The sequence below is a fragment of the Tiliqua scincoides genome, chromosome 2, assembly GCF_035046505.1.
Source record: "Tiliqua scincoides isolate rTilSci1 chromosome 2, rTilSci1.hap2, whole genome shotgun sequence".
Lineage (NCBI taxonomy): Eukaryota > Metazoa > Chordata > Lepidosauria > Squamata > Scincidae > Tiliqua > Tiliqua scincoides.
In genome coordinates, this window is record NC_089822.1 from 77,487,532 (window position 1) to 77,775,889 (window position 288,358).

The 288,358-nt window shown below is 43.3% G+C and overlaps 1 protein-coding gene and 2 pseudogenes across 8 annotated transcripts; 1 reads left to right on the top strand and 2 right to left on the bottom strand.

Moving 5' to 3' along the window:
• Window positions 1-4,889: 4,889 nt before the first annotated feature.
• On the bottom strand, window positions 4,890-5,009 carry LOC136643145 (5S ribosomal RNA; annotated as a pseudogene).
• A 5,256-nt stretch (window positions 5,010-10,265) lies between these two features.
• On the bottom strand, window positions 10,266-137,884 carry MPDZ (multiple PDZ domain crumbs cell polarity complex component). 8 transcript variants are annotated; one of them, XM_066613397.1, is made up of 47 exons: window positions 137,817-137,884; window positions 126,757-126,836; window positions 121,772-121,938; window positions 111,939-112,160; window positions 110,761-110,900; window positions 108,198-108,411; window positions 106,239-106,367; window positions 104,534-104,737; window positions 101,814-101,934; window positions 98,959-99,047; window positions 97,068-97,263; window positions 95,739-95,828; window positions 91,286-91,368; window positions 89,256-89,402; window positions 87,776-87,925; window positions 85,773-85,961; window positions 83,793-84,002; window positions 80,156-80,272; window positions 75,488-75,649; window positions 72,512-72,787; window positions 70,832-70,955; window positions 67,914-68,112; window positions 65,136-65,177; window positions 60,021-60,125; window positions 58,236-58,328; window positions 55,557-55,734; window positions 53,036-53,146; window positions 42,484-42,646; window positions 41,841-42,037; window positions 39,265-39,356; window positions 38,912-38,996; window positions 38,559-38,639; window positions 36,992-37,084; window positions 36,841-36,915; window positions 35,670-35,847; window positions 32,823-32,968; window positions 31,597-31,680; window positions 31,263-31,456; window positions 29,143-29,290; window positions 27,192-27,278; window positions 25,111-25,207; window positions 23,495-23,538; window positions 20,027-20,149; window positions 19,178-19,282; window positions 15,963-16,075; window positions 15,004-15,127; window positions 10,266-14,171 (listed from the first exon to the last, which is right to left on the bottom strand). In XM_066613397.1, exons 2-47 carry the CDS (start codon window positions 126,770-126,772, stop codon window positions 14,025-14,027), a joined length of 6,150 nt encoding a protein of 2,049 aa, XP_066469494.1. In that variant the 5' UTR covers window positions 126,773-126,836; window positions 137,817-137,884; the 3' UTR covers window positions 10,266-14,024. The 8 variants fall into 8 exon arrangements, with proteins under 8 accessions (XP_066469494.1, XP_066469499.1, XP_066469495.1 ...); XM_066613402.1 differs by lacking the exon at window positions 80,156-80,272; XM_066613398.1 differs by lacking the exon at window positions 65,136-65,177.
• A 56,533-nt stretch (window positions 137,885-194,417) lies between these two features.
• On the top strand, window positions 194,418-194,537 carry LOC136643241 (5S ribosomal RNA; annotated as a pseudogene).
• The last annotated feature ends 93,821 nt before the right edge of the window (window positions 194,538-288,358 follow it).

The window sequence follows — 288,358 nt, forward strand, 5'->3', positions numbered from 1 at the left end:
AACCACACCATGAAGGGAAACATCTGGTGAACTGAAGGTTTGGTGAGTTCCTCTCACGGAACAGTACTGTAAGGTCTGGATAAATGAAACCAATTGATTACAGCTGTCTCACTGTACAAAAATGAAAAAAAGACAACAATTCCTAGGCTGTGCTGTTGGCCAGTCTTCAGTAGTAGATCAGTACCCAATTTTCTGGGCCTTCTACATCTTAAGGTGTAGGTTAAAGGTTCAGGGCCCTGTTCTTTTGCTTTAAATAAAACCACAAAAAAAGTCCAGCAATGCAACTTCTCACAGGCTGCTGGTTTATTGCTCATAGCAGTAAATTTCAGGGGTTATTTATAACATGAGTGGAGGTGGATTAGGTTTGTTAGTCAGTCAATTTTGCCATTGGGTAAATTAATGCTTTCCTAATCTACTTCAGGCCTCTACTATTTTACTTAATCATGCAGTGTGAAAGCAGCTGTAGACTATTTGCCTTAAATCTAGTTAAATCTAGTGTACCTACCAAATAGTTAATTATAGTATTCTGGAAAGAGGGATGGAAGGGGATCCAATGCAGTAATCAGAAGGAGGAAAGTTTAACATTTGAGAATCCAAACAGATCTTCACAGTAAACTCAGAATTGCTGAATGGGAGCCACAGTCCTATGCATGCAATATCATGAGCTAGTAGAATGGGAAATACAAGTGGGGAGAAGTCACATTTTGAATTATTCCCTGTGTGCAAAAGCTCCTACCATTAGAAAACTAGCTCAACGTGGAGCAGTTTGAACCAGTGGCATAGCTAAGGGGGTGCAGGGGGTGCATTTGCACCGGGCATCAACCTTTAGGGGGTCAACAAGCTGAGCTTGACACTAGTGACCAAAATTGTGAAAATCTTGGAACAAAGAGCTACTGAATAATACCATCATGTTAGATATCATTGGAAAAGTAATTTAATGCAGAGTACAATGAAACAAACTGCACTGGAATATCTGTATTCTATCAAAAGTTATGGCCAATTAACCAGAAAATGAAAACACGACTGTTGTGTGGAACAAAAAATGGATTTGCTTCACCCCAAACTGACCTATGAGACTGATTGTTCTGAGTGCCAATGAGATGTTATTATGATACATCATGGAACCAATAACGTTTTATTTACTTAATTAAATTTGATTTTATCATGTGGGGGGGGGGCTATAAAATCTTCTTTGACCCCGGGTAGCAGATAGATGCCTTAGCTATGCCACTGACTGGAGGGAGGCAGCAGAGCAAGTGGGTGGTGAGCTGCTGGGGGGAGGAGGTGGGTTCCTCCCAATTTTCATTTTTTAAAAAGCCTGGACATGATGTCACTTCTGGTCGTGACATCACTTCCGATGTCTTGTTCTTGGCAACTTTTTGAGTTTGGCACTGGGCTACACGATCATTAGATATGCCACTGGTCTGAACTAGAACCTTTCTCCCTGACGTACTAGTTATTTCAGATGCAGGGAGTTGTTTTCGTTCTTGGTTTTTGTTTTACATAGCGGAAGTGTTTCAAATTACATCCTCACCTGCAGGCTGTAGTAGTACAGGTCACTGCGCCATTATACCAGTTCTTGGTAGTGCATGTGTAGACCAGGTCACAGTTTGGATGCAGGAGTTCAGGCAACAGAGCAAGGAGAATTCATGTTGCAGGGGACATCTTTGAGGAACATCAGAGAGTGATTTTTTCAAGCTTAAAAAAGCAGCAAGTGTGGCCCCAAATCTTCAGGTGCCTGAAACAGGGTGTCAAATACTGTCACACATCCCACTGCTACCTCTGGGACCCACTACTACTACATGATGAGCCCTCCCTCCTCCTTCCATGTTGGTGGGAGGGGGCAGAACAAGAAGTGAGGGGAGAAGAGCTCAGATGTTTGGACACCACTCTTCTCTCTTCTACCTGCTCTTTGTTCTGTGCTCCTTGATGGAGGTGGTAAAAGGCAGAGCTGCTGAGCCAATCAGCGGCAGGTAGGGGTGTCAGTGGCAGCCCCCCAATACTGGATAATTCACTACATGAGGCAGATACCTGAGTTTGCCTTGTTATGAAAGAGACACGAAAGCATTTAACCTGTAATGGTATTTAGAGGTGGCAGGAATCCTGTGCAGCTCCTCTCCTTTTAAAAGAAAGGAAAATTCTACCAGTGACTTTTCCTGTCACCAAAGGCCTGTGCTGAGAGAAGCCACTCCAGTCAAAATTCTTCGTTTTATGCAATGCCTTGGTTCAATTCAAAGCTTTCCTCTTCAGTATTGTTCACGGGCCCTAATGAGCGCTGATGCCTGCCTTGCACACCGGAGCTGAGAAGAAGAGAACAAAACACTGGCCATCATCGGCTTTCTTTTCCGAGGTTATTCGTTTGGCAAAGTGGGTCACTCCTGCTGACTCACTTGAATTTTGAAGGTGGTGAACGCAGAATGGCCAAAACCTCTCCCAGCAGCAGGCCTCTCATACCTTTCTTTCTGAGTAACAAACACCTCTTGAGTAAAGGGATAATTTTTATTTTGAGTGAGTCCCAAACGGAGCAAAGAGCTTAAGAGCTACTGAAGAGCTTAAACAAAAATCAAACTTTTGAGTAGCAAAAGTTCAGCCAGATCCTGAGTCAGTGGCTTTTTTTTAGGAAAATGCAGATACAGTTAAATCTTGAGTTCTGAAACTACACCTAAGGCTGCAATCCTGTGCACACTTACCAGGGAATTAGACCCATCGAACACAGTGGAACTTACTTCTGAGTAAATGTGCATAAGATTGCTTTGTACAACAGTTTGATTTGGATTTATACTGGCATCAGAGAGATTATAATTGTGTATTATATGGATCTTAAATTGTAAAAAAAAAAAAATCTAACTCAATATTTAAGATCATAGTAAAGTATTTCAAGAAAATTTGTAAGATATGAAGACCTACAGGAACTTTAAGACACAATCCATAAGATATCCCATCAATTTCAATGGGGCTTTCCAAGCTTCGACACTCAGTGCTTTATTTTACTACTCTTCTTATTCCTATTATTAAGAATATGTATACGCCACGATTCAACAGTTCACAAAGGAAGTTTATATAGAAATAAACCAATAAATGGTTTTCTGAACCCAAAGGGCTCAGTCTCTAAAAAAAATGTTTTGCTGCTATTTGAACAGAAGTCTTCATTCTTTGCTCTTAGTGTGTACCTGATGTGTCCAGGTTCAAATAATGGACTCCAATGTTCCAGTATGGGAGACAAAACCTGTTTCTCTCTTCATGTCACTCAGAGTCCAATCCTACTCCCCCCCCCCCCATTGAGACAGCTGCACCAAAAAGGCACATGCTATATCCAGTGGGGGGGGGGAGGAGGATTGGAAGGCTTAGGAGGGGAAAGGGGAATTATTTTCCTTTATCTTTCTGTATGCCTTCTAGTCATTAATGGGTCTCTTCAGACCTGCACCAACTCTTTAGCTGGCACAAGTCCGAGGGGAAGAAAGAGGTGGCGAGTCTCCAAAGGGGTTCTGGCACGTGCCATTGCCACCAAATCCACCTTCCCACTCCGCTCCTCTCCCTTCCCTGCCCAGTTTCACCCCCTCTCCACCCATCCCCCTGCTGCCTTACATGGTTCAGCCTGCATAGTGGATTCAGGCAGCGGAGTGGCAGTGCTGCTGCCTCACACAAAATGGCCCCCACCAGAGCACTCCATGGTCCTTCGGCAGCCATTTTACAACTCACTTCTGCTGTTGTAATGGGCTCTGCAGGGCAGCCCAATCTTGGTATAAGACTGAACTGTCAAGACTAACTGTTCACTGACTTTTCACCACCCAGTTAGTAAGCACAGCCTCTGGGGCAGAATCTGCTGACGTTCTCGGTCTCTCTTACGAAACAGCTTCCTTGGTACTGTGGTTTGCATCTGGAGGGGAAACTGGCCACCCGGCTTTCTCCTCCACTGAAAATTGCATAGATGGGATTAATTAAGTGATCTTTATTAGCATCGCTATGCCTTGAAGAAACATTTCAATGTGAACCTGGCTTTATTGGGCATGCATGCACATGAGCATCCTTAGAAGGTCAGAGAAGGTCTTGGTGTATACAGCCTCAGGCTTTCACACCCTTTACCACAGTACACCTGAGTGGACCAGGCTTTGAATTGCTTTTGTGCAGTCATGTACAAGCAGGCCTGCTTACATATGACTGTGTATGTATGTAAGCACTGCTTCACGTGGAAATATCCAGGAGGGGAGAAAAGAGTCAGGAGGTCACCAGGACCCTGTACACCCGCCTACAAGCTGCTGCTACTACTATTTCAAATACAATTTGGGGCATTTCAAGTCAGTGTGACCTTTTTTTTAACAAGTTGAATTTTCATACTAAAAATCACCAGAAACATGTAGGGAGCCATCAGGCATAAGCAGCTATTTCTGCCTATTTGCATTTTCAGCTAGCAAATACACCACAGTTTGCAATTGGCCCAATATTGCTGTCAAGGATTAAATAGGATTTGTGATACCTGTTGAGAAATTTAATTTTTGGGAAATAAATCTTAGAATCAAAGGGCACTGAGGGCAGTGGTGAACCTCGAGGGGGGCAGGGGGTGCAAATGCCCTGAGCACCAGGAACTTAGGCACTGGGGGCGGCGGCACTGTGACCCACTTCCCCTGCCACCGGCTTTTGAAGCAGTTGAGAATTTCGCTGACAGTGGCTGCAGGAGCGTAGCCACTCTCTGTGCAGTTACTGGACGTATCTGAGGGCCACTCCCTCTCCTCCACTTTAAAAAAAGCAGAGATGATGGCCCTCAGAGAGGTGGGAAGTGGCACGTATCTCCTCTGATTTCCCATTGCCATTGGGGTATGAATTCTCATGGAAGGCAGGTTTTCTTTATTAGATATTGTTGGCAACCTTCAGTCTCGAAAGACTATGGTATAAGCCTACAGCACCTGGTATTCCCAGGCGGTCTCCCATCCAAGTACTAACCAGGCCTGACCCTGCTTAGCTTCCAAGATCAGATGAGATTGGGCATGTGCAGGGTAAATTTAATAGCCTGCACATAACAATAATAACAATAGCCAGGGCCGGTCCCTCCATGAGGCTAACTGAAGTGGTTGCATCAGGCAGCAGAATAGTAGGTGGCACCCAATTTCTCTACCTACTTGCCTTCACTGCTCCTCCTCCAATTTTTAATCCCTGGATTGGAAAATAAAGAGCGGGACAGAGAGAAGAGGTGATGTGGACTGGAGGAGAGTGCCAAGCTAGAACATCAGAGAGTGGAGGAGCTAAGGCTGGCACATCACTGGCTAAGGGGGGGGCCGCATTTGGCATGCCTCAGGCATCAGGAGGTCTTGAGAATATCCCAGAGAATATCCTATTCTAAACAATGAGCACTGGTGGAATGAGAATGCAGGATTCCTAGAATTTTAAGAGATCAAGAGGTTCAATGACTCTGAGTAAATGCAACCTGAGTGTGTGTGTGCTTTTGCAAAACCTTGGCCTTTAATCTTGTTTGAACTTGGACTCTGATTCCAGTGCACACAACAAGTTTGCTGTGAATAGCTGACTATTGGCTATTCATGCATGGTCTGAATGGTGCGTTAGCAAAGCTTTACTAGATTCTTATCGCCAGAGAAAGCTCGTCCCTTCACGCTATACATAAGGGAATCAAGAGGAGAGCTGGAAGAGATCATTAACTCGGTTTGAACTGTGGAGAAATAGAGGACCAGTTCTTAGTTCTAGTCAATTCCTTTGTTTCTTTGATGCACACTCTTTCTGCAGCACAGACAACAGCAAACGGCAACATAGGAGAACACTGCCAAATACGGATATTTCACCGGAGCTGTATTTCCGAGCCAGAGATCTGTATGCTGCGCAGGAATTATCTTTCTAACCAGCTGGGTAATCAAGTTTTAAAACCACTTGATCCAGTTTCTAAAAGGTGCCTCAGAGTAACTGAGCAGCACATTTATAAAACGTGCTCATTGTGTAATACAACAAAATCTTGTGTTATCCAGCACTTAGTTTATCCCGCAAACTCCATTAACCAACACCTCCATGAGATGCCAGTTCAAAGAGTGGGTTGTTTAACAAAGCATCAGTTCAGCAATCTGCCTCTGAACCCCCTCCCTTACTGACCTGACAGGGCTCCTTCTCTGGTATCTCTCCACCCTCCTTCCTTCTTTCATGAGGGCTAAAGGAATGGAGATGTTCCACTTCCTGCCTCTCAAGGGCCTTGTAAGAAAGAAGCAAAATGCCTTTGAAATTCAAAACCATTATTTAATTGCTATCTATCTATGCTTGCGTCATATTAATTAAGGGCACAATCCTAACAATCTTTCCAGCACTGACCTCGCTGCAGTGCAGCCCTATGATAAGGTAACAAACATGCCTTTAACTTGAGGAGGCCTCCTTGACTGCCTCCCCACTGCAGGATGCGGTGAATGCCACATTGGCACAGCTATGTCAGTGCTGCAGAGTTGGTTAGGATTGCGCCCTAAAGCTCATACAAGATCAGTGAAGATGCATCTCATCAAACTTTTGACCTTCGCAGCAGTGTGCCACAGGCTGTTATGCATGAAGTTGATTGTCATGCCTCAGACCAAAAGGAAGAGTGGTAAAAGGGCCCTGCTCAACTGGACCATCAGCACACCTAGTCCAGCAACCTGGTGCTCAGCCAGTTTCTCCAGGGAAGCCCACAAGCAGGGCACATCATCTCATACTGCAAGGTGCTTCAGAAGCCCAGCTAGTACAAAAGACTGCAAATAGGCAGGGGAATCTTTTGGCCTACTGCTTCGGGACCCAACCGAAGGAGTTGGTTTAGACCCTTCATAGGCTGACTTACCCAAGGGACTCCCCCCCCCCCCGATGCATTTGTCCACACTCCAGTCAGGGGCAAGCAATCAAGCCCTGCTTCAGATGCTCTGCTGTGACACATTAGAGGAAGCAGGACTTCTATCACAGTAGCCCTTTGACTTCGGAATGACTAGTCTGTCAACATGAAGAGATGACACTCTAGCAGCTCTAAACCACAGTTGCCTACTGTATATGTGGAAACTCAAAACAACAGTGTCAGTTCACAAAATCGTAGAGTTGGATGGAGCCTACAAAGTCATCTAGTCCAATCCATTGCCTGTTGCAGGAAATCCTCTTAGAACATCTCCAGCACGTGCTTGTTGAGACTGCTTGAAGATCTCCAGTGAGGAGGAAGACACCACCTCCCTTGGCAATCTTTTCCACTACTGAACTGCCCTTATCATCAGGAATTTCTTTGTGATGTCCAATCAGAATCTCTTCTCTTGCAGTTTGTACCAATTGGATCTAGTTCTTCTCTCAGAGGCCATTGAGAGCAGATTAGCTCCTTCTTCCATATGACAGCCCTTCAGGATTCTTAACTATGGTTAGTATAAACAATGAAGTTGCATTATAACTAAACCCAGCCTACATTTCTATTCTTATTTTAGTACCAAGAAATGCAACTCCCCCATTTTGGCTTGGAGGCTTTCAATATTAGCATGCAAATTATTGTTCCGTAGAACCAAACGTTAAACATTAAACATGAAATAATGGTGATGTATGTTAGCCTTTTTTCAAGGTAACCCATTTCAAGTATATATATATATATATATATATATATATAATGATTGTGATCACCGTTGGGGTAGGGCAAATGAAAGAAGGCCATGATCAACTCCCAGGCAGAATGTATTTTTAACTCAGAAGTAGCATTATTGGTTTTTAAGGACCAAAGAGACAGCAAAATGATCTCCTGATGTTTGATATTTTCTGTTACTCCTCTGGGTCAGAGCCATAGGCCAAAGCAAGGAACAAATTATGGATTTTCGCTAGTTATGATGCTTGGGGAACCAAAGTTTGGTTCTCCATTGCCCTCTAGTGATGACTATGAAAAAATACATATTCAATTCTTGTTTAGAGGCAAACATGGCTTCTTTCCCTATTGTTAAACGCTCACCTGGAATAATTGGTTAATTTCAGAGCATGACTGCATACATAGGACATGGACCATGCACAGTTTGTCAAACTAAACAGCTGCCTTGTATTACCAGCTCTTGCCCTCAAATAAGCAAAAGGCAAAAAACAAGGGCAGAAAGCAAAGTTTGAGGAAGGAAAGAAAACAATTGCTAGGCATTCAGTCACAGCTGTGGTGCTACAAACACATGGAAGCTTCTGACGTAATTACCACAGCTGCTGTGGATTTGTATGGCATTAATACATTCACAGTGAATTCGCTGGGTCACAAATCCACACTGGCACTGAACTGATATGGCTAATAGTAATGAACTGCTTCCTGCTGACAGCAGACAACACTTGAAACTCCCCTCCGTTAACTAATGTTTATTTTGCCTGACGTCTTTCTGTAGGCCCTGCTGTACAGCACCTCTGTAGCCTCTGCTTTTCTAATGGGATGCTGGGATTTATTATTTGACTACAAATTTCAATGCTTTAGGAAACAGTTAATTCTCAGTTGAAGAAATGATGCTCTTCCATCATTCAGTTGAAATAATGATGGAGTTCCAATTACCACCATTCCCCTCTGGGACTTTTTACAGCCGATTGACACGGTCCTATCCTCCATGAACTGAGCTGTAGAGATGGAAACAGCCGAACCTTGTGGCTACAACTGTAAAGGACAACATACAGACTGGTTCGTAATAGCCTTTCTGCCAACACATTTACGCAAAAACATGGAGGTATTTGGCTGGAGAAAGCAGTTTTTGGTTCAGTTAGTACATTAGAGTTTAACACTGCATCCGGATTTTGGAGCTATTAAAGAATGTCATGACTGAGCACCCTTCAAGCGTGTGTCCTTTGCAACAAACACTTGCTATTTCTACTGGTGCTAAACACATGTTCAGTGGAATAAACAATATTGATACACAACTTGTCTCAAAGTACCTTGGCTTTCAGTTTTGCTGTTCATCAGGTTGATGGGCTCCCTTGTGCATTCATCCAACTCCCTGCCATATGTAAAGTAACAGCTGTCAGGGCACAAATTAGAAGACAGCGCAAAATGAGGCACACTACCTAAAGAGGCAGGTTAAGCAACACTGATACCATCACATCTGAGAAACATTTCTGTAGTTGACATGAAACAGTACTCAACTTCTGAAATGTGAACAGCTTTCTAGTAAGTGCCAATAGCCAGCAGAAATCAGAACATGTGGATCAGTTCTTCATTTTCATGTTGAAAAGTAGTATATATTTTTATTAATAATATTATACCTAAGATGAGTGATTATTTGTATGCCCATCTTAAGGCCATGTAGCCTAAAAACAGTACAGGCATTCCCCAATTTATATAATGGTTCTATTTCAGGCAACGTTACATAAATCTATTTTTACATAAGTTGATCGCATTCTATATATCGGCTGCTCTGTGTAAGATTTGGGACAAGGGGCTGTACACAGAGAAGATGGGTGACCATATGTTGTTGTTACGACTGATGCAATGCTTTGCATTAATTCAAAATTATGTAAGTCAGGGTCCTTCTGTAGTGTTATATTTTATCCACCTTGTGAAAAAATTCATTTATCTTGCAGTTTAGAAATAGAGTTTAAAGTATATACCATACGAATATATTGTTTTGCCTTCACTGCCCGAATGTGCCAGTAATTTGTAGGAGCAAGTCTGAGAGGACCCAGGAAAGCGGATCAAAGCCAGGAAGGATGATAGGATATAGGCAGCCACAGTTGATACTGCCTCCTTCCCAACCTTAATACACACCCCTTCCCACCCAGTCTCTATCCCATTTCTCCCTCTCCCCATTCTGCTAGCCCCCTGCACTGACTTACCAGCAGCAGGGCTTTTCTTGGTGCTACTGGAGTGCTGTCACTTGCCACTTGAGGTGGTGGCCCAGCTGTATGGAATGGTGTGTTGACTTTTGCAACTGCAGTAAAGCATGTTGTGCTGCCAGAGCGAAAGTTCCGGTGGGCAGTGGGACTATAAGATTGGTCCCTTAGCGACATTTATCCAGAAAACCTGGAGAATATCCATAATCACCATTCATTTTTAATATTCTCCATACATTTACTAAATTCATGAACGTAAGATCAGGATTGGAGAGCTGAAGTGCTATGTACATAATTAATATTTATTTTTAGCCCACACTGCTGGCGACATGATGATCTGCCCACTCATTTAATTATGTACAATGGATATGTCCAACCTTTTGAGATGAATATACGACTAGGTAAACTGAGGTTGGCAAAATTGGCATCGCACAGCTCCCACTTACAGAGGAAAAGGCCAGCTCCAGAATACAACCAAGACACTTGACATTCCATTTGTTTCCCACAGATAGTTACACATTTATTCAACTAATTCTGCATTTCGACACAAAAGGCAGTAATAAAATATCTGTACACTACATCTGTTACAAATATAGAGAATATTTCAAATGGTTACACAGTACTTTAAGGTACGTATATCACAGTCTAATTCAAAATAAGAATTGAACACTGATTGCTTCCAGGTATCACACTTTATGGAAACTTCCTAAGTCCATATAATGTCTGAATATAATAAATGACACCAGGAAAAAAAACATTGCACTGAGCTACCCAGTTTCTTAAAACTATCTGAAGAAAATTGCTAATCTTATTTTTCTCTCGTTTGGAAGAAAATGACTACAAGTGTGGTTCATACTGTTTCCTAATAGTTATTCTTTTAGAATTGCCTGTCATTAAGCAGCGACAATTAAATAGGAATAGTCAACAGCCTCCTGCACTTCATTGCAAGTTTTTTGCACAATAGAGAAGACCTCATGAAAATAGCAGGGGGAAAAACAGAAGGAACACCTGCACTCAGATGATGAATGAAATATCTTTATTTTCCACAGCAATGTTTTTTGTTTTTTTTAAAAAACCCAATTACTGCAGGCAGAAAGTCTCCAAAATTTTGCCATTCAAATTTTCTAAGGAAACACATTTGGCTAGTTTTTATAACTTGGCTGTAAATGTTTCATTTGCTTGGGAAATTCTAGGGTAGAGCTAAATTTTCCAATAAGAGACGGAGAAGAATATTTTCCAAGACACCTCCCCCCAATACATATTTTCATGTTTGTTCAGTGTTACTTCTCATCTTCATTAACAGCTTTGGCATCATTCTGTTTGAAAAATAACCTTTCTTCCAAGAAACAGTGACAGCACCACATGGTCAGTCAGATTTGCCCATGTGACAGTATAGCTGAGAGCTAAGTGAATGTATAGTCAGAGCAGTATTTCTTGAATCATGCACTCTCAGTAAAGTCCCATAGCCACATCTGATGAAGCTGCAGCCAGTCAGATTTGTGCAACACCCCAAGTGCAATGAAGCCCTGCTATCAATACCTGAATGTATAGGAAGAGGGACAGTCCTTGAATATGTGTCAGGTGCTTCACCTCTTCAGAAATCCATCATTTCCACCAGTGAGCAAAACTGGGCTGGGCACTTAAAAATAACAATGGGGTGCAATGACTGGGATAAGAAACATTACAAAATATTTGTTCAGACCAATTGCAGGAACATTAGTGCCTCTCCTATGAGGCACTAACTTGGAAGTGCAGCAGGGATCAGGGACAGTATTTAAGAGGAGGTTCAGAGCGCACCAACTATGTGCATTGGGTTCAAGTACATATCACATAAAAAACAGCAGGCACAGACAGACCTTAGCTATCCAATCTCTAAAAGACCTTAGGGTTTTCCTACTTCTGTCTCATGGTAGCATATCATTCTTTTTGACTTTCTCCAATCACATCTGTTTTGTGCATTCTGCAATTTCTACCAAATTTTTGCAAACATCCCCTGTATTGCAGGCTCTCTGCTATGAGAATGCAAGAATTAACTTGCAGGGCTGGAGAGGGCCCTGAGGAGTGTCTAATACAACTGCCTGCACTAAGGCCCCAACATGATTGGATATCACATCATTTTGACTACTAGGTGCCATAGGCAGAAAGCAGAATTGAATAAAATCACTTATGCTAGAATATATGATTCAATGATGGTTCAGTGATGTAGGGCTCAGTGGTAGAGCAGGTTCTTTGCATAAAGGAAGTCCAAGATTCATCTTCAGTTAAAAGCAAGACAGTAAAGTCAGAGGAATGGCCTTTCCCTGTGACTTTGCAGAGCTGCTGCCTGTCAGACTTGATAGAATGGGCCTTGATAGACCAGTGGTATAAAGCACTACCTAGAGCCTAAGCAAGGGAGTTGTCACTTGCTTCAGTAGCAAGAAAAAGAACCTCAAGAGCCACTGTCTTATTTCACCCTAGGGATGGGAAAATCCTCAGTCCTACATTTGATCATGGGCAGGCTACATCAGGGCTTTTAAAGAATTGCTCACAGAAGGCTTAACTGCATCAATGAGCAAGCTCCGAACTTTCTGTAACAGCTGTATTACACTGCTGGTTCCTGCAACCTAATGGGCTCCCAGGAACGTGTACAATCTTTATTTGGAGTAACTGTGGAGGCCCCTTTCACAGAGAGACATACACAGCACCTAACAGGTCCAGCTTTTGAGGCTGATAATATTCAAAGCAAGATCAAAGAATTTGTTCATTGGTTCTAATCGGAGTTCTGGAACTCTGGTAAAGTTCTGATTCATTATAAGTATCTCTGAAACTTCTGTTAGATATGCTGTTGGCTTCTGAAAAGGAGAAAGGGGCTACTTTCCCCCTTACTCAAGGCTGATAAATAAGGTCAAAAAGATGTAGGTAGGTGCTTTAAATAATGTAGTCAGGTACTTTAATAAAACCAGGGAGGGCAGACCTTAAGGTTTCAGAAGCTACTTTTTTTTTCTTTTTCAGAGTCTTGGAAGCCTTGAGGGGTTGAAATGTGTTGCAAAATGGCAGTTCATATGATAATTTACATTTTGGTCTGATATTTACACACATACTAAAAATGTAGTAACACACCCTGCTCAACATACCACCGATCTGCCAATTTGGCCCTGGGCTATTTGGCGTTAGTGAGGATACATGAAAAAATTCCAATCATTGATGAGGAGGGTGGACAGAAGGTTCAGGAGTGAGTTTGGATTGCCATCAGAACTACCAGTAGTTCAGAAGTGATTGTTGTTTTTAAATTTGCCTTCTAGAATAACCTTTTTTACTTTCTTCTATGTAAGTGAACAGTTGTCAATCATTCCTATAGGGAAAAGGAGACACTGCTGCAATGTGGAAAACCCTGCTCTGTACACTTGAGTCAGGGTAGTTTGACCACTACTGCCCCCCCCAAAGGGAGGGAAAGTGAAGTGCATGGTCCCTCCCCAAAGGGTCTTGCAGTAGAAAGGCAATCCTTGCACACATACCTGGTCTGCCATAGCAGTGAGCATGCTGCTACAAGTTAGTATCAGGAAGTCCAATCCAGCCCTATGTTTCTCATCAACGTACAGCAACACGTTGTAGAAAAAGGAGCTGGAGGGAACAAGCCACAGAGAATGACAACACAAAATTCCAAGTGACCTCTGATCTGCTGAGATTCTACCTCTTTCATCTTCTTTCTCCAAGAACAACTACAATAGTTTTCTTTTCTTTTGGCTTGCTGAGCATTTTTACAGGAAATAATCATCATTAGATTATAGCAGCTCGGCTCTTCATTGCTGGGCACATGACTATTACAACAGTAATAAAACAGTAATCAGACCGATTAATTTATGCCCAAGAGCTTTCTCTATTGATGGAAGTAGACACTGGCTCACTGATGTTTTGAAAGTCAATTTTGACAAACGCCAAGTTCAGACATCATCAAAATTTCACAACAGTACCTTAACAGCCACTCATCGTGTGCCTCCAAATTACCAAAATGACCGTTATACTTTTTTGTTCCAATTTACTTTCTACTGATTATCAAGTTCTCCTGTCATTGTCCTACACTACAAAAGCCAATCTCTGTAACCCAACAGTAAGACAGTACTTCTACTGCATATAAAAATAAGATCATTAGCTATTTTTCACCCATGATGAACAACAGCCAAAGAGCTGTGATCGTAAGAGAACTAACATAAACATTTCGTTCTCACTGCTACATGGAATGTTGGTAGAATAATCAGGCTGACCCTAATGGTCTGCATGAGAATTCAAGAGAGAACAGTTAGTGTGACAGTTCCTTTTGTTCGTTTTAGAATAGCCACAGCTTCTTCATGGGTGACCCCTTCCAAGCTCTGCCCATTGACAGCAATGATCTGATCCCCTCTCTTCAGGCGCCCATCCTCTGCTGCTGCACCCTGCAATGAGAAAGGAACCAGAGACTTTGGCTTGGGCATCTATATGACTTATCATGTCACTATGCCTGGGAAGGAGCTTCTCGTAAAAAAAAAAAAAAAAAAAGAGCTCAGTAACTAAATTGAGCTCATTTTTTTTACCCCAATTAAGAATTAAGATTTGAAAGGCTCATCATGCTGTACTTGAAATGTGCAAGTATGATGTTCTTCTCAAACATTCATTCCATTCAATCAACACTCCAACGTTCTAAGGCATATGTTGCTGTTAAAACTAAGCCGGTCTCAGGCAGATAACTTTTGAGAACTGCCCTGTTCTGAACCTCCCAAAGGAAAAGGCTTTAGTTCCTGGAGTCACTGCCACAGCAGACTGTGGCACCAGTCCAAATGGGTGGGAGTTGCTAACCATAGAGTGTGTGTTTGGAGCCAGGGCAAAGGAGCTTTGGAGGATAACCCTCCTCTAGGTTCTGCTTGGAATGGAAGCACATGGTTGGTAACCAGCTCTCCCTTGCCCAAAGCCACTGGGCACGGCATGGCACAGCACATGGGCTCTCCAGCTATGTCTAGACCAGGCCACGCCCTGTCTGCTGCCTGGCTTACTCCAAAGTCGAAAGGAGGATGGAGTCACCCTGTGCCATTTAGAAAGGGTGCATGTGCCACTAGTGGCACGTATGCCATGGGTTGTCCACCCCTGTCTTAGATCATCATCTAGTGACCATTTTGGATACAGAATCTTTTCGGGGAGGACAACAGTAAGAGACAAAAGATCAAGTATCACCAGATCACATGCTTGGATTTGAAATCCTGCTTGGCCAAGTCATTTAATGCTGTTATTTACCTTTGCAAATACTGTTTTAACATAAATGGGTAGATCTCCATGAGGACTTCCATACCCTCCTACGATGCTAAAACCCAAGCCATCAGGTCCTCGATCCAGAGTGATGGTTTTATATTGTGGAGGTCTGTAACCAAAGAAAGAAAGAAAGAGTGTTCAAATACTAGCAACAATCCCTTTAAAACCCTCCATGTTTCAAAAGTGATGGAAAATGGGCACTGCTAGCCTTAAACACTGAGGCCTACTGGTGCTCAAACATACATCCCATGTGAACCACTACAGCTCTACTTGGCTTCTGAAATAGGTCATTAGTCTGATCAGCTCCTTTTACATATTACTGTGGTATCTTCATCTTCTGTTAATTAAATGTACTCATTTCATAATCCAAAGCAAAGAAGGCAAACGTCTTATGGGAATGTGAATCTTTAACTACTTCAAAAATCACTGCATGATCTCTAGCATGACAACTCTTACAACCTTAAATAGCTGGAGCTGAATATTTGCTATCATTTATGTCCTGTTTCACCTGTTCGTGGAGAACCCTTTCAAGGCCCATCCACTTTGTGTTCACACTCAGAGAAAGAAAAAAAAAAAAGGAAGGGGCTTGAAGCATGCTAACATGCCCCCACTTGACTGGGTCTGATATTTTCACAATTTGAACTTTGGTGGGGCTTTCAAGATGTCATGGGAGTTGAAGAACTGCACCTTAAGTTTAGAAGCTGCAAAAATGGGATTGGAACTTTACACATGCCTCAAATGTCGCGTCCCACCCCTCCTGCTAATCTTACATACTGAAGTGTTGCAGTATTACTGTAGGTATCAAGACTTGGCCTGCAGTGTGTTTTGAACTGATGACCTGAGGATTGTGCAGATTTTAAATAAGTTTCCTTGCAGTGGTCTCAACAGCAATCAAATATCAAATGGATATGAATTAAGATACCAGCCGGTAGATAGGCACTTACCCCAAGTCATCCTGAAAGATGCTGCTTGAAGTTAACCCTGCAAATGAAAGACTGGAAGTAGCTGGATCCTGCTGCTGACTAGTTATGACACTGACATCTCCACCAGCTACCACCTGTGGGTTCATTTAAAAATAAAAGAAATGAGCATACAGATTATCACGTGAAAGACCATGCAGAGAATAGCTGTGCACCCTGAAGATATTTAAAGAAGAGTGGGAAATTGGGAATGTCAGATCACACAGGCCTACAAAACTGAAGGTCAGAAAAGTTTTCCCCAAACTTTATGGTGATTTGATATGAATTTGGGGTGCCGATTCCAAAAATGGCATCCGCCTTGCCCTATCACGTCTAGTTTTGGAGATATATAGCCTCATTTGTGAATGGTTCAAGCAGCTTCCTCATGAGGAAGCCATGTTGTAGGCTTCCTCATGAGCAAGCTGTTTGAACCATTCACTAAAGAGGTTATGCCGTGTATCCAAAACTAGACGTGGTCACAACAGTTGCCCGGGTTCTGCAGCTCCGTGGTCTCCCGGACCACCGGCTCCGGACCGGCAGGCGGGGATTTGGCCGGGGGCGTGGGGGAGGCATTCTGGAGAGGGGGGAGGCATGCCAGGAGGCAGGCGGGAGGCGTGTCAGGGGGAGAGAGGCAGATCCGCAGAGCTGAGCTCCACAGGAACCAAGGCGCTCATGCAGAGCTGCGCACCCTACACGAGCGCCTTTACTTTAGCACCCACCTTTTGATCGCTGCTGAAGAGAGTAGCCCCATTGCAGGGCTGCTTCCCTTACTCGGGGGAAGGGGACAAATGTCCCCTTCTCCCGAGGAGCGTCCTGCAGTAGAGCAGGAGGTGCAGGATCCGGCAGGAGCCCTCCGTGGAGCCACCGAAACCAGGTGCTGCGGAAAGCTCTGTATCGGGCTGTAAATTTCTTAAGCTTCTGTCAATCCAATCCTATCCAGGATTGGGCTGTTGCATGGAGCCTATTACAATAGTGAAAATCACTTCAACTGTGGTAAAATGGCTGCCGATGGATCACTCAATGCTCCGTTGGCAGCCATTCTGTGAGCGCTGCCGCAAGAGGTGGCAGCACTGCAACCCAGACCCTGCTGCACCCACTGGACCAGGTAAGATAGAGATGGGGGTGGAGGCTGTCTGGGGGCAAAACCGTGCAGGGAGGGATGAGGAAGGGGGACCAGGAGGCAGTGAAAGGGAGTGGATCCAGTGGCGATGGAGCTTGCCAGATTCGTTTTGAAGCTCCCTGCCCTATTCCTGTTATTGGACGTGCGCCAGCTAAAGAACTGGCACAGATCCAAGGAAACCTCTTGGCGAGTGAGAAGCTTATGGAGAGGTAAGGAGAACTATGTTCTTTCCTAAGCCTCCCAATCCACCCACGTGCTGGATGGAGTGCATACCTTTTTGGCATGGCTGTATCAGCAGGGTGGGGTGGGGTTTAAAGATAGGATTGGGCCCTGTGTCCTTCAATGGTTATTCCTGCAAACGTACTCACAACCCAATTTTATACTCTCCCCCCTTGGCTGAGGCAGCAATACCAAAATCGCTATCACTGCATGCTGCTGGAGGGACAGTTGCAGAACATTTGTTCCCTTACCTGGGGGTAAGCCTTAGCAGTATACCACAGGTCAGCAGCTCTACCTGAGCCTGCGCTGGCAAAATCTCTGGCGCAAGTTCATGAAGACCTGGCTCACAGGATCAAGTTTGTGAAGGAGGCTAGGATTCGGTGATTGCTACTGCCCCCTTCTCAGAGCCCATCTGCCCATTCTCCTCTCCGTTGCATCAATATTCTGTCCTGCCCTGCTTCACCCTCCCCTGCCCCTATTCCACCTTCTCTTAACCATCCCACCTCTCCTGCCATCCTACCTGCCTTGCCCAGTCCAGAAGGATTCTCTGGTGTATGTGGGAGGGCTATGGCCTCCCTGCCGGCAATCCAGCAGTATGCAACTCCACATGCTTTCAAGAGTACCTTTCAAGACTTCTGTAAGGCAGTTAGCACTGGTGGAACTCGTTCTGCCAGTACTAAAGCCAAATAGGATGGGGCTGTCCAAGTCTCTATGGTGTTAGATGTTATCAAGATATTTTATTCCTTACTCTCAAACATACTTCTGATTATTGCTTTCTTTAACATTTTCTTGTTTCCCAAGTAAATTTGCATGTGTGCTTCACTGCATTTAGAAGTGTTGGAGAGATTTTAAATTACTCTGTTAGGGTGTACATAGATGCAAACTTTAAAAGCCGCTCTGGGGACAGCCCATCATTGCTATGCATCTACTGATTTATGTTTAAAAAATGTATTTTGCTTTCCTCCCAATGAAAGGATGTTCAAAGCAGATGTACAGCTCCTATGGGGGCAAAAAGGAAGAGGAGGATTCCACTGAAGTCCTAAGTCTGCAAAGTACTTACAAGTTTGTTTGGACCAATGGTTTTTGAAACATCTGGTTAGAACAGGACCCAGTATTCAGTGATACGCTGAATGCCTGTAGAGACTGATGGCCAACATACCAGTTATGCGGGGAGGGGGTGCAGGTGTGGCTAAGGACGCAATCCTAACCAATATTCCAGCACTGGCATAGCTGTGCCTGTGGGGCACGTGCTGCATCCTGCAGCTGCGGGGCAGTTACAGAGGCCTCCTCAAGTTAAGGAAATGTTCGTTTCCTTACCTCAGAGTTGCACTTCTCTTATGTCAGTGCTGGAAAGTTGGTTAGAACTGCAGCCTTAATGAAACAACTTTGACTGCAGTCCGATATGACATAGGAGAAGAAGTGGTTGGGCTCTGAAATGCATTTGGGATATTTTTACCACGAAACATACAGAACAAATAGCAATGTGGGCAGAGTAAGCGCCTTTCTATTCAGAAGAGGCATACCTGTGGAGACAGGAAACACCCCTAGCTGCATTCATGGTTCTCCCCATGCACATAGCTGCCAAGAAACGCCACCCAAAGCTGCTTCAGACATACTGATTGCAGACCTTTTATTGTTTCGCTGAAAAAGCACAATGAAACATTGTGGCGACTAACCATTCATCACCGTGTATAAACCATGGCATGAACAAAATGCTTAAAATTGCAGTCACTGGAAGCAAAATTCTCCTCAGACTTGCTAAGTGGGATGCAACTGTGCACTTTCTCCATCCTTGAGAGCAAAGCTTGAATCTATGTTCTGAATAGCACTGCAGGCAAAGGTGGTCTTTTATTTTTTTCACCTGTATTTCAATAGTGCCTGAAGCATTTTTCAGCAAACTGACAGCTTGGGAATGAGTCATGCCTTCAGTGGATGTTCCACAAATGCTCACAATCCTGTCCCCAACCTGGAATATAGAAAAAAAGGGGGAGGGTACAAAATAGAGAAAAGAAATCAGACATGAATAGTACTAAGTGGGCCTCTTCAGGTGGACTTTAAACATCCTCAAGGCAAGTCTGAGACCACCCCCTTAGCTGGGGAAAGTTATCACATTGGCAGAAAAACCACATTCTGGCTTTCCAAGTTCATTAAATGATAATAACTGGGGGCACTGCTCTGCATCTGTACTATTAAAAAACAAGGACCCCAGGAGGGAGGAGATGCCAGTTAAAACGGCGCCTGCTTACTAAAGATGGCCCCCCTGCCCCTTCCTCACTTCTCTGACAGGGCTCCCCTGGCAATGCCATTCCACTCTCTTCTCAAGTGTGCCCTGGGAATGGAGATGTTCCACTTCCTTCTTTATGAGGCCCTCTCAAAAAAGAAGTGGAATGCCCTCCCTAGGAGAGCCTTGTGAAGGACAAAGGAGGGTGGAACGGCACCCAGAGGCAGTCCTGTCAGGTGTGCAAGGGGAGGAGAGAGCTTGTTTTGTTAACTGGAATATTCAAGTAAGCAGCACTGTTCCCTGTATGTGCTGGATTACAAAACTTTTATTCACTGTATATATAAATATTACATGTAAATAACTATATATTCACCTGTACACTGAGATTTTTTCTTTCAAATTAAACAAATGAACAAAATCTAGTTACGTCCGTGAGTGACATGAAGACAGAATATTTTGTTGTTACTTTTTCACAGTCTCTCTTCTTACCCTCAGTTTCTGAGTTTGAGCTGCAACTCCATTTGGATGCATCATGGCTATAAAGATGGGAACATCTCCAAGAGGGCTTCCTACTCCTCCAGCAATGCTCACTCCCAAAGAATCTGAAGGACTCTGTTGTGGCAAATTTAAACAACAAAAGTCATATGGCATTCTGTTTGGCCAATATTACATGCTCAGTCATTTGGGTCTAGCGGAAAATAATGACTGGTAAATTTGGAGAGCTAACCAGGCTCTAGGTTACTGGACTCTACATTAGAGAGCGCAACATGCACAAAATAGCACACTGTATCTCTTTAAGGCAGGTCACAATATGAGCATATCCATGGTTCAGATGGTTTAGCCCCACAATGGTTTAATGCTATTTGTGAACATGCCTAACTATGCAATACTATGCACATCTACTCAGAAGTAAGTTCTACTGAGTTCAATGGGACTTACTCTCAGGTAAATGTGTACAGGATTGCAGCCTTAGAGATCCGTGGGTTTGCAGGCTCCCCATGTCAGAGAAGCAGAGCAAAAACATCCATTTTCATTTTAGGGACAAATTGCAGTTCTGCGATATGTACGAACCTGGAGAACTGCAATTTGTTAACTAACTAAAGTTAGAACAAGTCGAGAAATAAAACCAGGATCAAACGGTGGTTCAATGTCCAAGTTCATTCTAACTCTAGCTAAAAAACTGCAGTCGCCCAAGTTTGTACATAATATAGAACTGCAGTTTGTTTTAAAGTGAAAGCACCTGATCAGACATGTGAGAAAAGACAAGAGGAGAGAGAGGAGCATGCAACCGTGTGACTCTGTAAAGCTCATTCATGTAGTGTTAAATTGTACTTCGGTGTTACATCTGCACCAGGTGCTAAAATCTCCAGTCAGGTCCAAGATGGTTATCTTAAAGTACTGGTTCAGGATTATATTATTTGTACTGGAAAAGACACATTTACCAATCTCCAAACTCCAAACCGTTTGCACCTCTGAGATCTTCAGGGAAGCATTTGTGTAAACTTTTTGTCCTGAGAGGACAGGACAAAATTAGCAGTAGGCAAACATTTTCTTCACTGCCCAGGTATTAAAACTGACTTCAATCTCCAGTTTTATCACTCAGCCAACTGACAACAGAAAAGAAAGGACTACTGCACCAGTAATATAGCCCTGCTTATCAGTCCAGGGGCATGAGGTGCTGCAGTGGCTGGTGAAACAGAACTGACCCATCATAGTCCTTGGGAAAGCCCCGCAGCTGCCTTGCCTGCTTATACCTGAGGAAGCTCTCCATATACCAGAGAAAGCGGATGTAAGGAAAGCCTCTTTGGACATAAGGAGAGCCTTCTCAGGTGTAAGCAGGCAGGGTAGCTGTGGTACTTTTCAATGGACAACAACAGGGCAGTTCTGCCTTACCTGCTGCCCCCACACCACACAATCCTGTATCAGTCCGCTTGTGCATGAATTACCAATACTTTTTCCTTATGTATGTTACAGTTCCATAGCAACTGAAAGAAAATCATGCTCCCTCTAGTGTTACACACAGCTTTCAATTATATAATGGAAACTAGACTGATAGAGATACATTTGAGCCAAATTAGGTGAAGCAACAGCTTTGGTTGGATTAATAGATTTTTAAGTAAATAGATTTTCCAATTTAAAAAAATTAATTAGTTTAATAAATGTTATTTCCCTTACTCAGTGTCTCTCTAATGAAAAATGGCATTTCACAGCAGTTTCAGAAGATTATGAGTTTTTTAAAAACCCTAGTAATAAAGGAATTTGCATAATAAAACTTTCTAAGTGCGTAATCCTAACCTGCAGTTATGCAGGCATAGGACGCCCTGGAGGGTTGCAAACATGCCGTAAAGCATGTTTGCGCCTCCATGGGAGGGAGTTGCGTCGGCGCATGCAGATGCGCCAACGCGCTGAGGCTGGAAGATGCCTCCGCCGTGGCTCCCTCACCGCCGTTGGGGCGGCGCACCCACGCCGATACATGCCTAAAAGGTAGGTGTGGGGGGGAGGCGGGAGGGGGAATTTCTGGGGGGGGAGGGCGGTCCCGGGGGCAGGCACGTGGGGAGCCGGGGGGTGAAGGTCCAAGGAGACCCATAGGGGCGCGCAGCCCTTACCCATGGGTAAGGAGAAGAGCTTCCCCTTGCTTGTGGCTGAACCGCTGCCTGCTACAATCCTGCGATGGATGCAGCGCAAGCCTCTTGGCTTGCCTGCTCCAGCGCAGGTTAGGATTACGCCCTTAGTTGCAAAACAAAACAAAAAGCTAACGAAAGGACTGAAAAAAGGAGGCAGGTTTTTTTTGAAAATGCCAGTCTAACTGTGGCTTGGATTGTGCCCTAAATGTCATGCCAGTAAAGAGCATGTGAAGAGCAGTGATGAAAATGAGAGCGAATAGGGTATACCTACTGCTATTGTGTCAGAAAAGCTGGAGAATAGACAAGATGAGTTTAAAGAGATCTGGATGGAACATAACTTATACTAGCAGTTCAGCAATAGGCCAAACTACATACGGAATCTCTTTCCTTGGAAGTCTTTCTGGGCAGACTTTTTAGCTGTAAGATAGCAATCTTAGGAAAGGAAGTTGGAGGAGATGACCCATCTGTTCCAACTCTTGCAATTTTATTTGAATCAGGATAATAAAACTAAAGTTGAGAATGAGCCACGTAATCTGCAGATCTGATCGTGCACTTTTCTCTGGAACAGCAAAAAAAAACACACACACACACACACAAAACAACTTCTGAGCAATCGTGTATTGACCGAAACTCATCCAGTTAAATGGATGGATAAAGGAAAGTCTAAGAAATCCACCACTGTAACTAGGCATCTTTAAACCATCTTGTGTCAAGTAAGAATTTCCTAATTTCTATGGCCACTACAAAACTGAGTGAGCATAACCAACAAATGTACATGTGATTCTGCTCTATTAGAGGTGCAGAGACAAGGTACCATAACTGAGTCCTGGTGTCTGCAAAAGAGTAAACTATGCATTTCTTCTTGCCAGATCTTCAATATTCACACACTGTAAAATAAACTTCAAAATGCCTTCAAAATAAAATCCACTACCTGTGCGAGCCAAGAAACATTATACTAACCCACCTTGTCCCTTGCCCAATATCTCTACCAACTTGTAAACTCGCCTGCTTGCTTCCCTGCCAAGCAGGACAATTATCAGAGCAATTATCAAGGAAATACTGCTATGTTCAAATAAAAAATCATCTAGTGAAGAGTTTTCACACCTGCAAAGCTCATTTTCTGTCTTGGATAAATAATGAAAATTTGCACTGGATAAATCCCAAAAGGGAGAGATGGGAATATTTCCTTAGTCACTAATGAAATATAATTTCCAATCTAGATACTGTACTTTGTTCAACAGGATTGCAACATTAGCTTGCAATCCTGCACCTATTGAAGTCCACAGCCAATAATCTCTAGTTTTATATCAACTTGTGCATTTGTTTTACTTACTTTTTTAATTTCAACTGTTCTTAATCCTTGTATTTCAGATGCCACTGTTTTTTTTGAAAGAAAAAAAAAAGACACGCATGACTGCTTACGTTTTTCATTTCAGTTGATTATTTTCATGCAGATCAAACTATACATTTTCATACACATCCACTGCAAGTTCGAGAAGGAAGGTGATAGCTTTTAGTTCCGCTTTCAACTAAACCACAATTTTGTGGTTTAGTCAAATTCAGGGAACTATGGTATGTTATGCTGCTAGTTAGGTAAAACAGAGCAAGATCAAACCATGGTTTAGGCAAAAAATAAAAGCAGAAGCTCTCAGTTTCTCCCTTTCACATGGAAGGTGGCAGGAGAGGTGCAAGCAGGCTCCACTGCCAGCAGCCACCCGACACCTGCTGGCATGGGTAAAAAGATGCAGGGGGTGGAAAAGGATGGGCAGAAAAGGACAGGGAGGAAGGTGGCTCAGGACCAGGAAGGGGGCAGGTTCAGTGGCAGTGACATCCGTCAAATCTTTATCCCTTTCCCAGCCTTAATCCCCCAACCTGGGTCCATGCAGACCTGGTGGTTTGGTGTAGGCTTATTTTAGGCCTGTGTCCTGTTACTCTGAAAGAGCCTCCAGAGGCAAAACTCGCCCAAGGGAGTTGGTGTTGCTGTATTACCATGTGGGGATTAGTTGTTTAGTTGATTAACAGACTAATCCTAGTTAAGTCCCATCCCCTGCTGATGCAGCCATGCCAACAGACTATGTGCTGCATCCTATGGAGGATGCAGTCACAGAGGTCTCCTCAGGGTAAGGGAACTTTTGCTCCCTTACCCCAGGGCAAGCCTCCACTGCCCAAATGAACTTCCTCAGATCTATTTTGCAGATCAATATTGCAATTTTGCTGATGCAGAATCAAGAAGAGCAAGGGAAAGGAAAAACAAGAGGGAATGGCAATAGCATCCTGGTGCACACTGATACTACTGGGAGCCACCACCCTCCTCCATTCTGCCTCCCACTCTCCCCTGCCCCACCCAGACTCACCTGTTTCTCCCTCCTCCTACCACATTCTTCTTCCTTCACTAGCTCAGCTACACTCTTGTGAGTAGGAACACTGGGCCACCAACTCTGCTGTTATTTCCAAAATGGCCACCAGCAGTGCACTGCACACACCACTATATAGCCATTTACAACAGCAGAATCTCTGTTCCACTGTTGCAACTGCTATTTAGGAGTGGGCCATAATTGTACCTGACAATGGGAAATGCTAGCAAATGTTAATCATTGGGGTCGTAAGCTAACAATACACTTTTTACTTTTGAAGACCTTTGGGTTTTGTTATAAAACAATGAAAAGTATTCAAAAACTTTAAAAGTATTTATTTCAGCATAAGCTATCATGAACTACAGCCCACTTCATCAAATGCATGAAGTGCTTATGCTTAACCAAACTTGTTAGTCTGTTAGGTGCCACAAGACGCTTTGTTGGGTTTGCAGCATTCGACTACCATGGCTACCCTCCTGGATTCTGTTAAGTGAAATCATTTTTAATCTCACAGCTCACAGTTTGGATTGTTAACATCACAGGAATGTGCATGAATATTATCTATATAATGTGAGAGGTGGCAATTGAAACTTACAGGAATTCTTCTTCAGAGTGCTTTCAAAACTTTCAGGTGGGTTAGATCCAGAGTCGGGGAAAGTGAACGATGACAAGCTGCCGCTTCCTTCGCTGATCTGAAAGAGTTATATTAATGAGGTTAAGTTCAAGTTTTGAAGTCCAGTTCCAGCTCTACAGCAAGTTTGCTTCATATTATAAAAATACTCCACACCCAATGTTCCAAGATATAGAGATCTGGGAGGGACATGCTAGACAGAAGTATACAATATAAAAATCACTCCTTTTGGTGTCATTGTTCTGAGCAACATATGGTACCAATTATGTTTTTAACAACACTGTGCATATGTCTCCAAAGTTTATATGGGTGCAATCCTAACCCCTTACGTCAGTGCTTTCCAGCACTGGCATATCAGTGCCAATGGGATGTGTGCTGCATCCTGTAGTTGGATGTCACTCGTGGAAGCCTCCTCAAAGTAAGGGAATGTTTGTTCCCTTATCTTGGAGCTGGAAAAGACTGACATAAGGGATTAGGATTGCGCTCTATGTTGTTTAAGTGTTTCATTACTGGGTTGTGTTTTATGTTATTTTCCTAGCTTTATGCATTTATATATTTTTTTTACCTCTGTAGTTCTACAGACTTAGGGCCCAATCCTATCCAATTTTCCAGTGCTGGTGCTGCTGCTGCTGTGCCAATGGGATATGCACTGCTTCCTGTGATGGGAAGGCAGTCACAGAAGCCTCCTCATGGTATGGGGACATTTGTTCCCTTACCTCGGGACTGCATTGAGGCAGCACCGGTGCTGGAAAGTTGAATAGGATTGGGCCCTTACATAGCAGTTTGTATTTCAAAACTTCAATTAAAACATTTCCAAAAAAAACCCAAAGAGTACTAGGATGTATTTGCACTTTGTCATTGCTTTTGATAAATTAAGACAGTAAAAATAAGAGGTTGGCAAACAAGTCTCCTGAAAAAAAAGGCACCTCTAACTTAGTGAGATATCCTGTGTTGGAGCCAGACTTCGGTGCACCAGCATCTGCTTGGACATGGTACAATTTGCACCCTGTACAATTGCGTCCTGATCAAATGCGTCCCAGTCATTGGCGGCCCTGGACATTTGCATCTGGCTTTTTTTTTTCTTGCACCCCTCTATAACTGGGCAACAAACAAACAATAACTTGACAACAAACTCTATGTAATATATCCAAAGTCTCTTATCCCAGCTTGCAAATGCCCAATACTGGCATGGGTTTGACTGGGACACCGTCGCCCAGGATGCAATGGTCCAGTCACTGTTGGACACACTCACTGGAATCTTTGTTTCCTGCTTTTTGAATAACACATCCTGTGTCATATCACAAACTGCTTTCAAACTCTGAGGAAAGTTTGAATGGCAGTTTTCTACTACATGCGGATCTGTCATTCTGTCAAAGAAAAAAGTCAAAGATTTCACTGGTTGTGCCCAAGTACATCTCTGGATCCAAACCAATTTTCTCTCTAAATCAGATTTCTCACTAGGGAACATGACTAGAGATGTCACTCACAGAAAGGAAGGATGATAGTTCAGTTCCCTATGCACACCAAGTTGCGTAGCCTTTTACAGGTGCAGCTCTCTGTCAAGGCTGCCCAACAGAAAAGGGTGTGGATCAGCAGCAGAGCCTACTTGCACAACAGTGCACACAGGAAAGACAAGGAGCACTCATAAAAATAAATATTTTAATGTTCAATACAGAGATAAATGTGTCTCACTTTTCAGCCTTCTATGGATGTGAACAGATCTACTACTATAAGGCACCTGTGGCTTATACACCTTGCAGCACAATCTTATGTTTACTCAGAAGTAAGTCCTATTCTGTTCAAGGGGCTCACTCCCAGGAAAGTATGCATAGGATTGCAGCTTAAGCTATTAAAAATAAGCTAACACCAATATGAAAATTGTTACAAAAATGCTTTTTATGTTCTTGGCTTTGGGTTTTATTCACCTCTGATACGGCTCTTTAGAAAAATCACTGCCACTGCAAAGCAATTCCTTTTTATTTGCTTATACAATTTAACAGCGCTTGTGATGGTTCCAAGTGAAGCCAATGCAAGCAGTTACAAACCTGGCTGCTCTGAGATGTTCTCCTCTCCGAATGGAATGGGCCTGCCTTTATTCTTCCAACTTCTAGTCTGACTGTACCTAATGAGCACTAGAGAGCAGGCATTATTTGTAAGACACAGATTCCTTAACCAGGGTAATTAAAAAGCATATCTCAGTTAAATGAAGATCAAGGACCAGTTCACACAATTGCCAGCAGCAAATTCTGAACGTTCCAGTTTAATGACCCAGTGCTGAGGTGACTGGGTGATGAACCAGTGTTAAACGTTACATGAACCAACAAAAGGGGACACATGTCTGCCAGTTATGTTCCAGGATATGAACAGGGGATTCTATAGCAGGGGTGTCCAAACTTTTTGGCAGGAGGGTCACATCATCTCTCTGACACTGTGTCGGGGACCGGGGGAAATTTACATTTCAAATTTGAATAAATTTACATAATGAATATATTAGAGACGGAACTTCTATGAATGAATGAATTTTACTGAGCTTTTTTGTAATACATATGCGATCCAGAAAAGGGGGGTTGTTAAAATAATTCCTGACACATACAACACACCTCTTCCTAGGGAAAAGTACAGAACAAACTTAAGAGAAGTGAAAGTGGGCTCCTTCCCCCCCATGCAGGAGCATGTTTTTACTCTCACTCCCCCCCCCCCAATCCTGGCAACAAGCAGCAGCAAAGGAACACAATCAGTCAGGGAGCTGGTGGGCACTTGCCCCCTCAGGACAGGAGTTTGTTTCTCCTCATTCACACAGAGAAGGGAGCTGCCTGTCTCCCCCTCGCAGTCCCTCTCCCAGCCTGCACCCAGCACCAAACAAACTTAGAAGCAGGCAGAGAGCTGTGTATATTTCCCCATTCACAAACAGACCCCCCACCTTCCTCCCTCTCTGCCAGCAACCCCAACAAGCAAAAGCATTAGGTTTCCTCCCCATTCAAATATCCCATGAGTTCTTCCCTGCAGCACCTGTCTCCAACACTGAGCACTCACAGCCCAATCGGATCCCCACTTTCTGGGAGTAAGCCCCACTTACTCTATTGGACTTACTGCCGAGTAGACATGCTCTCCAGCTGCATTCAAACATCCCCAGGACCTCCCCTGCAGTGCCAGTCCCCAACACCAAGCACACTCACAGTCCAATCAGATCCACACTTTCTTGGGAGTAAACCGCACTGAGTCTGATGGGATTTACTGCTGATTACACATGCTCTCCAGTGGCATTCAAACATCCTGCAATTTCTCCTTTGCAGGTCCCTTGCAGCGCCGGCTCCCCAGCACATGCAAGCAGCACAAATAGATCACAGTTTCCCCTCCTTCCTCAGTGCCTGCCCCCCCAAGCCAAACTCAAGCAGGATAAACAGACCCAGGACTTCTCACCGCCATCCATGCCTGCACTCAGCTGCAGCCTCCCCAACCTAATGGGAGGGTTGCATATGGGCGGGGCTCCTGCTCTCCTGTGAGTGCTTAGCCTTTTCCTCACTGTCACTGGCTTCGAAGAGCAGTCACATCGGGGCAGCGAGGGCTCCGGCGGGTCTCCAGTGGGTGCCCATTGGAGATGAGGGGCTCCCTGGGGGGCCGATTGGGACCCTCTGCAGACTGCAAGTGGCCCGGGGGCCGAGGTTTGGGCAGCCCTTTTCTATAGGATCTCATTCATAACAATCACAGTATATCAGCTCTTATACAGAATGTTTTGAATAGAAGTCATAACAAAATTACATTTCTAGTTCACAACCATGCATTAAATGGAAGAAACACTTATTTAACTATAACATCTGCCTATATGGAGGGTCCTTTAGACCAGAAAGTGGTTAATACTATATAAAGTAAAGAACAACACTAAAAATCAACAGTAACAAATCAATGCTTATAAATAAGGTGGGTTTCAACCATGAGAGCATGTGTGTCCAGCCCTGATCTCATGATGGATGAGTTTATCCACCATTCTACCATTACCTTTAACAAAGCAGCTACTGCCTCCTGGTTGGCATTGCGAACATCTTCTCCATTCACCATTAATATCTGATCACCTTGCATCAGTCTCCCATCCAGATCTGCTATTCCTCCTTTGACAATATCTGATACAAATACCCCAGTGTCATTTCTGTAAACAAAAATGTGTATATTAAGCACATGTCTGCATAAAATATATTTCTACCTGATGGGCAGCCCAATCTTAACCTGCACTGGAAAAAGGCAGCCAGGCTGGCCTGCACTGTATCCAGCACAGTGGCATCACTAGGGTTTGCGTCACCTGGTGCGGGATGCCAGCGTGTCAGCCCCCCATGCTGTGGGCGGGGCAACACCCCACCCCCACTGGTTTTTTGGCTGTACCTTTTGATAGAACAAAGATAGAACACATTCTGCATGAAATTACGCATTGATTGATATATAACATGCTGGTATTATTTCTCCAAACTGTGATTTTAGTGATTTTGGTCACGACTGGTGTCACCCCACCAGGGTGTCAACTTACTAACACCTTATTGCAGCAGTTCTCAAACTTTTAGCACTGGGACTCACTTTTTAGAATGACAGTCTGTCCAGGACCCACCAGAAGTGATGTCATGGTGGAAGTGACATCATCGGGCAAATTAAAATAAATAAGGATAAATAATTAAAGTAAAATGAATAATTAAATAAGCCAAAGCCAGCCCTGGTTCACCAAGTGAATTTCCTCTGTAGCCTGCCTGCAATAACACCCCCCCCCCACACACACACACACAAACACAAAACCAGTAAGGTTTTCAGCCCCACCCAGTGCCCAGTTCAATTTAAGAACTTCTGTTTAAACCAGATCACTATCAGGATCCACCTGGCTTTGTGGGTCTCAAAAAAGTTCACATCAGCTGAAGCCTCTGTTTTGATCCTTTTTAGAGGGGGGGGGAGAGGCTGCCTTCTGGAGCATTTGTTGAGCTCCAGTTCCATCTGATCAGGACCATTCTGGTGGCTTCACATTCCCTTTTGCCTGGCCTGACCACCAGCCAAGGCACGTTTACTCGCGAGTAAACTTGACCGTGAGGCTATTTTTGCTTTCCATAGGGCTCAATACATTCATCTGCTTGGAGGGAGGGACTTCCTTCTCAGGTGTTTTTAGGGGCTGCAATCATTGGATCAGGATCATTCTGGTGTTGTTAGATTCCTCTCAGCCTGCTCTTTCTAACGAATTAAGGCAGGTTTGCCTACTCACGAATAAATGCGCAATACAACTGTTTCACTTTCCATAGGGCTCCATGAATTTTTTGTTCTCCGGTTTTTTGGCCATAACTTTTGATAGAAAGGAGAAATTTCACTGTGATTTTTTGCATTGCATTCCGCTCGAAATTCCGCATCCAACCGTATATAATATGATGAGGTTACTCCTAACTACCACAATTTTAGCGTGCAACCTCCCAGCGCGCGTCCCCCCGGGCATGTCACCCGGTGTGGTCAGCACCCCCCGCACCCCCTTAGCGATGCCACTGATCCAGAATAGGGTTGGAGGTGGATCTGATACAACTCAGAGTAAGGGGAACTATGTCCCCTTACCCGAGTAATGCCCCAGCCACCTCAATGGGGCTACTCAGATCTGTGCCAGCTATACTGCTGGTTCAGATCCAAGCAGCCCAATGTAAGGCCGGGCTGCTCAGGTTAGGGGTTTAGCATCCACTTGAAGTGCCAGAGGCCAGTCCCACCTCCTTCCCGGGCTCGCCCTGCCTACTGGTCTTCCTGAAGAGGTTTATTTGCAGCACTTCTATCCCAAATGTAACAATATTGCTCAGTTCATGTAATATTCTCAACAACCTTGTTTGGTAGGCCTCTCCAGTTCTACAAATGGGGAAGTAAACTTGACCTGTAGCTGAATTTTCCTAGATCTCCCAGGTCAAAATTGAACTCTCTCCTTTGGTTCACATGGGAAACCTAACACAAAGGGACGAAATTCTTGCTTTGCCTTCTTCTCTCATGAACTTTGCCTCCACATTAAGTTATTTCTGCCCAACATTGCATATACACAACAGGGACCAAATGCTGGGCAAAAATTGGTAAATCTATATTTATTGACAAAAGTGAGGCTCACAGAACCTTCATATACCTACCTTTTCCCAACAATACTTAATCCAAGGCCTTTGCCTGGCTTCTTCTGTAATTCTATACTAAGCACGTCATACATGTCTTCTTCCTTATATTGGGCCTCGTCCCTATAAACAGTGAGGCGAACTTTTTGAGGTGTCTGTCTGAGAACATTTATGGCTTCATCATGCGTTGCATTCCTTAGATCAATTCCATTCACCTAGAATGTGAATAAGTATGTAAGAAGTTTTAATTTCATGGATTTAACAGACGACAGTATGTGTTTCCTCCAGATCTCTTCTGCCCTTGTATCTACCCTTTCAGTACAGAAGAATGCAATATAAGGACATATTATTATACCTCCAAGATCTGATCTCCAGCCCACAGCCTTCCATCTTTGGATGCAGCTCCTTCTTCATAAACTTCATGAATAATAATTGCTCCCTGTGAATGTAAAGCAAAACAAAATAAACCCAATTGAACACTATCTTAAGCCAAAGAATGAGAAATGGATTTTCAATGGATATCAGAGGATTACAACTGAACGGTGGCAAGTTAAGCTATCAGTCCCTGGAATAAATTCAGTTACATGAGGTTAAACACAAAAATCTGTTTCAAAAATATATACAGGTGCAACCTATTTACCCACGGATTTTTTATCAGCGGATTTGTCTCAATGAGAATGGGGTGGGCGAATTCAAAGTCGAACACTCCTTTGCCTCCTTTGCCCTTCGCTGGCGTTCTCACTCTGTTTCAAGGCAGCCCAAAACACTGCAAAAAAGCTCTTCCTGGCACAAGAAGGGAAACAGCCCTGGAGTATGGAAGAGGTTCCCTTTGCGAAGGAACAGTAAGACTCCTGAAGCCCCTGAGTCAGCAAAGAGGCTAAAGAGGGGAAGGGGGGGCTGAAAACCTCTGTCACCAGAACACATGCAGCAAGGTGGAACGCTCTCTCACTCTCACACACACAGGGGCAGGGGCAGTAGTAACAGAGGGGATTGCTTTAAAAAACCCAGGGAGTATTTGCCGAATTCCCCCCCTTCAGACTGCTCTCTTCAGCTCTCCGTGCTCCAGCCTACACAAACAAAACAGCCCAGCAAGCAAGTCTTCCCAGCAAGCAAAGCATGAGATTTAGGCTACAATCCTCTCCACACTTTCCTGGGAGTAAGCCCCATTGACTACAATGGGGCTTACTTCTGATTAGAAATGCATAGGACTGGACTCTTAAAAGTTCAGCATCCCACCCGTGAAAGAAGTGGGGGACAGCTGGCAACGGTACAGAGTGGAGGAGGGGAGGTGATTGACAACAGCTGGCTTAGTTTTCTTCCATCCCCAAGTGTCAGGCTGCAACGTATTTGTGTAACTCTATGACATTTAGCACAAAGCCTTTTTTCCTAATCCAGGCAGGTCAGGGAACGGAACTCATGCGCATAAATAGGCTCCAATAAATATTAAGACAATAGACAATAAATATTAAGATTCTCATTCATTTCTTCAAATTATACATATTGTATCTAAGAAACCATCTTTTCATGCTTGAAATTTTTACATGGGTTATGCAGCAATGACAAAGGTTAGTCTTTACAAACCAGCAAAGTGTCAGCTCCTCCCACAATGCTCAAGCCAAGACCGGTACGTCCCTTGGAGATATCAATTGTAGTTTCACAGCCTGGGATAATTGGACATGTAGCTGGATCGGAGGCCAAAGTGGCTGGAGTTGAGGACCTGCTTGTGTCTAAAAACAGCAAATCAACATACAGGTTTATGGTGATTGAACTCCCCTCTCTTCCTTCTTTTCCACTTTCTGTTTCCCTTAAGAGAGGACTCATTTAAGGTTAAAAAGGAAAAAGACTTTTTCCTGACACACTTTGAAATCATCATCATTACAGTAGCTCCGCATGGCCAAGCAGACATGTTGTTTTGTGTATGGCCCATTGTCCTTCTCTCGGTCCAAGAAAAACAATAGCTCATGCCTACCAACTCCCAGCTCCCAGCTTATGCCCACCTACTGAGCAGCCAAACTGACCAGGTCATGCCAGGGGTCGTAAAATCTCTAATCAGAAATGGCAATGACCTTATCATACCTAGGTTACTAACAATGAAGCCAAGAATGGTTGTGTGTGTTCTGTCTTGGCTCTGTCAGAGTTCATCTGTCTGTGATCAAATCCATCTGGCTCCCTGGGTCACAGAGGAGCTTGAAGTTGATGCCCAGATGCAAGTACAGACAGGGGTCAGTAACAGCTGCATAACAGATTTTGTTTTTGCTTCAAGCAATCCTGTAATTGCCTGCTTGTACTTTTGCTAAAGTTCATACTGGAGAGCATCCAATGCATAAACCATTTTCTAAATCTTTTCCCCCCTTCTTAGATTATCCTATGCCCCCCTCTCTTTGTTTAATAAATGCTTTCTATATTTTAACTCAGTGGTTCCCAAACATTTTTGACTAGTGGCTCCCTTGACCTACTGGGTCATTGGCCGCAGCTGCCCATTAGGGCTACAATTCTATACATTATATATGGTCACAGGTTTTTTGTGAAGATTCCCTGGCTGGTTTCTGTGGCTCCCTGGAGAGCCACAGCCCACAGTTTGAGAACCACTGGTTTTAACTCTTCACTTGCCTACTGCCAGTTGAATTCAGTCAGAGTTTTGCCTTACTCCTCCTTGACTACCAGCCACACACTACTGCATCGGCTTTTGGGGATTCACCATGCAACTAGGTGGGAGACTTTTATGACTGTCCCTCTCTGACTGGCTTTAGTCTCCATGGTGATCACACAGTCTACCATTTTGTTCTTGGGAAAGGGGAAGATATAGGGAAATGTGTCAGTGGCCCTGCATTGTGCAAGCCAGCCCAGGATAAAACTGGGCCATACTTTCCAAAGAAGTATATACAAAACTGCAGCCTTTATCGTGTTTAAGTCCCTTTGTGATCAATATGACAAGTTATTCATGACTAACTTAAGTTTCACTACTTTCAATGGGATGAAATACTTATATTTCTTATACTTATAATGGCCCCTGAATTGGGAAAATTGTTACAATTATTTGCCCCTTGCTTCCTCTTTCCAAACTGAAGCAGTGCACTCTGACAAACACTACTGTTCTGTTTTTGTGGAACCAGTTAGCGGCTAGAGTTATGGTACTGAGTTTCTAGGCCATGCTGTACACAGAAAATTCTTGTCAGTAAAACTGTAATACCATAACACATTCCCACAGATTCAGAGTTTGATCTTCAGTCTTCATCAAGTTGTTCCAATTGTTTACATAAACTATATTCAAAAGGTTGTAAATTTCATTTCAACAAATATATACTACCTGCATTTATACCTAATGCCCCTTTATAATTCACTGAATAGCCATAGCCATAATTGACTATTGGGGGGGGGGGGAATCCAGCCATCACTTGCCTTGTCAATGAAGACTTTTAATGGTTGTTATTTCCATTTCATAAACGGTTAGTTTAGAAATACCCAAGCCAGCAGGGATTCTATCTATTAGATCAGGGGTCTCCAAACCCTGGCCCGGGGGCCAGATGCGGCCCGCAGCAACCTCTTTCTGGCCCACGGCCAACCTCTTGTCCCCTGAAAGCCTCTGGCCCACTCAACTGAACATGACCAGAACTGTGCTCTGATTGCGCTTGGAGGGTGTTCTGGGGACCAGAGAGGTCGAATGAATGAGCCCATTCATTCATAGTTCCATCTCCAATTTATTTATTTAAATTTTATATTTAAATTGTTTTTCTGGCCCTCAACACCACGCTAGATATCTGATGCAGCCCTCTGGCCAAAAAGATTGGAGACCCCTATATTAGATGCAAAGGATGGGGCAGAAGGACTAGAAAAAATAAATTGCTATGCAACTATATCTAAGACAGCAGGGGGAGATGTTCATTAACCATGTTTGCTGCTTCAAAAACTGATGGATAACAACCTGCCCACCCTCCCACCCATCCTCCTCCCTCACAAGGGCCCAACTTAGGAGGCAGAGAGTCTCCATCCTTAGATGGCCCTCATTAGGAAGTAAGGAGGCCACTCCAGAGAGCCCTGCCCAGTAATCAAGAGCGGGGAGGGGCTTGGGGGAGCTTTGTAAAGTGCTACAAAAGAATTGTTAATTGGCATATTTGGTTATATGGCAACCCCTATCTCCAAAAGATGCTGGTTACCAAAACCATTACTGTACTTCATTGTCAAGAATATCACGTTTGCTTAGTATTCACCTTATAGAATGTACTTCATGCTAACCTTGGCGTTTGCTAACCTATAAGTAACTTTTCTGGGGTGAATCCTCTCAAGGAATGGGTTTGGATCACTGTATAGACAAGTGGCTCTTTATAGTTCTAGAACATACACTTTCCTACAAGAAAAGGGAACAGTGACAGGTTTAACACACTTTGGTGAATTTACTTGTGGTATTTGGGATAAGTGGAAGATCCTTACTTTTAACAGACTCTGGTTCTGGTGATGCAGAAGGTGATTGTTGGATATTAGTTTTCTCACTCAAAGTAATGCTGCAAATTGGAGATGTTTGTGACTGAGCAGTCGTTTGACGCTCCGGTTCTATTGAGTTGATTGTGAGTTTCACAGTGGGCTTTGATGTCTTCAGCAAACCGATGAACTTGTTGAACAATAAAAAGAAGACACTATTAGTCAGGCAATAAACTAATATACATACATGATTTTTCAGGCTAATGTACTACTGCACTGCAGAAGTACTGCATACCTTCAAGAGCATGGTGGTCTCTATTTCAGCAAAATAGGTTACTTAAATTTCAGTGCTGTGAATAAATTATTGGCAATGAATGATAAATCAGAACTAAACTGACATTTTAATTCAATTCATATGTGCAGGTTATATGTTTGTTCAATTTGAAATCCAAATAATTCACATCTTAAAATTTATTTTTTGTATTTGCGTTTTATCACTGAAATACGAACTCATCATTCACATCCGGTAAAAACAAACAAACCATTATTAAAATCTATAATCTAATTAAAACTACATTTCAAAATGTATACCTTGAAATTTTAATTATCAGAATCTTGAATTGAAATTTCCAGATTTGTAATTTGAATAGCAAAAACAAAATTCTTAATTCAAAGTATAGTAAAATTTGTGTTACCCAACATGCATGAGGAAATGGGGCTAGTGGTTACCCAAATATGTTGATCAACACAAGACCTACGCTCCCCACCATACTCCAATAGGGATCCCTCATTTATCTGAAAGGGCTTTCTCTGTAGTGCAATATCCTCTTTCTTCACAAGGCCCTCCAGGAATGGAGATGTTCCACTTCCTTCCTCACAAGGCTCTCTTGAGGATGGAAGTGAAACACATCTATTCTGACATGGCCCTCTTGAAGAAGGAAGGAGGGTGGAGTGGCACCACAGAGGAGCCCTGTCAGGTAAGCAGGAAAAGGGGCTGGGGGTCAGTCTGGGGGGTTTGCTTAACTAACACCTCAGTAAGGAGTACACTTTTAAACTGGCATCTCTGACCACCTGAGGTGGTGGGCAAAGATTCCGGTTAACCAAGTTTGCTATATAAACAAGTACCAGATAAAGCAGTAGAGTAAGGTATGGATCAAATCATTATATTTATTTGCTCAGGTACCTTTTCTACAGGGTATCCCACAACAATTTCATCATCTACTGCCAGAATTTGATCTCCAACTTTGATTCGACCATCCTGAAATAAAAACAAACATAATAAGATGGGATTCATTCATCTTCTCCCTCAGCAGGTCATGGTTTGACTGTCTTACCTTTCCTGCTGCACCATGTTCTGTTAAGCTTTGGATCACCACACCATTAAGTGTATCTTCTTCACTGATAGCAATACCTATACCACCTTGATCCTAAGACACAGAAAGAGACATCCACAGTTACATAAGATCAGCAATCAAAACTGGTATTTAAAGACGTTCTGGGTTTGCAGTTCTGGTCACAGAATTTGGGTCTACTGGTCTCTAAAGTGGAAGGTACCTGAGGATCTCTTTTATAAAGAATGGGTTCAGTTCTAGGATATGAACTCTTTATGTAAAAACATATTTCCACAACTGTTCTATTTGATCCTATGGCTATTCCAAAGAACATGGGAGAACACGGTGGGCCCAATGACATTTTGAGTAAACCTTTTTTTCTATATACAAATAAACCAAGGACAGGCAATCCCTTCAAACTGTACTATCAATTTTTCAGTTCCAATTCCTGGCTTTCTCAGAAAAGCTATTTCTAATTGGAATGAGCCAAATTCCTGCACTGGTCTCTGTTTCTAACAGCTCTGCCCTATTGGGCTTAAATCCAGCTGTCGCAAAACAGTTTCCAACAGCATGCGGAGGCAAGTACTGCTGGAGTGCTAGCACGGAGGCAGCAGTGGCCCTGAACATGGCAGCAGTTCCACTGGGGGAGGGGGGAGGAAGAAGGCAGAAAGGGCTGGTGATGGGTCAGAAGAAGAGTGGATCAGCTCCAGGAAGAGGGCAGGTTGGGTGGCAGCAGCATCCATCAAATTCTATTCCTATTCCCAGACCTGATCCTACAGCCAAGGTTCACACAGATTTGCATTAGTGATTTCGCTGGTGCAGGTCCAAGTAGACCGCTATGCACCGTGGAGGCTTACCAGAACATTTCCTTACCCAGAGGAGATCTCTGGGACTGTACCCCCCCCCCCAGCTACAGAATCAATGGGGGGGAGGAAGCACAGGATTAGGTTGCAAATCTTGTAATTCAACATTGCCATTTCATTTGCAAAATCTCTGAGAAATTCTATTCTATGGGCAGGAGGTCTGGTCTAGAGGGTAGAGCCTCAGTTTGCCTGAAGATAAGATCCGCGGGTCGCCAGTTCGAGGCCACCGGCACCATGCGACCTTGAAGCAGCTGACAAGCTGAGCCGAGTTATTCCATCTGCTCTGAGCGTGGGAGGGTGGAGGCCAGAATGTGAAACCAGATCAGAAAGAAACATCTGAATGTTGTCATTCTTGAAAGATAGAACATTTCTTTGATTGTAAAAATCCCTACGGAGATTTAGAACAGCCTGTCCATGTAAACCGCCTTGAATAAAGTCTGAGGAGAAATCTGAGGACCAAGAAAGGCGGTATATAAATACCTGTATTATTATTATTATTTATTATTATTATTACTTAGCAGAATCAAATATAGACCACGTGTACAGAAGAAACCAAGATGATGGTGTCAATTTCCAAGGTAGCACCAGGATAATTGCCTCAGACCTTGCTCCAGATCATTTCTGCCTCACACTGAAGGAGTCACAGACATTGATATTTACAAACACCAACCTACTGACACCAACTAAGAACAGCCATGTATATTTACCTTAGGTAGTTCCACATTTTGAATATTCTTATATAAGTTAAAATCTATAGATAAAGATGAGTTTGGAACATTGACTTCACCCTACAAGAAAACATATTATCAATATACAGATACATGGAAAGACATAATGTGTTCAGGTTAGAGCTCACAGATCCAATACATTCAATTTTCCATCTACTTCACATTTACATTAATGTACCCTTAATTTTTTTCCTCAACTTCTCATAAAACTCTATCTTAAATTGTGTTACGTATCACTTATGAACTTAATGAACAGCATCTATCTATTTATTTAGTCTAAAAATAATAATCTTACTGGCCGAGAAAGAACAACAGTGAAATATTTAGTATACCTCTTCATGTGGAAGTACTCCAGAAAGCGAAGTCTCTACTGATTTCCCAGGGCAAACTGCCATCTGATTGACAGCATCTTTGTTTCTAGAATTTATAAAACATGCATGTTAATGTTTAAACCTTCAGAGTTTTCACGCTGACAATGCTGCTTCAACTTTCTAATACATAAAATTTACAGCCTCCAGGGGGGGGGGGAATCTAGAATGGATGTAAGTTGCAACAACTTAAGCGAAGGTTTTCAGCAATACTACAAAATTTGAAAAACTCACATAAAGAAAAAATGCTGTTAAAAGATAAATTTAGGTAATATACTGTAGATACAAAATGTTAACAAAAGCTAGGAACTGCTTACCTGACAAATATGATTTTTACTTTAGAAGATGCACATTTGATGATTGAAGATGCATTCTGGTGTGTCTTTCCATAGAGAACTTGTCCATTTATCTAGGTCATTTGGAATAGCAAGAAAAGTGAGAACACTCATTTTAACCAATTGTTTCCCCTCAAACCCCAGTCCTACATACAAAAAAATAAACTTGACCATTACTATTTATTGAAGTTGTTCTTCAGTCTTAGACTACAATGCACAGATTCTGCTCTGCCCATAATTATTCTTCCTATCGCAAAATTCCCTTGGTTTGTATCCTGCTCCCCCTAATCTGTATATGTCCTTTACTAGGTTACAGTGAGCTGGCTGACTTTTGGAACATCAACATCTATTTCCACTAGTGATTGATCACCTCGTGACTCACTGTTTGTCAGTTGAAAAAGAGGCATGGAATAGAAGGTTGATAATAACACATAAAGGTAAAATCAGCTATCTACAACCAGCCTGCTTTCTAACTGTGATCAGACCAAACTTACGAGTGCATATTGGGCCCTACCAGTGTGCCTAAATTCTCAAGAAAATGGCATACCTTCGTTAAGATAATGAGTAAAACACAGTATAAAGGCATTCATTCACTCGTTTGAAGAGAAAGAAGAACAAATAGCAAGCATTTATTTGCTGCACAACTCTGTGCTGCCCATTGCTGGCACTCCAACCCCAACATAGTGCTAGGGGTTGTAAAAGTGCTTTAAGACATTCTGGCACCAGCAGTGAGCCTACTGCACCAAGAACCAACCCTGACACAAAGGCTCAGGATCTGGTGGAGTGTTGCTCCACCAGTTCCACCTCCCTCCCTGCCCGCTCCCTCCCCCTGGCACGACTTCCCCCACCTCGCCTCCTCCCCACCCTCTCCCCGCCTCCCCAGAATGCCTCCTCCCCCTGCCCCCTCTTTCCTCTCCGCTCCTCAGCAGTCCGTGCCGGCTAGCACTGGGCTAGCATGGGCACTCGCTTGGGTAAGCCGGTGCACTGAGCTCAGGATTAGGCTCTCAATCTATCGCATTCGAAGCCAACAAGCAATTCACTGCACTGCACTTGTTCCCAGTGTTGGACTGGTAACGGTTTCAGAACAATCCACTAATATTCCAAATTGACTCAAATAATCTATATTTCAATTAATTATGTCCAATATGAAGATAGCTAACTCCTGGTATTTTCCACCACATAGTAGGTCATGGTTACTAACTTAACTGGCTTTTACAAAAATGGATTAGACAGAACAAAGAAGAAAAGGAATACTTCAAACCAAATCTCAAAATATCACATTGTGGAAACAAACAATTACAGGGGATGGTTTCTACTTTCATGCTCTGCCTTGTAAGCTTCCAGGGTAATTTCACTGACCGTTAATGAAAACAGGCCAAGGTGCTGGACTAGATATATTCTGGCTTTAAGTACTACTGTATCTTGGTTAATCTGTGGCCCAATCCTATCTAACTGTAGAGCAGCAGAACATGCGCTCTGCTGGCACTGGCTGCCTCAAAGCAGTCATAAAATGATTTGCGGGAATGCAAGCACTCAGCACCCTGGCAGGAAGGCTAGAGCCTACACCCACATGCCGGTGGATGTCGGGAGGCCTTTTGGAGCAGGTAAGCCCAGCACAGGGAGTGGAACAGGGAGGAGATGGGGCAAACGATGGGCGGTTCGGGCCCAGAAAGTGGCAGGTTCGGCTGCAGGGGTGCCCGCTGAATCCAAACTCCCTTCCTAGGTCTGATCCATCTGCATGGGTCAATGTGGACTTATGGAAGTGATATCGCAGGTGCAAGTCTGAGTTGACTCATAATGGTTGATGGGACTTATACCAGGCAATTGGACAAATTTCCCCTTACCTTGAGGAGACCTCCTGCAGCCAAAACGTCCCCAGAGATTGCAGCAGACGCCACAGTGGTGCAGCTGTGTCAGTTTAGGTAGGATTGCATGGGTTTAGGTAGCTGCATTGGTTTAGGTAGGATTGGGCTGCCCATCTTATGTTCTTATATTTTCATCTGATAATGTTACCATTTTACAGTACATAATGTCGAGTTCTGAATAATTAAAAACTGTTCATATTTAAAGTCAAAGAATGGTCCACTAAAAGACATAATTGATTTTGTATCTCTATCTAAAATTAGCATGCTGAAATTTTAGATGTTAATGCTAGCCAGGACAATACTTCTTACAGTTCTGATTCCATCACTGGAGATTCTGGTATACAAAATGGAGTCATGAGGATGTCAGGTACTACAAAGTACCCAGACCTAACTATAAACCAAGGATGAAGCTTCAGGATTATGGCAGAAAATTACAGGTTTTTGTTACTAAAATGATATCCAAAGTACTTTATTCCCCTATTACATAGCCATTTTTGCAGTCCTTGTCCAGTTCAAAAAGAATCTTGGACCCAAGCATAATATTCATAATAGAAAGCCAGTATAATTATAAAGAAGATACTGATGAAAAGAATATGTTGTTAATTAAAGGCTGTATTTTGCACCAATAATCGAATGGTTTTCTGTCCTTGGAGTCAGCATGTTTCGTTTTAAGTATAATTACAAGACACTTACTTCCAGTAACTCGTCTGCAATCTGCAGCCTGCCATCTTTTCCAGCTGCTCCATTTGGATCAATTCCCACTACAAAAACGCTCATCTTGGATCGGTCTTTGTTCCCAGCTAGGCTGAGTCCTAAGCCTGTCTTCCCTTTCTCCAGCTCTATCATGTGCAGTTCTCCTGACAGATTCCCATAACGCTGACTGATCTTCTCTAATCATAAGGGGAGAAAAAAAAAATCAGGTGGGTGGCAGGGATAGAATATACCATAAAAAAAACTTTGCAAGAATTAGAAACCCGTGATCTAAGTCAGACCGAAACAATTCAAGAAGGAATTTTGTTTCGGGCTGACTGAGACTATTTTGATACAATTATCTGCCGCTGAAAAATATTTTCATTTTTCAATATGAAAAAGTAACAAATTCTTCCTGTTATCCCCTCTGAACTGCAAGTAAAATAATGATTAGATGATAAAGCTTTATGGACAATACACTTGTCAAATTATGGAAGAGCAAGAACCTAAATTCACACTGCAAAAAATAATGTTTACTACCACAAAAGTGATCTTACGCAAACAAAATATAGGTATTACATACACAGGAAGATGTAATAATTCCACATAACAGTGCCCTGAAAGGTTGACATAAAATCAAACTTACTCCAACTGGATCCAACCTCTTCTACTTTATCCATATCTTCTGGGATTTTGCTACAGGATTGCTGTATAAGTTCATCACTCATTCCTGGAGATATTGAAGGAGGAGGCGGAATCAAGTTGCAAGATGAAGTCTTTTCTGGCTCTGAATCGGACTGACTGGATGCCTGTGGAGGACAAGGAAAATACAGAGGCTGAGAACATGCAGACTGCACTGGGCAAATAAGAAGCATGAAATAATGAAAAAGCAAGGGCATGGCTTTGAAGTTAAAATACTATGCACAACAGACTAGAAAGACAATCACAGATGAGAAAAAAAATAGCAAGGTAGAAGAGAGCTCAAATGTATTTTAAGCAAGCAAGACAGAGACTAAAAGCTAAATCCAGTGAAGATTTGTGCTTTGTATGTTCTCCCTACCAAAGACTTACACAGATGTGAAAATGCATTTAAGATACCCAAACTAAAAAAAAACAGCACAAAAAACTTTCCTATTTTAAAGGCAAAAGATATAGTTCTGTTGAACCCCAAAGAAACAATGACGACCTGGATGATTTTGGAGATTCATATTAAAAGTGTTGTTGGTTTTTGGACTGTGAATGGGGAAAAAGAAAAAAAAAACCTGTTTGAAGCAATAAACTCATCTGGCTATACATAAATTAGAATTATATTCTTGGCATTTTTAAAACAAGGCATTGAGTTTCTGAAGTTTATTCAATGTATGCGTGCATATATAGATGCACACATTTAGATTTTGAGCACTGGGTATGATAAGACAACTGGAGAGCTAAGAATGGTTTCTTGTGCACTGTTCTGAATTCAGGTATAGATACAAAATAAACACATGCTGGATCAGTTATGTAAAAGCACATATGTGATCGTTTATGTGTCTCTAAAAATATATTGATAATGAAAGCTCATCCTTTCCTGCTGTTTCAAAGTATTCTGGTACCTTTATCAGAGTAAAAACCTTGTTCTTAACTAGTTTAAGAGGCAAACTGAACCTTGTTCTTTAAGAACAATATGAAGTGACACCGAACGTGTCAATATGTTTCTTGCTTAACTTCAAACAGAAATAACCAATCAAAGGATAGCTGGAAAAAAAGACTAGATTTGGGAGTCTCAAATCCCAGGGACAGATGGAGTGTATTTTGCCCAGTCACAATTTATCTCAAGATTACTACTTTGAGAGATAACCACTACTGACCACACAAGCAAGGAATTTTAAAGTGCAATAGTTACAATACCTTACTGAACAGCCCATGACATTTACAAGTAAGCACTCAATTATTGGGGAGTATAAATTCCACCCACATTAGCACACTTAAGATAGCAACCCTGATATTGGTTATCTGATTACTATTTGGCTTTCTAACAAATTATCTCTGTTAATTGTTTTATTCTTTCAAACAATTTCTCCATGCGAGCTACCTGGAGCTCATGCAAAGGTTGAAAGATGGGTTATAAATTCCTTTAGTAATAATCGAGGCATAAAAGAAAAATTACCATACCATTTCCATCTTTTCAGGATTTGTTGACTTGCTTTCGTCTCACATCAACCTTTGTCTCATACCTTGCATTAGGTGGTTCTAACATTACTGACACTACACTTCTATCTGTGCATGTTTACTCAGAAGTAAGCCAAACTATGTGCAAAGGGACTTGCTTCCTGGTAAATGCACACAGGATTGCAGCTTGGGGCTTTCCTGGGAGCAAGGGGACTTTCCTTCCCCTGAAGAGACCTCTGGCTGCTCCAGCGGTGCTGCTGGATGCAGTGGTAGCCCTTTTTGCGCTGCTGCACTCGGCGGCGCTGCTGGGGATAGAATTGGTCTGCCTGTGAGTCATTTTCTGATAACTTCCTTATATTATGTTTTAAACTCTGAGGAGTGAAACATAACAGCTGAAACAATCCATGTACATTATCAAATCTTTTTCACTACTGCTACTAGTATTTAGCACAATCAGGTTGGGCATCCCTTATCAGGAATTCCGAAATACAGAATTTTTTAGAGTGCCAATGTGACTTTTTTTTTTTAACTTTGTTGCCTAAAGGAATAAAATCATAAACTGTGTTTCATGCACAAACCTTGTTTCATGCACAAAATTATTTTTAAAAATTGTATAAAATTACCTTCATGCTATGTGTATACGTGAATTTTGTGTTTAGACTTTGGCCCCATCTCCATCTCTCATTATGTATATACAAGTATTCCAAAATATGGAAAAATCCGATATCCAAATGCTTCTGGCCCCAAGCACTTTGGATAAGGGATGCCAAACCTGTTTTTAATTTTACCAGTATGCGAGTTTCTGTACATGGACACAGCAAAGGCCCACAAAACTAACAGCTTACAGTCCTTTCTCTTGTTACTGCAGTTTTGGGAATGTCACTTCCCCAAGTCATTGCAGCAAGAATCTGTGTTCTGAATCAATATGAGAAGACCAAATATGTGGCCTATCCCAACTAATCATCAACCACTTCAGTACGAGACTCAGAAATAGTAGTATTCAGAATGCTTTTCAGTCCAGTCCTATTCATGTCTACTCAGAAGTAAGTTCCAATTATTTCAGTGGGGCTTACTTTCAGGACTGTGTGCTAAGTACTGCAGCCTTTATCTTTATATCACACAAGTAGAAAATATTGTTAAAATTTTTTGCAGTTTATTGACATAGAGAATTTACTCAGTCTGTGGTTCAAAAGTTATATAGCAGGGGTGGCCAAACTTGCTTAATGTCATAGCCACATATGATAAACTTCAGATGTCTGAGAGCTGCAATGTTAATTCTTAATCTGTGGCTTTCCAAGAGCCACACATTATATTTCCAACTGGGAGCAGGAACCCTGAATAGTTCTCTAAAGAGTCTTTCACTTAGACCAGGGGTGTCCAAACCCCGGCCCTGGGGCCACTTGCGGCCCTTGAGACCTCTTAATGCGGCCCTCAGGGAACCCCCAGTCTCCAATGAGCTTCTGGACCTCCGGAGATTTGTTGGAGCCCACACTGGCCCGACGCAACAGCTTGAGGGATACTGTTTGGCCTCTCGCGTGAGCTGTGTGATGAGGGCTCGCTTTACTGCTTCTTGTTTCACGTCTGTGATGCAGTAGCAGCAGCAAAGGAAAGGCCAGCCTTGCTTTGTGCAAGGCCTTTTATAGGCCTTGAGCTATTGCAAGACCTTCATTCATTCATATAAGTTCATCTTTAATATATTCATTTATGTAAACTTATGTAAATTTATTCAAATTTTAAATATAAATTAATTCTTTTTTTCCCCGGCCCCCGACACAGCGTCTGAGAGATGATGTGGCCCTCCTGCCAAAAACTTTGGACACCCCTGACTTAGAGACTAAAGGACATTGAGAGACAGGCAATCTATACTGCTGCAACAAAGGTCTGCTCACCTTCTCACCTACTGTTACCAATTACTTTTGGACATACCCCTAGATAACTATATTTGATTGAAGATCCCCAAGTTTGTCATGCTTATATATCAGTGTGATGCAACATATTTCCGTCAAAGGAGCTGCATGTTAGATTTAATCGTAATCTGGTGATTATTTGCTGTGACTGTAATCTAGGGGATACTGAATCTTTGACGCATTGTATTTTATTTTATTATCCTTGGTATGAAGATTTACGTATTTTTTTTTTTAACCTAAGACTGACCTGCTACTTGGGGACCGATGATGTAACATTGCGTTCCCTTCTTTCTACTTCTGATAAGTCAATTATTACCCACTTTACTGATTATCTCTTTGCTATTATCCAGAGACTCAAAGTTAAATCAGTTGCTCCTCTTAGAGCTGGTAATATATGAGTTTGTGGGAACCCCCATGTTAGGGGCAGGCAGGGCCTAGGAGAGGGAGGCTAAAGGGGGTAATTTGTACCTGGGCCCAGGGTCAAAAGGGGGGCCCAGGAGCCAAAGGAGGGGGCCCCAGAAATTTCCTGGGATCTGACATTTTCCTATCTACTCAGACTTGTTGCCCATATGGGATGCTGGGGACACTACCATGACTGTGGATGCTGGGGACACTACTGATGCCACATGGGTGGGTAGACCCAGGCTCCAAAGTCTTTTTCAGCTGTCTCTGCCCTCCCCTTACCCTGCTTCGCCCTTCCCTGCCCCATTCTGCTCGCCCGACACCACCCTCCCCCACTTTGTTTCACCCCTCCCTCTTTGCAAAGGGGCCCAAAAGAAACTTTGTACTCCCTGATAAAATTCCTCTCAGAGGCCTGGGGGACAGGCCATTTCTGTTCTTTGTTTATTTGTATTCATGCTTATGCCTAATAAAGGTTAATGAAATGAAAATAACATTATATTTCAAAGAGCTGCACATGGCTTGCGAGCTGTGGTTTGGCCACCCCTGTTATAAAGGAAGTTACCTACTAATATTTTCACACTGTGGTAAATGCATTTCCAATATGTCTATGAACATGGCACTTGATCTATCACTGAACACCAAATACTTCAGTCTATGTCATGGGAAGTAGCTCCCATACCACTGATGTAATTCGAAAAGAGACTCTATACATGAACTGAATGGCAAGGTTGATTTGGGGGAGTGGAACTGGGGAGTCTTATTACAGAGACATAAAACCTTTTTCTTTGAATAAGGCCATACAGAAGTTAAACATCACATGGTAGCCAACATACAAGATGTGATAATTTCTGAATCTTTTGGAGTACCATCCTGTGGACATCAGACAAGCATTTTGAATGACAGTGAGTGCACACAAAGCAACATCACTTTGAAAGAAGCAGATAAATTTGGAAGGTACAAGAAGCCCTTTTGAGATGAGCAGAGGGCCAAGCAAAACGTGGAAACAGAACACACAAGAAGTATGACACACACATTGACTAGGATAGTAACTACAAATTAAGACAAACCTTAAATGGTGTAGGAGCAAAGGGGTTACATGGGGAGCAACTGGTTGTAAATCTAATTGGATTCTGCATATCCTATGGTAATAGAAAACAGCAGGCTATTTAACATAGAACTCTTGGTGGCAGGCCACATCAGGATTGTGCAGTAACACTCTTACAATGGGCATGGACTTTGTATGAACTTGACTGTAAAGAAATTTGATTTCAAACAATATGAAATGGCTTCAATTGTTACCCTGTTGTGGCACCATACAACAGATGCCTCTGAAGGCCATACAAGAGCTTAATTATTTCTCCTGTGAGAAATTACAAAAACAGTCCTCCAATCAAAAAGTGAAAATTATGCACCTGCTTCTATTTGCAAAACCCTTTGCATGTACATTCAAACAATGTGTAATATGTATGAGTAATTTTAGTTTGAGAACTTAAGCAAATTATTTACCTATAGCACCCAGAGCTTCTTGGAAGAGATATCTGATACTTACTGGCCAAATAAATTTCTGATTCTCTAACCCAGTGGTTTCAAAACTTCTCAGAAGTTTGGAAAACACTGTCTTTTCATGGGTGGGGAGAAGACAGCTATGTGATCCGCAGGATAGTGCCGCTGCTGGGGACAAAGGGAGATATTTTAACTTATCTCTGCTGGCCTCTGGGAGGTGCAGGGAGTCCCACAGACGCCTCTGCAGGATTCCCCAAGCCTTTGAAAAGTTAAAAATAGTGATTGGAAATCACGACTGGAACCAAAAGTGGTTTCCGATTGCCATTTTAAACTTTTCTAAGGCCTGGGGAATCCTGCAGAGGCGTCTGTGGGGCTCCCTGCACCCCCCCCCCCCGAGGCTGGCAGAGGTGAGTTTAGAAAAGAAAACCCTCTGTCCTGAGCATCATGTCGCTGCCTCCCCACCCCCCAGCCCTTTAACGGGCCAAGATCAAGTGCTTCCCAGGCTAGTGGGTTGTGATCCATGTGTTTGAACGGTGTTTAGGAACTGTTCTAACCTGTAACAAAGTACATGTACATGTAAAATGATCATATTTAAGCAGTTATATCCCATTTCCATTATATTGTTAACAACCAACAGACAGAATCATACTTGGGGAAAAAAATCTGAAGCCTAGACTAGTTTCCTTTCTTATGGCCCAATCCTATTCCTATTATTTTCCAGTATGTAGTTGTACTGATGGAGTGGTTGCAGGAGGTAATTAGACAGTCAGCAAGAAGTAAGTAAAAAAAACCTTTTACTTCTCCCAGAAGGCTGGCTAGTCAGCAACAGTCTCCTAGGACCCAATCCAGCTATTTTGCTAGTGTACATCCAAGGAGAGGGTTCAGTTGGAAAACCTGAAGAGGATCCTGGTGCATGCTGTTACCCCTCCAGCTGCTCTCTGCCCCCTGCCCTCCCCCCCTGCCGAAAACCACCTTTGCCAGCATGTTAACTGCTCTGGCAAGGGTCAGGTCTGTTGGTGGAGAATGTGTGGAGCTGCTGGCCATTTGCACTGACAGCTCTGACACACTTGCAGGAACACACCATTTACTGTGCTGCTGCACTCTTTCTGACAGCAGAACACAGGATCTTCTGGCATAAAAGCCCTATAGGACTGGGCTGTTAGTTGGTTGCACAAGTACTGTTTTTGGCCCCAATCAAAAATCCTTGCATATATACGAGGATTTCAAATTTACTGATGGCATATAACAATTGTCAACACTGATCACAGAAATTCTATTCTCACTGGGTGGGTGGGGGAAATTATATACCACCTAGTGACTGGTGATACACAAAGGTATACATATACACAGTTAATATACAGTGCAATCCGAAGCACAGAAATATATCCCACTGAGCTCAATGAAACATTATGTAACAAGTTTGTGTAGCTTGCAGTCGATCATTTATGTTCTACATCAGGGGTGCCCAAACCCCGGCCCTGGGGCCACTTGCGGCCCTTGAGGCCTCTCAGTGCGGCCCTCAGGGAGCCCCCAGTCTCCAATGAGCCTCTGGCCCTCTGGAGATTTGTTGGAGCCCACACTGGCCTGACGCAACTGCTCTCAGCATAAGGGCGGCTGTTTGACCTCTCGCGTGAGCTGTGGGATGAAGTCTCCCTCCATTGCTTGCTGTTTCACGTCTGTGAGGTAGCAGTGGCAGCAAAGGAAAGGCCAGCCTTGCTTTGTGCAAGGCCTTTTATAGGCCTTGAGCTATTGCAAAACCTTCATTCATTCATATAAGTTCATCTTTAATGTATTCATTTATGTAAATTTATTCAAATTTTAAATGTAAATTAATTCTCTTTTTTTGCCCAGGGCTCCCGACAGTGTCAGAGAGACAATGTGGCCCTCCTGCCAAAAACTTTGGACACCCCTGTTCTACATGATCCATATTCAATACCAGTTTATTTCTAGGAGGAAAAAAATCATATATTTCTTATAATGCTTTCCAAAAGCATCAGACTTCTGCTCATACTGCCAATTAATATAACTTTAATGTTTTATCCAATTCATACTTCCACATATAATAATACAACTAGGATTCACTGCTTTGTGTATCACCAACTTTCTAAATTGAAACAATGATACACTGGGGCCTGTAGGTCACCAAGGCCTTTGCAGCTCCTGCTGCCACTGTGTCGCAGCTTAACTGCAGGTCAGCTATTTTGGTGACTAAACGAAGGGTGAGGTTTTCTGGATGAGTATCCCAGGCTCTTATATTGGGCCTATCCCTCACAGGGAGAATATTTGTACCACCAAGGCTTTGCTTATTAAAGTTTGTTATAAACATTAACTGAGGAAGGGGCGGAGAAAAGAAACACACATACACCTTTTCACTAAAACCATCACAAATATTCAGTCATCATCCAACCTTGTTAGTGTTGAATTGCAGAGGATCAACAAAAGGGTTAGTGCTGCTGAAGGCAGGAGGCTTACTGCAAGGGCTGTACTGCAGGTAAGACACAGGGAGGTTCTACAAAAGAAACAGAAAGGGGCTCGCTAACAAAAAGGCAGGTATACTAGGATATGTCCACATACGCATGTTTTGCTTGGTGACTAGAAATCAAATGATGACTTGCATGTGTGAAACAGGGGTCATGGATGAAATACAACAAAGATTCCAGATTCACTCACAGCACTTCAAACGGCAATACATTTAAACTGAGGAAATTCACATGTTGAGATTTATAGTTACTTGGTGATATGAGACCAAGTATTCATATGTGTGTGAATTAGCCCTTACGGCTCTTACTGCGCCCAATGTAAGGTGTAGCTCTTATAGTGCCCAATGCCTTTTAATAGGCATTGGATTCCACACTCAAGTCTTCCGAATTATGTTGGGTCTGTGACCGTAAATAAAGAATGATGATGAAGTCTTCCAAATCTTTGCTAGTGATGCTGCCTGGCTGATCCAAACTGCAAGACTGATAATCTGATTTAGGAAAGCTTAGCTTTGTAGTCAAATCAGTGGTATTTGTGGCTTCTTTATAGCTATCATTTCAAGTGTGCAATTACAGCAACTTGCCCCTTAATGCTACTAAAGTCCTGATCTGATATCAGGAGAACAATACAAACGTAGGCCTGGTGCAAATGTATTGCTGACTAATCTCCTAATGGATAAGAGATTAGGAACAGTCCACAGGCTTGTGTGCTACTTCCCGTTCACCTCACTTTTTGAAATAAGCATGGTACACCATCACACTATACTGCCTTTATTTTTGCTAACAGTAGCTAGCTTTAAACTACAATTTGTAACCATGATTAGAAATTGGTCAATTATGATTGAGCTATCTATGATTAGCACCTGGTTAGATAATCATCATCATATATCATGGATAGTTTAGAAGTCAAAACTGGAGGAGAAAAGAGAATTCTCACACATGAGGACTACAAAAGGGAGGAAGAAGAAGGGATAATGAGATTACACAAGCCCATGGGCCACTCCTGACCTCCTACCAATCCTATGCCTCTGTATTCGACAGTAAGTTCCATTGAACTCAATGGGATTTACTTCCAAGTGAACACAGACAGGATCAGCCCACACAAACGTTTTCTTAATTACTGTATTTACAATTAACATACCAATAAATTAAGTTGATAGCAAATGTTATATAACATAGGGCGCAATCCTAACCCCTTATGTCAGTGCTTTCCAGCACTGACATAAGGGCAATGCAGCTCTGAGGTAAGGGAAAAAACATTCCCTTACTTTGAGGAGGCCTCCATGAATGACACCCAACGGCAGGATGCAGCACATGTCCCACTGGAAAGCACTGACATAAGGGGTTAGGATTGCACCCACAATTACACAGAAATTTATCATTGTGACTTTCATCCTTTGCAAATAAGAGAAAACTTGAACTAGAAATAGGTAACACTTATTTAACAATAGATGACATTAAATATATGTTAAAACTTGTTCCAAAACAAAGATATGATGGATAGCAGTATTCATTAATACCTTCTGTGTTACACTCTTAACTATTTTCTACCCACATCAAACAGTGACAGTTGCTGGCTATATTTTGCTTAATGAAATCTCATTAAAGGCAACTCTCAATAAATAACATGGTTAGGTCTCCGCTTGGCTGCCTATGACCAAACAATGGAAATCCCCTTATAGAGCTTGCTATAAACATTAGCAAAAGGTTTCAAACATAAAGACCACAAACTAATGGCACTACTTCTGTGTCCTAAACATTCATTAAGCAGATATCTTGCCCATACCACAGCAAATGCACAAGACTCGATTAGCATCCTGCATATCAATGACCAACATCTAGCAAAGCTACTCCATGCAACTTTACCTGGGATGACTGATGGTAAAATGGATTGTTAGGTTTCTGCCCACTGGGAGCAGAGGACGGTAAAGAGCAATAGAGAGATTCTGGCTGGGAAATAAAAAGTTGTGAGACAGCTAGTAAATCAATCATGCAGCATATAGCGAATCTATTAGGAGGAAGTCTAGTTTCAAGGGATGCAAGCAACTATATTAACACTATTTTGTAAGTGTTTGTGTTTCCCATGCAGGGCAGCGGCAAAAATCATAAAGTAAAACACTCCTATCTGTGCACATGCACTGTACTTCTGCACAGTAAACTTCCATCACTCCTGAGCTGTGCCTCACATCACAAAAGTATTAGAACAAAGAAGTATGCTTGGGTACAGGGAGCTGGACTCCTTTTGCAACAGTGGCCCATGTGGTTAGTGCAGCATCTGTACGTCCTGCATTTCCTAAGGGCTGCCATGTCTGATAGTGAGGAAAATAAGGTGAGATGTGCAGCTCTGTACTGTATGACTAGTGGGGTTTCAGGTGCACTGAATGAAAATGCTCATGGAACAAAAAACAACTTGGTGTAGAAGAGGCCTTAGAACCTTCCCATGATGTCTACATAGCCATAAGTATTTTGCACGTACAATTTCTGCATATACAAACTGGCCATGATTTTGGCATCTACCACTTTCTTTGGGTTATAGAAGTATGCACTGTCCTCCACATGCATTTTTTAAAAATAGATTTTCAAGCTATTTTAAGATCAAGGAGCTAATTACAATTCCAAATAAATTTCTGCTCTTATTTTGACAGTATTGGGGCATGCAGGAGAATGCCTCTTGCCATTCCCAAATAAATACCACCTCAGATGCTCCATTTTTCTCCCCTCAGTTGGCTCTTCATATCCTTTTCACAGTTTGGATGCTTACCCTTGGTCTGTTTATAATGCTTTGTACCATAAAGACTACGGGATTGCCTGCTCTTCGTATGGCTTCCACAGCTTGTTCATGGCTCGCATCTCTCAGGTTAATCCCGTCCACCTGAAATCGGAATGCCTGGCTTAACACGATGGTCAACATAGCTCAAAAGGTAAGCAGAATTTCTAGCAATCAGATTCAAATCCTCTGTTGCACTGTCAGCTAACAAAAATATATCAACGGTAAGTTTATCCTCACTTTAGCCCTCCTTATGAGATTTAAAGGAAACAGCAGTTCCAATGTTTTGATGCATCAAGACCACATACAGGGTAGCATTTCAAGGAGACCCTAAAACTGAGAATCTTAAATCACTTGACAACCATCCCATAAAAAAAAAGGTTCTTTGAATAGAGTTTGACCTATTCAGTTTTGTCACTAATTTAAACAGTAAATGATTTAATGAATATAAATATTTTATGACTAGAAATAGCAAAACATTTTAAAAATGGCAAACCAGCTGAATTGGAGAATTAAGCAATCGAACCTCATATTCTTGATGTGATCTGGGCATTTAATTCCTAGTATCATCTTTGAAATAACACCATTAACATTTGTCTTTTGTTTTGAAAATGCAAAGGCTCTGGACAAAAGCTAGATGGTGTATTTAACTATGAGTGTATGGCAGAAAGTTCCTGGTATAAATTTCACCTCAGCCTTCGACAATCTGTCTCTAATCCTCAATTCTTCTACTGGAAAAATAGAGATACAAGGTAGCAGCCAAATAGAAGAAAGCTTGTGGAACTTTTATGCCCCCTTCTACTGCACCCCCCAAAGACCACTACTAAGTTAGGGGACCCTCAGAACCAGATTGGCATGTAGTGTAGTGAGTCTCCAAGGAGACGGCTGGAATCCACTAGAATTGGTCAGAGACACCTTCTGTGAATAAATACCAGACCACTGGCATACCTGATGGGGATGGGGGGACAAATGCGCTGGGGCGCCACCCAGGGGTGCCACTGTGACCACCTTCCCTGCCACTTTTTAAAACTGGTCTTTCCAGGACTTTCTAAGACTTTTGAGGGCTAGGGAGGCTGCCTGAGGAAACTGTAAGTGACATTTTTAGGCCTTCTGGAGGCCTCAGAGGGCCTTCTGGGGGCCGAGGAGGTAGCAGGCAGCCTTTCCAGCCCTCAGTAGGCCTTCAGACATGCCCAATGGGGGGTAGGGGCTTGGGGGTGGCCCCTTGTGGTCCATGAGGGGAGTAGCACCTTGTGGATCACAACTGTACACAATTGTACTGTATGACCTGAAAGTGGTTTTGCCTGATTCTACTGGATTCTCCTGTCAGATGCACCATACACTATCCTGTTCTGAGAGTCCCTCAATAGCACAGGAGGAAATTTTTGAAGGGTGCAGTGTGGACGCATGAAGCTGCCTTATACTCAATCAGAGCACTTGTTCATCTAACTCAGCTTTGTTTTGTCTGACTGGGGTCAACTCTCCAAGATTTCAGGGGTCTTTAGCTCTACTTAGAAATGCCAGGGAGTGAACATGGGGCCTTCTACATAGAAAGCACATATTCTACCACTGAGCTATAGCCTTTATTTCCACGGGAAAGGAAGCCACCATCTTTTTGCTCACACTTGTTTCAACATAACCCCCTAGCACTGATTGGTAATGTTTGTGAAGCACTTTGGTCTTTAATAGAGCTGTATAGATTCAAAATATATTTTTTTAAACTCCGTAAACAGACTAACCATCTGTGCATTTTAATTTACATGTGAGCTTATTTCTCTTCAAAGGAAAGTCTCAGTATGAGTCATAATATGCAAGCAGGGAACAAAGTTTCTAAAGCACTTCTGCAAATAAGACATAAATAATTCATAGTTCCAAATCAAGATTGTGTTTACATGCTTCACTGGATTGCTGTGAGGTTTAATTAACATACGTATAAAGCACAAAAAGAAAAGTACTGTATAAAGTAAATGGGGGGGGAGATAAAGGTGATGCACTTTTCTTATGCGCTGCAAAAATACAGCTTTACCAAAGAACGCTAATCTCTATCAATCTCCTGAAAGGGGGCTTCAGTTCATGCAGGTATGGCAGGCAAGAACTCAAATGCCTAATTTGGCACCCAAAGGAAATAAGGTTATAGTGTTAGTGTGACAAATCTATTCATATGCTGGCCACTACAGAAGCTGGAAACCAAGACACAGCGTGCTATTTGTTAGTTGCCATTCTAACAGTACGTGTTTCAAAGCAAGAGCTACCTTCGCTTCTTTAATAACCTTCAATGGTTAGCAGAGAACTAACCATCCAATATAAACAGTTTGGAAGAAGGACAGCATTTCAGAACTATGGAAAGGAATATCCGAATTGGTATTTGGTATTTGCAGGATACAAATCAGAGATGCAAGATTCATTTGTTTTCTCAGGCTTCTGGAAGTCGTCAGAACCATCTGCATATGCAACAGGACTTGTGATAAATGTTTCTATAGTTCCGATCCATACGCGTAAGTGAAAAGCAACTCATTACCTCTACTATTCTATCTCCTGTTTTTAAGGTTCCATTTTTGCCAGCAGGGCTGTCCTCAAGGATATGCTTGATAAAGATGCCTCTCATGACCTCACCGCTGCTCAGGCGGCTCCCCATTCCCCGTCCTCCAACAATGCTGATTCCCAGGGACTTGCTTGGTTCTCTCCAGAGCTCAACCCTACAATGAAAAAACATGTAAGAAACAGACTGCATCTATATCACTGGTTCCTTCTTTTGAAATTTTGCTGAGCATATTTTAGGGCTGAGCTAGATTTTCACGAGTTTCAGTTCTCATGTAGAAATTTGCATTTTTCCATCATGCAGGTTGAAAATGAAATCTAGGCCATGACACGGATTCATACTCATGTCAATTACTATTTCAGCATGAGGGCTGCCAATATGGAAATTAATTGGTAAGAAAAACCTCAGCAGTTTCCCAAATGACCACTGCCTCATGCCAACTACCATATTGCTCCTCAAACCCACATCCTGGAAAGTTTTCAACGAGTGGGTCAAATCTGGTCCACAGTCTTGACAAGTGTTTTATTATTCACAAACTTGCCACTGGCAGTTTGTTGTAGTTTTGCTACGTCAGCATCACATTAAAATGACTGTGTGATTTGGTCCTCGCTCACTGAAACTCACACTCTCTGAAACACAGTCATAGCCAGTTTGCCTGTCACAAACCACTTGAGCCTGCCTGAGTGTAACTAAGAAAAAAAGGGGGGGGGGAACAGATGATTTGGGGAACTGTGCTCATTAGTGTCCTGGAACAGAGGAGGCAGATCTAAGGAAAGGTGGGATATCTATTCAGGGACACAGTACACGTTAAAGTTTTTGAAAGGGAATTCCAGGAAAGCAAAAGGCCATGAAATACCACTGCTCACTGATCCTGACTCACAAATCCACGAGTCTCTCATGAATGCAACTGCACTGCTTTAGAAAAGAATAAGCACACAGTTCTACACCTGCACTCTGAAGTTACTGTCCAGAAAAAAAAGGTTTGCCACATGCTTTGGGCATTGTATAAAGAAGCTCATTTGGTACTATGCAATCGTTATGACTTTCTTTTCCACTTTGCCAGTCAGAATATTTACAATTTTCAAGTAACTGGTATAATTAAATACTATACCTTTCTGATTTTGCACACATATACATTGCACCTAACTTGCTGCAAATGGGCAATTTCAGTAGTATTTGCATGAGGACATTTCTTTAAAGCAGTGGTTCCCAACCTTTGGGAGCCCAAGGACTACTGAGACAAAAACTGGAATTGGTGTAGACTACATGCAACCAGTGCCTCAAAGAGGAATTTCATCAGGGTGTACAATGTTTCTTTTGTGCCCCTCCCAAAGGGGAAGGGGAGCAGTGAAACAGAGTGGGGGTGGCAACAGGGGTGGGCAGAACAAGGGTGAAGAGGGGGCAAAACAGGGCAGGGGGTGGGTGGAAACAGCAAGAAAAGTCTTTGGAGCCCAGGTCTACCTTACTTCCCAGTGTGGAGCCCAGGTCTACCTGCCCACACAGTGTCGGCAGCTAGATACAGTTATACAAAAAACCAAACACACTGAAATCTCTAAAAAAAATTTAAATATCAAAAATCATTGCAGAAAATTAGATCATCGTAGGCTTACACTAGAATGGAAAGTGTCCTGGATGTACCAAAACGTACTTTTTAGCAGCTGTAGACCCACAGCTGTGTCCTTGATACACTCCTTCATGGTAAGCAGATCCACAAGCCAAAGACCTACTGTAGCAGGTCAATTTCCTCCTAGATTTGACAGTGTTCAGGAGTGACATGTATGCAAATACAATTAAATTTGTAATGGTTACAGAAGATTTATTATTTATAGTGAAGATTTGGGGGTTGCTGGCTGTGCGCAGTTCATTCTCTGCCCTCTCTGGTAGTTGTGGGGGAGCACACTGGAAGTAGCCAAAGGCAATCTTCTTCTGAGACTTTGCGGACCACTTGTCAGGATCTTGTGGACCACCTGTGGTCCCTGGACCACAGATTGGGAACCAGTGCCTTAAAGGTATTTCAAGAATAAGTACTAGGGAGGCTATCCATATCCAATCACTGTATAGAAGTTGTATCTCCTGCATAAGCATCGATCAGGACTTATAACAGGAAGGAAAAATGCACACATTGGAGGGGCACTGGAAGAATACTAAAAAGGAGATGACCGTAAGCCTTTCAGGCATTCCCTATTGCCTAACCATGATTTGATAAAATGCTTCAGAAAATGCTTCAGAAAAAAAGTGATCACGGGCACTGTCCACGTTACCACTCAATATATAAATAATATTACAATTTATCTTAATATCCAGTTATGAGCTGGATGTGTTCCAGCTGGATTTAAATAACAGAGAAGCCATTTTCAACCGCTGTGCCGTGGCACACTGGTGTGCCACGAGTGGTCCACAGGTGTGCCACAGGAATTTGGGGCAAGGTCATTTATTAGTAGGGCCAATGGGAGATGTGATCCCCCCCACCGGCAGCATGGTATGCCTTGTCAATCATCAAAAACCTGATGATGTGCCTTGACAATTTCAGTGCCTTGTCAGTGTGCCATGAGATAAAAAAAAGATTGAAAATCGCTGTAATAGAGACTGCTGATATATCCCCAGTACACCAAATTAAAGTGTTAAGAGGGTTACAAGAAATAGTAAACGTGCACATACTGTCTTGGTTGGGTCCAGTTACTATAGCCCGCATTCTGAAGTTCACTTTCTTCTCCTTCCCCTTCTTCACGTTCTGGTAGTTCTGGGATTTCTCTGTTAATGAAGAAAGGCATGTGCAGCATTTTTAGGGTGCTATAAAAGTCATTTTTAGTTGTTCTGAAGCATTAGTATCAAAATCACAGCCCTGTTCCACATAAATAAAATAAATGAAAACCTTTAAGCCAGATTGCTCACTCCTATCCTCCATCATTACTTCCCCTACCCTGTGTCTCACTGTAGCAGCCCCACTGGGTCTACTCAGATCTGCGCCACATGAAAACCAGGTTTAGGATCTGGCATAAGTGCCGGATCCTGGCCTCGTCCTGCTTACCTCCTGCCTGCCTGCCCTCCCTCTGCCCCCCCCCAAACCTATGTGCCAGACAAGCTCAGCTGGTGCGGGCTTACCTTTGCATCAGCAGATCGGAGCCCAAGTTGGCCTCCCTCCTCTTAAGTTAGCACAAAAGTGCTTTACAGCATGTTCACAACCGTCTGGCACAAGGCACAAGGGACTTGCATTGGCCCAAAGGCATTCTAAGATTGTGCCCTAGAGGTAATTATATCACCCTTCCAGAATAGCATGACTACAAAACAAAAATATGAGTTCTTTCTACAAACTACTTCTAGCCCTGTAAGATCACATGATAAAATGTTATTTACCTTCAGTGTATCCACTGGGTTAAGGAAGGGACTTCTAATTTGGAATTACTCTGTAACTTCTTTATTTCAAAAAAATATTACTGGATATCTATGTGGCCATTCTCACAAGAATGCAAAACAGTGCCCATTGACACCAATAGGTCAGATGTGGGGGCAGCGCAGGGGAGGGCTATATGTGGATAGGTGCAGGTAGCAGGCTGGGCCAGTGAGGGAAAGGGGAGAATCTCAGTGTCAGTTGCGCACACTGAGATCCTATCACTCCTTCCCAGGCCAGACCAACCCTCCCAGTAATGTAACTTACTCTAGCTGAAGACCTGGTGTAGGTCTCAGGAGACCCAGTGGAGACCAGGAAGAGGTTTTTACTTCTCTTTCCTGAGCTGACTGGTTCCCCCGCCCCCAACTCACAGCACATGCTCTATGAATCGTACTGCAGGGTCTGGGCTGGTGGGGGGTAGGATTGGGCTCTCAGTTGCCTTAGGAAAATATAAACCTGTACAGAAGGTATACACATTTAAAAAAAACAAGAAGACCTAAAGGCAGCTGTCATGTACAGAGTCAGATCCTTGATCCAGCTAGCTCTGTATTATTGACTTGCAGTGGCTCTCCAAGGTTTCAGAAAGGAATTTTCTCTGTCCTACCTGGAGATGCCAAAGATTGAACCTAGGACCTTCCACATGTAACGTAGATGCTCTTCTACAAGCTACAGCCTCTCTTATTATAGGAACAACTTGCAGAGGGTGAGCCATGTTAGTCAGTTGCAGCAAAAACGACAGAGTCTTGTGGCACCTAAAAAGCTAACAAATGTACTGTAGCATAAACTTTGGTGGACAATAGTCTAATATACAATGGTAAATCATATGCTACGCTTTGTTTAACCTGGATATGTCTTTCCTGTTGTTGTTTTTTTAACATTCCATTATCACTTTAAAGTAGTAACTACCAAAAAGAGAAACACCTAGCATTTTGCTATCATTTTTAGCAAAAGTGTTCTTCCAGCAAGCTGCATTCCAGCAATGTGATATAAATGCATGGGTAAAATTAAAGCAAAGAATGTTGAGTTGGTTATAATAACAGGGTATAGTTAATTACCTGACAGCATGGGAAGGAAAAACATCTAGTTGCATTGTTCCTTCTGGATGCTGGCCTAAACTGGCCTGATAGTCTTCTAATTGCTCTACTGGCACATAGGTAATGCTGAAACACAAAACACAGAACAAAATGAAGATGCTGCAGGTGTCTGGGGAATGGTTCCAAAATGAGCAACTGACATTGTAAGGCTGTGATCACAGCCCAGTGTAGCCAAAGCACTGGGTTTTTAAGTCAATAGTCTCCTGTTGAATTCACTGGAAATGTAATTACCCCAAAACCAAGAATATAGAAATACAGAAGACACAATTGGGTTGTATTCTAGACTCTATGATCATTTGAGTGAAAAAACCCAAACTACTGTTAGAATACAGAGGCGAGTGGAAAGTAACACAACTTGGGTTCAGTGTATTGATAGGAGCTTTTCTGCCATGTGTCCCTCCCCAAGTTTTAAAACTAGTAGAAAATTCTCGCTCCAGATGCCATTATTTTTCCTGTAAATACACTGCTGGAACTCAAAGCCAGTTGCTGATTTCCCATTATTTTCTATGGAGCAAATGCCCCAGGCAAGAGGCTGTAGGACCCTGCAGAAGCCTCTCTGAGGCTCCTGACAGGGCCAGAAACTATGCTTCTGGTTTCCTGGAAACACAGTTTATAGTGCTGGGGAACCTCGGAGAGGCTTCCCCGATGCAGCCTTGGGTTGCATCCAAGGGGCTGGGGAGGTCTGCCACTGGTCAAAGCAGGATGTTCTCAGCAGTGGCAACTAAAACTTTTCTCAAACTTTTGTTACTGAGAGCTTTTTCCCATCACTTTAAATATTTTTAATATTTTTTTCCTGTCACTTTAAATAAAGCTAGGATGGTATAGTTGTTAAAGAGTTGGACTTAGACCTGGAAGGTCCAGGTTCAAATTCCCGATCAGCCATGAAGCTTCCTAGGTGACCTTGTCACTATCACTCAGTCTCACCTACCTCAGTGGGTTGTTGTGAGGAGGAGAGGAACTATGTATGCCACCCTAAGCTCCTCGGAGGAAGGGTGGTATAAAAATGTGGAAAACAAAAACAAATATTTTAAATCTCTACTTCAAAAATTTTAATTGACTTTATTGTTCTTATACATCATTTTGGCAAAAAAAAATGTGAAAAAGAAATAATAAATTCATTTAGAGCATAAATCTAACCAAATTTCCAGGACTGTGGTAAGGGCAACGCAGCTCTGAGCTACGGGAACAAACATTTCCTTACATTGACAAGGCCTCCATGACTTCCACCCAACTGCAGGATGCAGCACATATCCCACTCACACAGCTATAACACCGCTGGAAATTTGGTTAGGATTTGGGCCTAAGTCTCATTACTCTGCAAAACTATCAACCACTGGTGTCTTTCCTAGAGTTAGAAGGCTTCCCTTGCTCTGTTTCTTTATGGTTTCTCATATTTGCTCTGCCCTGAATTCCCCTAGTGCAGAATTATATTTATGTAGGTTTTCTAAAATTAATTTCATAATTTTAGCACAATGCAGGTATACAATTGTAGTGCAGTGGTTCTCAAATTGTGAGTCCGTGGCCCTCCAGTGGGTAACAACCCAATTTTTGGTGCATTGTGAAACTGACAAGGCAGATTAAGCTGTGTGCATCAAGGGTTAAACAACCTGCTACTGGGGGGGGGGGGTATCACTGCTGCCCAATGACCATTTATACCACAGAGGTTTTAGCGCTGGTAGTGAAACTTTTTTTAAAGGTGAATCTCAATGCTAAAAAGTTTGGGAAGTACTGCTATATTGTTTCATTCCCTTAGCTCACTTCCATCTTATTTCTCATCTACATTAATGATGTACACATGGACCCTCATTATCCATGAGGGTTCTGTTCCTAGACACCTCATGGATACCAAATTCTGTGTGATATCAAATTACGTGGATTTGGGGGTCATGTCCAGAGCTGTTCTGAGGCCTGTGGAGACTGCACACAGCCTCTACGGGCCTCCAGAGGCTTCAGGTAGGGACAAATGTGGCTGAACAGGAGTCCAGAGGACCCACGTTGAGCCAAATCTACAGATCAGAAATTCATGGATAAGTAGGCTCAACCTGCATATTGAAAAAAACACTGCAATGAAGCAATATTGATGTGAACATATGTATGATTCAATCATGTCTTTCTCTGCAGTGTTTTCCTAATGTACGCATATGATCCTGCACTTTGGTAAAACTTAAAGAAAAAGCATTGATGCTATCCTACAAAGGACCACATTAAGATAACTCTTTTGTAGTGTTTGATGAACTGAAAAGTGCAACAAGCTGTGCATGCACAGTCCTTTGTACAAAATTCAGAAATTAAAATCAATAACAATGACAACAACCATTCCTAATGCAATAGATCCACTTTGGAAACAAGATCAGGTGATTGAAATATCAAAATCTGTGAAGACATCCTTAGGAATTACCCATCCCATCTGCAGGTATCAATTCCGGATAAAATGCCGCCTTGTTGGGAAGATTCTCTCTTTAATTGTTTGTTTTAAAAAGAGAGAAGCAACAGTGGTTAATAAGAGAGATGGTGATATGTATGCAGTGAAAAGAGTCCTTTTAAAACATTAGAACGATTGCATCTAAGAGAAAAGTATAGGAAATAATGAATGCAGATTAAGTAAAAATGGTTTTATGGGGGAAATAGATTTAAAACTTCCAATATATGAACCAGGCAAAAAAAATGTGTCCCCTAGTAGCTGAGATGAGGAAAGCCAATATTAGAAGAATTTTCCTCTGAAGACTTGGACAGTTGTCCCAAATTCTAGATCAGTAGTTCCCAAACTGGCGGGTCATGACCCACCAGGGGAACCGGAAGCAGGGGCATTCCCCCTTTAGGAGAGTGACTTTGCTCCAATGGCAGTGACAGTGCTGCAGAGATTGCAGCACTGTTGCTGCCAAGGAGCGTTTTACCCACCTGGGGAGGCAGCGCTGGCATCTTGCAGGGTCCTGGAGGTTCGCAGCCCCCTCTGATGTCCTCCACAGCTTGTTTACAAAACCCTTATCTCCAATTGAAAGTTACTTCCTGTTTTCCCCCAAAACCAGGTATAGCTTTAGATTGGACATAAGTGTTGTTTACAGCAGCTGTGGAGAAGATCAGAAGGGGCTGTGAGCCTGCAGGACCCTGCAGGAGGCTAGCGCTTCCCCCCAGGTGAGTAGAAAAGTTCCTTGACAACGACAGCGCTGCAATCTCTGCTGCACTGTTACTGTCACCCTCCCTGGCCCCCTCCCCGCCCACGCAAACACTTACCTGGTTCCCCACTCCCCTGTAGGAGTTTGGGAACCACTGTACTAGGTCATTGGCTTAGCTGGAAACAGAAGCAGTGCAGAATCCACCAGCTGTACATAATTCACACATCATTGGTTGAAAAAGAATTTAGGAAATAGAGTCTAGTAAAAAGAAGGAAGGGTGGTTCACAGGCTCCTGTACTTTACATTTCCCAGTTGACGTAACAGACTGCAAACCTAAAGCTGTGAAGGACTAAAGTGATTGCAAGTCAGCCCTGAACTCAAAAAGCAGCAAAGTAAAGCAGATTTATGTCATGAATCAAATGAAGTTAGAAGACAGGGATGTAAACATGATGCAGCATGCAATATAAATGAAAACCAATTGCATGCTTGACTTAATAGCCACACAAAAATTCTGTTGCATCTACTAAGGTGGAAACGTACCAAATAATGCAATGTGCAATCACATTCAGGACAAATTACAAAATACAATCAACAGGCTTGATAACTGAATAGATTTCTCTGGTTACATAGTGGAGGGAATAAAACATTAGTGTCTCAGAAAATATGACAGTGAGATTAATCCAGATATCAGTACATCCATGACTATATCAGTGATTATCACCTTAGCAAAGAGTGTTCTGGAGAGACTAGAACATTTACATGTAATCAGATCACCACTATAATTTTTGGAATACAAGTAGCTTTACTAGTCCTGCAATTCATGATTCAATATGTATGTAATGCTGAAATGGCATGTTATAAAATCAGACTGAACCCATTAATACAGGGATTCCAAAACTGCAATGGAGCACACTAGTATATTACAAACAGCAGAAGCTGAAGGTTTACCCTGAAAAATTAAACCAACATATTGGATGCTCATCAGTGGAAAAGACTCCTTGAAGCACACATTTTTCCCTTTTCATTCCCAGTGTATAGATAGTGCCATTGTTGTGAGGTGGGAGGGATAAGTATGCACTGGGAATTCCTGATACAGCCACATTACAACTGTCAGGCACACAGGGAATACAGTAGTATCACTCTTCTCCAAAAGTACAGTTCTATCCCTGAGCTAACTAACTGGGAAAAGGGGAGGGTGAGATACTGAAACCAGAAAAGCAATAATACCTAGTTCATTCTACACGTGCATAGAAACAGAAGAAACTGACTTCTACGGAGTCAGACCATTGGTCCATCATTGTCTGATAGCCCAACGTTGCCTGATAGTCATTGCCATGGTTTTTGGCAGGAATGTTTTCTCTACCATATTGGAACATGCAAGCAATTGCACCTGGGACCTCTGTGTGCAAAGTATGTCCTCTACCATTGAGTTACACCCCTTAAAAGAGGATGTTTGCCCACTGTTCTGTGAGCTTGTTAGAAAAATCTATACAGCACTTATTCAAATGTAGAGTGAACTGTACCTCCAGTTTTAATCCAGAAAAATACTGTGTCACTGTACTATATCACAGGTCAAGTGGAACATGGTATTGTCTTCAACACCTTGTAAACAATCAATGGGGATCTCTTAATATCATGTCACCAGTTTTAAGACAAAATTCCCCAACAATGCATCATTAAATGGCCTGTGCCATTTAAGGAGAAACAGCTTCATTAAATGCCTTCCAAACACTACCTGCACATTGTAATCTTTAATTTAACTGGGTAATGAATCAACTAATCAATTCTGTTAATAGGTTTTAAGTAGATGAAAGCATCAATGTGTGTGATGTGTCTGTGTATATCGTTCTGTACCTATATCTGGATATATCCCGGCTATTTTGGATGTTATGAAAGCATGAATGATTTAACAGACAAGTTGCAACACAGAGCTATAATGAGCTTTTAAATCACCAATACTCACACATAAAAGGGGGCCTGATCATCAGCAGGTGTTGGAGAAGATCTAGAATGTGAAGCATACGACGCAGCATCTTTTTACAATGGTGTTAACAAATGTCAGTGACTTGTGCTGAATGCGAGATGTGTGCACACATAGTTAAGAATGTTCACTCTTATTTCCTTTCCCCCTTTTCCACCTCCATTCTATCCACACCTTCCACCAGAAAGCATCTGCTCTTTATTGGAGTGTATAGCGGTGATTATTAACAAGCATGAAAAATGGAACTGCAATCAATCTTTTATTCCTTGATCAGAGATTCATCTCCACACGTTTGGTTCAGGCAGGTGAATTCTGAATCAGCTCAGTAATTATCTGGCAGATGTTATAAGCAGCTGTTGCTACTGCTGCTCAAAGCAAGACCCTAGATATTATTACAGAAACGCAAGGTGGAGTGAGAAGCAAAGCTACACATTGTGGGGAAGCCACACATCTGTTTTTCTGCTTAGATAGATAGATAGATAGATAGATAGATAGATAGATAGATAGATAGATAGATAGATAGATAGATAGATAGATAGATAGATAGATAGATAGATAGATAGATAGATAGATAGATAGATAGATAGATAGATAGAACTGATCGATCGATCGATCAGTTCTTCAATCCATGGGCTACAAATGTAGCCACCCTCACAGCCCAATCTTATGCCAGAGGTAAGCCCTCTTGAGTTCAATGGGACTTACTTTCAGGATAGTGTACGTAGGATTGCAGCCTTAACTGACAGTGCTGGAAAAAAAGCTTTATCTACAGATGACAAACATTTCTGTGTAACTGAACTTGGGATACAACAAGTATCAGCAAATACAACAAATTTAAATCAGTGACAATGACACTACTAAATTTAACTACATTGGTTTATTGTTAAAAAGAGTATGTATTTAACAAATTCATTTCTTATTTCCCTGGAATCAATGGGAATTTGTTCATCCATGGAAGGGTTTCACAGCTCCTGTTCTTTGAACTCTTAATATATACTAAAAATGATACTCCATTTGCATATGCCAGCAGAAAACATCTGTGTATATACCCATGTTGCATGCTATTTTTCACTGACTGTATTTTACTTTAGAAATTATATTTTTCTTAAGCTGTTTGGAAACAACAGGGCACCCTGCTCCAACCCTCCAGGGGATACTGAAATGTGAAACAAAAGGGTAATGATTTCCTGATATTTGTCAAAGATGTACTGAAAGTTATGCTTTAAAACATTCTTCTTCCTTAATGTTCTGTTATACTTTTGTATTCAGTCACTTCTCCATTACAAAAATATTCCTCAAAGAAAATTGGCTGAGGTAATGAAAACATTCCCAACTAATCTTGTTTAGTTCATCTCTCTGAATACAAGTTTTCAGTCCCAAGAGTTATAATGCTTGTTCTCACCCCACGGAGGGCAGAGTCAGCTGCCAGCGCAGCAAATCCAGGGCCCAGTTCTATCCAACTTTCCAGCACTGATGCATCTGCAATGCAGATAAGGGATCAAACATTCCCTTACCTTGAGGAGACCACCAAGACTGCCCCCTCCTACTGCAGGATGCAGCACACACCCCATTGACAAAGCCGCATCAGAGCTAGAAAGTTGGATAGCATTGGACTCCCAGGCTCTTCTCTCCATTCATTGGGATATCTAGGTAGTCACGCCCCAATGAACTCACCAGATCTGTCATGAGTAGGAAGAAGATGCATGTACAAAAGTATCTAGTCCTCTTGCTTCCTTGAATGAAGGAATGATAGCCAGGAAGTGGAATAGGCTGAAGGGGAAACTATCTTCCCTATCAAGAGAATATAGCCCGTACAGTCTGATGTCATCATTAATTAGCAAGAGAGAAGTCGGGATGGTTTACTCATTCCCTCCATGCTCTGAGAGAGAGTAGGATTGCCCCTATGATGGATAAACACTTGCTGTCCCTCCCAACCAGAGACAAAATATAAAATCTTCATAAAATGAAACTGGGACAGTGCAACGATGCAAAGCAATATAAATAGTTTTTACAAAGATGACACACAAGCAGAGCTTCTGCTCATTTCAGCACACATGCAGCTCTCTCAGGGACTCTTTCAGTCCTCATTAAGGGACTGCTTTCCCCCTTAATGAGCATAACCATCTTAAGATAATCAGATGAGTTACTGCTTGAAATTTTATTCTTCCATCTTGTAAATTCAGCTTGGCTGAGAGCCAGCTCTGCTGTGGATGGGCCCTCTTTCCAGGGCAACCTACCAGGGTCCAGATTCTGAAGACAATGCAAAACTTCCCTTTTTAGAATTTATATGACAATTTGAAATGTTTCATACTTTGCTATAGAACTTTAATTGCTGTTTCTGTCGGATTGCACCTGGGTGTTGTGATCTGTGCTGAGTCTTATGAACCCACACACGTTTAAATAAAATAAAAGCAAAATATACAAAGGCATGGGCACTGGATGCTGCTCTCTTCTTGTGTGCAATAGAGCCTTCAGGCATCAGCAAATCATTGCACTGAACTATTGGGCTGCATTGGTGTATCAGGTTGCAACCCTTGAATACAAAGTAAAAGCTGTATATGAGTATGAGGATAGCATGATTAAGAATCACAACCTTATAGTTTTGTATTAGACATTCACTAGCAATTTCAACTTATTTTACCCACAGAAAATCCTACAACAAAGTTAAAGAATTAAAATTACAGAATACAAATTATTCTCTATTTAAAAAAAAACAACAACCAAAAATTCACTGACTAAACTGTATTTGACTATACTTACTTTATCTCAGGTCCAATGAGAGAATGTCTTCTGAGCATGGCTCGCGCCTGTGCATTAGTTAAATTAGTGGTAGGTTCCTCATTAATAGACAGTATACAGTCCCCGACACCAATTCGTCCATCACGACTTATGGAACCGCCATGGATAATGCTACGGACTATCATCCCTGAGCCATCTTTATTGGAACTTACTGTCATTCCTTAAAGAAAAAATAAGCCAAGATCAGTCTGCAGCAACTTAAAATATGGTGACAAATTTTTGGCGGACAGCAAGAACCTATATTGAGTTACATGTTTCTGTCCAGTAGTTACGTAGGCAGGTGCAAAAATTATCTCTCTTCTAAATATGCAATATCATGCAACAATATGGATGAAGTAATTATTATAACCTCAGTCCCCATAAACTATGGATGTTTTTATTTCTCTGTAACTAAGTACCCTGCACATGCCCAATCTCATCTGATCTTGGAAGCTAAGCAGGGTCAGGCCTGGTTAGAACTTGGATGGCAGACCGCTTGGGAATACCGGGTGCTGTAGGCTTATACCATAGTCTTTGAGACTGAAGGTTGCCAACCAAGAACTCTCTGCGTGTAGGGAACTGTTGAGTACAAAATATGGGATGCAACTGGAGTTTGAACACAGCGACCAGCTTTATACTCAGTCAGATCACAGGTACATTTAACTCACAGTCCAATCTTATAGTGGCCTTAGGCCATCAGAACTTGCATTCTTGCAACGTAAGGCACTTTAAGGCGCGAACTGCCATCAGGAGTCTCTAGGCCACCACCACAAGTTGTGAGTGGCGGCAGCAGTCTACAGCGGAGCCAGAACTTATGCTGGATCCCAACCCTCATTTCTGGGGAGTTTGGAGCGGCATGAAGCCGCTCCGCTGTCCTCGGTCTTGTGCCATCTCAGGAGGTGGCGCAAGTCCAAGGAGACCCATTGGGGCAAAGGCACCTTACCCGGAGATAAGGGGGAAAGTTTACCCTTGCCTTTGGCTGAGTCGCCTTGGGTCCCTATCCTGTGCTGGATACAGCGCAAACCTCTTGGCTTGCCTGTTCCCGCGCAGGGTAGGATTGAGCCCTTTGTTACTTACCCCTCCATAGCCGCTTAGCTACCAATGGGTCTCCTCAGAGCTATGCCAGTTATTTAGCAGGCATAAATCTGAGGAGACACCACAGGCAGTTTGGAGAAGGGAAAGAGGGATAGGATCTTGGCCACAGAAATTCTCCCCTCCTCACCCCTGCCCAGCCTGCTCCCAATGCACCCCTGCTAACCTAACAGTTTTGGAACGGTATATAGAGGCGACTGTCATGTGTGCAGGTCCTCAGACTATTTGCACTGGTGGCCCCAGCACACACAACATGTATGGCTTTTGCGCTGTTGGTCTGGGACTTATGGGGGCAGATTATAAGATCTGCCACTGTACGCCCTGGATAAAATTGGGCTGTTTATTTTCAACATGATGGTTGCTCTTAATTTAGATACTGAAAACAATATACTGTTTTCACAAATTCCAAATCCTAATTACCAAAATTAGGTTAGGTAGGCTAATGACAAGTGAGATCTTAGACCATATTGTGGCAAATACATGGTTTGAAGCCACACCCATTTGGTTGGAAAAAAAACAACCCTGTTAATGTAATAAAATTTCATTCCACTACCATGAAAGAGAGGAAGCTGTTCCTAAAGGAATCATCATATTCAACTTTGTGTCACTAACATTCCTAGACATCCTTGCTTCGAGGAACTATGTTCTGCCTTCATGTGGTACTTAGCTGAAAAGGTAATGCACAGGTTCTTTCACACAACTGCTTCAATCCAGCTACTTTTTGTAATGGGTTTAGAAACTTCCATACTTGCAAGGACTTCTTCATTCTTTTCATGTAAGCTGCTTTATATTGTCAGATATAGACCAGTTTTTTCTACTCTGATTGACTAGCTTTGCAAGATGTCAGGCTTCCACGGTTACACAGATCACTTTAGCTAGAGATACCAAGGATCTTCATGCAAAGCATGTGCTTTCCCACGAGCTATGATTCTTCCTCTTTTAATAAAAAGGAGGGTTCTATTACTCTGCTTCAATACAGCTCCATGCCTGAAAAGGCAAAATTGTTCACTGACGTGAGTTCATAAACCTGTTCATATTGGAATTCAGAATATACCCTGAGGTTGCTATCCTATACACATCTAACTGGGAGTAAGTGCCATTGAAATAAATGAGATTGACTTCTGCACAGACATGTATAGGATTGTTCTATCAGGGCGCAATCCTGAGGGGCAGATCGGGACTTGCATCGGCCCATTGTTGTTGCAAAAGTGCCATAAAGCACTTTTGTGCTGAAATAAGGGGAGTTAGGCCAGTGCACAGACATGCGCTGGCCTGCCCATACCTACATAAGACTCAGGGACGGGTGAGTTGCGTTGGTTGAGCTCGGCCAGTGTGGAGGTCAGGAGGTGTGAGGAGAGCGAGGGGGAAGCAGAAGGGATTCATTTTGGGACGGTGGGGCAGGTTGAGAGCAGGAGGTAGAGCCAGGATCCAGCAGTTATCCCAGCCCCATTCCCAGGAGGCAGGGGGCAGTTGCAGACTGCTCATATTTGCGCCACCTTCTGAGGTGGCGCAGATCCAAGTAGAACCGTTGCGACTCCTGCAGCTGTCTCCGGGGTAAGGGGAAAAGTTTCCCCTTGCCTCGGGCCGAGCTTCAGACAACCCCAAACTGTTTCCAGCGCAAGCTAGGTTTGCACCTTGAATCTCTTGGTAACATGAAAACTGAATTGGGGGTAATGTACCAAAACTTGTGCTTTTCAACTGGAATGAAGTAGGTGTTACTATCACATAGGTCACTCTGTCAAGAAATTAGGCAAATATGAGGATAACAACAGAAAAACTGTATGTAGCAGGCAAGTTAGATGCAGTACCTAAACTTGAATTGCCTTTTGCAATAGTAATAGTCTTCTCAAACTTGTTTTTGCTTGTGTTTGGGATTGTGGAATACTTCCCAGCATGTGTTAGACCATTATTTTCCATCAGGAACACTTGATCCTAATAATAATAACAACAGTGACAATTTATAACAACAAGGATATGAAAAACATGATCAGATATTGGATGATTTAGAAATTACAGATGGTTCCCAAACCCCAGGCATATATGTAACAAGAAAATTGCTTACAAAGCTCTTGTTTTCCTTTAACTTAATTATAATGAAATTAAACAAAAAATAAGTAACATGTTGGTTGACTACTGAGGCATAAGCATGTTACCAGGTTCCATTGTCATGCATAAGACCAGGCAAAATAACAGTTTCCTACACAGGAAGCAGCAGCCTAATGATGAAGGCAGGCATATGCACCTGACTCTGTAAGCCATCATATAGATCAGGGGTGCCCAAACACCGGCCCTGGGGCCACTTGCAGCCCTTGAGGATTCCCAGTGCAGCCCTCAGGGAGACCCCAGCCTCCAATGAGCCTCTGGCCCTCTGGAAACTTGCTTGAGCCTGCACTGGTACAATGCAACTTCTCTCAGCGTGAGGGTGACTGTTTGACCTCTCACGTGAGCTGTTGGATGAGGGCTCCCTCCACTGCTGGCTGTTTCACGTCTGTGATGAAATAGCGGCAGCAAAGAAAAGGCCAGCCTTGCTTTGTGCAAGGCCTTTTATAGGCCTTGAGCTATTGCAAGATCTTCATTCATTCATATACATTCCACCTCTAGTATATTAATGTATGTAAACTTATGTAAATTTATTCAAATTTTAAATGTAAATTAATTCTTTTTTTTCCCCGGCCCCCGACACAGTGTCAGAGAGATGATGTGGCCCTCCTGCTGAAAACTTTGGAAACCTCTGATATAGATGATGGCATGTATAAGCCCTCCTGCTCTTGTCCTGGTGTCTTACAAGATGTCTGTAACTCGGGACACACATATATCAGAGGTTGGCCTGCCCAACTAGAATGAAGGGTCCTTTTGTTTTTCTGTCCCCAGAACAGTCTCCTTACCACCAAAGTCTCATCCTTAATTCACTTTATCAGGACATGTATTTCTCCAACCCTTCCTTGAAGTACCCCACCTAAGCTTCCATCATCACTTGATTTTTCCTTACTCCGATCACAATGCTTGACCTGTACCTCTATATCACCCTATAGTGCCCAACAAACGATCTGCACAGTAGGCAGCAAATCCATTACTACAAGCTTAAAATATACTATATTTGGGAAGACCCAAATTTTCATAATCTAAACCAGCTTTGCTGAACAATTTGCAGGTGCTGTGCTGGCAGTCCCACAGCACAGTCCTCTGAAATAAATCTTTGCCACATGAGTTTAGTGCCACTTGGACTCTTACACTCATCTACTTCAGATGTCTTCAGATCCAGCAAACTAGAGGAACTTGTGCTGCTGAAGGGTTAGGAAGGATACTTGCTTGGACCTATGCTGACTGTCATAATAAGCCTGTTATTTCACAGTATATCTAAAACAACAAGGATAGGGAGACCATTCTGGAATCCATAGGGCTTCACTACTCTGGGAAAAAAGCACTCTTTTTTTGAGATCCCTGAACAGATTAGCTACATTTCTCAAATGCATAAAACAAACCCATACTTTCCCAGTAGGATCAGATGGCAATCTGGAAGTTACGTCTGTATTATATGAAGTTATCAGGTGAGACTCTCTCCAGACACTTGTGTTTTCATGTTTAAGTTGCTCCTCCGGAGAATGTGGTACTGAATCTTGTCTTGTAAAACCAGCGGGCTGTTCCACACACACATCTGCAGAAGGTTTTCTCTCTAGCCCTGTCTGCAATATATCCCTGTTGTAGATGTTTTGGTCAGATAACTGGTAACCAATTGAGGCATTTGAAGTTTCATTTCCAACACTCTAGCAAGAAAAAAGATTTTTAAATCATTAGGTATGATTGTTAAGATTTGCTACCTAATTATATTTCAAGTGTCAGATGTATTTTACTCCTATTTTTCTATGCTGCCATAATTCTTGTAAATTGATCAGAGTCATCTAAGCTGCAATCTTACACTCTCTTATTAGGAGTATCAGCCCAATCCTAATCCTATCGTTGGCCAGCCCATTTTGCACAAAAATTTTTATTTACCTACTCAGCTGTACCATGGTCTCCAATGGGCCTGTTCAGATCTGCATTAGCTGCATCAGTCTGCATCAGACTAAAGTCTGAGTCTGCCCAGGGGTGTGTTGAGGCCTGGAAGGAGGCACTGGATATCTGCCACTGCTGCCACTGATATCCACTCCCTGCCTCCACCAACATCGTGTTTATTACGTAAGAATCCTTCTTGTACCATTCATTTTACAAGTACCAACAAAGCTTCCAAAACAAACACTGCATTCAGTGTGGGTAGCATATACCGCACTCATTTTTAAAAGACATTCAAATAAACGAATACAGTATATCAAATCCTGCCTCTTACACTACACTTGTTGGTGTAGTGTACACATTGGTTTCAGAGAAAACTTCTCCTCTGAAACCATGGAGAACAACTGCCTAGTGAACCAATGGTCTGACTTACTACAAGGCAGACTCCTATACAAGCACCTCTTGATTTACACATTTTAGAAACAGCATGATTTGCAAATTAACACTGGAAGTTTAAGACGTAGCCAATTTCTGAAATAACACGGTCAATCATTTCCTTGCAAAGATACAAAGTCACTTTGTGACGTTTGCCAGGTATGTAATGCAATTAATTAGCAGCTAACTTAGCTAAATTAGCTGCTAATGAGCAATCCCATAAGATGCTGGCAGTTTCCTGTCCGGATGGGGGGGACGGGAGGGAGTGTCCTCTAAAGCTAGAAGAGGAAAAAGAGAGGAAGAACATGTGTTCACAGAGCTGCCACTTACTGCTTTCCCAATTTCTTCACTGGAATCATTCTTTTCCTTGTTTTCTCAACCATCAACATTATTAGCCACTCCCATTCCTAGCAGCGTTCCTCCTGAGCCCTCCCTTGCATCTTAGGCAAGGAGAAGACCCCAATCGTCATCGAAAGTGTTCAATGACTTTTCCCATAGACTGGTATCTATGGGAATAGTGGTTTTAATTTACAGTTTTAATATACATGTAGATTTCTCAGAACGCAGCTCCTGAGTAAATCAAAAGGTGCCTGTATTCCTATTTTGCAGTTCCCTTCTTTAAAAACATGGATGATGTCAAACCCCATACATGGTGGTTTCCTGTTTGTTTGGACAGAGGAAAATGCTCCTTGCAGGGACAGATATTCCCTACTGGACATGTTTTTCAGCTCCCAAAACAGGGAAAACCCTCCACAGAAATTATTAGATCGTGACCACAGTGTATACTATCGCTTTGCTCCTCATGTGGCTATTTTCACATGTACAAAACGAAATATAAAATCTTACTAAGTTTGGTTGCTGACATTTTATTCCCATGCACCCAAGGTGGAAAATGAAAGAGACTCTTCAGGAAATACAAATGTGACATCTTCTATAGACCAGATGTATTGTAAAATGTCCATTTCCCAGCATGCACTTTGCCTAATCCTTTTAAGTAACAATTACTAAGTTAAACAATGCAATCTGTCTCACTGGCACAGCAAAGGTACATTCTGTTGTGGATTAGAAAATTCCATTAGGGGATAAACTCCGGCTGTCATCCCCATGGCCAGTAAAGGCTAAAATACATTCCAGAAGGGATACAGCCAGCTGGTGAATCTCAGGTGTGAGAAAAGGAGAAGCTCCTCTTTTTCAAGAAAATACTCTGCAAACCAACCAAGAAAATGAACATCACGTGTAATGATACCAGCATGAGTATTAAATGAAACACATGGAACTACTGTATTTAAGCTAAAAAACAGAATTAATTAACAGGATGCCAAGAGATGAAGGGAAAAAAAAACTAGCATGGAAAAGAAAATAAAAGACACCATCAAGCTAAAGAAAAGAATTATATATGGGTATGGGATCAAAACATTTTTCTTTTATAGAGGTCAGCTTTATAGTATATTTTTAGAATATGGTTCTTTACGTATTAACTAGATCAAGTTATTGAAATGTCAGCATTTTGATACTGTTCTGCTGCTGTTTTAATTTTAACATCATTTTCGGAGCTCACTTACTAAGAATTACAGTAACTAATTGGTTGCAATTAAAAACATTGAGAAAACGTTCATTTTTCTTCATGCCTGAATTGTTACGGGTGTTGCAATCCATTAATTTTGCATGAGACTTCTGAGAAATGTCCTGTAACAATTTGGATTTGTCTGCATCGAATTGTTAATAGGATACCTCAAAATTATATCATAACACCTCCAACAGTAACTTGATAAGCCATTTAACTGGACTTCTTAAAACACACATACACACAATTGGTATATCAAACATTTTGTCTTCCAAAGACTGAAAGATGTTCAATCAACTCTACCCCAACGAAATAGCTCTTTAATCTAATAACAACAAACCTATAAAGCAGATGGAACCAACTGTGGAAACATTAGCATCTCTACTTCTAATACCACAGCAAGACACAAACATTTTCATGTGCATAGCTGCTTTATCACCATCAATAAAATGATTTTTGTTTTCCTCCTTTTTACCTTGGGAGTTGAAGAGGGTAGCGAAAGATTATAATTCAGATCATCAGTACAGGCACTGCCTTGCAGAGCTGAAACTGCAGACTGGAAGGTACCATCATTGTCTGGGGAATACTGCAATTCAAAGGTGGATTCCTCCGCTAGATCTGCCTCACTTGAGTCCACCTAACAGCAAAGGCAATTTAATCAGACAGGCTATCTGCTATCTCATATCACATAAGCCTCAAACACTTGCATCTGTGACTATATACTTCCTGCTACCTCAGTTTGTAGAACCTGTTTACAATTTTGTAATTAACATTTCTGACAAGCAATGAGTTTTTTTCTGGTTTCAGCTATACCTCCATAACCCTATGTTCAGAAGTGAACAAGTGCAACTGGGGACACAATTTGGAACCAAATTTACATGCGTATTAATCACAGATACGCAGTGTTGGATGATGGGAGAAAAATTATTTCATTCCATGTCATTTTCTTCTTCTGCAAATAATCTTAAGTGCTGCCTTTTGGCTAAATATAAGAATGTTGCACCCCATAAAATTTCTCTAAAGGTATATTTTAAAAGCTGTGTATACTGTTTATTTTAAGCAGACTGAGATTCTAAATGCTTTGCCATTCTTGCTACAGTTGATATTGCATGTAATGCAAAGGTTGAAGGTTATAATTCATCATATCTACTATCACGCATTGTTAATTTATTAACCCCTCTTTGATATTCATTTTAATTATAACTCTATTTAAGCACTTTCTGAATATGTCCCAGCAGAGTAAGTACGTTTTCATGCAGACCTAGCAATACACCCACCACTTAAACTATAGTTATATAGTTATATAGTTTACACTATACTTAAACAATACAAATAGCAAGGATACAACTGTGTCCCTACTGAAGTCAGTAACAACACTACCGTTCACTTAACTAGAGCAGGATTGCAACCCATGCATTCAATCTCATATTTCTACCAGACTGAAATAAAAGCAAATAGTGTTTAGAAAAAGACATATATACATAGTAAGAATCATGTCCCAAAGAAATATTAAAGAAGTTATAAGGCTAATTGTCTGGTGCAAGTTTCTTTTCAATGGAAGGGAGTGGACAAAGATAATGTTAGCACTATAGTCAAGCCGCTATTCTTCTGGAGGACAACTCCACAGATAATTGTGCCTACAGTCAATTCTATCAAATTATTTTGCCTATAAACTGAACTTTGAGTATTCTGTGTTTTCCTGTGCGAATGTGGAATCTTGTTAGCTGGTATAAAATATTATATCCCAGGCATTTTGGCTTTTCATAAATAGCTTTTTATAAAGGCCATTTCTAGTCTTGATAGATTCAGAGAAAGTATTAAAATGTGTAGCTGGTGTCTATTGTTTTGATAAATGAAAAGTCAAAGACAACTCTGTGTATGTGTGTGTGGCTGCACACTTGGAATTCCTCACAGCCAGAGAATGAAACAGGTTGCAAAGGGACCAGTGACACTGGTGTGGATGTCATAGTCTCAGGTCTGCATATAGTTTCACAGTCTGCATATGGTCCTAGGGAGCTGCCTTACATAGAGTGAAAGCACTGGTATTTTAACCCAGCATTATGACTTCTAACACCTTTCCAAAGTTTAATTAATATATCTGCTTCCTACAGATATTATTGGAGCAGCATGTAAAGCAGATACATGGAAAAGGCTCCCATATGATTCAGCCCTCATATGGCCAGTATAAAAACTTGAATGAAGTGCTGTGATCAGAAGGAATAGAGAAAAAGTTAAATAAAGGTACTCTGAATTAAACAACTAGGAAAGTAACTAGGAATACATTATTTAAATCATCCTAGTTAACACTTATAGCCAATTTTGTAATTGGCAACTAATATTCTGAACACAAAACATTATCCTATCTTGAATGCATGGCTTCTTCCCTTAACCTGTTATCGGAGTTCTAAGTATCACAAGTAATGCAGTAAAAATCTGGAAATTAGAAATCATGCAAGTTAGACTGGCATTTTCAAAAAAACCTGCCTCTTTTTTCAGTCCTTTCGTTAGCTTTTTGTTTTGTTTTGCAACTAAGGGCGCAATCCTAACCCGCGCTGGAGCAGGCAAAGCCAAGAGGCTTACGCTGTATCCAACCTAGGATTGCAGCGGGCAGCGGCTCAGCCACAGGCCAAGGGGAAGGTCTTCCCCTTACCCGTGGGTAAGGGCTGCACACCCCTATGGGTCTCCTCGGACCTGCGCCACCTCCGGAGGCGGTGCAAGTCCAAGGAGAGCGAAGCAACTTAAAGCCGCTCCGCTCTGGGACGGGGGTTGGGATCCGGCATAACTGCCAGGTCCCAGCCCTGCCCCCTGCTCCCCACACGCCTGCCCGCCCCCGGGTCCACCCTCCCCCAATCGGCGGCACAGGAGCTTTACAGCACGTTTGCGACTCGGCCGGAGCACCTATGCTGGCATAAGTGCTGGTTAGGATTGCTCCCTAAATGTATTACTGCTCATGACTACAACACATTTTTGTAAACCACAGGATTAGAAACATTTTTTCTGTAGAATGAAAGCTGTGGTTTTAAGGGAAAGTCTTAATACTATCATGGGCCGCCTTGGATCCCTTTGGGAGGATGGCGGGATACAAATACAGCAAATAAATAAATAAATAAATAAATAAATAAAGTCATGATTTTGCTCCAAAGAACTCTGGGAACTGTAAAATTGTGAGGGTTCTGGAAATTTCTTAGTAGATAGTCCTAGTCCTCTGTACTGTAAAAAAAAACTGCAGTTCCTAGGGCTCCTTGGAAGAGATAAATCAAGCTCAATGAATATGGTTTCAGTTTTTACTGTAAGTGTTCCTCTAGGACTCATAAGGACAAGAGTATCTTCTAGGGTAATATGTTGACCTCTCATGTCTGAAATTTCCGAATGTAAATCAAATGCATAAAGATGCAATGAAACAATAGCATGAAAGTGAAAGAATCTGGCTGTTCCCTTTAAAATACCAAGCAGAAAACTGACTACTAAAGCCACATACCTTACAATATCAGATGGTCTGTGAAAATATTGGTCTTATAATTTGTAAGTTCTTTGTTTTCTAATTTTCGTGAAAACAAACTATATTTATTTGCATTAAGTGCTTTTTCAGAAATACAGAAAGGGAATTTTGTCTAGTTCAAGCCCAGCTTTCTTTTTGTTGCTCTGTTAGTGACTGATGAACACAGATGGAAAATATTTTTATAAATTCTGCATTTAAAAGGTATCTTGGGATGTATGTGCTTAACTCTCCCACTAAAACCACTGGGATTTAGAAGCATTGGCTGGAAGATATACTACATTATTTGATCAGTGGGGGACCTCCTATGAAAAAGGAATTTTATCCTTTAGGACAGTGTTTCACACACAAAACAGAACATACTTCAACTTGACAAAAATATGCAACAAAAACAGAAAGACAGTGTAATGTGTCATATGCATTTCCTTGAATATTAAATATTATTAGTTCATATAGGTGATTGACTGTCTAGCAGCCCAGTCCAGCAGGATGGGCTGCTGAATGCAGCCCATTAAGGGCCTGATCCTGAAGTCTCAGCACCAGCCCTCTGCTGGCTCTCAGTCTCAGTGCCGGCTCAGCACCGGTCCACGCTGAGCCAGCACCAGCCAGAGGCCCACTGCACACCACTCAGAGCAAGGGACAAGCTCCACGTGCTAAAGAGATGAGTCAGGGTGAGGGGGAGGCATACTGAGGTGGGGGTGAGGGGGAGGCAGGGTGGGGGGAGAGTGTGGGGTGAGATCCAGAATGCTGCATTAGGTCTTCTGGCCTGACACAGGGCCTCTCAACTCTACACCAGCTAAATAGCCAGCACACACCTGAGTAGCCCCATTGCAGTACCTGCTCCCTTACCCAGAGGAAGGGGACGAGGATCTACCGGCAGCTGCCCAGCGCTCTCAAGATGCAGCAGTCACCATGTTGGCACTGCTGCTCCTCTGGGCACCAGGGCTGCCTGACAACAGAAGTGACGAATAGGGGACAGGGAGGCAGTGGGAGGGGGTGGATTGAGTGGCATTTGTGCACACCAGATACTATCATATCCTTTTTGAAGCTCCCTGCTTCTTTCCTCTCAACAGACATACCCGAGGTGGCATATGTCTGAGGAGACCAATAGGCGGTACTGAGAGGTAAGTTTAAATTTGCCCTTGGGTCAGTTTCCCTCCATCCACTGCATGCAGCACGTGCTTTTTTGGCATGGCTGCATTGGCTGAGGGGGGGAGGATAAGAGTGGACCCCAATCCTATGCTTGTTTACTCAAAACAAAAAGTCCAGTGAATTCTCAGAGAATTCCTCCCAACCAAAAGTACAGGACTGCAGCCTCAATTTGACTGTCTTGTATGGAGGTAAGTCTATCAAAATAAAAGTACTGGAAATTATGTCTTAGTCTCCTATGGATAACGTGTACTCAGCTACTGTTTTTATATGTAAAAGGGAAAGTTTTCTGATATTAGTATCTTCTCTCATAAGGCAATAACCGTAAAAGCTTAAAATGAAACCTGAAAAAGCTTTTAAACCATAACAGCATACAAAATATAACAAGTCTGTTCCTGCATTGACTTTAGACACATTGTGGTTCAATATGAAGACATTGAAGTGACATTGATTAAAAGTGTTTTCACACATTATCATGGTAAGGAAGTGGCCACTAACCAGAGCCAGTTCAGCATGGAAGAGGGCTGAATCAGCTGGCCCTTCCTCCTCAAAGCACTGGGCAGTGTAGAAATAGGAATCTTCCTTAGCAGAAACATAGCCCTCTTCTGGTGAAAGCTGCAGAAAGAATGAAGCTCTTGAGTTGGATGATGGCCAGTGTCCAGGAGATACAGAGTAATGTTAAGGGGATTTTAGAAAGATGAATGGATGTGAAGCTCAGAAAAGAGATCACTGGAAATGATATTACAGTCCTAAACATGTGTAATGATCTACAGGAGTGGAAAAAAAATGATGAAAAATTAGATGCTGCTGTCCAGGATTTTGAAATATCCTTTCAGCCCCTATGGTCAGGAATGATATAGAATGTTCCAGGGCTGGCACCTGGGAATTTGGAATGTTTTTCCAACACTGGCAAAGATTTATATCTAACTTCTAATAATTTCATTTCCGCTTAGAGCCTGATTCATAATGCTCTTAAGGGAACAATCCTAAATAGGAGATGGGCCGGGAGCATCGCAAATGTGCCATAAAGCACGTTTGGGCCTCCTCTGGTGTCAGCCGGGCTGGCGCAAGGATGTGTGCTGGCCTGTAAAGGCTGCATCAAGCCTCTGTGGCAACAGAACCAGGTACGTTTGCACTGGCCAAGGTCGGCTGCTGCAGGGTTCTGGGGAGCATGGAGAGGGTGGGGGGGAGAAATTACGGGGCAGCGGGAGGGTGGACAGCAGGAGAGCAGGGATGGGGCCAGGATCCCGCACCTGTGCTGGATCCTGACCCCATTCCTGGGCAGCCTGGTGCAGCTCCAGGCTGCTCGGATCTGCGTCACCTCTTTAGGTGGCATAGATCCAAGTAGCCCCATTGGGGTTGCTGAGGCTCTGCCTGGGGTAAGGGGAAGCAATTCCCCTTGCCCTGGTCTGAGCCACTTTGGGCCCCAACCTTGCACTGGATATGGGGCAGGCTAACTGGCCTCCTTCTTCCAGTGCAAGTTAGGATTGGTTTGCTTGTCTAACACACTGGATTTAAGCCTGGGGGGATATTTTAACTTGTGCTAAAGAACTGGCACAGGTCCATGGGGCCCTGAACCATGGGGTCAGGTCCAGGATGGAAGTTAGGATTCAGATACAACCACCACCACCACCACCAAACCCAGTCCCTTCCCGGACCTGATCTGCCCATCTGCAACTCCCGTAGCCAACTCGTTCCGCCCTTCCATAAGACAAACTTATTTTACTGCTGATTAAATGAACTAATAGAAGTGAGCAATTCCATGGTATCAGTGTGGTCCAGTAGCATAGCCAGGGAAGCATGGTAAATATTACAGGTGCTGCAATGCGCCGTATAAGTGGCCCCTCGCCCTCACTGCTGGAGCCATTTAGGGCATGCGCAGGCACTTGCCAAACCAACTGGTGAATGCCTGCATGTTGCCGTCACTGACCCAATGGCTCCAAAGGCAAGGGGTGGGGTTGGCTTACACGGTGCTTTGCAGTGCGTGTAATACTTATTGACCCCCCCCCCGGCTACGCAACTGATTTGGTTCACTATGGGTAAGATAGTTTCACTCAGAAATGTAACCTTTTGAAAAAATTGGGAAAAACAGGCAGCACAATCCATCCTGTCCCATATCTACAAGGTAAGATTATCAGAGATCAAAACCAGTACGGAATATAATTAACCCTAAGGTTATCATGAATATACAGAAGAATGTTATGCTTAAAGAGAAGTACCGTAGATACTCGCCTATAGTACGTGAAATTTTTGCCAACTAATCAAGCTCAAATTATCACTTCACCTTATCTCCGAGTCAATCAGAGGGCAAAGCCTTTCAACTCTGAAAAGTTTTGTTTCTCAAGCGCAGACAGACAGGCACCAAGTTTCTCAAGCAGCAGGCAGGCTTAGGAGCAGTTGGTTTCTACAGCAACTGGAACCTTCCAGCCAAAGTTAACCTTTTCTTCTCCTTCCTTCTGCTGAAGCCTGGTTCTGCTTTGCAAATGCTTGCAAAGCAGGTCTGTTTTTTGAAACACCAGGATGGGAATCCTCCTTTCCATTTGGAGCAGGCTAAAATTCAATGCACCCTTATTTAAGAATAACACCCATGGAAAGCAGTGGGTCTACTTCTGAGTAAAAAGGGTTGTAAATATATGCAGCTGCATCTCTTTGCTACGAACTGAATTGCACACTCCCAGCTATGTGTTATGGGTTATATGTTGTACGTACAGCTTCTGGCTTAACACACCAGACACCTTGAAGGTGGATTTGATTCATGGATCTCCTGTAGTGGTTCCCACCCTTTTTCACTTGCATATCCTTTGGCAGCCCATTTCCATAAATTGTACCCTTCATATTAGCAAAATGTGTGTAATTAATAATACAAGCCCTCCTCTCCTCTATATGAAAGTCCAGACTTCATGTATTCATCTCTTCTCTTTTTATCTTTTTCTCTTTTTATCTGTTTGAAGAACAGAAGACTCTGCCTTTGCACTGTTTTGCACCAGAAGTGTGCTGAGAAATTCTGGGTGACTGATCACTTTCCATATTATGTTTCAGCTTTTTTACTGTGCTGGTTTTCAATCATTGGTTCATACATGAATTGATGACCAAAAACTAACTATTGGTGGGGCTTTCACAGCCAACTAGCCAACTAGCTCCCTTCCTGCCTTGCTGGTCCTTGCAAGGCATTCCTGTCTTGCAAGGCATTCTGGAGCATGACCTACATTATGCCATTCTTTTTCAAGTAGCCCTAAAGGTCCTGTTGAGTGTCCCTGGAAGTACATGAATACAAGGTTGGGAACCACTGTTTTACTGGTATGTTGTTTACAGTGCACTTACTCTAATAGTGCTTACAAAAAGGTGGTGAAGACCAGAATTTAAAAAGAATAAAAATGTATCTTATGATCTTTTACTATGTTTTAAATAAATTAGAGACTACAGTTCTTAGGTAACAATTAGTGGTGGGTTATTTTTCAGGATCTGGCCTCGAGTAAAATCAGATAAAACTATAGTCACCCCCCTAAGTTTAACCCCGACTTATCCGAGGGTCATAGAAAATTCCATGATTGTTGGCTCAAAACCTGCCCTCGGCTTATCTGTGGGATCGACTTATAGGCGGGTATCTGCGGTAGTTGAAAACTTTGTATATTCAGGCCGTATTATGATAAATTGTTAAGAAACCAACCCAAACACATTCCTCTCCATACCTTGCCCTTGTATTTTTTGCAAACCAGGGATTCACCACTGGTCTCTTAAATCACAATGCCCAATATAGACAACCTATAACTGTTAGTCAGGGGCCAGAACAAGGTGCTAGTCAATAACTACATCATCTTTGGAATCTAAAGCAGCTTTTTTTTTTGGTGGTCAGAGACACTACAGGACATTTAAAATATCTCCTTGATGATGGACAGTGCAGCATCAAGTGGTGTTGTGCACACATCTCCATGATTCATCTGAGAAGAAACACCATATATACAGTGTATCTCTTATAACACTGCAAACAATGCTTTGCAGTGAAGTCAGTTCACAAATTCATCTGTATGAGTCCTCAGCTGCTGAGTAATCAAATGATGTATGTGCATTCAGCAATAGCCATGTATAGCAATTCTGCAAAATATGAAATCCAAGCATATAAAGCTAATGTCCTTACAGGCAGTGGCTTAGCGACTCCTATTCTAACTGTTCCCATGGGTGCTCCTTTCAGCGCTTGCACAGCTTCTTCCAGGCTACCATTTTCCAAGTTGATGTCATTGACAAACATGAGTCTGTCTCCTGGGAGAAGCCTGCCATCTTGTTCAGCAACTCCCCCAGGAACCAGAGAACGGATCACAATCACTGTGTTTGCAGGGTCCACTGGGTCCTTATTAAAAGGAGAAAAGGGGGGGGGAGAGAAACACATGACACATACATTCTCAATTTTAAAAGAAAACATCATACACAAATTTTATCCATGCAAGAGAGTTTCCAATGCCCTTTGCAGGCAATATTTTTGATACATGAATGGACCTGCCCCAACAGCAAAATAAATGATGAAGTTCATTTTTAGATGAGAGCAGAACTGGCCCAAGACTCCAGGTGGCTGAGATGATACACCACACACTGCTCTCACATCCACCCCCCCCCCCCGTCATCACCTCAGCCACTCTGTTGATTTGAAAAGGAACACTGCAATGGCACAGAGGAGAGAAAAGCAGTGGGCAAGGGTGTTTTTCTTTTCACTCTATCCTTTTTCCTTTTCAAATAAGGGAATAATAGGAAGGGTAGAGATGTGCAGCAGGCAAAGGTAAGCATTCCTTGCCAATTCACTGTTGGACCGGAGTTTGCTTGTGCACAGGAGTTTACTTGTGCAATTCAGCTCCCATAAACAATGAACCACTATACACTTCAACCACATTTTAAAATGTAATAAACAGATGTGCAGCAACTAATATAAACTGTGATCACAACAACATTTTTCATCTTCCTGATTATCTGTGAGCATGTAAAACATAACTTCAAGAATGCTAAATGACAGATCCAAGCAGCACGGTTTCTAATGGATGTGAACTTCCCTATAATTAACATACTTGGTTGTACCCACTTGTACCCATTATATGTCAGAAGAGTCCAGTGGAAATATAATATCTGAACACTACCATTTGATGAAAAAGCATTTCAGCCTATGCAGTTCTAGTAAATCTAAGAGGCACTTTTATTAGCCAATGAAACAAAAACAATGAATTAGATACCTCACACCTTCTTTATGTATATAGGTTCTAAGTTCATTTGTTCCTTCAATCGCACTGAAGTAATCAATAATATTTTCCTCACGGAAGCCTGTGATAAGTAATCCATGGCTACAGCTTTCTAGAGTCCCTCATCACACATTATACATAGACTGGCTCTTAAACACAGGAACATAAGAACATAGTAAATCTGACCAGAGAGACTTACCACAACTGAAATACGACTTACACCTTGATACTAAATGCTTTTCCTAAGTCTGTGGTTTCTAATCATGAAATCTACTTGCGACAACAGTGTAATGCCATAGCTTGTGACACCAGCTCAGCAGAGCTTGACACAATACTATAAACAGGTTTAAAGGTTCTACCAATTCAGAACTTGTATAGCATCTTTTGCACCAGTTGAAAAGGAGAGATAGAACTGAGTGGCATCAGCATTTTGATGGCACTACACCCCAATCCCTAGATTACTTCTTCCAGCAACTTCATATAGATGTTAAACAGCATGGGGGTCAAAATGGAACCTAGCCGGATTCAGCAGACTAATGTCTACAAGGCAGGGCAGCTATTGTATATCAAGGGATAAGTGCCACTACCACATGATTAATATAATGTGTTAAATTATATTATATAATTAATCCCAAAATCAATTAAAAGACTGACAAATGTGATGATGAGATGCTAATGATCTTCTACATAAACAATTTTCTGATCTTAGATATCAGAACCCATTCAGAATGAAGGAACAAATGAACGAATCAGGTCACTAAAACTAGTTTGGCAAGTTTACTAATGTAATACGTTTTACAATAAGATCTGGTATTCTCACTTCTTCCTAATTTTTTTTTCTTCCAAAAAGAGACAGACGCTTTCTTTCTGTAAAATAAGCAGTTCAGAATAAATACCTGGTAATCTAATATACTAAAGCCAAGTCCCACGGTCCCTTTTTCTAGCTCTATTTGCTGAATTTCTGTTTCCCACATTGCCAAAGAAGATGTTTGAACCTCATCCGTATTCTGGCCCACATTAACCATTTCCAGTTCAGTGCTGTCCGTCTCTGAGGAGCCAAGTAGTCCACCAAGGTCTATGTGAGACTGGAAAATTAAATAGGATTACTTCCAAAAATGAAAGTGTAAATGCTGTGTGGTTTCATATTGTTTATCATGCATACCACCAATAGTAGAAAGATCCTATGTTACAACCATATATATATGCCTATATTTTGGCCATTTAGTTCAAAAATTGTCACTTCTGAGTTTTTTCATAAAACTGAAAGTGACTTTTTTTTTTAGCCTAAACAGCCATTATGAGCTCCAGAGAGGCCGCCGGCTGACACACCCGTCCCCTGTGCGGTTCAGAAGAGCATCCAAAGGGTCCAGGGTAAGGGGGCAAGGTGTCCCACACTTCCATAGTTTCCGCTATCTGTGAGGGGGTTCTGGCACCCCTATACTCTGAGGATAGCATATGCAAGATTTTGTGAGACAAATGTGATAAAAACACGATGGTAAATATACTTTGTTTGAAAAACCCTGAAAACACTCAAAAACAGTTTAAAAATAATACTTTTTTCTCTCCAATAGTTATAATTGCTGTTGGTTTACAGCTACACTACAAATAAATAAGTCTGATATTATATGTCTATCGAAAAGGTTCAAAACCAGTTCAGATAGCCCACTTCTATCCCCCACCTGTAGCATCACTGTTGCAGCCTGTTCTGGATACTATGGGCTGTCCGGTGACCTGATGGACCAGGAGAGGTAAGTAAAGACATTTTTACTTCCCCCCCCCCAATAGTCTACCTGGTTCCAAATGGGTGTCCTCAGACATAAGGCAACAGAAGATCTGAAGAGCCTTGGGGTGGGGGAGTGGGTCTGAGCCAAGTAGGGGATATTAGGATCTGGAGTGCACAGGCTGCTGCTGAGATCTAGCCCTCTCTTCCCCAGCCCACTCCCCCCCCAATCTGCCCCCACTGCTGACGTACCACAGAACAGAGGTTCTGTGGACTGCTGGTGCTAAAGCACAGTCTCCAGGGCTTTGACTGGGGTTTTGATTTGCAGGGGAGATCCAAAAGCCTAAGGCCCAAATAGGATTAGGCCTAACTGTCTGAACTGGGTACCACAGTACTTTTTAAAGTAACTGAACTAAACCTGAACACAAACTTTAATGTATTCATGCTGCCATATTTGTCAATATAGCTCATGAGGGTTTTAGAGAAACTATCTTAGTTTCTTTAAAATGAAGACACTATTCTTCATTTAAATGAAGTTATACACTTACAGATAAGTCACAACTGTACACTTACCCTGCATATCTCAAGTGTCCAAGCATAAAATATTTTCTTATCTGTCTTTACTGAAATAAACCCATACACCTCAGCAGGAGAGCCATGAAAAATGCAGCCCAGGCAGTGAAGTACTATCAATCAGTAAGGCTGCAATCCTAACCCACTTTCTAGCACATATAAGGGCAATGCAACTCTGAGGTAAGGGAACAAACATTGCCTTACCTTGAGGGGGCCTCCATGACCACACCCCAAATGCAGGATGCAGCACATGCCCCACTGGAAAAGCTATGACACTGCTGGAAAGTTAGTTAGGATTGCACCCTAAAACTATATTTTTCAAAATTCACAAAGGCAGTTGCCAGAGCACCGGGCAAGGAAAAGTGAGAATAGATTACAGCTTAGAAAGGCTCTCCAGCTGTCTCTGACCATATTTGCCACCTGGTAAACAGCAGTGGGGAACAGGCTGGAGTACAGACAGAATAGGGCAGCATCCCACACATATCAAGAAGGTAGTGTAGGAACCAGCTTCTGGATACCCATACTGTGTGTAGGAAAACCACAAATCTATAAAACAGATTCATACCATCCTAAATATACAATGCACATATCTTTATGTGGTATTACCTGCTCTGTCATTTGACACTCGTCCATTACGGGCTGATTGACAGATGGAGCTCGTTCACGGCAACACACCATTGTTACCTTAACGGGGAGCTCTTTTAAAATATTTACTACATCCTTGTGGTTTTCTCCAAGCAAAGATATTCCATTTACCTTCCAAAAAACAAACAAAATATTTAACAGGGACAAGAAAACAAGAAAAATAACTTCCATGTGGTATAAAAAAGATAAAATGCATCATCATAATTTTACCTGCAAAATGGACAAGTTAAAATGAAAACCAGATTCTGCAAAAACATATGACTTACAGCCCAAGCCTATGCTTGTCTACTCAGTTCTACGGAGTTCAGTGGGACCTACTCCCTGGTAAGTGTGTATAGGATTGCAGCCAAACAGCCCAGTCCTATTGTTTCCCCGCCATAGCATGCAGCCACACCGAAATGGGCTACGCAGTGTGCTATGGTGAGGAGGGGGAAGACTGGGGGGCTTGGAAGAGGAAAGAGAAATATTTTCCCTTATACCTGATTGCCAATGGGTCTCCTTGTACCTGTGCCAGCTCTTTATCCTCTGTCACATTTCCAGCCCTCTCCCATTCCACCACCCCCACCATTGACTACCTAAGTCAGCAGGCACTCCTGTCCCCACTATCACCTGTATACCGACAAGGCCAGAAGTGTGTGGCTCTGTGCACTGCCAACAGGCCGTTTACAGCTGTAAGTATTTCCCCAACATCAGTACACTAGTTCCAGCTGCGGTAACAGGAGACAGGACTGGGCCATCACTTTACTCCATGATTTAAAGTGAAGAAATGTAGAGCAGTTTGTAAGATCCAAGAATAATAATAATAATAATAATAATAATAATAATAATAATAATAATAATAATAATAATAATAATATTTATATACCGCCTTTCATGGTCTTCAGATTTCTCCTCAGACTTTATTTCAAGGCGGTTTACACAGGCAGGCTATACTAAATCCCTATAGGGATTTTTACAATTGAAGGAAGTTCTGTCCTTCAAGAACTACAACATTTCAGATGGATCCTTTTATGATCTGGTATCACATTCTGGCCTCCAGTTTCCTCCCACGCAAGCTGACAATCCTTCATATCTCAATTAAAGGGCAGGTGGCCTCGAACTGGCGACCTTCAGCTGTTATCTTCAGGCAAACAGAGGCTCTACCCTCTAGACCAGACCTCCTGCCCTGATAATGGACTGACTGGGCAGAACCTGCTCACATATAAAGATCTGAGCTATGACACAAATTCCATTTTTATATATGGGGCTTACACAACAGATGTTTACAGTGCATTACGCCTATGGTTGTGATGTACTGTTATAGTTGTACTGACTGTACATTAGTCAGTTCTTTTCTCTCTAAAGTTCATGTGTCAAGATATTGCACAAACATTAGCATACAAAAACCCCAGTAGAACCCTTCTAAGAATGAAGCAGAAGTAAGGCAACAATACTTCCATACTTCTAATAGTTCATCTCCACTGAACAGCTTGCCACATCGCCCAACTGGTCCTTCTGGCAAAACAGATCGGATGAAATGATGTCCCACGGTAGCTTCCAAGCTTATCCCCAGTCCGCTGCTTTCGCTAAACTTGTTCACATGAGCCACCTAGAAAGAATTAAAACGAATCTTCAGAACACTATGAAATCAGTAGTTTTAAAAACTGCACTCACACACACACACGAACAGTACATTTAAAAGAAGTAAGCGTAACATTTTGCCACAGATGCTCTACTTTCTAAGCTACAAGCTCAATTCTTTCAGACATCATCCGTGCTCATTGATTTCTCACATCAAAACAAGATGGAATCACAATGTAAGCTGAAAGGGAGCAGCCAGCTGTAACGTCCCATTCTCTTTTGCAAAGGGTAACAGATGCTGGTAGCTACAGCTGCCCTAAAGATGAAAGGTAGTCAGAGGGAGCTACAAATAAATGGAATGAATGTTGAAATCAAAGCGCCGGTGCCTCCCCGTTACAGCAGAAGTCAGCTTTCATGGGTGCCACAGGAACAAAGGCTAACAAATACAGTATTCTGAAACGGAAATGTCTCTAACGCCACGTAAAAGCCCAGAATTCCAGATTCAACCCCAAAGCTGCACACTGCTGTCACCCTCTGGGAGTGGTCAAGCACACACAGGATGCACACCTGGCAATATAATTCTCTATGGATTACTAATCCCCAGGTGGAGAAACAGCTGTGCTAATCAGTGAATGAGAGTTTTAGTTATGACCCTACTCCTGAATTATGCTTTAATGACCCCCTCTGGAGGTGCACATATGTCCAGGGACCAATAACAAACACGCTTCTTGTACCATTCAGGGCACAGAAAATACTATACATTCCAAAATGAGCCACACAGGCCATATAAGGGATTGCTAGTTTCTAATGAAGAATTAAAATAATAGGTAGATAAACTGCTGTAATCCCATATTCAGCACAGGTTATTTTGGGCATGAATCATCTCAAATACTGGAGGGATCTTCCCACAGTACATAACTCTCTGTGACATATAATGGATTCACTTGCACAGACTGATCTGCATGAATAGGGATAGAAAAAGGAGATTAGGAAAGGAATGGTCCTCCTGCCTCATTCAAGAGGTAGATTGCCTTTTGAGTACTTTTAGTTTCAAGAGTGAAACTGAAGGACAGGTCAGCTCATTCTTTATTTGTTACAGATTAGTAGATAGCACAGTTTTGTGAGACGGATAATCATTTCATCATGCACAAATGATGCAAGGAGCATAGGTTCACATCATATATTTTTATGCTGTACATACATGTATATGCTTGATGCATTATGTGTACCTAACTTAACATAATTAAGAAAAACCCTGCAGGATCAGACCAAGGGCCCATGTAGTCCAGCTTATTGTACCTCACAGTGGTACATCAAATGTTGGAGCCTTTTCTCACAAGAGAGATGACCAAGCCTATTAATCATTCCGGTCGCTCTCTTCTGCATATATACACAGAGTACTTACCAGTCACCCTATGTACAAGTGGCCCTATAGAAAGCAACAATGCACGAACAGAACCCAAAAACAGCACAGAACTCCGTGTTTATGTTCTGTTTGTCCTAAAGCTTAAATAACAACATGGCATTTTTGCTTTTTGTTTAGAAGGTGAAGATTTTAAAAGACAAATTCAAAGTTCTAAAAACACAAGAAAAGCAACAGTACTGGGGGGGGGAAGGAATGGTAAGTACTACAGGCGCCGCAATGCACTGCATAAGCGGTCCCTCCCGCTCACCGTCGGACTCATTCCAGGCAGTACATCAATATGCAGGAGATGCAGTTTGGTTTGGCAAACACCTGTGCGTTACCATCACTGCCTGGGATTGCTCCGATGGTGAGTGAGAGGGGCCGCTTTCACGACGCATTGCGGTGCCTGCAGTACTCACCATTCTGGCCTCTAGCTTCAGTACTGGAAAGCATATTTAAGCACCAGGAAAAGTTTATCTCAGCCACAAGACACTATGTTTACATACCACGACTTCATAATTTGTCCCCAAAAGCATCTGCCATTTGTTCTGCAGTGCCATTTCTTGTTCTAAAGTAGTTAGCTGGAAACCTAGAAGACAGAGTATGGCAGTTAATTACAGCAAAACTACAGCAAAGCATTTTTTAACTGCCTTCTTGTGCTTTATACAGTAAACTGTATTAGTTTGCATTGTTCTAGTACATGTCACAGCTCACCGGAAATGAAAAAGAAAAATGTCGCTAACAAACCTATTAACCTTATTATACTAACCAAAATAGAAAAAAATTATTTAAAATTAAAAATAGACATTGCAACACCAGTGGCACCACTATGACATAATTTCTCAAATCAATGTATGCTGTATTAAAACAGTCCTCAACATTTTTTCTTTGATTTTTTTTCTATTTTAAGCCATCTGCACCAAGTCATAAGTAAGCAGTTTATGATGAGATTGCTTTAAAAGAGAATTTTTGTAAACTTTCCCTTGCATCCCTTTCTTTTTATTATTTGACACTAACCCAAACAGCCTCTTAGCACTCACCCATACTATTCAGTTCAGAGTTGCATTACCTCAAAGATCTTCTTTCATCTCCTCTCTTCTAAAGAATGCTAATTGTACGAGTCTAGTTTCCTGAATAACTAGATTTCTTTCTGGCTATCCTCTGCTGCACTTTCCTTTCTGTGAATGCCGAAATTACATGCACCTTCTGTCATCCTACGACACAACTGTTCTCTAAAATTCTCCTTTTTCACCATCATACTAAATAGCTCCTGTACTTTTAAAAATACATGATGATCAGATATTTCTGATTGTACCGTTCTCTATCCAGTTAAAATGGAAGTGGGGATCTAAAGGGTACGCCATAAAGCTTTAATACACTTGTGGGTTCTTTTCAAAGTTATGGAAGGCAATCAAAGACAAGGAGTAAAAAAAAAAATTTTTTTTAAAGACCTACTGCTTAACATTTACACAGCAACAACTGCAGGCTGCCAGGCACTGATAATGTGATGAATGTTCAATCAACAAAGCAACCTTATTTCTTGTTGCACAAAATTATAGATACACCATTTTCAGATTTCTTTATTAATATGAACATACTTTGTTTTTAGGTGAGTTCTATAAGCAAAAGAACATTTGTATATACACAAGAGGTATGCTTTTAATAACCAAATAAAGCCACTTGCAAAGACATGGTGAGCATTTTCTATATCAGAGTTAGAAAATTTCACCCGTCAAAATTATAATCTCAGTTTCAGAGACTACTGTTGAAATATGGTCCCTAGAGGGCAGTGGAAGAATACAAGTTTGTGAAGGCAAGTCCAGTTCTGTTAGATTAACAATAAAGAAGAAGCATCTTGCTGAAATACATTTACAGCAAGGTATGTCCTTAGAAAACAAAAAATGAAAGAACTGCTGGAAGTTCCATACACCTACTACAAAGAGACTACCCCACATTGGAGAAGGAAGTGCTCACAGGGGAAGGTCGCGGGTGGATTGCGAGCGGTTCAGGGCAAGGTGCAGGAATGGGGTGGTTTGGGGGCTGGAGAGGGTGGATACTAATGGCAACAGTGTGGGCTGGGATGTTATCCCCATTTTTCCAGCCTAACACATCACATGCCTCTACTCAGACTTATGCCAACAAAATAGCTGGCATAGGTCCAAGGAGACCCATTGATACAGAGAGATAAGTAAGAAAAGTTTTTATTTACCTCTCCCAGTCCATATGGTTGCCCCCCACCCCATTGCATATAGCACATGCTCATTCAGCACATTCATCTTGCATGATACAAGATGGTGGGGATAGGATTGGTCTCCCAAAGGCAAACTGGTATTTTTTCATAATCCATTACACATGATTTTACACAATACAATAATCCACTGCAGACACCCGCCTATAAGCCAATCCCACAGATAAATTGAGGGCAGGTTTTGAGCCAACAATCATGGAATTTGCTATGACCCTCGGATAAGGCGGGGGTTAAACTTAGGGGGGGGTATATGACTATAGTTTTATCTGATCTTACCCGAGGCCAGATCCTGAAAAATAACCCACCACTAATTGTTACCTAAGAACTGTAGTCTCTAATTTATTTAAAACATAGTAAAAGATCATAAGATACATTTTTATTCTTTTTAAATTCTGGTATTCACCACCTTTTTGTAAGCACTATCAGAGTAAGTGCACTGTAAACTACATACCAGTAAAACAGTGGTTCTCAACCTGGTATTCATGTACTCCCAGGGACACTCAACAGGACCTTTAGGGCTACTTGAAAAAGAATGGCATAATGTAGGTCATGCTCCAGAATGCCTTGCAAGACAGGAATGCCTTGCAAGGACCAGCAAGGCAGGAAGGGAGGTAGCTAGTTGGCTGTGAAAGCCCCACCAATAGCTAGGTTTTGGTCATCAATTCATGTATGCACCAGTGACTGAAAACCAGCACAGTAAAAAAGCTGAAACATAATATGGAAAGTGATCAATCACCCAGAATTTCTCAGCACACTTCTGGTGCAAAACAGTGCAAAGGCAGAGTCTTCTTCAAACACACAAAAAGAGAAAGTACTGTGATAAATACATGAATTCTGGGCTTTCATAGAGAGGAGATGAGGGCTTATATTATTAATTACAAACATTTTGCTAATATGAAGGGTACAGTTTATGGAAATGGGCTGCCAAGGGATATGCAAGTGAAAAAGGGTGGGAACCACTACAGGAGATCCATGAATCAAATCCACCTTTAAGTTGTCTGGTGTGTTAAGCCAGAAGCTCTACGTACAACTTACAACCCATAACACATAACTGGGAAAGTGCAATTCAATTCAAAGCAGAGATGCAGCTGCATATATTTGCAATCCTTTTTACTCAGAAGTAGACCCACTGCTTTCCATGGGTGTTATTCTTAAATAAGGGTGCACTGAACTGTAGCCTGCTTCAGATGGAAAGGAGGATTCCCATCCTGGTGTTTCTAAAAACAGACCTGCTTTGCAAGCATTTGCCAAGCAGAACCAGGCTGCAGCAGAAGGAAGGAGAAGAAAAGGTTAACAAATAGCTTCTAAGGAGCTGTGCCTGCCTGCTGCTTGAGAAACTTGGCGCCTGTCTGTCCTTGAGAAAGGAAACTTTTCAGAGTTGAAAGGCTTTGCCCTCTGATTGACCAGGAGATAAGGCGAAGTGATAATTTGAGCTTGATTAGTTGGCAAAAATTTCAGGTATCTACGGTATCTACGGTATCAGGTATCAGGTAATTTCAGGTATCTACGGTAGCGAGTATCTACGGTACTTAATATCATAATAGTAGAAAGTTGTTTCAAGTGGAAAACAAGTGTTTAAAACAGTACAAGCATTTTGTCATATATGTAAGACTCAGAATAGGCACAATATAGAATATTGTGTATTGTGTTTTCTCAAATCTTTCAACTAAGACATGGCTAGTCATATAAGGCTGAAAATAGAACATGACAGTGTTTGAAACTGCTTAGCTAAAACACTAGTAGACAATAAACACAAAAAGCATATAAAGAGAATCACTGCTATACTTATATGCATGGAATGTTAATCACAAGGGTTACGTCATCCTGGATGTGATTAGAAACTAGCCAAAGAGTGAAAAAGCAAGCCAATGACAGATAAGTTACTGTTCAAGACACCAGTATGAACTGTAGATGAAAACAGTGTTCATATTTCAAAATATGCTCCAACATCTAAAAAGATCTATAAAGATGTAACCTCTGAATGTGTATATGGATTGTTTCAGTGGAAGATTCATGTAGGGTGAATTCTGGGAATGGCTCCAGGGTTCGACAGTTTTCCTTCCAAGACATATTTTTGTGGTATATCCTAGAGCAGGACTTCCCAAAGTGTGGGCTGTGACCCACCAATAGTTCATGAACACATTTGTGGTAGGTCACAAACTGGGCCCTCCCACTTTCCCTGATACTGTTAGGCTCCAAACTAGAGCCATTCCAAAAGGGCAGAGTGTAAATGACTCACCAGGGAGCTTCCAGAACCCTCTTCTGGGTCACACCGGGCCAGCAAATCAATCTATTGGTCTCTGCAGGCTTCGGAATGGCCTGCAGGAGCCTCTGAAAGCTACTTCTGTAGCTAACTTCTGGATTTACCAAAAAAAAGTTTTTTGGAGGCTTCTGCAAACTATTCTGAGGCCTGCAGAGGCCAACAGAGTGGGTCGATGGCCCAGCACAACCCAGAAGGGGCCTCTGGAGGCTTCCCAATAAGTCATTCTGGCCAGCAGTGGCACAACCCACTGCAGAGGACAAGAGGGATTGTGGCACTGGAATGTTTTGGAACTGCTGCATTAGATATACTGATTTCTTTAGATAGAGAAGCACCTCCTAAGAATGAAATCATGCCTTCCATGACAATGCAAGAAATAGCTTTAAAAAGAGGGGGGAAATAAAATGCAAGGAAGTTCAAGCCCAGTGTCTTTCAAATTTTTAATTTGGACCTGATTGCTGTGGACTGATGTCTTCTCCGATGTGAACGACACTGTTACTGCATGACATTAATGGAGATCCCTGATCTCTTTCACAGCTTTCTGGAAAAGAAAAATAATATTCTCAGCAGCTATAGGCATGCCAGTACTCATCAAGATATCTGTGATAGTGCAAGTATTGCCTTTTCACTGGAGATGAGAACTCACTACAGCAGTGTTCTTCAACCTGGGGGTTCCAACCACAAGCCTCACTGCCTGATCAAGCCTCACTTTGTGATATAATCCTGCAGCCTCTTTTCACTGTCTTGCCCAGTAGCTCTGAGGTCAACCCTGCTCAGGCTGCTACCTAATAGGGTTAAAGTGAAGACACAAGAGGTAGGGGGAAATGGAGGTGATAGGGATGGACAGATCGGTTACTGGAGGCAAGGTCAGCAGTGGGTCCCCTGTTTCATACATTATTTATTTATTGGGGTCATGGCATGGAAAAGGTTGAAGATCACTGAACTATAGGATCAAACTATGGTTGTGTTTTTCACCTAAGCACAGGGGAAATGTAATATAGGAAGTCGTCTTTCGTTTTAAAAAATGTAGTAGATGATCTCATAATTGCACTTGATCTGGTAAAGATCTTCCTAACATTTCAGATGTAGCAAAAAATAAGGTATGCCATTACAAAATAAAAACAAAAATCATATTCCTTTCTTCTGCTTTAAGTTGGAATAACAGCCATATCATGAGTTAATATTCTCTGTCACCAACTTTAATAAAAATTATATTTTACTCAATATTTATAGCTCTAAGTAATAAATATTACTTAGTCTATATTTTAAATACTCACCAAAGCAATGAAATCAATATTTTCTTTATCTACCCTGACTGTGAAGTTAAATACTGTGGGACAATAAAAACGTACATGTTGGTGAAACTCATAATCTTTTCTCTCAAAAGAGAATACATGATGGGTCGATATGAGGAAGATTTGGCCTGGTTATAGTATATCAATGACCAGATATGGATGGATTCTTCCTATAATAGCACTGTTTGGTCAGGTTTGAATTACAGAGTTTTGGGTGCCAAACACAAAAGTCAAAAAGATAGTGAAAGGTTGAAAGTCTTTTCCTCCTGACTGTTATTTCATCCATACCCCTCTGCTCCACCTGTCTAGCTAGCTGTGTGTATGAAAAAGCTACCCCAGAAGCCCTGGCTTTCAGTATTCTATCTAGCAACCCAAATTCGGTTTCCATGACTGCCTGATTACATTTTCCAAAGTCATTGGTGCCTGCATGTTAGAGAAGGGAAAATGAAATTCAGTTCATTCAAAGCAAAGCCAATCTTAATTACCTTTGCCTGTGCCAATATCCATAGTTTGGAAAATTAAATCCTTTTCAACAGTACCACCGAAGTCCTCATGGGGTCGGATATGGTTTTCCTGCTTAAGGCCTCTTCTGACCAATGTGAGCCGGATGGTTTGGCCAGTGTGCCGCAAAACCTCCACTGCTTGCTGGTTTGTAAAACCCTGAAGATTTGTTCCATCCACCTGAAGGATTAATTATAATTAAAAAAAAATATTAACATAATTAAATAAAGTTGCTGCAATGTCATAATGCATAACCTATAATTACATATACATAAATGGATAAATATACAAACATATATAAAATATACATACTGTATAATTAAATAACATCACTCAAATAATTAAACAGCATAATTTAAAATATGTTAATATCCAACAGGCCACTATAAAGAGAAAATGCATGCAGGAACTGGGCCATTCAAAACAAGCCAAACCTCATTTAAGACATTAGCAGAATTTTAGCCCTAATTTTGGCATCCAGCCACTTTTATCTCTTGTTTTGCTGTCTCTGAATATGTATGCATCTGGAAACCACATTCAGATTTAGTCTGCTTACACTGCTGATACACAGCCAATCTGAGAACACAAGGCAAAATGCAAGTAAATAGTTTATAACACAACCTTTGGCTTCCTTACTTGGTAAACATGTGAGTGGTTTACTAACAAAAAGCAGACCAAAATATTATGATGACTGGAATTATTAAATTATTGGTACACACAGGAAAAGATCACAGAGGGTCAACAGTGCAGTTGCCCTTAGGTCTATATATGGGTACAATTCATATTAGCATCACTGGTATTAGCAACCATGTTACCAAGCACAGATCAGTAGTAGTAGGCAGGCAAAATGTTTGGCACAGACAGCTGCATCTGGCAGTGGAGGTACTGTGTACAGATCCGCATGTATTATCTACATAATACAGTGTTTCTCAAACTATGTATTATCCGCATGTATTATCTACATAATACAGTGTTTCTCAAACTATGGGTCAGGACCCACTAGGTGAGTCGCAAGCCAATTTCAGGTGGGTCCCCATTCATTTCAATGTGCATTTTATTTTTAATACATATATTAGACTTGATACTACCACATTATGTGACTGCATTTGGGGAAATGTTACAGATCTGTACTTTCAACGGGCTACAAAGTGGGGATAGTGGGCCTCCAAAAAGTGTTTAGGATAGGATATAATTTTTAAAAGAAAAAGTCATGTGCTAAAAATCTTTTAAAAAACAATTTGAACAAGTGAACAACTATCCACAAATTTCTAAGTGTGAATAGTAACAGACAATGGGTGCAATCCTAACCCACACTGGAGCAGGCAAGCCATGAGGCTTGTGCTGCATCCAGCGCGGGATTGCAGCGGGCAGCGGCTCAGCCACAGGCAAGGGGAAGCTCTTCCCCTTACCTGTGGGTAAGGGCTGCGCACCCCTATGGGTCTCCTCGAACCCGTGCCATCTCTGGAGGTGGCACAAGTCCAAGGAGAGCAGAGCGGCTTGAAGCTGCTCCGCTCACCCCGGGGCAGGGGTTGGGATCCAGCATAACTGCCGGGTCCCAGCCCTGCCCCTGGCTCCCCGCATGCCTGCCCCCGGGCCTGCCCTCCCCCCACCCAGTAATGCCCCCTCCCCATGCCTACCTTTGCTGCTTGTACCAGTGCACTCACGCCAGCACAAGCGCGGGAGCCACGGGGGAGGCTTCTGCCTCCATCTGTGCATTAGCGCATCTGGATGCGCTGACGTGGCACCCACCTAAGGAGGTGCAAACGTGCTTTACGGCATGCTTGCGACTCCTCTGGAGCACCTATGCCGGCATACGTGCCGGTTAGGATTGCTCCCAATATCTAACAAGACCACAATAAGACCAGGATTACTTACTGCAATGATTTGGTCTCCAACATGGATTCTGCCATCATGCTCAACTGCACTGCCTTTTGTGATGCTCTTTACAAAAATACCAGAAGGTTCTGCAATTTAAAAATCAAAGCAATATTATTAATGCTATATAAATGCTATAATGCTATATCAGCATAAATGTTCATAAAACCCTATGACCTGACACCTCAACAGACGGCATACCTATATCCTACTGGTCTTTATCAGACCTCTTCACCCTCATTTATATGCTGGATTCCAATCCAAGCACTTAACCTGTTAAAGTTGACAATTTAGGTCAACACTGCACAGCACTGAAGTCATATATCTCTAAGGCCATTTCACATGTGACAAGAGATATACTCAGATTTAAAAGCAAATGTTAAGACAAGGACAAAGTTCTAGTAGATCAGATCCTTGGCATGTGCACGTATTTTAGCCAGCTTCCCAAAACATCTACTAGTCTTTCTCATATGTTTCAGTTTCAGCATGCCAGCCATGGCTATATACTACAGACATAAGGAGCTAAGAGCCCAATCCTGTGGTCTGCACCGTGCTTCTGCAGCACGGACAACAGTCACAAACGTGCTTACTGCCAGGCTGCCGCCAGAGCTGGCTCATCCAACCAGCGCTGAGACAGTGCATGGCAGGCGCCCACATTCCGTGGCTCAGCGGTCTCTGTGACTACCGGGCTGCGGAACGGGAAACGGGGGCATGGTCGAGGGCATGGGGGAGGCATGGTCGAGGGTGTGGGGGCGTTCCCAGGGGTAGGAGAGAGGCGAGTCTGCAGGATCCAGGACACTCGGGCAGGGCTGCTCGCCCTACACGAGTGCCTTCACTTTAGCGGCGACCAAACAGTCGCTGCTAAAATGAGTAGTCCCATTGTGGGACTGCTTCCCTTACTCGGGGGAAGGGGATGAACGCCCCCTTCTCCCGAGGAGCCTCCCACGGTAGCATGGGAGGCTCTGGATCTGGCGGGAGCCCTTTGTGGAGCCACCGGGTCCCGCAGCTCTGGGCAGCTCAGGATTGGGCTGTGAGTCCACTGATGAAATGAGAGGTTATTTGTACAAGATGCAGAAATTTCAGCAGTGCCAACATTAAGTTCTCATTCCATTTCATATGAAGTAAATAGCATACAAGCTATTCCAATTTGCAAAACTATAATTATCAAGAGCTCAAAACCAAAAGTGAGAAATAACTAATACAGCTAACAGCCCAATCTTACTCCCTCCCCTACCATCGCAGCAATGGCAAAATGGAGAATGCTGCATTCCATTGGGGGGGGGGGAGAGAAAAGGCCAGGAAGCTTCATCAGGGAAAGGGGATTTTAAATCCCCTTACACCTGCATAAGCCTCCCAACCTACAATGGGTCTCCTCAGACCTGTGCCAGCAAATTTGCCACTGCAAGTCCAAGAAGACAAATGAGGCGGGAAGGCTGCTACTGGAGGGGATAAGATCTGGCATTGTCCATCTGCAAGGGATCCTGTCCCTCCTGCGGCCTTCCCACCCCATTAAGGTCCCCCCATCTGGTTTCACCCCTCCCCGCTTCTGTTCCGCCCTCTTGCCACCCTCTGTCACCTCTCTTGTTATCTTCCCTGCTCCAGTGAGCAGGGATGTCGGTGATGGTGGGAAGCCACAGGACTTACTGTAGGCACTTTCAGCAGCATGCTAATGCACATGCTGTAGGAGCGCCTTTTGTAACTGTTGTAGGCGCTTTGCCACTGTTGGACAGCAAGGGGAAGTTTGCGCCTTAATTGAGTACAGTGGCTAAAAGACACCTGCAGATAAGGACTTTCCCCATTCAAATCCTGCATCTGCCATGAACTCACTGGGTGGTTTTCAGCAGGTTCAGCCTCAACCTCTCATGGGAAAATGATACCTGGGCCAAGTATCCCCAATTCTATCCCCAGCCACCAGCACTGATGCAGCTGAACAAAATGATATGTACTGTATCTAAGGAGGGAGGGGGTGACAGCCTGCAGGTGATACATCAAAACATTTTGTACTGACCTCCCAGTATAATCACCAGTGGGGTCTCCTCAGACATATGCCACCTATTTTGGCATTGAATGCCCAAGGAGAGAAAAGGGGAGGGAGGTTTGAAAAAGAGAGGATAAGATCTGGTGTGTGCCATTACCACCGAATCCATCCCCCTCTTAAATCCTCCTCACCTCTCCTCCCCTGCCCAGAAATGCCCCATTCTTTCCACTCCCTCCCCTGTCCCTCCCACTGTCCACCCACTACTGCCTTATCTGGAACCAGCACCTGATGTCTTTGCCACTGGCAAGTACACCTGGCCACCAGCAACTACGCTGGTGGCCTCGTTGCACTCACTGACAGTATCAGCGAGCATGATGTCATGTGATGCACACTGGATCCAGGCGCTTTCACCTGAATCCTGGAGCTTCCACCAGTGGAATGCACATTCTGCCAGCAAAGCCCAGCAGATAGGATTAGGCTGCCCACCTATAAGGTTGATGCAAAGATTACATAAAGGCAATACGAATGAAGCACCTCACACACTTAGAAAGCACTACACAAATGCTAAGTATTATTTTCATTTCACATATTACCTCCATCTGTATTTTCCAACATTTGGAATGTTATTTCAGTCTAGCCTTACCTTTACAGATCACTCTAAAGCAGCAATTTTCAACCACTGTGCTATGGCACATTGGTGTGCCATCAGTGGTTCACAGGTGTGCCACAGGAATTTGGGGGAAGGTCATTTATTAGTAGGGCCAATGGTGTGCTTTGTCAATTGTCAAAAACCTGATGGTGTGCCTTGACAATTTTAGTGCCTTGTCAATGTGCCACGAGATGAAAAAGGTTGAAAAATCGCTGCTCTAAAGATTACCTGAGGTTTTGTCTCCAATGTAGCCAGCAATAGTTATTCCTAATCCTTGGACATTTTTGGTAAGCTCCACATCAAATGTATTTCCATCTGCATCATTTTCAATTTGTGTTTCTTCCTCTCTCTCAGGAAAAAAAGAAAAAGAAAACCATTGAAACAGTTATGTTCCATGAAGCCATTCCTTACAGTTGCGGTTTTCAAACTCTCCGGGAGGTTGAAACCCGCAGTAAGTCTTTGCGGGGGCGGGGGGGAGGCAGCAGGGGCAGGGGGAAGGCAGCTACGTGATCCCCAGGATCGTGTCGTTCCGTGGACTGCAGGAACTGGGGTGCACCCTCCAGTCCCTGCAGCAGCCGTCCCTGTGTGCGGGGAGCCCTGCGCGAGCGCCCGCAGGGCACCCAAGGTCATGGAAAGGGAGAGTGAAGCGATCTGCTCTGCCTCCGCGAAAGCAAGTGCACCCAAGCCCCTACAGCCCCCCTGAGAGGCGCGATCCTGCGGATCGTGCCGCTGCCTTCCCCCTGTCTCCTGGCTGCCCCGCTCCTTAAGGGGGCAGAGGCCAGGACCCACAGGCTAGGGCATCGCAACACCCCAGTTTGAATACCATTGCCTTACAGGAATGGCAAAAGTTGCTATACTTCTCATCCAAGCACTAACTGTCAAGTAAACAAGCTGCAAAAGTTAGACATTCCTTACCAGACCGTCCCTGGGATGCAGGTTGTACAAATGGCAGTCCTCCAACAAAATTAGCAAAGCTCTGATAAAGTGAACATAAGTTTGGGCTTATGGTCTTGCTCTACATCAACAGTTCCCAAAGTTCTACTCTAACTTTGGAACTGTGGTAAGTATTGGTGGGGTTGGGGCAGAGCGGGGGCAAGCCCTGACGGTGCTGCAGCAATTGCATCACCGCAGGGAGCAAGCAGTTGTTTTATGTTACCAGTGGTTTGCATTGGCCTCCGGGAGCGTTCAGGCGGCTGGCAACCTCCTCTACAGGCCTTTCCACTGCTCTAAATATCTCCAATTGCTGATCAGAGCTATTTGGTGAAGCGGGGAGGACCACAGAAGGGGCTGTGAGCCTCTCAGACTCTCCACGAGGCCAATGCATTCCCCAGGTAAGTTTAAAAAAACCCTTGTTCCGGTGGCACCATAATCACTGCGGCAGCATCAGGGCACCCAGGAGACCAGCGTGACTCCCCAGATAAGTTTTAAAAAAAACCTTGCTCCTTGTGGCACCATGATCAATGTGGCAGCGTTAGGGCACCCTCCAATTTAGGAACCACTGCTCTACAAAGCTTCAATGACTCCTTCAGGAAACTGATGCACAGGATTGTGCTGTCAGTGACTTTCAGTTCCATTGACAATAGTATCCTCTTAACTGGTTACCCCAATAGCATGCAGCGCATAGTCTGCTAGTTATGCTGTGCGCCGCAGGCTAGCAGAGGATAATATGGACTGTGAAGCATGTAACCAAAATAATTACAATTACGTTTCTATGCTTACTTCATGGAGATCAAATAGGCAAAACCACCAACTATCAAAACTATAATCATCTCCAGAAAGACCTACTGGTATAAAACCAACTTGCAATTTAAGATAAGAAAGGTTTGTTTATAAACCAAAATACAGTTTCCAAAAGGAATTTATTTGGTAGGACATGATGGCTTAAATTATGTTACAAGAATCCTGCCTGAAAACAGCACAGAAGTGAAATGAGAAATTACAAGATCACAGGAATAAACCATGTCTCTAGCAGACAGGTTTGGTGCTGATCCTTTCCTTAGTTCCTTTATTTATTTCTGTTCACGGGCTCACAGTTCCAGTGTGTAGCACCTCATTCCGCTGAATAAAATCAAATTAGCTGCAGCATCCAGCTAAACACTTGTCACATTATCTCTACAAGACAGCAAGACTCTAGTCTTGCAGGACTGGATGCCGAATGTTTTCCAGTTAACAAGCAAACACAAAAATATTTAGGTTATTGTACGCTGTTGTCCTTGGTTTGTAGACACCCTGCCTCAACTCCTCTTTTATCTCCCACACTGCTGGTCACGTTCTTCCTTGGCATCCTTTCAGAACATTTAGAGAAGGAAACCATTGTGACTAAGGACGATGTAGAGGATGTTGGTAAACGAGGACACTTTCAGGGAGCAAAGGAAGATAGCCAGCTCAGCAAAAGAGAAACGATGGCTACTCTGCGCAATGAAGGTGGCAGCAGGCGAGCTGGCACATGACTAGCAGCAGCTGAAGTTGTGGCAGCTGACCTAGGTGAAGAGCTGCAGCTGTGTGCTGGTTGGCACAGAAACGAGCCATCTGATGGAAGCTGGGGATGATGAGGTGAATGTGGGAAGCAAAAGAAGAAAGGCATACCGGAGTAACTGTTTTAATAATCCAGCTGGACTGAAAGGGCTGCCACAGAGTAAGTGGGAGGTGTTACAACACACTGATTGCTCAGCTGTTGTTACAGCACCATTCAAATGACATATTGAGGTTAGTGGGTTAGAAATTATTTGCATATTTATACGTCTGGCTCCTGGAGTCCCCGGTGCATGGATTTCCTACTGACTCTTGCAGAGGATTTTTTAAAAAACATGGTGTGGTTGTAAAGCACAATATCTTCATGTGTCTTTGGACTAAGTACTACATGAGAAAAGGGCAGATGAAATTTACCCAATAATGAACCCCCCACTAGAGCTTATACTGCCAATGTTATTGCTTAAATTTGTCATTACCTGGTTATCTGTCATAAAAGCTTGCACTGGAGTGCCTGGAGGAACTGCTGGTGTTGGGGGTTCCTCTAACGGGCCTCTGGCTATAACCAACTTCACACTGTTTCCACACTGCCTGAGTACCTGTGCCACCTGCTCACTGCTCATGCCAGTCAGATCTGTATCACCAATTTTCAAGATGTGATCTCCACTGCACAGTCTACCATGCTGGATGGGGAAGAAAGCAATTACTTAGCAAACCGAAATAAAGAAATTCAACTTCACACACATGCATCCTCGTAAAAAATAATTTCTATTACAAATAGATTTTAAACGAGTGAGGGTACAATCCCAATCCCCCATTCGGCCAGCGCAAGTCCCTTGCACCAGCTGAAGAGTGTCACAAAAGTGCCATAAAGCACTTTCACAGCACTCTGAGGGGAGATAGGCTGGGCACATGAATATGCACCAGCCTTCCCATGCCCAGATCCCAGGAAGTGGTGAGTTCACGCTGGCAAAGCTTGGCCTGCGTGGAGGTCTGGGAGGGGCATTGTGAGGGTGGGGCTGAGGTGGGATGGAGGTGTTTCGGGGCAGAGGGAGGGTGAGCAGCAGGCGTTCCTGGGGGCGGGCAGGTGGGGAGTGGGAGGCAGGGCCAGGATCCAGCAGTTTTGTCAGATCCTAGCCTCATTCCTGGTCGGCCCAGAGCGGTTCCAGGTTGCTCAGATTTGTGCCATTTCTTTAGGTGGCGCAGATCCAAGTAGACCCATTGGAGCTGCTGCAGCTTTCCCCAGGGTAAGGGGAAACGTTTCTCCTTGCCTTGGGCCAAGCCTCGTATAGCCCCAAACTTGCGCTGGATACAATGCAGGCTCACTAGTCCGTCTGTTCCAGCACAAGTTAGGATTGCACTGCCCATAGCGTACTTCAGATGTACTTGAAAACAATGTTTACACATCACAAGGAAGGTTGCGGGAACATGTGTTACCAATTTCACAAATTCATACGTAACAAGAAAATGTAGTTTGTTCTTCAAGTGAAAACAGAGGAGACAGATGGGATACTGTGCTAGTCTCATTCTCAAATGAGGAAACCATGGTTCTGAACCCAGTCAATACTTTGTTTGGGCTTTTGGACAGTAGGAGATACCCTTTTATTGTAGTAGCATTAAAAAAAAAAGTTACAATGTCCTCAAGATATTCATTGCATTTATTTCAAAAAGTATTTGTAACATAGTACTTCTGTTACTTCCAATGTTACTGTTTCTACTACTAGCCATAATGCCACCCTACTGGAACCAGATCAGTCCATTCAGAACACACATTCAGACAGAGCTGTCTGAAGAAAGCATGATGAAAAAACAAACAAACTCTCCTGATGCATTCCTCCCTTTTGCTGCCTAGAAAATCTGCATCAGCAAAGCATCACTAGCTCAGTGCAAAAGTGATATAGCTCGTAATTTACTATTCACGTTACATTTACCTCTTAACTCTGATGAATCATGTGTAAAGCTCTGTACTCAGGGATTTCCTAGGTTTTAAGTACTCATCTATACAGTCTGTATTTTAGGTTTGGGCATAGTCCTTAATGAGAAAGGAAATTTTCCCACATAAAATGCTACCATCTATTTGTATTGCAGGAAGATAAAGATAGATAAGTATTAGGTGATAATACTTGGATGGTAATTATATTCCACAAATGCAGCAAACAATATTATAGTAAGGATATGATTTACCTGATCAGCTATTCCTCCTGGAAGGATGGTTTTAACTATTACTCCAGTTGACTTTCCACCCACTATCCCAAATCCCAGACCAGATCCATCATTCACCAACTCAATGGTCTCCACATGTTGCCAGTGGACCTACAATTAAAACAAATTCATAAAGTACTAAGAGAACAATAACAGCATTTAGTCCATTTCTTGTGCTACAGAACACTGATATGAATCTCCACAAGTCGAATCACTGCTATCCAAACACACTAGAAATGTGCTCAAGAACAATAATAGAAAACAATGAAGTTCATTTCAAACATGTTTAATGGTGGATCAAAAGTATTTGGTATCTCTGTGACTTCGCACAATATGAGATAAGGAATAAATATTTCTTTTTGTAGATAAGAATGATCCATTACCAGCATGTGAAAGTTTAAAAAAAAGAATTGGAATCAACTTTTCCTCTGCAGCTGAACAGGAACCCATATGCAATTTCCACATGAAACCTGCAGCCTATATCACCTCTCCATCACTCTTGCATGCATACACAAATTGATAGTATGAATTCTATCCATATCACTCACTTTGTAGCACTGAAAAAGAACATGCCAGAGTCTCTAACCTTATACTGCTGCTTGCAGGAAATCCTCAATTTAAGACTGTGGTCATGAAAGGTGAACTATTCCGTGTCACACTTTCCCTCCATATGTAATATATTGCAAGCAACACACTTCCCCAATAACCTTCAATATAACACTTTCTTCAAACATTTAGAAAACATTCAGTTTGTTCACATAAACCATGGAAAATTATCTGGAACCTTCCTAGAATTCCATAGTCCAACATTTAAGACTTCAGAACTAAGGACTTGGTTTCTATCTAGAAACTCGTGGCAAGTTTAATCAAGGCCAAAACAATTTTTTCACAATTGTCATCTTGGCAACCAAGAGATTTTATCAGAGATCTGGAGAGATTCAATGGAGCAATTATTTGAACTGCTTCATTTGATCTCTCCATAGTATGGAAAAACCAAGGACAAACTGACTTGCCAGCAGAGATTGACCAGCATTCTACATCATATTGCAGAATGTTCTATTATTATTATTATTATTATTATTATTATGAAAGAACAAGGAAAACTTGAAACAAGGGTAAGGTATTTTGCATGGTGTGGGCCTTAAGGAATCTTCTATCAGGTTGAATTGACATTACCAAGATCTTAGGGCTGTGCATGTGTGGGCACTTCTGAGACAATTCCATACTCAGCCACAAACAAGTTTCGCATGTGCTAATTCAGTCCACCTCACACAAAGTAAGTTGTGCACAACTACCTTGATCCTACGACTAACTACAAGGCCAATGTGGCCAATCCTAGGTGGCATACAGGGTGATACAATCAATGAGAAGGAAAATGTCACAGAATCCTCAACACTAGCCATACGTCCTTTTTTTCCAAGGACAAGCAGCATGTCTGCCACCAAATGCCACTTCCACAAAGCATAAGCACTCCTTTGGCCACAAGAATAAGAGTAATTATGATGAATGACTTCATGCCTGACAGCAGCTTCTTGGGGAGTGGGCAGCAGAACTGGTTTGGAGAACTTCCTAGGAACTGCACCTGTGTGAGGAATTCCTTACATACACAGTCCCCAGGTGAAGACTCCACTGCATAGAACTCATTTTTAAACAGTAACTATATAATCTGCAATGTATATGATGTAACCTTGACTGCTTCCCACACTCTTAGCTGTGCAATTTAAGACAAATTAGGAATGTGGGAAGCTTCCTGCACAGATGCAACTTTACTCAACTGCCTGCTTAATTTTCAAGGAGAAGATACTGCATAAATATCTTTATCTTGAGGGAAGAGATCATTAACCTATGAAAGTACAGAGAGCAGCATTTAAATTGCAGCCATCCACCAACCAAGATAAAACAAGGCATATTCATTTTTTCTCCTGCATATGATGTACTCACCGGATTGGAGTGGGCTGAGATTGTGCTTGCAGCTGATGGAGATCGAGAAACTATAGGACTGATGAGCTGAGGCAAAGAGCCCCTAGCCACAACCAGCTGAACACTATCTTTTGCTTTCTGCAAGATACCGATAGCCTGTTGATGGGTAATTGTCTGATCGAGCGCCTGCCTGTTTATCGCAAGGATTTGATCTGCTTCCTGCAGCCTTCCATCTCTATTACAGGCATAGGAAGAGTAAAGAAATCAACAAAATAAGGGTTGCCATCAAATACTACAATAGGGTTTGACAGTTTTTCCAAGTAGTTTGTTTTAATCCTGTTTTTCTATTTCTTCCAACTATTTTTTTTTAATCTTTCCCTGCAGTTTTACTGTGAGCAGCTATCTTGGCACCCTGGTGATCAGCTCCCTTTGAAGCTAATCCTGCTTCCACTCTCTCCTGGCTTCACCCCACAGCTAGCTCCTTCTTCCTGAACCCCCATCCGAGACTAAGCATATTATACGTTGGTTGCTCCTAGCTTTCCCAAGGTATAGCCTGGGAACTTTATTCTTATTTGAGTCTGCTGCTTAACAGACCAAGTATTCTACTTTCTTCACAGTTCGAGCGCTGAATATTCAGCAACCCATATAGTTTACTTACCAAACACTTTCATTAAGTTGGGGGGGGGGGAATGCAATTCTCTTTTTCAACAACTAGAGAGGGAACCTACATTACAAAGCACATCTTTCCAAGTTTAAATTTAAATCCTTAAAATACAACAGGGATTCAACTTCCGGGGAAGTAAGTATTTTCATGCAGTGACCGAATCCAGCCTTCTTCAGATTTAAATCAAAATAAACTGAAGAAAAGTTGTGAGTCTAATCTATGATTCTTTTAGGAAGACAGCTTAAAATTATACCTTCAAAACCTATCTGTGTAAAACATACTAGGCATGAATTAGGCAAAGTTAAGGCCTTTTACGTTCCATTGATACTGAGAGAATTAAACATATATTTAACTTTTTCCCACTGAAATAAATGGAATTTAAAAATAATTAACTTTGACCAGATTGTGCTCATTTTTGTAATTCAATAAACCGTTATGTTTGTGTGTAGCAACGGGTTTAAAGGTTTTTCAATATTTTGCATTCCCCAGTGGCAATGAGAAAACGTTTTTCCACCTGCAAATATACTGTCAAGACAACCAAAATGTTTCTGTTCAGACTGCAGAATCAGTACAATTTATTGGATTCAACAAAGTAGTAGTAGCAGTATCACAGCCCAATCCTAAACAACTCTCCAGCACCAGTGCAACCGTAATGCGGCCCCAGGGTAAGGGAACAAATGTTCCCAAACCTTAAGGAGGCCTCTGTGACTGCACCCCCAACACAGGAAGCAGTGCTTCCCCCATAGGTACAGCAGCACCGGCACTGGAAAATTGGATAGGATTGGGCTGTCAGCAAGCAACAAGTAACAATATTGAATATTCAATCATTTATGACAAGAGCAAAATCATTATCCTATTCAAAAGTAAAAAGCGCATTTATTTCTTTAAGCGCATGCTAATTTTGTTCTGAACGTCAGTTCTGAAAACAGTTTGCATGGATGACAGTTTAGTATGTGGCTTATAGTTCAGAAACAGACTTAAAATATACTGTGGCACCAGCAGCCTGCATAGTATTGGGCTGTAAACGGGGCAAAGTATTTTAACAGGGAACTGGAGTTTAAAAGATTTTCAGAAATGCAACATACTATATGAAAACTCCTTATCATCAGGGCACTTTTCACATCACTTGAGTTTCAGGAGTTTAGCCACACAATGAAGAAAAATAAAAACATGTATAATCACAGCTTGCTTTTACACGATTTTTGTCCAATTGGACCCAGTGCCAGGGAGGGAGCAGTGGCAGAAACAGGATGCACACAGCTGCAGGTGGTACCTTGAATGGAGGTAAGTCACTATGACACGCAGGGGCATCATTTGATGGGGGCTAGAGGCGTGGACTTCCCCTGGTAGGTTGTCAAAATGACACCCACAAGTCTCTCCCACCTGGATACTTGAAACAGGGTACCCCACAAGAAAGGACCAACATCAGCCACAAACTGCTCCACTGAACCATTTCTCCAAAGCTAGGACTATAATTCCCAGCATGCCCCTCTCTCCCACCAGAACCATTTTGTCCAAAGCCAGGACTCTCCCTCACAAGATAGCCTGGGAATTGTAGTCCTGGTCTCATGCAAATGGTTCAGTGGTGCACCTTGTGCTAATGCCGCTGTTTTCTTGCAGCAACCCTGCAAGGGCCATGCAGAATTGGGCCCCACACCTCCTAAGGCCAGCCCTGTGTATAGTAAATAAAAGTATAGTATAGTATATAGTAAAATAAAATGTATAGTAAATACAAGATTGCATGAACTACTCCTTCTGCAGAAAAAATTATATAATCACAAATTCAAAACATAAATTAATGCAATGAGAATCATGTCGGTAGTTGGCATGTTATCACTCACAGCTAACAGCTACATTGCTCTTATTAGTTTTTCCCAACCCAAAAAATATGAATAAGAAAGAAGCTCTCAGCAATCTCACCTGTGTGCCACGCTTCCCTCTTGAATTTCCTGCACAAATATGCCCAGTTCACCTCTGTATTCACTCTTTAGGCCAACTACACTGAATCCTAGGCCACCACTGAGAGGTTTTACAAGTTCTATAGTCTCAAAAAGGCGTCCCTGTTAGCAAAGACAATGAGTAAATAAGTATCATGAAATAAATTCAAAAGAAACATTCAAGAACTGATTGCAAAATTATTGTGGGCTTAATAAAACTCTCAGAAGTAACATGGATTACAAATAAGATGTGTACGGGGGGACCACATCCGCAGATCCCTTATCCGCAGTTTCATGTATCTGTGGATGCAGGTCCCCAAAGCCCACCATGCGTCCTCCAGAGGCTAAGGGAGCTGTGGCCTCTGTGAGCCTCAGAATAACTGTTGGAAGCAAAAAAGTCACTTCCAGTTTTTTGGCAAAATGTGACCACAAGTGACGTTTTTATACCTTTAAAAGGCATTATGAGGAACAGTGAAGCCACTGAGGGTAACCGCATTTCAGGTAGCCACTGGAGGGAGGGGGTTCTGGAATGGTAACCCCACAGTTCCTGGGGCACGCCTATATATGCAAATCTGGGACTACCATAATAAATGCTGTATCATCATTGAGAAAAAGAAAAAAGTATGTGTTAGTCATCCTTGCATAGAAAAACCACTTCAAGGCAAACTATAAGATACTAAAAAGTACAGTACAAACAAACCAAGGTTATAAAACAAGATTTAACATTTTACAAGGAGAAACAAATACGCAAAACAAATAAGTAACAAAAAAGACCATAGCTAAGTATCCTGGAGGCTTGCCAAAGCCTCCTCTCTCATATAGACATTTCATCACTTCCCTTCAGTTTCAGAGCCACGTATGTCCATACCAGCATTTTTGCTAACCATAGTTAGCACCAAACCATGTACAATCAAGGTCAGAAGCAGGTTTGCAAACTTTGGTTGGGAGTAACTATCATTAGTTACATCAGTTGACGGAAAATGGTAGCCACGGTTAGTCAAGAAACGGAAAGAACTGTGCATGCAAAAAGGAGAAAAGAGATAAGTGAGAAGCACACAAGCCCGTGGATCGCTCTCAAATGGCCTAACCATGCAAACAAGCTATATTACATCTCTGTCAGGCCATGGTGCCAATGAATTAATTCAAGATGTGACATCTTACTTGCGCCATATTTCTGATTAGCAATTCAAATTCATCACTGGAGGATTTCCCATTCATCTGAGGAGTCATGGATCGCGCGGCCGCTCCTAGCCCACTAGAAAGGCTGCCATTCTGCTGAGCCAACAGATAGGAGTCGTTATGGAGTGAAGGACCCATAACGGTACCATGACGGGGAAGCTGCAGGAGTTCACCAGATGAGGGAATGAAAGGTGCAACAGCTACCTAAAAAAAATCATGCAACATTGAATTTTACTTGTAGAACAGAGAAATGTTAAAGGAATCAAAAGCAGAGGAATATCATGTCTAAAATCAACATATTATCAAAGTTCAAAATACAGACAAAACTCCATAAACTTCATAAAAGCAAATTGCAGTATTAGTACATAATACATATTATAAACATTAAAAGTCACTCCGTGGGAGTGTTTTCCAGTTTTATTCAATATTAGGGACAGTCAACTGTCTGTACATGCCCAAGACTAACAGTCCAATCCTATGGTGCCACTGCATTACCAGAACTCACGTTCCAGTGGCATGGCACACTTTAAAACATCCACATAAACCAGAGGTTCTCAAACTGGGGAGTTGTGACACTCCAGCCTGAGAATCTCTGCATTTGCCCCTTTAAGGGAAGGGGAAATGCAGCAACGTGATCATCAGGATCATGCCACTGCCAGGGGCTTTCTTTCACTTACTTGGATGCAGATGCATCCCAGATGCTGCAGCAGCCTCCCAACTTACTGAGGATCCTGAACTCCAGGAGACTTTGAGAACCACAGGTATAAATAATGATTCAGAAACAACTGATTCCAGGCCCCTGAGAAATGTGCCATGTTGGGGACTACTGAGACAGTTCTGGTCTGGCACAGCTATACTCATGGTCAGTTGTGCCCCATGCTTGCTCCTTCTCCTCTATCTTGGTGCCCTTGTAAGCCACTGCTACTGCTGTCCTCAAGGTGCTGGCTAGCAGCTTGCTCCACCCCTTATGGAGTGCTACATGGGCCCAGGGATAAGGGATCAGGAGACAAGTTCGGTCCCTGGGGCCATGCAGCCCTAGGCCCGGCACTCTAGTGCTGTACCTGTGGCCCTTGGGAAGGCATCCTGGTGGCTCTGGGGGTGGTCCAAGACAGTGCAGAGCAGCAGGATCAGAAGCTGGTGCATGTAACTGCCCTGCTTCACAAAGAGAACTGTCGCTTGAGTATCCTGGCAGGATGTGGGGCAGGATGCCAGTGGCAGGCACATGGCCAAGGGGCTAGTCCTTGCCTCTCTCCCATTCTCCTGCCCCGAAACTCCCCTGCTTTCCCAATGAATCCCATGTGTAGCCTTACCATGGCATTGGGAATGTTAATTCTTGCTGCAATTGGCTTGGCAGTATGCTGGCATGTGCCCGACCCATGTCATGTGATAGGCTGCACTGACATGTGCGTCCTCCTTGCAACCTTTGATGGGCTGACCTGCAGTATGCAGCTGATACAGAGCATGACTTGGTACATGGGACTGTGGGGGCACAGAAGTATTTGAGAAGAGTAAAGGTTTGTGTGGGATCTGCTCCCATATCCACTTAACTAAAAGTAAGTCCCACTGAACGCAGTGGAACACACTTCCTAGTGAATATATGTAGGATTGTGCTGTCCAGTATTTAATTCTGCCTGGACTGTACATATGATATGAGAAATGTTACATTATGAGCAGACTTCATAGAGATACCTCATTCCATGAGTGTCTGGGGATTCTTTTGGCTGAATTCCGTAGCAGGATCAGAACAGTAGGCAAAGCAGGCTTGGGAAGCAATCTTGAGAGACACTTAGGCTGAAACAAGTCCCTTGTGCTAGCCTGGGAGTGTTGTGAAAGTGCCTTAAAGCACTTTTGAACCACTCTGAGGAGATAGAGGCTGGCGCAAGGCTGCCGACATGGGCCTGGGGGGGGAGGTGAGTTGCCTCAGCCGAGCTCAGCTGACACAGGGGAGGCATGGGGAGGACAGGGAGGAGGCAAGGAGCAGGATGCAGGGCCAGGATCCAGCAGTTATGCTGGATCCTAGCCCCGTTCCTGGGTGGGGCAGAGCACCTGGTCGCTCTGTTCTACCCAGATCTGCGCCATCTCATCAGATCTGAGTAGACCCATTGGGGCCACTGCAGTGCAACACAGGATAAGAGGGAAAGTTTTCCCTTGCCTTGGGCTGCGCTGCTTTGGCCCCAAACCTGTGCTGGATGCAGTACAGGCCCACTGGTGTGCCTGTTTCCAAGTTAAGATTGTGCCCTTAGAGTCCTTTGGGACATGGAAAATGAAGTCAAGCTTCTCTGCTTTCACAGATCACAAAGATTATCATGCTAAAGCCTCTCTCTCTCTCTCTCTCTCTCTCTCTCTCTCTCTCTCTCTCTCTCTCTCTCTCAAGGAATAACATAGTTTTATTTTTCTAATGCAAATAAAGAAATCGCTTTAGCAAAAAAGAAGCATCTCTTGCTATCCCTCAAAAAACTGAAAAGCCAAGAAGTGGAGCACTGTTTAGCAGTATGACCTTAGGTCAGTTACAGAAGGGAATAGTGTGAACAGAATCTTAATTCACCTGAGTCTAGAAAATCTCAAGATACAGTTTAAAAAATAATGACTTTATTAAGTACAGACTGTAGCAGAGTCTTGATGTATTATTGACTACCAACTCGTCCACAGTAATTGAGAGTGGCAGTCCACTCTAATGATCTTTATTTTTTAAGCTAATTAAAGAAATTGAGTTGCATGTTCAAAGGGGATTAGCTTAATGTGAACAGACTATGTCAGACAAAGTGGCTTCTGGCTCCTGCTCACAAGTTTCAGGGCAAGAAAGGAGGGGATAAAAACAACCCAAGCAGAAAAAATGCGTTCAACTGATTCAGGTATATGAAAAATACTTTAGCATTGCATACTCACAATGGAGCTATCTGCTTTCCCTTCCTACAGTCCGATCCTATGGGCAATTTGCACTGCTAATATTAGCATTGTGACATTACAGGACACTGTACAGCAGTGCAAAAGCCAGGCCACTGTCATGCACTGCTGAGCCATTGCCACAAATGAGGTATGGTACATCAGCAGTGGCTCCAAGAGGTTCCACTGGTGCTGGTGAGTTGTTGGTGGAAGTGAATAGTGGGCAGCCGATAGGAGTAAGTAGAGCATTTCAGGGAAGGAACTGGGTAGTCTTGGTAGGGTGGGGACAATCAAGTGGCAGTGGCATACACCAGCTCCTATCCCCTATTTTTTTGCTGACCCAGTGTTACAGATTGCCTGAGACCTAGGCCAGCTAAACAGCTGGCCTAGGTCCAAGGAGACCCATAGGCTGTCAGGGGCTACAGTGAGGTAAACGAAAGCATGCTATGTCTTCATTGGCATAGCAGCGTACTATAACATGGCAGGGGATAGGATTGGGTGTTAGTTACTATTAACAGTATTAACAGTATTTACTGTTACTTGCTGATTGAAGATATTTATAGAACCATTGCTGCTATTACAAAGTTGTAATTATTTGATAAATATTTTGTAATATTTTGTGTAGTACTTTTTAATGATTTATTATTCTATGGTATCTTCTGTTTTATAGTACACTGTATTTTTGCTGTATTGTACACTGCTTGAAGTACTCCAGTTATTTGGGGGGAAAGGCAGGATATAATTTGCTTAAATAAATAAAAATCAATAAATAATGTAAGATAGAACACAGTAAAAAGCTTCATGTCATGGAGAATACATCCCTAGATAACACATTTTGTTATTATTTACATTCGTTCTGTAGCACACTCCAGTGTATAATGTATTCTACAAGTTTCACTTACTTCCACATCAACCAAGGAAGGTGCACTAAACTGAGAGATAATGCAAGCCCTAAGCTTTACAGCTACAAAAGAATTTGAATGCAACCATCTTTATCTACTGCAAAACTGCTTGATAGGCAGAAACTGTGAATGAGTTGCCTTTCTCTGTATAAAAATGCAAAGCTGGACTGTGTGCTTGTGCTGCAATTCCACACCACTATGGTATACATATGGATATAGGAACTATGACAGTGGAGTCAATTGCAGACTTATGTAGTTGGTCTCCACTCTCAAAGTTCCTATACATAAATCTCTCCCACCCCATCATCACCTGGCCAGGAAGAAGGGAAATTATCTAGAGGGGGTGGTCTACATGACTAGTGTCAAACAATTGCTCCAGTATGCAGGTGCATGTAATGGCAGTCAATGTGATTCATCGTGTAGCCATCACATTTTCTGCACGTCCAAATTCAGTTACTTAATCTTAACCACTAACTTCAAAATAATCTAAAAATGTATCTTCAGTGCATTCACAAGCGAACATATAGAATTTTTCTGGGTATAGAATCCAGTAATGAAGCAATAAATAACATTAAGGTATGCTTCTCCAATGAAATCATAATGAACAAGTGAATAAAGGAGTGATAGCTCTCACCATTGGAGCTACTCATGTATGGGTGTATGTGGCTTGACTTTGAAGCAGCACATCAAAAGTAGCTTGAGGATCATTGCCACATGACAACATGCCTTCTGCAGTTATTTTTTCATTGCATATAAACTGTCCTGCTTCACAATAATAAAATCACCATAACTCCAGCATGAAGTAGCTTTACAGCAAAGTGATTATGTAAGTACTGTATGAAAGGAATGCTGCTTTGTTCTATGAATTGCCTTATGCTAATTTGCCACAATTGCCTTTCCCTTTACTGTATATAACATCTGCAATATTGGCATAATTTGGCAGGAAACAAACAAAAAGAAGCACCGTCTGATACCACAATATCTGATAAAATGTCCATGTGAGTACTTCAATTAAGTGTTCATTACAATCAAATGCCACTTTTGGTTGTTTGTTTTAAATGTTACTCAATAAAAGCAAAACCTTCTTCAGTTGCATTTAGGGAGCGTCAGCATTTAAGCCAACAAAACTCAGAACCAGTACTTATTTTTAAAACTCTTTGCTTTACTTGCATGGAGTTGGAAGAATGAGAGGAAGGCAGGGAAAGAGAAGTAGGTTCCCTGCTGATAGGCACAACTTGGTAGTCAATTGCCTCTTTTCAGACCAATCCTTTTGGGGCAGGGGCAAATTTAATTTCTAAATTTGTCAGCAGTGCAGACCTAGGGCACCTATAAGCATAAGAATATCACAGGATCACCTTCTGTACAACCCCATTCTTACCTGCTACCATTACTGTCAGAAATTACTCTGCAAGCATCCAGTCTAGGAGGATCCAACACCACTGCTGGAATTGCTTCTGAGTGGCAACAGCTCCCCATGCTGGCTATAACTTATGAGAGCCAGGCCCAAATCCTAACCAACTTTCCAACACTGGCACAGTGGTGCCAAAGGGACGTGTGCTGCATCCTGCAGTTGGGTGGCACTCATGGAGGCCTCCTCAAAGTAAGGAATGTTTGTTCCCTTACCTCAGAGCTGCATGGCCCTTATGTCGGTGCTGGAAAGGGGGTTAGGATTGCACCCTCAGTCACTAAACTGATCATCCCTATGGACAGTTTCCAAGCTAGCCACCCCCAACAGCGCATACTGCTGGCTACCAGACAGTCAAAGAGAATTTTAAACATTAACTTTTCTAGGGGCCTACACTTGGCATTGTTAAATATAAATCAGCCCTAATTACAAACATTTTGGGGCCAAACCTGGCATGTCAACAACAGAGCAAAACCTTATTCCAGATAGATCTGTGGTCAAACCCTTCTAAACTGCAGGAAGAGGAATGGGGAATGGTTTACAATGAATTGAGGGTGCACTGCAAGGTGCTACTGAATTCTTCTACCACCTACACCCTTCCTTCCAAAGACATTTCTAATCAGCCCCAGTTTTTGGACAATTGACAAAGCACACTGTGCTGCCAAACGGGGGCTCACATCTCCCAATGGCCCTACTAATAAATGACCCTCTCCCAAATTCCCATGGCATACCTGGGAACCATTCGCGGCACACCAGTGTGCCATGGCAAAGTGGTTGAAAATGGCTGAGCTAGCCAGTCCTTTTGAAGTGCGTACATTTTTATTTCTAAATCATTGAAAGGAATAGGGGACAACACTCAGCATTAATTTATTTATTTATACTCCACCTTTCTCCCCAAAGGGTACCCATGGTCAGCATGGATTGCACACTGGTTACAAATCAAGAGAAAGCAAATGCAGATGCTACAAAAATAAAATAGTGTGTGTGTGTGTGTGTGTGTGTGTGTGTATTTATTTATTTATTTATTTATTTTTGAGGAAGTAGAAATAGGACTTAAAATGGGTACATGTGAAGACTGCCTAGGTTCCTTCATCGCAGTCAGTACTTTTCCACACTGCAAAATCTTTCTTCAAACTTGCAAGAAAAAATTTGAAGAATGTTACTATCCAAAGAGAGGGATTTTTCTCATTAGTGCTGCTTTGAGCTTTTCCAGTGGAGCAGGGTGTGTGTGGGGGGGGGGGGGGAATCAAATACTGATAGAAAGAAGAGTGCTTTGCCAGTAGTGACTGATTGTTGTTTAAATATTTAAAATTATAAGAAAAATCAAATTAAGACTTGAGAAGTTCATTGTATCACAAAAACAGAATTTATATTTTTTTTTCTTTTTTGTTGTTCCCTTATCTTCAAACACCGGGCTTTTACTATGGCATCAAGAATCAGAAAACAGACAGCCAATAAACAATGGCAATGCTTAGAGGAAAAATATGTGCCTGCTTTTTTATGCCAACATGCAAATGAGCGCTGAAGGCAGGGTACCACTTTTCTGACTCTGAAAGAGAGCATTGATTCAATTCAGTCTGGTTCCTAGCTGCTGGGATTTTTCTTCTATTTATCTTCCTTCCTTTGCAATTTAACACCCCCAACATAAGCAACATATCTTTTATTTTAATGAAAAGGCTTACAAGGCACCTATGAATAGGCATCTGAGCACAGGTAATAAAACATTCAGAACATCAATATTAAAGAGAAATTTAAAAAATAAATTCCATCTACTAAGATTTGGTTTTTCCAGCCTTCAGAAGTCAGGCAATGAAAATCCATATCTCATGAATGGAATTCTTTCCCAACTAATCCCAAAAAATACATACAAAAGGGGAACGGATAGTGCAAAAAAGGAAAGGAACTGTAATAATGAAAACAAAAGTTCATAATGGAATGATTATGTTTTTACTTTATATGCAAATATGTCATAGCCTATAACAAAAAAAAACACAAAAAAGGTTCTAATGCTCCCTTTTCTTTCAAAAGTGGTTAATGGATAAGAGAGAGAGATTTTTGAAAATCTGTTATAACAGATTTGCCTTACAGTTGCTTGTTCCAATGCAATGAACAAGATAAAATAACTATGTGTATATACCTGGTGATGGCACCTGAGCTATATCTTTTCTTAAGATATAAGTATATATAAGACATTAAGTATATCTTAATGCACCATGGTATTTGCATCCTGGATGATTGTGTGTTGGTTAAATTTGTCCTGGTGATTGACATTCCTGGACACTGGCGTCTTTTTTTTTTGTCCCAGTCATTTGCACCCCACTGAAACTGAGCAACAAACTGTAACCAGGCAAAAAAACCCATGTTTTATATCCAAAACCACTTATCCCAGCCCAAACTCTAACCATAACATTTGTGTTTGAAAAATTAAAAAGTATATCTAATATAATATATATATATTGGGACACAAATGACTGGGGTGCAAAAAGAACAGATGCAAATGTCCAATACAAGGACATTTGACCTGGTCACAGTTGTCAAAAACGCAATTGTCCTGGCACTTCAACATATATCCCTCAGCTTTTCATTGCATGGGAAATTCCTATTAATTCCAGCATAATTTTCTTGTGTGTGTGTGTGTGTGTGTGTGTGTGTGTGTGTGTGTGTGTGTTTGTCTGTATGAATTTATTTACTTAGCATAGTTGTCTACTTTATGAACTTTTTGTTAAAAGCAGTAAATAAATAATATCAGCAGTTTTTTTCTTCTTCTCTCAAGAAAAGTAAACAAATGGTCTATACTACCCGCACAATTTGAATGCAAAGGTCATTTTGCATGTTTTATTTCTGCAATTTGAAATAAGCTCGGATGATGAATTCGCACCTGCCAAGCAAGCACAATAAAATGAAGCGCACACCAAAGTATCATATGTATTAAAGGAAGGTTGAAACTACAATTCTCCAGTGGATTCTCCATGGCAGAGTCAGTCAGCCAAAGGTAAGTAGGTCCTCTTCCCAGGCAGGCAAGATAGAAAAACACTTCCCATGGAGAGGAGCTCCCCCTGGCTTCCCAGACTGACATTGGCTCGCAAGGAAGCAGGTTGGGCTTCCTAGCCTCGCTGACCAGCCTTGCTGACCAGCGCCCTTTGAAGCCTTTGGGGGGGGCACTCAATCCTTTTTTTGGGAGCTGCCAGGCTCCCCATCGCCTTCCTTTGCTGTGCTCACCCACCCCCCCCCCCCCGGTGATCCCTGTACTGCCAGAGACACATTTTTTCTCCATGGAGCTAGTCAAGGCAACCATTTTGTGGTCATGCTGATCCAGTGTGCACACACCGTCTGAACTCCACCATGTGACATCACCACACTCTTTTCTCTGGGGCAGCTTCACTCCACAAGAAGTGAAACCAAAAAGTAGATTGAGTTGGTCCCACTACTCAATCTTTGAGATGGTCTGACCTGATAAAGGCTCACTTCTTACAGAACAAGTGAGAGTGTTTGGCAGGCTACAGTAAAAAAACTTAAAGGTAGTAGGGTAAGGTGCACAAAGTGACAGGACATTTCTGCTTTTCCATTGCCATGTCGGTTAAACCAAGACATTAGGTCAGTCTATACAAGCATACCTTCCATAATGCTGCTTCTTTTAGTGCCGCTTTGTAATAGTGCTCTCCCTCCTCACATTACTGGCAGTCGTTTTGACCAATGGGAGCACTGTGGGTCAATCAGAACTCATTCCTGCCAGTGAGACTGACAATATCTCCAACATCACTGTTTCATGCAGTGCTTGACTTTCAAAGAAATCATCCACAGTGCTATTTCCATGCACTGTTGTACCCTGGTACAGTTTAGAGATCAAACCAAACTATGGATTGAGCTAAACCATGGTTTGGGCTAAAAACAAAAATCAAGCAAAGTATGATTTACATCTTATTGTTAGTTTTCATTTTGCTTTTGCTCACCATTCCATTTTTTTAAGTGCTGTTGTATCAGAGCAATAGCCAGAATTATGGATTGGACCCGGGTGAATCGGTGGTGCTGGTGCACACTGTATCCTATCCCCCTTCCTGGGCATGATCCGCTGATACGGATCCACTCAGACTTGCTTCAGCAACTTAGCAGGAGCAGGTCCAGCTGTCGCTGGAGCTTTCCTCAAGGCAAGGGGACAAATGTCCCTTTACCTCCAAAAGACCTGCAGCCTGTAAAATTCCCCAGCTGGAAGCAATGCAAGCTGTGCTAGCGCCACTGCATTGGTGCAGGATAATTCCATTAGGATTGAGCTTCCCCTGTGTCTCAGATTCTGCCCCTGCACCTCAAACTTTAGTGGGATGGAGAGAAGGGTCTCAGTGATCAATCTCAGTTTGGGAGGAGGCCTCCACATGTGAAGACAAGTCCTTTACTCACATAGATCATTAACTTTAAGCAACAGCCCTACAGGAAGTTATGCATATATTAGCTTTCAGGAACATAAAGTTTTCTGAAGTCAATTGAAATCTTTGAATCTGGCTTGAAATTGAACAATTCACTCTTATTCTCAATACTCATCTTGTCAGCTATGCACACAGAGCTATTAGATAAGATCGCCTGACAATGTCTTATCAAAGTTCCTCTTGCCCCTGAAAGTCCTATTGTCCTACCTGATCTCTTGACTGGGGAAGTGAAGCCTGAAGATTTAGGATTTGATTGAACAAAGGACTTTGCAGGACTGATTTCAGTAAACTCAACTTCTCTTCATTTGCTGTATCACCTCGTTCCCGTAACTTCGCCTGCAGGCGTTCCACGGCCTGGAGGGCTCTGTGAGTATCTGCAAGAATATTAACAGTTACTGAGTTCCCGTATGTGTTTACATACAGTTAGGTAGTACTGGTTACACATCACTTTAAAATCTCATGAAATGAAATGGAACCAAATGTATTTAAACATGGATTTTGTTTTTCATGAATTCACTATATACTGCAATAGTTACCACCAATAATATGATTCTGCTATTCCAGTCTGCCATTTATATTTGAATTTCCTCTCTACCACACTGTTTTAAGCAATGGTTCAGGGATCTGTCCAGATCTGATGTATAACTCTCTCGTTTTTTCGTTTTCTGACCCAAATGATTCCCTGACTACCCACTCCCATGACCTGCTCCTCTTCTGTCCCACTTCACTGATTACTATCTGTCTTGGGTCTTAATGTGACCCCAATGAATATTTCTTGGTCCACACTGGACAACTGATCTCAGTTGTTGTTGGCATCCTTCAGTCTCGAAAGACTATGGTGTCACGCTCTGAATGGTGGTTCTGGAACAGAGTGATCTCTCCAGTGTGCAAAGCCTGGGTAAAGTAGATATGGAGAATAGACTGTTACCCATGCAGCAAATTCCCCCTCTCCACGTCGCTGAAATGGTCCAATGGAAAGGCAGAGGCCAATACGGTTGGTTCCAGCGGCGTCGCAGGAGTTGCCAGAACATGACTGTGTTCAGCCATGAACTGCCTCAGGGACTCCGGCTCCGGATTTTGCCTCGAGGTTGACTCCTGAAGCCTTTTCCATAGCTGGATGTAGCCACAAGGCAGTGGAGGTTTGGGATCAGAGTTTTCCTTCTCTCAGATGAGCTGCCTTCCCAGGCTGACGAGTCCCATCTACCCGGTGGCTGTTTAGTCACCTCTTACGACAAGTACAGCCAAACTGAGGGCCTATTCTTATCCCCAGCCCCCAGGGGATCTCAGTATAAATCTGAGAAAGGGTTTTTCATGCTGAATGTTGCAGGTTCAATCCCAAAATTTCCAGTTAAACCAGACATGAGATAGCAAATGCTGAGTATAATGTCTGCCAAAGACTTTGGAGAGCCACTGACACTCAGAGGTTACAGATGCTGCCGCCAAGACCCACTCCAAAGAGCCCCCTGCCCAGCCTACTCTGCAACCTGAACCACTCATGATCCTCCCCTAAACTGTCCCTACTCCCAATCTACCTGCTCTGGTGGGGCACTTGAGAGCCACTGTTGCACCCATGGGGCCCTGGGCTATTTGCACCAGCAGTCACTAATTGCATGATGGCAGCAGAGGTTTCACACTGCTAGTACAGGTTGAGGGGCCCTTATTTGCGAGGGTCCCAGAACTCAGGTGGATGGCAAAAATTGCATTAAAGCAAATCCATTTAAAAAACAATGTCCTTTTGCTCAGTGATTTAAAAACAGCCTTGCTGATCTTTGTGATGTAAAACAGAGACATTAGGCAGACAATCCATCAATCAGTCTCTCTCCAGGCGCTCAGAAAAGTTTCACTTGAACCAAGGAAACCTCCCCCCCCCCCCCGTTCACCCAGAGCAAAGTGATGATCTTTCTTTCACATGCTCAGGGAGAAGAGAGGGTTCTAAGTGCCTAGAGAGAGAATGATTGATGGATTGTCAGCCAACTGCCCTCTTTCGCATTAACGAGGTTACTGTTAAATGAGGCAATTTTTAAATGACTGTTTCTCCTTAATTTAAAGGGCCCTTCTCATCGCACTGAGATAAAAAAATCCCTTGATTTTTCCAAGGGTGAAAAATCCATGGATAATTAGGTTATACCTGTAATCGCTTGCATGAAGGTTTCTCTACAACAGTAAGAAATTACTGTTCAATTACCAGGGTTAATTACTGTTACTGTTAAATTACCTGAGTTAAGTAACCAGGCCTGAGGAGCGATGTAATACTGGGAGCATACTATCGTCCTCCAGACCAGAAACCAGAAGGGGACCTTGAAATGTGGAAACAGATCAGGGAGGTGACAAGGAGGGACAGGGTTGTAATCATGGGGGACTTCAATTATCCTCATATAGACTGGGTCAATTTGTGTTCTGGTCATGAAAAGGAGACCGGATTCCTTGACATGTTAAATAACTGTGCCTTAGAGCAGCTAGTCATGGAGCCTGCCAGATGACCCTGGATTTAATATTGTGCGGTACTCAGGACCTGGTTAGAGATGTCAATGTTACAGAGCCATTGGGGAACAGTGATCATGCTGTGATCCGTTTCGACATGCACGTCAGGGGAAGAATACTGGGCAAATCTCTTACAAAAACCCTTGACTTCCGACTGGTGGACTTCCCTCAAATGAGGAGGCTAGTTAGAAGGAGGTTGAAAGGGAAGGTAAAAAGAGTGCATGGAGCTGCTTAAAACAACAGTAATAGAGGCACAAGCGGAAGTGTATACCGCAAAGAAAGAAGGGCTCCACTAAGTCCAGGGGGGTGCCCACATGGCTAACGAGCCAAGTTAGAGAGGCCATAAAGGGCAAGGAAGCTTCTTTCCATAAATGGAAGTCTTGCCCTAATGAGGAGAATAAAAAGGAACATAAACTGTGGCAAAAGAAATGTAAGAAGGTGATATGGGAGGCTAAGCGAGACTATGAGGAACGCATGGCCAGCAACATTAAAGGGAATAATAAAAGCTTCTTCAAATACGTTAGAAGCAGGAAACCCGCCAGAGAAGCGGTTGGCCCTCTGGATGGTGAGGGAGGGAAAGGGGAAATAAAAGGAGACTTAGAGATGGCAGAAAAAATAAATGAGTTATTTGCATCTGTCTTCATGGCAGAAGACCTCGGGCAAATATCGCTGCCCAAAAGGCCCCTCCTGACCAAGGAATTAAGTCAGACAGAGGTTGAAAGAGAAGATGTTTCAGACCTCATTGATAAATTAAAGATCAATAAGTCACCGGGCCCGGATGGCATCCACCCAAGAGTTATTAAGGAATTAAAGAATGAAGTTGCTGATCTCTTGACTAAAATATGCAACTTGTCCCTCAAAACGGCCACAGTGCCAGAGGATTGGAGGATAGCAAATGTCATACCAACCTTTAAAAAGGGAAAGAGGGGGGATCCAGAAAACTATAGGCCGGTCAGCCTAACATATATACTGGCTAAGATGGTGGAATGCCTCATCAAAGATAGAATCTCAAAACACATAGACGAACAGGCCTTGCTGAGGGAGAATCAGCATAGCTTCTGTAAGGGTAAGTCTTGCCTCACAAGCCTTATAGAATTCTTGGAAAAGGTTAACAGGCATGCGGACATGAGAACCCATGGACATTATATATCTGGACTTTCAGAAGGCATTCGACACGGTCCCTCACCAAAGGCTACTGAAAAAACTCCACAGTCAGGGAATTAGAAGACAGGTTCTCTCCTGAATTGAGACCTGGTTGAAGACCAGGAAACAGAGAGTGGGTGTCAATGGGCAATTTTCACAATGGAGAGAGGTGAAAAGCGGTGTGCCCCAAGGATCTGTCCTGGGACCAGTGCTTTTCAACCTCTTCATAAATGACCTGGAGACAGGGTTGAGCAGTGAGGTGGCTATGTTTGCAGACAACATCAAACTTTTCTGAGTGGTGAAGACCAGAAGTGATTGTGAGGAGCTCCAGAAGGTTCTCTCCAAACTGGTAGAATGGGTAGCAAAATGGCAGATGCGTTTCAATGTAAGTAAGCGTAAAGTCATGCACATTGGGGCAAAAAAATCAAAACTTCACATATAGGCTGATGGGTTCTGAGCTATCTGTGACAGATCAGGAGAGAGATCTTGGGGTGGTGGTGGACAGGCTGATGAAAGTGTCGACCCAATGTGCGGCGGCAGTGAAGAAGGCCAATTCTATGCTTGGGATCATTAGAAAAGGCATTGAGAACAAAACAGCTAATATTATAATGCCGTTGTACAAATCAATGGTAAGGCCACACCTGGAGTATTGTGTCCAGTTCTGGTCACCACATCTCAAAAAGGACATAGTAGAAATGGAAAAGTGCAAAAGAGAGTGACTAAGATGATTAGGGGGCTGGGGCACCTTCCTTATGTGGAAAGGCTATGGTGTTTGCGCCTCTTCAGGCTAGAAAAGAGACGCCTGAGTGGGGACATGATCGAGACATACAAAATTATGCATGGGAAGGATCAAGTGGATAGAGAGATGCTCTTTACACTCTCATATAACACCAGAACCAGGGGACATCCACTAAAATTGAGTGTTGGGAGGGTTAGGACAAAAGAAAATATTTCCTTACTCAGCGTGTGGTCGGTCTGTGGAACTCCTTGCCACAGGATGTGGTGACAGCATTTGGCCCGGATGCCTTTAAAAGGGGGCTGGACAAGTTTCTGGAGGAAAAATCTATTACGGGTTACAAGCCATCATGTGTATGTGCAACCTCCTGATTTTAGAAATGATGTCAGAATGCCAGATGCAAGGGAGGGCACCAGGATGCAGGTCTCTTGTTATCTGGTGTGCTCCCTGGGGCATTTGGTGGGCCACTGTGAGATATAGGAAGCTGGACTAGATGGGCCTATGGCCTGATCCAGTGGGGCTGTTCTTATGAAAAGCAGTTTTTAAAACTGTGATTTTAAAGGGATGCATTTTTCCCCTTCTGCAGGAATGCAGCACATTCCGTCTCATTTGCACTGGCCATTTATGTTGAATCAAATCCATGTATAAGGAATCTGTGTATAAGAAGGTTGGACCTGTACAGGGCTTATAGAGTGAATTGAGAGATTCGCCACCATAAATCCAGGATAGGATTGGGCTGCCAGTTAGATAGGCACAAGGAAAAGTACACCATTTCTCTAAGCTGAAATGAAAGAAATTTGTTAAGTAACTACATTGTAGTATCAAGACTTACCTATTGTTTCCAACATGATTTCCTCTTGCTTATTTCCACTCTATCACACAGCTGTCAATATGAAGTCTCCTATAAGAGAACTAAGGAGGGGAACTACTTTAAAAACAAAATCCTGAAAACATGAACTAAAACCACCAGTACTCTTTCAAAACTGTATGCAAGATTGACAGTTCTAGCAGAATCTACTTCAATAACAAATCATGCACTTCAAATTTCTGGAGAGGTATTATTTGCAGAGTAAAATATGAAATACTCCAAATTTACAACCTCAGTCCAAATACTTAAACTGTTGTAACATCACAGCAATGTCACTGTAACATTACATTGTACAAGACTAACTGGCATCTTGCTCTTAGCAATGAACTGGCACAAACCAATTTTACAATGGCTATTTTAATTTATATATTATTGATATGCCTAGTTAATATGGCAGTTATTAATATGGCAAGATGCCAATTTGGTCTTGCGTAACATAATGTTACAATAACACTGCAAAGATACAGTTACAACAGTCTAAGTGTTTGAACTAAGGCTGTAAATTTTGTATATTTCATATTGTAAACACAGTTTTCACATTCCAGTATATAAAAAAGGCAACAAAAGCACAAGAGAAAGAGAGAAGGAGAGAGAAAGAACAGTGGGAAAGAACGATAGGAAAGAAACCGTAGAAGATGGAAACAGGAACCAAGGAAAATAGAAGTGGTAGAGAAAGTGGCACCAAATGGATTGCTTTTGTGTGAACCCTCATAATCTCTAGTCAGGTTTTTGTAACACAGGAGGAGCTCATAGTACAAAGGAGGTACGGGTCCTCTGATCATAAAGTTCTAGTTTATCCATATTTTCCAAACCCTATACCTACTTTTTGCCATTCCAATGACTGTATTTAACCAAACACCCAACATTTAATTAAAATGTACCAGGAAAAAGGTACTGCAAGTATTCTCTTAACAACTATGAAATACATTAATTTGTGTTTTAGAGTGCCATTACTACCAGAAGCTTCAACGTGCTTTCATTAATTGTTGGCATCCTTCAGTCTCGAAAGACTATGGTGTCACGCTCTGAATGGTGGTTCTGGAACAGAGTGACCTCTCCAGTGTGCAAAGCCTGGATAAAGTAGGTATGGAGGATAGGCTGTTACCCATGCAGCAAATCCCCCCTCTCCACGTCACTGAAATGGTCCAATGGAAAGGCAGAGGCCAATACGGTTGGTTCCAGCGGCGTCGCAGGAGTTGCCAGAACGTGACTGTGTTCAGCCATGAACTGCCTCAGGGACTCCGGCTCCGGATTTTGCCTCGAGGTTGACTCCTGAAGCCTTTTCCCTAACTGGATGTAGCCACAAGGCAGTGGAGGTTTGGGATCAGAGTTTTCCTTCTCTCAGATGAGCTGCCTTCCCAGGCTGACGAGTCCCATCTACCCGGTGGCTGTTTAGTCACCTCTTATGACAAGTACAGCCAAACTGAGGGCCTATTCTTATCCCCAGCCCCCAGGGGAATTTCATTAATTGGTACTCCAATATTTCACAAAGCCATTTTAGATAAATACCTTGGAAACTACCAGGTTTCTAGCACCAGATTAACCAACACACAATGCCAAAGATAGAAAGTGTAGTACAGTAATAGGATTTATCTTGCAGTCATCACTGCAGCAATGGAATTTTCAAAGGTTTGCAAGAATTAACATTGATTTCCAGGTTCACAGGTTCATTAGGTGGCTTGGGCTACAATCCTATCCACACTTTCCTGGGAGTAAACCCCACTGACTATAATGGGAATTAATTCTGAGTAAACATGCATAGGACTGGGCTCTTGGACATTACAGTGAAGCAGCCTCTCATTAAAGCAGGAGATGCTTTTGGTATGCAATAGCTACACTGACAAATTTTTCATAGGCCAGAAAAGAATGTCTTCATGCTGTTCACATATAAAAGATAAACACCACATAGTCATTCCTGCCCAGACATAAATTATGCCTTACACATACAGACAATTCTCTTTCTCACACATACATATATTTCCCCATCTGTATTAGCAAAAGCATGCCATGCCAGCAACTCTCAAGAGGAAGATGCCGAAATGGGAATTAAGTGAGGTATCCTGCGTACACATTCCTTGGAGACAGATATGGTCAGGAATAAGTATGTACCAAACATCTGTGATCACACCATGCAAGCAAAACTTTGGCATCTGGCAGAGTGCACCCAGTAAATCTCAGCTCTTTTTTTTTTTTCTTTTAAGGCAGTTTCTAGTCCTTCAGCTACAGATAAGGTTTAAAAATTCAAGTACTATCTGGAGAAATCATAGAAATAGATGGAGCACATCTTCTAAAGGTGAGAGACAGAACTTGTAGTTTTTTCACCCACCTCCATTTCTGTATGTAAAATTGTATTCATTTATGTAAAAAAAAAAAATTAAATCCAAATTTAACTGAATTTAGGATCTGATTAGGAGCTTGGGGACAGGGATTTGGCATAGGTATACACAGTTCTATACAAGACAACACAACCCATGATGACCAAAGGCTTAAGACCAGACCAAAAAGGAGTGAGACTAAAGTAATGATATGAAAAAGTTGTGCTAGACTAGATGGAGGAGTAGAAATGCAATTTGGCTACAGTTCTGAGAGTTTTAAGGAAGAGGGCAACATCCTATTTTTCTTCAGATATGTAGATTCAGGATATGTAAGTGTGTGTGTGTGTGTGTGTGTGTGTGTGTGTGTGAGTGCTGTATAGTAATCAAGGTGATTTGGATTACTTCTGAACCAAATTTCAATTTTCTATTTGTTCTGGAATTGCCTGCAAAATTCTGATACCCCTTTGAGTGAATGAGCCACTAATATCACACAGATGCATATCTCAGTGAAATGTTTTATGTTCCAGAAATCCATCAGAAGGTAAGGATAACAATCATTAAACATGCCTTAGTAACCTTCCAGTTCAGATAAAAGAGCTAACAAGAGACAGAAAGGCAGGATTTAAAAGATTTCAAACAAACGCTGCAATGCTCTCTACGTGGGATAACTATTGGAGATAACTTGGAAGTTTCAGTTCAGGTAGAATTCGTCTACTGACAAGAATAAACCATAGAGTCTATACAACATGTGGTCATCTTCATTGGTTGCCAATTAGCCCAATGGCTTTGGGCTTGCATATCTTGAGAAGTACATTCTCACACAGGTATCACTCTTCCCTTTTAGGGCAGCAAATGCTCCATATCCCTTTGTTTGCTGAAACTGAGGTGAATTAGGTCACAGGTCAAAGTTTTCTCATTGTGTCTCTGACCCAATCAACTCACTTCCCTATGACATATATCTGATTTTTCACAATGTGGTTTCTACTACTAGGTAGTGATTTTTTTCCCCACTCAAAACCATTTCTTAAAATAAATCTGATATTGCCAGGGTTCTAATTTATGTGGCTTCAATTTGCATATCTGATATCATTTTTATGTTTAATTGATTATGCTTGGACTATTCATATGGGCCAGTCACTATGTCTCAGCATATCCTACTTCACAGGACTGTTGTGAGAACAAAAGGAAGGGAGAACTGATGAATACCACCCTAAGCTTCTTTGAGGAAGGGTGGTATAAAAATATGAAAAAAATAAAATATATGTATGTATTTAAAAGTTGCTACATTTTTAATAGAAATGCCACTATGGTACATGTTTTACAGATAACTAAGTGGCAGTCAGCGTGAGGCTGCGGCAGTCAATGCGGGGCTGTGAGGATAAATGCCAAGGGCTCCTGGTGGCAGGAGTTTTCGGGGTTGAGGGAAGGCAGGGAGGGGCACAACTGGGGAGGAGCAGGCATACAAAGGGCAGAGACAGCGGTAGGCTCTGCCACCATATCCTAATCCCCCCCTCCTGGGCCAGCAAACCTGACACAATAGCAGGTGCAGATCTAAGGAGACACATTGGGGCCGTCTGGCCACTATACAGAGTAAGGGAATTTGTTCCCTTACTCCAAGGGGACCTGGCGCTGCTTCCCTGCCCCACTAGATGCAGCTGTCACCATTTTGGTGCCACTGCAATCCTAGGCGTTAGGTAAGTATAGGATTGGACTGCCCATAAATAACTATCCAGCCACTTTATGGGGTAACTCCAATGAATTCATACTAAACGACATCACAGTACATAACAGTTACACTATGCTCTATGTATTTTCAAGGGAGAACTATGAAAAGCAATGCAAACATTTAGGGCACAATCCTAACCAAGTCTACTCAGAAGTAAGTCCTATTTTGTTCAATATGACTTACTCTCAGGAAACTGTGGTTAGGATTGCAGCCTGATAGCCCAATCCTATGCCCAATTCTAGGGCAGCTCCAGAGTTGACGTAGAATTGAATAGCCCCATTGCATGGATGCTTCCCTTACCTGGGGGAAGGCAACAAAAGTCCCCTTCCTCTGAGGAGCCGCCAGTGGCTACCTGGTTGTAAGCTGGATAATGCAGTAGCCATTTTGGCGCCGCAGCAGCCCCGTACGCTAGGCAGTTTAGGATTGGGCTGTAAAACAATGGACTTGCTTCTGAGTAAAATAAATAATACCATTTTCAATCACCTCTGACCATGACTCCTAAATAAGTGCAGTAGGCGCCTTTTAAATCACCTTCTAGAGAGAGAGGCAGCTTAGTTCTGCAGCAGAATCTTCAACTTCTCAGGTCTTGAAACAAATTACCAAAAAATAATGTGTTAATGGATTCTTATTACAATACTTTCACAATAGTGAAATAGTGTCTCAGGAACAAATTAACATTGTAAAGCAAGGGTCCACAGTATTATGTATTAACATTCACAACTGATTTTTCTCTATGTTCATATGTTCATATGCTGACATATTATTTTAAAAAAAGAATATTCTTGCATCTTTATCTAGTTTGTTTCAAACTGCAAGTAATGAAAATGAAGGAATGAAAATGAAATGAAAATGAAAATTGGTTCTGGTCTTAACAAGGGTGACAGACAGTAATCAATTGTTATGTATGTTATTACAATAACATTTAACAATAAATTTTTATCTTGTGTGAAGGTTATAGGTGTTTTGTTTAGCTTATTTTAAGCACAATTTGCAACTATCCTTTAATATCCCAATAAAAGTCAAAATAATTATTCAGTATCTTGAATATTATTAGCCTATATTTACGTTTTCAGAATATTATTTATAGCTAAAAATTATTGATTACAATAGTTTAGAATGTATTTCATTGTTTCCCAAGAACCAACAAGGTTTCAGAAGTTGTCTCACTCTTTGTTGGTTTCAATACATGATGGATTTAAATACAAGATCATTATTGACCCATCAACTGATCAAGTTTTGACCAGTCATTTTGACAGTCAAATGACAAAACTTCAAGAAAAAAAACACACATAGAAATATTTTAAACAAACAAAAATAATGAGACAATTATAAAAAAGAGAAGTTATGTTCCTCATGCAGAGCAATATACTCACAGCACATAGACAATAAAAGCTCTAGAATCACACAGCTGTAATGAAACATCAGAAGTATTCACATTAAAAATATTTAAGCAGCTGATTTACATAATCCAATTGATTTCATGAACACCATAACACACTCTGCTAAGAATCCATAACTACATGAATTTTATTCTTGCAAGTGTAGACTGAACAAACCTCTTATAATTGCCTTTAATCTAAGGATTAAAGTACGGTTAGTTTGTTAGAAGATATTAACCTACTACACATCATTCAGACTCAATTGTAATAGAAAATGTTTCATTCATCTGTGGCCTATCAACATCAAAGATGTAGAAAGCCAGAAGGAGGATAAAGGTTATCTGTACTAGCATTTAGAGTAGTGCTAGTCTCCTTTCCCAGGGCCGCTACTGACTGAGCGTCCCTGGTGCAGATTTCTATTTTAGCCTGGGGCAAGAAGAATGTATGTCAGTTCCTGATGGGAAAATGTGTCAGCAGTGACTGGAATGCAGGGTCTGGGAACACATGCATCAGATTCAGTAGATTAACAGACCAAGCTTCAAGTCTCCCACCACTATCCCTCCTACCAGGCGGTGAAAGGGCCCTAGGACTGGGATAACACAGGAACTTACAGCCCAATCCTAACCAACTTTCTAGTGCAGATGCAGCTGTGCCAAAGGGATTTGTGCTACATTTGGGGGGAGGGGAAGGAAATAGTCACGGAAGCCTCGAGAGAATGGACCACTTGTTCCCTTACCTCAGAGCTGCATTGTGGCTGCGTGACAAGCTGGTTAGTATTGGGCTGACAAGGAATTAATGTAAAAGCCAATTTTACAGTTAAAGATAAAAAGAAAAACGGGCAACAGAGGGGATATCAGGCAAAACACAAGTCTATACTGGTGATAAAATGCACAGGTAAGGCATGTGGCTGTATGGCTTCAGGACTGGATGAAGGAGTAGCAACACACCATCTCTAAATATGCTTCCCAACAACTCCCAAACAACCCTATAATTCTAACCAGGTTTTGTTGAACCTAGAACAAAAAACATCTGAATTGTTGTGGCTCTTGAAAGATAGAGCCTTCTTTCAATTGTAAAAATCCCTACCGGGATTTAAATAAGCCTGCCTATGTAAACCGCCTTGAATGAAGTCTTGAATAAAGACCAAGAAAGGCGGTATATAAATACCTGTATTATTATTATTATTATTATTATTATTATTATTATTATTATTATTATTATTATTATACCCCCTTAATCACAATCTTACTAAATTACAAACAAACCCCAACTCACATATGCAGTCTCCAGCGTCATCGCTAACTGAAAACATAGCCATGTTTTTGGATCTGGGTGACAAGTTTCTCATTTTACAGCAAGCCATTTGTATGAAGTGGCTTTCCAAAGAAGTCTGTGATCATTGTCACCATGCCACCAGACTCACCCTTTTTTCATTTCATTGTGTAGTTGTTGGCAAGATGACAGTCTCCTGAACAGAATGAAGAGCCACTTTATACACATAGTTTGCGACACAGAATTGCTCCTCACTGTTGTCTTTTTAAACTGTAGCCACACTGAGATATGCATGTGTTAGTCTTTATTTTGTTTAAGATTGTAGCTTTGCATCCTTTAAACATAGCCATCCCAATTCAGCAGCTCTTCATACACAGAAAAACTCATGCACAAAGATCTATAGCAGCCATTTTCAGCCACTATGCCACAGCACAGTGACACGGGGACTAATACATGTTCCTCCCCCAAACTACCATGATACACCTGCAAACAATTTGCAATACAACCACTGTGCCACAAATAGGCTACAAGTGTACCAAGGGAGTTTGGGGGAGGGACATGTATTAGTAGGGCTGTTGGGGAATGTGAACTCTCAGCAATGCAGTGTGTCTTGCCAATTGTCAAAAAAAACTGATGGCGTTTCTTGAAGATTTTAGAGCCTTCTCAGTGTGCCATGAGATGAAAAATTGCTGAAAATTGCTGATCTTTAAGAACAAGGACAGTTCCACTCATACATGTTTAACTTTTAACTCAATGGAACTTATGGTCCAATCCTATCAGGGCCTTGTGCTGACAGCACTTGTGTCAGGGTGAGGGTGGTGACAGCCAAAAAAGTCTCCAGAGGCCAGGTCTACCCATCCAGTAGACCAGGCCTCCAAGTCGGCCTGGCCTCCATATTTTGCTCTCCATGAGGACAGCTGAGATCCAAGAAAATTTCCGAAAGTTTACTTCTTACTTGCAGAAACTTACTTCTGCAGCAGCTGTAAGGAGTACCATGTATGCATTCCTTGGCCCAAAGCATAAGGCTTGCAGCAGCAATCGCCTTGAGTTCCTTCAGGGAGAAAGGCGAGGTACAAATGAAGTAAATAAATAAAATAAATCGCTATCGCAGTGCCTGAAGTAACAACCCCAGCATGCCTTGTGGGAGGCTGGATTGGAGCCCGACCAGCAACAGCGGGGGCGGCCATGTAGCAAGGGCTGCAGGTATCCTGCGCAGAAGCGAATCTGAGTTAGATCAGAAAATGTAAGATCCCAGGAAATTTCTGGGCCCTCTCCTTTGGCTCCCGGGTTCCCTTTTTCATCCCAGGTTCAGGTAAAATTTACCCCTGTATCCCCTCTCATGGAACCTGGTCTAGGTCATGTCATTCACTGCTTATTTGGGCTCAGTGTAACCAGTCTTAAGGTTTGATGGGCCACCAAGTAAGTGCTTACAATGAGGTATACTGACTGATGCCAGTACAACATCACAGAATTTTATAGCAAACTCTCTGTATGGGAGGCAGACACAGAAGGAGTTAAATTCACTTTCACTTGTTTAATGATCAGGACTGCCTACCTCTTTTTCCTGTAATTTTAGGGTCTGGTTTTATTATTTGCAAATAGAAAAAAAAAAAACCTGATTATACCATATTGAAGTCCATAAATATGCTGCCATTTATTTCAAAGAGTGCACTGAACTACTGGAGATTATAATCAAGCATAGTTCCAGAGAATGTGGTGCTATTCTTTCTTTAAAATGGACTCTACATTATAAAGAAAATACAAGATATTTTTATGGCTAAGGTCATGCTACACAGTACAATCCAAGCCAACAAATATAATTAATATTCCCTGCTACATGCAAATATATAATGAAAAGTCTTAAGACATCATGCACAGTTTTTACACCCCACAGTTTGTTATACTCTTCTTAAACTATAAATGCATTTTAAACAACTAAATTAGGGATTGCTGCAGTCAAAAATAAAACAGCACATACAATGCAAAGCTTAACTGGCATCTATAAAACACCCACAGGAACTGCAAGACTCGTTGAGAAAAGAATTCAACCCATTATTTGCTACTGTATAAATTATTCTGAATCCACCTCTGAAAAATAGACAAATATGTCAACTTTTAAGCAGCACCCCATGTCTAGGAAATGTTTAACATTTCAGTGACATCACCTTCATAAAAAAAGCACTGAGACTTGCTAATGAAATTTTTTTAAATGAAAAAATTAAGAGGATTATCATGATACGCAGAGCACCACTTAATCTCAATGGTCACAATCTAACACAGAGTTAAGTAAACTTAAGTACACTTCATTCTGTGTAGAAGATGGGGTCTACTACAGACAAGCATTTCTACTGAAAACACTGAAACAATATTTGGTCTTCTATTTTGCTTCAACAGTCCCCTGCTGCACTAGGCAAATGTTTCTGTACCTTGTATTTAGTGGAATGGATGCACACTACTCAAGTATTCTTTAGGCAGTGTGGAACTATTTTCATATAATTACAATCCACTCACTTGAAAACAGAAACCAAGAACTGAAAATAAAATTAAGAGCTGATCTAGTTTGCATGGGTAATACCTCACAGCAGTCACAATCAGAGCCACTCAAGTTTTAATGGGCATTTTCAGTATGAAATCTGTATACATCACTTAAAGCAAGGGCTGATAAGACATTGGGCATTTTCAGTATGAAATCTGTATACATCAGTCATATATAAAAGTATTGTGTTTCCCAAGTTAGGCACTTCCAAATAGAAGAGATAGGGAAGGGGGAAGGGAAGGGGTGGGACAGGTTGCATTTAAAGAAGGCAGTGATGCCCTCTAAATGGACCGTCCCTCCCCAAGCAAAGTAGTCTTGCTTACTTTCCAGTTTTCCCAACTCTCTACAGAACAGTCGGAAGATAACTTGTTGCAAGTGATCTCAGGCCAGGCAAGGGAACACTTTTTGCGATGGAGGAGGGGGATAGGACTGTGAGCACACTCAAGAGCACTTAGAGCCCCAACCTATGCGTGTCTACTCAGAAGTACATCCCATTATAGTCAATGGGGCTTACTCCCAGGAAAGTGTGGATAGGATTGTAGCCTCAGTTGGGGTTACACATCAGCAAGGTGCCCCACCTTCTTGAGTTTCCAACAGAGTAGAAAACAGAGGAGAAACACCATCAACTTGTGTGTACGTGTAGAGCTAAGATTTTAATTGACACAGTCAAGCAAGGGACAGCAAATTCCAAACGTCATTCGTCAAGAATAGGAGGGTGTCAATTCTGCGGGCAGGAATAAGGTGACTAGCAGCATCTAGATGAGACCCCACACTTGCACTCGACATTGGTCAGTCCTGAAGAGCCAACAACCGGATTTCATACGTGTGTGTGTGTGCACGTGGGTAACACAGAATGGGAAGTTCTCTCTGCATCATCACCACCAGCAGCAGCTCCATCCCCTCCCCAAAAGAAACCCAGATTCCAATGAAGGAGCCCCACACAAGCACAACTGGCTTCTTTTCTGCCCCCAAACGATCCAGAGTGCTGAGGGCCACGAGGATGCGAAGCAGGCTGGCTGGGAAGCCGGCACCCGGCAGGACCGCACGAACTCGCTGCGAAGGCAAAGAAGCACCACCCAGCCAGAGGAAAGAGGCTCTGGTTGACCTCCATCTCCCTCCTCCCACAGGCCAGCGCTGGAGCAGAACCGACCAGCAGCCCGCCTGCTCCTCCAGCCGCCAAGTGAGTGCCCAGAGTTAACCCCTCCCTCGGCTTCTCTCCCCCACCCACCTGCCCACCCCCTCCCCGGCGCGTCCTGCTCCTGGAACTTCGCCACTCCAACCAGCGGCTCCCGCAGAAGGAGAAGCAACAGGCGGCCTCGGGGAGGCGGCTCCAGCAAGCCCCCTCCCCACTTCCTCTACACACACACAACACAACAGCACACACTAACGCAAGGCCTGGCGTGGCCCTTTTCAGCTGCTCCCCCCAGGAAAGAGGCTGGAGAACAGTCTCTGCCCCCTCCCCCCCAAGTAGGGCCAGCCTGCACTGGGCAGCTTCGGTCCTCAGCGCTTTAAAGTGATGGGGGGGGAGAAGGATGGAGGAGCGCGCGCCGCCCCCCGCCCGCCCCACCGATGCTTTGCACCGCACCTCACGCAGCAGCAGCAGCAGCAGCAGCGCCGCCCGGAACAAAGGAGAGCGCGCGCTGGTGGTGGCGGTGGGCTGAGTGCTGGTCCCGGGAGGAGCCTGCCGGGCTGCGTCCTGCCTCTGAGCTCCGAGCGAGCAGCCCCTCCGCCTCGTGCGCGCGCGCTGCCCCCCCCCACCTCCCTGGGCTTGCGGAGCCCCGCTGCGTCCCGCTTACCCTCCTGGGTTGGCTTCTCCAGGGATGGCCCCCTCCTCCTCTCCTCCCCCTAAGTTCAGCTTGTGCCCTGGCTGGGGGGCGGGGGGGCAAGCAGACAGCGCGCGAGCCCGGGCGCCCCCTCCCCTCCCCTCCCTCCCCTCCCCCGGCTCTGAAGTAACGGCCCTGGGATAAACAACCCGGGCAGGCTACCATGCAACTTAATCCTGCTCAGCCATCAGGCGGCTGGACGCCAAGCCTCCCCCTCCCGCCCCAGTGGCTAGACGTTCCTGAGCCCAGCCCAGCAGCAGCACTGCTTGCAAAGAAGCAACCATGACAACAGCAGCAGCAGCAACAGGAGGGGCCCATTAGGTGCCCTTCCCGGGCTGGATGCAAGACGGTCCTCCTCGCAGAGCTGCCCTACTTTCTCTGGAAGGGAGGGAGGGAGGACAGGGGCTGGCCAAGCGCTTAGTTCTCCCTGCCCTGACTGATTCGAAGTTGGTCATCTCTTCCCTTAGGGTGGTTTTTTTTTTAGGTTGCCAAACATCTTTTCTGTCAGCATCTCCACGCATCCAGCCGCGTGTGCATGATTTTTACACGCAGGCCCAGACAACAACCTCTAGCAAAGCATCCTCATACTGCACAGTACCCCCGCCCGCCCGCTCCCCCCCCCCAACGTAATCACAGATCCAGCATTTTGGGGCCAAATCATGGCACAAGAAGACGGAGCCCTGGTGGTGTTTGCACAGAGTCCCCACAAAATGCAGCTCACATCTTTCCCAGCGCAGAGCAGACCATGAAACGGGAATCTCTGGGATGGATCCATCACTTCTGGGCAATGCTGTTGAACAAAATAGGCCACTAATGCACTCTGATGAGACGGTGGGCTTTGCCCATCACCCATCCACTGGGCCTCCACTGCCTCCTCTATTGGTGTCAGTACTGGAGGAGCTGAGCTGCAACAGCCCTTCTTGTCCTCCTCCTATTATTGCTACCCTCCTCCTGGTTCCTTCTTGCTCCCTGCCCTTTAAAAAGGAGGTAAGGATGAGGGAGGAAATAGGGAAAAGAGCAGAGACGTGTGCTAGAATAAGGGTGCAGTCCTAACCAACCCTCCAGCAGTGACCTAGCTGCAACAAAGCCCCAAGGTAAGGTAATAATAATAACAACACAGCTATTTCTATACCGCCTTTCTTGGTCCTCAGATTTCTCCTTAGACTTTATTCAAGGCGGTTTACATAGACAGGCAATTTTTAAATCCCCATAGGGATTTTTACAATTTGAAAGAAGGTTTCTATCTTTCAAGAAACCACAACATTCAGATGTTTCATTCTTGATCTGGTCATACATTCTGCATCCTCCCACGCTCAGAGCAGATGGAATAGCTCTGGAATACCTTGAGGAGGCCCCCTTGACTGCCTCCCCACTGCAGGACACAGTGCACACCACATTGACACAGCTATGTCAGTGCTGGAAAGTTGGTTAGGATTGCACCCTAACTCTTCTCCACGCTTGCTACTCTATCCATCTTCTCTCTTTTTTTCTGGGGCCAGGTTTTGCTATGTAAACCACTCTGCGAACTTTCTTTGTTGAAAACAGTGTATAAATATTCTTAATAATTATATATTCATATTTTTATACCACGCCTCCTCCAAGGCTCAAGGTGGTGTACGTGGTTCCTTCCCTCCTTTTAGTCCTCACAACAACCTTGTGAGGTAGGTTAGGCTGAAAGATAGTGACTGGCCTAAGGTCACCCAGGAAGCTTCATGGCAGAGTGGTGATTTGAACCTAGATCTTCCAGGCCTTAACCAGAACCAGTACACTATCCTTTGAATCCAGGAAGATTGCAGGTTGGATGGCATGTGGCAGGGAAGATCAGTAAGCCTGGTGGGGAAGGCAGGAGAGAGAAGGCAGGTGCCAGGTAAGAGCTGCGTTGCTTGTTCACGCTTTTAATAGAATATAATTGTGCAGCTGCTGCAAAGCTACTGATGGCAGTTGTCTTAATTGCTTCGTGTTTTACTCTTGTATTGTTTTGCTCTTGGGTAAGCCACATTGTAGATCATGTGGTGAGGGAGGCTTTAAATCTTTACAACTAAATAAATAAATAAATATTTATATATCCTAAGAGTTCCGTGCTCACTTCGAACATTTTAAAGTGATCTCAAAAAACTTGTCCCTAGTACTTTAAACATACTAGGGCAGTCATGACAGTTTCACTTGCAACTCTTTTTATTGGAACAAGGGACAAGAGTCATTATTGCTCAAGTTGCACATGCACATTTCTTTTGTCTTAGAGCTCTATCGGTTTTTTGTAGATTTGTGGCTGCAGGTTTTGCTGCTTTTGAAACCTGGTTATCAGAAGCAATAGTGAGAGGAGCATCAACACACTATGGGAAATGATGCCTCTCTTATATAATCTTTGATGTTCTGGGAAAAAAAATATATATATTCTCTGTTCCCAGATCAAACAAGCTGTTGAGGGTTATCCCAAATGATTTTTTTAAATAATATTTTTTTTTCTTCTGTAGTGGTGTACCAACAAACACTGGTTCTAATTCAGCACCAGTGGCATTAGTGTTAGCACCAAGCCCTCGGAAAAAGTCTTGCACTGTGTCTCCAAGCTTACTGGTGGCAGGTGTTGGGCAGTGATTCCTCCCGCCATTCCCATTGATGAACAGGAAGAAGGAATGCGGCAAAACAAGCAAATCATTCACCGAAAAGTAGGGCATTCCTGCAAGGAAAGAATGTAGACTTGCTTGCTGTTTTGGGGAGTTATTTAAAAAGGGAAAAGAGCAGAGCTTCTAAAGAATTAGTTTTAGAAACTAAAATATTCCTAAAGATCATGAAATGATGAGGATATGACACTTGTCATCACTGACAACATAGGAACTATCTATGTTTGTCGCATTCACATTAATACATTCCTCTAAAGCCCACATTAATGCCACTGTTATGCAAGATGAGGGTAGGATTGCTTTCCGAATGACAAGATACTGTGTAGTCTGAATGCTGGAAATGTGACATTCCCACATCTGAAATGAGTAAAAAGATACATTTTTATCTGTTCTCCCAGTTCACTTCATTACTGGGGAGTAACCATTCTGGGACACCATGAAACACACCTGGAGAAATTGGGAGGGCTGTGTAACAGTTGGCCAGCATATTGATCTATGCTGTTATTATTCCAGTAGTAGCAGATGTTTTGCAGTCTTCAAGGGACAAGAAAAATGGCTCAAAAGAGAGGTGTGCAGAAACAATCTGGCAACAGCAATTGATTAAGAAGCTGTTTCCATTATTTAAGACGTTGAGGCTGTTGTTGAAGATACTTTGGACTGCTGCTATGTTATCTGATGCACATCTGAACATCAGTATTGTAGACGTGAATTGTACTCCTGGCCAAGATATGTCTCCATTACCTGTCTGATTGGGTAATTTACAACACCTCAGTATCCCTATCTGCCTTCAGACCTGGTCCGGTGGACTGAGATGCCCAGTCAATTATTGTTGGACCCCAATGACGAAGACACAAAATCCACAAAACGACCTATCCATTTGACCATGCGGTCTTTCTGCAGTGGTGCTGATTTCAAAGTCTCTCAAAAGACACTTATAAGGTTTCCTACTCAACCTTATGCTGAGTCTGAAATAGATAGGGGGAAAGGAAGAAGCAAGGGCAGTTCATACAGCACCCGGGATAAGGGTCTGTCTTAGTATAAGAACACTTCGTTATTTTCAAGTAGCAGGACTGCCTTTTGGATTGCTTTTACTCCATGTGGTTTAAGGTGACCAGTACTGTGACTGTTGGTTTGCAATGGTCATAACTGATGTGAGTTCATTCCAGTTCAGCCAGACGCCAAATGAAGTCTTGCAACTGTTGCAAGTGCTGTGGGAAAGCACCCTTTAAAAGCAGCAGGTCACTGGAGATCACTTTCATTACAACATTTGCATTTTGTGAGGTTCTGTCTTCATTTTCACATGAAACTTCAGCTTCAAATTCATGAGGAAAAAAAGTTGGTTATTTTGGGTTACACCCTCTTCTTTTACTTCTGAGAAAACTTAGGATTCAGAACTTTCCTGTTTGGGATCCATTCCATTTTTTGGATTATTGTACTGGCAAGTACAATACATTAGTTTCACTTACTGGAGCAGCTCTTTTGGCATTAGAATTGCATAGATTTGCATTTTTAAGATTTTTTTAGGAACAGAGTTTCCCCTGGATACATAACTTCATAACTCTTAATTTTCTAGTGGAGGTTACACATGTGCCTGGGGTAAAAAGGAAAAAAAAAATCAGCCTTTAAGGTAAAGCAAAATAAAAACATCATTAAAGAGATGTTAATTATTTATAATTGCAAAACAAAATCACTAGAAATTGCAGGAAAATAAAGGAGAAATTCTTTCTACACAAATACGATTGTTTGTAACCACAGGCCTTGCCCTCGGCAGAGTGGTGCATCCAAATAAGTGACAAAGCCCATTAACATTATCATAGATCATTCAGACACAAAATACCTAAAAGGAATGTCTGGTTTGGTCAGATTAAGGCTACTTTAAAAACAGCTCTGCTTTTCCCAAGGTGACCACAGATTTGTCATGCTCCAGTTACAAACTGCTGAATTCAAAGACGTTCTTCTAGTAAGAGCTCACGGGTCACAGTCCAGGTGGAACATGTGACATGGTGGGGCTTGTAGGTGCTATTAGTTGTTGCTGGATTCTAAGACATACTCCCCCTTCTGCCTGCCCTTTTCCTAACATTAAGATTAAGAAACAGATGGTGCTAGGATGAGGAAACTAGTGGCTAATACATCAAACTGTTGATATTGCATGACTGGAAGGATTCATTGGGCCCTAAATTAGAGGAGGGGGAGAGAAAGAGGTGGAAATCATAGGGGCCAAGTGTAAAATTTTGCATTTGGCCCCTATGGCTTCCACCTGTCACTCACTTCAACCTTTTTTTCTAGAAAAAGAAAAAACCTTTTCTTTTTTTCAGATTGAATGTCTTTTCAAATCATCGCCAATTGCCTGGAAAAAAAAAACAACTATTGTGCATTTCCAGTCTTAGGGAGGCAGATTAAGGGCAAACAATCTTTTCTTCTTTAAGCTCTTTCCTCTGTGAGAAAATTCAATGTATAGGCAACAAAAAATGCTTTTTAAAATGGTTGTGTAGCAATTAACTTCAGCCACCTTTCCTCACTGCTTTCAAAGGGAATAGTAAAGACAAATCATATTTCACCAAATGATAAGGACAGGTGGCGTACCTGTAAATATAGTTCTTCAAGTGGTCATTTGTGCAGACAAATGTAGGGGAGTTTTGCACGTGCACAGAGCCAACTTTGGAAGCTTACAAAGCTTTGTTGAGTGTTCCTACTCTCTAGTGATGAAATGCTGTGCATACCATAAGCATTAGAGCAGGAAGAATGTCCAATTAGTTTCTTTGAAAACCAACCATAAGTTCCAATTGCAGCTTTTGAAGAGAGATCTAACAGTTGGAGCCAGGTAGGTACAAACTGCAAGTTGGGAAATGATCAAAGACTAGCAGCTCAATCCTAACTAAAAAAAACCCCTCTCCAATGCAGCCACTCCAATGGAGCATGTGCCACATCCTGCTGGAGGAGGCAGTCTGGAAGTCTCATTGAAGTAAGGGAACTTTACCCTGGGTGAGCCTCCACAGCCCCAGTGGTCCTTCTCAGTTCTGTGCCAGCAGTTTTGTTGAGGCAGAACTAAGGAGAGTGAGGGAATGGGAGAAAGGATGGAGATTGGATCCTGGTGTATACTGGGGGGGTTATATACCTGTATGCAAAGCGGATTCTAGAAGACTCGAGAGCTTGCTTCTTATACAAAAAAACCTCCTTTTCCCTGCTGTTACTCAGTCAGCTTTCACATGTGGGCCTAGTCTTGCTGTTAACTATGCAAGAACAGATAAGCAGCACAGGGTACTGATCTGAGTGTGTGTGTGAAGCAAAAATGGGGGAGGAAGTAAGAAAGCAGAACAGTTGTTCATCTCCAATTAGGTTGGTAGCATGAAAACCGTCAAATATTACTCACTTCTCAAGATTACTATGGTCCTCTGGTATCAAACTCCAATAAGCCTGTTTTGGTAGTGCCTGGTCAGGAGACTTACTCCCAGGACTCAGCTTCAACCTTCCTACAAAAACGTCTTGGGTAGGTCTTGAATGAGCAGATTCAATTCAGAGGGAATGTCCAGCTCTTAACTTTATCCATCCTCAGGAGTCTGAAAATCAGAATCAATTTCTGGGAAGTATGTATGTTCAGGCAGCCATTGTTCCTTTAAAAAAAATGAAAGAGAATAGATTCAGACATATATCAGGTTAAAAAAAACTTCATTTTAGCTTTTGCATTTGCATTACAGCTATTTATAAAAAAAGGAGAACTTTGATGAAAAGAGATAAGATCAAGTAAATTATTATTATTATTAACAGTATTTATATACCGCTTTTCAACTAAAAGTTCACAAAGCGGTTTACAGAGAAAAATCAAATAACTAAATGGCTCCCTGTCCCAAAAGGGCTCACAATCTAAAAAGATGCAAATGAATACCAGCAGACAGCCACTAGAACAGACAGTGCTGGGGTGAGGTGGGCCAGTTACTCTCCCCCTGCTAAAAAAAGGAGCACCCACTTGAAAAAGTGCCTCTTACCCAATTAGCAGGGTTAAATTATCTCTGTTTTCATTCCTCTTTTCATCTTCACCAAAAACAGAGGAACAAAATAAAGCAAAAACTCTGAGGTAAAGGTGACCCTGCTTGCCAGATGGTAGAGTGGGCAACAAATGACAAACTAGCAGTTTTTTCATAAGAATGAACAACTATGAACACTAATAAAGTAAATACAACGAAAAGCTGAGCTTAACACTTCAGTTTTCTATTGACTATGATCAAGGATAAGCTAAAAACATCCCTTTAGCAATGTTGCTGAGCAAGTGGTTAAAAAGGAACTAGAGCACTATTTCTCAAACTCATGAGCCATTTTCAGGGGGTCCCCATTCATTTCAATATTTTGCTTTTAATATATTAGACTTTATGCTACCATGGCATGTGACTGCGCTGGGAGAATGTTACAGATCTATACTTTTAACATGCTATTCGGTATATGCTTTTAACAATGATAGTAAATGGGACTTATTCCTGGGTAAGTGTGGGTAGGATTGCAGCCTAGGATTGCGAAAAATTTTCCTGCTTGATGATGTCGCTTCCAGTCATGACATCACTTCTGGTAGGTCCTGACAGATTCTCATTCTAAAAAGTTGGACCTTGTGCTAAAAGTTTGAGAACCACTGAACTAGAGGATTAGGTACTCCTCCTGTCCTTAACACTTGTAGTGTACAAGGGGTTTCCCTCACTCAAGAGCAGGGGCAGAATGCTCAACAAACTCTGAAAGCTTTCAAAGTTGTTTCCGTACATGAAATTTGAGACTGAAAAAAAATTAAGTTGTTCTGCACATGAGCTCCATTACATGTGATTCCACAGCGATCACAAAGGAGATTATATATTATCCAAATTAGCATTTTTATTCCAATATCGATTAGTAATTGCTGATCTTATCATTCATTCATTCTTTCATTCATTCATTCATTCTGAGGATTTTTATCCTGCCCCATGGCCGCTCACATCAATTAGAACTAAACTAAAAGGGTTTATGGAACTAAAAAGGGTTATGGAGCTATACAGTACCTTTCTTGCTTCTTTTCTCCTCTTTCTCTTCACAGGACAGTTGGTGTTTCCATGGCCACTGTGAGGAGGGGGAGGGTACAGTCCAAACTTAATGAGGAAAACACAGGTGAAGATAGTAGCAATGATGGTTCTGCAATTTTCTCTTCCTCCTCTTCTTCACAGGACAATTAAATCAGACTGACAGGCTATTCTGTCTTCTTTCCCTCCCCCCAGGAGTGAAATTGGCCATGTGGGGCACTGGCCCAGAGTCATGCCCAACAGAGGGACCATCTGACCTGACTGACTCCTGAATGTGCAGTATGTGCAGCAATGGTAGTGTAGTGAATGTGACACCCAATGCAAGGCTCAGCAACCTGGTGACGGCAATGCTCTTTCCTCATTCGAAAATGGTTCTTAGGTAGCCTTCTGCTGGCAGTTGGATGAGGGAGCAGTTGGATGAGGGAGCAGAAACACCAAGAACTGGATTATGGTTATTATGCCTCTTGGAAACTTACAGCACTATCCTATCCTATCTCCCCACCAATGCCAAAACAGCTTGTGCTGCATTGTGCCGGGGCTGGGGGACAGTCACAGAGGTCTCATTTGAATAAGGGAACATTAGTTCCCTTGCCCGGGTTAAGCTGCTGCAGGGTCTTGAACCTGAACAAGCAGGTGAAATTGGGTCTGGGAAGGAGGTTTCAATTTGGCAGGCACTGAACCCCCCTTTTTCCCAGATCTGATCCACCCTCATTGCTGCCCCATTGCCTTCCCATTCTGGCCACTCTGCCCCCCCTTCCCCTGCTCTCCTCCCACCCAACTCCACATTCCCACCATCTTACTCGAGTCAGCTGGTCTACGACGATCCTTGGGCGCACAGGGAAAGGCTGTGGCTGTTGGTTATCATAATCCATAACCATATTGTGGAATGAAGACACCCAAGGTGAATGATTTTTTTCCCCTCAGAAAATGGATAAAAGATTGTGATAGAAAAGGTGGGGATATGCCAACATCTCTCAAAAATGTTGAGACAGTAAAGTTAGATATTTTTGCATGAAAAAGCAGATCTTGTCACTTGATATTCTATGGCAGTATATCATCATTTCTGATTCTTTTCATACCTCATGTGCATTGCACTGCCTACTCCTTCACACACCAGGGGATGCATCCAGGGACCTTGGGCACAATCCTATCCAACTTTCCAGCACTGATGCAGCCACAATGCAGACCCAAGGTAAGGGTCTGGCCCTTATGCAATGCAGACCCAAGGTAAGGGTCATACCTTAAAGAGGCCTCTGTGACTGCCTCCCCACCACAGGATGCAGTGCACGCCACATTGGCACAGCTGCACCGGCACTGGAAAATTGGATAGGATGGGGCCCCTTGTCTGTTATGCAGGTAGCACTTAAAAAATCTATTTATAAACTCAAGCTGCAGAACTCCCATGTGTGCAAAGACCAACAATTTCCAAATTAGATCCTTCCTGAACATGTTGGCTAAGATCCAGTGCTTGTTTAAGTGCACCTAAAGGATTGTGATTGCCCAATGGAAAATTTTCACTATTTACCATTTAAAAGCAAAACTACATGGCATATCACAAACTGCTTTTCAAAGTCTTCTCAGCTCGATCCTATGGAGTGCCTTAGATGAGCTGGACAAAATTCTGCTATCTTAAAGTGCTTTGCAGCAGCACACTGCTACCATCCACTTACAACTGGACCCCATTCTATGGGACAGATCCACTCAGACCTGCACCAGCAATTTTGCTAGCGGAAGCTCAAGTATACCCCTCCATGTTATTGATGCTTATCTCCAGGTAAGAGAAGGAATGTTCCTTTACCCAGAGGAGACTTCCCTGACTGCCCCCCCCCCCCGGCAGGATGCAGCAGTAGCCATTTTGGCATTGTTGCATCAGCAGGGAGAAGGATAGGATTGGGCTGTAAGTAGATCTTGGAAAATTTTGCCAATACTTCTTGTCTTACAAAAGTGACCCATGCTGGATCAATATATTAAATATAGAGAACACATTCAAGGGCATTATATAAAGTAATTGAAGTAATGTTTGCAGTGGGCAGGCCTTTGTGGTGAAGTATGAGCAGAGTTACTGTCCTTATTCTGTAGTCAATCACATACATGATCTTATTCTTATGAGAGATCATCTCTCGAGATGATAGTAAATGTTACTTTTTGTTATTCACTTTCAAATATCTTATGCTTTCATGGGGCTATCCGTTTCAGAGCATGACAATAACATTCATATTCCTCACAATATTATTTCTCATTAAAATTCAATAGTAGTCATGATGGAAAGTTGTTTTTCACTCTTGATGGGAGATGTGAGAACTAACTTTTTTGTGAGTATATAACATTTATAGGAACTCAGAATTACTGTGGGAACTCATTAGGACCAGGAGGGAATCACAAACTAGAAATTAAAGAATGCAAACATCTGTTTAAATTCAATAAGTGTTTCTTCAATCAGAAAAAGAATAGATCTGGTAGACTTTTAGAGCAAAAACTCAAAGGAAATAAACAAAAGGGATTGATAAGTCACATTACATTTGGCAGATGGCACTATAAACTAAAATTGGGAGAATTCTCAATAAAGATGTGACTAATTTCTCTTAAATGATAAATAAATGCTGAATAACCCCAGTAACACTAAGGACGTATTTTAAAAGTTACATTTGCCAGCATAAACTATCACAGCTCTGCTCAGCAGAACAACAACTCATTTCCAGCAATGAATAAATCTGTTGGTGACAATAAAACTGAAGAAAACAAGATGGCCCAGATTACCACTTTCACAGAAATCTGGTACCCAGGGCAGCCTAACCAATCACAGTAATAACTAACTTTACACATCACAATCATGGCAGCCTAATCCTATGGTTCCTGGCACCCGGAAGAACAGCAACACCAAAATGGCAACCGCTGTATCCCGCGAGCACCAGGAAGCCTCTGGAGGTCTCCTTGGGGACAGGGGCCTTTCGTTCCCTTTCTCTGAGGAAAGCTCCAGGCCCCGCAAGGGGGCTTCTCATATCTGAGCCAGCTATTTTGCCAAGACAACTTCTGTGTCTGGCTTTTTTGGGGAATTCCTGCACAGGGGAAGGCAGAACTACCTCCTCCACTGGATACTATCCCCCATATTGGGCTTGGAAGCCCGACATGGGCTCGGAAGCTAAATTGCTGGTGCAGACTTGAGAAACCCCATTGCAGGGGGATTGGGCTTAACTTGGGGTAAGGGGACAAATGTCTCCTGGAGACCTCCAGCGGCTTCCCAGGCCCCCCAGAATACAGCAGTGGCCATTTCAGTGCCGCAGTCTGCAACAGTGCCAGGAAGGATAGGATTGGGCTCCTGAATAATACTTTATGACCAATTCAACATGTTGAATATTCCCTGACCATTATCTCAGCCTTCCTCTGTGCTTCCTGTTTGGAAATCAACATGTCACACAGAACCTGCAGCAAGACGTCAATATCCCAAAATCAGCAAGAAATTATCAAAGAGCATTCAATGTTTTTACCTAACAAACCAGACAATCTTGACACATTTTGAGCATAAGAGGACAATGCTAGTGAGAATAACTACAGGGTAGGGGGGGAATACAACATGACAGGCTTCTAAATGACTCCCCAAAGAAATTCTGATTTGTAAATAGTGCAATTATATCTAAATATTTATGTGCTGAACTCTCTTCCACTATAACAAACAGAACTAACTGGCTTAAGCCTAAGGTTGTGTCCTGATACATGTTGTAGTCATAAAGGGTAAAAAAAAGATGAGGGATTATTTGACTATGTCTTGAGTTATATTGCCATTCTTTCTTTTAATGATACCACTGATATTAATACATTTGCCTGTAAAAATAATGTGCTTTTCATGATGATGCATGTAAAAAAATTTTTGAAGTAATAAAATGCAATCAGTTTAAGAGGGAAGGAAAATCCATTTGAAATCTGTGCAGTAAATCAGTAGCTGGGAGTGACAAAAAACTTGGTAACACATACGAAATGAAATGTGCAAAATTATGATTATGTGGGAATAGTAGATGTCACTGTCATTAAGCAGATGTCATTAAACCAACTGACAAAGTAGCAGAAAAAGTTTCCCTGCTCATTATATGGTTCAGTAGTATCTTTTTTATTCTATAGGTTGATTTAAGGGGACTACCAGGTCAAAGGACCTCCAGGGGACTGTTACTTTCAGGCAGTAAATATGCAGTTCTTAGCTACTCATTTGTTGCATGAGCTCCAGACATCTTTCTTTAATGCAGTACATTTCTTTGGCCTGGTAATTGCATTTTTCTAGCATTCAGATTACAGTAGTTGTTCCTGTGCTTTATTCCTCAGCTAAGGTCCATTAGTTTTGGGGCTTTTGGATATAACTTGGTTGCATGATTGTCATGGGCCTGTATTTGCTTTTGCCTGTGCCATGATGAGCACTGAATGATACAACTGTCCATCATAATGCTAGCACTGCTTTGGTATGTTTAAATTTTGAAATGTTTTAATTGTGTATGTGCCCTTAGTGACTGCATCACTCATCCAACACTTGCTGGGGACAAAAAGTGTAGGTTGCAGAAAGACATTTCCCCCTACACATCCACACCACGTCAGAAGCCTTTGCTTTATTTGTTTTCTTTCATGTCCTTGCTGGCTGCCTTTGGTAGCTTGGTACCAGAATACTCAATCTCTGCCATAGTTGCAAAACAGAGCACCGCTATTCACTCACAGAAAAGCTAGGCTATTCCCTCTTACCCAGTGCTCACATTATAAGGATAAAAGTAAAGGGGGGCTTAATGAAATCCACAACCCCCCACCTGACTCTTCCCAGTTTGACCTAAATTATGGCCCCATGTGGCCTTCTAAAAATAGTACCATAGTTACATTCCATGCCTCCAGAATCCAAGCACTGCTTTGGGTGGGGATAGGGATATTACATTACTGGCAGAGAATTGGGACTAGTGCATATAGTAATAAGGATAAATTATCTTTTACATCTGTAATAGTCCTAATTCCCAAAGTTTCCCTTACATACCACCCGGTTTACTTTGAAGCTGGAAAGAATATAGGAAAACCAGTCCTTGATCTTCCAAGTCATACAAGTGAGAGAAAGCCACTACAATGTGTTTTAAGCTCAAAGAAGTGAATAAAAAAAATCTCTCTTCTCCCCAGTTGACTCTGGAATGGCAAAGGAATAGAAAACCAGAACAAGGAAGGCTGAACGAAAAAACCATGCAACAAAGGAAAATAAAACCACAACTTGTACTAAAGCACAGAGGGAGGAAGTAAATGAGAACTGCAATCCATTCGCACTAACCTGAGAGATCACCCCATTGAAAACAGTGGGCTTTTATCCAAAGTGAAGATAGGCAGGTCTGTAGCCACTCCTGGCTGAAGGGTACACACACCGCTGTTTCTTTCACATTCACAGTGAACTCCGAGAAGATGTGATCCCGACACCTGAAGAAGGGACATGTCTCAGTGGGATAGCATATCTTTACAAAGCAAGGTCCCAGGTTCCATCCCTGGCATCTCCAGGAAATGAAGGGAAAATTTTCTGCTTCAAACTCTGGAGAGCCACTATCAATTATTCTGACCTAGATGGACCACTAATTTGATTCAATGTAAGGCAGAGCATTATATTACCTCTTTGAAAAGCTATGAATAGTCTAAGGGGTTGAATGGGAGTCGGGCAGTGATGCTATACCCTGGGACCCCTTCCCCAACTACCCTGCTAGACACCAGACTGTCTGCTCCTCTTAGCTCAGCACCACTGAGCTGCTTCATGCCCAAGCCTAGGTGCTGCATTGCTTTCAGGTCAGCAGCCAGGGTTAGGCAGCTGCTAGACAACTGCTGCCCATCAGGCCACAGGCTTGTTGGCTGCTTGGGCCAAACCGATCCAATGTGAAACATAGCCTGCACTCTTTCATCATAGCTGTTGTGAGTTCCACATTTCATGCCTGTAAAAATCCTTCCTCCTTCATGCAGTCAGAGGATGCCAAGTGCAAGGTAGGCTAGTGGACTACTCACAGCTTAAAGAGAGAGCATCTAGTGAAAACCAAAGGAGCCCTGAACAGCCTGATAGATCAGTCCAATCATACTGGGCAGGCTGGTGCTGCAATTGCTTTTTAAAAGAAAGAAAAAATCACCACAAATCAGGTCTGAAAACTTCAAGAAGGTAGCACAGAAAACACTGGGACACAAAGGATTGGCAATGTCAACACATGGATCCTCAGTAAAAAGTGAATGGATGAGGAATAGCAATTCCAGCAGTTGCGTGCCTGCCATAGGCTGACGTGGGGCAAATGCCTCTAGGGCCCCATGGAAGCCTCTCTGAGGCTCCTGATGGGGGCGGAAACTGTGCTTCCGGTTTGCCAGAAGCACAGTTTATAGCTCCAGGCAACCTCACAAAGGTTCCCCACAAAGGTGGGAGGAGGTTGGGCAAGGTTCTTTGAGCCTCTGTTAAGTAGGCGGAGTCAAATTTCTGCCAGAGGGGGGTGGCGACTGCCCACGGGGGGGGGGGTGCTGTTGTGGAGCTTTGCTCCGCTCACAGGGCTGTGGAGGTCCACAGCTGAATTTCAGACATGGGGCCCAATCCTACCCAACTTTCCAGCACTGATGCTGTCATGCCAATGGTATTTGCACTGCATTCTGCAGTGGAGGGAGACTGTCACAGAGGCCCTCTCAAGGTAAGGGAATGCTTGTTCCCTTATCGTGGGGCTGCACTACACTGCATCAGTGCTGGAAAGCTGGATAGGGCTGGGCCCTTAACAGGTAGTCTGGAAGCAACAGTGGTACATTGAAAGTGATGGAATGCACGTCAGTGTACAAATGAATGAATGAGAGACAAACAGCCCAATCCTATCCCTCCCTCCCCCTGGCAAGCTAGCACAAGACTGAGGAGGGAAATGGGGTTGCAGAAAGAGGAATAGGATCCAGCACACTTCAACAGCATCAGATCCACCCAGCGCTCTATAGCTGCTTTCCAGCATCTGCAGCCAGCAGAACTGGTGGCTGAACCCCATAGGACTGGATTGAAAATTTACTTTTTCCAACTCAAATGTTTATTTGAATAGTTGTGTTTTTCAGAATCCAGAAACAACCTCTATAATGAAAGGAGGGAATTCCAGGTCCATCATAGTTGGACCCAGAAGATAGAGAGTTAGACTTGGCCCTAGTTGATAGGTTTTTCTACTTTTGCCATCAACGCCCTGTTTAGAATGGGAATAACAGCAACTGGTGTTACAAAAGTCAGTCATTGATTTTCTTTAAAAAAAAATTATTACTACTGGCTTTCATTATCTATATTTTTTCCCTTAAATTTTATTGTATTAACAGAACAAAACAAAAACAAAAAGAGAGTATTACATCGATATGTGCTTATGAATTACTTTTTAAAAAGGGAAAAATATTTATACATATACATGACCAGAGTTATCTACATATCAACACTTCATGCGGTATATGTTATTATGTCAAGGAATGGCCTCCAGATATCCTCATTATCTAGATTTTACATAAACCCTACATCAGTGGCTTATTGGTAAGTTCATGTCTGCACTGTGTGTGCAGCTCACACCCAAAAGAGCAGTGCAAAATTTACTTTGGAGAAAGTGTATTGCTGGGGTGAAACTTTTGGCAAAGAGCTCCAGTTTACGGCTTCATGCTTCAGGTTCCAATACTTTTTCACAACTGGACATTCTATGGTGAGTGGAATTGAGGATCTTCTCAGAAAAGGCAGAAAGCTCTTTCCTGGCATTACTTTTTTTCTAAAAGTGGAGGTAACCTCTCTAAACAAATGCAGAGAAAAGGAGTGAAAGAAAAAAGATGAGGCGCAAATAGCCTGAGGTGGTTTTACATAAGAGAATCTTTTTCTGAGCAATAAAACACTACATATTGCACACCATTTCATTGCATTCATTTGAGGCTCCTCCCCCTTTCATTCTGTTGCCCCCCCCCCTTTTCAGTTTTTCTCCTGCTCTAGCCAGTAGATCACTTCTGGGAGAATTACTTAGGGCTGTGGTGTAACAGCAGCCATTCCCCATTGTATGATGGGAAGGTCAGCTACTGCCTCCTCTAAGTGCTGGCCTTACCAAGAAATGAGCCCATGGCTAGGTGAGAAGAGAAGAAGCTTCTCTTCCCTCCCGCCCACCTCTCTTCTCTCTCTCATGGGGTCTGTCTTCAAGAAAGTGTGGCAACTTGCCTACGAAACTACAAGCTGTAGTTGTCTTCCCAGTGGCACTGCTATAGGGGGAGTGCAGCACTAAGTTTTCAGGTATCTCCTCCACTTTGCTCTCACCACTTGGAATGCCTCCAAAGGCGAGGGGGAGGCGCCACTGACACAGCACTTTGAAGTACCCGAACAACTTAGTGCTGTGCTTCCCCTGTAGCTACGCTACTGCATCTTCCTCATCAGATGATCTGCTGACAAAAAAGGAGGCAATGTTTGGGCAGATACCCCAAGGAACACTGCAAGGGGGAAAAAAAAAAGAGGGGTACTTATTTGATGAGATACTTGCTTTCCTGGGGGAAAACATCCTGGAATGGGAGTCTTAATGAGAGACAATTTGGGGACATGTCACAAGCACATCCTGGCAAAATGGCTTGTACAGATGTACACCCAGAATGGCTTTCTCTTTGAAGGTGAATACAGCAACAGAAATCCACTAAGCAAGAAAAACACCACTGCTTTCTTCCTGGCTTACAGGACAAAGCATCTGAACTGAGCCCTGGCTAAAGACCCCAAGCACCCGCTTGGCAACCTGGATGTGGAGGTAAAACAGAGCAAAAGGGAGACTATTTTTCCTCATTGTACATGCTGCGCTCCAATGCTTGCCAAAAAAAATCCCTCTTCTATTTTGACTTTTGTCAACCAGGCCTCTTCCAATTAAAACAAAAAGCCTGAGGTTGCCGGAGAGACTCTCTGCAGGCAGCTCATTTCACTCACTTCCAGGAGAGTTCCCATCAATCAGCCTCAGAGTGTCCTCTCATTTGTGCTGACTCCAGCGAACTCAGAGTGGAGCCTCTGTGATAATAGGCCGACATCCAGCCATGAGCATGAGTCACAGGTGACACATCTCGAATGTCTTTGAAGAGGAACCGCAGATGAAGTATAATGCAGCTAACCAAATCTGTTCTTGGCGTAACTCCTCAGTGGCAGCCTTGGACACACGTCCTGATACTGAACTCATTGCTCTGAAGTAAATCCTACTAAAATCTCTGGGATTTAATTCTAAGTAGTACATAAGGATGTGATATAAGTGCATAAACCTGTCAAAGGCAGAGACACACCTAACTCTCATAGAAAGCACCTTAGACACTTAAGGCAAATCTAGTTATTGTTCTTTCCTTTTTGTGAATGCATAGTTTAAAATCTTAGTTAACATGCAGACAGTTTTTTGCTGCATTTATAACCTCAAATACTATATACCCATATGTTCACTGATCCCGCTCTTTAAGTTGGATTGCATCTACTTAATGTTTATTAAAGGTTTAATCTTATCTGGGCCTTTTGCTGATGGACCTTGCCGTGTGTGTGTGAACATTCTCTCCCAATCTCCCAACATTTCATGACATTCTTGTGTGCCCAAGGCAGGGACCCAACGGCAGCCTTATGCAGATACAGCAGCCTTGATTTGCCATGGCCCAGGTGACTGGGATCAGAGAGCTGATTTCAAGCCCAGCATGCGGCTACACCAAAAAAAACTTATGCTACATGCTGTGGTGGGGGATATCCTGAAGTCAAATGAGAGGTCAGTAAAAAATATTTTTATTTCCCTCTGATTGGGTCTCCTTGGACATATGCCAGCCATTTTGGTAGTGTATGTTCAAGAAAGAAAAGGGGCAGGTATTAGAAGTATTAGAAGAAAGAGGAGATAAGATCTGGCATGTGGGACTGCTGCTGGATCCACGCCTCCCTCTCAACACATCAACTCGTTCCTCTCTCAATATGCCCCATTAGTTCCCTCCCTAACCACAAACCACCCCCTGCACTAGAGCAGTTCATGGACTGTAGTAGTAGGCCACTGATGGTACTGCCACTTTGTGAGGGCATCTCAAAAATTGTGCCAGCAGCATGCTTCACAATTGGGTAATAGGATTGGGCCATTAGCACCCACCCCAATGGTGTCTCCAAGTGTGCTACTCCCTTTTCCTCCCTAAGAAATAGTTATCACTCATTCCTATGGTAAAAGTAAAATGTTTGGGGATGCTCTTCTGTCACTCATACTTGACACCTTTCCCTGATTGGCCTAACCCTTCCTGAAGGCTTTCCACACAGGAGTGCAATGTGTCTGTGCCGAACACACTGCATCCCTCAAGGGTTTTGCAGTATAAAATCCTTTCTCCACACAATCTCCATATTATGATGGACATTTTGCTAAGAAAGGCACATTCTTAAATATAAGGCTACAAACAGTAATGTTCATCTGAAAAGTTGCAACTCATGTTTTAGTTTCCTAACATATTGCACATGTCTTTTGTATCCGGACAGTGAGAAGGAGCGATAAGGAGTGGATACAGAACTAGGTCACTAGGCACTTGCGGTAAGTTTCAAATTAGTGACCCAAATACTAATCTGTAGAATTGTGCTTCAAATCCTTGCGAGTTTATAAGCTTATTTTCACCAAATTAACAAACAGAAATTGGCACCAACTGTCCCCCATTTTTTCTGAGTCAATAGCAGTAAACCCACAAGCCAAAACAAAACAGTTCCACATTATAAAAGACGAAAGCGTCCCTTGGAGACTCAGAAAACCCATAAAGTATAGTAAATGAAACTCTGCATTTGCTGTATTTTAAATTCCTTGGATTAATGTTGACCCCCATTTATTGACGTCCAACAGAGAAATGGAGGAATATTATTTGGAAACACATTTGGAGAGCTTAACAGTGTCGAAGCGGCATTAATTATACTCCTTTTTTGTAAAGAGAGGTTTTCACCTTTTCTTGGAGTCTGTAACTTTTTGGCATTGTCCCAGCGATAATCCATTAGAACCACATAACCAAGTGTTTAAATGGGTTCAGTTAAAGTTTCTGAAAATCACCCCCATCAGGTCTTGTGAAGCATGAGTATGTAAAATGTTAGAATTATGAACTCCACACAATATAAACCATCAAAGGAACAGGAGGACAGGTCTCTATTGCATCAATTGCACACCAATGTCTTCCCCATTATGCATGCATGCACACAAGCACATGTGCAAAGGTAATGATGGCTTTTCATACCATTATGTTTTACATGCATTATGTTACATGTGAATTTCTACATTAAGTGTATGCACATTTATTTTTAAAGTGAATCCAGGGGCCAGACGCTATGCATCTTAACATACAGTTTCTGCATACTGCTGTACATTCATTGAGCATAATTGCTATGCACACTCATCTGGGAGGAAGCTCCATTGAATTCAGTGGGACTTACTTCTGGATAGCTGTGCATAGAATTGCATTGTCTGTTTGCATACAGATTCTCCACAGTCTCCAGACCATGTCTACTGTACACAGCTTTTACATATGTACAAAGTAATTGGAAAATAGCTCTTTAGATATAGTTATTTCTGGAAGTATTGTAATTTATAGATAAAATGCTCATGGAAAAGCATTTCTAAAAATCTCTGCACTTAACCCTTTCACATGTCCCTCGGTGCACAGTTGGGAGCACGGTGCACATATCAAAAGACGCAGAGTTTGATGCATAAATTAAAGGTGTAAATCCCACCATAAACCTAGAAAGGGTGAAAGTTGAAGTCAAACTTTTGCATTTTCCAAAGCTTAAAAGTTAACTGAAGAGGGGAAAAAATATTCCTTAAAAAGACGATGTCAATGTACAAAAGAACAGCAATTTATAGAATTACTTATAAAAGCCAAAAATGTGACAAGAAAGTACAATCTTTATGCAGAATAAAATTGCTAAAATAATAAAATATATCTTCTGTCAGCTAATATTTAAGGCGTTGCCAAGCATGAACTAAAGCCATCTCATCTGTACTCTGAACATAGTCTTTGGCAGGCTCTTCTGCATTATAAATTGTGCAGCACTTGTAATGATGGATTTTTGCTGGCTTCTCTTTGAAGAGATGCTGATTTTCATTTACTTACCAGAAAAAATACATACAGGGGAGAGTATCAGACAGTGGGCCTATACATTGCAAGGGTCCTTGGGGGAATATAATGCAGCCATATACAGTGATTATAATTAGAGTAATTCTAAAAAGTGTGGTCTCAGTTTCATAGGTGAAGCGCAAGCAGGCATTGCAAGTAGTCTTTTTGACTGTGGTCTGTTGACTTTGTCCCACATAACTCAGTAAACAAGCAACTGAGAATAAGCCCATGTTTTCTGCAGGGACATACCTGAGTGCCCATTTCTATATCACACTGCAGTGGGTAAATAGTATGAAACCCAAGGACTCGCATATATAAATATTATGGCTATTGGGCAGTAGTTAAGTATTCTCTAAACATAAGACCATAATATCCCTATTGAATCACACCAAAAGCCTTCCTAATCAAGTAACCCTATTTTCCCACAGTGTCCAACTCAGAAGGCCCTGAGAAGTCAACAAGCAAGATATGAAGACAATACCTTCTCCATCAGCATAGGTGCATGGAGAAGATAGTGGTGGATAGGACTGGTCTCTTGCTTGGAGGGTTCTGCCAACGGAAAAGGCGATAACTGATAATACTAAGCCTCTGTACAGTATTTTTGAGCATTCAAAGTAGCCGATTGTTACATTAAGGAGAGTAATCCTTCCAGCAACCTATAGGTCAATAGTCTTATCTCCACATGACAAATAGTGCTGCTAAGACAGTGGCTGGCTTAAGTTCAGCTTGAAGTAAGCTTTGAACTTTGAATGTCCTGTCCCATTCTTAGCCACTATTCTGGCCCAGCAAAGAGTACAAATATTTGCACATCTACAGTAAAGGTGCTTCTAGACCTGGTTCAAAAATGGGACATGCCCCTTATATAAACAGATGCCATTCCATCAAAGGCACTGTGTCCACAAAGACTGTGGAAAGCCTGCTGCGCAAATTACAGTCTGCTGGCTCCAAAGTCATCAGCCTTGTACACGAGCAAACGGCAACATGGACTTCATGTGCTGCAAAAGAGCTGCAGAGATATGCAAAGTAAGCACAATGCAGTCACTGCCCCTGCCTGGTGCTCCAAGCAAGCGAATTGTTCTTTCCCAGTGGTTCCCAAATGTTTTTGACTGGTGGTCCCATGACCTACTGGGCCAGTGGCTGTGGTCCCCATTAGGACAGTAGGTTTCTTGTGAGGTTTCTGCAGCTCCCCAGGCTGGTTTCCACAGCTCCCTGGTTTCCATGGCGCCCCAGGGAGCCATGGCTCCCAGTTTAGAACAGCTCCACTGGATCAGGCCATAGGCCCATCTAGTCCAGCTTCCTGTATCTCACAGCAGCCCACCAAATGCCCCAGGGAGCACACCAGATAACAAAAGACCTGCATCCTGGTGCCCTCCCTTGCATCTGGCATTCTGACATAGCCCATTTCTAAAATCAGGAGGTTGCACATACACATCATGGCTTGTACCCCATAATGGATTTTTCCTCCAGGAACTTGTCCAATTCCCTTTTAAAGGCGTCCAGACCAGATGCCATCACCACATCATGTGGTAAGCAGTTCCACAGACCAACCACACATTGAATAAATAAATATTTTCTTTTGTCTGTTCTAACTCTCCCAACAATTTGAGTGGATGTCCCCTGGTTCTGGTGTTATGTGAGAGTGTAAAGAGCATCTCTCTATCCACTCTGTCAAACCCCTGCATAATTTTGTATGTCTCAATCATGTCCCCCCTCAGGCGCCTCTTTTCTAGTTTGGGAACCATTGTCCTACCCCCTGTGAAGCAGAGGCTGGGCAGAGCTATGAAGAGTTCCCCAACAGTTAGACTATTTTTGTGATCCTTCAATTGCATCAAATAAAAAGTTGCAAACAGTCAAGCTTGGAACAAGAAGTACACTTTACAAAACTTCCTTCTTTGTTTCTTGACTATATTCTGTTCCAGAAGTAAAATACGAAAGAAAAACAAACACCTAGATGACTTAGACAGATGACAGTGTTTTGTGTCTATAACACAAAGACACCTTGTTTTTAGTTTATTTTTTAATGGCAGGTATTGTCTCCAAGAATATGGATATCTTTAAATAAACATCTGACCCCAAAGGAGGTTTGGGACGGCAATGCAGCATTATCTGTTCCTAACAGAAGTGAAATACAACAACCCAGAGCTTTTCTGAGGAGGCAAAAACAATAGGCCAGATTTAAGTGTGCTGCAATATAATTAATACAAAATAATTCCAAAGGAAAGGAGCTGGCAAGCAACCTGCCAAGAAAACATGGACAATGGGAGCCTGAAGGAACTGCGGCTTCATCTGAGTCACTAAATCTGAATTACAGAAACACAGCAGTTAGCCAAAGGGAAATTAAGGAAATTAATTTGTGGTTGCGTTTTGTGTGTGTGTGTGTAATTTGACTAAGGAGCTTTATGTCTTCACAGATGAGGTATTCAGACATGAAAAAGTATTGCTTGTACAGGATGTCCTAAGAGTTGGACGTTACCTAATTAAATGAGGTGTCATCTAGTCAGTGTAGAGAAATATGGGATGGTTCTCACCAGCAGATGTGCAAATTCTTTTTTGGCGCACTCTGCAAGATGATGAAGCCATGGAAGAATGTGCCAGCGGAAACAGTGGCTCTGTACCTAACTGGGAAAGTCGACCACCACAACCTTACAACTGTACATAGTTGTGTTGTATTAGGAGAACGGAGCAGTAAGGATCCTTCCACCAAGTAACTAACATCACTTCATTCAGAGGAACGTTGCAGAGACATAAGAACAAATAGAAAGCCCATCTAGTTCAGCATCCTTTTCACACAGAGCCAACCTGCTACCTCTTGCAACCCTATGTGCAAGGCAGAAAGGCCTTCTCTTGCACCTGGGGTCGACCCACCCATGTTACCAACTGAAAGGCAAACATCAAATGGGGGAGTGACAAACTGATGAGGGGGACCCCACACCCTGTGTCTGCCTACTACCCCCTCCAGCCCTCTCACCACTGAGCTGTTTAAGTTGGTTCTCTGATTCTCTTCCCACTCTCTTTCCCTCCCATTGCACTAAAAGAAAGAAAGAAAGAAAGAAAGAAAGAAAGAAAGAAAGAAAGAAAGAAAGAAAGAAGCTGCCACTTTCACCCACTGCTGGGTGAAATTTCGGAAATTTTGAAGCTTGGGAAAAACAGAAATTTTCAGAAAAATTGAAAAAAATGCTACAGTAGCACTTTTTTTTCCTTTCCAGATTGAAAGTCATTTTGTTACTTTAGGAACATAAAATATTACTATGGACAATTTGACTTGGCATAAAATTATCACAACTAGCATATTAAAAATATAGCGTATCCAAACAATTATTACAAACAGAATTTACTTTTTTAATATTTACTTGTAATTGTAACAAATGGAGCAACAATCTCCTGAACCATTTACTACATAGTTTATGTGGAACCGACAAAAAAACCTCCACAAAACAATTTTTAAAAATCTAGAAATAACAATTATTCATATTTCCTCTCCACAGTATTAAATAAAAATAAAAAACCCATTCTCATAAAAAGAATTGAAGAGGGGGGAAGTGTGTAGAAGGGACTGGGACTAAGTTTCAATGAATGGGCATGAAATTTAACCAGAATCATTTTCTGAGCAGTAATTATCAGTTTCAGCCTCTGCTTCTGCAGCTCCTCTGTTGTGTCTGTCATTATCATAGTTATTATGGACTTCTAAAAACTGAAGGTTTGCCCGGATCGTAACAGGTTTTTCTACCCTTTCATATGTATTTCTTGATTTAGTGTGAGTGTTTCCAAACACAGACCACATTCTTTCACATGCTGCAGAAGATGGCGGAATCTGAAGAAGGCGGGAAGCAAGAGGAGTCAGAGGCTGTGTTGTGCAAAGACCTTGCCACCATATTGCAGGAGAATACGTTTGGCAGAATCCCAGATTGCATTCCTGGACCAAATCCCTGAAGATGTTCTAAATTCTGCAACATTTGAAAGTACCTTCCCAACTTCAAGTCCTAAATGTGTTGCTTGTTTTGTAATCCAGTCAAATGCAGTAACAGTGCTGTCATCACTTATATTTCCACCTTTGAATCTTGGATCCAGCAGATTTGCAGCAGCATGAATTTGACGGCAACAAAATTCTTCCCTTTTTTAAAAATAAAATCTTTCACTTTACTTTTTTCTATAGTTGTAAGTGGAGATATATTGAGATTTTCAAAAACAGTTGTTTTTATCTTGGTCATTAAATAAGGAATTTCTGACAAAAGTGCACTGTCTGATTCAGATGCAGTGATTGCTGCAGCAATTGGCTTTAGAAAGTTGCAGGTGAACCCAGAAGACATCCTGAACAAGAACAGTGTTTCTCACACTCCTGGGTACTTTAAGATCTTCAACTATTACTGTTTCTTGAAGAGCTTCTTTGTTTTTTTAGTAAACTTTCAAAGGACATCACCATTCCAGCCCACCAAGTTTTACTACAGAGCTTCAGTGTCACTATTTTATTCTTTGCATTTTTTTCTACTTGCTTCTTCTTGAAAACTGCAGCTACAATATGAGTACCTTTTACATGTTTTATAACTTCTTCTGCTCATCTATAGATCATTTGAAGGGTGTCCAGTTTCATAATATCATTAAGAAGCAAGTTAAACCCATGAGATGCACATCCTATTGCAGTAATATGTGGATACTTCTCCATTATGATCTCCCATGCTGCTTTCATTTTGCTGGCATTGTCAGTCAGCAAAGCAAATACTTTACCACTCCCAATTTTCTGTAGGACTTCACATATTTTACAGCTGATATACTCTGCAGTATATCTGTTCTCTCCTGTTTCAATGCTTTTGTAAAAAAAACAGGTTGAGGTGTTGTTACAACAAAATTTATAATTCCTTCTCCTCTCACATTTGTCCATCCATCTGTAAGTAGTGAAAGACACAGTGCTTCATTAATTTTCCCTTACACAGATTCCATGACACATTCATATTCTGACTCCAAAAGAGGCTTGCTCAAAGAATGTCTGCTGGGCAAATGGTATGATGGAAGGATTTTTTAATATCTACAGGACACTTGTTACGTACAAGAATGTGTTTTGCCATCCTGGTAGCATTTGGAAATGCATATTTCATCCAACAATATTTGCAAATCACATTTTTCTTCTCAGAAGAACTTGTAATGTGAGAATGCCTCCATATGCTACGAGATGCAGATGTTGGTAGATGTTGTTCGTAGATGTTGGTCCTGTCCTAAGGAACTAATGTAGCTAAATAATTCAGTTTTCTGGAATCAGATAAATGTAGTGAATCAGCTTTTATTGTCCCTACACAAACTGTAAGGATGGAGGCAGTCCACTTTCCAACACAAAACAGCCCTACTGCAATAATATGTTCACGTGGGTAACAATGAATGTCCATTTGTCAATATTGTCATTACAATGTAAGGTTCCACTCCCACTTATCAGAGGTGTTCGCACAGTTCTTCTGCCAGGTAAAAAGGTGTTCTTTCTGTCTTTGGAACTGACTTAACCTACAAGTATTTGGCCAAAACACCTGCCAAAGGTGCCTTCTTGAGTTCCCTACTGAAACAGAGTTGAAACATTTGTATCTGAAACAAGTGCACACTCTCTCCTGTCTATGAGTATCCCAGATGTGTTCCCCTAGTGTGCAGGTTGCCTGTCTTCATGTCACGTACCTCAGTTAAGCAAAACCCTGCTCCTGTCCTAAGGAAAAAGAAGAAGAAGCCTGATATAAAACAGCCTCCATATAAAACAGACCACTGAAAGGACCTGGAAAAATGTCTCATCTTGTCCAATCAAAACTACAGCGTTTCACATCCGGAGACACAAACAGAGCACAAAGGTAACTCTGGTGGAACAGGGAAAATAAGTCAAAGTGAGGCTTTCCTAGTCATGCTGTTAGTAAAAGTTTTGACCCCCCCTCCCCTTGAGGCCAGTGTTTAACATAATAAGGGCCCGATCCTATCCAAGTTTCCAGCACTGATGCAAGCATGCCAATGCGATGTACACTGCATCTTTCAGTAGAGGGGCAGTTACGGAGGTCTCAAGGTAAGGGACTGTGTGTTCCTTTACCTTGGGGCTGCACTTAGTTGTAGTGTCCTTGCTCAGGCTGATGGCTGGGTTTTAATATACAAGGTTCTGGTAACAGCATCCCCCCCAAAGCCCTTGATAGCCTTTGAAGTTCTGAGCCACTCATTGTGGGTCTTCTCAACAGGGTGGCCACAGGGTGTCCTAGCAGTGGGTGTGATTTGACTGCACTCTCCCAGGCAAGGCTGCCCTTCCAGGCATGCTGACACTGCAGCTCTGGCTGTCTGGAAATCGAAGGTGGATCAGGCTGCAGGAGGGCAGGCACAGGCCACACCAGCTTTCCAGCAGCAACCTGAGGGCATTGCAGCTGCCAGGCAAGGGAAGGAACGTGCCCTTGACTGCCCTCCACCTGCAGGGCGCAGCACCTGCCTCCTGAGCAGAGCTAAGTCAGAGCTGGAAAGCTGGCTAGGATACCTGTGTGTGTGTGTGTGTGTGTGTGTGTGTGTGTGCATATATATGTGTGTCAGCATGTGTACATGTGCACGTCTGTGTGCCCATATGTGCATGTGTGTGTGCATATGTGCGTGTCAGCATGTGTACGTGTGCATGTCTGTGTGCACATATGTGCACGTATGTGTGCGTATGTGTGGCAGCATGTGCATGTGTGTGCACATATGTGCATGTGTGTGTGTGGCATGTGCACATATGTGTCTGCGTGCATGTGTGTGGCAGTATGTGTACGTGTGCATGTGTACATGTGCGCCTGTGAGTGTGTGCATGTGTGTGTGTGCATGTGTGCGTGCATATGTTTGTGTGGCAGCATGTGTACTGTGCATGTGTGCCTGTGAGTGTGTGCATACGTGTGTGTGTGTGTGTGCATGTACGTGTCCTCTCCCCAGCAGGAGCCTCGCCCCCCCCCCCTCCCGCGCTCTGGAAGGCGCCAGTAGAGGCCGGCAGGGACTCCCACTCCACCCTCCGGCCGGCGGGAGAGCGCAGGCGCGCCTCTTGGGCTCTGCTCGGGGAGCTGTGGCGTCGCGCGCGCCAGGCTGGGAGCGCTCGGGCGGCCCCGCCCGCGGCTTGAAGAGCGCGCGGCGCGCCGCCTGAGCCGAGCCGAGGGGTAGCTGAGCGCCTCCACTGTGCAATCCCCGGAGGACGCGAGCTCGAGCCCGCGGTAGCCCCGCCCTGGGCGCTAGGGGGCGGGGCCCTGGTGGCACCGCATGGCCAATCGTCCCCAAGCGACGGCCTCGAGGGGGAGGTCGGAGCAAAAGGATGGGCTGTGGGCAGCTAGGAACGGGAGGCCCTGCAGGAGGCTGCGACGCCTCCGTGGACGCCCGTTTTTTGAGCCTGGTCAGAGCCTCCGGGGGCGGGCGTAGTCTACCGTCCTCAGCCTCCCCACCCACCGCTCTTCAAAGGGCTCGGTGGGGAGGCTCTGCCTCCCCACCCACTGCTTGTTGAAGGAGCCTGGCGTGGGGGCTCTTGAGAAGGGAAATTCTTAGCCCAGTTTAGTGTTTGTATAATATGTGTGTATATATATTTATACATATACACACATAAATGCACACAAACATCTCTGTGCTTGTGTGTGTGTATCTTCTGCTTGAACGCACCCTGTGTGTGTCATTGGTGCTAGAGAATTATTTTTAAATTATTTAAATTTTCAAATTGTTAAATTTAACAATTACTAAAATTTAAAACGATTTTAAAATAATGTTTATTATTGAGATTATTTTTTATCTAATATAAAAATTAGAAAAATAAAACTAGAGCATTAAAAGGCACTGCAGTTTGTGTCTCTATACAGCTCAATAGAGAACTATAGTGGCTGCTGAATGCACACTGGAAGTTTAGATCGTGCATGGCACGCTAGCTTGGCCAACCTCTTTGGGCTGGAAGGGCCGCTCAGTAGAGAATGCTAGCCTGCAAAGAGTTTGCAAATATATTTTTCTCCTTTTGCAAATGTCCTTAGGGTGTGTGTGTGTGTGTGTGTGTGCGTGTGTGTGTTTTTGCAGTTGCATACAAAATATATTTTTCCAAAGCATTACCCTTTATAGTTACCAAAGTATACATAATATCCACTTCCAGTAAACCATGTACATTATTAAGGGTGCAATCCTAAACAACCTTTCATCACTGACATAGCTATGCCAGTGTGGCGTGCACCTCATCCTGCAATGGGGAGGTAGTCAAGGGGGCATCCTCAAGGTAAGGGCATGTTTGCTACCTTACCCTGAGGCATTGCTGCTAAGTCAGTGCTAGAAAGTTGGGTAGGATTGCATCCTAATACGTATACAACACTATTAACTGCAAAGAAGTAGATCCTCTGCCCCGAGGGGCTGACAGTCTAGATTAGTGATTTTCAATCTTTTTAATCTCAGGGCACACTGGCAAGGCACTAAAATGCCCAAAGCACACCACCAGTTTTGGACAACTGGCAAGGCAGACTGTGCTGCCAGTGGGGGGACTCAAATCCCCTGATGGCCCTACTACTTAATGACCCTCTTCCAAATTCCCATGGCACCCCTGGGAACCATTCACTGGTCTAGATCAGGGGTCTCTAAACTTTTTGGCCAAAGGGCTGCATCAAATATCTGGAACAGTGTCGAGTGCCGGGGGAAAAAAATTAAATATAAAATTTAAATAAACACATTAGAGATAGAACTTAGATGAATGAATAAATGAATGGGTTCAAATGTCCAGGACTTCTCTAAGAATGAACACAGCCTGAGAAATAAAGCACACACTTAAATGGACCCCCATTCCCCCACCCCACAAGCACAATTCTGGTTGTGTTTGGTCAACTGGGCCAGAGGCTCTTAGTGGATCAGAGGCTGGATAGAGGCTCAACAGGCTGCATGCCGGGGTTTAGAGACCCCTGGACTAGATACTAAGAAAACAGAAGACATGAAGGGCATGGGGACTAAGGATTTCCAGAAAAGCGAACAGGTCATCAGACCCAGTCTATAATACGTTGCCCAAGAGTTGCCAGTTTTCAATAAATTAATCACAGGTGCTTTAAACATTTCACAATCAGTTAATTCAACACACCAGCCTATTTACTGTGGCACTTTTAACTTTCATGCATCTTTTAACATACCACATCTAATGTGCAAAGTATCAGCCAGAATCCCTCACACCTTGAGCCAGCCCTGTTTAAAAAGCTGGATTACTGTTCTCCCAGATTTCTCTGTGTGTGTTTGTGTATATGTGAAGTGTGTGCGTGCATACATAACGTATGTGATATGTGTGTATATATGTGTGTGTGTGTGTGTGTGCACCAGGAATGTGGAAGTGAAACAGGCCTTCAGGAGGGCTGTTTACACAAAGGGAATTTGCTTCCAAGAGAAGTTATTCAGTGGCAGCAATGCCAGCAGAGAGGCCCATATATAGGGGATTTACAATGCAATCTTAACGCATATTGACTCAGTAGGATGTCCCATTGAGTTGAATGGGACTTTCTGCCATGTACGGTATATAGCAGTGTTTCTCAAACTGTGGGTCGGGACCCACTAGGTGGGTCGGGGCCAATTTCAGGTGGGTCCCCACTCATTTCAATATTTTATTTTTAACATATTAGACTTGATGCTACCATGGTGTGTGACTGCATTTGGGGAAATGTTTCAGACCTGTACTTTTAACAAGCTACTATGTACAACCTGTTTTTGCATGTGGGTGGGTATGTTTGGTTCTGTTCTGTCCTCTTCACTAGGCCTCAAAGCATTGGAAGAAAATACAGAGCAACAAAAAGGACCTGAAAGTGTAGACTTACTTTAGGTATATAAGCTAAAATCATCCCTTTAGCAATGTTGCTGAGCAAGTAGTTAGAAAGGAACTAGAGCAGTGTTTCTCAAACTGTGGGTTGGGAGCCACTAGGGGGTTCACGAGCCGATTTCAAGGGGGTCCCCATTCATTTCAATATTTTGCTTTTAATATATTAGACTTTATGCTACCATGCCATGTGACTGCATTGGGAAAATGTTACAGATATATACTTTTAACAGGCTACTCGGTATATGCTTTTAACAATGATAGTAAATGGGACTTACTCCTGGGTAAGTGTGGGTACCCTAGGATTGTGAATAATTTTCTTCCTTGATGATGTCACTTCTGGTCATGACATCACTTCCAGTGGGTCCTGACAGATTCTCGTTCTAAAAAGTGGGCCCCAGTGCTAAATGTGTGAGAACCACTGGTATATAGGATTGGACCTGTTGAAATTGCAAGACATGGTATTTTCTCTCCTCTTCCTGACCAATAGGAAACCATCAGTTGTATGCATTTGCTTAGTCTATTTAACAGGAGAGAGGAACAGATGCTGTTTATTAAAAGAAAAGACAGGACAGGGTTCCGTGCGAGGACTCAAGCAATGTTTGCCCTTTACTGATATGTATGTACTCATCCTTCCCATCTCAGCTCTAAGAATGTTTATTTCACTAATCAGTCGTTCAGTGCAGGGGTGTCCAAACCCTGGCCCTGGGGCCAGATGCGGCCCGCAGCGAACCTCTATTCGGCCCGCGGCCAGCCTCTTGTCCCCTGAAAGCCTCTGGTCCACTTGACTGAACATGACCAGAGCTGTGCTCTGATTGCATCTAGAAGGTGTTCTGAGGGCTGGAGAGGCTGAGTGACTGAACCCACTCATTCATTTATTCATTCAACTAAGTTCCATCTCTAATTTATTTATTTAAATTTTATATTTAAATTTTTTTCCGGCCCACAGCACTGTGCCAGATATTTCATGCGGCCCTCTGGCCAAAAAGTTTGGAGACCCCTGATGTAAACTTTTATCTTTTTAAAGTAAGTATATACTTTCAGGTCCTTTTTGTTGCTCTGTATTTTCTTCCAATGCTTTGAGGCCTAGGGAAGAGGACAGAACAGAACCAAACATACCCACCCACATGCAAAAACAAAACTGAAACCTTTTTTTCTCTTGTGACAATGGCAGCACCTCCTAAAGGAAGAAATGCATCTTGTTCTTGCATTGGAGAGTTCAGTTTGTAACCTTGGACTTGCTTGTCCTCAGTGCACAGAAATTAGAATAATCTGATACCATACATATTTTTTAGAAATGATTTGGAAAATATTTGAACAGCTTGTCTTAAAATATTTTATTCATCATGTCAAAATAAAACATTCTATAATCAATTTTTTCTTTTTTTTTTCTTTTTTCAATTTTTCAGGAAAAAAAACAAGTCTTCAGGAAAAAAACAGTTTTTTCCTGAATTTTTCCATTTTTTTTTCCGGACCTTCACATCTCTACCCATACCCAACTTTTTAGGAGAGCAGCCAGGAGAGGGCTGGGAGAGGGAGGAATAGTGATCCCTTACCTGGAGGCCCAAGATGTCTCCTTCTTCCATACCCATCCTAGTTCAATAAACAGGTTGAGTGGAGCGTGATGGGAGCTCCCAACGCTGCAGTAGGTCCATTTAAGCAGGTTTATAAATATTTTAAGTTGGCCAAGCCAAATTACTTATGTGGGGATCATGCTAAGTAAAATTACTAATTTTTTACAGGCCTTGCTCTTGTGCCATTAACACTAGAAATTAGCATTTACCATCACTATCACCTCAATGCCAGGACAACTATTTTGCTCCTATATTTCGAAATCTCAGGCAATTACTAGAGGCAGGGCCAGACTTAGGGCAATCTGGCCAAATTGTGCCATGTGCTGGGAGGGGCCCTGCTCTGGGAAAGTGAGCAGAGTGCCCACAGCCTCGGGCATCACCTCGCTCTGTAGTTGAAGCTCCAGCATGGAAACTTCCAGACCAAGGCATCATGAGGAGAGAGTGGCAAGTGCAGCATTGCCGCTGGATGGCCTCCCTCCTAGGTGCCCCTGGATCCAATTGGCTTGAAATCAGAAGGGGGGTTGGAATCAGTTGGTAGTGATGCCGCTACCAGGTGCCTCGTCACTGTTGCTCATTGTGGTGAGTATGCGCGCCTGCGGGGGTGGCAGGCCTCACAGAAATGTTTTGCACTGGGTTCCACACCTCCTAAGGCTGGCCCTGATGAGAGGCAAAGGAATAGGGCCAGTTGAAATTCTAATCCATCATTTTGTCTCCCACAGTGGTAAATTACATGCCCCCCAGAAGTTCATAAACAAGACACAGAAACTTATTTGCCCTGGTATCATGTAATCCAGAGGCATTTTGCATAGGAATACAGAGATTCTGTTAACTGTCATGGCAGATAGCTGTTGAAAGGCATGTCCTCCCTAAACATGTCTAATCCCTTCCTGAAGCCTTCCAAGGGTCACACCAGACATTGCAAAGCATGCAATTCAGACTGGCACACTTGTAGCAGCTGGGTGGACCTCCACGGATCAGGAACATGGCATGGCGGAGGGGAGGTTAACTCTGCCCCACCCACTATCCCAATCCAGATCAGCATTCTCCTGGAAAAAAGATCCAATTGTTGCCAGTCAGAATCTAATTTTTTTTTAATGGTGATTAGCAGCAGTGAGGGGGGCACAGTGCCAGTACAAGTTTCCTGGTGGATCTGGGGCTAAGCCTTGCACTGAAGTTTGCAAGGCTTAGCCCCTCCCACCTGCTCCCTATGGTTAGAGGTGTTCTTATTTTTTATAAGACTTTAATTCTTTTTTATTTTTCACAGATTTGTTTTTCCACAAGGAGAAAAAGTGTAGAAAATGGTGTTATATATTTTTATTTCTAGGGTGTATTTTTATAAGTTATAATGATAAATTACAAACACTTTAAAAATTTACTAGGTAGGTAATATAGGTGGTATAATGTCAGTAGTTGCAGTCACAGACGTTACCCATGCACCCCATCAATCCAGCCCATTATTAATTTTTGCCCCTCAGATTTCCTTTTCTTTTTCTTGCACAGGTTGGGTGTATGTGTGTGTGTTTTCTTTTTAAACAAAAATGAGAAGTGCAGAAAACAACGTTATGTGTTTTTATTTTATCACAGAAAAATCACACCTCTACTCATGGTGCATTGATTCCTATGGTATGCCTCCCATCAGTATTGAGAGTTCAGGGGTTGGTCAGTCAAGTAGGCTCGCCAGCCAGTTGGCATTTTCCCTCCACCACTGACCAAGCTCTGTTGCCACCCCTGCCAATTCATACCAGGACCATGGTAAGGCAGAGGGTTAAACGCACATTGTGGCCCCAATATGCAAAGCGCCCAAATTCAGCTACTGTTTACTGTACTGAATAAGATTCCACCCCAGTACTTAACATAATGTCTTGTGTGACCACAATATGGCCATCTTTACGGGAGATAAATAAATACCATGAATTAATTGTTCACTGCAGAAATGCTTTATTCCTTTGCTCTTTGACCAGCTTTGTCCTGCTATCCATCAGTTTTATTGGATGCTATCAAGAGAAAGAGAGAGAGAGAGAATTACAGTATTTCTTTTTGCATGTACTTGCCATACTGTTCAGAATGTCATAAAGCTCTGCCACAGTCTTTTATACCTTGATTTTGCATTTATAGAAAAAATGTCATCTCTGTTTCCAGTGCTTTTTTTGTGGAAAAAAAGGTGCAGGAACTCACAACTTGTTAATCTTTTATTTATTTATTTATTTATTTATTTATTTATTTATTTATTTATTTATTAACCATTTTTTTATTGGAGAAATAAAATATTTTTTATGTGCTTCCCCCCTAAAGATGAACTTACTTCTGAGTAGACATGCATAGGATTGGGCTGTCAATCTCCACATCCCCTTCCCTCTAGCTATTTTTTCTACACATGGGGAAAAATACTGTACAGGTGTACTTGTAGCATGTAGCATGTAGTGTGGCACTACTTCGAGGAGAGGAAACAGTGAATGGATTCCGAAAAATGTCTTACATGAGTTCCATGTAGTAAAATTACTCTAAGTAACTGTGGGAGTAAGAACAAAAAAGAAATTCTTACACGAGAGGGGTCCTTAGGTGCACACAGAAACAGCAACTTTTACAAACAAGTGATTAATATGGTTTAATTCAGGTATCAGAATACTCTGTATCTTTGGGAAGGCGCTTGGCATGCAATTGTATGTTCTCTGCTGCCCTGAGCAGCCACTTTGCATTGCTGGAGAGGAGCTGCAAACGCTGGCTGGCATGCTTGTGGGGGAAGGACGAGGAAGATCTCTGGCAAGGCTGGACAGCATGTTGTACACACGTAGAATCCCTTTTCACCTGCCCTTAGCATGTGAAAACGGGTGCAGATATATATCTCTGCCAGGATTAAGAGCCCAATCCTAGGTATGTCTACTCTGAAGTCAGTCTCGTTCTAGTCAATGGAGCTTACTCCCAGGAAAGTGCCTAGGATTGCAGCCTAAGAGCCCAATCCTATGCATGTCTACTCAAAAGTCCACTTTAGTGAATGGGGCTTACTGTGGATAGGATGGCAGCCTTAGAGTCCAATCCTGTGCCTGCCTCTGTTTTGCTCCCCCCTCCTGGAATGCCTCCGAAGGGGAGGGGCCCCTGCAAAAAGGTGCCGGAACTCCGTCCCCCCCCCCCCCCGCGTTCCATTAGAAAAAAAGCCCTGTCTGTTTCTTCTCAGATTGACTCATCATCTGAAGCAAGCCAACACTTCTGTACAGGCTGTGCTGGACAGAGGTCTTGGTATTAGCCAAACAAGCTTCACTCGTCATTTGAACTGATTATTACTGACTTTCACCATGGACTTCTAAATGATGAAGAGGAAGAGGAAGAAGAAGAACTACTCCCCACAGGATACAGTGCATGCTTCACTGGCGCGACTGCATTGGTGGTAGTGGGGATTAGTTAGGATTGAGTGGAAAGTCACTGTTTCAGGCAATCTTCTTAACTACAGGTTGAGCCTCATTTGCGTGGGTTCCATTCCAAGCACTCACATGGATGGCAAAAAACTATAGCAAATCAATTTAAAAAACAAAGTTTCTTTGCTCAGGTGATTTAGAAAGGCTTTTTAAAACAGCCTTGCTGGCCTTTGTGATGTAAAATAAGAGTCATTAAGAAGACAATCCATCAATCAGTCATCCTCCAAGCACTTAGAAAGGCGTTTCACTCAGCCCCTCCCTTCACCAGTGCAAAGTGATCACCTTTCTTTCACGTGCTCAGGGAAGGGAGGGATCTGCTGGAGAGAGAAGGACTGATGGATTGTCAGCCAGCTGTCCCCTCTCTCTCTCTCATTAAGGAGGTTATTGTTAAAGGACTGTTCAGTTTTTTAAACTGATTTTAAAGGGATGCATTTTCCCCTTCTCCAGGGATCAGCACATTCCTTCTCATTTGCAGTGGCCATTCATGTTGAGTCAAATCCGTGTATAAAAAATCCATGTATAAATAGGCTGGACCTGTATTGTATGGCATTCATTCAGGAACATGTGGAAACTTTCCTGAAGAATTTCAGTATTCTTTTCAAGTCTCTATGTTTTTGGCATCCCCTTCCGCACAATCCTTTCAAATGTTGTCTGAGAAGTTGCTCATAAATTCATTTCAAATGTTGTTTTAGGTATTACAAATATGTTTTTTTGCCCCCTGCAAGAACAACCTTAACATGTTTTATCCTATATTCTACATGGGGTGGGCAAGACATAAAAAGTATCTGTGGGTGCACTATATTTTCCTGGCCTTTGTTAGGGTGACCCATATCTTGAAAATGTTCATTAGGGAAATCACCTCAGTAGGGAAACCTGGCCTATGAATCTCCATTCCTAAACTATTGAGGAGCCCATTATGACAGTGGAAGTGAGTTCCGCAGTTGTAAAATGGCTGCTGATGGAACACATAGTGGTCGTTCTGTGTGCTCTGCTGCAAGATGCAACAGCATTGCAACTTCACACTGGACCCCACCGGACCAGGTAAGAACCAGGTAAGGCAGCAGTGCGTGGTGGGCAGGGAGGAGCAATACTGGGCAAGGAGGGGGAGCAAGGGGGTGGGAAAGCAGTGAAGGGGGGAGATTCGGCAGCAACAATGTGCACTAGATCCAATCCCCTTCTTTTGGAGGTTCCTCACCCTTTCTTCTTTTTGAACTTGTGTCAGCTAAAGAGCTAGTGCAGAGCTGAGGAGATTCATTGGTGAGTGGAAGGCTTGCAAAGTGGTAAGAGGAAATAATTCCTTTCCCAGCTGGATTGGTGGGTGGGAGGAAGGATAGGATTGGGATTTAGAACCATGTCCACCCTTCACTAACTCCAAAGAGTACATTTCTTGCACGGAAGGTGGGATAGACAGACAGATGAAATAATGATGTGGGTGGGTGTATACATAAACATGGGCAGGAGGGGGGGTATCATCTTCAGATGCAACAGAATATTTCAAGGTATGGGGAAAATGTCCAGGTCACAAGCTTGTTAAGCAAGGTCTGCATTAGTTTTAGGGCTTGGAAGGTGATTTTCCAGGCATGGGAACCAGCATAAAATACACCATTTGGAAAACGCAATATTTTCAATCATGGGCTTTTCTGTGATATTTTTGATGGAAAATGAATAAGCAAAAAGCCTAAAAAAGAAAAGTGTTCAAGAAACATAATACACACAGCTCACTTCTGCTAGTGTGTGTGTTGGGGGGGAGGGATGACAACTTAAAATGTAATTCCCTAACCAAGTTTACTTCCTCCACTAAATGGCTCCTCCAGCTGTTCATATGCATTTGTGATATAACTGTACCGAAACTATTATTGCGCAAGAGAACCACACAGCTCTTCAAAGGCAGTGGAAACTTTTTTCACTGACAATACGGAGACACAAAACTAATAAAGAAATACCAGCAAGTCTAAAACGATATTTCCATAATGAAGACTATAACTCCCAGTCCCTGTGCTCACAACAATGTAGTGAAAACTTAGCAACGATTGATACTGTTCTGCCAGACCTGATGGGTGGTAAATCCTTATTTGAGTTATGGCCAGGTTTACTGGTTAGGAGGGTGGAAGGCTGGATGTGGGTCACTTGGCTAGAACAAACTTCACAACTATGATCCAAAACTGTATGCGCTCTCCAAGGCACACACAGAGATATCGCACTCAGCAGCTACTCTGCTGAGTTCAATGGTGGAGCAGGTTAGCAGACACTGAGGATGTCTGCATGAAGCTGCATGAACTTGAGGCCCAATCCCATACAACCTTCCAGCGCTGATGCAGCTGTGCCAACAGGGCGTGAGTGGCATCCTGTCATGGTGGGGGCAGTCATGGAGGCTTCCTCCAAATAAGGGAACATTAGTTCTTTTACCTCAAGCCCACAGTGAGGTTGCATTGGCACTGGAAAGTTGGATAGGATTGGGCCCCAAGTCTGATAAGTCATATGGAACTATCCACTCTGTAGATTCTTCCACATGATCATGTAGAGGTTTTATATTATACTTGTTTTAGGGCCCAATCCTATCCAACTTGCCAATGCTGATACAGCCAGGCCAATGGGGTGTGCACTGCATCCTATGGTGTGGGGGTAGATGCAGAGGCTTCCACAAGGTAAGGGAACATTTGTTGCCTTGCCTTGGGGTTTTATGGCAGCTCCATCAGCACTAAAAAGTTGGTTAGGATTGGGCCCTTAGTCTGATATGCTGTTGTTGTGCTGCTGCCTCTGCAGAGGTAAATTTTATGAGTTTTCTGTAAGTCAGCCAACCTACAGATTTTTTTATAAATAGAAAAGTAGGGTCTAAATAAATTGCGTAATCAGGTACATGATCATGTGTGGAAACATAGGTATGGAACTGGACTGCAGTCATGGGGAATCATCAACATGGGGATGGGACCACAGCTCAGTGGTAGAGCACCTACTTTGAATGCAGGAGCTTCCAGTTTCACTCCCTGACATCCCCAAGAAGGCTTGGGCAGGGGACCCCAGACTGAAAACTCCAGAGAAGTGTTGCCAATCAGTGTCTGGATAATACTGACCTTGATAAACCAATAGTCTGACTCAGTCAGGGCCAGAAGTGTATCTAGGGACATGGAAATAGGGTGCATGCCCTGGGTGCCACTTGAAGGGGGTGCTGGATTGCAGGGCCATTGCCACTGCCTCCTCCTCCTCCTTGTGTTTCAGTCAAGTTCCACTGTTGTAAAATCGCTGCCGTCAGCCCCACAGTCCAGCTGCTGCCCCTGTTCCTTCTCCTTTGGAGGCTCTTGTTGAGCCTCCAAAGGAGAGGGAGTGGGAGGGAGCTAGAGTGTGGGGTTGCCACTGCCGCCAGCCTTCCTCCTCAGAAGCAAAACTCAGAAGTGCCCTGGGTGCTGCTGCCTCCAGCAACAACTCTGGTCAGGCCTGCCCATCTGTGCGGCTGACTGACGTAGTTTCCTTAGGTGGGTACTGCTCACTCACCTCTGCTGCTTCTCCTCCCCATGCCCTGGATTGGAAAAGGAAGAGGTGGTTGGAACGGAAGAGAAAGTGTAGAGGAAAGAAGTGGACTAGAGTGTCTTGCGTCTTTTCCAATCTAGGAACTGGGAGGTGCAGAGGCAGGCACATAACTATGTAAGGGGGTAGCATTTGACAAGCCACCTCATGTGTACCTATGCATTTCTGTGATCACGGCTGCATTTTCAGCATCCATCACCACAGAAATGGCCATCAGTTTACTGCTTATGTGTTCAGCTCAATTCACATTAACCTTTCTCCACACTGACTTAGAGATCACATGTCCCTTAATACAAGCAACTCTATAGTACACTTGATTTCTGTAGGGGGGGAAAAAAGATACATTTTAATCATAATAAATTACTGGATGTGCCAATGATCCTTTTCTGTCTTTCCTTTACTAGAGTTGAATGGCCAAATGTTATTTACGGTCTGCGGCAGGGGATCTCATGATCTACTGCTATAAGTCCCAGGATGGCAATGTAATAGACACACTGCTGTCATGCGCTGTGGGACTGTCAACACAAATGGCTGGAGGCCCCACATGCAAATCTGCAGCTCATCTAGCCCATGTGGGAAAAGTTAAGGTAGGGGCAGGAGAAGGAGGATTGGGGCAAGGATTGGCTGAACTGGGGCAGTTCAGAGGTGGGAGTGGGTGGATCTCTGCAGCAGGTGGCATACACCAAGTCAGGGCCTATGAGAGGAATTTTATCAGGGGGTACAAAGTTTCTTGTGGGCCCCTTCCCAAACAGGGATGGGAGCAGGCAGACCAGGGGGGGAGCAGGCAGTACGGGAGGGTGCTGACAGCCACAATAGTCTTTGGAGCCCAGGTCTAATAGACTTCTTGATGCAGAGCCCAGGTCTACCAGATCATGCGACATTGGCAGCTAGATAAATATTGAAAACCAAACACACTCCTAAGTCTCTCTAAAATCTTCGAAATATAGAAAATCCACTGCAGAAAAGTAGCATCATCGTATTTAGGCTCACACTAGAATGGACCAAAATTATTATTATTATTATTATTATTATTATTATTATATAAAATGAACTTCTGCAGCAGCTGCAGTCCACAGCTGGGTCCCTGAGCTTCTATACAATCCTTCATGGTTATGGGATCCACAAGCCAAGACCTACTGTGGCAGGCCAGTTTCCTTCAGACTGGACACTGTTAAGGAGGGTCATGGATGCATTCCTGGCCCTGTCTGCATGGCTTGCAGCAGCAGTTAACACTGCATGCACGTGGTTGTGCCCCGGCATCATGTGTTCAGGTGAGATAGGCAGCGGGTTCAGGTGAGATAGGAAAATGTCAGATCCCAGGAACTTTCTGGACCCCCTCCTTTGCCTCCTAGGCCCCCTTTCTGACACTGGACCCAGGTACAAATTACCCCCTTTCCCCCCCTCTCCTAGGCCAAGTTCCTATTTCCTTTTTCCCAGCCTGACACACTCCCTGAGTTTTCTCAGACTTACACCATCTAAATAGTTAATGTAGTTAACTACACTGGAAGCCAGGCAGCTTATGGGGAGGCAAGTAGAAAAGTTTTTTACCTGCCTTTCTCAGGCTTCCTGATCATGCCGCCCCCACCATAGCATGCAGCACATGCTCCATCAGTAGCGCTGCATGCTATGGACTGGCAAGGGATAGGACTGGGCTGTTAGACATCCTAAAATTGTGACATGACATAAATGGTTCATTTATGTGTCATTGAAGCTTTAACAAAGAAAAAAAAAAGCTTCATTATCCACTAAACCAGGGGTCTCCAAACTTTTTGGCCAGAGGGCCACATCAAATATCCGGCACGGTGTTGAGGGCTGGAAAAAGAATTTAAATATAAAATTTATTTAAATAAATTAGGGATGGAACTTAAATGAGTGAATAAATGAATGAATGGGATCATTCATTCAACCTCTCTGGCCCTTGAACACCCTCCAGACGCAACCAGAGCATAGTTCCAGTCAGGTTTGGCCAAGTGGACCAGAGGTTTTCAGGGGAGAAGAGGCTGGCCGCGGGCTGGATAGAGGCACAATCTGGCCCCTGGGCCGGGGTTTGGAAACCCCTGCACTAAACCATGCCAAGGATTTTCAAGAAGGTTTGCTGTCACCCCAACAAACAATGTAGTTGCCTGGGGTTCTGAACCACAAAAGCTAGTCACCCAATTATGAAGCCAGATCTGCTCTCTTAGCAATATGCCCTGCCTCCCCTTCCTGCACATGAACTGTGAAAAGTTTTATTGAGGCCAGAGATAATGCTTCTGAAGGGGGGAGGGGAAGTGCAGCCAGAAGGAAACAGCTTTCTTTCTTTCTCCAGATGCACAGTTTGAATCGGCAGCAATAACTTAAGCCAAGGAAAATATGTCACGGCTAAAAAGCACGCGAGGAAGCTGATCAAGTGGGAACCCTATATGTGGCAGGGAAACACAAAGAAGAAACATTTGAGAATGTTCAAGGGAAGCCAAATTAGTTTCTATAAGATAAGCAAAGTATCTCAAGGGGTTTCTGCACATCCCCAAACTGCCTGTATTTGTGTGCACGCCCTGTGTGAGAGATGTGGCCAAAAGGCCCTGATCCTGAGACCCTTTTGGGTGGCACTGGCCTTATTTGGCATAATTTATTCTGTAGGTTTTACTAGGTTGCATAATTTATTCTAGTTTTACTAGCCATGGGGAGTTTTTGTTTTCTGTGGAATGTGAATATTGAATTTTGCTGAATGTAGTGCTTTTTGATTTGTGCATACTTACATTTATGGGGTTATTACATCTAGTATGGGGGTTACTATGGTAATGTAAAAATAAAATAAAATGCAAAGAGACACATACAATTACTAGCTGTGACAAGTGAGAACTGGACTTGCCTGAGACAAGGTTGCAGATAGACTGTGGGAACTAGGATAAAAAATAAATGGAGATTTGTACATGCAAATTTACATGCCACTTTGTGACCATGTGCATAAAGATCAACAATAAAAGGTATGTTGTGTTTGTGCTTCCATCTATGAGTAACTGATTCAATCAAAAAAGGCAGGACATAAGTGAAATAATAGAATAACATAAAATAAAAATAATTATTCTTTTTCATGATTGAACCAGAAATAAGGTATGAACAGCCCACAGACATGCACTTCTTGCCATAGGCCCCACTAAAAACATTTATCTGAGAAGTTATATAGATCTGGAATATATCTATCAGGCAGATTTTTTTTTTAAGAACAAACCATGCAATCCTATGCATGTCTACTCAGAAGTAAGCCCCATGGAGTTCAATGGGATATGGGACCCAATCCAATTCCTCCCCAGCCAATGTAGCCATACTGAAACCTGGTGTACTGTATACAGTGGGGGAGAGGGGAAATCAGAAGGCTTTGGAGGGAAAGGGAGAATTATTTCCCCTCAGTATGCCTCCAGCTCCATAATGGGTCTCCTCAGACCTGCACCAGCTCTGTAGCTGGCACAAGTCCAAGGAGAAGGGGTAGGGAGGCTACAAAATTAGGGGATAGGATCTGGCACATACCATCGCAGCTAGATTCACCCCCTCCTGCAGCCTCCCCACCCTCTATTTGTCTCTCTCCCTACCCACCCTTGCCTTACCTAGTCTGGTGGGCACAGAGTGACAGTCAGGAAGCACTGCAGCCTCTTGTGGCAGTGCTCCCAAAATGGCCAAAATGGTCTGCATGCTGTTGGTGGCCATTTTGCAACAGTGGACTGCTGTCACAACATGCTCCAGGCAGTAACCCAGTGCTTGATAGGATTGGGCTGATCCTCTGAGATAAGTGTGTATAGGGGAGCAGTTTAAGTCATGGGCATCTAATAGTGAGGCTGTAAAATCATGAAAGGCTTTTAGAAGAAGAAGAAAGTGGACAAACCTGATACCCCAATACAAAGTATTCCATGGAACTGTCACTGCAGTGATGAATGAGAGAACTGAGCAAGCATAGAGGCAAAGAAGTTTTAAATGGACAGATCTGAAAACAAATGCTTGATGAGGCTCATTTGTAAATGTCAAAGGAATGGATGGAATAGTAAGTAGAATCAGCAAGAGAAGTAAGACAGGTTTCTGAATGCTGCACGGGAAAACAGGATTCTTCTATTGGTGGACTGCATAGTTAAGATGAAGGACTGAGGGAATCCATAATGGAAGTCGTCTTTCTGCTATGGATGAGACTCAGACCAAGAACAAAGGCACAGATTCCATTCTTGGCTATAGAGAAGAAATACCCATTCACCATGAAGACATGATTTACTTCCACATAAACAACAACTAGGCTTTACATTGTGTAGGGCACAGTTAGTGAGTTCTGGGTGTTATCCAGATGTGAAGTTGTCAGGGCGGGCTTTAAGCCAATTGGACCAATTGCTCCAAATTGGGTCATGTGCTAGGGTAATTTAGTCTTGTCAAATACTGTATGCACAACACAAAGCAACAGATATTTTGAATTTTTCTAAACAAAAAGTAAAATCAATATGTTTACTGAATCATTTCACAGTCACTAAAACAAGTGGGTTTGCAACTATTTCCTTTTCAAAGGTAATGTACACATTTGGTGTGTTTACTTGAAAGCTTACAGATAGGCAATTTTAAATTAAAATTTGCTTAGATCCTTTGGGTCCATTAACTTGCATTCACTTTATAAATGCACTTCTTGATTGCTTTTCGTTCTACCATAGATACATAAAGTCTACTATAAGAGTCTACAGACCTTGGCTGTGAACCTGGGGCCCCACAAAAGTGTTTCCAATTGGGTCCTGCAGAAAATGTTTCCTACTGGGCTCTGCAGCTCCGAAGGCTAGCTCTGGAAGTTGTGGATATTTTCCAGCACAAATTGTATGGTAATACACCAGGGGTCTCCAAATCCCGGCCTGGGGGCCAGATGTGGCCCACAGCAAGCCTTTTTCCGGCTTGCAGCCAACCTCTTCTCCCCTGAAAGCCTCTGGCCCACTCAACTGAATGGTGCTCTGATTGTGTCTGGAGTGTGTTCTGAGGGCCAGAGAGGTTGAATGATTGAGCCCATTCATTCATTTATTCACTCATCTAAGTTCCATCTCTAATTTATATATTTAAATTTTTTTAAAATATTAAAAAATATATATATATTTTTTAAATACACATTGGCCTCTGCTTTGAGCCTGCTGAATTGGCAGGCTCAGAACGTAGTAGGAATTGGCAGTGACATCATCGTAGATCGGCAGGCTCAGAACATAGAAGTAAAGTAGAAGCGACGTTCTGAGCCTGCCTGAATCACCAGGCTCAGAATGTAAAAGTAAATGACATGACATCATCACGTCATGGTCAGTTACTTCCGGATCAGCCCAGCCAGGGCTGGGATGTGGGGACCAGGACGTGGTTCCCCAGCTGTCCAAAGTTGGACCATCCTGTACTAGCACTTGTCTTCCCCTTTTTTTCAAAAAGGAGAAGAGACCAAAAGAAAATCTAACCATGAACTGTACCTAGATGTTGTATCCAAACAGAGACTTAACCATCACGAGCATTGTGTTTAGTCTGGCTGCTTTGTCATCACTTTTGCATCTGAGTGCTGTGTACCACTCTGGCTAGCAGCTTTCTTGGCACCTAATGATGCAGTGTTGACACTGAAATTGAGCACATGTGCTACCTCTGAGCAGAGGCTCCCCTGTGCCAACTGTGTTTTACCAGCTGTACCATCCTCCAGCTTCACTCCCATTTTGGAACTCACAGGGAAAAGAAAAAACAGTTGATGGCAGCTGTTAAGCCGATATATCACCAGGGAGACAGGCATTAGTTCATGCAGATGTACCGGAAACATGTTTTTCAAGACAACCATGCAGCTATGCAACAATAAAGAATCTGATGGTCGTACTGCACAAATGGCTATAGATTTTAGTGTCTTCCTACCATAAGTTGCAAAAATCCCATGTTCTATATAGATGTTCTGTAACTAAGTGCAAACTATGGGGAGAGGTTGGAGACAGGTTGGAGACAGGGTTTAGAGCCAGGACACTTCACAGCCAGGAAGTTAGCTAGCTGAGCACGTCTTTTCATATATGACATAATTTTTTTTAAAATTAATGCCACATGCATTGCCTCTGTCATATAAAGAATAAAAAATCCTAACAGTCTTTTAGCCCAATCCTATCCACACTTTCCTGGGAGTAAGCACTATTGACTCTAATGGGACTTACTCCTGAGTAAACATGCATAGGATTTTGCTGGTTCAGAGAATGGCCATAACCCAGTTTCTCAAATCTGCTTTCAGCAAGGAAATAGGCCATTGGACCTTTTCACACCCTTACATATAACAGGTATGTACAATACTTCTATGTTATAATGTTTCTACCCTACTTTTTAGTGGTTTCAAGGCAATTTATAATAATCTTGTATAGTTGAAGTTCAAAGGCTAAATTAAAAACTTCAAAGCCTGTCAGTGCAATCATATGCATGTTTAGTCAGAAGCAAGTCCCACTGATTTCAGTGGGGCTTACTCCCACTGAAATGGAAAAGATTGCACCTGGGAAGCCCAATCTGAACTAAATTGCAGTGAGGTGATGCAGCCGCATCGGCACAGATGCCAATGCATCTTTTGTCTGTTGGAGGTCTCTTCAGGGTTAGGCAACATTTGGGGTAAGCTCCAGCAGCCACAATGGGTCAACTTGAGATATCACTGGCATAAGTCTGAGTTGAATGCTGTTAGCAGATCAGGCCTGGGATGGGGGACACGATATAGTACCTACCAGCACTGCTGATTCTGCCTCTCCCAAGCCTGATCCACCAACCCCCTGTCCCTGACACCACCCCCACTCCATTCCACCCCCTCTTTTCACTGCTTTACAGAGTTTTTGCGGCAGAGGTAAGGTCTGGCATGCCAGCAGGAACATTTTGCTGGCATGCCACTTAGTCAGTATTGGGCTCTAAGTCTGGCAACTTCCAGAGTGGTCACTGTGTTGGCAGGGCTAGTCCAAGACCTCCTGACACATGAGCAGGCATGTCAAATGCGACCCCTCCTTGCCAGATGATGTGCTGTCAACCTCTGCTCTTTCCACTTGCCAATGTCTTAGCTCAGCATTCCCCTCCTCTCCACATTCTCTCTGTCCCTCTCTTCCTTTTTCAATCCAGGGTGTGGAAGGAGAAGGCAGAGCAGTGGAGGCAAGAAGGTGATAGGGAAGAGAGCCACCCACAGATCTATTGCCTGATGCAACAACTTCAGTAGGTCTCGTGGATGGGCCGTCCCTATATGTTAGTCCATTGAAAAAGAAACAACAAAGAATCTTGCAGTTCCTTAAAGACTAAACAACTTATTTCAGCAAAAGCTTTCATGGTACACTGGGTATTTCACTTCCTGCATCTGATGAAGTGAACTGTAGTCCCCCCAAACTTATGCTGAAATAAATGCGTTTGTCTTTAAGGTGGTACAAGACTGCTCAGCTGAATGTAGTAAGTTAACCTTACTGACAACCCAATCCTATGCTTGTCTACTTAGAAGTAACTACCATAAAGTTCAATGGAACTACTCCCAGGTAAATGTGGCTAGGATTGCAACCTGAGAGGGCTGCAATAACCTTCATAATCTGCTCTGCCTCTTCTGAGGGATGGTATTTCCTTACTAGATTCATCCTTGTATATGGTTTGGGGATAATGCAAACCAATGTAAATGATTTCTCATTGGCTTTCAACTGAAGGGGTCTGTTTCAGTCGTGGGAGATGGGGGGAGGAAGCTCCAGGCACCACGCCTGTGGGTTCTGTGGGGCAGTGTGCCACCTCAGGGCACAGGACTGCAACCAATGCAACACAGACACACACACACACCCTGAGGTGGCACAGGGGCCAGGTCTGCAGCTGGTTTGCTTAAAAGAGGGGGGCACAATTATAAGTAAACCACAGTGGGGGAAAGCTCCTAACACCCTCTAACACTTCACCCACTGCAGTTGCACTCCATTTTGTACTTTACAAGACAGGCCTTCTGATGGCAGAACTGCAGCGTCTCACTGCCAGCACGATCCCAGCACATCAGTGTGCTCAGGAAGATCTCACCAAAGTCCTCTCTTTCTCCTCCAGCCATCTCTCATTAAACTTGATAATCTGCTTTTTTCTTTTTAACTAATGCCAGCATTGGCAGGCTTGCAACCCTGGCACCAGAACGTGTATTTTTAGCCGCAGTCACCCTGCCAAGGTGGCTGAAGCATAAGCTGTGAGGACCACCTGTAATGGCAAGAGTGTTTTTCATTTACCCAGTTGATTTGCTGACAAGACCACCTGCAAGACAAGAATCAATTGGTGCCAGATGTGGCGGGGTTACTTCTGATCTGATCAGAGCAGTATTCATCTTTCTTTCTTTGCCAAGCTACGGGATGGCTATGATGTGGTGGCAGCTTTTGTCGCTACCTGCTGCCTTGATCTTACTGATCAACTGAGCAAGAGAAGTACAGTATGAGTGTCTCCCAATTACACAGTTACTTGTGTGATACTTATATGATACTTGTACCCAATCATGTGCCTTTTCTCCCACAGCCTTACTATCAATTCAGGACACAATCATCTTCGCAAGCTCCTGACTACCACATACAGCAAATTTGCACTAACTCAAGTTCTGCTGACCAGCTTGAAAGCCCATGCAGATCCAGCCCCTTCACATGGGTAAGGAGGAGGCAATTTGGGTGGGGGGAGGCTGATCAGGCCTGGGAGGGGGGTGGGATCCCCCTACCATGCGGCCTACAGTTGCATGCCTGCCATAGGGCTCCCTGGGGCAAATGCCCCAGGCACCGGCCACTAGGACCCCATGGAAGCCGCTCTAAGGCTCCCAATGGGGGTAGAAACTTGCTTCCAGTTCACCTGAAGCACAGTTTATAGAGCCGGGGAACCTCGCAGAGGTTTCCCCGGCGTGGGAGGAGGTCGCATGAGGCTCCGTGAGCCTCTAGTGAGTGGGGGGGGGGCGGATTTCTGCGCAGGGGACGGCGATAGCCCAGGGGACAAATGAGTTCAGCAAGGCAGAGGGGATGGGATAGACTGCATGAGAGTAGGGACAAAAGCAACAAGTGGCAGGAGGGTTGCACGCAGCAGCTTACCAGTACTATCCAACCCTTTGCAGCTCTGCTCAGAAGTAGTACCAGTGAGCTCACAAGAGCCAAGAGTTTCTCTTCAATTACTAGGAAATGCCTCCCTCCCCAGTTCCCCACCTTTTCCCCCTCCATGGCTTCTCCAGCCACTCCTAAGGGAAGAACCTCACCCCATCCCTTGGGCTCCTCCTTCTCCCCTCACTCATCTAGTGAAAAAAATCTTTGACTAATGGTCATTGGTTCCTTCAGAGATGTTCAAGAAAGACTGCTCCTGCCTCCCTTCCCCTGCCTCTGCTCAATGTAAAACAAACATTAATCCTTCCCTGCCTCCTAGCTGGAACTTCCCTGCTGCTTGCCCAGTCTGAATGATGGCCCCATGGGGCCTTTCATGCCATGAAAAAAGGAAGCAAGCACAACCAGACTTGCAGACTCAAAAGTTTTTTCAGGTTTATAAATCATTTCAGAGTCAGTAGACCGAGACACGAGTCAGTGCCTGAATCATTGACACATGTGACTTGAGTGTACACAAGTCAGCAAACAACATGCGTTTTTGCAGCTCTGACTTGAGTTCCCATCCCTGCTAAGTGGTGGACATGAACGTGCAAATCAGTTCTAAGCCACAACAAAAACCTGGAAGCCAGTATGGGAGTCATCAGTGCCTCCATAACTTTAAGACAGTCTTCCATGGGACTTCATGGAACTCTAGAGCCTCCAGCCACAACATATCACTATCAAATTTGATTAGATTTCATTTCTTTCTTTGTGGGCACTCCCAATTTATTCCCACAGTGTTGCTAGTATAATGATGAGCTGATTTGGCTAATCTTATTGAGAATGCCGATAAATCTCACTTCAGCCACAAATTCCCCAGGTCCTTAGATAAACCATTGTTTTTCTGCCCCAACCACTGCCACTAACACATGTGCTGCCCATAGATGAGGATCACAATTCAGAGCTAGCATTTTGCATTATTACAAAACCGATAAGGTATTGGAAGTGTTTTGAGCACTTGGAAATAATGTTGGACAAACAGTCAGCAGTGTTATTATCTATTCCCCAACATACAAGGATCCTGTGAGGCCCGAGTGGTACAGGAAATGGAAAAATGCCTGTGTCATTTTTAAAAATATGTTCTTGATGATATACTGATGTGCTGCTTTGTGCTGAGTTTTTACTACTTTGTGTCCCATGGGGAAGGTGGGGTGGGTGGGAAGGAAACTCAATTCCTCCAGCAGGACCAGATTATTTAGAATTCAGTCATGTAATTTGTTATCAAACCCTCCTTTCTTTTGTCCTAAAATGGCATTAGACAAAGGGAGGTTAACCACTGCCTGGCCTTGCAGAGGGGGTTTAAAGCTTGTGCTATCAAGCTAGCTAATGGGCAGCCTAAACCTATCTGGCTCTGGCACAGTGGAGCCTCATGGGCCATGCTGCAGGGCATAAGTTGACAGAAAAGTGTCATCTCGCGCTTTACGACTGCACACCTTCGAGCAGCACCAATGGGAATGTCACAGTCTTCCCACTAGTTCCAGCAGAGCGATGCCCGCTGAAACAGATGAGTCCAGCACAAGGGATGGAACAGGGTGGGGGAGGGCAGTGATGGGGACAGCCATGGGCAGATCAGGCACAGGAGGGGGCGGGATCAGTGGTGTCGGTGCACACTGTATCCTATCTTCCTTCCCAGGCCTGATCTGCTGACACAGATCAAGGCAGACTTGCGCCAGCCTAAATTCCCCCACAGGATGCAATGGAAGCCATGCCAGCACCACTGCCTAGGAGAAACCTAGCTAGGATCAGGCTTTAAGTCACATTCCCAGACATGAACAATCAAGTCTGGTGGGTGTGAGTCAGCACCCATACCATACTCAGTCGAATGCATGCAACATAGAAGGAACAATAGCTGAAAAGGAGGTTGTCAATGATGTTAATTCAACTCCAAACCTTGCCAAAATGGTCTAAAACAGTGGTTCCCAAACTATGAGTCCAGGATCCACCAGTGGGTCATGACCCAAATTTGGGGGTTCGTGAAATTGACAAGGCAGACCAGGCTATGTGCATCAAGGGTTAAACAAGCTGCTTTTGGGGGCGGGGGGGACAACCAGTGCTGCCCAATCTCCATTACAGCCACACCCCTTGGCATCTATAAATCAGGCAGCAGTTTCAGGGGCCTCTAAGAAGTTTGGGAACTGCTAGCCTAAAAGACTGTGACTGGCCAAGGCCACCCAGTGAGCTTCATGACTGCGCAGGGATTAAACCGATGATAGAATAAACAGATGTTTCTTGTTTTGTTAGGGCATTTAAGAAGACTAGCCTAGTATCCAGAGCAAATATTGTGAATTTTTTTTTCCTGGTAAAACATAATTGGAAGTTTGGTAATTCCTCATAATTTTTGGATTCCTGATGGGTATTTTCTCAATTCCCCATCTCAGGTCATACCGAAAAGGCGGAAGGGCAAACTCCAGATAATGCACCACGTTTTCTATGCTGCAGAAAATTCTATCTCCTCTGTAAGCTCTTGGAAAAAGTTGAAACAAAGCACATGGAACACTGTTTAGAGGTCTGTTCCTACAAGACAGAGGCTTGTGAAGAATTCATGGGGGGGAATACGTGATGGGGTCATTCCGTGAACTGGGGGTGGTGGTGGAAGGAGGCCTCAGAAGGCAAGGAACAGTACTGGGGAAGAGACAGACCAACAGGGTTGAGAAAGGGAGATGTTGCCAAGGGACTAGGAGAGCTCTCTTATGCTACTGCTGTCACTTCACAGAGCACATCTCAGCTGCTGAGCTGTGAAGTGACACCGCAACGGAAGCAGCAATGCTGAAAGGGTGGGCCCATGTCATAATTGGGCTCTCTCATGTCTTGAAAATGTGATCAAGAGTTTCATATTTTCTCTGTCATTTGCAGCTGATGAGTTCCTATTTTCAGTCTTCTTATGGCACTACTTCCTGCTTAAAATCATCACTTACAGCCCTCAGCAGGTAACATGAATGCTATTCGGTCCACTGTATGAAACAATTTTGATACCGCTGCTTTAGGATGACTAAGGGCCTGATCCTATCCAACTTTCTAGCACTGGCGTAGCCACAATGCAGCCCTGAGGTAAGGGAACAAATGTTTCCGTATCTTGAAGAGACCTTTAAAACTGCCTCCCCAACACAGGAAGCCGTGCATACCCCATAGGCACAGCAGCACTGACACTGGAAAAATGGATAGGATTGGGCCCTAAATAGGCAACAGCTAACAGTTAAATAGCAGGAAGGAGATCTTTTGCTGGAAAATGCAGATAGAGATTGGCAATCAGGAAAGCTCAAAGCCTTTTTATGGGGGGGGGGGGAGAAACGGATGACTAGGACCTTTGCCTGGTCTAAAAGTATCTTAGACACCCCAAAACCCAATCAGCTGTTATGATCTAAAGATGAAAAAGACTTTGCAGCTCAAGATAATGGGGCCTGCTCCTGTGTCACAAGATGGAAATAAGGGAAAGGTGAGTGTATTCCAACACTCCTTCATTTGGTATCTTTACTCTGCAACTGAAAATCAGAATCTTTTTTTCTCAGTGATCATAGTGTTTTTTGAAATAATCTCTGTAAAAAACATTCCCTTTTCTAAGAAAACCCCAAGCTCTGCAACCTGAATGAGCCTGTGCCTTTATAACTATTGCTAGCTCAGCAGGATTTTCCAAAGCTGGATCATTCGCAGCACAAAATTGGTAAGTGCTACAGGCTGTTCCAGGAGCACTAAAGGTTAACTACCAGAGATATTAGCCGGGACAACCTCTCCCCATACAGTACTCCTTTTGGTGATGATGGTTGGAAGTATGTTTAAATGTGTTATGTTTTTATTGTAATATTGTATCTGTTGTCAGTCACTCTGAAGTATCTTTTGGCTGGAAAGACAGGGTTTAAATATTTAAAATAAATAAATAAATGCCATATGAATGTTACTTTTCTCAGTGGTCTGGAACAGGAAAATTGAGATCTGGTAACTTGACCTACCAATGTATCTGGACTTTCCAGATTCAGTGAACAGATTCACCAAAGACAGCATTATGTTTAAAATTGGCCTCATATTATAATAGTTAATAACACAGGCCTACAAAATTGAGGGTCAGAAAACTTTATGGTGGTTTGATATGAATTTGGGGTGCTGATTCCAAAAATGGCATCCATTTTGCCCTCTCACGTCTAGTTTTGGAGATATAGTATAGCCTCATAAGTGAATGGTTCAAGCAGCTTCCTCATGAGGAAGCCATGGTGTAGGCTTCCTCATGAGGAAGCTGCTTGAACCATTCACTAAAGAGGCTATGCAGTGTCTCCAAAACTAGACGTGAGAGGGCAAAACGGATGCCATTTTTGGAATCGCACCCCAAATATACCCAGGAATTGGTGTAACGTTTAAGGAAGCAAAATGTGTGTTGGCCTGTGTAATCAGTTACTGTTGCTTTAAGAAACAATCTAAAGTGAAAAAGAAGGAACTATGGGAAAAGGGGAGGGAATGAGTACTAGATCTCAGGTTTTGTGATTGTGAGCAAAAGCCTGTTCAGGAAGCTCTGTACCAGGGGTCGGCAACCTGCGGCTCTAGAGCTGCATGTGGCTCTTTCAGCTGTCTGCTGCGGCTCCTCCCGGTGAAAGTGGCAAAGCGGGTAATAGAAGGCACCTGTGCTGGGAGGGCAGGCTGCTTCCCTCCGCCCCCTGAGCTCACTGCCGTCCTCTCCCTTCACCCCCACCTGCCCCACAGTGGTTTCCCTTTTCAATTTTGTCCGCTCTGCAGGCTTAAGCTCCCTGTTTTTCCTTTCCCCAACTCTCCAGCAGAATGCCCTCCTCCTCAGCCATTGCGAGCTCATGCAGCCCGCCTTTCCCTGAGCAGGTCCCCACTCAGTGCAAGGAGAGGCTTTTCCTCCACAGCAGAGGAGACATCCTGTGTGTCTACTCAGTAGTAAGCCCCATTACAGCGGATGAAGCTTACTCCCAGGAAAGGGTGCCTGGGATGGCTGCCTTGGAGCCTGTTCAAGGTCAAGCACAAGGACAGGTGAGTGGGAGCCTGCGCAGGTCTGTTCGAGAGCAAGCCCCGATGTAGTCCCTGGGCTACTCCCAGGAAGGTGTGGGGGGCTGTAGCCTCAGTCTCCTCCTGTGCAGGTCTACTCACAAGTAAGCCCCGCTGTAGTCAGTGGGGCTTCCTCCCAGAAAGGTGTGGAGGGCTGCAGCCTCAGCCCCCTCCTATGCAGGTCTACTCACAAGTAGTCAGTGAGGCTTCCTCCCAGGAAAGCATGGAGAGGACTGCAACCTGAGAGCTCCAACCAACTTGTCTGCTCAGAAGTCCCATTGTAGTCAATGGGGCTTACTCCCAGGATAGTGTGGAGAGGGTTGCAGCCTAAGTGAGGGAGGGCAGGCAGGGCAGAAGCTGGCCTGTGGCTGCCCCCCCACCTTCCCCCCCAGCTCTGGCTTCTTCTCTACCCCACTTCTGGAGTCTGTGTCCTTTTTTCCTTCCAGCAGGGTGCCTCTGGAAGGTGGGGGGAGTTCTTTAGTATCCATGTAAGATAAGCAGATGTCATAACGGCCATATGTATTGGAATCCTGGAAGATCTGGTGAGGAGGTAGATGTGGTGTCAGGAATGGCCCCTTTAAGGGTAAGGCCTGGGCATCCAGCAGAGTGTGCTGCACAGCTGCAGCCACTTGAAGGCAATAGGGCCCTCAGGGATATAACAAGCACCTGAGGCAGGAAGGGGGTGTATGGGTTGGAGAAGGAGTGCAGGTAGGAGAGGAGACTGACTTGCCTTATTGACTTTGACTTGGAAACTCTGATTTACTTTGGAATCTGACCTTGGACTGTGACTTGGCTTATTGACTTTGGACTCTGCCTAACTTTGTGACTAAGGGACTGCTGGAGACACTGGAGTTTGAAGTGTGGCTACTGTGCCCAAGACCTGCTGAGGACCAAGGGGCTGCTGTAGTGGTGGGAGGCTGCTGGCAGGAGAGAGGACTTCTGCAGGTTGAACAGGCGAGCTACCCTGGAGGTGGGGTCCAGCAGGAGTGCAGGGCAGAACCAGCGTCATTTGTTGGGGGAAAGAAGGGGAGCTAATTTGCTTAAAGTGGGCATAATTCTCCAGGCAGAGAATGGCCTTGGAATCAGGCAAAACACCATAGAGGACCAGGTGTCTGAAAACATAGGACAAGAATGTATGACAAAACTAACTAAAAGCTACAAGAGGGGGCTACATTATAGAAATGGGACCTATAAGAGCATAAAGGTAAAAAAAACAAAACTATATATGCAGTGTTATCTTCATTTTAGATGTCAAAAGGGTTTTGTGGCTCCTGAGGTTTTTTTTCCTCCAGAAAATGGGTCCAAATGGCTCTTTGAGTGTTTAAGGTTGCCGACCCCTGCTCTGTACCAAAAGTAAGGTCTGGTTCACACATGCAGTGGAATGAGGTATAGAATTCTGATGTGGTAGAATATACTGTCCCACCATAATATGAAACTGCATGTAGTGAATGAAAATCATTTCTTAATGATCTTCTAGCCAAAAAAGAAGAAGAACTCACTGCCACAGGAAAACACAGAGTTTGAAGGGGCCTTCCATATAGTCCAACCTCCTGCTAGAAGCAGGAAAATCTTCTCTAGAACATAGCCAAAAGTTATTTGTCAAGCCCCTGCTTGAAGACCTCCAGCGAGGGAAAACCAACCACTTCTCTCAGTAATTGGATCCATTGTTTCTTCTTAAAGAATTTCTTCTTGATATTCAACCAAAACTTTCCCTCCTGCTGATTAAGCCAATTGCAGAGCCCAGGTCTACCTGCCTACAAAGCATCAGCCGCTAGCTATAGTAATATGGAAAACCACACACACACTCCTAACTACTGGATCTCTAAAATCTTTTACATATAGAAAATCTTTGCAGAAAATTAGCATTGTCCTATTTAGGCTCCCACTGGAAAGGAGAGTGTCCTGTGCGGACCAAAATGTACTTCTACAGCACTTGTAGTCTGCAGCTGTGTCCCAGAGCTCCTATACACTCCTTCATGCTAAATGGATCCACAAGCCAAAGAGCTAATGTGGCAGGCTAGATTGGACGCTGTATTAAGGAGAGTCACATATGCATTCCTCAGCCTCGTGTATATGGTTTGATGCAGCTGCCACTGCTTCACACCCACAGTAGCACCCCCAGCATCCTGTGTGGGCAGAGAGATAGGAAAAATGTAAGATCCTAGGAAATATCTGGGCCTTCTCCTTTCAGCTCCTGGGCTTCCTTTTTGAACCCTGGGCTTGGGTACAAATTACCCTGTACTCCCCTCTCATGGGGCCTACCAGTCACCATTATAGCCACACCCCTTGGCATTCATAAATGAGGGAGCAGCCTCTAGGGCCTCTAAAAAATTTCAGAACCACTGATCTATGACTTTAACAAAGATGTTGAAGAGGACTAGACCCAAGACAGAGCCCTGGATTACCCCAGAGTACTCCACTTGAAACTACCCTGCAGATTGATGAGGAGCTGCTAATGCACACTTTGTCCAACCAATTGTCCAATTAGGATATGAGGAAAAAAACCTCCTAGCCCAGCATCTCCCCTTTTTGATTGGTTTTCTCCTTCAAGAGTATTTTCATGCAGGTGAGAGCTTTCTAAAATGCAATACCCTACCTGTAGTTTGATCTGCTGAACCCCTTACCACCTACCAACATTCTACCATCCCAACCCATTTCTGCTGCATGTATAGACTACTAGACCCATCAAGAACCTAGAAGGTTTCTCAAAGCTGTGACAAAAAAAAATCATGAGTCTGAGTGCAACATTCTTTTATTTAAAGGCCTTTTAAAGTGCAACATTCTTCCATGTAATTTCCTTGACAAATACATGTTTGGTTTTGATTAATCACTCTTTCCTGGAGTGTATCACAATACAATGTAGAATGGCTTGCTACCTTATACCCTGTTTCCTCTTGACATTGAGCCATCCTTTTAAAGGAAAATAAATACTCCGAGACAAGAACTGGAGGACCCAATTTACTTAGGCTGCAATCCTAAGTAATTGCTTTCCTGGGAGCAAGCTCCATTGAACACAGTGCAGCTTACTTCTGAGTAGACATGCCTAGGCTTGCACTGTTGCTTGTTATGGGCATTTCCAGAGCAATTACTCTGGGGTGAGACATGAAAGGGAAGGGCAGTGACTGGCTAGTCATTCAGGTAGCAGGGGGGGGGGGCATTAATTTACCAGGTCTCAAAATGTCCACAGTCATTATATTGATGGGAATGGTTCCTTGACCTTTTGTTTTCTTGACATCAGCAATAAACTTTTCCTTCATCAAGGAGATCAAGCTGTATTTTTCCTTTAGTGTTTGAAAAATGTGACACTAAATTAACTAAAAAGAAATATCTGCTGTGTAGGTAATGCAAAGGTTTAATGGCATACTTAACTAATAGTGAAGCATAATCAAAACATTAGTGGAAGTACTTAGAATACACATCAAACTGCTCTCAAACTATATTCATAATGACTTCTGATAGGACAACCGATATCTCTGCATGAATCCTCATCCTTTCCTCTGCTCCCTAAGCACCTGAATAACTGCACTCAGTGAGAACTAGCTTTCTCTTTCAAATGATTATGGTCAGATACTTAGGGGCTCATGTTATCATCATCCTTCCACATGTACAACTTATATCAGATGTCCTGACTGAAAATGGAACAAGCCATAAAAATCAGGTCAATTTTTCTCCATCTGTGAACAGTTACCTAACTATTTTCTCCATCAGTTACCTAACTATCTTTTCACATACATACATACCTGCCTGTATGTCAGTGGGCAGAGCACATCAAAATAACAAAAAGTCAATAATGATTTCAAATAATACAACTTCACAATGAAGACAAATCTGTGCATTTAAAAAAAAATCAGAGGATTGCATGAATTTTCAAAAGAGGGGGTAGAAAATGTGAGCCTTTCCTCTAGAAAGAACCTGTTGCAACCCATTTTGAGTCAATTTAGTTTTTAACTAGAAAGGCAGGGTATAAATTCTTAAAATAAATACATTCAGACTTGCATACAAGTTAATCCTTGATATGGGTTGCAAGGGTTGCAAAAAAATATAGGCTCTTCTTCCCTCCCCCTACCAATTCCTCTCCCAGTTTTCAAGCAAAAATACCCTGGGGTCCAATCCTATCCAACTTTTCAGTGCTATCGCAGCTGTGCCAGTGGGGCATGCACTGCATTCTGTAGTAGAGGAGGCAGTCACAGGGGCCTCCTCAACGTAAGGGAATGTTTGTTCCCTTACCTCAGGGCTGCATCCGTGCTGGAAAGTTGGATAGGATTGGGCCTGAACAAAACCTGGCAGCTTCAAGGGAAGAAAATGATGGCAGAAAGGAGCCCAGCAAGCATGCAAGCAGCCTGGCTCCAGTACCTGAAATGATAGTTTGGAGCATGCTCTGAACTAATTTCCTGCCACAATCAAGGGACATGCAGTTTTCTCTGTTCAGACACGATGCTAAATCCCTATATCCCAGTAGGAACTGATAGTTCTGGGCATGCTTGAGCTGTCATTTGATATTTTGGAACAAGTTAGCCAATACAGCAACTGTTACCCTGCATGTGCCCGATCTCGTCTGATCTCGGAAGCTAAGCAGGGTCAGACCTGGTTAGTACTTGGATGGGAGACCACCGGGGAATACCGGGTGCTGTAGGCTTATACCATAGTCTTTCGAGACTGAAGGTTGCCAACCAGATCTGTCTGCCTAGGCTCCCTACCACCACTTCCCTCCTTTGCAACAAGAAGCTTTTTGTTTTGCTTGCAAGGGGAGGGTGTGTGTGTGTGTGTGTGTGTGTGTGTCCGTCCTCAAATGCCACCTTTTTTGTGAGCATTCCTTGTGAAAATCCTTCAGGGTTTTCAAGTACCTGTAAGGAATGCTTGCAAAATGTCAGGTGATTATGAGTCAAGCAGGGGGTTGCTGCTCACCCATTTCTATGAAAAACACAAAGGGACTATATCATTGATATGAATTTGACTAGATCATTGCATTAAAAACAGGTGAACTGAAGGGGTCTTCCTTTTGAGTAAACCTGCTTCGGCTTGTGCTATAAGGGAAGTAATTATACTTCAGAGTCAAAGAAGAGGAAGAGGCAACTATTAAAAAAAAATACACCACAGGCAGTGGTGTACCCAGGGCTTCTGGTGCCCACAGTAATGCCTGATGTCACACTATACACAGCATCGTGAAGTCACCAGCATGCTCACACTTAAACTGCTTCCCGACGCAGAAGCAGCTGGAGTGTGAGCACGGACTCAGCAGCCAGCAGGGCGATTTCAGCCAATCGGCTGCTATGAGGGTACATGCGCCCCAACTGCTTCCCCATGCTCTGGCACCCCCTCCCTTGATGACACCCATGGCATGCATCATGTTACATGGCAGAGGCAGTACACCTCTGACTGCAGGTGAAAAATTCTTGAAATGTTGTATGGCGGACACACACATTGCCTTAGTAATCAATAAGCTATAAGTGGTTCAATAATCAATAATCAATAAGTGGTTCAATAATCAATAAGTTCAATGGTTCAGTAATCAATAATCAATGGTTAATCAATCAATAATTGATTGATTAACCAAGCAAATGGTTAATCAATCAATTAACCCACAATTTGCCCATTTGCCCACAATTTGCCCATTGTGGGCAAATGGTTAATCAATCAATAATCAATGGTTCAGTAATCAATAAGCAATAATCAGTGGTTATCAAACTGGTGGGTCATATGAGCAGGGGAAATGTCAGAAGCCATTCCCTTTAAGGGAATGGTAGCAGGGGAAATGGCAGCGATGCAATCACCAGGATTGCACTACCGCTGGGGATGCAGGGGCTTTTTTCAACCTTACCTGTGTCCCTGCCAGCCTCCCTGTGGTGTGGGAAGCCCCACAGAGCCCTCTGCAGGGTTCCTCGTGGCTTGTAAAAAGTAAAACAAACTATTGTGACCCACTTCCAGGTTGCAATTGCAATTCGTAAGTGGGTTGTGATCACCTTTACTTTGTACAGGCTGTGGGTACCCCTCCAGAGGGCTCCATGGGGCTCCCTGCACCATAGGGAGACTGGCAGGGACACAGCTATGGTTGAAGAAAGCCCCTGTGTCCTTGGCAGCAGTGTAATCCTGGCTATCACATTGCCCCCATTCCCCATCTGTGCAAACACTTATAGCGGTTCTCAAACTTCGGGAGAGTTTGAGAACTGCCGAGTTATATCATATCCTAATAACAGTTCATAATTAATTCCTAGACTAGTCAAGATGTAAGAGCCTGAAATTTCTTTTGCAATCTCTCCCCCAGAGCTGAACTCTCACTGGTTTTTCCGGAGTTGGTCCACCCATGAAACGGACTGAAATAATCACCTCAAGCAGAAGATTGGGAAAGGGTTCCCGCCTCTGTTTGCCTTCCCATCTCCCTTGATCCTTTTTCCTGAATTGGAAAAGGAAGAGGGGGAGAGAGTGGAATAGGATGTGTAGAATTGCAGAGTCTCAGACGCTCTAGCCTACCACTTTCCTCTCCTCCATACTTCTGTACTGTCCCCATCTTACATTTTTCATTCTGGGAGGGGGAGGAGACATCACTAGGTAAGGAAGAACATCATTTGTCATGTCTCCTCAGGCACTAGGAGGCGGCTGGACTAGCTCTGGTCCCCTCTCTTGGAAGGCAGGCTCTTTTCAAGTATATAAGACTCTAGCTCAGCTCTTCCCAGTCTTCTCAGCACTGCAACCCACTTCCCCCTTCATGGTGGGTTGCAATGTGGAAATGACTTACTGGGCGTGAGGTGGTTTTTCTGGGTAATGCTGGGCCAGTGACCCCTTTACTGGTCTCTGTGGGCCTTGGAAAGTCACTTCCAGGTTTCAGAAGCAAACTGAAAGTGGCTTTCTGAAAACCAGAAGTGGTTTTCTGAGGTTTCTGCAGCCCTTTCTAAGGCCCACGAAGGCCAGTAGGGTGGGTCAGCAGCCCAATGTGACCTAGAAAAGCCTTCCTACCCTCCAAGTTAGTGATTTGGCCTCTGGAATGGCTCCAATTTGGAGCCAAACCAGAGCAAGGGCGAGTGGGGGGGACTGCACGTGGTCTCATGAATCCAGTTTGGAAAACCCTGCTCTAGCTCCTTCACTGGTTTACTGGGATGCCAGTTACTTAAATGGGTTGCATGTAGCTGAACATGGTGTCCTCTCTTGGTCAGATGACTGTTTTCTCTACTTCCCTGATCTACCAAGTCCTCAGCTCTCCCCCCTCACTTGTAAAGCATGTGGTGAAAAGACTATACAGGGGTGGAGCACTGATCATTTTTTGTAGACCACCCAGAACTGGGATTCTTAAAGCAAGGCACTTCTGTTCCTCAAGGCTGCATATTCATAGTCACCTAACATAGATTAGTTATGCCTACTGTTAAGGCAGCCTTAGTATGTACTCTTATTTTGCAAATGTGAAACATATTGGGGGACCATGGAAAGTCTAGTTCAAAAGAACAGACACCAACCATGCAAGACTGATGCTTAGTCAGCTCACTCTTGGTTTAAACCTTGCTCTGTTTTCATAAGCATTCCCCTAGGTAAAGATAAAAAGGCATCCAAAAGTAACAGCTAACTTAAGATATTTTTAGATTAAAACCCATTCTTGAAAGAAGCAAATGAAGCATCTTCCAATATTTTTATAAATGAAGAATAGTCCCTTGAATCACAAGGCCTCTCCTGGTTCCAAGGAATGTGACCACATTAAAGCCTTAATTATTTCCTTAAGCTCACATATTCATTTTAGAACAGGCACTGAATGCTGTCCTGAACCATAGAAATCAATAATGGGAGCATGATCAGCCACATTTATGAATGACTAATGCCAGCTGAACACAAAGTACTTCTGCAACAATTTCTTTAATTTTTCCCTTCCATTTTGAAGTTGCCCTTTGAGGTTTAGATAGAATGTATGTGAAGAGTGCAACACTTATCAATCAAAAGGAACCACACATTGCTTTGTTTATAATGCTGGGTCAATGCAGCAAACAAGTGTGAAACTATAGAGAGCAGAATTATTTCTATATAAACGGATGCTGATGATGACAACTGAATTTTAAACTATAGCTGAATTGATTATTATAGCTGAAGATTCATGAAATTCATGGTTTAAGAACATGTACTGATACCAAACAATGCTAGGTAGAGTGCAATATTGAGCACACTCTGGACTGGCACAGGTCCCTTGTGCAGGCCCAGTACTGTTGGAAACGTGCCATAAGGCACATCTGTGACAACCTGTGAGTTAGCTGGGCTGGTGGAAAGATGCATGTTGGCCCATGGAGACTAGACTTGGCCTCTGCACTGACAGAAAGAAGTGAGCTCATGCCAACCCCCTTAGGCCAGCACGGTTTAAGGAGGGTGGGGAGGGAGAAACGGGGATGTTCTGGGACAAGGGAAGGGTGGGTGGTAAGTGGTTCAGTGGGTGGTCACTTAGGCCAGATCCTAACCCCCCTCCTAAGCAGCCTGGCCTTACACTGGGCTACTTGAAACTGCACCATTGATTTCAATGGCGCAGATCTGAGTATCCTTGTTGGGCAGCTGCCAGGCGACATGGGTACAGTAAATTAATTCCACTTACTCCGAGTTGTGTGGCAACCATCCCCAGCTCCGCACTGGATACGGGGCAGGACACCTGGTCTGCCTGTTCCAGGGCAGGTCAAGAATCAGGCCGGTAATTTAATAGAATGTGACAAAACAATTTTAATATTGTTTTGTTCTACAAGAACAGATTTTTGGAGCAAAGCTTTCTTTGCCATAAAAAAAAGCAGTTCTTGTCTTTCTTTCTTTACCCATTTACTATATGAGAAAGATGTTTATATTTAATGTCCAATCCATTAATACACTATATTGATCTACAATTCATCTGATTGTTGAGAGGACATTAATGGTTTCCATTAGTCCCATTTTCTAATTTCCACTGGATTGGATCATAATAAATCTTCCTTTCGTCCATTTACAAGGAGTTCCAGAAAGAATGGACTAGATTGCTCGGGATAAGAGTTCACCAGAAGAAGTAATGCCAATAATCTGTCAGTATAAAGCAGAGACTTGCAAATAACCGTGACTGTGTTGGAATGTAGAAGGCAGGACTCCAGGAGAAAGCTCCTCCAACAACAAGTGAGACCAATGAAAAGTAAGTCAGACTGGGATTACGGTTAACAGTCATGATCCAAAGGAGCTACAGTGACCTGTATACATGGCTCCCCATACTCTTGGATGACAAGTTGACCGTTGCACATTAGAACACATACATGTTTCAATGTTTTTTTCTTGGAAATTACCCGGAAGCCATCCGTGAACATGGCCCCAGGATCTGCTTGTTCATCTGAACTTGTGAATTGAGAATGTTTTAAGATGTGCTGCACTACTGTGATTGAAATGCCTGGGTTCCCCCTAATTTTCTGCATATTTTCATATGGTTTAGACTCTCCTATCACCAGGGGAGGCTCCTATAGTGTATTAGCATCCTACTGGGGCTGCAGGGTCATTTGGATGCAATCACAATTGTTCCCTTGTTTTTGCCTTCTTCATACTGGTAAACAAAAGACTTGGCTTGAGCCAGCACATTGGATCAGGAAGCTGATCTGATTTCCACAAATGGGAAGTTAAGAGCTCAAGTGACCTCCTCCCCCCATTATGCAATCCCACAGGTAAAGCCTAGTTAGTGCCAACAGATTATGAAAACTGGGATAACATATGCACTCTTTTTGTGCATTTGTCTTATTCAGTGTGTTGGATGCAGTGAGGGGTTGTTTTGCCAAATTCCTGTTCTAAACTTAGCCTAGAGAACTTATGCCCACTTCAAGCTAATTAGCCCCCCTGGCCCAAGCACAGCTAGCTCTAGCAGCATATAAACCTACCGTTGAACCCCAGCATGTGGGAAGGTGATTAGTAGGCAGCTTGCCTGTAGGGCTGCAGGGTCCATCCTCCCAGTTCTCCAAGCAGCAGTTCTTCTAAGGTACAGCAGCACAACCTCAGCTCTCCACCACTCAGCAGTCTTTGTTTGGTTAGTTCATTAGCTAGTCCATTATTCAGTGTGCTAGTTTGTTGTCCATCTGCCAGTGTTCCAGTTTGTTAACCCATTAGCCAGTTCATGAGTCATTTCGTTAGTCAGCAAACCTGTAAGTCAGTAAGCCAGTCCAATAAGCTAGCAAGTCTTCTCTCCAACTACAGCCAACAAACTCTCACTGCTCCAGGTGCTGCTTTTATCCCTGTAATGACTTGGCTGCCTCTAGTGGCTGCAACTGAGCAGCACACCCACTGCTTAAAGCCCAGGCTTTAACCCTATGTTCTCTGGATTCACCAGAGCAGAGGGCCATGCAGACACCACATCCTATCTCCTCATAATATCTTCCGCAATTCCAATACAGGGGTCCAGTTAGGTATGGGTGTAAGGACCAAAATTCTGGACTAGCATGAATATTCAGGGTAGGGAAAATATCCAGTAAGTCACATCAGTGTTAGACTTCCATGGTTCCTGAAGAAAGTACTTTAGGAAATATGTTTTGCAAAAGGGCTTGATGAGCAAAAGACCAATGTCAACATCAAGTTACTGGAGGCCCTGGTACAGAGTCCTGACAGGGCCCCTCTCAAGCCTACTGACAGCAGAAAGTGATGCTCCTCTTCCCAGAGGCCAATGAGATCATCCTCTAGAGGCTCCACAATGACACTGGAGCCTCTGGGGGGGGGGTCACTCCCAGTTGTAGATCAGAGTGCACGAAGCACAAGTTTCTCAGTCAACTTAGAGCCCAATCCAGAAGCCTCCTAGTGCCAGCGCTGAGCCCTAGCACCAGGTGCCACAAATGTGCCATAAAGCACGCTTACAGCAACAGGAGAGTGGGGAGCACTGGCACTGGGCCAGCACCAGTCAGGTACTGGGCACAGCAGGAGGAGGTTGTGCTGCCACTGGGGGTTAGTGAAATTGCTGGGCAGTGGTGCAGCCTCTAGGGGGGCAAGGGGAAGGGTGGGATGAGGGTGGGGTGGGACTGAACTCAGTGTCAGGCTGAAAAGCCAGATATTGCACAGATCTGAGAAGCCCCATCACAGGGCTTGGGGTTTCCCCTGAGGAGACTCCCAGGGGATACAGCAGTAGCCACTTTGGCGCCGCTACTCCAGCTGGGAAACTTAGAATTGGGCTGTAACATCACTATTGCAACAGGTACAGGGAGAGTTTCAGAGTATCAGCCTGGCCAATGAGCCCTCTGCTGAGTGTGGGCTGCAGTCATCAAACTGGCCACACCACTTCTGCCAAAGACAGTTTGGCACCTAAGGTGTAAGGTTGTAGTCAGTCCTCTTCACTAGTTGCTGTTGCCACATCTTCAGAAGAAATAATGTAAATTCAGTGATAACATCATACATTTGATTTTATAAAACTCCTATCTATCTATCTATCTATCTATCTATCTATCTATCTATCTATCTATCTATCTATCTATCTATCTATCTATCTATCTATCTATCTATCTATCTATCTATCTATCTATCTATCTATCTATCTATCTATCTATCTATCTATCTATCTATCTATCTATCTATCTATCTATCTATCTATCTATCTATCTATCTATCTATCTATCTATCTATCTATCTATCTATCTATCTATCTATCTATCTATCTATCTATCTATCTATCTATCTATCTATCTATCTATCTATCTATCTATCTATCTATCTATCTATCTATCTATCTATCTATCTATCTATCTATCTATCTATCTATCTATCTATCTATCTATCTATCTATCTATCTATCTATCTATCTATCTATCTATCTATCTATCTATCTATCTATCTATCTATCTATCTATCTATCTATCTATCTATCTATCTATCTATCTATCTATCTATCTATCTATCTATCTATCTATCTATCTATCTATCTATCTATCTATGGTTGTGATGAGGTGTAAAAGCCAAAAAGCACCTGTGTTACCCAACAGAAAAAAATATATTGAAAAATAACTGACAATTTGTTGCCTTTTATGGTACCCCACTTTGCAAAGTACTTTGCATCCTGCTAAAGGATTCGTATTCCCCTCTCAGAACTGTAATTCCCTTGGTACACAGTCAGAAACAAAAAGGAAGCATAAAATATGTGTTACACCTGAATTACAGCCCAATCCTATGCATGTCTACTAAGAAGTAAGTCCCATTAGAGTCAATGGGGCTTACTCCCAGGAAAGTGTGGATAGGATTTGGCTGCTAGTGAGTGTGAAGTTGGGGACAAGGAAGCCCAGAAGGGAATATATTAACATTTGGCCCAATGTCAGATCTTCTTGTGGGAAAGTAAAACTTTGTCACTGTCAGAAGACTTGCAAGTCCCAGAACCATCCCAGTGGGTCCAGTCCCAAATGCAGTGCATCTCTTGAGCATCCTCAAGGAGGGCTCGTCATGTCGGTTAGAAATAGTAAGTGGATATTTTAAAGCGGAAACCACCTTTTCCGTTTCCCAGAGAGCTCTGGTTTATGTACTCTCACAACAGGTTTCTGGTTTCAAAAAGGATTCATTTTTCAGAAAGTCAAAAATGAAACAAATCTGAGAAATGTTCACCAGTTACTTTTCTGCCTGTCCATGGCATAAAAGCACAGGAAACGTGCCAGGAAAAAAAAACAAAAAACTGGCAGTCCTACCTGAGGAGGAAGGGAGGGAGGAAGGAAGGATCACTGCTTTGCCCACTGAAAATAATTTAATGGGACTTGACATTTCTTTGCCTGCTTTCTCATGACTAACAACAATTTTAAAAATTAAAAAAGGCATTAAAAATTTAAAAAGCCCTAGGTAGTAAAAAAAAAAAAAAAAGCAATATACAGGTCCAACCTATTTATACACAGATTTTTTATACATGGATTTGACTCAACACAAATGGCCCCTGCAGATGAGAAGGAATGTGCTGATCCCTGGAGAGGGGGAAAAACGCATCCCTTTAAAATCAGTTTTAAAAACTGAACAGTCCTTTAACAATAGCCTCCTTAATGAGAGAGGGGGGGGCAGCAGGCTAACAATCCATCAATCCTTCTCTCTCCTTGGGACCCCTCCCTTCCCCCTGCAGTGAAAGAAAGGGATCATTTTGCATTGGTGAAGGGAGGGGCTGAGTGAAGTGCTGATGGATTGTCTTCTTAATGACTCTCATCTTAGAGTCTAAAGGTCAGCAAGGCTGTTTTCCAATCACTGGAGCAAAGAAACTTTGCTTTTTAAATTGATTTGCTATAGTATGTTTTTTTATCCACCTGAGTGCTTGGAACCCACGCAAATAATTAGTCTCAACCTGTATAAAGAAACTCCTATCTTTAAAGCAGTTTGTCTGAGACAGAGGAGAAACTAAGGGCATTGAAATACAGAACATTCACAACCCCTCCCATTAACTTTTATTGCAAAATGTAGAATATATGCAAGAGGCAACCATCTTCATTTTCTCAAGCTTTGGGTTTTTGAGACTCAGCCAGTTACATGAAAACTTTGCCTTCCTCCAGATTTAATATGTAGATTTTTTGCTATTAAGGAAATAATTAAAATAGAAATTTCTACCTGTATCCAACAGGTAGTCACAATCAGAAGTCTTGCAGCACAAGAGTATACATGTTTACTCTGAAGTAAATTCCACTATGTTCTGGGGCTGATTCCCAGGTAAGCATACATAGGATTGCACCCTGATCAATGATCATTGTCTTGAATGTCACACTTGCACAAGAGAATGTCCCAGTGGCTTGTGGCCTTAGTGGCTGAAAAGGTAGGCGTTTGGGCAGAAGTAAACACAGATCAGATGCATGCATGTTAAATCCAAGGATGGCTTCCAAGCTTGAAGCAGTTTGCCCTGCACACTGGAGCCCGATTGGCCGCAACCAGGTCTAGTTAAGGATCACCTTGTCAGTTTGTTCTATGCCATTTTTAAAAAGAACCTCTTTTAAAAGTCAAGACTCCATTTCCTTGGCCACTCAAGCGAAATGTTTGTAAAACCCTTTACACTGTTTTATCACATCAGTCCTGTCAAGTTGCACTCATTTAAATGAGTGAGGTATTTAGAAGTCTCCGCGTGTTATGTTACATTTTCCATTGATGTAAGCTGGGAAGCTCTAGGGCTGTATGAAAAAGAGACCAAAAGCAAAAGGGAGGAGGTCAGTCCCAACAAGTCAAGCTGGACAGGCCTGTCTTATGTTGTTTCAGGTGTTCAGAGGCAGGATGGAAGTCAACACAGAGATGTATGGTGAAGTCACATAGAGTTTTTCATGGATTTGCCTGGAAGGTAGTAGGATAGGAGCAAAGGGCTTCTTCAGGTAGATACAGTCCTTTCAGTTTAGTTCCTTTCTTTCTCTTGTGGCTTCAGGGGTTTCCCTTGTACATATCTCAATCTGAGCTGTCAGTGCTATTATGGGTTGCTATCATGGTCAATATTTCTCCAACCAATGATGTCAAATGCAGACCGTTATGCCAATGTAAGACCATTTTTACTGGGGGAACTAGGTATTATTCACCACATTTCCTGACACCATTTATCTCCCCCTTCCTTTGTTGGCTTCCTTGTTGCTATTTTAGATTATGAACCCCTGGGGGGTAAGGGCCTTTCTCCTTTTCTATTGTGAAATGCTGTGCACATTGATGGTGTGCTTCAAATCACTTCGGTACAGATACTGAAACTTACAGCGCAAATACAAGGACATTTTGGATTATCCACATACATGAAAGGAAATGCTCCCAATGGTCTCAGACACAAGGGGAGGAGCCAGCATCTGCACACTCCATGAGAATGCATGTTTCTGATTGTATGAGGCTGGTTAGATGGGTCAAGTATCATCCAAACCGCTGAAGACATAACTAAAGATTACACGTGTACAAAGGTCACCCAGGTGAGCTGTACAACAAGTGTGCTCACAGCTAGTCAGTCTGCACAAAAAGAGATACAAACCATTGTTTGCTGTTATGAGCACAAGCTGTCAAAAAGGTCACACACTCCTCAGCAGACTGCTTTAGACTCACTATCTTAGCCTATGCCAGTGGTTCTTTTAGCACCGGGGACTCACTTTTAGAATGACAATCTATTTGGACCCACCAGAAGTGTTGTCATTAACCTGGAAGTTATATCATGGCCAAAACTGATATCATCAAGCAGGAAAATTTTTAGCACCCCCATACACAAAATCCAATTAAGTACGTAGTTAAAAGTTTACAAAGTACAGATCTGTAACAGTTCCCCAAATGCAGTGACATACCATGATAGCATCAAGTCCAATCTATTAAAAATAAAATGCACACTGAAATGAATGGGGACCCACCTGAAATTGGCTCATGACCCGTCTAGTAGGATCTGACCCACTGGCCTATGCTATGTGAAATGGTCATTGTGTGGATAAAATGAGACAATTCCACATTAATACTAATGGACCACAAATCCCTTAGGGAGATACAAAGGTGATGAATGACTTTAACAGTGTTCCATTCATCTTCCAAAGACTAGGCTAATTATACTGGCTGAGAAGCAACATAGATTGCTTTGGCCCACCTCCTTTTGATCCAGTAGAGTGCAGGAGGCAATTTATTTTAGAAGCTTGTATATGCCGACGCTGCAGGTCTTGACTGTTGTTTGGACCCACCAATTTGCTGCGTCATTGGGACTGCAAAAACAAAGGGGTTGCTGAGCTCCTGGCAGACCTCACTATGAGGCTGATGGGTTGCATTGAGCTTGGTGGTCACATATTGTGCAGGCCTGCTGAACAGGGCCAGCCTGTTCATCCATGAGGCCAGCTGAAGTGGTTGGTTGCAGATTACCACTTACTTCCCTCCACCGCTCCTCCTTCTTCCACATCCTGGATCAGACAAGGAAGAAGGGGACAGAGAAAGGGGAAGTGTGGAGGGGAGGGGACAGACTGCTGAGCTAGAACATTGGACAGTGGAAGGATTAAGGCCGGCACTTCACTGAGTAAGGGGGCAGCATTTGGCATGCTACCTCAGGCATCAGGGTGCCTTGGGCCAGCCCTGCTACTGAGGACTCTCTTGAGTTCAGGAGATTCGCAATACATTTTGCTCCCATTCACAGATCTCATCCCTCCTCAACTCAAAAGTACACCAGGGTAGGTGCTTGGCTGTTAGCGGCCCAAGGGAGATACAAGCACTTCTCCAAGAAGCCCTTTTTGTTTTGCTAAAGCTGTAAAGTGCTATGTGACTAAAAGCATACAATTCATTCCAGGTTGCAGTTTTTAGCCATGTCAGCCAGTAGAGGGAGCTGTTGGCATTAGTTTTGGCACACTGAACCAACTCTGTTTTTCTTTTGTCACTTAATTAATTCAATGTTTGAAATCAAACCACTGTTTAAAACGCAATGGTATTAATATGCAAGGGGAGGCATGTAAAAGTGGATGATTTCCATTAAACCTTCGACACTTCTGCGCTTTTCCAGAACTTTTGTGGCTTTGTTTGCTTTTTTCACTCCAAGTTCATGCAACAATAATATTGGTCGTTCTAACAAAACTTCTCCGCAAGAGATCCCCTTCGCTGCTTCATCGTTTCTTGAGGCGGACTAAAAACAAAAGAATATAGGTTTTTATTTTTATTTTTTTAATGGAAGAATATGAACTAAAGCAGTTTTAGTCAGGTCAAGAATGTGCTTACTCTCTAATATATGGAGATTGGAGCAAAGATTTTTTTTCTGTTCTGCCTTTTGGGGGACATTAAGAAGTGAAAATTTATGGCAGATTCAAAATCACATTTGTCTTTTGGTAAAGCCCATTCGCTCAATTTGTCAGTGTCAATGGGGTGAGACCAATTTATACCAGCAAGAAATGTGACGTTCTGTCCATATGATGGTTTATTGAGATAATAAAAATGAATCTTAAATACAAGTGCCATTTTTAAAATATAATTTGGGGAATGGAATGTTGCACTGAAAAGTAGCCATGCATTACTTCCGAACTCACAAATTATGCTGCTGTTCACCAGTAGTGGAGGGCAGAATACAAATGTGCTGCGAAATATGGGGTGAAGAAGGTGTAAGCTGGCATATTGGGAGGGGAAGAGTGAGGAAATGGAGATGTTTGCCAGTCCTCTCTCTCACAGGTGCTGCTCATCCTCTTGAGATAGGAACCCAAACAAGCTTCAACACATGTGGTTCTTATATTTGGTAATGCTCTACCTCCAGATAGGAGACAGACTGGTGGAAAGAACAATAAGAAGTGCACCACCTCAGAGTCTGCCTGCCCCACAATAAAGTTGACTGAGGCCCTTGATTCAAGCACAGATTGCTACGAGGGGGATACCTGCTTCTGCCCACACATTCTACCTCCACTGCCCTTTCTCTTCCTGCTCCCTTGTTTTGAAAAGGAAGAAGGGAATGGGGCAAAAGATAAAGGCCCAGACCAAATATACAAAATCCACATGAGCTATGGGCCCTCAGTCAGTGCCTGACCTGGATGATTCTGGTGCTGCTTATGAAGCACTGACTGACTTAGACAAAACTTCGTCAAAACCATATACATATATTCAGCATCTACAAATTTGAATATTACAGGTGTGCCCTGGTATCTGTGGGGGTTCTGTTGCAGAAACCCCCCACCCCCACGGTTAACTGAAACCATGGACACTAAGGAACACCTCCCCACCCTCGGGAGGCAAGGGGAGCTCCACTCCCCTCATTTCTGGAGGGTCCTCAGCTCAAAAGAGGCCATGATTGTCAGTGGCCTCTGCTGGGTTCAGACTGAACCGAACAGTCTAAAAACAGCTGCTTCCTGTTTCTCTGTGAAACCTGAAATGACTATTAAGGCATTAAAAACATCAATTTTGGTTTCACAGAGAAACTGGAAGTAACCTTTTTAAACTGTTGGGCTCAGAGGGATCCTCTAGAAGTGAAGGGAGCTGAGTTCCCCTCACCTTCGGGGGGGGGGCACATGAGGGTCCCCACGGAACCGATCCTCGGATACAGGGCCCCCCTGTATATGTGATCGACTCTTGACACCTCTCCTGGCCAGAAGTGTAGTTTTTAAGCTATGAGTAGGCCAAAAGTCAGACTTGTGGCTTTTAGGTGAGCTAGAAATTGCAGGACAGGCATCTACTCAACAACATTCACATGTCTATCTCAGAATTTCTGTTTTTTTTTTCAAATGAAGAGATGTATGACCTTCAATTAAGTCTCCAGCACTAAAATTTACAGATCTGGTAGAGCAGGTGTCCTCAAACCTCCTGCCGCCGTGACCCACCTGTTCTGTGGCAGAGGGTGCCATAACCCACCTCCTTCTCTGGGGAAGACCTCTCTGCAGGTCCCTGTTAGCAACCAAAAGTCACTTTAATGAATCCAGAAGTAAACCAGAAGCTACTTTCCAGCTGATTCTGGAGACCTAAGGAGGCCTAGTGAGGCCTCCAATTACATCTGGAGGACTTCAATTTGGAGCCGACCGGACATAAGGGAGGCCTTGTGCCAACCTGAACATAAGGGAGGGACATATGGGTCACACTGACAGTTTGTGAGAAATCTTGGGGTAGAGTATCATTTGGCATCATTACACTTCTTGTATTCTGTTGTCTCGTTTATCCCAAACTGGTAACTCTGGAGAGAGGATATTGGATTAGATGGGCCATTGTAATGATTGAGTAAGGTTTTTCTTCTATTCTATGCACAAGAACTGAGCCTCAAGACCAAAATTTGTTACTGCACATGGCAGTGGCCAAAATTTGACATGATTAAAGCAAGGCAAGCATCTGGTTGCTGGAGTGCTATCCTTCTCAGTAACAAGAAATTCAGAAACAAGTCATATTACTTTATTGAGCTGGATTAGGCTGTGCAAGAAATCTACAATTTGGGGCCTGAGATTTATTTGACATGCAACATTAATTTTCATGGGAACTTTCGATTTAGGATCTCTTTTGAATTACAATATCAAATTAAATTTTAATTGTAAATCGTGTCCAGACACTAGTTGTTTCCTGGCTCAAATTCTTTAGCACATATGGTGCTAGTATAAGCTTGTGCCAGTCTGCCTGCTCTGGGTAGTTTTGCATGCAAATACTTTAGTCTCTGTTGAGGTGCTAGAACATGTTTAGTACACTTGAAAATATTTGCATTGCAAAAGGAGAGATAATCTCTTGAGGAAAATCAATTTGATTTTTTTTTTTTTTTTGCATTAAGGGACTACAGTGGGCATGCTGTAATGCTGTTATATGGAAAATTATGTTCATGGGCATAGCTGGCATTTTAAATAAAATGGCACAGAAGAAAGACGCACTACTGTTTTGGCAAGTTTCACAGTTATTGGAAGAGTCTCCTGTTACCCTGACCAAGGCACTTCTTTTTACCTGTCATTTCCCCATTGCTTTGAAATATGATACCAAACCCTGAACTATAGTGAGTGTTTGGATATACCCACCCACATAGCTAGTGTGGTGTAATGGTTAGGCTCTCAGGTTAGGACTGGAACTATTTATAATTCCACTCAGTCATGAAACTCATTGGATGGCCCTGGGCCAGTCACTCCTTCCCTTTCCAACCTACCCCATAGGGTTGTTGTGAGGACAAAAAAGCAGGGAGAGAGACCATGGACACCATCTTCAGCTCTTTGGAAGAAGGGTTGGACGACTACAACAACAACAAACTTATTTAACTTTCCAAGATTAACGACTCAATTGTAACTAAATTCCCCCAGGCCGATGTAGCGCTGTGGGGGAATTTTGCATGCTGGAGGTTTCCTTAAGGTAAGGAGACATTCATTCCCTTGCTCTGGAGAAAGTCCCAGCTAGCACAACGGGTCTACTTGCTCCAGCAAAATTGCTGGTGAAACTCAGAGTGGATCTGTGTTGAAGAATCAGGACCAGGAAGGTGGATAGGATATGGCGCACACCGCCAATCCTGGCCCCCTCCCTATCCTTTCCCCATCCTTCCCCTACCCTATCCCCCCCTGCCCCTGTGCTGGTCGGTGGGTCACTTACCTGCTTCAGCACATGCTGCAGCTTGCACCAGTGCCAATGGGAAGGCTTTGGCAGGCCTAATTTATGTGTTGTCACTGGCACAGTGTAGGATTGTGGCGTAAATGTGTCAAAGATTGCTAAAATGAAGCAATTTTGCTTCCTTGGAGTTTCCAAAACATCTTGCACAATGTCACATTTGGTAAGAGACCTGATCCAGTGCTGAAGGTTATTTTAGGCTGCTATTCTACAAACATTGCCCTGGAGCAAGTACCATTAAACTCAATGAGGATTACTTCTCAGTTGACTTGCATAGGACTCTACTATCAGTCTTTTGTTTAACAGTATGGCAATGCTAGTTACTTGATCAGCTTGGAAGAAAAGTGAGCTTCTGTCTCAAATCAATATTTCTGTTCTCCAAGTGACATATCAAATAATATTCAATGACTTTCCCAAACTTAGATTCAACTGTAGGGATGAACATTTGTGCATGTGCACATGTGGGAATGGACATGTGGGCGGGGACACACATAGAATCTATTTGACACTGTGTAGATCTATTTAACATTGTGCAGTTGATGTTTGAACCTTTGTACATATCTTGCCTAAATCACCAATTTTGAACGCACCTGCCAAATTTATACGCAGTGTCCCAATGTTGTCTTTCAGATTCTGCAAAACAAGGCTGTAATCATTCTTCATCCTTTGACAATCTCTGTTACAAATTCATTACCTTATGCCCTGCCCAGAATACTTATATGTCCCAGAATACTTCCAGAGGCTGACCTAATGTCAAATGGCATTTTCTTCTGCTTAGTTATATGGGATTGACAAAAGCTGAAAACCCATTTCAACATATGCTTTCTTGATATTATGAACAAAAATGTTTCTCAAAACATATAAATTATTTCAGTTTTTATTTGGTAAATATATGTGTCAGAAGACAATCAAACATTAGACTCCCTGAATTTCCATGATCCCCACATGAGAATGAACTGAGTTAATCATGCAAATATATCCTCTTCACAGCGGGTCTGCTTGGTCACTTAAAAAAGGACGCTCTAACACAGCATGTATGTTGAAACAGTATTCAACAAGTTTATCCCTCATTGGATGGGAAATCTGTCATGCTGCCACCACTCTAGGACCCCATGATCCTGCCTCAATGGTTACAAGGCCTTCTGGGGAGATAGAACAGACCTGTCCACCTGAAGCAGTCAGGAGATGAGGTAGTGAGTTACCAAAGCAGTGCTCCTGCTCTTTGTAAGAGAACTGTTTTCCACATGGATAGGTTGCTGCTCTTCCTTCAAAGGGCTTGGCCAGCAGGCTGATGAAGGAAACCAGGGGGTGATAGAAAATGAGCAGGCCAGGGAGGTGCTCACCACATGAAGTGCCAGGCAGCAGCGGAGGACCCAATTTAACCTCCTCTCTCCATACTTGAGGACTCAGGAGTAGGGAATCTTTACAGCATTAGGCAGAGGTGACAGTTGCTGGCCATGATCAGAAACACAATAGAGAAGGTGGAGAGAAGAAAGCAGAAAAGGAAAAAGATAAGTGCTTGAGAGCTTTTCCTTTCTCTTAGGGACTTTGAGGCAGCAACGTAAAAAAACAGGACATACCGACCCTCACCTCTGTTTTTGCCAACATACACACTGTGTATTTAACCCAGTCCTTTCAAATATACCGAAGCACATTCACCTGTTCATGAATAAGCATACATGTGCATCTCAATTTCACTTTACATAGGACTGAATACATTTTCCTTCCTAGCTATCAGCTTCTCAGTTTCAGTTTCACAATCTACCAACAATCAAGTCACAACCCATTGGTGGGTTGCAACCCACAGTTTGCAACCACTGGCTTAAGTAGTTGCTTTCGTGGAACAATGTGAACCTCCTTACTTAAAACCTTATGTCATTCAGGTATCATACATATTTTTACAGCTCTACTTGACAGTGGAAGCATGGCATCCATGATCCACTCCCACTAGTCCCTCCACGCCTTTCTGTTGTCCACTTGATGGCTACTGTTTGTGTCCACAAGCACATTCACTGCTGGCTACTTACGTGGGTCTGATGTGCAATGGCCAGGCTCAGACACCTACAGCCCAATTCCATCCTACCCTGTTCCATCAGCTCACAACCTGGGTCATTTGCATGGTCGCAGCAGTGACAGCACCCAGGCCTAGGCCACTGGCATGAATGGCTGGCAGTCCCAGATGCACTCCAATGGAGCAACTAGCGCCCATGGAGCAGGTAAATTGACATTCTGAGGGGAAATCAGGGCAGGGCTTAGGCCTGGTTGGTGGGTGTCGAGAATGGGCTGGGGCAATAGCACCACTGATATCCTATGCCCCAGGCCCAGCCTTGACATGGCCCAGCCAATTCCAAATAGATAAATCTGAAACATGGTTCTACTGCAGGTGTAGACCAGGCATATTTTTGTGTTTGTTTTTTTTTCTAAGATGGAGATGGTAGTGGACCTTTCAAAAAGGGACTCCCAGAAGTGGCACAGGAAGGCTGAACAACATAAATTCCCCCAAGTAGCAGGTCTGCAGCAAAAGCAGCTGCATCACAGCAGCTTTCATTGTCAAAGCTGAAAGTGCTTCTTAAGGAGACACCTGCCTGGCACTTTTCCCAAGGAACAGATAAACTCCTGTAGCGTATCCATTCCTGTGTGCCTTGAAACGAACCCTCTGTTGGTGTCTCAACGCTGTCCCCAGAAGCAAGTGTGATATATGTGCCTCTCTATACTTAAGAGGAGATTGCAACAGCCCATTGCGTGTTTCTACCTGAACATTTCTTTCTGCATTCCCACCCAGGCAGACGTGTTATAGAATGTAGATATTCCTGTTATCTCTAATGAAATCTAGCTATCTTCTATCTTCCTCTATGGCTCTGCCTGATTCTTGATTATGAGGTCATCTTTCTTTAGGACTAAATCTAACTTTAGGTTCAGGGTCTCCTGAATACACAAGGAAACAAGTGGGGAAAAAATGCCAAAAAATGCTTCATGAAGGGGCCAGCACTGCCTGCACTATCCATATGGACCAAGGTGTAGAATTTTTGCCATATTGCATTATATCTATTTCGGTGGGGGAATTTTTCCCTCCAGTGGCATCAACTAGGGTTGCTATCTCCCAGTCCAGTAGGTAACTCATGATGTCACCACTATGGAGCTCCTCCCATACCAACCCATTCAGAACCCCCTAATGTTTTTTGTACGAATGTCAGCCCCAATATGTAAGCAAGGGAGCCAAAGCGGCCAGGAATGCAGGGAAGAGAGGCAGCAGCATGGCATGGATTTAGAGGAGTGCCCAAAGAGGTGAAGGAGGCTGTATGGCGTGGCAGCTGCAACGATAGTGACCACCATTCATTGCCATTTGGGAAGTGTGAGAGAGAGTGCATGCTTTCCCAGGGAGAGGAGGCAAGGAGGTGAGAGCAAGACTGTTGCTGTCGAGGTATACATGTGAGGAAGACAAAGGCTAGGCATGTGTGCTTGTGTGCCAGGAACAGTGGAAGTGGTAGCTCCCATCTTCCCTTCTGCAAGTTACTCCCACCGTTCTCTGATTGGCCATTTCCATGCTGTCTGTTTTGGCCCATTAGACCAGGAGTCTCCAAACCCTGGCCCGCAGGCCACATCTGGCTCTCATGTTATAAATGATGTGGCCCTGGGGCCGAAACGTTTGGAGACCCCTGCATTAGACAGTCAGTTTTGTGTCACCCTCTTTGATGGTGTCACCTGGTGCGATCCACAACCACCACAACCCCGAGTGATGCCACTGTTTCCCACACTTATCATTCAGTGCCAAAGCACTGCAACAGGAATCAACCAATAAAAACCACTGTGCAGGCAGTCCTTCAGTGAATCAGTTTCTCCTGCCAGTAAAATGACAGCGGATTTGTGAGCACATTCTATTTTTGATGCATTTACTAATTTGTATTTATTTTTAAACAATTATTTATAGACAATATTTATTTTTTTAACATGTCCACTCTTTTTCAAAAGAAACCAGAGCAGCTGACAAATGCTTTTATGCAAATGCCTGAAGTCTCCGAGCAAAGATGGGAGAACTGGAATGTCTGGTGACAAGGGAAAACATTGACATAGTGGGCTAACGGAAACCTGGTGGAATGCGGAGAATCAGTGGGATACCGCAATCCCGGGCTATAAACTCTACAGGAGGGACAGGGAGGGGCGTGTTGGAGGTGGGGTGGCCGTTTATGTTAAGGAAGGGATAGAATCCAGCAAAGTAGAGACTGAAGGCGGGTCAGACTCTACCATAGAATTTCTGTGGGTTAAATTATCAGGCCTGAGGAGCAAAGTAATACTGGGTCATACTATTGTCCTCCAGACCAGAAATCGGAAGGGGACCTTGAAATGAGGAAACAGATCAGGGAGGTGACAAGGAGGGACAGGGTTGTAATCATGGGGGGCTTCAATTATGCTCATATTGACTGGATCAATTTGTGTTCTGGTCATGAAAAGGAGACCGGATTCCTTGACATGCTAAATGACTGTGCCTTAGAGCAGCTAGTCATGGAGCCCACCAGAGGGCAGGTGACTCTGGATTTAATATTGTGCAGTACTCAGGAACTGGTTAGAGATGTCAGTGTTACGGAGCCATTGGGGAACAGTGATCATGCTGCGATCCGTTTCGACATGCATGTCGGGGAAGAATACCAGGCAAATCTCTCACAAAAACCGTTGACTTCCGACTGGTGGACTTCCCTAAAATGCGGAGGCTGGTTAGAAGGAGGTTGAAAGGGAAGGTAAAGAGAGTCCAATCTCTCCAGAGTGCATGCAGGCTGCTTAAAACAGTAATAGAGGCCCAGCAGAGGTGTATACCACAAAGAAAGAAGGGCTCCACTAAATCCAGGAGGGTGCCCACATGGCTAACCAGCCAAGTTAGAGAGGCTGTAAAGGGCAAGGAAGCTTCCTTCCATAAAGAGGTGCCATAAAGAGGTGTCTTGCCCTAATGAGGAGAATAAAAAGGAACATAAACTGTGGCAAAAGAAATGTAAGAAGGTGATACGGGAGGCCAAGAGAGACTATGAGGAACACATGGCCAGCAGCATTAAGGGGAATAATAAAAGCTTCTTCAAATATGTTAGAAGCAGGAAACCTGCCAGAGAAGCGGTTGGCCCTCTGGATGGTGAGGGAGGGAAAGGGGAGATAAAAGGAGACTTAGAGATGGCAGAGAAATTAAATGAGTTCTTTGCATCTGTCTTCATGGCAGAAGACCTCAGGCAGACACCGCTGCCAGAACGGCCCCTCCTGACCAAGGAATTAAGTCAGATAGAGGTTGAAAGAGAAGATGTTTTAGACCTCATTGATAAATTAAAGATCAATAAGTCACCAGGCCCTGATGGCATCCACCCAAGAGTTATTAAGGAATTTAAGAATGAAGTTGCTGATCTCTTGACTAAAATATGCAACTTGTCCCTCAAAATGGCCATGGTGCCAGAAGATTGGAGGATAGCAAATGTCCTTAAAAAGGGAAAGAGGGGGGACGTGGGAAACTATAGGCCAGTCAGCCTAACATCTATACTGGCTAAGATGGTGGAATGCCTCATCTCAAAACACATAGATGAACAGGCCTTGCTGAGGGAGAGTCAGCATGGCTTCTGTAAGGGTAAGTCTTGCCTCACGAACCTTACAGAATTCTTTGAAAAGGTCAACAGGCATGTGGATGCAGGAGAACTCGTAGACATTATATATCTGGACTTTCAGAAGGCATTCAACATGGTCCCTCAACAAAGGCTACTAAAAAATCTCCACAGTCAGGGAATTAGAGGACAGGTCCTCTCATGGATTGAGAACTGGTTGAAGACCAGGAAACAGAGAGTGGGTGTCAATAGGCAATTTTCACAATGGAGAGAAGTGAAAAGCGGTGTGCCCCAAAGATCTGTCCTGGGACCGGTGCTTTTCAACCTCTTCATAAATGACCTGGAGACAGGGTTGAGCAGTGAGGTGGCTAAGTTTGCAGACGACACCAAACTTTTCCGAGTGGTGAAGACCAGAAGTGATTGTGAGGAGCTCCAGAAGGATCTCTCCAGACTAGCAGAATGGGCAGCAAAATGGCAGATGTGCTTCAGTGTCAGTAAGTGTAAAGTCATGCACATTGGGGCAAAAAATCAAAACTTCACATGTAGGCTAATGGGTTCTGAGCTGTCTGTGACAGATCAGGAGAGAGATCTTGGGGTGGTGATGGACAGGTCGATGAAAGTGTTGACCCAATGCGCGGCAACAGTGAAGAAGGCCAATTCTATGCTTGGGATCATTAGAAAAGGTATTGAGAACAAAACGGCTAATATTATAATGCCGTTGTACAAATTGATGGTAAGGCCACACCCGGAGTATTGTGTCCAGTTCTGGTCACCGCATCTCAAAAAAGACATAGTGGAAATGGAAAAGGTGCAAAAGAGAGCGACTAAGATGATTACTGGGCTGGGGCACCTTCCTTATGAGGAAAGGCTACGGCATTTGGGCCTCTTCAGCCTAAAAAAGAGGCACCTGAGGGGGGACATGATTGAGACATACAAAATTATGCACGGGATGGACAGAGTGGATAGGGAGATGCTCTTTACACTCTCACATAACACCAGAACCAGGGGACAGCCACTCAAATTGAGTGTTGGGAGAGTTAGAACAGACAAAAGAAAATATTTCTTTACTCAGTGTGCGGTTGGTCTGTGGAACTCCTTGCCACAGGATGTGGTGACGGCATCTGGCCTGGACACTTTTCAAAGGGGATTGAACAAGTTTCTGGAGAAAAAATCCATTATGGGTTACAAGCCATGATGTGTATGTGCAACCTCCTGATTTTAGAAATGGGCTATGTCAGAATGCAAGATGCAAGGGAGAGCACCAGGATGAGGTCTCTTGTTATCTGGTGTGCTCCCTGGGGCATTTGGTGGACCGCTGTGAGATGCAGGAAGCTGGACTAGATGGGCCTATGGCCTGATCCAGTGGGGCTGTTCTTAGTTAGTTGGCAACCTTCAGTCTTGAAAGACTATGGTATCGCGCTCTGAAAGGTGGTTCTGGAACAGCATCTAGTGTGGCTGAAAAGGCCGATTCGGGAGTGACAATCCCTTCCACACTGGGAGCAAGTGCAGTCTGTCCCTGGTCTGTCTCCCTGGCTATGGGCCTCCCTTCTTTGCCTCTTAGCCTCAGACTGTTGGCCAAGTGTCTCTTCAAACTGGGAAAGGCCATGAAGCACAGCCTGCCTCCAAGCGGGTCGCTCAGAGGCCAGGGTTTCCCACCTGTTGAGGTCCACTCCTAAGGCCTTCAGATCCCTCTTGCAGATGTCCTTGTATCGCAGCTGTGGTCTACCTGTAGGGCGCTTTCCCTGCACGAGTTCTCCATAGAGGAGATCCTTTGGGATCCGGCCATCATCCATTCTCACGACATGACCGAGCCAACGCAGGCGTCTCTGTTTCAGTAGTGCATACATGCTAGGGATTCTAGCACGTTCCAGGACTGTGTTGTTAGGAACTTTGTCCTGCCAGGTGATGCCGAGAATACGTCGGAGGCAGCGCATGTGGAAAGCATTCAGTTTCCTCTCCTGTTGTGAGTGAAGAGTCCATGACTCGCTGCAGTACAGAAGTGTACTCAGGACGCAAGCTCTGTAGACCTGGATCTTGGTATGTTCCGTCAGCTTCTTGTTGGACCAGACTCTCTTTGTGAGTCTGGAAAACGTGGTAGCTGCTTTACCGATGCGTTTGTTTAGCTCGGTATCGAGAGAAAGAGTGTCGGAGATCGTTGAGCCAAGGTACACAAAGTCATGGACAACCTCCAGTTCATGTGCAGAGATTGTAATGCAGGGAGGTGAGTCCACATCCTGAACCATGACCTGTGTTTTCTTCAGGCTGATTGTCAGTCCAAAATCTTGGCAGGCCTTGCTAAAACGATCCATGAGCTGCTGGAGATCTTATGCTGCTGTTCTTATGTTCTTAATAATAAAATGGTAACAGTAGCAGCACCACAATATCAAAAAATGTCATACCACTCATTTTTATTATTTTATTCATTTGTTAAAATCTCATTGGTGCTCAAAGTTACTGGGTTTTCATAACTCTGTTTTTATAACTGGGGGCTAGGAGGGTTTAACCTCTAGCATGAGGAGTAGCAGGCTTCCCCACCCCCCTTTCTTTCAAGCATTAAAAGTGACAGAGCTCATTTAGGTGGCCACTGCCTGGTAGTTTCCATTTTTTCCCCAGCATGCCTTCAACATGATATCATTTGGGAGCATTCTGGGAAATAAATGGCAGCTGCCAGACAGTGGCCAACTCAACAAGTTCTGCCAACTCCTATTAAACTTTTAATAGTTAGATAAAAACAGAAAAGACTGCCACTGTGTCACGCTATAAGTGTCCTCTACAAGAGTCCTCTGTCACATTTTAAAATGACCCAAATGGATTCCATTTGGTTTGGGGGGTTTTTCTGTTTTTCTGAAAAGAATGCACATCTGCCAAAAACAAAACCAAACCAGAATCAACAGCATAAAAGACCAAAATAAACAAGCTGTATGAAACATAAAAACAATGGAGAATTTTAAAAGGGGGAAGGTAAAAGTTAGCGTTTTACTCCAGGACAAAGTTAGTACTACACCCAGGTCTTTTGCCATCCATCTGGTTCTTAGAGGGCCTGCAGATAGCCCTTTCCTTCAGTGGTTCCCACTCTTTGTTTGGGATGCTATTTTCTTAAGGAGAGGAGCAGTCTGAGCAAGGGCCCATAGGTGCCGTCAGTGTGACACTATTTCACCACTGCTGCTGCTCTGCCAAATATAGGTAAGTTTAAAAAAAACAACACGTTTTTTACTTCTATGCAATCAGTGGCAATGGCAGCAAAACCCAAAAGTGCCATACTAACAGCATCTATGTGTCCCTAGTACAGTTGCTATCCTCTTTAAGGGGGTAGCATCCCAAACAGATGTTGGGAACACCTGCCCTGGGTGGTCACAACCCCCAGGTTAGGAAACAATGACTTATATCTATAGTGAATTACTTTAGGGCCCAATCTTATCCTCACAGTATGTGGCAAACTGCAAGGTCCACCAACGCAGCAGCTTCTCTACTGGTACAAGGGCCAGGACACCACAAGCCAACAGCAGCAATGTTTCATACTGGCAGTGGGTGTGGGTGGATAGGAGGCGGAACAGGGTGGATCAAGGTGGGGGAAGATCTAAGTGGCACCAATGTCAACTGAACCCAAATCACTGCCCTGGGTTCATGCCTCCAGACAGGCTCCTCAGATCTACGCCAGCAAAAGAGCTGGCACAGATCTGAGGAGTTTCAGAGGAGACAAGGCAGCAGCTGGGGAGTACGAAAAAAGAAAAATTGTTCCTTTCTTACCTCTCCCAGCAGACCTGGGAGACACAAGATACAGTAGCTGCTGCACTGGCAGCCCTGCATCCTGCACATCAGTGGGGGATGGGATTGGGCCAATAGAAATAGTATTTCAGCTACATAGATATAAGTGTAGCCGTTGCCCCAAGACATTGAAATGGAGGATGTGTACAACTCTTAGTCTGCCAATAATTAAGTGATATCTCACTGAAAAAAATGTACAGTTCAAAACCCTATAGTATGGCAGTAGTAGCAGAAAGTAGTACGTTTCGACAACATAGCCAGTCATTATTTTGGGCTATCTGCCATCAAAGATAAGCATCTTTACAACAACGTACATATTGCAAATCCTCTCTACACTTAAGGGCAAAGGAACTGCATTTAATGAAGAGTATGAATATGAAGCTGAAAGTTCAACAATTCTTTTAAAATAGCAACCCCAAAACTCCCTCACTGCTCCTATTGAATTACAGCACAGTAACGTTTGGCCAGATGGCTTGAGGGTATTCAAAATATCCAGAAACTGAGAAGTTTGGGTAAATGGGAGAACTGTTTACATAGGGTTGCACTGACCCGGGGTTATATGGGGGCCAGGCTGAAGCCCTGATAACAAGGCTTTGGGATAATGTGTCTGGTTATTTGATCATTCCCTTTCAAGAGCAATCAAAAGGGATTTCTGTGAGCACGGCTACTTTCCAAATATTCCACAGTAACTTTATCTTGTCATTACTGCAACAAGTTCCATGTTTCTCCTGGGCTCTCTGAGACTTTAGCAAGGTGCCCAGATAGCCTCCGTCAGCATTTGCTGACTGTCAAGACATTATATGATTGCTTTCAGCTTCGTCTCTGGTTTTTATAGGGTGAACCTTCAATCTGAGCTCATTCCAAATTCAGTGCATTGGCGGTGTGGGGTGTCAGTGGCTGTACTGCTGTTCCACAACTCATTATGTCAGACTTGGCTTCACAAAAGAGGAGGATGGTTAATTTCATTGAGTGCAAACCCGACAGCCAGGAACTGCTCAGCACTGCAGTTGGCTCTGGCACTCACCTCTCTCTGGCCTTTGACAACTCACAAACAGCCCAATCTTTTTCTCTCTCCCTCCCCCCCCCCCCCACTGATGTAGTGACACCAAAATGGCTACTACTGCAGTTGTTTCCTTAGCTGAAGATAAGACTCTGCAGTGCAGAGCGTTCTACTCAGACCTCCCCTAGGGAAATCACTGGCACAGGTCCATGTGGACCCAGGCCATGGGATTAGGTCCAGGAAGAGGGCTAGGATCTGCCCTTCCCCTGCCCCCATTGCCACCCCATTTTGCTTTCCTCCACCTGGCCCACTCTCCCTCCACTACCTCTCACTTCCCCCGCCGGTCTTCCTGCCTCAGTGGGTTGCTGGTGATCCTTGGGCAGGTGCAACAAGGCTCCAGCCTTCTCACTGATGCTCCTGCAGCACACAGCTCTGTACATACCCTGAGTGAATTTTACAACTGCCATAAGGCTATCGCTGCTAGTGGAACATGCATTCCAATAGAGCAGGGGTGCCCAAACCCCGGCCCTGGGGCCACTTGCGGCCCTCAAGACCTCTCAATGCGGCCCTCAGGGAGCCCCCCATCTCCAATGAGCCTCTGGCCTCTGGCCCTCCGGAGATTTGTTGGAGTCCACACTGGCCTGTCACAACTACTGACACAACTACTTTCAACGTGAGGGCGACTGTTCTGTTTGACCTCTTGAGTGAGCTGTGGGATGAGGGCTCCCTCCACTGCTTGCTGTTTCACGTCTGTGATGCAGTAGCAGCAGCAAAGGAAAGGCCAGCCTTGCTTTGTGCAAGGCCTTTTATAGGCCTTGAGCGATTGCAAGACCTTCATGCATTCATATAAGTTCATCTTTAATATATTCATTTATGTAAACTTATGTAAATTTATTCAAATTTAAATGTAAATTAATTCTTTTTTTCCGCCAGCCCCCCGACACAGTGTCAGAGAGACGACGTGGCCCTCCTGCCAAAAACTTTGGACACCCCTGCAATAGAGTCTAGCCCAAATAGGATTGGGCCATTAGCTTCTATATCCCACTGCCTCTCAGTAATGGACAAAGGTACTGGACAATCTGCAACATTGTAGAGTAGTAGGTAAAGCATCTGCCTGGGAAGAGCTGGGTTCAAATCTCTTCTGATCCATGAGACTCTCTGGCTAATAAGGTGCTAACCATGAGATCTTAACCCTAAACCACCGTGCAAGTTTCTTGGGAAGATACCTGAGTTCTTTGGATGAAGGGGTCCTTACAAAACATGGTAAAGAAAGAGTTCAACAAGTTTTACCTTGTGGAGTGCTTTGGTGGTGAAGATGCAGCATGGAAAGGATATGTAATTGTTCATACAGCTTTACCAGGAATAAAGGAAGTGTTGCATAAATAAAGGCCATGTTTACTTTTGGAACCATTACAGCTGTCAGTCTTCTCCTGTATCCCACACACCGTAGAGCGAAATGAGTTGCCTCACATCTCACAGTTCAAATCTACTGAGCTCTTCCCAAACTAATTCCATGTCTTTGGAGTCTGGCGTTCAACACTCAGATGGAGACAGGGCCATGTTCAGATCTGGACAACAGTAGCAGAAGCTACTGGATTAGGCCACTGGTAATGTAGGTGGAGAAGGGACCCAGCATAGGTGACAACAGTAGAAAAGTAAAGAATTCTGTTTCACCCATTGCACTGATTTTGGCCCGATTCGGGCCAAATTCTGTGTCACTTAATGCAGTCGCACCCTAGATTTGCTGCCTCTCTGGCCCAGTTGGCCTGATGCTACATCCATAAAGCTTAGTATTTGTCCATTCATTCACCTTGATCAGTTGGGAATAGGTTACATGATGTAACAGCCGCCTATCAGTGAAGAAGCAGAAGGCCATGGTGCAACTCTTGTAAATGACTTTTGTCACAGAGGCAGCATCTCGAGAGCTTCAGTGGTGACGGCTCTTCAAATCATTTGGCCTAGTGTCAGCATTGTTGTCAGGACAACAGTACCAAAAATAATCTATAACAAATAGCAAGGGAGGTGCTGCAGACATTGACTTGCCACAAAGGAAACTGTTTTGTACATGCTTTTCAAAATGGCTTCCTTAAAAAGACAATAAGCCATAGAAAGCATGACATCCACCCGATCAAAATATTTACCCATAAAACTCCTTTACCCAGAAGTCTCCAATGCCACAGCAATCATTTACCTCTGTTCTAGTGGCAAGGATCCAGTTCAAAATTAAAATGGGCTGGACGGCCATATAGAGCAGGAGATAATCTGAAGCCACCATTTTAGTAAATTAGATTGCGGACCTCTCCGCCTGCATGTCTCTCATCTGCAGATAAATGATACCAGATGGAATTGTAATAACTCCCATTGTTGTGGAATGGCTGGATCAGATTCAGAACAGGGCTCTTTGAGAGAACCGCTTACTTTAGGTGTCTGTGCTGGTTTAAAATTTCTGCCTGAGTTCTAGACGGATTTGCAAGTTTTTATTATTATTATTATTATTATTATTATTATTATTATTATTATTATTATTATTGTGATCCTTCTCATTCATGGTTGCAATGATCAGCACAATTGTTCATTTGCAAATGCTCCATCCAGACTTGTATTTGGTGGAGGACTGTCGAGGCAGACAACGGATCTTATAATCAGGTCAACAGGAACTCATTATAAACACAGAATAATAAAGAAGGCCTGATTTAGTGTGTCTGTGAAACTCCTGTCTGTTAGCAATCTATGTCCTTAAAGAAAAGAAAGAAAGAGTGACTCCACTGCCTGAGGGATACGGGCACATCAATCCATCCATTAAGTGAGTAAATAAAGCAATAACCAAAGATAAATCATTTCGGAATTTCACAAGCAAATACTTCTGATACATAAATTATGACAACTGAATGACTCACGAGCAGTTTGGGAGGCTGCAGCTTGTGTTCAAAGAGGGGGAACTGAACAGCAGCTCTGACTGTGGAACATTCATCTTTCTTTGATCCCCAAATCTTTCCTCCTCCTCATTTGCACTCTTTTGGAGGGGGGGGGGAGAAGATGTGCAGTACATTTTCCTCCAGCACAGAGGGTGGGCAAAACAGCTGCCTCCACAGCTGATGCCACTGTTAACTCCCTGGGTTTGCTTCACTAACCCAAAAAGCACACAATGAGCCCCTGGATGGCATACAACATCGTGCCTCAAGCCGAGCGCCAAGGTTTCCTGGTGCCGCCAGCCACAGTGCCATTACCCCCAGACATAATAGGCCTCGAAAATGGGGGCTGATGAATAATGCATCTCCAGGGTGGCACAAAACAAAGACAGAATATGAGTGTTTGGCTGATCACACCAACGCCGAGGTTTTTAGATACAGCACAAATGGAAGTCTGCATCGATCTGTTTCGCTGGCCGGCTATGCTCATTAGCAGGCAGCAAGCAATTCACACTCCTGGCTGATAGGCCTGCTTTTAGGGAGGGGAAAAGCAGGCCTAGCTGCCCTTTTGAGAGCAGAGGCAGATACTTCTGTACCAGGAGGGAGACTGGTCATTCTGTTCTCCAGACAAGAGACCGAAGGTGGGTGTGCGTTCGTCACCCAAGCCGCTGGCTCCCTTGCAAGCGGAGTCTTCGCTTGCAAGGGTGAACCACACATGCTCAGATTCCCAAGCCCTGTTTAGTAGTTTGGTTCTGCAGGAAGACAAATACCTGAGGGCCTTTTCAGGATCTGCCAACAACACATCAACAAGATCACCATTTATCGGCAGCAACAATTCCTGAACCTGGAAAGAGATCCCCCAATATCCAGCGTTTGTTGAGGCAGGCAATTTCTGATCATGGGAGGGCAGGGCTTCCTCAGTGCATCTCTGGCATGTGCAGGGCCAAGCCAGGAAGCCCCCCCTCCACATCCAGAAATGCATGGGGGGCTCACTTCTGAGTAGGGCTGTTATTTCCTACAAATAGGTACATTTGCAATACATTCAACATCCAAAACTGCAATACATTCAATACATTCAACATCCAAAAATAGAAAAAGAATCTCTGTTTCTTATCCTTGAATTTCTTTTTCTTTATGAATGAAATTAGGGACAAACATTTTACCACATCTTTAAAAAAAATTCACAAGAGGCCAGAGAAAACTGGCTTCGGGGACCAGTTTTGGCTGTGTATCTGGCTGTGAATCAGCTCTCCCTGCTCCACTGCAAGTGCGGCAATGCCTGGTCCAAAGAGCCATATCCAGTGTGCCAAAGCTTTTTCACTGCATTCCCCCCTCCCCCCCCAAAAAAAACCTGTATCACCCCTCTATGCATGTCTTCCAAACACAATTTTAGTAACATGAGTATTCAACTCAACGGACATGACAGCAGAATAAAACCACAGAGCTGATGCTGAAATTAACTGGCAAATCTAATGCTGTTAGGGAGCAGCATTATGGTGACTGGGTCTGTCTGTAGTCGATGTGCATTCCTTAGAATATCTGTAGAGCTAGCTTGCATATGTATACACATATAGGGACCCCTCCACGCAATTTGGGAACTCTGCCTCTGGACTGGCTACAGGCATTTTAATGAACACATGTTCATTAAACACATGGCTGGGGGCAGAGCTTGCAATTATGACACTGGTCCCCATCCCCCTGTGCAGTTCTTTTATCCTACTGAATACCTATAAGGAGCTTAACTGTACCAAAACCGAAATCAAGATACGGAAAGTATTTGGCATCTTTTTTGCCCCAACCCCAGATCCTCATTCACACTCCATACTAGGCACATAAACACACCACAATAAACTGGTGCAATGCACAGTACATTACATGCTGACCCACCTTGGGATCAAAGTGTGTAGATTCAGCCTGCTAGTGACAGCATTACAGTACCACTTTGGAGCATTGCTGTTGGTTCCAGACATCACCGCTCTATAGCACAGCATTTGTTTCATTACCACCACCTACTTCCAGATGACATGCTTCATGGCAGGTGCCTATCGGCCCTGGCACCCCTGAACATTCTGGTAATTAGGCAGGCCCCATGTGGGGGCCCCACAAAAATGGTTTTGCTTTGGACCCCACAGCCCCTAAGGTTGATCCTGACAACGTGTCACAATGCATGTTACTCTTGCAAGATCCAATCCACAACAGTAGTGCAATATCCCATTCATATGTAATAAATATGAAGACCATGAAGATCTTCATAATATGAAGATATGAAAAATACCAAGATCCAGGTCTACAGAGCTTGCGTCCTGAGTACACTTCTGTACTGCAGCGAGTCACGAACTCTTCGCTCACAACAGGAGAGGAAACTGAACGCTTTCCACATGTGCTGCCTCCGATGCATCCTCGGCATCACCTGGCAGGACAAAGTTCCAAACAACACAGTTCTGGAATGAGCTGGAATCCCTAGCATGTATGCACTACTGAAACAGAGACACCTGCATTGGCTTGGTCATGTCGTGAGAATGGGCGATGGCCGGATCCCAAAGGATCTCCTCTATGGAGAACCCGTGCAGGAAAAGCGCCCTACACGTAGACCACAGCTGCAATACAAGGACATCTGCAAGAGGGATCTGAAGGCCTTAGGAATGGACCTCAACAGGTGGGAAACCCTGGCCTCTGAGCAGCCCGCTTGGAGGCAGGCTGCGCAGCATGGCCTCTTCCAGTTTGAAGAGACACTTGGCCAACAGACTGAGGCTAAGAGGCAAAGAAGGAAGGCCCATAGCCAGGGAGACAGACCAGGGACAGACTGCACTTGCTCCCAGTGTGGAAGGGATTGTCACTTCTGAATCGGCCTTTTCAGCCACACTAGACGCTGTTCCAGAACCACCATTCAGAGTGCGATACCATAGTCTTTCGAGACTGAAGGTTGCCAACTATGTAATAAATAGGAGCCATGCTGGATTTGCCCATCTCTGGTGCAATGTGTACATTGTATATGTACATCTGAAGAGAAAAAAAAAAACAACCCACAAACCATCAAACAGAGTAAGCCTATCTTCAAAAAATAGGAAGCATGTGATTATATCACTTCCAGATTCAGGATTCTGCAAAGACAATTGATTTGAGTTATAGCTTTCCCCTGCCCTACTTCAACTCTTCCCCCCCCCCCCCAAGTATTTTTCATCTATGGGCCTCTACAGCATTCCCAGGCATGCTGGAACACCTGATCATCCAAGGCTTTGTTGACCTAGCACAGTAGGAAACTGTGGATACACAGAATGTTTTCTCCTAAACCCTACTATGCATGCTAGAGTTTTAGATATTTCGGAGGACGTTTTAATTGCAGTTAGCTGACATCCTGTTCAAGATGCTTGCTAACAAAACAGCATCCGAAAAACAAACTGAACATCATGCCAAAGCATTAGAATATGAGAAAGGCTGATGACTTGGTGAATAGGGCCCTAAATGTTTTAGTAACATTTAAATACCTACTAATTTAAGCACCAGTTAAATTGGAAATCAAAACACCCCCAACTGTTTTGAGCTGTCATCCTATTTATGTAAAAGAGCTTCAAGGCTTAGTATTAGCCCTGCTAAGCACTAACACAAGGATGAAACCAATGGTGCATATGCATAGCTTTGTTTCTGAATATGCAATGAGTTAACGCAATCAAGCTTTAATAATTCTTTTTATTTTAAAATATGAGTTACTATTTGCTGAAAACAAGCAGTGGAGGCGAAAGCAGTTCCCACTGCTTCCCTCTCTCTTCAATTTGATTTGCACCTTCCTGATCCCCCTCATCCATCACCAAATTTTAATTAGTAGACCTTCTACAGTATTTGTCCAAGCAGTTGTTTTAAAATGGCTGACCTCTTCTGGGACTGAAAAGGTTTTGGATGCAACTTTCTTTTTTTCTTTCATTAGTAAACAAATTCTCTCCTTCCACACCCCTCCCCAAATATCCTCAATTTTGTGAACATTTTACATTTTTCTCATTTCTAACTTCTGTTTACAAGGCTGGCACCCCACTCATCCGCACATACTTACAGTGCTCCCAACTCCCTTGTAGGAGTTTGGGAAGCACTCAGCTGGATGACTTCTCCCTAATGCTTTTTGTCAATTGCAGGCCTATAACAGAAAATACCGAGTAGAGAAATTACAGGATATATTTGCTCTACATAATGTATGGGGAAATGCCTGCCTTGCTTCACTTTCCCCACCAGACTATGATCACACCAAAAAGGCCTTGAAAATTGATAATATCATTAACCTACAAATTGGTCCTCAACATGCTTATTTGTACCCTCTAAGTAATGTTCAATTTCAACGAGGCCCAAAATTTAGTGGTTAAGGATTACAACACTAAAATTGCAACTTTGCAATAGAAAGATGATGTCCTCAAGCCACTTTCACTGAATCAGTCCCCTTTATTTCAGGCAGACTCTCCTCAAATGGCTCATAGATTTCAGCTTATATTTTATTATATTTATTTAAACTTGCATAGGATATCATACATATGCTGGTGAAGTCTCTTAGGTATGCAGCGACAGAGATTGAATTTAAAATTCAATGAGATTCAGGCCACTTTGCAATGTTTAGAAATAAATAAGAGATTGATTTCTGTTTGTAACTCTGAATATCAATATTAATATCCCATTTGTGTGAGACATTCTATAATAAAGGTTCAGGAGCATTAAACATTGCTAAGCAGAAAATCAGTCCATCTTTGAACTGACAAGATTCAGATGTTATGACAGAAGTCAGTGGTCAACCAATGAGCTGTTTACTCACAGTCCTTGATAGGCAAATGTTTATAGATAGGATAATTTTTGTAATATTAATCTCTACCAATTTCAAGTCTCATGTATGACACTGGTCCTTAGAGTCTCAGCATCCTAATTCACAAAAAACAAAAACAAAAAAACAAGTCCAGTTAACTAATAGATATTTTGAGGTATTTTTCCCAATTTCTGCCTTAGTTTGGCTGTGTTCACAAGAAACAAATATCTAGATTTATATAGTTTTCTGTAGGCAAAATAGTAATAAATATTTCAATAACCGGTAGCCCATCCTAAACACACTAGAAATACGAAGTGAATGTAAGAAACACTTCATTGCCAGCACAACAAATTATGTTTTTAGATGATGAACTGATAAAGTTCCTGGCCTGCCTTGTCCAAGCAACTCATGTGGCTTAAAAGAAATCTGAAAACGTGAGTTTCAATAGAAACTGAAGAGAAAGTATCGCAGGAAAATCTGACAGATCCTTATGCAGAGTTTTAGATTAAAACTGTAAACATTGGGAGACATGATGAAGAGATGACAGGAGAATGAGTGAGGAAAGGTGTGAAGGCAATGTCAAAGCTGTGAGAAAGTTTTGTGAGGGCTTCTTGGCAAATGCAAAAGTTGCCATTTCAGGGAGCTCCAAGTATTTATGAACGACCAGTGGACCTCTTTCAAAAGAACCTTTTTCATTGGGGAATGGTTGCCTTCCATTTGTTCACTTGAGAGCTGGTTTTGGAGGAAAAAGGGGGGAAAAAGCTACCTAGTCACATCAGACAGGGCACTTTCTCAGACTCCATCCTGCACACCAATCAGCTTGGTCCTAGGGGACCTTTGCACATGGAGGACCTGGTAACAAATAAGAAAATCTAGATGTGTCACATGGTGACTCTACATTGTATTATCTCCATCTGCAACTTGCTAGTATGGTTAAGAAAATCCAGAGTCACCATGCGCCTAGATTTTTGTCTCATCCTTGGCAGCAACCTGAGAAGGTGGCTTCAGATGTTACCACAACAGAAGTATTTGAGAAAGGATAGAGGGGTTAACCTTTCCCTCCACATCATATCCCTGCTCTAAATATCCACCCCTTTCCTAAGCCTCTGAGAGCTCCACTTAGGGAAAATGCAGTGGGGCTAACAATCATTTTATGGGGGCGGTTTATGTCACAGAGATTACATGAGAGAAAAGGGTTGATCCCCCCCCCCACAAGTCTCTTTGTTCTTGTGAAATCTGAAGCCCCTCAGTTGCTTTTATGTAAAACGAAGAAGAGTGAGGAGATCATGGGTGTCCCACGTTTTTGGAGTTAACTGTTGATGTTCTCCGAGCAACTGTAAGCACTCTTAGAGTTCATTAGTAGTTGAAGCCCCCTTTCCCCCCGCCCGCCCCCAGCAAATTTCTGAGCCTGAAGCTTCATCTCAAACCCTGAAACAGCTACTTTCAGCCACATAGAAAATACTTCATTTGATTATCATATCAGTTACTGGCAGGGCACGAATAAATGTATAGATTGAATTATCTATACCAGTGGTGTATATGATCCCAGAAGGCCAAAATAAAGCTTAGATGCATTGGCCAGGATTTAAAGAAACATGCAGCTAGTTCCAGATTCCCCCAGGGGGGATTATGGACCTTTGTTTTTCACACTGCAGCCTCACATGCCTTGTGATCATATTGATACTGAAACAGAGGAAAGCTGTGGGTTTGTCATAACTTTGTACTGCTACTCCAAATGATGTTTTGCATCACGCTTGTGTTGTAACCAGCATACCTTATATATAAACAGATAATTATGTGAACCTGTACGGTCATGTCCAGCTTACTTTGGGCTCTGGTTGGCTCTGAGCAAGCAACAGATTTTCTTCTTCTTCTTCTTCTTCTTCTTCTTCTTCTTCTTCTTCTTCATCATCATCATCATCATCATCATCATCATCGATCTCCTGTATGTTCCAGCTCATGCACCCTGTCCAAGATCAGCCTCTAGGTCCTCCACTGAATGAAGGCCTATCAATAGCAGGGCTTTTCCAGTGTTGGCACCAACACCATGGAACAACCTTCCTTGAGAATTTTGGTGCTTTATTTGGCTACTTGCTACTGTTTTTCATGCTGATTTTGCATTGTTGTGGTTTGATGGCATCTATTTATTACATTTAGATCACGCTTTTTTGCATTATGGAACTCAAGATGACTTGCATGGGATTTCTAGATGATTATCAACTCAGGTACTGATCAGGCTTAAACCTGCTTAGTTCAAGATGGCCATTTTAGATTTGGTTGCTAGCCTCCAAAACTGCTGAGATTTCACCAGAGGAGGAAACTTTAAATTTACTTTGATTTTCACTCTGGACAAAAACAAGCAAAATCCTGTAACAACGTACAGATGACTTCTCCCAATAAATTCCACAACTCTTTTCTAAATTTGTTTTATTTCCCTTACATTTCCTTGGACATTCTGGCCTGAAGAGAAACCTCCAGAGTAACTCTGAATTTTCCAGGTAAATTTTTGGTGATTTAAAAAAAAAAACACACAAAAAAACCTTGAAAGTTCCACCTATACTCATACTGAATTCCCATCAATTTCAATTTCATTTCACTTAAAAACTTTAGGCAACTTGTTTGCTTATTTTCCATCTTTCTGCCAATGCACACAAGAAAGTTTATAGGTTTAAAAATATGGAAACAAAAAATATATACAAGAAACAGAACAATAGAACAGTACAGTTCTCGCAAGTTGCTGTTGGTCTCTAGAGGAGTATGTGATGTCACTTTACTGTGAGTCTCCCCATGCTCATTACTTCATTAGCTACTGTGGAGTGGCAAAAGTCGCAATGCAATGTCATGTGACATGTTTGATCACCACTACTGGAGAGAAGAAGAGAAGATGCAGCACTGTTCCCTTTAGGGGAAACCACATGGTTTCTGACCTATCGTGTTTATTTCCAGCCTTTGGTCAAAAATGGTCTCCACTCAGACTACCTCTTCTCTTCACCAATTACACAGGCCAATACACATTTTGCTGACTTAAAAGTTAGGCCAATTCCTAGGTATATTTGGGGCTACTTAAACCATTCACTATGCCGTTTCTCCAAAGCTTGACATGATAGGGCAAAACCAATGCCATTTTTGGAATCGGCACCCCCAATTCATATAAAGCCACCATAAATTTTGATTAAAAAAAGTTTTTCTGACCCTCAAATTTGCAGGCTTGTGTTATGTAGATCCTCTCCAACAGCTATTATCATGATTTACTGAACTATTAACTAAAACTGTGAGGATTTTTTAATCTATTACTCCTAGACATCTAGTGCCCCTTTATAGACTGTGTAGCCCTTTCATTGGTTTTTCAGACCATTCAGAACTTACCATGAGTCAACTCAGGCCCACAGAATAGTGCGGAACATTTGCAATGTGAGTATTAGTTAAGCTAAGGAAAATATGGAGCCAAACTAGGGTGGAGCCTGAGGGGCACCTGCCCCAGGTACCAGATCAAGAGGGATACATGACTGTCACTCGGTCTCCATCCTAGTTACAGGCACTGGAAGGAGAAGGAATGGGGGCGTGAAGTCACCAACACCACCTCCTCTGGGGAGAACCTGGAAGTGACATCACAGTGTCATGCCATCACTGCCCTGGTGCTGGGGCAGTGAGTTATGCCTCTGTATGGACCTGATCAGATCCTTTGGCAGGAACTACTGGAAGCTCCATGTAAAATCAGGGAATAATCCAGACATTTTAAGAATAAAAACTGGGTATGACTGGAAGATAAGTTCTCATCTGTTGTTAGGCACCCATTTTGAAAACCGTGGCTTTACGTCATGAGCCAAATGCTGTGGCTCTTCATGGTGGTTGCTCCGGCTCCAAAAAGTCTCCCAAGCTGGAACCTGAGCTTTCATAAACAAAGCATCACAATCCCCTTGGATCACATTCTTGCATGATTCCAGTTCTGGACCATTTGCACAAAATCACCTGCAGTTTCCATTTCACTAAGTAACTTTCAATAGTGCATGTTTACTTGGTTGCAGGCCTAATTCTTGTCCAATTTTTTAAAAAAAGCAAAGGAAAATTTGCCATTTGCCTTAAATCATATAAAGAATAGTGTGGTATGCTCATAAAGATACACAGAAGTTGCCCTCTTAGTTTTCACAGATTCTCAGGTAGATACTGTACTGCTCTCAGTTCGTCTGTGCTAAACAAGGGATCGCCACCAGTTGCAGTCTCTTTCAACACAGAGCAAAATTCTGATTTATAAAAGACTGGTGAATAAAGTCAGAGCTATTGAACCACTCTAATTTTTCTTTCTTTGCTTTCTTTTTGCAAAGGCATTTAGAATAAAGTGCAAGGGGGTGAGTGTGGTGCGAGGCTTTTGTTCTACATGCTGAGGAGATGCCAAGCTACGGTGAAGCAGATCTCCCACATTGCAATTTCATTAGCATTAAGGCACTGAGCTAGAAAACTATGAGCCATCTTCCACTGCTTACTGCTGGTCTTCACTCCAGCAAAGTGTAACATTTTTTTTAAGTCCACCAAGGACCTCATCATCAGTCCACCAAAGAGATATAATCTATACCTAACAATGCTTAAATCAGCATGACATTTACAACATATATTAAGTGGCTTGTTATTTATTTCAAGACTTTAATTGGCACAATATATTAATAGTATTGTTGCAACAGTTCCACTTAATGTCTTCTTTTCCCAACATGTAAGAGTCAGCCACCCCTCCGTCCCCATTTTCATTACACTTTAACCCAAATGAATGGTTTAATATTAATGTTGTTCAATAGTTGAGAAAGCATTTCTCCTTTACTGAGAGTGGACTGTTTCTCCCTGACTTTTTACCTGATCTCTTCCAAGCTTTCCCTTTAATCACACGTCCCACCCACTCCCAAACTTCTGCTCTCACTTTTTCCTCCTTAAGACTCTTCTGACTTTTCCACTTTTGTTGCTATTTAGAGGGGGAAAAAACTCATTAAAATATTATGAAGCTTGCAGCATAATTACGTATGGCAGTTTCTGCCAATGAATAACATCTGCAGAAATGTGTGTGCGTATTTATAATACAGTAAACGTGAACTCAACCATTTTTTTCTTTGCTCCATTTTAAGAATTCTTTGTCTGCAGTAACGCAGGAGGTGAATGTTTAAATCACACGGGCTATAGTACAGCCATTGTTGCCAAGTTCAATCTGCAGCCGTCCTTTGCCAAATATCATTATTCCATTGTTTAGACCCCCGTTCACAATGCGGCTGTATCCAATGTCTGTTAAATGTTCCATTTTCTTTTTCTTTTAAAACATTTGTATTAAAAACTCTATAGGAATAGACTTTTTCAAGTCTGGCAAAACCAAAGTGTAGTAACTGGGGAGCAGCTAGGGTATGAAGCCGGGATTTATATAGAGAAGAAATGTGGAAATGGAAGAGAGAAGCCACCAAAGAGGAGATTGAAAGCAAAACCTCACAGAGAGAAGACTGGGGGAGGAGGGAAGGAAGGAAGGGAAGCCACTTTCAACTGAGAACTTCAGGGTAGACTCTCCTCATTCCATATCTTAGCAGAAGTACCTACAGTAAGGATTCTGCCTTACATTCTGCCTGTTGTGATGCCAGAGCTTTCAAATGCTCTCCTGTTTCCCACCCTATTCCATCTTTAGTGAGGTTCAAGAAAAAAGTAAAGAAACCTGCTATTATTCATGTGCGCTACCGCAGTTGAGCTGAAAGCGGTACTGTGCTTTTGCAGTGGAATAAGGTCTAACAGCCTAAAAGCAGCACTACATCACAAATTTATGGGGAATGTGCATTTCATAAACATATCTAACAGTTTTTCAGTTTTCACCACAGGAGTGCCCTGGAACATAGTTAGGCAGTGGTCAACCACGGTGTACCCTGGCAGCATGTTTAGATGGCATCCCCTGGCAACTGGTGTCCAAAGGCTGCAATGCAGTACTTCATAGTGACCTATTCATGGCTCTGATTGATTTGCTGTGGCTCTAACAACAATTTTTGTTTTAAAAAAACTGGCCTTGTTTTCCAAGTAATTGTGACATCATGAGATCCATCAGATTTGATTACATAATGATGGCTCTGAGGACAAGCAAAGCAACTTTGGAGTGAAAGCTGTGCCCTTAACTGGTTAAAAACCAATGAACCAATGCTTTTATTCTTTTTCAGTGACATCATCATGCAGCCAAATATGATTGGCTGCCCAATCATATTTCTATTAATAGGAAAGAGGCCAATAAAAATGGCACTGAAGCAGTAGTTGATGAGGTCAGTGAAAAGTAGCAAACCACATAGAAAACAAAATGAGGGCCTTTGGGAAGGAAAAATATCAAGGCCCCAAAGCACCTTTTAAAATATTTGGCCCTGAACATTCAGCACAGCTAGTTTTACTAGGGTTTAAGGGTCCTGGTTTCCCTAAATTATTCTGGAGATTCTAGTTTGGTGAAGGTATGGAAAATTCTGTGTTAGAGAACTATACACCACCTCGCAGAACAACAGGGTTTGCTGGGGAAAAGAATGGTTGTTAAACCATTTCAGCCTGTGATGTAGATAGATGCAAAAGGCCCACACTGATCTATTTTCCACACTGACATGGTGCCAGGTGAATATTCCTCCTTTATAAATTCCTTTTGGCATCAAATGTTCTCCAGATTACTGAGTTAACCGAAATATGTTTTAAAAAACACAGCTACTTTTGCAAAAGCGGGAAGAGAGGGAAAAAGTCATAGGAGAGAAAGATACCAAAAACCAGGGAGAGACAAAAGCCAATGGAATGCAGAATGATATTTTCGTTTATATCTGTTCTATACCATGCTTCAAGCAGAGTCTCCCATCCCACTCTTCTACTAAACAAACATAACTAGGATGCAGGTAATGTTGCGGTTGGAATGTTCACGGTACTGAAGTCCTTTCAAGGCTTCTCTCTCTCTCTCTCTCTGATACCAAAGAAAAGCTGCAGTGCAAAATGTTTGCCAAGAATCTGACACACACCTACCCTCTCATTTAGAACTGCCTGTCATTTTTGTTCTTATAAATAAAATCCTGCTCAAAAACAATTTGGATCCTAGGACAACCGATAAAAGCTACAGCGTGCAATTCGGGTTTGTGCTTTTCATTCTCGTCTGTTTTTCTTTCCATTGGAGCAAAGGCCTGTCCTTTGGGAACCCTCTCGGAGACTGGACCATTCCCAGCTTTTTCTCTTTTGTCTGCCAGTTGTTTGTAGCTCTAAACCATTTTGCTCTACGATTGCTACCATACGCATTTTATATTTTTTAAATTTAATTAAGTAAAAGGGAAAACACACCGGTAATCTCCCTATATCCTCTGCCACCCCACTGGTCACATGTCTCCAATCAATGCACTTAGAATCGTTAGTTCAGTGGGGAGAGTGAGGCCGAAAGTGTTTGCCATTATTCCTTGCAATATTTTTAGAAGTGAACCTTGCAGCTCTGACTTAAGTGTTTTGGTATGTTTTTAGCCAAGCCCAGATTACAGACTGTTGCTCTGAAACTCCCATCACCCAGTTTTCTTAAAAAAAAAAAAAATCACCACCACAATTCCCTGTTTGATTTGCATTTGGCTGCCTTAGTTGACCCCTTCAGTTCTCTTGCTTATTGCAAACACTACTAAGAGATCTTCCCACACAGAAAGAAAGAAAGAAAGAAAGAAAGAAAGAAAGAAAGAAAGAAAGAAAGAAAGAAAGAAAGAAAGAAAGAAAGAAAGTTGCTAAGGATAGCTGTAGAAAGCTAGATTTATACCCTGGCCCAGCAATCATATGTGCTTCCTTGTGGAGGGGGGGGGCATTCATTTAAAAGTGAGCATGTGAGAGAATTAGTTTCCACGGCGGGAGCCAATCTGTCCTAGAAGATGCTGCTGCTCTAAGCAGAGGCGCTTTGTAAACACCAGCGTTCCCACACTGGAACAGATAATTGGAGAGGGGTGTGAGCACACAATTCACAAACAGCTAAATACATGCAGAAAAAGAGAACCATGTGTACAGTCTGGGCCTGTCTTTGCAGCTCCCAGAAGAGCAGCATGGTTTGGCTCTTCAGCACAAGGAACCACTGTGGCAAAAGCTGAAGATGTGCACATGTGTTTCTCTTTTGTGCTCACATTCAGCACCTTTGGATGGTGGCCGAACTTCTCCCACTGCTGCCCCCCCTTCTGTCTGCAAACTGTCTGCATCGCAACAGCAGAGAACGCTCCTTCTCTCCACTGAATGGCAGTCATAATCTCTACATTGAAGAAAATATAATATGCCAATAATGGACATTTTTCTCACAAGTGGGAAAAGATTCACAGCCCACAAGCTCTGTAGACATGAAATCTTCCTTGGCTGCCACTACTGCCATTTTTCAAAACTATTGTGTCCCTGTGAGGTTCATGCCCAGGGGTAGCGCTGGGACAGCAGCTGACTTACGCCAAGGAGAAAGGAGGTGCTGAGTTCTGGAGATTGGCTTGCACAAACAGTTTAATCTGGTGAGAATCTTTACATTCATCGGGGCCTTGCTGCACCACAAGAGCCCCAGTATACAGTCCTCAACAGGAATTGCACACCTGCGCAGATACAAGTAGGTTAAGTGGGGTGGGATACCCTCTGTTGGTCAGTTGCCTGGCTGCTTGGTTGCCCCAAGGATACCCTCTTCACGAGATCACTGGAAAGGCTGGACAGTGCGGTTGGCACTGGGAGAGCCCCATTATCACAGGGGTCATATAAAGAGCTTCCATAGGCCACACCTTCCCTGCAGGCCCTACCTTTGACATCCCTGCTCTAGGGGCTGTTTCTCTTCCCAAGGTAACTATCTTAGGAGATAAGGGGAGGTATAATAAGGGAGGCCTGTGGCTTTCACTTTCTTTGAGCATGGAGCCTTTCTGAGCTCCCTAACATTTCATGCCTGTTCAGATGCCTGTTCCTACAGCATCTGAGAAGTGGCAGACTAAGGGCACAATCCTAACCCAGTCTACTCAGAAGGAAGTCCTATTTTGTTCAATGGGGCATACTCTCAGGAAAGTGTGGTTAGGACTGCAGCCTAAGAGGACTGAGAGGGAGAGGGGGATGCTGACGAGACATTGGGATAGCCCAGGTATCACATGGGCCACCTTTTCAGCAGTTCTGTTCTGACAAGGCATCACTTTGCAGAGCACCTGAGTTGCAAAGTGATGCCTCAAAAGAAGTGGTGTGGATGAAAAGGCATGATAATTGGGCTTCCCCAGTGTAATAATTGAGCCCTCTCATATCTTGGAAATATAATCAAGTTTTGCATATTTTCTGTTCAGTCGTTTGCAACTAATCAGTTCCTATATGAGAACAAAGTGCTTATTTCCGGCCATCATCTACTTAATGTTGTTACTTTCTGCTTAATGACATCACTTCCAGCCCTCAGCGGGTGCCGTGAATGCTGTTTGGTCCAGCTTTCCTTGCCTGGAGCTGGACAGAAGCATCAGTGGGCAGGAGAATGAGATGGTAAATAATGTTGGAGGGGGCAAGATCAAGCCCTGTTATGTTTATCTGACAGTTTCATTGTGAAAGAGAGCTCAAAGAGAACATGCCTTCAGCCTAAATCTGCCCCGGAAACTAGTCCTGTGGCAGTATAAAGCCTAACAGGGCTTGTTGTAGCATAAACCTCTCTGAGCAAGAGCCACTTTAAAGCCCTTATAGTACCACAGGATATTTTATTGTCAAGGATGTAACACAGCAGAGAAACCTTTGAAAGATGCAACACCAATTGAATGTGATGGATTGAATGAATGGGATTTCAAATGGCGATAGAAAACCAGCTGTGAATGAACTAGTTAGAAGGAGGGGGCAAAAAACCAGAAAATCTATTTTTATTCTATTTTCTTTTGCATTTCAAAAGACTGCCTCATAAAAAATAAACAACATCCAGAAAGAATGTTTGCCAGCTTGAAAAGAATGTGAATGGAAAGGCCCAGTTTGGAACTTCCATTAGCCTCACTTCCTAACAAAGCAAATGGCCAATATATCTCCCGACTGCTGAAAGCAGAGGGGTGGCAAAACATAGTCATGAATCTGTACTCTTGCCTCTGAGTTGTGTGTGGCAGGCCCAGAATGCCTGCAGATGCAAATGCATTATTATAAAAAGGAGGTTTAAGAAAATAAGCCACTTGACATCAGAGTTTCAGTCTTATTCTGCTGGGCTGCAGCCCAAGTTATAATTGCACACAATTAAGGAAAGCTGTATGCTACAAATTCACTTAGCTGTCCTAATGGTTATGTCATCCACAGGACTGCAAAAGGTCTCTTCAGCAAAATACAGACGGCATCTGCAAATATTGAACTCTGCATTCTGATTTGCACTGGAAGTTTACAGATCTTGGGCCTAGAAGTTCTTCTTGCAGATTTGCTCTTCTCAGGTGAAAACAACAAAAGAAAAACTCTGAAGAGATGTGAAGAAAATAAATAATAACCCTTTCAAACACATGCCCTCTGAATAAAGCATGTTTAACCCATTTTTTCCCTGCCCACAGGTGTACACATTTGGTCCCTGTTGTGTATATGCAATGCTGGGCAGAAATGGCTTAAGCTAGTGAAATCTATGGTCTAAAAACATGTATACTCTGCTTTGGGTTGTAGCCAAACTCCGCAAAATATCATATTTCGGTCCTTTAATAAAAGCTTGGCCAATAATCAGCAAACCACCCCCATAGCAATACGCTTACGAGAGTTTTGTTAATCATCCAAATAGCTAACATAAATCCCAGATATGCTGCTAACATAATGCATATTATTGTTCTATCTCTCAGGCTCTGTTTGCTGAGGCCATATGTGGGAGCTGTTTCAGTTATATTGAAAATACGTTAGAAGCTAGCACCTATAATGAGATAATTAACATAATTATTAAGCAGAAAGGAACCAAGCTAGAGAAACTCTAAACGTCGCAACTATTCTCTAATATTGCCATTCTTATAATTGTTGCTCTTAAATTAAAGTAAGATCCAGGACCACAGGCAAGATCAACTTCCCTGAACTTTTTGCACTGGGAACATCCTGCTGGGAAGATTTCAGGGCTTAATGAAGGCCTGAAGTGCAGCCGCCTCTTCTCTGGCCCCTCCTTCATTGCTGCTGGAAAGCAGTCTGGGGGGAAAGAGAATGAAGCAGAGAGGCTCACAAAGGGGAGGAGAAGAGAAACATTCCGTATAGCCGGTTTCCCATTTCACCCAGTATAATTTAAGTTTGAGGAAGAGGGAGGGAAACTGGCTGCAGGACAGCATTGGACTGACAGGGAAGCCTCTTCCCCCAATCCCCCCAAGATTTCAGAATTTTTGAGAAACAGCTTTGAAAGCCCAAGCTCATTCCAAATTGAGATGGGCACAACTCCTCTATTTCTACATGCTGTTCAGTATGTAAGAGTCATCTTTTATCAAACAATGGGGTAGCGAGGAGGGGCAGGGTGGTATATTTTCCCAGGTACCAGTGCCATGCCTTGCCAACCCGCACCCTCTATGGTGGATGCCAAGGCAGACAGGCACTCAGAGATGCATCTGGGAGGAGTTCTAAAGGCACAGGGAGGTTGCCATGTGATTGGCAACCTTCAAGGCAAGGCAGCATCTTCTCTCTTTAGCCTGCTACTCATTAACTGCAGTATGAAGCATATGGCTATTATAAGAATTACTGAGAAAATGTGTGTAAAAGCACTGAACTCTTGAATGTTTTCACTTGAGTGCTAAATACTATTATCCAATACGATGGTGAATTTTCCAGGCCAAGTCTGCAAAGCTTTTTAGGCATATATGTAACTTTAGGAAAACAGATAAACTGCTCTGCTGTCCAAAGAACTGCATATGCATCTGAAAACTAAGCACACATTTCAGTGGTTTACAAAATAAGGACACAGAATTCAAAGGCCTTTTGGACCAAGCCCTGCTGATCTACGGTGTACACTGGATTTCACAAGAGGGAGATCCAGGGCTGTTGTCAGATTTGCGGAGCAAAATCACTGCATGCCGTAGGAGAATGCAGCCGTTGTATGCAATTTGTTCATTTCCCACATCAAAACCATGTCACAGTGAGTCAGTTCCCCACAGTCAAAGGGAAGTGATGTGAAAGTGGATAATGTTGGCACGATGCACTGAGTCACCACATCAGATCTGTTGAAAGAAAAAAAAAAAAGCAGACACACACACACAGGAAAAGGGAAAGTGATAGCCAGCTGACACTGCTGGAAAGAGCCATTCCTTCCAGGGGCCGTACATCTGGAATCTGCAGCTGCCAAGCTCCTAGTGACTGACTGGTTCTAATCCTGAAGCAATCAGCAGTGAAGCAAGAGCTGCCACACGGCTCAGCCAATGACATTTAAAAGATATGAGCAAGGCTGTTTACTGCGGCGTTATGAATGCTTCAATCTGGCATGGAACTGCAGACATGTGGGAGTGCACCTGTACCTTTGTGAGCATGTGTGCGCGTATTTCAAGTGCAGGTTTTCCTGGAAGAACTAAAGCTGTGTATATGGATGTAATCTTGATGAAAGCTGCATCCCTACTACATCACTAATAAAACGGTACTTATGCCCTTATCGGAAACATTTGTGATAATGTATCAGTCTGCAATGGCAAAGTAATATCCTGACAACACTGGATTAACATCACATTTGTGACATCAGCACATCTCAATCTAAGTAAGTAATTAGTCAGAAGACAATGAATACAAGTATTCATAATTAACAGTAGAATAGTTTTTATCCATTACGTAGAAGTAGGGCTCACGTTGTCTGTTGCACAGCATTTCAGGGGTGGCCAACCCGCAGCATGCCATGTGGCACTTTTTATGTACAGAATCTTGACTGTGCCACTCCACCTTATTTCGGCTTTCTTCAGACCTGCACATGTGGTTTCGCTGACTCACGATAGCCTTTGCACGGCTATCTTTGTCCTGCCATAGGGCTTGTTGTTCCCCTTTCTGGGCTCCATGCCAGGAGAAACACCGTATCCTTGTTGCCATGGAGTCTTGAGTTGACCTGCGCGGCTATGACAGGCAACTTTACTCATGCCACTTAACGAAGTGTCTGCATGCCACTACTGGCACACGTGCTGTGGATTGGCCACCCCAGGAATATTGCAAACCTAATTTGATGTGGCACAAACGTTATCTCAGGTTATTTATCTAGGTTGACACAAGAAATTGAAGGTAGCGATAGATATGTGTTTGCCACATTACAACCTTCCCCCCCTAAGTGTGTAATTTCCCGATCACACAAACAAATGCTCATGTTGTTCCCTGAAGACACAGGCACACAACTAATGCAGACCTCTGTGATTATACATGTGCATTGTTTCCCCACCAACCTTTGCAAATCAAGCCTTCAAATCCATCTTGTTATGGAAGTGCTTTTCAGCACACACATAACATGCACACATGACAAAATCTATCATGTGAGCTGGGAACATGTACAGTGGCCAGTGGCACAGCTCAATGGCTCAGCAGTGGATGAGCTCATCTAAGAACCTTCTTTTCTGACTTGATGGCCTTTGATTACCCATCCCCAGTGTCATGAATATGTGCAGTTCAGGCCTAGTAGCATTGCAAAGCCTGAACCAAAGTAACCCAGTAACATAGAAGTGGCTTGCATCCTAGCTGCAAGGAATTTACAACCCATGGAAGGCGATAAATGTAGCATCTCAGCAGCCAGAGAGGCGCCCAGGAGTCTCCAGTGGGGAGGGGGAGAACTAGCATCCAGCCCCACTTCTAGAAGATTCTGACCTCAAGGGTTTCTCACTGGACAGTTTAAAATGAGTACAGAGTCACCCCATTCTGGTAGCCTGGGAAGTATAAAAAACAAAGCCCAAAGGGGTGTCTTTGTTCTTGTCTTGGTCTTTGGTCTTTGTCTCTTGGTGAGATAGGTGGTGGGTGCACATCCTGCCCCGCCAGGACCATGTGGCCTCATAGGTAACTGAGGATCTACAAAAGAAGCTGACCCAGGTGAGTGTTAGGAAATAATAGAGATAGCCAGTTAGCTTTATTATTTTATGCTGATATGTTTCCTAGAAGTTTTTATGCCTCTAGCATTTGCTGCCTTTTGTAACTTTTTGTATCCCTATGTACTTAATAAAGTAAAAATCCTTTTACCATGTTGGTTCATTGTCTGTTGGGGACAAAGGTTCAGAAACCTGCCTAGCTGTTCAGCAAGCTACCAAAAATCCTCATGGCAGACTAGTAACTTGAGGACTGAGACTTTAAGTAAAGAAACAAGTTCCTACAAGAGATATAGTTAAGCCTAGACGGTCTTAGTATCCCTGGACTCTGGCTCTTACAGGGTGGTGGCAGTACTACCGAACAGGGATCTTTGAGGGCTCTAGGGTTCAGAACCAACAACTCTGAGCACCCCAAAACCCTGGGAGTAAGACCAAGCATATGACACCCAGCCCAAAATGGATGCCTCTATTGCTTTGCGTACCACCAAGGGTGCCAGTTGCTCTACCAGAATGGACTCCTTGATTGAATTTAGCAGTGGGGTTAGTGAGGGCAACTAAGGTTGGGGACCCTTCTCCTGGGTTGCTAACGTGTTTACTTCTAGTCAGGAAGTTCCCAGGATGTGGCCTTTGTTAACAGGTTCAAATGTGCTGTGTGAACAAGATGCAGCCATTCATGAAATTTTTCTCCGAAATGAAAGCTAAGCAAAGTTTCTTCTAAGCCAGCTTGCTGGAGTGGAGGACACAATGCACATGAGTCTACAGCCACATACACACAGTCTTGGAATGGGTCTGCCAGGCCCAGCATTAAACTAACAGCGCAATCCTAAACTGCACAGGAGGGTCGCAAACATGCCATAAAGCATGTTTGTGCCTCCTCATGAGTAAACTGCGCAGGCGCATGGAGGCTGAATCCAGCCTCCATGCTGGCTTGCGCGGTGAGCTGGGCCAATGCAAGGGTCTAGGGTGGGTGGGGAGGAAGCAGGGAGGAGTTCCTGGGTGAGGGGAGGGCAGGCGGTGGGCGGCCCTGGGAGCGGGCGGGCAGGTGGGGCTGGGATCCAGCAGTTATGCCAGATCTCAACCCCCATTCCTGGGGAGTTTGGAGTGGCTTGAAGTCATTCTGCTCTCCTCGAACTTGCACCACCTCAGGATGTGGCGTGGGTCCGAGGAGATCCATAGGGGCCAGGGCGCCTTTCCCAGTAAGGGAAAGAGTTTCCCCTTGCCTCTGGCTGAGCCAATTCTGGCTCCTATCCTGCGCTGGATACAGCGCAAGCCTCTTGGCTTGCCTGTTCCAGTGCAGAGTAGAATTGTGCCCTAAATTGTGGAATTGATACTCAAGAAGTCCAAAGTGATGTATGGTTGTTTTGGGGACACTGACTGAATAGCAAAGCAAACAACCTCAGCCTTTAATTAGACTAACAGTAACCATGAGATAGTTTTCCAAAACAATACAGATTTTTATTAAGAGATATAGAAATAAGCAGAGAAAGGGCAATATTTACTTGTAGTATTAGAGGCACAGAGATTTCAGTGGTTGTGGGTGAGAGAATATTTGTGAATAGCTCTGTTTAGACAGGCACAGGTTAAAATGAAAGGGGGAGAGAACTAGTGAGAGTTGGGTTCCCAGCTGGGTTGAGTTTCCTCAACCAGACATGACCCAATGGGAGAGAAAGAGAAAATTAGCAGACAGTTTAAAACAAGCACTGGGAATAGAGAGCTTTAGAAGGGAGGTAGTGGTTGTTAAGAGGGTTAGAGGGAGTGAGAAGAAGAGGAATCGCCTATCAGTCTGCTGGGTAGATGGGAATAGGGTGTCATTCTGTGAAGTGAGAACAGGAGAGACTATGGTTTCACTCCAGGGAAAAGGAAAAACACCATTGCAAAGGTGCCCCTTGGTGGACAGGGAACATAGTTCATCCAAAGGTTAGGGCAGCTATTGAGGCAAGAAGCTCTTCCAGCAGAGAACCCTCATGAAAAACAGAGTAGAAGTCTCTGCTGGAGGGTAAGACTACCAAAACAGACAGTGTGGATGCCATCAGTTGAGAAGAAAGTTTTCTCCCTGCGCATAGGTAAGTTATAGGACTTGCCCCCCCCCCCCCCAAAAAAAAAACACCCACCATGGGTGAGTTACAGGCCTTTGAACAAAAAAAGCAAACATGTTTCTGGATAAATAATGGTATTTGAAAAAAATCTCTTGGATGCACATCCAGGTTAGTTAATTCAGGTGTGTCCTTGGAGGGCACAGCAGTTAATTGACTCTAATCTGAGATGTTTCTGAGGGACAAAAGATATGGCATGGTGCAAGCTGTGCCCATGCTTAGGTCATTGGTGAGAGAGGCATACTGGACAAGAAGGTTGAAAAGATTGTCCAGGTAGCCTAACCAATGGGTCATTGAGCTTAATTTATTATGCAGGAAAGCATGTACTTGCCAGAGAAATTATGCTGAAGTGGAGAGCCCAGATCTGAGGTAACAAACAGATGCCCCACAGTGCTACAGCTTTCCCATTCCACACATCAATAATAATCTTATAATAATCAATAATCTTAATTAGAGAGAGGCTTGCCTCACCCCCTCCAGTGCAAAGTTGTGGCTGAGTCTTAGGAATGTCTGCTAAGGAACCAAGACGGAGTTAGGAGAGACTGTGCACGTTTTGAAAAGTGAGTTCACTGGCAATAGCCATAGAGGTGTTTGAAAACTGTGTTAGGCTGCAATCCTATACACACTTTCCTGGGAGTAAGCCCCGCTGGCTATAATGGGAATTACTTCTGAGTAGACAGGCATAGGATTGGGCTCTTCTTTATTTTAATGATAAGCCTATTTTCAGTAAGACTTAGGCTGTAATCTTATACACTTACCGAAAACAAACACTTCTGGCAAGAGGTGGAGGGTAATTGCTCTGACAAATTAAAGGTGTGGCCTTTTTTACAGCCTGAATCTTGTAATCAGTCCAGTTCTAAAGTATGATGCTGGCCTGGGTCATGCTGTCCTGGCAGGCATCCAGCTCCGCACAAGTGGATATACACCCATGTCACACATTCAAATAAAAGGAATTTAAAGGTTGTCAGGCATCTCCATGAATATATGGGTGTAGATGTTATCCATATGTATAACCCAGTGGTTTTCAAACTGGGGCTTTGCGATGTGCCAGCCTGAAGGTTCTGGCCTCTGCCCCCTTAAGGGGCAGGGGCAGCGAGGAGGCAGGGAGGAAGCAGCAATACAATCCATAGGATCATGTTGCTAACGGGCTGTTTGGACTGGGATGCCACTCACCAGTCCCTGCAGCAGGTTCTGGGGGTGTGGAGAGCCCTGCATGAGTATCTGCAGGGCTCCCGAGCCTTCCAAAAGTGAAAGTGGAGCGATTGCGCTCCACTTCCGGTTTTGCGGCGATGGAGCAAAATAGCTCCACTTTCACTTTTGGAAGGCTGGGGAGCCCTGCAGATGCTTGCGCAGGGCTCGCCGCACCACCAGAACGCTGCTGCAGGGACTGGTAAGAGCATACCAGTCCCTGCAGCCCCTCTAAGTGACACAATCCTGGGGATCCCATCGCTGCCTTCCCCCTGCCCCTGCTGCCTCCCTCCCCTCCAAAACTTACTGCAGTTTTCAAACTCCCTGAGAGTTTGAAAACTGCAGGTATAACCCAATATAGGCATCCTGAAATGGGTCACTTGCTGTCATACCCAAAAAAGAAATACTTCGAATTGTCCTAGCCAGTGATGGAGAAGAAGAGCACCTGATGTGTGAAGGTCTAGGAGAATATAAGAGCCCCACTGGATCAGGCCAAAGGCCCATCTAAACCAGCTTCCTTTATCTCACAGTGGCCTACCAGATGCCTCGGGGAGCAACAGACAACAAGAGACCTGCATTCTGGTGCCACTTCCTTGCATCTGGCATTCTGGGGTAGCCTTCTTTTAAAATCAGGAGGTTGCATATACCCATCATAGCCTGTCCAACCTATGATGGACTTTTCCTCCAGAAATCTGTCCAGTCCCCTTCTAAAGGCATCCAGGCCGATGCCATCACCACATCCTGTGGCAAGGAGTTCCATATACAAATTACACACAGGATAAACAAACATTTAGAAAATATAGATAGAGATAGAAGCTGGTTGAGAAAGCAGCAGGGAAGCCATAGAGAAAGTTAAAAATCAAGAATGCATAATCATAGCAACAGGAGAAGCAAACTATATAAGCAAAAACTATTTCACTGCTGGGACTTTGCAGATGGCTGCCAAGCACGGACCCAAAGAAAACAAGATCTGTAAATAAAACCTCATAATCAGATATGTGGAGTTATTTATTTACACAGTATTATGTATGTAAAATTGCACAGTTCTAGAGCAATGAACGAGAGATGAAACTTTTACAAAGCAGTTTCGGCTTACTTGGATAATCTGGCTAATGAGAAGCGATTAGCAAAATGTTACTTGGAAATCCTTCACTGTCATATTATGACACACAGCCCAATTCTGCCCTGTGTGTAAATGCACTGGCATATCCTCTGCTGCCTGCCAAGGACCAGGCAGAGATGAAGAGGTAAGTAAAGAACTGTTCTATTTACCTACTCCAACACTGCCTGGTCCCCAATGGGCCTATGTGAATTTGTGCCTGCTCTCTGGCTGGCATAAATCTGAGTGGTCCTAGGCCAGGGGCTTAGGATATTGGCACCACTACCACCAATATCTGCTCCCAGCCCATGCTTGACACCAGGGATGGGCAAGTCTGGTGTAGTTTGACTTGAGTTGAGTCACAAGTCTCTGCCCCCCACGACTTGACTCAAAAACGAGTCATAACAGGGATGCTTTCTGAGTCTCCCAGAGAGTTTTTGTGACTCGAAAAGGCGTGTCTCAGGTTTTTCCCTTTAAATAACCAACCATAGAAAAAAAGGTAGGGGTCTCTGTGTGTGTGTGTGTGTGTGTGTGTGTGTGTGAGAGAGAGAGAGAGAGAGAGAGAGAGAGATCTTTAAACACTCTCCTGCTGTCCCCATGCCATCTGTAAACAAGGCGGGAGGGGGTGAGATGGACTGCATGAGAGCAGGGACAGAAGCTGCAAGAGGGAGGAGGGTCATGCGCAGCAGCTGCAAGGCTTACTGGAATGACCCAATCCTTTGCAGCTCTACTCAGAAGTAGTCCCATTTGCACTGGACATTCAATGAGGCTTCCTCCTCCCAAGTAATAACAGAACCCAAGAGGAGCCATGGGTTGGAAAGCTTGATCGCTATGAACTGCCTCCCACCACCCGGCTTCCCTCCCTGGGCTTCTCCTTCCCCTCTCTGGACATCTTCAGCCAATTCTAAGACAAAAAACCCTCTTGGGCACCTCTTTCTGCCCTACCTCAGCCAAAGAAAAAAACCAGACCACGCTTCTTCATCCATTGATCATCAGTTCCTTTAGAGATGGGCAAGAGAGGCTGTACCTGCCTCACACCTGATGCAAAAGCAAAACATTTACTGTTCCCTGCCTCCTGGCTGGAAGTTCCCTGCTGATGGCCCCATGAGGTCTTTCACGTTGTGAAAAAAGCAAGCACACCAGATACAGACTCCAGTGCACATGCATGGGGAACAAGTGCTGAGACAAGTGGCCTCAGAATTGAGTCAATGCCTGAGTCATCTGCACAGGTTACTTGAGTCTGCATGAAACAGTGAAAAATACTGATTTGCGTGACTTGGACTTGCGTACTTGAGTTCCCATCCCTGCTTGACACACCCTGATGCTCCCCCAGAATGCTACTTCTGCCAACCTACCTACTCTAGTGACATCTCAGCATTCTGCTGGGGCCACCAGACTTTTGAACTGGCAGTCCTAGCCTGCACACCGTCACATCTGCCATGCCATGCCATGCCATGAACTGGGTCTTGTGCTGATGGGTGAGTTCCATCAGCACAAGGCCCAAATAGAACTGGGAGCTAGAAAATTCCCCTCCATCCCTATTCACATGCTAGTGTGTTCCATCAAATAACCCAAATCTAGAAAGAATTAGGAAAACATAGATTTTAGGGGGTTGGCTGCTTCTGAAGTCATGTCCTAAAGATTCTGTACCACAAAACACAACACAACACTCAGGATGTTTGCATCTGCTTTTCACATAGTTTCCTAACCAACCCCCTCCCCCTCCCCTATTAAATATGTAGTGCCGACAGCTGTTTTTGATCAAAGCAGTGCTTTGACACCACATACACAGGGAACTACTTTCCCCTGCAAAACAACATGGAAGGAATACAGTGCATTCTTGACTCATGATTTCCTTCCTCCTTCAAAATCTATTGGCAGGACCCTCCAAGAACATCAGCCATCGTGGCTTTCTTCCTTGCCTAGTTTAACCTTTCTCTTCAGTTCCTGGTGCACTTGATTTGAACGCAAGTTGAAAAGTGTAGAAAATGGGCTTGCTACAGTCTGCATAAATAGTTATTAAAAAGAGACACCATTTATTTGGGGGAAAAACAATAGTAAAACCCAAAAACGTGGATGATAAACAGATCTTACAGATGAGAAATAACTTGCTGGGTGCTAATATGTTGCCACCTGGCTTCTAGTTGAGCATTATCCCATACAGTGTCAAGATTATTTTCTCTCACAAGAGGTACACAAGCAACTCTCATTGACAAGGCGATGCCAAGTTGCTGGATGCCCTCTGGCAAAGCCCTGCCATGGGCCCTCCATGGCATTCCAATCTGCCAATCACACATTTGAGTGCTACCACTGCTACTGGCACTGTGTAATGAAGGTTTAGAGGTTGCCCACTTAGGTGGGCCCTGATGGGTATGGGTCCTTGGCCAGTGCCTGACCAATCAACCACTGACACCATCCCTCTCCAGTGCAGCCTATTAAAATTCATTTTATATACATTTAGAACATCATAGCATGTTAGAGTTGAAATAGACCTTGGATGCCAACCCCCTGCTCAATGCAGGCAACATCAGTAGGGTTGCCAGATCTACAGTCCAAAAGTTCCCTCTAGTCCAGTGGTTCTCACACTTTTCGCACTGGGACCCACTTTTTAGAACGAAAATCTGTCAGGACCCACCGGAAATGATGTCATGATCAGAAGTGACATCATCAAGCAGGAAAATTTTTCACAATCTTAGCCTGCAGTCCTACCCACATTTACCCAGGAGAAAGTCCCATTTACTATCATATACACAATAGCCTGTTAAAAGAACAGATCTGTAACATTTCCCCAAATGTAGTCACATTCCATGGTAGCATTGTCTAATACAGGGGTCTCCAAACCCCGGCCCAGGGGCCAGATGTGGCCCGCAGTGAGCCTCTATTCGGCCCGCAGCTAGCCTCTTGTCCCCTGAAAGCCTCTGGCCCACTAGACTGATCATGACCACAGCTGTGCTCTGATTGCATCTGGAGGGTGTTCTGAGGGCCGGAGAAGCTGAGTGAATGAGCCCACTCATTCATTTATTCATTTATCTAAGTTCCATCTCTAATTTATTTATTTAAATTTTATATTTAAATTTTTTCCCGGCCCTCAGCACTGCGCCAGATATTTCATGCGGCCCTCCGGCCAAAAAAAAAAAAAAGGTGCAGGAACTCACAACTTGTTAATCTTTTATTTATTTATTTTTAAACCATTTTTTATCGGAGAAATAAGTAATAAGATACAACTAGACGTAGTCAATAACCACACACACACACACACACACACACACACACCCATCCCATGTGAGCTCCCTGATAGCAAAAGCACTCCTGCTACAGCTGGAGTGAAACAACCCTTTTTTTTTTTTAGGTGGGGAGGTGCTCCATTGGGCTATAGGAAAGCCTATAGATAAAGTGTTCAGAACTAATATATAAGGTCTTGAGCCCAGCTGGTGGCCATCAGCGCCTCAAGTATTAGTTCCAAACAGTTTGAGCCTAAGAGCTCTTATGGCTCGATTGCTAAAGTGCTGGTCTGTGGAGCCAGAGGCTAGGGGTTCAAGTCCCTATGAGGAATAATTTTTTTTTCCTTTCTGTTGTTTTTTTTTAGGTGGGGAGGTGCCTGGGACTGAACTTTGAGGAGCTTTGCAGCCTCAACTGGCCCCCCTTTTGGCAACTGGCAACCAACCTTTATATTTTGCAGCCATGGAGCACCTCCCCACCTAAAAAAAAAAATAATTATTCCTCCTAGGGATTTGAACCCCTAGCCTCTGACTCCATAGACCAGCACTTTAGCAATTAAGCCATAAGAGCTCTTAGGCTCAAACTGTTTGGAACTAATACTTGAGGCGCTGATGGCCACCAGCTGGGCTCAAGACCTTATATATTAGTTCTGAACACTTTAACTACAGGCTTTCCTATAGCCCAATGGAGAGAGTGCTGGGCTGTGGAGCACAAGGTTGGAGGTTCGAATCCCTCCCTAGCCAGCAGTGCGGGGCGGGGTGGGGCGGCGCAGGGAGGAAAAAAAGGTGGGGGCAGGAGGGAGGGGGAAAAAAGGTGCTGGAACACCGTTCCGGTGCATTCCATTACAAGAAAAGCCCTGAATATATTAAAAATTAAAATATTAAAATGAGTGGAAACCCACCTGGAATTGGCTCACGACCCACCTAGTGGGTCCCGACCCACAGTTTGAGAACCACTGCTCTAGTCTATACCTTTACATCCTCACTGGATCAGGAGACAATGATTTCTCCTTTTGTTCAACGCTTCAGGTGTCTAACATGAAAAAAGATTTTTCTCTCATGAGATTGGAAACTCAATCCTAACCTGTGCTAGAACAGCCAGACTGCATGTCTGTGCAGCTTAGGAGCAGGCTAGAAATCACCTTGGGATAAGGGGATATTTTTCCCTCTTACCCCATGTAACACCCCAGTCTGCCCTATGGGACCACTTGGACCAGGACCAGCACCAGCTCTTTAGCTGGCACAAATCAGAGAAGCCTATGTAGGGCTATCTGGGCCAGGGGTTAGGATATGACATGCGCTGCTACTGTGATCCCACCCACCTCCTGCACCCAATCCGCCTCCCATTCTGCCCTTCCCACACAGAAACGTGCTCCGCACCCCAGAATGCCCTCCTGTCACCCTCTCCCACCCCCTGTGCCACCTGGTGCAAACCTACCTGCTTCTACCAGTGCAGGGACAGGAATTGGTGCTGGCAGACTGGTACATGTCCTTGTGCCAGCATGACCTACTCCTGAGTCAGCGCAAACTTGCTTTATGGGATTTTTTTTATGGGATTAAAAAAAAATCAATTATTGCATCTGTGTGGAGTATGCAGTGTTTTCCCCATGTCTGTCTGGGTTTTCTCCAGCCTGGAAAGCTCATATTTATTTCAGTGTTTAATATTAGAAATGTTTTGGGTCTTAATTTAGAAGGTTGATATTTTTGTGACCAAAAATATGCTGCAAAAACCTTAAGTCTTGTTTACATATATTAATTAACCAACGGTAAATTAGCCGATGGGAAAATTGGTTTCATTATAAGTTGTTTCACTAAAAGTTGCAGTTTCCAAGAACCTATTGATATCTTCAAGTGAGGATTTGCTGTATGTCCCATAATGACATACAGTGGTTCAGACTTACAGATTGCACAAGAGAGAGAGACTTGTGGTGTGGCATTAATATACCTGAAGCAAATAGAAACAATGGAAAGTTTTGGTCACTGTTGAGGGTTGCAATTCTGAGCAGATTTTAATTTATTTATCCAAAAATTTCTATCCCACCTTTCCAACCCCCAAAGGTAGCCTCGGTTAGGCCGTTTAAATCTCACTGATTGATTTCATTAGCACAACTTGACTGAGTGTAGGATTGTTGCCCAAGTGTCAAACACTGATTACTTTCATTTGTTATATGCATGCATAACACACCTTTTCATTATTAAAATATTGCCCAAGGCAGCTTTCAACAACGAATAATCTAGCAGATAAAATCAGATTAAAAAAAAATCAATTAAAAGGAGACATTTCAGCAGCAATGATACTAACAAGGTATAAAAAGTCTACCAGCAAACTAAAAGCCTGAAAAACAAGTGTGCTATAACAAGGCAGAAGAAAGCTGGGGGGACGGACCATGTGTTGTCCCCACAGGTTGCCCCCAGATGATTGTGTCCTCCATACGTCAACAGCTTCAAAGTGGTCACTTACATTTACGGGGTGGCAGGGGGGGGGAGAGAAAACCACAAGAATTATTTTGGAGTAAGTACACATCATTTCTGTCCTGTCAAAAATAATTCCTCTGGGCTATTTCAGAAAGCAGGAAAGCATCTTCTGTTTGAAGTGCGCACACATTAATAAACGTTCTTTTTTTAAAAGAAGTACTGTAAATCTATACAAGTAAATCTATCGCACGCAATGCTGTGAGCAATTTAGATTGAAAGATTGGTCTAAAAAAAGGCCATGTGCTTTTGAGTGCTAATTAGTAACTAGTCACCAAAAAAAAAAAAAAAAATTGCTTCTCTGTCTGTCAGGAGAGTTCTCCAAAGTCAGCATTTTCTAAGGACGCAGTCTCTGGCTCTTATGTGCCTTCAACACATGTTACTGGGGGCGTGATGCTTGGTCCAATTAGTGAAGGCTTTTTTCCCTTCAGGCAAAACTGTTAGAGAGGGGGGTGTGTGTGTGTGTGTGTGTGTGTGTGTGTGTGTGTGTGTGTGTGTGTGTGTTACATTTCCTTTAAGTAATGCAGATATCGCACCCTGTTCCTTCTCAGTCTGGTCTTAACTGGAGAAAAATAACAATAACTCATCCTCCGAAAGGGAGACGAGGTGAGATATTGATCTCTAAATATTTCCTGGGGCAATTTTTGTGCAGAGATAGTAACTTTCCAGTCCTTAAAGACAAGTACTGACTGCAGTTCAAACACATGAAGAAGATGAATTGAAAACGTCTCCGGCATATATGCCAGCAACGTGCTATGAAGCTATGCTCTCACTGTAATGATCCAAAGGGTACTTTCCCACACATCAACCCCATTTGGCCCTTTCATTCAACAAGGTACTTCCCAATGTTTCTTTTAGGTGTAGGCACAGGAAGTGTTCAGAAAGTAGCTGCAGCCACTACTACAGCTGCCTTTCTAGAAACCAGCTCCCTGTCCAGAGGCAGGAAGCTGAAGGGGATCTTATGTAACATTCTAGATAGAGTGGAATGGAACAATGGAGATCATGGATGAAAATTGTTTAGAAATGTGATATTGCAGACCAGAGAAGTCTTCCCAGCTGCCTGTGCATGATACAATGGTCTAAAGTCACCAATGCAGCAATGAGAAGTTTTGTTCCCGGTGCTATATTCATGGTCAGCTCATCCATGTGACTAGCAGATTGGTGCAGAGCATATCTGTTCAACCGTGAGCCTCCAATGCTCATCCTCCTTCTCCTTCCACTGCCTGGATTAGAAAAGGAAGTGGAGATAAAGCAAAGAGGAAGCGCAGAGCAAAGGAGAGTAATAGGCTTCGGTCCAGGGCATGGGTGCAGGATAGGAAAGACACATCACCAGGAAAGGGGGAGCAGCATTTGGCATGCCAAATCAGGCACCAAGAGGTCTTAGACCAGTCCTGGCTGTGCTCATCTGTCTCATCAGCAGTTCTCAAACTGTGGGTCCAGGACCCACCAGTGAATTGTGACACAGTTTTCATTGGGTTGCAAAACTGACAGGGCAGATGAGGCTATATGCGTTAAAGGTGAAATGAGCTGCTACTTGCGGGACGGGAATCGCTGCTGTCCAATCACCATTATAGCCACACCCATGGCATTTATAAATCAGGCAGCAGACTTTAGGGCCTCTAAAAAGTTTGATAACCACAGATATAACTCAACTGCACCCTCTTCATTTGCAAATGCTGAAGATGTACAAATTAGGAGTATGCAAGATAATATACAAAATGCTCCCTTATTAAAATAAAAAATTCAAATGCTGTACAACTGTGCAGTTAACTTTGGATTATTAGATTTGGGCTCAACAAACAGTCCACGGCCAATCTACTGTTTCCACTGAGTTTTTTCCCCACCTGCTTTTGCAGTATTTAAAGTTAATGAGCTTTTTCAGTTTAAGCATCAGATAGTTAGCCTTTGGATAACATTTAGAGGAGCCAGGGTGTATCTAATTATGTTGGGTGAATTCTTAAGAGGCTTGGCGTCTACTTCATTCAGAATGAACACATTTTAAGTTGCAGGCACGTACTGGACTTCATTCTAGAATGAATGCAAATCACCCTTGTGAAAACAACATTACCAGCAGGTCTGAGAGTTCGAGGAATGACTGCACTAACAAACACCTTTGAGAGTATGTCTAATATCAGCTATTCAAGCTGGCAGGAAAACTGGTGTTGCCATTAAGTCTCAACTGAAGGAAGGAAAAGCTGACTGGATAAACTAAAAGGACATCACCTCAGCTGGACAAAACATGCTTGAAAAGAATATTGAAAAATGTCCTGCTTGTTTTGGTTATACAAGAGACACAGACACTGAGACCAATTAAAGGATTAAAATGAAAAGCCATGCCATTTTTACAAGTGCACTGGACTGAGAATCTGAAAACTGGCATTCAAGACCGGCTTTGCCACAGACTATTGAGGTGATTCAAACGAGTGTCGCTCATTTTGTGTCTCATTTCCACTTTGCAGGAGAGAGGAATGATAGTATTTCACTTCCCTGCAATGATGATGTTAGCTGGGCTGTTAGTCATCAGGTGGAGCATGAGACAAGATAGGTTGTGAAGAAGTTCATAATTCAAATCCAAAACTGGACCCCACATGGTCGAACAGATCCAGGATTCTGGAGCAGGACATTAGCAAAGAAAAGTTAAAAGAAAAACTTGTAGCTCAATCCTGTCCTTTCCCCACCCCCACCACCCACCCCGGTGCAGCCATGCCAAAAATGGGTGCCAAAAATGTAGCCAACGGGGGAGGGGGAAATTGGGAAGCTCTGGAGGCAAAGAGGATTTAAATCCCCTTACACAACTGCAAGACTCCCACTCCACAATGGGTCTCCTCAGACCTGCATTAGTGATTCACTAACACAAGTTCAAGAAGAGAAAGTGGGTAGAGAGGCTGCAGAAAAGGGGGATAGGATCCAACACACTCCATCTCTGCCGGATCCACCCCCTCCTGCAGCCTCTCCCTTCCCCCTTCCTGTTTCTCCCACCACCTTACCTTCCTTCATGAGTGGCTGGGAATCCACTGATGCGGGTTGGAAGGCTCTGGCCTTCCTGCCAGCATTCCAGCAGTGCACTACTTAGCACACTGCAGCAGCACCTTTTTATGGCTGGTGCTCAATGCTTTACAGCAGGGCTCTCCAAACCCTGGCCCACAGGCTGGAGTTGGGGTTTGGAAACCCCCCCTCCCCAAGAACAGTGCTTAATGTTTTGCATCCCTGTGCACAGATCAGCTTGAAAAAAATGTGGTGCTGCAGCAGATTGGTAAGCACCGCTTGGGGTGGGGAGGGCTTTTTCAGGACACCGAGGTTTCCAATTTTGAGACCTCTGCTTTACAACAGTCAGCACCAGTGGTAAGAACGAATACCATGAGAACCATTTTATATCAGCCTTCAATTAATTATAGAGACATATAGCTTTATATGTATATAAAGTATAGCTTTATACGTAGGTTATAGCTTTATACGTAATGGGAGAAAAATATTTCTACAACTCCAAGTCATATTTCTGAACTGCTGTTCTTTGGCTCCCAAGGTGGATACTGTCAGTAGTCAGCCAGAAACTACCAAAGTAGTCATTTTTGTGTGGAAAGTCAATTATTTAATATACGACAATACTCCCTTCAAGTCTGCTTTATTGAGTTAACCATTTCTTTTCTGGAATTTTACAAAGCTGTATTTGCCAAAGCTTTAGCAACAAGATTGTAAGTTATTACATCTGCCCGATGAAGAAAATGGAAGGTAAAATCATTTCACTTTGTTTTAGTAGCTCAATCCTATAGGATATTTATGGCAGGGGGAGGTCCTGATTCACCACCATAAGGGCTGCTGTGGCATCATAAATGGTGTGCCACTGTCATGCGCTTTGGGGTCACTGGTGCAAATGAGCAAACACCCCTTGCACAGCAGCAGCTCTCAGACACTGCGCTGTAGCAAGTAAAGTGGTGGAGGGGACAGTTTGTGGGCGATTCTAGGGATGATCAGGCGGTGATCAGGGAGATCAGGGGACAGTTCTGGGGCAGGAAGCAGGTGGATCTCAGCAGCAGCAGTGTGTGCCAGATCCTATTCCTATTTCCTGGCCCAGACCCACCCACAGGAGTCTCCTCAGACTTACCCCAGCTAAAGAGCCTGAGTTGTTCCAAGAAAAGCCACTGATAGCCAGGCAGCCTATGGAGAGGTAAGTAAAAGTCTGGTTGCCCCCCCTCCACCATAGCATGAAGTGTGCACTCTGTTGACAGTACTGCATGCTGTAGACTGGTGGGGGAAAGGATTGGGCCATAAGACACATTGCTCCTTTGGCATATTTGGGATGAAAGATGCAGGGTATAATTTTTCTATATAAAATAATAGATAAATATGATTATTGAGATACTAGATAGACAGGTTGAATTAAAAGAAAACAAACATTTGAAGAGTGCCTTTTTGAAAAAGGCTCTAAAGCTTTTGTGAATATTTGTAATATATTTATCTTTTTCATTGGACAGGTTTTGGATGTTAAGCTCAAAATGTCTGTAATTCTCATTATGTATTCCAAAGTCTAACAGCCTGCAATCTGGTAGCCGCTGCTCATTTGAGAGTGTAGGAGGTTGAAAGATGCTCAGAACACTCTTAGTAACAGAATAGTATAACTACATACGCTACAACACCACAACGTAACATTCATGACAATTAAAGAGTGTAGTTAATCACATTGTCATAAATTTCAAGGTCTCTGATAAAGCATACTGTATAATATTCAGATCAAAATGTTCCCACGTCCATTCAAGAACATGACTCTTCTTGGGGAGAGAGAAAAAGAGGCAAATTACTATTCCATAGTAGACCAAACAACAAATGTGTTTTTCTTAGGAAGTAATTCACTCTTTTCTCAAGAACATAAAATAGTTTCTGAGTCAAAGGGGCAGTTTTCCTCCTATGAAATCTGCCTTTGATTTTGAAGTGAAGTATTTTGCAAAAATCTTATGGAAGCCACAAAAATCTTGAGCGAATATTTTCCGCACACCTCAAACCAGCACTAAAACTTAATCTCCTTTTTTCACCTTAAAATCAACCTCTACCCAAGCCTTGTTCATAACCTCATGTCTTCATTTATAATGCAGATAGCGAGGAACCAAAAATTTGATTTTTGACTCCCCCACCACCTTTTGGGTGCCGAAAGCAAATTTCTGAGGATGAGAATTAACATAAGGTAATATTAGTATTTGTACTCTGTCATTAATAAAAAGTAGCTATGATGGGATTCGCAGTACAAGTCTATGCATGTCTACTCAGAAGTAAGTCCATTTGAGTTCAATGGGATTTACTCACAGGTAAGTGTGTATGGCTTGTAACCTCAGACCCCAATCCTATCCAAGTTTCCAGAGCCAATACAGCAGTGGTACTGCAACCTCAAGGTAAGGGAATAAATGTTTAAGGTCTCCATGACTTCCCCCCCTCCCCACTGCTGGATGCAGTGCATACTCGGTTGGCACAGCTGCATCAGTGCTAGAAAGCTGGATAGGATTTGGTCCCCAGTGATCTAGATCAGAGGCAGTCTAAGGATTTTGAGCTGTATCCATGTGACCTAGTCTATCCTCCAAGGTTCAAGATTTTTACTGGCACCGTGAGGCTACACCCCATGTGCCAACTGTTCAACAAGATTAGGGGGACAGGTTTTTTTCAGGGGAAAAAACTTTGCAGGTTGGATTTGGCCCCAGGGTCTTGCCCTTTCAACACCCAATGCAGACAAAGCACAAGATAATTATGGGGAATAAGAGACATTTCAGCTAATAAAGACATTACAGCTATCCTACTGGTTGAGCAGCAACAGACCTGTATTCATAAATGAAGATTCTCTTCTTCAAAACACTTTTGTGGCATTTGCTTGCTTTTAGGGAGCTTCTTGGCTTCTGCTGAACAGGAAGGAGAAATAAACAAGCTAAACTGCAAGGCACCGTTGGGAGTTTAAAAAAAAAGATCCTGAAAAGGTGCTTTAAGAACTTACTTTTGTCATGTTTTTGGGCATCCGTCCCAATGACTTCAGCTTAAAAGCATTAAAATTAGTTCTTTATACATGCTTTGCAGGTGAGAGGGTTTTTTTTTTTTAAATAACAACAACAAAAAAAGATTTAATTTGCTGTTTGATTCGCCCCGGGATTTTCAGGTGTTGCACGAGGGAGTAGAGAACAGAAAGTACCTCAGTTCTTGGTTGTCAGCCATTGGATGATGGCCATAGCATTATTAAACCAGCCAAGCATGCTGGGTCTCAACCACAGAATTTAATTTTCCCTACTGCAGGGACTAATCAACTACCACAGGCTTTAAGTCCTGAGGAGACTGTTTTTATCTGTATGTTTTCTTTCTGAAGAAAAAAACACAACTCAAAGACTATAGTGGAGTTAATTTTATAGTTTTGTCTGTCCTCAGGGTTAGAGTGACAGAAATTTCACTCGATGAGAAACAGATAGGATTGGGATTTATGTTTATGCTGCGATATAAATTAAAGAAAGATGAAGGTTCCAGGTAATTAACAGACCTTCCTAAAGCGGCGTAGAATGATCCCATTTTCTCCTCAGTTCAACAAAGAGAGGTGTGACATGCCACACACGATCACCAGCCACCCACGTGACTGCCCAGGCAAAATGGGCTACTTTGACAATAACCCATTTCTATAAAACAGCCATTTCTGATGAAAGGCAAAATTGTTACCTTCTGGGTTACTAAACCCTGGTCTTCACAAAGAGCATACTGTTCACATGGCTGTATTTTTTTTTTTTGAAAGGGGTTACCATTCAGAAAAGCATTATCGACTGGGTTTAACCAAAGAATAATCAATTTGCTCTGTTAAGTGGTCACTGCCATGTAGAGACACTTTTGCGTTCCTCATATTAGAGGCACAACAAGGACACTGAACTATGCAGATTTACACGCAGAAAGGAACCGATCTGGAGAGACAGGAGGGTGTAAGGGAAGAAGGTTAAAGGACACTGCAGCTCAATACTACCGCAATATCAATCTGCATTGTTTTAAATCATAGGAGCTGTTTCTTGGAGTTCATCCAAGAAAGACTGAGCAAGGGAGGGAGGCAACCACAATGAAATAAGGATACCTTAAAATGTACCAGTCTTGGTGATAAAGGCCATACTCCGCACATGTTCAATTTATCGAAAAAAGGTGGCTGCAAGCCGCAGTTCACATGACTAAGAAAAGATTCTTTCAAAATGACTGTTGCTCAGGAACATTTATAGGAAACATTAGCTTGAGGAGAAAATTTGGAAATAGAAGAAAGCATCTGTTAAAGAAAACAATTATAAATATTCTTAATTGCCTGGAAATAATTTGTCCTAGAGAACTGGACCAAGAAAGGCTTATTTAAAATAGAAAGAAAAAAGGATGGGGTGGACGGGGGCACCACAGCATATCAGAGCCACTGACGCTGAAATGTTTGTTAAGAGCCAGCACGTTTTCCAACTGCACGTTCAAGTAAAGGATACGACTTTCACATTTTATGTTTGCCTCCTTCTGTCCCCTCATGCTTCATATATTTGCTATTCTTGGGGGGGGGGGGGAAGGGTGTGCTCTCCCTTGCACTGCAATTACATTTAAAACTAGAGAATAATGGCCCATTGACATGTATACGGTTTTAGAAATACGAGGCCTCATTTTCTCAGCTGGAATTTCCCCACAGCGTGCATTTGCATTGCATTAGGGAATGCTCCTTTTTTAAAAAGAACATCGCATGGATTCAGACGTTTTGTCACCATCTGGGTCAGAGGCAACATTTGAAAGCAATGGGCCCTATGTCTTCTGAGAATTTCTCCCAGGCAGGCACAAAGCATTAATGAAAATGAGGAAAACACTGAGAGGGTTTCTCCACATTATTAAGTCATGCTTTATGACATACCTGCCTGCTCCCACCATTAATCTACAAGAGATAGATTGTCATGGTCATGCTCCCCTGCTCCATTCCAACTGCATATACATTACCAAAATTGAAATCTGCACTCTCCTCTCCCCCTCCATGTCATGTGCAGTTTGACGTGACTGTACTAGGAATGGCCGGGCACATGCAGTTTTCACGGTGCATATAATCCTCCTTGCATTTACCAGCATCACATAGAGCAGCTGCAGGCTTTTTCATGTGGCTTGACAAGGGAGGCATTATTCTTGGCTGCTTAGCTGAAGCCTAACTAGCTTGTCAAGGTTCAAAATTGCATGGCACTGGCCAGGTATGTAAGCAACTCAGCACCTTTCCTGTTCCCAGCAGTGCTTCAGACATAATGGAAAAGGAATGCAGAAGTATTTCACCTGTTTGAACGGTTAAATAAAGACTTCTTTGTCATCTTCCAAGAATAGGTCAGTTGTGAACTGCAGTGACTACAGAAGTTTGTGCCTGAAATGAATAGTTGGGCCTATAAAACTGGTGCAGAGCTTAAAACTGGATCACAAATCAAGGCTGCAATCGTAAGCTCATTTACTAGGAAGTACGTCCTATTGAAGAGTATGCCCTTTCAAGTAAACATACTTAGGAGTGGTTGAGTATGGCTCGCCATTGGTCTGAATAACAGAGAAGTCTGAAACATTCCATTCCCTAGTTTTTTACCTGTAGTACTATTTCTGTAACCAAAAAATTTCTGATCTCTCTTTTTTTATTAAAAAAAGAACTTTGTGCTGACATCAATTATATGCCCCTATTGTCATGCGGTATCAAACAGCGCCTTCAGCTTCCCTTCTCACTATCACACTTACACCTGCCACTGTTGAGCCCCTCTATAACTTCCCTCTTATAACTTCATATATCTATTGCCCATTCTCTCCCTCTCTCTCTTACATTGTGTCAAACATAAGGCCCTTGGGCCAAATGTGGCCCCCCGAAGCTCCTTATCTCCCCCCATGATACTTGGGACTCTCCTAGTGCCACTCATTCTGCAGTGCCACTTCTGCCGAGGTGTCATTTTGCAGACCACCTCTCCAATGCTGAGCTGCAAAGTGATGCTGCACAGTGAAAGTGGCACTGCTTAAAAGGACTGCCCACGTGATAATTGGGCTCTTCCATATCATGAAAATATTATCAAGATTTGCACATTTTTTTCTTCTGCCATTTGTAGCTAATGAGTTTCTATGTGAGAACAAAGTGCTCATTTCTTGTCACCATCTGTTTCATGACATCACTTCCTGCTTAATGATGTCACTTCCAGCCCTCAGCAGGTGCTATGAAAGCCATTATATGAAACAAACTATTTTACACCCCTATTTTAATGTCTGATATTTTCAAACAACCAATTTTTGTCCATCTCCTTGTTTTCTCTTCCAATTACACAGGCCTACAAAATTGAGGGTCAGAAAAGTTTTTCCCAAACTTTATGGTGGTTTGATATGAATTTGGGGTGCTGATTCCAAAAATGGCATCCGTTTTGCCCTATCATGTCTAGTTTTGTAGATATAGTATAGCCTCATTAGTGAATGGTTCAAGCAGCTTCCTCATGAGGAAGCCATGGTATAGGCTTCTTCATGAGGAAGCTGCTTGAACCGTTCATTAAAGAGGCTATGCCGTGTCTTCCAAACTAGACGTGATAGGGCAAAACGGATGCCATTTTTGGAATCGGCACCCCAAATATACCCAGGAATTGGTGTAATGTTTAAGGAAGCAAAATGTGTGTTGGCCTGTGTTATCTGTCCATAGAATCACATTGTGAGATTGCTGTCAGATCAGTGGCAGTCCTAGGCTTTTTCCTGTCCAGTGCCACCTCTCTATTTGTACCCTCACACTCTGTGACTACCAGTGCACTGCTGTTCTAGGCTACACCTTTCCTCCTATAAAGGAAGGGAGGAGGGGAGGTGGCCCAGAACGCTGCTGAATTGCGGCTGGAGTGGTCACAACTTGTAGCCACTCCGGGTACAATTCTTCACCACACTCTTCATCAGGAGGAGGAGGATAAACGGTGGCAGGGGGTGAAGCTGGCAGCACCACCTCTACAGGCATGGCACCCAGTGCTTTTGTCCCTGTTTTCCCCCCAGATACACCACTATGTCAGACTGTATCACTTGAATGCAGGTTTATAGTGGGGGGGGGGGAATCACATGTTTAATGCACTTCCACATAAAATATGTTTCATATAGAACACTAGCAGGTCAAAGAGAAGTGATCTACCTAAGCTTTTGCTTCATGGCATGAAGATATGAAGCACTGCCTACATGGCATGAAGGTATGAAGCTCAGCATGGTCTACATTGGCAGTATCTCTCCATGGCAGTAGCTATAGAGGTTGGTGCCTGAAATGAATAGTTAGGTCTATAAAAGAAGGCTGCTATCCTAAATTCATTTACTAGAGCCCAATCCTATGCAAGTTTACTCAAAAGTCCCATTATAGTCAATGAGGCTTACTCCCAGGTAAGTGTGAATAGGATTTCAGCCTCTTATTGAAGGGTGGGCCCTTCAGAGTGCACATACTTAGGAATGCCTCATGCTTGGTTCTTCCCCGGTCCACCAGCAAAGGCTGGGACCTTTGGGGACTGGGATTTTCTGCATGCCAAGGATGAGCTCTGTCACTGAGCTGTCGCCTGTCCCATCTGTTCCAATAGTTCATTTAAACAAACAGACTTCACCTTCGGTTCTTCCTTCACAGGGATTCCCAGCCCCTGTCTGCTCCAGCTCCATAAATACCAACCAAACACTAAGCAGAGATTAGATGGTTCAGAGGTGATTGAGAGTGGGTGTTTTTTTACTGCTGAAATTGCAGTGTTTACAATTGCCATCACCAGTGGGTAACTCTATAATAAAGAAAACACAGGATTACATTTATTAATGCATTAGACTATTTAGCAGAGTGTGCATAGCACTGAAAATAGAGAAGTAAGAAGGAAATGAGAGGGTATGTAATGGGGTCATCCAAGTTCATACAAATGCAATTTGTCAAGAAGCATCATGCAACGTCTTGGCTATCAGATCAGCATGTGGTTACCACATTGGAAGCACAGAATGAAGTATCATATACAGTAGGTAATTGTTCCTAACAGATTTGTAATTTGAGACCTGACACATCTCTTCTTCAGAGAGGAATAACACTGAACGATAATCCAGTTACCATAGATTGTCTGTGGGCCTCCTTTAGTCTCAGTGCTACTTCAGAGTATATCATGTCTACATATAAAAATAACATGAACGTTGTCATGTGTGACACACCCCAGTTTTGCTTCATTGGTACATTTGCCACACATTACAACATACAAACTATTTTCCTACATGGAAGCTATTCATTCACATGGAAGTGATTCTGCTTTGTGTGGAGTGTGGCCCAGTCCCTCACAGTGGCAGGAATACTGAAGATATCCTTTCAAAAAAGTGAGCCATTGTTCTGAATAGCTAGACCAGGGGTTTCCAAACTTTTTGGTATGAGGGCCACACCATATATCTGACACAGTATCAAGGGCTGGAAAATAAATAAATAACAAATACATGGAGGATCGATGTGCTGAAAGTTTGATTCAATACAATAAGCGGGTGGAGGCAGAAGGAGGAGAGGAGCAGAGAGCAAAACGGATTTGCACAGGAAAAGGCGGGAATGGACTTTGAAAAAAAAAATTTTTGTCTAAGTTTCCAGTCTGTTTTAAGTTTAACGAACATTATATTTATATTCCAGGTCTCTCAGCATAGGTATATATCTCATTCAGCCACTAGAGGCACTGAATGTAATGCAATGGAATGGAATAATTTCTTTCTATTACATTCAGCACTTCTAGTGGCTGAATGAGGAATATACTGGATATAAACCTCATTCAGCCACTAGAGGCGCTGGATGTAATGCAGTGTAATGTAATAATTTCCTTCCTTTATATTGCATTACATTATGCACCTCTAGTGACTGCATATACACAGAAGTGCATCTTTTGAGTTATTGGTAGCCCTGAGAGGTTGGAGAACCTCAGGGGCCAGATAAAATCCTCCCAAGGGAGGCATTTGTCCTCCAGGCCAGGATTTGGAGACCCCTGAGATAGATCTAGGCCAGAACCCATAATGGTGGGAAAATCTGAGACTTTTCTGAGGGGCTCCTTGCACAGTGAAGTCCCTTGCATCCCCTGAAAAGCAGCTCCTTCAGAAGGTCCTTGATGCAACATCTGAAAAAGGTGATGAGCCACATCTGAAGAGGAAAAGTAGCAGAGCCCCACCGCCCCCATGAGTGCAAGGAAGCACTTTAGGCATACACATGGGTCTATTTTGGATTCCAGCCTAATGGAAAACTTTGTGAAGTTCAAGTTTGCAACTGTATGCAACTATTGTCCACAGATCAGGATGAAACTATAATTATTAGCACTAAAGCTCTTTAACAACAACAACAACAGTTCATAAACTAATTTTCAAAAGAAAATAAAGGAAAGGGGGAAAAAAAGATTCCTTGTCTTAAAGGGGTTCACAATCTTTTTTAAAAACACAAAAGAGGCACCAGGAAACAGCCAATGGAAAAGATGCTATGCTTGTTGCTAAACTGGAGAGAACCACCAATTAAAAGGTGCCTCTTAGCTCAATTAGCAGGAGCAAGAGGGTTTTCAGACATCCAAAGACTGTCAAGTTGGCTACTACTGACCTAAGATACACTATTGACAGTCTAGCAGCCTGATCTTAACTAAATGCTGCCTACAGGGCACTGTTGTGCTGCCACAGTCTTTGCTGCATTCTGTGGGCAGCCAGAGACCATGAAGGGGCAAGGGGCAAGAATGCTTTACTTACCCTCCTTTGCTCCCACAAGGTCCCTAATGAGTCTACTCAGACCTGCACCAACTGCTGGCCCTCTTCTTTTGGCACTGCTGTCTCTTGCCACAGTGCATGGAAAATGGCACTGTGTGTGATGCTATCAGCCATTTTATGGCAGCAGAATGTCTTCCCACTGCCATAACTTGCTCCACATGCAAGTCCGATCCTAGTTAGAATTGGCTATAATAGTGCAATCCTAGACATGTCTATGTAGAACAGGGGCGTCAAACATATCGTTTCATATAGTGGGCTGAATAACATTCATGGGACCTGCTGAGGGCCAGAAGTGACATCTTTAAGTAGGAAGTGACATCATTAAGCAGATGATGGCCCGAAATAAGCACTTTGTTCACACATAGAAATGCATTAGCTGCAAATGACAGAAGAAAAATGTGCATATCTTCATAATTTCAAAATATAAGAGAGCCCAATTATCACACTGGTAGAGCCCAATTATAACAGGGGCCAGAGACGTACTGGGACATTATTTCAATGGGACGTACTCCCACATAAGTGTGTATAAGATTGACATCAAAGAAGCTGAATATGAGACTGCTGCAGCTCTAGGAGTGCAATTGTTTCCTCTCCCACTTCTGTGTAATTTCAGGAAACAAATGTTTCATACTGGATGGGAAAACTGAAGTGAATACACCCAAATTTTCAAATCCATGCCATTTCAAAATTAAAATCTTTGGTTTGCGCTGCACTGAAGATTCATACTGATACAAGAGCCCAAACAGAGCTGACAATAAAGGTAATCTTGGCATTGTGCAGCTGCCTGTCACCAGAGTATCAAGTCATTAAGTGAACTCCTTTGTACATCCCCTGAATATTCATTCAATTAACATTCACTTGTTAAGATCTAAGGCATATTCCGCTTCTTAAAGTTCCATTTCTTAACTACGATATAATCTGTCTTTGTACCAAAACAGTAACTGCAGTAATTTTCTGAATTGTTAGTCTTAAACAAGACCTGTCACAAACCTGCTATGTTTACAATGGATTTGTCAGGGTTGCTCTAGCCAGAACTACTTTAGTGCACAAAATGCCTGCCTTGTTAAAATTACAGCATTTTCCAAGTCAAATGTGTAACAGGAATAATACAAATGTACCTGTCAAATTAATATAAGCATTTCCTGGTATTATTCTTTTTCTTTGAAAATTAGTTTCCCCTTCTTTTTCTTTCCCTTCCCACATCCATGTGTGAATGCACTCACAAACACATCATCATGGCCTTCTGAGCATGCATGGAGGACTTGGCAGAGAATCCTTGCAGTTCTCAAGCCTCCTGTGCTCAGAGAAGGTTTGCTGGATGGGGAATCATCTGCATGCTTGCCACAGAAACCTACAACTTGTAGATAATTCTGGGATAAATTCTAAACCAGGGGTGCTCACACTTTTTTGGCTCGAGAGCTACTTTGAAACCCAGCAAGGCCCGGAGATCTACCAGGGGGGAAGGAAGCGTCTGACTGACACCCCCTTTAATGTATGGAGCCCCTGCTGGAGTCTAGTCAGTTTCCTCAGTTTTGTTGCTGCATGCCTGAAGAGCAGCTAAAGTGTCAGTTTCAGTTTAGTGTCAGCTAAATATGTCAGTTTCGTCTAGTCACTAGACGAAACTGACATATTAACAGTTTGGAGAGACAGGGCTCCGCGATCTACTCATTTTGCCTCGCGATCTACCGGTAGATCGCGATCCACCTATTGAGCACCCCTGTTCTAAACCATGCTCTTATGTCAAACACTGGCTGGACTTCTTGGATCATGCCAATACCCCCAGTCACACTGAGAAAGTGCTGAAGAAGTACTATTGCAACATCTAAATTGGCCCTCAAGACAGGTTTGAGAATTACAGGTAAATTGAATCAGTGAACTGCTTACAAATTACAGGAGGGCTGTGCTGATCTATGTGGACTTTTTTGAACATAGGACCTGCTGGTTGCCTCTGTCTTAAAGAGTGAGGCAGAATGTCGCAACTGAAAATCAGGGTTTTTCAATGGTGATGATCTGCTTGCAAAATACTTTCTCTAGGAATGCGTCCAACTTTTTGGCATGGGGAGTAAATGACTTCAGGCCCAATCCTATCCAGCTTTCCGGTGCTGATGGGGCATGCACTGCATCCTGTGTGGTACAGCAGCAATGGAGGTCTCTTCAAGGTAAGGGAATGTTTATCCCTTACCTTGGGTCTGCACTGGGACTGCATAAGCACTGGAAAGTTGGATAGGATTGGGCCCTTTATTCTTTCAACACTGTAGTAGATTATTTTAATTCCTCCCTTTGCTGTTTTACTGCCTTTTTTGTCTTTTGATGTTCTGGAGTTTTAAAAACAGTTAATGCTTTATTGGTTTGAGACAATGGTTGTGCTTTACAATACTTGCTAGCCACTTTGAATATTTTCACTGAAAGATAGGATCTAAATCTTTAAAAGAAACAAATAATTTCTGTTGGGGGTCCAGGCAGACACTCAAGCTCAGTGCGGAATTGCACAATATTCACCCACCACTGCAGTGCTAATTGGTACCTGTTCTAAGACATTTTTTTTAATGTTATGCCTGCATTTTTAAAGCCACATGACAAATCTTATCAAAGTGGAGGTTGTGCTGAGGCTGAAAGACAGATGCTTGTCCAAGGCTCCTACCAAGTGCATGGCCCAGCTCAGATCTGAACCAGAGATTTCACAGTTCATTCTCTAATGCTGCAGTCCTATGCACATTTGTCTGGGAGTAAGTCCCGTTGAATTCAATTTGGCTTACAACTTAAAGCCCAATCCTGATCTGCCTGGGACACCCAGGCTTGGCGGCACCATGAAGGGCTACTGCCAGATCCTGCACCTCCTGAGCTACCGCGGGAGGCGCCTCAGGAGAAGGGGACTTTCGTCCCCTTCCCCTGAGTAAGGTAAGCAGCCCCGCAATGGGGAGGTAAAGGCACTCGTGTAGGGCATGCAGCCTTCCATGAGCACCTTGGATCCTGCGGAGCAGAGCTCCGCGGATCCACCTCCCCTCCCTCTCCTGGCACGTCTCCAGCCCGCCCCCTCCCCACGTCACACCTCCCTGGCATGCCTCCTCATCCTCTCTCCGCCCCCGCTGGCCTCCCCCCTCCCCGGAAGACTGCCAAGCCGCAGAACCTGGGCAAATCGCCTGGCGCTAGTCCAGCACCAGCCGGCACTGGGCTAGCACAGGCAGGAGCCTGGCAGTGAGCCCCGCGAACGTGCCTTATGGCACGTTTGCGACTGTGCTCAGCGGCACGGAGCCGTGCCGCTGAGCACAGGATTGGGCTCTTAGTAGACATAAGTGTAACCATTTGCTAGATGAAGGTACACAGTTCCATCAGCAAGCAGCATTCTCAATTATTCTTGACAATCTGTTCAGGCTGAAAAATACAATGGGTACAAAATTCTTTAGTTCAGTGGTTCCCAACCTGGGGTATGTTTACCCTCAGGGCTACTTGCCAGGATCTTTAGGGGCACTTGAAAAAGAATTGAATAATGGTAGAAAAAGGCAGGTCTGTATTAGGATGCCTTGCAGGGCTGGCATTAGCATGCCTTGTGGGGCTAATGTGAGGGGTACAATTTATGGAAATGGGCTGCCAAGGGGTACAGAAGTGAAAAAATGTTGGGAACCACTGCTTTAGTTGAAGGTAATGCAAAAACAGTTGCATGTGCTCACATTCATCCCTTCCCTCCCTGTCCTTGTCTCTCCCAACTTACCCTTTATTTCCCCACTGTAAACCTTTTGGAGGCAGACACATGTTTAATTTTTGCTTATAAACTGAGTACAGCAGCAGTATAGTATACTGATGGCACTATATAAACAATATGTCATAATAAAGAAATAGTTTATTTCTTTATTGATGATAGATGATCTAAACCAGGGGTGCCCAAACCCTGGCCCTGGGGCCACATGCGGCCCTCGAGGCCTCTCAATGCGGCCCTCAGGGAGCCCCCAGTCTCCAATGAGCATCTGGCCCTCCAGAGATTTGTTGGAGCCCTCACTGGCCCAACACAGCTGCTCTCAGCATGAGGGCAACTGTTTGACCTCCCGCGTGAGCTGTGGGATGAGGGCTCCCTCCACTGCTTGCTGTTTCATGTCTGTGATGCAATAGTGGCAGTAAAGGAAAGGCCAGCCTTGCTTTGTGCAAGGCCTTTTATTGGCCTTGAGCTATTGCAAGACCTTCATTCATTCAAATAAGTTCATCTTTAATAGTTTCATTTATGTAAACTTATGTAAATTTATTCAAATTATAAATGTAAATTAATTATTTTTTCCCCTGGCCCTTGACACCATGTCAAAGAGATGATGTGGCCCTCCTGCCAAAAACTTTGGACACCCCTGATCTAAACTCATAAAGTCCATATGTAGAACAGTATTGTAACTATTCTAGAGAATAGTTGCTGAAAATTCATATTCTGAAAGTAGTCTGCCTCTTGCCATCACTGTTCTTTTCAAGGCTTTGTCAGACTTGGGATTTGCTTTGGCCTTTATTTCTAGATGTTAACTTATAGGGGTATCTCCCCTGATGGACAGTTTTCTGTTTAGAATTTGACTCTGTCGAGCTTTTAGGCATACCAGAGTACGAAATTTAAGAAATCACAGAACATATAAATTACTTTTTTATGCCCCAGGCAATGACTCGCTTCTAACATAATACACGCAGAATATCAAGGTGCCAAGAGAAAGAAGAAAATCATAATGGGACCATATCAGAACTACATGGAATTTTTAAAATCCTTGTTGAAGTATATCCATGTACAAGGCAACTTTGTGTGTGTAGACCAGGTTCATGGATAAATTGGGGAACCAAAGTATGCATATGAAATAATTCAGATTCATGTGTAAAAAGGAACGGAGTTACTAGAGTAGATGCTACTACTACAACAATGCATACTACACACTCTGTGATTACTTATTCCAACATGAATTAGCCACTATATGTTGAATGCCTCAGCAAATGCTACCAGGCTAGCAATCTTCAAACAAGACTAGATCTGCATGTGGAATGGTAATAAGGTTTTGGAGCTGAGAATTGGGAATTGTGATGTTTGCAGGTGTTTGGGGTTTCTACTTATCACAACTTGCACTGTCTCCCACATCCATTCTGTTTATAGAATGGTTAGTTAGTTGTCACTAATGATGCAGCTGTCACTACCCACTCTGCCAAAGATCTCCAGCAGCTCATGGATCGTTTTAGCAAGGCCTGCCAAGATTTTGGACTGACGATCAGCCTGAAGAAAACACAGGTCATGGTTCAGGATGTGGACTCACTCCCTGCATTACAATCTCTGCACATGAACTGGAGGTTGTCCATGACTTTGTGTACCTTGGCTCAACGATCTCCAACACTCTTTCTCTCGATACCGAGCTAAACAAACGCATCGGTAAAGCAGCTACCACGTTTTCCAGACTCACAAAGAGAGTCTGGTCCAACAAGAAGCTGACGGAACATACCAAGATCCAGGTCTACAGAGCTTGCGTCCTGAGTACACTTCCGTACTGCAGCGAGTCATGGACTTTTCGCTCACAACATGTGCTGCCTCCGATGCATCCTCAGCATCACCTGGCAGGACAAAGTTCCAAACAACACAGTCCTGGAACGTGCTGGAATCCCTAGCATGTATGCACTGCTGAAACAGAGACGCCTGCGTTGGCTCGGTCATGTTGTGAGAATGGATGATGGCCAGATCCCAAAGGATCTCCTCTATGGAGAACTCGTGCAAGGAAAGCGCCCTACAGGTAGACCACAGCTGCAATACAAGGACATCTGCAAGAGGGATCTGAAGGCCTTAGGAGTGGATCTCAACAAGTGGGAAACCCTGGCCTCTGAGCGGTCCGCTTGGAGGCAGGCTGTGCAGCATGGCCTTTCCCAGTTTGAAGAGACACTTGGCCAACAGTCTGAGGCTAAGAGGCAAAAAGAAGGAAGGCCCATAGCCAGGGAGAAAGACCAGGGACAGACTGCACTTGCTCCCAGTGTGGAAGGGATTGTCACTCCCGAATTGGCCTTTTCAGCCACACTAGACGCTGTTCCAGAACCACCTTTCAGAGCGCGATACCATAGTCTTTCGAGACTGAAGGTTGCCAACACTGATGTTTGCAGGTGTTTGGGGTTTCTACTTATCACGTCTCCCACTGTCTCCCACATCCATTCTGTTTACAGAATGGTTAGTTAGGTCCTCCTTCAGATTCTTTCTTGGCATGAGGTGAGGAGGTTTATGGGTAGAATTAGGGTCTTTCTGTTGCCCCAGGGCTATGAAATGATCTCCCTTCTGAGGTTTGCAACCTTAAGGGGGTTTCAGAAGGAGCAGAAAACCTTTGGTTACTTTTTGATACACAAGAGCAGGGTAGTATTTTCCATGCACAGTTCATAGTTGCTGATCATAGGTTTTTTTAATTATAAAAATAAAAAATGAATAAATACAACAAATAAGGATAAAACACTTGTGAAATAATTACAATAAAAGAAAGAATACATAGGGCTGGATATTGTCCCAAAATGCCATGTTTCAGAACATGGCAAAAAGTCGACATCTTTACAGATTTGTATACATGGACATGTAAGAACATATACATTTCATTCCACTTTTATTGCTATATGTAAGCTGCCTTGAGCCTGGGAAAGGAGACAAATAATTTTAAGAAATAAATATTTTGTGTGTACAACACTGCATTGGTGCCAGGGTGGTTCTAGTCCTGGAACAGAACTAACTGCCCAGTCCTATCCCCTTTCTATGCTGCCAGAACTCATGTTCTGGAAGTGCAGTGTGGTTTGCAGCATTGCAAAATGTGGCTCACTGTTGACACAACTGGGCTTCTGCTGCAAATCATGAGTGTGCAGCAGTGGTGAGTTGTTCCAGGGATGGGTGGTGACTGGGGAGGGAAAATAATAGGGGAGGATCAAGGCAGGGATCGGGGCCACAGGGAGGCCTGTCTGAGCAGGCAAGGGCAGTTATTTGTGGCAAAGGCACCAACAATATCCTATGTCCCCCTGCGGTCCACCTAGAGTTGAACCAGCCAAAGAGCTGATGCAGATCCAAGTAGACCCATAGGGTAAGAGGAGGCTTTCCTAGAGGTAAGAGAACAAACATTCTCTTGCTTTGAGGAGGCCTCCTGATCACCCCTCCCCCCCCACACACTCTATAGGATGTAGCACATTTCTCTATGGTGTAACTATATTGCTGCAAGTGGCAGGATTGGGGTATGAGTAGCCATTTGTGTTACACCTCAGCTACAACTATGTTCCCTTTTTGGTTCACTTTTATCCTTGAACCACAGTAAGTTTTGCATTGGCGCTGTGCATCTTTCAGCTAGCTATACGAGCATAACATAGGCCTAGTGCAAATGTAACATAGCTACTCTTCCATAATTAAGAGATCAGGAGTAGCACGCATGCTCAGGTCTCTTCCTCTTGCACATTTTTTTTCCTGCCTTCCCTTGTCAACTTCAAACATGGTGCTACATCTGTGCCAACATTAACCAGGGTTAGCTTCTATCAAGATTTGAAATCAGTTTTCAAAGCAGGTTTACAAAGCTTGGTTAAAGCTAACCCTTGTTAATGTTAACCATATTCACATAGATAGTTCTGATGAAGGAAAAGGAGGTGGAATTCATGCTGAAAAAATAAGGACAAAGGGAGACAATATAAATGCACAAACCTGCAGTCCACTTCATGTCTCTTAAGGATGGTTGTTAGAGATGGGTGGTATTATAACAGTACCAGGCCCCAGTGACTAGCTGTGATGTACCAGCACAAGAAGACTTTAGTGCAATCCTATCCTGCTGACATGGCACTTAACGAAACATTGAAAGTGAATTGTACTTAAGACTGAAATGGGTTTTCTAGAAAGCAATACAATAAAAGATCAATCTATAGATGTTGTATTAACAACAATGCTTCTAATTTGATTCAACAATTCTTAGCATTAATAAGAGAAAAGAGTATTATAGAATTTCATCTTAAATTATCCTTTAAGACAATAGTTTTCACCTACAATAGTTCTCATCTAGAATCAGACTTCATCTTCTTCTCCAATTATTAATGCCATTACTGATTAAATCTCTCCATTTTAATTGGGTACATTTCCAGCCTATGTTGGGGAGATTTAATTATGTGACCTCCATTAATATATACATTTATCCCAGTAGGGTCTTTATTGTCTTTGGTCTATGTATAATTAGTATTATTGATTGCCTCACAGAGGCAATTTTCCAAAGAAGGTTAAATTCATCAGTGCAACTCACTAGTGTCATGCAGGACCTGGAAATATACTGTAGGGTAGTGACCTTGAAGAAATATGTATAAGCTTCATTCTCGCTACCAGTATTGAAATGGAAACACGGATCCACCATGTTGTACAACACTTTTTGCATCTGAGAAAAATATAAGTGGCCACTGTAAGCCAGCTTGTCAGTCATTTGTGCAATAAAAACTCATTTTTAGTCACAGACATTCATCTGTGTGCTAACCAGAAATTAACACCCAATCTTATCCCCCACTACCAGTGCTGATTCAGCCACACCAAAAAGGCACATGCTGATTGGGGGGGGGGGGGGAGGGAATCAGACAGCCTGCAGAAGATAAATAAAAACAACTTGTACTTACCTATTTTGGTGGTATATGTCAGAGCAGAGAAAGGGAGCACAGAAGTTTTAAAAAGAGAGATAAGATCCTCCCTCCTGCTTCCTCCCCATTCCCCACTTGGCAAAACACCTTTCTCTCCCACTCCTTCGTCTTTCCCTTCTGCCCCCCCCCCCACTGCTGCCTTATCTGGCTCCAGTGGACATTGCCCTCACTGCTGGACAACACACATGATTGCAAGCAACTGTTCTGGTGGGCTTGTTGTGCTCACCAGCAGGATCGGCAAGTGTGACAGCATTGCATGTCATGTGCCAGATCCAAGCACTTTTGCCTGGATCCTGACACTTTTGCAGGTAGAACAAGCAATTCGGCCAGCAACCTGAATCTGATAGGACTGGGCCATAAATCTCCACCACAATACAAGGCCTTGCACTTCCTGTGCCTTATGCTTCCCCCAAAACAGAATGTTTGCATCTCCTTCATCATGAGATGATGCTCAAATTGTGTAGATAGTATGTAAAATTTTTGCCAAGTAATCAACCTCCAATTATCACTCCGCCTTATCTCCGGGTCAATCAGAGGGCAGAGCCTTTCAACTCCGAAAAGTTTCCTTTCTCCACTCAGGCAGGCACCTCTTGCCCATCAGAAGCAATACAGAGATAGTTTCTATAGTAACTTTCCTGGGAAATTCCAGCCAAGGTTAACCATTTATTCTCCTATGTTCCCTTTTGTTGCTGCAACCTGCTTCCTTTTTGCAAATACATGCATTTGACAGAGGTCTTTTTTTCAACACCAGGATGGGATCCTCCTTTCCATCTGAAATAAAGTCCCAGGCTACAATTCAGTTGTCAGGTCTAGAACATAACCCAGGTGAAATTTGCAGGCCTGAATAAGGTAGGGCCTAATCTATGTGAAGTGCTGAATCACCAGGTCTCAGGTATAAAGTGAGCTAGCTGATGAGTCATGCATCATGAGACAGGGTGTGGCAGGAGAAGGAGACACCACACATCCTGATTCGTGCACAGAGCTTTATAAGAAAGACTGTGAGAGCCCTCATGTGTAGGTTGTTGGTGGTCATGTGTGTTGTGTATTTTGCTGTCTCAGCTTTGCTGCTGCTATTGTTGTAAATACAGACTGAAATGGTGATGGATTTCTTTGTGTCTGTGTACTCTCTACGTTGTGGGCTGTGTCCTTGATGCTGCATTCTGCTGACCAGAGAGATAAGGAGCTACTCCCTTCTCGGCATCAGTGCACCATTATTTAAGAATAACTCCCATGGAAAGGAGTGGGTCTACTTCTGAGTAAAAAGGGTTGCAAATATATGCAGCTGCCTCTCTCTGCTGTGAATTGAATTGCGCACTTTCAGTTATGGGTTGTATATTATATGTAGAGCTTCTAGCTTAACACACCAGACACCTTAAAGGTGGATTTGATTCATGGTTCTCCTGCAGTGGTTCCCAACCTTTTTCACTTGCATATCCCTTGGCAGCCCATTTCCATAAATTGTACCCTTCATATTAGCAAATGTTTGTAATTAATAATACAAGCCCTCATCTCCTCTATATGAAAGCCCAGACTTCATGTATTCATCACATGTTTTCTCTTTTTATCTGTTTGAAGAACAGAAGACTCTGCCTTTGCACTGTTTTGTACCAGAAGTGTCCTGAGAAATTCTGGGTGATTGATCACTTTCCATATTATGTGTCAGCTTTTTTTACTGTGCTGGTTTTCAATCACTGGTTCATACATAAATTGATGACCAAAAACTAGCTATTGGTGGGGCTCACAGCCAACTAGCTACCTCCCTTCCTGCCTTGCTGGGCCTTGCAAGGCATTCTGGAGCATGACCTGCCTTTTTCTGCCATTATTCCATTCTTTTTCAAGTACCCCTAAAGGTCCTGTTGAGTGTCCCTGGGAGTACATGAATACCAGGTTGGGAACCACTGTTTTACTGGTATGTAGTTTACAGTGCACTTACTCTGATAGTGTTTACAAAAGGTGGTGAAGACCAGAATTTAAAAAGAATAAAAATGTATCTTATGATCTTTTACTATGTTTTTAATAAATTAGAGATTACAGTTCTTAGGTAACAATTAGTGGTGGGTTATTTTTCAGGATCTGGCCTTGGGTAAAATCAGACAAAACTATAGTCAGACACCCCCCTAAGTTTAACCCCCACCTTATCCGAGGGTCATAGAAAATTCCATGATTTTTGACTCAAAACCTGCCCTCAACTTATCTGTGGGATCAACTTATAGGCGAGTGTCTGCGGTGACCTTGCAGCAGGTATGATGATTTGAGGGGGGCTATTCAAATGCTGCCTTGGGCTTCTTGTTGCAAAAGGGGAAGGTGGAATACAATTGTTTTAAAATAAATTACTGTAAATATGTTGCACACATGGACAGTTGACTATATTTTGGTTTATATTTGGAGGGAATAACTGCATGCTTGCATTGTAAAAGTCAACACCAGGAATGAATCCCTCACAAATGTGCCATGCAGATCATGTGCAGTGATGTACTCATTGAACGCCGAGCCATCGACTTTCCTTTCCAAACTTAGAAACCTTATTCCCACTTTAGGCTAATTGGCTCCCCTTATCAAAAAACAGCCAGCCTTGGTTATGTGCAAAGCCCTGGTGAACCCCATCACATCTATGAAGGCAGTTGGGAGATAGCTCTCCTGTTCAAGCTGCAAAGGTCCACCTTACCCTTCCCTGCTCCAGTCAGCAGGTTCTCCAGCTGCAGAAACAACACCTTGTTTCTCTGACACCTTGGAAGCCACACAACTGTCTCCAGCAGTCTCCAATAGACTTCAGTGTCTGCACAGTGACAGCACTGCCCACATGCCCATACATACACCCCTCTTTCTCCCTCCTACATCCCCCCTCCTTCCTCTCTCCTTCTACCCCAAGCCCTCAAGTAATGATTCTTTCATCTTTATCTCCAAAGTCCTCATTATCTCTACTAGGTTACAGCTCTAAACTACACCCATTGCAAGCAAAAATTCTGGTTGTGACTTAATAGTTCCCAGACCTGTCAACACAAGGGGCCACGGCTGACACCACGCACTATCTCCTCAGGGGAATCTTCGTCATTTCCACTACAACCACTAATGTGTGATTGGCACAACAGTGCTCTCTCTCTCCCCCTCTCATCCTAGATCAGGACAGGAAACACCTAAGAGATTCACAACCACAGGCAGGACTTTTAACATGCTAAGGTATCTTCCAAAATGTATCAACCTTTTCCTTCATAACTGAATTGAACTGTGAGCCATTTCTAGGATGTGAGCTTTCTGGACAGACAAGGCACATTCAACCCTACATAGGCCATATAATTTTAGGTCTTTGCCCACAAATTGGAGTGCAAGGCTGTGGATACACAACGAACAGAAGTACAAGCCAATAGGAGCATACAACAAAGCCAACACTTATTCTGTTACATTCAAAGTAGTATTTCCCATTTTAAAATTCCCTGTTGGGACTAGTAATAAACCAGGCATTTTCAATCATTTTCAGGTTAGATATTTGCCCACAAGTTGTTACCCTCAGAGGGACTTCCTTGTTGTTGTTTGGGTCTTATTAAAATAAAATGTGAATGAAATTGGTTTGGCTAGCCTTTTTGTGGCTAAAGAAGAGCCAAAAACAATTTTGTACTGGACAGCTCTTGGAATCCTTTTTTAATCCTCTTCTGTGTAAAGAAAAAAAAAAGCTGCAATGAGAAATAACACTGGTTTCCAAGAAAATGTGAATTAAATCCCTAATGCTATGGGAGTCTGGATTATTATTATTATTATTATTATTATTATTATTGCTGATTTTGACGTTTACATCACTCTTTGGTGATAGTATCAATACAAGGGTCCAAAATGAGTCCTGCAATACATTTTCATTCAAAGAAGTGTCCCCAAAGTTATGTTAAGTTGCAGATAATTGACTCTCTGCAATTCATAGCAATGTAAGGTTTATATCTTTCAGCGTTTCATAGAATTCTGGCTAAAATGTACTTTTTAAAGTTTGTATAATACACGTTAACGTCAGCATGGACTAATACATATTTCTGTCATATCTCTAGGCCATATATTGATCCAATTTCCAAGGAATAAGAGGATTTTTTATTTCACTCTCCTTTCGAACTGGATCAAATTCTGTATAAATTTCTGAAACCTGAACATCACAACGCCCCAAATATGGTGAAGACCTTGGTATCAGTTCAAGTTTTCTGACATTCTTCCATCTGTCTTGAATCTGTGGCTGCCTTGCTGATTAGTCGGGGGTACAATGAAGACCATACCTCACCAGTTCTTTCCCTCACCCCCACAGCCACTAGGATCCAGGGAAGCATACCATTTAAAGATTGGAAACTATAAACTGCTGGATGCAGGAAAGGAGATGTAGGAAGAAAGTCTGAAACAGGGAAGTGACCATTTCTAGATGTCTCAGGAGTGCAGCCCTGTTGCCGAACAAGTTTTTTATTTGCATCTGTACTGTACTGAAATGTGTAGATGGTGTTGGTTGCATGCCAGAAGAATGTGACCCAGGCCAGTCTCACAGTGTCTGAATTGGACTAAGGGCATGGGGCCTCAAATCCTCCAGGCCTCAAGGAAAGCTACCACTTTGGTTTGGAAGAGCCATCCCCCCATTACCCCATTCAAGCTGGTTTGCTAGATCAGGGGTGTCCAAATCCCAGCCCTGGGGCCACTTGTGGCCCTTGAGGACTCCCAGTTTGGCCCACTGGGAGTCCCTAGTCTCCAATGAGCTCTGGCCCTCTGGAGACTTGTTGGAGCCTGTGCTGGCCTGATACAACTGCTCTCAGCATGAAGGCAAACTGTTTGACCTCTCGTGTGAGCTGTAGGATGAGGGCTCCCTCCACAGCTTGTTGTTTCACGTCTGTGATGCAGCAGTGGTAGCAAAGGAAAGGCTGGCCTTGCTTTGTGCAAGGCCTTTTATAGGCCATGAGCGCAAGACCTTCATTCATTCATATAAGTTCCATCTTTAATGTATTCATTTATGTAAATTTTTTCAAATTTTAAATGTAAATTAACTCTTTTTTTCCCCCGGCCCCCAACACAGTGTCAGAGAGATGATGTGGTCTCCTGCCAAAAAGTTTGGACACTCCTGTGCGAGATCAATTAAGAACTCAGAGAATAAGGAGAATCCACTTATCTCTTTTCAGAGGCTTGAGACATCAATTAAGAGAGTTTCTAGTGGGAGAGACTAGCTCCCTCTCTGCAAGTGGGTGGTTTCACAACCTGCCTCTAGGCTCATCCCTCGCCCATAGCAACCTGGTTCAGGCGACAGACAGCTGCTCTCTAGCCATGGTCCAAACCTCAAGAACCCTTTTCCCTTACTTTCCTACTAATCTTCCTTCTTTCCCCCCCCCTGTCCTTCCTTCCCTACACCCTCATTTCCTTAAACCAAGTCTTTCTATTAAATGCATCCAATCACCCTACAATCACCCTACAAAGAGGTTATTATTATCATCCAATAACCCCTTCCCCTTCTTGTCCCTCTTTTCTTTTTTTCCTTCTGTCTTTCTAAAGACCCCCCCCCCCCCGTCGCTCTTTCTTTTTCTCACAACTGCTTCTTCCTAGAGCTCTATGGTTAATATATGGACAGATAAGTCTCCCATTGTTTGAACTATAATATTCAAACAGCATGTATGTAGTTTTTAAACCTTGCATTGACCACAAAGATAAGAACATAAGAAGAACCCCGCTGGATCAGGCCAAAGGCCCAACCAGTCCAACTTCCTGTATCTCACAGTGGCCTACCAGATGCCTCAGGAAGTACACAAGACAAGATACCTACATCCTGTTGTTGGTCTCTTGCACCTGGTATTCTCAAGTAAATCAAGGAGTTAGAGCCATTCTATGCTCCCAGCAGTGTATTTTACCTGGACAGAGGACAAGGGATTTGAAAAAAAAAAAAATGCATGTGTCTGTTTCAGGCATGATGGCTTTTCTAGAATGGTCGTCAGGCAGATCTACAATGTTATGGGTCTCTGTAATTCAGTGGTTCCCAAACTCCTCAGGACTTTGTGAACTGGGGCAAGCTGTTGTAGGGGAGGGGCAAAGGCAACAACATGGTCCCCAGGATTGCACCGCTGCCAGGGCTGATCAGGTTTTTTTTCCACTTACAAATCCTGTGCCAGCTTCCAGGGGATGAAGCCTTCTGAGAGGCTTCCCAAGCCTCTCTATTAGTAATAAAGTGATTGGAAACCACTTTTAGTTTTTGATCGTAAAACCAGAAGTGGTTTCAGTCACCTTTTTTCTACTCCGTGGGGCTCCCCACACACCCCATGGAGGCCAGCATGAGGACTGGTAAGTGAAAAAACCACAGTCAGCCCCAGCAGCAGCGTTACCCTGGGGTTTGCATCGCTGCCTCCCCCCACCCCTTAAGGGGCCAGAGGCAGGGATTCTTACACTGGAGTGTTGCAATGCCCCAGTTTGAGAACCTCAGCTATAATGGATGACCTCAGATTTTGTGGTATTGTGCCTTCATAAAATGAGACCACCATGTTTTCTGAATTATACAATCCTTCTGCTTGTTATAGAGAAAATAATGTACTGATTGCACCCCATGAGGGCAGCAATTAACACATACACATTATATTAAAATAGCCTAATTTTAAAAAAAGAAAACCACCTTTCAACAGCTTGTGAGTGAAACCTTTTTTCTTCCCTTTGTTAATATGCATTTCAAGGTAAAAGCTGCTGCACCCCTCTCATTGTTTTGGCAAGGCCACTGTCATGGCGCAAATTAACTCTCCATGAATGAATCCAGTCTGGAATTAATAACATTCTGCCACCAACAAGGTTAACATTCTCCTATTTCTCTCATTTACTCCCCCATCTCCACAAGCAAAACACCAAAGTACATGGCATGTGGTGCTGCTTGCCCACCAAGTCATTATTTCTGCAAGATTTGCCTCTGCAGCCTGTCCATCAGAGCAAATAAAGAGTTAAACACCTGCTAAGAGAGTCAAAGGAACCCACAGCACACATTGGCCAGGTTGTGTATATGCATCTAGGCTGCATATAAGGAAAAAGGTACATAGCTGTGAGCACATCTTGACCTTTGAGTCAGTGTCAATGAGAGTCAGGATGTCACCAGGTGCATTTTACATACCCTGAAAGACACCATTCCAGACCAATGGCAGCATACTATCCCTATGGGAAAGAATGGTCTTGGACACATGATAAGGCAATTGTATAACAAAACCACTGCATGTCCACTTTGAAACAGTCAACCCACTTTACAATACAGGGATACCTTGGATTACAGTGTTGTTTACAGCTGATTCATTACAGCACTCTTTGTCCCAGTGCGACTGACAGCCATTCTACCCAATGGGAGCAATGCATTCTGAGAGAATCAGTTCCTGTTTCTTCCCTATTTAATCAACATGCATCCTATAGTGCTGTTTCATGGGGAATATATCCTCTCTGCTACCAGAAGTATTGCTGTATTTCTTATGACAATGTGAAAGATAATTCACATACACCATTGGTGTTTATTTTCTACCTGGGTTTACCTCTTTTCTGGTACACTTGTGGCAATGCAGTCCAGAACATCTTGTTGCAAACACAAACAGCCACTGTGAACGCTCCTAAAGCGAAGCAAGAAGTGCTGGGCGAATCAGCACTTCTGGGTGAATTGACATCTCAGTGGTCTGGAGTCCCAGAAGAGCTGGAAGAAAGGAAGCAGCCTAACAAGAGCAAACAGAGAAAAACATGTGACAGCAACATAGAACCATGAAGCTAGAGAGACAACAGGGTTTTCCTATTGCTCAGGCTGAGGCAAGCTAACCTGGAAGTATTAATAGACAGATGATGTCAGCAGAAGCCAAAGAGCACACTATGGGAAGGGGAGGGGGACAGTGCATAGAGAAACTAAGAATTAAGGTATATGTTACAGTTGTCCAAAATGATGACTGATGTCCTGAAAAGACATCACAAAACCATCCATTTCTATCTTGTGGGTCCTTGTGCTCTGCTGACATTACAAAATAAAAACACGCATGTTTGTAAGTTAATGCCTAAAATGGCAATCTGCAGTTGGACTTACAAGCCTCAGGGAGTGTCTTGCCCAGTGTCACAGGTCTGAGGACAGGCCCAGAGAAGCCTTGGCAGAGCAGGGTGCAAGTTATTGACCAACTGAGCAGTGCGCACCTGCATACACTGGAGCAGCCAAGGGGCAGCAAGGCATGATAAGTGCCCACGGGAGGCTTCCTGCCTCCCAGAAGAGGAGGCTTAGGACCCAGAAAGGCAACCTGGCCAGGTGAGCAGAACCAGGAATGGGAGAAGGTCTAGACAAGGCCAGGGGAATACACAGAGAGTGCCAGGGATGAGAAAAGGCTGGCTGAGGGATAGAGGCTTGCTGGGAGGCTCCAGAACCCTGAGAGGCTGGAAAAGGCCCTGAGATGGAGGAGGAGTAGGGTACTATCAACTCCTGTATTGGAAATGAGCAAGATCCCTCGAGGAGATAGGGTGTGGTGTCAACAGTGGCCCTTTGTTCTGGCAGGTCTGGCATGTGGTTAACACCTGGGCCTTAGATTGCAGCAAGTGTGCTGCACAGCTGTAGCCACTTGGAGGCAACAAGGCCCTCAGGGATAAAAGCAGCACCTGAAAGAAAAAATGGGTGTGGGTAGTAGGGGGGAGAGCATGGTGAATGGACTTGGCAAACTGAATGGAGCTGTCTGGTTGGTGGAGAGTTGAGGGGTTGTTACTGTATCTAGAAGAGCTGCTGTGTTGAAAACTGGGAGGAGGGATCTTGCAGCCCCACAGGCAAGCTACCTATTGGTTACCTTCTGGTTGGGGTTCAGCAGCAGTTGTGTATGCTGCTAGAGCTAGCTGAGCCAGGGGGACTAATTAGCTAAAAGTGGGCATAAGTTATCTAGACTAAGTTTGGAAAGGGAGATTGGCAAAACAACCCCTCCCTGCTTCTGCTCTGAGGTTAGTGGTAGAAAGAGGTGGCCAGCCCCAAGGAGACAAGCCAGGTGGGCAAAGCCCTGGAGGCCCTGCATACATAGGCTGCTGTCCCTGTACCCTGTGGGAAACCAGGTAACTGGCAGGAGCCCAAGACCCCCCCCTTTTCAGTTACCTGACAGCGGGTTAAAATATAGATACTAAAGTCTATTCAGAAGGAGCTGGAAACCAGATTATGAAAGAAAAGTTAGCATTTGAAGTCAGGATAAGGTTTTCAAGAATTCATTCACCATTAGAGAATAAAGAAGTTACTGACTCTGGTAAGTGCTAAAAGGCTCTTGCCACCGGCATTCCTGGAGGTGGAGGCAAAATGCTAAGTTTCTTCAGGTGCCTGGCTGCTGGTGTAAAGTGTCCCCTCCTCCTCAGCTTCAGAGCAAAATATTTGCAGTTCAGGACTCATTAGGCCAGGCCACCCCCTGAATCCTCTACCACTGGTAGTGGTAGTCCCCAATATACCATTGGGGGCAGGTGAGGGTGCCATAGGAAACCCAGCACAGGGTTTGTCCCTAGCTCCCAGCAATCTGGCACAAGTACTACAGATCTGAATTCATTCCCTGCAAGTAACTTACCCCTCCCAACTGATTTTCCACCAAGATCCTCCAAGTCAATTTTTAAAATATATACTGTAGTTTTATTTCTTCCATTCATTTCCCATCCAGATTCCCTCAAGTTCTGCTTTCCCACTCCTAAAGAAAGAACAAATCCTGCGTTAAGCAGCCAGGTCAGCTCTCCCTTCCCTCAGCCTTCTATCTGCATTCTCGGCTTTAAATTACAGGGTGACTGAAGAAGGTTGAAGGGCAGCTTACAGAGGTATAACAAAGGTACTATAGTTTGACAGAGGGTAGCTGATGGTGTGCCAACCTCATTCATTAATTTACTCTCTCTACCCATCAGTGCCCCAAAGTGCAATCATGCAGTGCTCCAATGCAGCTTCTAATCTAGGGTATGCAAAAATACATTTGGACTACTAGTCCCTTGCAGTGCAACAACCATCTTAAGCCATTTCTCCCCAAAGTTGCATATATGCAAAAGGGATCAAATGTGTACACCTATGGGCTGGCCAGAAATGGGTTATGGCAACTCCCATCAATAAACATTTATCCATGTTGGGCCACTAGCCCCTCTGTGCACGTTTGCGCCGTGAGTGCACATGCCCTGCCTACTTCCCAGCATATGGGGGTGCCCTGTTACAGAATTGTGTGGGATGGTCATTTGAACCACCCTTTATGCACAGATCAAATTCAACAAAGTTATATTTGTTTCATATGTTAAAGGGCTGTTTGGATTATTGCCACTCCTCCCCCCACCCCCCTACCCAATGCAGCAACAGAACCGACGTGGTGAAAAGTAGGTGAGGCATACCTGCTACTGCACAAATATGCTAAGACTGGGTGGGGGGCATAAAGAACCAGCCCATTGACTTTTTCTGTGAGCCTGAGTTTTGTTTTTCTTTGTTTGTTTTGCACTCAAGATGGCAGTGTGGCACACTCTGCAAACGGATCAGGGGCCCTCAGCAAATTGTTACCCAATTTTCATGATTGTGCAGTCAGTAGGTAGCTTGCCTGTAGCTCTGGAGTTGTTTGCAGACAACTTGCTCAACATCTAAATGAGAGAGAGCATTATGAATTCACAAGAACTTACTTATGTTCAGGTGAAGAGTTATGGAACCGTTCTGATTTCAGTTGCCACTTTCATTAATGCAATAATTGGAAACACCATTATTTATTTCCTTTTGGCTTCTGCCCAGTTGAAACTGACTCCATTTCTATATATCTTGGCTAACAGGAAATTCTGGCTTTAGAATTTATACATCCTGTTTGCATTCTTTCACTGTGTTCTTAGCTCTTCTGTTTGCTTATAGAATCTACCTTGCTTTTTTCATGGCTCTATGAAATGTGACGAACAAACACCAGGTGTTGATGAAATTCCATGGTTGGTGGGAGGAGAAAAGTCAGCTCTTAATGATATAAAAGTAACATGAGGCATTTTTGCAGGATATATGACGTGCAAGGGTAGCTAGGCCCATTGTACAAAACGTACAGAATTAAAGCCACATTTTCTTTTGGTCGGCAGCCAAGAAGAAATGTACAGTACCGTAAAAACTTTAATATTGCCTTGCATTGTCTCAATATATATGAAGTCAGGCCCTGTTAGAGAAGCAGAGTTGCTCTCTTTCCTATAGTATCTTTGAATAACTCATAGCAGAAGGTTTACTTGGGTTATAAAAAGGAAGAAAAGAAACCAGACTTAATAGATTCAAGCAGGGATAGCTAAGGTTATTAAAAGAAGGTAAGATAGGATAAATCTCACTGAAGTTTTACTCCTGTATGCCAACAGGAAATCTTAATACATAGCAATTGGTTGCTAGATCTTACAGTCTGAATGCTGCTTGAGGTTTGAAATGTATTTTAATGTTGCCAGTTAACAGCCCAATCCTATTCTTCCTCTCCCCCCACCACCACTGATGTAGCCATGCCAAGAAGGTTTGTACCGCATCCGGCGGGGGGGGGGGGGAATTGGGAGGTTTGGGGATCAGTAAGGAAAAATATTTTCCCTTACCTCCCCATAAGCCCCTTGACTGGCAATGGGTCTCCTTGGACCTGTGCCAACTCTGGAGCAAGTCCGAGAAGAGAAAGGGGGCATGCTGGCTGCTATAGGAAGAGATAGCATCTGGCGCAAGTCTCCCATGCTGGGTGCCCCCTCTGCCTCAGTCATGCCCCTGCCCTTCCCCATTCCATCCCATCCCTCCTCTCACCTGTCTATCTGAGTCATCAGGCACTCTGTGTCTTGCTGCCACACACGGGGCTGTTCTGGCCCTGCATGCTTTTGGAAGGTTGTTTGTGACGGCCGTAAAGCACACCACACCACCAGATTGGGCCATCAGTCTGCAATTCTATATAGGTATTTACCTGGGAGTAAGTCCCATTGAACTCAATAGGACTTGCTTCTGAGTAGATCTGACAAGGATTGTGCTGAGTTTAAATAAGTACATAAAATCTCACAGCCCAATCCTGAGTTGCCTAGCGTGCGGGGCTGCAGCTGTGCTGAAAATGCATCTTGCGTGCTCTAGGCAGCCACTGCCTCCTACTCAGGAGAAGGGAACTTTTATTCCCTTCCCCCAGGTAAACCGAATAGCCCCGCAATGGGGCTACTTGATACTATGGCGACCTGAAGGTTGGAATAGAATCCAGAGCCTCTGTGTTGGGTGGCCAGCCCAACACATAGGCTCTGGATCCAGTGGAGTGAATCTCCACCGGTCCCACCTCCCTCCCTCCCTCCCTTCGCCTCCTCCCGCCCCAGAATGCCTCCACGCTGCCTACCCCTACCCTCCCACCTACCGCTCCTCAGCTCGGCAGTCCGCATGACCACCAAGCGGCAGAGCTCAGGCACTCCACTGGCACTAGCTCAGTGCTGGCCAGTGCTGGGTTAGCACTGGTGAAGCACCAGCACTAGAGCCTGCAAACATGCCTTATGGCAGCCAAGATACTTCTTCGCTCACACCAAAGAGCAGGTGGAAAAACTCAGCTCATCAGCTGTTTTATGGTCTCGCCATTCACTGCTGCCGGTGGCCTCGAACTGGCGACCTTTTATCTTCGGGTTAACAGACACTCTACCCTCTAGACCAGACCTCCTGCCCTAATGGGGCAGCTCACAAGAAGATGGGGCAGCTCACAAGAAGACAGCATACACAAGACATCAGGCAGTATAGTATCTTACCCCCCAACTCCACCTCAGCCACTGCTTCCCCAAGTTCTCATTTTATGTTAGGGCACCAAAGCAGGAGGCTATGGCTGCAAGATTCCATTTCCTGAGTACATTGCAAATGCAGCTGATGAAGCAGAGCACAATGCCAAATTTAACCATGATGTCTTGAAAATCTTGCAAAGACATGCGGATATCATAAAACCTGTACGGTGTGCTGTGTTTTGACAGAACTGGGTATGTACCACATGCACTAAGGCAGCAAATGGAAGCACATTACCAATTTGATGGTAAGACCCGCTGAACTCAGTCCAGGGAGGAAGCTCTATTGAACTCACTCAAAATGTACTGAGTGCGAATGCAAAATAATGTACCTTGAAAAGGCAATCAAGGGGAGAACAAACTGAGACTTGATTTGTCCAGACACTGCCCTTTTAGCAAGAGGGCCTTTAAAACTGAAACACACTAAAAGACATTCTCCATAAGGAACACGATACAGTATGTGATATATTTACAGTAGGATGTGAATGTTTGAGGCTATAAGGTTGTAATGGGGAGACCACTTCTCCCTCACCACTGCTATAATATTTCAAACAGTGGATTATAATTTTTGGATGATGTTCAAAATGTACAGAATTCAAAGGCTGATGACATAAGTCCTCTTCATCTACAGTTTCATTTAATAGGCCTTGGCTGCATTACCTCTTCTTCATAACTGTATTATTTGCCATCTTATTACTGTGCTTGGTAGTTGGTTCATTTGCAGAAAACCTATATCATTAGCAATCTCATGACTTTATTACCAAGCTATTGTACTTTGCTGAGGTTTTAAATTTAATATATATAAAATATATATTGGAAGGCTCATTGTTTGAAGCTTTTAATCACCCCCATGCACACGCACAGAAAAAAAAAAAAACACCCTTGCAAAGTGCTTTGCCTTTCAAATGCTTTCTGGAGTGCCCTGAAATAAAATCAGATGAGTTATGGCCGTACTGATCAAGAAGCCAGGCATTTAAAGGCACCATGTCCCATTTTCATGCACTTGGTGGATTAACCCTTCACAGCAATGCTGCATCACCACTTCAGACTCTGACATTGAGCCTCAAGGCTTACACATGAAAGAACATTGAAAACTACCCACTTTCCCTATCACTCCAGATAGGGCCAAGGGCCACTCCTGACTATACTAGGAATGACTGGCTAAAATTTCATACAAACCTACCTGACTCTTTCTCACTTCTGTACCCCTCTGGAGCCAGAGTCATTTAAAGTAAGGATAATATCTTTGATGAAGCTGCTGATGAAGCCCCAGATGCTCAGCGTCCTCCCAACAGGTTGGAGAAGGACATGACAATGCCACCCCCAGAGTCAAAGGGACAGGGAAATGAAAGACTCACTGAGATGTGATATTACTCAGGATGGATTTATTTGCAGGATCAGCTTTACAATCTCCTGAATTTATCTTAGTTGCCCCTTCTTTCTTTGTCAACTCACGTTCCTTCCTCACAGTAGCCCTTCAGAGACCATCCTGTTGCCTCCATGGATAAGGGTTTGGAGCCACAGCCTTCTCTACCCAGAATGACCAGGTGGGGCTTGGGGTCATGATTGCTTGGGGCTATGAAAGTGTTCCTGAATGGGCGCAGTATTCGTTGGATGGCTGAGAGGCAAACAAACAGGTCAGGAGAATTCAGAGGGCTTCGGAAAAAGCTTTTACTACGTTTTGCAGAATGGGACCACCATAAAGAGGTGATGGACCCCGAAGAGTTACAATGATGCAGGTTTTATAGAGCATTCTGGATAGAGGAGGGGTACACAAGAGCACAAAGAGAGAGAGAGAGAGAGGTAAACATCCTTGGGAAATTAACAAGTAATCAGACAGGAAGCAAAATCAACATCCATTATCAGTTCAGGATGTTTGTTGGGAAGGGCAATACGATGCGCATCGACAAGTTTACATGCGGGATGTCCATTACTGAAGGTCTGGTAATCTACCACACCACTTTACCCTAGTCCTTTCATCTCACACCCTTTTGTTTGTTTGTTTGTTTATTGCTATCTGTCCTTCCTTGGAGGCCCATACTTTGTGTACTAGGCTTTTCTGAGAAGCATGGTAGATGCTGACTGGTAGCATTCCTGAACAAAGGTCAGAGAGAGGCTTAAATCAGAGAAGCTCGGCTATGGAAATGGGGCCTTGTGGGTATTTCAATGTTGCGAGCTGGGCATTTTGGGGACAAAAGCCTGGAAATATGTGGGCCCTCTGGCAACAGGGAGTGTGCCACAGCTCCATTTCCTTTCCCTGGGGTCCAGCCATAGTCAGGAAGCAGCTGCTTCTCCTCCTCCTCTGTCTACCCCTTCCTGTGCCTTCCGCTTTCTCTGTCTTCTCCCCAGCTCCCATTTCAAGGGAAACTTGCCTTCCCCCATTCTCTGGAGCTCCTCCTCTTTTCTTCCACCATGTCTCACTGTCCTTCCATCTCTCTCTCTCTCTCTCTCTCTCTCTCTCTCTCTCTCTCTGCTTGCCCTCCATTCATCCTTCTAAACCTCTTGCCTCATCCTTTCTCTTCATCCAG

Bases quoted from the DNA above. Each gene is read 5' to 3' on its own strand.
- MPDZ (XM_066613397.1), bottom strand. The intron at 72,788-75,487 runs GTAAAAAGGAGG...TTTTCTTGCTAG, and splicing joins TACCCTCTTCAACTCCCAAG to AGTGTTGGAAATGAAACTTC. The intron at 39,357-41,840 runs GTAAGTGTCTTG...CAAATGACCTAG, and splicing joins TTGCAGACGAGTTACTGGAA to ATAAATGGACAAGTTCTCTA.